Here is a 287,542-nt window from a genome sequence, read left to right on the forward strand (position 1 = left end):
GAGTTTTGAAACATGCTTGTGTCAGTAAGCCCCCCAAAACCCTGAATCAGAAGGAAACGCCTTAGAAGAACATTGTTCTATAGAACTTTCTGCAGTGATGGAAATGTTCTGCACTACCCAGTACGGTAGCCATTACTCACTTGTGGCTATGGAGCTCTTGGAATATGGCTAGTGAGACTTAAGAGCTGAAATTTTCATGTTATTAAATTAATTTAATTGTAAATAGCCACATGTAGCTATGGCTATCATATTGGTTAATGCAGCTTTAGGACAGCGATTCCTAAAAACAGAACAGGCCCTTAAGTAGTTCACAGAACTTTAAATAATCTTGAATTACAGGGTGAGAAATTGTTCCCTTTTTCTCTTGTCTTCCTCCAACCTTGGGATTCCGGCGAGGAGAAAGTCTCCACTAGTGCTGCTGGGTCTTTAACATCTTTCTAACAACTGCTCACCTCTCTTTAAGAGCAGAATCAGCCTGGAACCTTCAGCAGGGAAAAACATTTGGCTTAAATGGATAGCATAATTTTGTTGTTGTTGTTATTTGTACTTATTTATATGGTTACTATCAATGTGTGACAAGAGAAACTGGTTTTCCATTTATGATCGTGACATAGTTTCATCTTAAATTAAAATTTTAAAAGTTAAAAAAAAAGAGTCCAATAGCAGGGTGACTGGAGTTAATAATTCTGTATTGTATACTTGAAAGTTGCTATGAGCACAGACCTTAAATGTTCTCACCATAACACCTCATCCCTATCAGATGTTCATCATGAAATCTCTGCTTGCATGCCACCAGTGATGGGGAGATCACTCCCTCCCAAAGCAACTCCTCTCATCTTTGGACAGCTCCGAATTGGATTCACAGGGTTCTCCCTGTCTCTCTGTGTTATGTGCTCATTGACTGTCTTCCAAGTGACAAGTAGAGAAGTCGGGGTCTTCAAACCCAGGTCATCTGACTCCAGAGTCTGTGTTCTCGAGGCCACGCCAAACTCGTGGTTTCTTCTAGCCTCCTCTGTGGCATTTTCCTGAACTGTTCTCCACCCAGCGCCAAAAAGTGATCTTGTAAAAATGCAGATGGATCCCGTTTATGTCACTTCCCTGCATGAAACTCTCCAGTGGCTACTTCCGGGCTTCTGGTTTAATAAAGCTCCTCTCCCAGTTCCCACTGGCTCTCCAACCTGATCTCCTGTAGCTTCTCTCTGAACCTCGGCCCCTTCACACCAGCTCCTTGCCTCCTTGGGGTCTTTGCACTTGCTGGGCTTTGCAGAACCCTGCCCGTGCCTGGCTCTTCACAAGCCTGCTTCCTTCTCAGCCTTCCGGGACACCTTCTCAGGGATGCCTGCCCTGATTCCTCCAACCCTGTGGACCTCCCTCTGCGGTCTGGACTCCTTGTTAGCCTGGGTCACCGCGCCCTGTTGATGCCCCTTATCTCAACCGCACAATCTGCCACCGTTTCCTTTCATTGGTTGATTTCCCTGCCTGTGGCCTAGCTCCCCTACTAGTCTGTGAGCTCCAAGAGGGGAGGGGGCTTGCTCATCCCTATGTCCAACCCCTAGCAACCAGCACAATGCTTGGCCCATAGCAGGTAATTAGAAAAAAAAAAAAAGGAATGAAGTAACCATCGCTATTTTGATTCCCATTTACACAGTAGAAAATTGAAGTTCTGCAAGCTTGAGGAGCTCTCCTAACCACCCATATATATATAGTGTGCGTGTGTGTGCATTGCAGGGGACGGGGTGTGGGTTCCCAAACTTCACCCCTCACGCAGGACCACATCACCTAGACCATTCTGCCTTTACCTATAACCCTAATGCACCAGAAAAGCTGTGGCTAGGAAGAGATTGCCTCGGGGGTGGGGGTAGAATCAGAAAGATAGAAAGGAATGAGGGAGAGGCAAGGACACAAGAAAGAGAAGCCGAATTTGGAGCGTGGAGAGGTTGTGGGATGGGATACATAAGGGGAGAGATTTTTCCCATCAATTAACACGGGCTTCATAGAAACGGAAAGTATTCCTGGCAGCCTTGCCCTCTTAATACATCATATCTCTAATCCCCGGTGCCCTCTGACCTTACCCATAATCCCTCCTCTTTTGTGCTGTTGCCTAAAACCTTCCTACCCCGGACCGGCGTTACATCCCTGGTGAGGTCTGAGCCGAAGAAAGACGGTGGCAGGGAGCGGGGGTGGGGCGGTGAAAGAATACATTCTCCCAAGTGTTTGACCAACAAAATCCAGCTAAATTCCCAGCCCGCGCAGTAAACTGTTCTTCTGAAAGGCCCAGGAGCCTCACCCCGTCTCTTCGGAGCCTCCCCAGCCCCCCCCTTCCCTCCTTGGTCCCCTGCCGTCGCCGAGACACAAAGCTGGGCCCTGGATTATCTTAATTTCCATATGGAGAGCTGTGTAAGCCAGTTCAATGCATGGCCAGTCATTTTGTTCACAACTTTGCAGCAAGCAGGAGCAAAAGCCGCTGGGAAATTAGCCATTCATCCTATCTCACCTTGTGTGCGCATGCATAGATCAGTAAATACAAGGCACGGGGAAATCGAGGCTCCTTTGTTAATTACCAGGTCGGGTCCTGGTGCGGGGACTTCCCTGACATTTGCTGCAACTCTTGATTTTAAAGGAAAAAGATACATGTGTGTATATATACTTTTGCATTCGCTTTTAAGCAGCATTGGGGCAATCAGGTTTATGCACGTGTGTTTCTTATAATTGGGCAGGCAAGAAGGGTCTTGTTTGTGTCTTCTTCTATCTCCTTCCCTTACTTACACACACGGGGAATCCAGCCCGGCCTACCCTCTTACACATACACACACACACACACCACATCTCCATCCTATGTACACATACATATACACCGTCTCCATCCTAGCTACAAACGCACACAATCACACAGTCTACCCCTCCTCTCAATCCCTCCCGGGTCAATTAAACCTCTGGTTTGGGTCATGCCAGTTGACAGTGCCTCTGGGGCCCCTCTCTCATGACCCCCGCAGGGTCTCCCACCTTCCCTGCTGCCCCCTGGCCTTCCCCACCCTGGCATTCTCCCAATGGGTGAGTGTCCTGGAGGGCTTCTCCGGTCAGCCAGCCCCCCCTGCTGTCTCCTAAGTTCCCTGCACCTCCGTGGACCCCTCTTGCCACCCTTGGAGCTGGAGGCCTCCCCAGCTACCCCTCCTGACCCCCAGGGAGTCCAGGACCTCAGAGGTGGTACCTCCCGTCCCCCTCCCCTCTCTCTGCATTCCTGGGGTCTCTGCACAGGGTCGCGTCGGCCCCACCCCATCACCAAACTCAGGACCAGGAAGGTTCTTGTGCCTGGGAAGGGGGAAGAAGAAAGAGCAATGGGGGTCTTTGGGGGACAAAGGGAGAGAAAAGGGAAGGCGGCTAAAGAAATAAAAATACCGCTGGAAAAAGCTTCCAGGAGGTTCAGAGAGGTGCAGACAGAGAGGGAACAGAGAGAGGACGGGAGGGCGGGGGTGCCTCCTGGGCCTTTGGGGTTGGCCTTTTGCAGTGGATGAAACTCGATGTCATCCGCTCAGGCCAGGCAGTGCTTGGGCTGGATCCAGAGGCTGGAGTGCAGCTGGCCGCTGGTTCCACAGACCCCTACGTCCATCTGAGCACCCCTTGCCTCATCTGAGAAGTGGGCCAAGGACAGGACCTAGCTGGGGGGATTGCTGTGAAGATCAAGTGAGCAATTAACCAGGGCCAGTGGCTGGTACATTAGGCACACTCAGTGAATGGGGGAAGCAGAGGCGGCAGAGTCTGGAACAGAGGACGTGCTCAATGAATGGCAACAACTGAAGTCTTTCCTAGCACAGTGCCTGGCATCAAGCAGGTGCTTAAAAAGCGAGAGCGATTACTATCATGGCTGTTAGTGTTACAATTACTAGTCTAAAACCTCTATGACTATTCCTATTTCTGCTATGTTACAATGCCTGGAATGTACTAGGTGCTTAATAAATGGTAACTAATATCAGACTATTAATCAAGAAACCCAGGAAAATGACCCCAAGCACAAGATGCCCTTCACAGGGAGAAATGACTCCGAGGGGATCAATTTGGCCAAGAAGGCTTCCTGGGGTGGGCACATCTCAGTTGGGCCCTGCAGGATGAATAGGAGCTGACTGGCAGAGGGAGGCAGGGACCTTCACTGATGTGTGTGACTAGGACAGGACAGAGTGAGGCCACTGGGAGGGTGGGAGGAGCTTCCACAATGGCTGGAGAGGGAAGACTCTGCCCCAGCCGCCCGGGGAAGCCCCCTAGGCAAGGAGGGCCTCTGCTTTTCGCAGCAGCTGAAAGTTTGGGCTCTGAAGTCAGATGCCTGGCAAGTGACTTTACCTCTCTGAGCCTCAGTTTCCTCATCTATAAAATGGGGGTGATAATGGGACCTTTCTAATAAGAATGATGGAAGGAGATTGATTGAGATGGTATGTGTAAAGCATGAAGCGCAGTGTCTGCAACCACTAAGTGTGCGGAGAATGGTGGGTATCGTAAGTTTGATATTGATCCCTCCCTCCCCAATATCCCATTTGAGCATTTCCGTGCTGACTTACTCATGAGGAGCTGGAACTTCCCTTTCGTGGACACAGGCCTGTTTGTCAAGCTGATTTGCAAACCCCAACCATTGCTGAGATCCCATCTCGTTCCGCTCCCCACCTGACACCCTCAGCTTCATCCTTGCCCCCTTCCCAGCCTTTGCACATACGGATGCCTTTGCACATACGGATGCCTCTGCCTGGAACACCATCCCCCCTCATCTCTCTGGTTTGCTCCATCCCATCCTCTGGGTCCCGGCTTAGAGGCTGGCTCCCCTTGGAAGCCTTCTGGGCTCCCCAAGTTAAGAGGGTCCCAGGCCCTCTTGGAAGGCCCTGTGGTTCTCCATGTTTTCCATCAAGCACGTGTCACTTTGCATCATAACCATCCCTGCTTGACTGTGGGTAATATAATGTCAGGGAGCACACGGCAGGGGTCTGGCACACAGTAGGCGCTTAATTTAAAAATGTCTAGCAGGGTAACTCATCCCTGGGGAACCATTTCAAGATTTCTGGGCCACCTCCTGCAGAGCCCCCATGATGAGCTCAGATTAATGGCCGTAATGTCTTGATTTTCTCCTTCCGTGAGTCTTCAGCTACACAAGCTGCTCCAGAGCCCCTGCTGGGGTCCGCATTCAGCACCTCCTCTTCCTCCTCTAGGAAACCTTCCCTGACCCCCTCCGTGGCACACACTTGAGTTCTCCTCTATCTGGGTGGCTCTAATTCTTCACACCCTAATTAGGGGCCTCCACAGCGAATTCAGGGCAGGAAAGAGTGCTCTCAGGTGAGGAGATCTGTGTCCCTCCATTTCTGGAGCAAGATTTCCAGGGCATGGTCCTGGATGCCTTAGTTATGGACTCTGGGATCTTCCACCAGTTACTTAACCTCTTGGTGCCTTGGTGTTCTAATCTGTAAAGTGGGGATAATGACTCCTACTCTGAGGATTGCTGGGGGAATAGCTAAGCTCAGGTGCTTAGCAGAGAGAAGGGCTCCTGATAAACCCAGTGGCCGCACAAAGGCATCCTTTTGTGGCTCTTATAGCACTTAGGACAAAGCCTAGCATGCAGTAGATGCTCAAGTAATGCCTAAAGAATGCACAAGGAAGAATGTTATTTTGCTAGCTGGATGATCTCGGGCAAGGTTCTGAGCCTCAATTTCTGCATCTGTAAAATGGGATGGACCTACCTTACATGGGTTTTTTTATTGGGCACATGGCATAAAGTAAATAAAACATCGGGCCCCAAGTAAGACCAGAATGAATAGAAATACCTAACACAATATTTCCTAAGTGCCAGGCCCTTCCACTAGGCATTGAATCCTCCCAGTAATCCCACGACAGAGGGACTATCATTATCACAGATGAGAAAACTGAGGCACAGAGTGGTGAAGCTATTTGGCTAAAGTCACACAGCTTGAGTGGCAGGGCCGGAAGGCAAACCAGGTGTCCACGATGACACTCTCTTTCCTACCATGATAAATATTCCTTTTTGTGCCCCCCATGTTTTCCCATTAGACCACCAGCTTCAGGATGGAGTAGAGGGGTATGGCTGGTGTACAACTCTTCTAATAACTGCATTCTCAGTGTCTAGAACATGGTCCTGAAGATACTGGAACCATGAACACGTGTCCTGAACACGTACAACACTTTGCCGTCCTGCAAAAGCACGTTCTGGGAAAAAGCATCTCTGGTTATTTACGATTACAGGCTTCGGGGAAGACAGAGCTGGGTTCAAGTCTCAGCTATGACTCTGCTGTGTGAACTTGGGCAGATGACCTACCCTCTCTGAGCCTCAGTTTCACATGTGCGACCTGGGGAAGAATAAGCCAGCTTTCCCTGAGATAGCTGGAGCATAGATGAAATGTGCTAGAGCCACGAGGCTCCTTAGCAGATCACAAGAACCAGAAGCAGCCCATGGCCCTCCGGCTGGAGAGAGAGTCCAAAGCCACCTCATGCGGGGTCCTGGTCCTATGTGTGGAGGGGCAGGCTGGAGATTCCGAGAGTGGCCCCGGAGGGCTCTCCGTCTGCTGCCCGCGCGGTGTCAGGCGGCAGGTGATGGATCGGCCCGGACACACTCCACAATAGCTCGCAGACACTCTATTACCCGGTGATTGTCCGCCGGGCGGCCCCGCTCGGGCCGCGCTGCCACAGATAATGGCTCAGAACAAAGATGGCAGCTGCTTTGTAGGGGAACAGATTTGTGGCCAGTTGAGATAAAATAAAGAGGAAGGAGAAAAGGGAGTGGAGACTGCGGTGGGGAGCAGAAAACATAAAAGGAAGAAGGAGGGAGTGAGGCGAGAGAACGGAGGGACGGAAGCCAAGGTGTCTCGGGGAGAGAAGGGTGCCGGGGCTCAGGCTGAGGACAGAAAAGCAGAGGGCTGGCTCTGTCCAATGATAATGACGGTAACGGGGGTGATAATTATAATGAGGGTACTGTGTCGCAAGCTCTTGGTGCTGTCTGTGGAAAGGGCCCCTGAGGAGTAGACTGAGCTGATCAATTTCTTCCTTGTCCTTACTCAGCAATAGCAGTGCTCCGCCGCTTGCCCGGGGCCTCAGGAAGGGGTGGGGTCCGGGCCTCGAGGTTCCTCCCGTTAGGAGGTCCGGTTTCCAGCCCCCCATCCTTATTCCAGGCTCAAAGAAGGCGGAAGGCTGGAGCAGGGTGAGGATGTAAAGGGACACTGATCCAGCTAGGGTAGCTCCTTTTTGTTTTGTTTCATTATTATTATTATTATTTTTCCTTTGGGGTAGCTCCGCTTAAAGAGCCCTGCAGATCTCTACTCAGTGACTCCGGCTGATATCTCATTGGCCGGCCAGACCACAAGGAAAGCCAGAAGATACATTCTTTCCACTGGCCCAAAACTGCAGGGAATAAAATTCAGACTCTTTAGCAAGGGAGGTAGGGAAATGATGGTGGGTAGGCAGTTAGCTGTCTCCACCACAGGGGCTTCCTAGTAAGCATTTATTGAGCATGTATTGTGTACCTTGACCCAGAGTAGCAGATGCAAGGCCTCAGCTAGAAAAGAGGCACTGTGATCATCCGTTTGGCAGATGGGGCAACCGAGGCTCAGACAGTTGGAGTGTACTGTCCAAGGACACACAGCAGAGGTAGCACTCACACCCAGGACTGTCTCAGGCTGAAGTCCATTCTCATAAATACAGCGTGGTCCAGATCCCTGCTGGTTTTCTCTTTCTTCACTCAGAGAGGCTTTGAATGAGGCCATCATCTTAAAATTCAGGGCTGGGCTGGGGTGGGGCAAGAAAATGGATTTGGGGTTTTACGGAGGGAGAAGCAAGCATGGAGGAGGCGCGGAGTGAGGGCAAGGATGGGGTGTGATGATGGTGACAACAGTGATAATCATATATCTGCCGATCACTTTTACTTTTCAAACCACTTTCTGGCTAGTATCTCAGTGGAAGTTGACAGCTGCCTGTGACTGAGTGAGGGCAGCTATCAGCAGCTCCGTGGAACAGGTGGGGAACTGGGCACCGGCACCCCCAACCTGAAGGAATGAGTCAAGCCCGGACTTGCATGTGCCCATGCTGTTTTCTGTGCCTAGAAGGTCCTGCCCTGCAGCGTGCCCCTCCTCCTTCTTCAAGGCCTGGCAGGATGTCCCTTCCTCCAGGAAGCCTTCCCAGATCCCTCTGCTTCCTCTTGGGCTTGTCCATACCTGAGAGACCTCTGACCCTGGAGAAGGACAGTGAGCTTCTGGATGGCAGGGATGATGTCTCCTTTCCCCACGTGCCCCGCAGGCCCTGCCCAGCCTGCAGGTCTCTGGGTTTGCAGGAGGTGGAATAGAGGACCTGCCCTATGGTGACTTACGGACGAGAATCCCATGAGCAGGGTGACCTCGGGTGAATCCCTTCACCTCTCTAAGCCTCAGTTTCCTCATCTGTCCATTGGGGGTGATGATCCTGTGGACCTTGACCGTGGGGATGAGATGCGGGAGTGAGCACTGAGTCAGCACAGAGCTGGCACGTAGTAAGTGCTCAAAAAATGTCAGCTCTGCAGCAATGTGGGGACGAAACCGACCCTGCCTCTCAGGGCAGCTGTGTGGCTAAAGGAACAAGGCCACTTGAATAATGTGCTCAGAGTGGAGCCCAGAAGCAGAAAGTATTCCTGGCAGCCTTTCCCTCTTAATATGTCAGATCTCTAATCCCCGGTGCCCTCTGACCTTACCCACAATCCCTCCTCTTTGGTGCTGTTGCCTAAAACCTTCCTACCCCGGACCAAGCATTACATCCCTGGTGAGGTCTGAGCCAAAGAAAGATGGTGGCAGGGAGGGGGTGGGGACATGTGGTGGAGGAATACATTCTCCTGAGTGTTTAACCAGCAAAATCCAGCTAAATTCCCAGCCCTTTCAGTTCTTCTAAAAGGCCCAGGAGCCTCACCCCATCTCTTCGGAGCTCTGAAGCCTGGCCTGCTCAAGGGTATAGCCTGCACTGAAGAGCCACCACGGGGGTGGGGCATCACCAGAGATCCAGGCCTCCCTGCATTGGCCTTTCGAGATAACTTTGCACCAGGCCAGCTCTTAAACGTTGGAACAAACTCTACTCATTTGCTGTACTTTTAACCAAACAAGTACGTGCCATGGTGATCTAAGCGCCTACTGTGTACAGGACCCAGAGTCTAAAGCAGCACCGATGATAGAATCGGAGTCACGAGTTATCCTTCCCAATGTCCAGTATCCCCATTTTTTTTTTTTTTTTCCGGTATGCAGGCCTCTCACTGCTGCGGCCTCTCCCGTCGCGGAGCACAGGCTCTGGACGCGCAGGCTCAGTGGCCATGGCTCACGGGCCCAGCCGCTCTGCGGCATGTGGGATCTTCCCGGACCGGGGCACGAACCCGTGTCCCCTGCATCGGCAGGCGGACTCTCAACCACTGCGCCACCAGGGAAGCCCCCCGTATCCCCATTTTTAAAAGTAAAAGAAAACGGGTGCCACGAATTTTACTACTATGCTTGATGTAACTCAATACATTGTATTTCCCAAATATCGTATTTCCATTTCGATCTGCAATCAATAGAGAAATATCTTGACTGTGACATTTTACATGTTTTTTCTTTTCCTAACTAAATCTTCAAAATCCACTGTGTAGCTTGCAAGAGCAGCACATCTCAATTCAGGCTCCCCACATGTCACATACTGGGTCACCACATCTGGCCAGTGGCTACCATACTGGGCAGTGCAGTTCTAGATGGAAATGGTGTTCGCACTGGACTGTAAACCAAGTGGTTTGGGGATTTTTAAAATTTTATTTTTTTAAGAAAGGATGCACTGAGCTCCATTCTGTAGCCAGTATCTTTCCCTATATATAGACCTTTTTCTATCTCCCTCTCTCTCTGTAGATAAGATAGATAGATAGGTAGTTGATAGATAGATAGACAGGTAGATAATAGATCTCTCTCTATATATATATATTTATAGTTCTCTCTTTCTCTCTCTCTGTGTATAGCTGTGCTTGCTTTCTTTAAAAATAAAATATATCTATATCTATCTCTGTAGAAAGATTGTATATATATTATATATATATATATATATATATTTTAAGCTGTTGAACCAGAACATTCTTTGAACTGTCCCTGAATTGTTAGGTGATTTCTTGGTCCAGAGGACGGGGCCACCGGGCCGCCTTCAGGAGGAAATGTGGTGTCCTTCTCACCCCAGAGCCGGAGTGCAGTGCCTGACTCTCCTCTCTGGAGAAAAAAGATATATAACGCCGAATGCTGTGAAATTTGCCGCTGGGAGAACAGCTAATTTTTCACACCCAGACGAACTGGCTGGGTTTGTTAAAGCCCAAGATAATCAAATAATCATTATAACTCATCTTCGCCCCTCCTGTCTTTCGCTCTTTGTACCATTAATGTCCCAGTGGGGAGCAGCTCTGGTGAGTTCAGACCTAGCCTATTTAGATAACCTTCCGGTTGGTCTTCTGAGAGCGAAATATCCCTCCTGGAGTATCTTACAACAAATGAACCAATCCCCTCTAATCTTCTTATCGTTTTAGCCTCTGCTCCAGGACTGGTTATCTCGCAGGCTTGCAAGAGAGAAAAAAGTGAGAGATTTATACATATATGTTTATGTTTGATAGAAATTTCTATAAATATATGTATATGCATGAAATAATAAAAAGGAGGCAGCACGCAAGAGGCTAAGCTCTTTTCTCTCTCTGCCCAGTGAGGCAGCCCGGCTGCAGCCAGCTGGTCCCTCTGCCTGGCCCAGGAGGTGTGGAGAAGGTTCTAGAGAATGCAGCGTGCTGTGCTCCCTCTGCCTATGCTGGTGAGGCTGCTGGCAGGGCTGGGGAGGGGGCTGGACTGGTCAGTGGGGTAGGGGACAAGCACCCAAGTGGTTGGCTCCCCTGGAGACCCGCCTCCCTCTGGCAAGGAGGTTCCCACGTTCACAGCTTTCTCTCCCCTATTTTCCTGTCCTCATTGCCGTCTGTATCTCTTCTTGTTGTCCTTTTTCTTTTCTGTTTTCTAAAGCTCTCTAGAGCTCCCTTCCTTCCACCTTCTTTCTCATTCTCTCCCTCTCTGGTTTTTTCTCTGCCTCCTCTCTCTCTGGGTCTCTGCCCCCTCTCTCTCTGAGTCTCTGCCCCCTCTCTTTCTGGTCACTCCTGTCTCTGCCTCCTTCTCTCTCCTGTGTTTCTTTCCCTATGTCTCTACCAGCTCTCACCTGTGCCCTAGCCCATTCCTCTCTCTTTCCCTCCCCACCCTCCCTACCAGCCCTTCCCTGCACTGCCCTCTCTCCAGACCGTCCCTAGAGTCCTCTGTTCCCCGCTCTCCCCCCTCCCTTCAGCCTCTGCATCCTGGTCCCTCCAGGCTCCCTCTGCCACCTGCCCCAGCATCTCCTCACATTCGCGTTATCTCCCTCCACGCCCCCTTCTCTCACCATCCCCCACCCGTCTCACCTCCGTTCCTCCCTTGGCCTTAATTTCTGATTAATATGTTCTTAGCCAAGGAATGAGAGAGAGAGAGAAGGAGGGAGTGAGAAATCTTCTAAATAAATCATTTCGTCATGAAAAGAGCTAATCTGCCAATGACGGTCGCTATTTATCGAGTTTTTAGCAGTGCATGTTAAATAGTGATATGGAAGCTACATTTACAAAGCCCCATTGGAGCGCTGGAAAGGGATTTTTAACTTCACTGCCCAGAAAGAAAAATGGTGAAGACCAAGATAAGACCGCTTCGAAGCTTTGGCCCTGAACCGTTAGTGGGAGCAATTAAGCAGCAGAGGTGAGGGGGCAGGGGTTTGCCGCTGCTCCCCCCTCTTCGTCCCCCAGCCAAGGGCAGTCCCCTCCACCCGCTCCTGACTCACCCCTTCCCACCAGCCGCTTCTATTTCATCCCAGAGCAGTGAAAGTCCAGGTCTGGAGTCAGAGCCGGTGGGGTTTGAACACAGCCAGTACCGCTAAGTGTGTCTCATTGGGCAAGAAGCTTCGTCTCCCTGGGCCTCGGTTTTCCCATCCAGTTCCTCAAACAAGAGTGCTTGACACCTGAAGGAAAAGAAATCTTACCTCTCTTATACGAAGAGGAACTTTCAGAATCAAAACTGATGGCAATCTGCAAAGCAAAATTACTAAATTCCTTCCAAATGATTTTTTCACAGAAAATTGTCTTTAATGTGGGATGTGGGTGCATTTTCATGCATTGGATACGCTGTGGGGTGGGCTTCCAATTGTGACCGTGCTTAGGGCCCCCCCACCCCGAGTTTCTTAAATAGCTCCAATGCTGCTGCTACCACTAATAATCTATTAATAATACAAATAATAATGATAATAATATCTGCTTCCCTCTTTTTATGTGTGTGCCATGTGCTGGTGACACTGATCTGGGCTTTACATATGCTATTTTACGTGATTTTAGCTTATTTCTTTGTCTTTCCACCTCTCCCTTGAGAGATTAGGTGGAGATTTTCGTGCCTCACAGGACAGATATGGACTAAGATGTGGAGTTTACAAGGGAAGAGACTGCAGCTCAAAATAATCCCATCCACGAAGGTCAGGCCCGATGCTGGGCTCTGCGGATTCTTAGTTGAATGAAACCCAGGCTTGAAGCTCAGACTCCTCATACGCAACCAGGGAGAACACAGCTAGAGCTGCCCAACAGTGGACCAGCATGCTTTGTAAGGTAGGGAGCCCCCCATCAACTGGAAGCAATCAAGCTCAGACATCCTAACAGAAATTCCTATGTTGAGCAAGAAGGTGGATTTGATTCTGGGGTCAGACTGACCAGGATTTGAATCCTGGCTCTGCCCCTTGCTTGGAGAAGAAAAGTAAATCTGCTCCTGTCAGTCTTCCTGGCTGTGAAATGGGTGCACTAACACCTCAGAGGGAGGATGATTCGAGGGCTAGAGCTAGTTTATGTAAAAGGCCCTGGCGAGTAGTAACTGCTCACTAAATGGCAGTGATCACTATTTCCATTATTTCCAGGTCTTCTGCTTGCTGGTCTCCACAGGGCTAACAGAGCAGACAGTGATGGAGGCTGACTCACAAGAAGGTAGCTGGCTTGGGTCTCTGAGTCCAGCTATTGGCTCCCACTTGCCCTGTGATCATGTGCTTGCTGGTCCTCAATTTCCTCACCTGTAAAGTGGGATGATTAGGGGAGATGTAGGGACTGTACTCACATGATGGGTGGGTCATTGGCAGGAATAACATTAACAGCTACCACTAATGGTGCACTGCCAAGGATTTGCAGATGGAGGGTAAGTGTGTGGCCCTGGGTTCAAGCCCCAGCACTGTCACTTCTAGCTATGTGACCTTGGATAAGTCACCTCACCTCTCTGTACCACTGTACCTCATTTGAGAAATATCCCTGCCTCTTTGAGCTGTTCTGGGTATTTGAGTCTGGGCTCCTTACCTAGCTTTTCTGCTCCAGGTGGGCAGGGCAAAGGTCTTGGGCTTCTCTGTGATCCTCAAGGCTCAGGGCTGAATGCACAGTCAGGGTTAGGAAATAGAGTATCTGTTGGGTGACTGTTTGATAAATATGCGAATATTAACTACATACTGTTGGCTGCCACGCATGTCACTCAGCCCCACCCCGGGGCTTCAGAGGACAGTTCTCCAACAGGCTGATGGGGTCCTACCTCCAACACCTGCCTCTGTCTGCCTGAGGGCTTCCTAGGGCTACAGGGATGAGCTCCATCTCTACAAACGGTAGGTCAGAAGTGCCAGGAAGTTAACGCTCCCGGAAGCAACCTCCATCAATGACCGATGCTAAGTGAGTGGATAAAGTCCCGGCTTCCTTGCCTCTCAGAGGCATGTTCTCCGAGGCCTCCCAGACATCTCCCGTGGGACTGAGCCCCCGTTGCCCACAGCAGCTCATGAATTCATCCTGTACTGGTTTTCTTTTTTTCCCTGTCTTACCGTCTCGCTCTCTCCTTTCTGCTTTTTGGCATCATCTCTCAAAGAAACTACTAGCTCCCAACCTTTGTCTCAGGATCTCCTTTGCAGGAACCCAGTCTAGGAGAGTGCTTTACATCTGCATTCCACAGAGACTCCTAAGTTAACAAAAAATGTTTTTACATTTACAACTCTGACCAGCACTGTGAAGAGATACAAGGGATGCTGAGAACTTCTAAAGAGTAGGTCGGCCCTAGTCTCAGGATGGAGGTGACGTCACACAGAGATCTTAAAGGAACAGAAGGAGTTTACAAGGGGGCGGGGTAAAGGGCTGCCCAGGCAGGAGGAGCAGCTTGGGCAAAGGCCCTGTGGTGGGAGGCACATGGTACATTTTTGTCAGAGAGTGAGGGGGACATGTGCCCCCCAACTTACTGTGTGATCTCTGGGCACTCATGTCACGTCCCTGAACTTCAATTTCCCCATTTATCAAATGGTCCAAAGCTACCTGATCCTTCCCATCACTTCCCCAGAACATGATGTAGGAACTTAGAGGTTGGAAATGGTACAAGTGGCCCAAGAATAATAATTCACGTATTATCTTAATGGCCATTGGTTGAGTTTTTACCACTGAGGCACCATGAAGGGCCCATCTTTGTTCCCTGCATTTTCTCCAAAGCCTTTGCCCTCGTGGTGTGACATTCCAGTGGAGGAGAGTGTCCAAACAAACCAGATACGCGAAGAGCTGCAAAATATTTATATATGCAGTGATGAATTTTATGAAGAAAAATGAAACAGAAGGTGGAGGCAGTGTGGGAGAGGGGATCTACTTTAGATAATAAGGCCTCTGGGAGCAGAGACTTGAAGCAGATGGAGGGGTCCACCATGCAAATATCAGAGGAAGAGCAAACCAGGTAGCATGGACAGCAGGTGCAAAGGGCCTGAGGCAGAGTGACTTGTCGGAGGTGTAGTGAGGAGGCTGGTATACCTGGGACACAGTAAGCAAGGTGGTGTGGGAGGGGTGATAGGAGTGGAGATCAGCGAGGTTGTGGGATTTCAGATCCCACAGGGCATGTGGGCCTAAAGTGAGGAGTTTGACTTTTAATCTGAGGGAGTCAAAGATCTGGGAGTTGAAGCTGGGGTGGGTGACATCATGGGATTTATATTTAAGGATCATCCTGGCTGCTGTATGGAGAATGACCCATCAGGGGGCAAAGACAGAGACAGGGAGGTGATTGATGAGCCCCCTCCCTGATCCACTTCCCACCCGGTTACATTGGATCCTGCTTCCCACGCACACGTCCCTCCAATGCCCAATCCCCAGGCCACGCGCTGGCCAGGGAGTGACGGGCTACAAATGAGTGGGCAGGCAAGCGCCTCTAATTTCTGCAAGTGCCGTGGGTAAAGGCTGTGGTGGTATGCAATTAAGCTCTGAGCTTTAAAAACACGGTAATAAGGGGCTACGGACCGAGGAGGCAGCCTGGTAATTTCAATGACATCCAGCTCGAATACGGAGTGTCTAAATGTTCCCTTCCAGAGATTTATATCAGCATAGACCTACCTCATTCATTTATTTAGTTAACTAGCCACTTATTGGCACGTCCTCCCAGCCGCTCTCTGATGAAAGAGACAGAGGTCTGGGTGGCCGCCGGGGGCAACTCCGTGCTAGGCTAGCCGGGGGAATAATGACTACGGTGATCACTTGCTTGTGCTGAAGGCCTACTGTGCGCCTTGCATTCAGAGGGTCTATTGCAAGAATTAGAAGCGAGGCTGTACATGTCTGTTTGATGTTATCTCCTTGTGCACATGAGGCACGGGGAGGAGAAATGACAAATTCAAGGTCATGTAGCTAGTGAATGGGATAAAACCCAGGTCTCTGGGTACCAAAGCTGGAGCTAGTGACCTAACACTGAATATCAGTTCCCTGCTTTGGGTCCTGGGATGCATGGCTATTTCCCCTCTAATGGCTGTGCAGCCATCAGAATTTGTCTCACCATCTCTTTCAGATTCTCCAACCTGGGTGGGACTTTATAAATCCCATAGGCCAGGGCTCTTAAAATCAGGTGCCTCGGGCTTCCCTGGTGGCACAGTGGTTGAGAGTCCGCCTGCCGATGCAGGAGACACGGGTTCGTGCCCCGGTCCGGGAAGATCCCACGTGCCACGGAGTGGCTGCGCCCGTGAGCCATGGCCGCTGAGCCTGCGCGTCCGGAGCCTGTGCTCCGCAACGGGAGAGGCTGCAGCAGTGAGAGGCCCGTGTACCGCGAAAAAAAAAAAAAAAAAAAATCAGTTGCCTCTAGGAGCTAATAAGGTGATGAAAGAATCTAAGAGGGCCGTGTGCGAGAAGTGGTTATACCTCAATTTTAAAAAAAGAGGAAAAAAATTTTAAAAATTGACAACATTGTCAATCAACTATACTTCAATAAAAAATTTTTTTGGAAAACTAGAAGGTGTCAAAGATGAGGCAGCATTGAACTGAGCCTTTCTCTTCAGTGGCATGAGAAGGGTCAAGAGAATTAAAAAGGAATGAAGAAAAATGTATAAAAACTCACAAAAGATTTTCTATGCCTGTAATCTCCTCCAAACTAAAAAAAAAAAAAAGGAATGCCTTTCTCATTCTGCTGGACTACTTAAAATTATTATGCATAAGTACATGGTTCCTGCCCCACACTTTAGAAACAATCTTACAGGAATAACCCTGTGCCCTGGGCTGAATGTTCTCCCCACCTCATCTCATCTAATTGGGAACACACACTTTCAAGGCAATTATTATTATTGCCCCCATTTTACAGATGAGGAAACTGAGGCTCAATGAGATGAAGAATTTGCCCCAAGTCTCCCAGTTACTGAGTGGCAGAGCTGAGATCTGAACTGTCCAGAACCTTCAATGCTTTTGTCACCCCTTCTCCTCTGAAGCCTGGACACCCCACAAGAGCCCTGCCAAAGTGTCATCCAGGCTCTGTGCATACCTTAGGGGGTGGAAGCAGACTACCACTCCAGGTGACTTGTTCCATAGGTGGATACTGAGTGAGCCCTGGCCCTGGTGCCCTCTGTGGTCACTCTTTTTTTTTTTTTTTAATAAATGTATTTATTTTATTTATTTATTTTTGGCTGTGTTGGGTCTTTGTTGCTGCGTGCAGGCTTTCTCTAGTTGTGGCGAGCAGGGGCTACTCTTCATTGTGGTGCATGGGCGTCTCATTGCGGCAGCTTCTCTTGTTGTGGGGCACGGGCTCTAGGCATGTGGGCTTCAGTAGTTGTGGCACGCGGGCTCAGCAGTTGTGGCACGTGGGCTCAGTAGTTGTGGCTCACAGGCTTAGTTACTCCGTGGCATGTGGGATCTTCCCAGACCAGGGCTCGAACCTGTATCCCCTGCATTGGCAGGCGGATTCTTAACCACTGAGCCACCAGGGAAGCCCTGTGGTCACTCTTAATGATATGTCCAGCCTGGTGGCATCTGGAGGTTGAGGTCACCAATAATTCCAGCTGGCTGGAGGGAGAGTCCCCCCTCCTGAAACAGATCCCAATGGCCACACCCCAGCCACTGCATCCAGAGTCTACTTCTGCCCCGGGAGCTCATATCCTGGAGGTCTGGGGTCCTCAGCTTGAGCAGAATCTTATGCTGTGTTGAAACTAATATCCCTGTGGCCTCTGCCCAAGGTCTCCAATCTTGGGGACACCCAGAGGAAGCGGAGCCCTGTCCTCCATATGGAAACCTTTTATGTGCCCTTTGGTTTATAGACATCACTGCCCCTTCCCAAGCCTCAGTTTTCTTATCTAGAAAATGAGGATTATAGTGGCAGCTTTCTCAGCTGATTGCGAGGGTCCAATGAGAGCTGTGGGTGGGGAAGCATCATAAACTGTGAAGTGCTGTTCAGCTGTGAGTTCTGTTGGTGACGCTGTTTTAGTTGTACCAGCAGAAAGCAGGTGCCGTGTTAAGACCTTGAGAATTGGAGTAAGACAGACCTGTACCCAGTACAGTATCTGGTGTGTAGTGGGTGCTCAGAGAGAATTTGCTGGAGAAAGCCATGAGTCAGGGCTCTGCCCCTTGCTAAGCTGTGTGACCTTGGGCCAGTTGCTCACCTGGCTGAGCCTGAGTCCCTCTTCTGCACAATGGCGATAATAAAGGTACCTCCCCTATCACCTTGTGGGAGGTTTAAAAGTGATAATGCCTTAAAGCTGTACTTAAACTTCAACCTCTGCATGGATCACTGGGGACTTCTAAAAATGCAGCTTCTGATTCGCTAGACCTGGGGTGGGCTTGAGACTGTGCATTTCTACCCAGCTCCCAAGTGATGCCGAGGCTGCAGGTCTGTGGACACACTTGGAGCAGCAAGCCACTAAAGCACTTGGTACATTACAAATGCTCACTAAATGCAAGTGATTTTCAGCAAAGACTGAGCATTTCTACGCCCTTAAAATTTTGTCTTTCCAGAGTCTTCTCTTCTCACCCAGGCCCCTTCCCGTCTCACTGCTCCCTAATTCTCCTCCTCCCTGAAGGACAGCAGGTTCCCTTCCCTCCCAGAGTCCCTCAGCCTCGTCCTGACCCCACATGCTTACGGGGCCTGTTTAACCCCTCCAGCCACGGGGGCAGAGACGCCTTGCGTAGGTTTTTAGGAACAGCTGCCAGCAGCTGGGATATAATGACTGCCTGGAGAGTCGTCAGGATATAATTAATATTTGCAGCACAGAGCTATGACTGCTAAGCTGCCTCTGCCCGCAGAGCCGGGACCTTCGGCCCTTCTCAGGACAAGAACCCCAGATTCTCAGGGCAGCAGCATCCTTGGGGCTGGAGGAGGATCCTGGATGCAGGGGGTGGGGTATGGTTAGTGGGGTCTCTTTCCGGGGACTCTCCCTCCACCCAGCCGTCAGAGTCGGTGACTTCCGGAGGCTGCCACACTGGACACATCATCAAGAGTGGTCAGAGGGCCCCAGGGCCAGGGCTCAAGGTACCATAGCCCCTCCTCACACCTGAGGCCAGCTGGCCTTTGGCGGTTGCCATGGTGATGGCCGTCCCCAGCAGTGGGGCAAGGACGTTGCAGCAGCAGCAGCAGCAGCTGTGTGTGAGTCTGTACCAGCTCCCCTCTGGCTTTCCATCTGTGAGGGGCAGACATCACAGTTACTACCCTCGGAGCTCGCCCTGGAGGCGGCCCCGGCTGGAGGCCTGGCTCTGGTCTGCCACAGGGCATTTGGTTGGCACTGTGACTCTGCTGGAGCCTGACTGCTTTCCTAGCTCAAATGCTCGGCAGCTTTGAGCCCCCCCATCAAACTTTCTGAAGCCTCAGTTTTCAGGTCTATCAAATGGGGTTAATCGCAGAGGGTTGTGGTTAGGATTAAATGAGATAATGTGAGCAAAACGCTTAATTCTCCCCGTGGATAGAACCTTATTGCTCCAGGCAGTGGGTCCCAGAGGTTTAAAAGGGAAGGGACTTCTCCTTCTATGGTGTGGACTCACACCATTTATTAAGTACCTATCGTATACCAGCACTGTGCTCCATTTGTGACAGACATTCCTTCCCCCGCCGATTCCTTCCTGAACATTGTGTGTCTCATCTCATTTAATTCTCCCACTCTTCATGTACATTTGGCCTTATCGAGCCCACCGTACAGATGAGGAAACCGAGGCTCAGAAGGTCAAGGCACTTAGATTCCCAAGGGCACACAATACAGACATTGCAGAACTGGAACTCAAAACTCCCAAACCCACGCTTTCCCCTATACATCACAGTTCTAATCGGCTTCCCGGTTTCCAGGCAGACCCGCATTCAAATCCTGCCTTTATCACATCCTTGCTGTGTGACCTTGGCCAAATACCTTTCTGAGGCTCTGTTGCTTCTCTGTAGAGTGGGGATAATAGCAGAGCCTACTTTATAGGGCTACTGTATGGATTAATGTCGAAGTGTGTGGTGTTTAGTAAATGTCCACTAATGGCACCTGCTATTTTCATTGTTGTTATCATTATTATTTCTCCACCTGTTGGGAATTAGAACCCATAATCTCCAAGTTTCCAGCTCAGGCTCCCGTCACCATGTGGGGATGGCCTGGTCTTTTTTGGAGGGGCTCACGTGTCTAGATGAGCCCCTTTGGGGAAGGCAACGGCAGGAGGGGCTGCCATTTCTGGATGCTCTCAGCCCACTTTTTAATCATCCGCCTGTTCCCGCCACGCAGCATTAGGCGGGGGTGTGTGAGCGTGGAGGGGTGCCAGGGAGGGAGGGGGTGGCTTTCCCTGTGAGGCTGCCTTCTGTCGCTAGACAAACACACAGCACCCACGCTCGCTTGGAAATGGAGCGAGGCGTTAAATACAAGTGAACAGCAGAGGCTGAGGCGGACGGCCAGCTTCCTTGGACCTCGCTGGCCATAGCCTCCTGCATGGCTACTCAGGAAGCAGCTCACGTTCCCTGGTGCCTGCTGCCCGCAGCCTGGGCTGACTCAGCACTGCTCCAGACAGCGACCGGAGGCTCATGCGGGCTGCAGTGTTTGCCTGGCATCTGCCACTGCCCCACTGGAGGGCAGCGAGGGACCTCCGGAGGTCATTGTGGTGCCACCCCCTCAACTTCTGAGCAGCATTTCCAGATCGAGAGTATCCACTGTGTGCCTCAGACTGCAGATCCCCTCAAGCGTGGCTAAGACCCCCCAACTACTCGGAGTACATCATGGGTTCTGCCTTGCGAGAAACCCCAGCTGGGGAGACAGACAGGCCTGGGACCACACCCCAACTCTGCCACCCCAATGCTGTGTGACCCTGGACAAGTCACCTCACCTCTCTGAGCCTCCCAAACCTCCCTATTTGTAAAATGGTAGGTGTAATAGTATCTACACATTGGTACAGGGGTTAAAAACCAAGTATATAGAGTTCCTGACACACAGGTGGGCTTGATCGATGATGTATGTCAGCATGATCATTACTATTTACTATGTCCCGAACCTCACTTTCCAAATATGCCAGATGAGGATAATTACGTGCCTACCCCCAACAATGAGCCCATGGTGCTGAATATATTTTTATTTTATTCCTTCCTTCCCCTTGGCCAAGTAACAACAGCAACAATAATAATAATTGCTAAGATTTTGGAACACTCACATTGATTTAAGCCGGCGCTATACAACAGATGGCCATTGTGACTGTTTAAGTTAAAATGAGATAAAATGAAAAATGTGGTTCCCTGTCGTCAGTCACATTTTGAGTACTCAATACCCACATGAGGCTTGTGGCTACCACGTCAGGCAGCGCAGACAGAAAACACTTTCATCATTGCAGAAAGCTCTTTTGGACGGCGCTGGTTTAGACCAGCATGTCTCAAATGTAAAGTTGCAGAGGAATGACGTGGGATAAACAGGGTTAAACGCAGACTCAGTTTCGGGAGGTCTGTGGTGGAGCCCGAGACTCTGCATTTCTAGCTCCCCAGGTCTGCAGACCACCCTCTGAGTAGCAAGGGTCTAGAGCTGGATGCCCAGCACGGTGGCCACCAACCACATGTGACTATGTAGCACCTGACACGTGGTGTATCCAAATTGAGATGTGCCCTAAGTGTAAAACACACAGTGGGCTTCAAAGACTTAGTGCAAAAAAAAAATATCTCGTTAATACTTTTTAATTGATTGTATGTTGAAATAATATCCTAGACATACTGGGTTGAATAAAATATATTTTCAAAATTAATTTCAGCTGTTTCTTTATACTTTTTCTTTTTAATAAGGCCAGTAGAAAATTCAGAATAACATATGTGGTTCACATCTTTCTATTTGGACGGCAGTGATCTCAGCCCTGAGTGCTACTTGTGAGCTATCTCATTTCAGATGTATAGTTTTAACGCATATCTCTTTAACTCTGCCCATTCTCTTTTTTCCCCTGTCCCTGAATTGTTTCCTGAGCATTTTTTGACTCCAATCAAAGGGTAAAATCCTTGATAAGAGAGGCTGTGTCAGTCTGCCCCCTTTCATCCATCACAGCACAAAATATCACCTCCACTTGTATGAATCTGTCTTGCCCTAAAGAAATAGTATCTTGCTTGTCCTTCCTTTTTGGAACTCTCCTCTCCCCCATGCTCAGGTCACATGTCTTGAATGGGGCTCACCCTCCTGGTCTCTGTGATTGGTCACGTGCCTCAGGTTTGACCAATTAAAGCATTCCATCCCCAGATCATTGATTGGCTCAAAGACAACCACGTGACCTGGGCTAGGCCAATGAGATGCAGTCCCTGAACTTTGTTGGACTTGCCAGGAGATTTTGACTGGATTTGAAGCTCATAAGAGGCTATAAACCTGGAAGTGCGGGGCTACGCTGGTTGAGCCTGAGAATGAAGTCTACTGAGGGGAAAGAGATGAGTCCTTGACACTATCTGAGCCCTGGAGGCAGCCCTCTCAATTGCCTGGCTTCATCTGGCTTTTCGGTTAGATGAGTCACTAAATGCTCTCCCTTTTTATTATTTATGAGAGTTTGAGTTGCGTTTTTGCCATTTGCACCCTAAAGAGTCTCAGAACCAGATACCTAAGAGATGTCCGAGAGGGACTCAGGTATTTATGTCTTGGCAAGAAGGGGGTGGAAGACAGATCAAATCTAAATCTTAGTTGGATCAGGCAATGGCTGGGAAGTGTCTCTGGGCACGGGGAACACTGGAACTGGCAAGGGGTAGAGTCTTTAGTCAACGAGCATCTTTTTCCATCCTGCTTAGAAGTAATGACCACTATTCTTTCTCCCTGTGAACAAAAACAGGCCAGAAGAGAATTGAGTTGACTTGAACTTGGAGTGTTATTTTGAGTCAGAGAATGCTGTCCTCCCTAAGAAAGGCAAGAAGGGTCTGAGGCTGCTGTGTCACAGAGTGTCCCAGAAAGAGATGGGGGGGGTGTTAGGGAGAGGACATTCAAGAGGGGACATTAGTGAGCAGGACCCTCTACTACCAACCAACCCTGTCCCCTAGACTGTAAACCCCTCTACCTTAACCTCCTTCTGGAACCTTCTCTGATGGGTGCTGTGTATTTTCCAGAAATGGCCATGGCCATATTTCTGACCCCACGTGTTCCCACTTATCATAGAGAACCTCACCACCGCCCAAGCAAGAAGTGGAGTCTATTTTCCTGCCCTTCAACCCGTGTGACTGTGTTAGCTTCAACAAATAGAATGAGACCAAAATGACACTGCATGATTTCCAAGGCTACGTCATATATGGTTTTCACTTGACTCTCTCTCTCAGGACACTCACCCTGGGAACCCAGAAGCCATGTTGTAAGGAAGCCCAGGCTACACGGAGAGGCCATGTATAGGTGTTCTGGCTGACAACCCAAGCCGACAGCCAGCATCAACCTCCAGACAGGTGAGTGAGCCACGTGCCGTGGATTGAATATTTGTGTCCTCCCCAATTTCATATGTTGAAACCCACCCCCAAGGTGATGGTATTTGGAGGTGGCGCTTCTGGGATGTGATTAGGTCATGAGGGTGGATCCCTCATGAATGGGATTAGTGCCCTTATAAGAGACCCCAAGAGAGGTCCCTTGCCCCTTCTGCCATGTAAGGTTACATTCAGAAGACAGCCATTTATGAATCAGGAATTAGGAACTCTGGTTCCCAGCAGATTTTGGATTTCCTAGCCTCCAGAACTGTGAGAAATAAATTTCTATTGTTTATGAACTACCCAATCTATGGTATTCTGTTACAGCAGCCCCGATAGACTAAGGCAGTACCCTTCAGAGGATTCCAGCCCCAGCCTTCAAGTCTTCTAGCTGATGCAGAGTGCAACGGAGATGAGCTGTCCTCAAATTGCAGATTTGTGAGCCAAATAAATGCTGTCATTGTTTCAAGCCACTGCATTTAACCAATAGATGTTTGGTACGCAACAATAGATGACCAAAACTGGCACTCCCCATACTGATTGCAACTAGGTATTTGCTATTTTAAGGAGAAAGGGAGGAAGTGTCAAGTTCATATCCCTTGATCTCATTCATTCATTCAACAACTATTTATTGAATTCTATTCAGTAGTAGATGCCTGGACAGGACTAGGACAGGGAAGTTTGCTGCCCTTATTGAAATGATATTCTAGTTGCAGGGAGAGATAGACTGTTTCAGAGTAATTGATGCTACGAGTATGATTAAGCAGAAGTCCATGAAAGTTGCTGGTTTAGGAGTTGTCAGGGAAGGATTCTGTTGGAGGGGGTGACATTTGAACCTGGAGGGTGAGATGGAGCTAGCGGTGAAGACTGGAAGAAAAAGCCTTCTAGACAGAGAAGATGGAGCAAGAACAAAGGTCACGAGGCTGAGAATTCTTGACTTTCCTTGGAGGTTCAAGGTCTAGTTCCATTACTAATTCCCTCTAAGAGAGCCTCAGTTTCCTCATCTAGAAAATGGGCACAGTCTACCCAACTGCCCTGAGCTATTGTGAGGATGGTGAGAACACACTGATGGGAATGCCTGTGGTTAACCCAGTCTTGCCAGGTGTTGTGGATGTGGGCTACTGGTTGCCGTGAGGGTGGAGTGCTCCACAGTTGCTATGGAAACGGCCTCTGGGATGCTCTGGGGTGTGAAGGAAGATGTGAAGACACGAGGAGGAGGCATTCCTCATGAGGAAATGGAGCTTGTGAGGTTTGCCAGAGTAGAACTGGGTCCCTTGATTTTAAATAATAATGCTAGCTTAGAGTGACCCAGCTCTTACAAGGCCCTGGTACTGTTCTGAGCATTTCCCACATATTATATCAGGTTAATTCTTATCACAGGGGAGAGGTTCCACTGCTGTCCCCATTTTCCAGAGGAGATGCCTGAGGCTTACTCTGCCCTCTCAGCCCGATATCTCCCCTGACACATTGAACTTGTACATTTAGTTGCTGGCTTAGGTCCTTCCTGTTTTGTAACCTCCTGCGTGTCTGCACCTAACACTTCCTGGCACAGGTGAAGCCTTAATACATGTCAACAACTGTTATTAATAATATGCACTTATTTGTAGAAGTTTTCTATCTCCCCCACAAGAGTGCCATCTCCATGTGGGCAGGGATCTTTGTCTGTTTCACTCATCCCTGTCTACTCAGTGCTTAGCACGGTGCTGGGCACACAGTAGATGCTCAATGAATACTTGTTGAACGAGAGATTATATGCCCTTGGTTGAGTCCTGACTGATCACCGACCGGGGTGAGATCCATTGGCCTGTCCCTTTAAGAACCTTGTCTTCCCTTCCCCTCTCCTCCCCAAAGTTAATTAAGTGCCCTGCCTCTGCAGGGTTAATCCTGTTATCAGCTGCCTGACACGCATTAGCTGTGTGTTTACTATTTGTGATCTGTATCCCTCCACCCACACTTAAACTGTCCGCCTTATGCATCGCTGTATCCCACAGAGCCTGGCACACAGTAGGTGCTCAGTTCATTTGCATGGAATAAATGAGTTGACATCTCCCTTATTACATACCCAGGCAAGGAGAAGAAGAACCATTACCTGATGTGTTCAGACACTGGGAGACAGTGTGATGAGGTGGACCGATCTGCCAGTCTGCAGAGCAAGCCAGGACTGGATTCTTTGTCTGGGAGGGGCGGTGAGTAAATGTCGGCAAAGCCTGCCCCCTAATGCAGGGTTTGGGGACACAGACCCTATTGAGAGGCAGGTATAGACAGAATGGCCTTTGGCGTTCCTTCTTCAAGTCCAGAACATCCATGTTTGGGAGATGAGGCCATGCAGGAAAGCCTTTCTTTCTGGATGTGACCTTTAAAGCCAGCAGCCTCTGATAGTATGTGGGGCTTTCTTGGCCATTTTCAGACGTCCTTGGCTCAGCTACGCCATCTCAGCGGCAGCTGCCCCAAGCTCGGACGAGGGCAGGTCTCAATGTCCTGTTACTGCTGGAACGCCGAGTGCCCCTGAAGTGGAGGGGGAAGGTGGCCCTGTCTGACTCAGGGCTGGGTAACTCGGCCACCTGGGACCTTGGCCCATCTGGAGCATGGGTGGTCCACTGCCCCCCTTCCTGATGGACACAGCAGCTGTCCTCCTTCTTTCCCTGTCCCCCACCCCATCTCTTGTTTCCCTGCTTGCCCAGCGGCCTCATCCCAAAGGGCAAGTCCTGTGTCCTCGCTGGAGAAGGGCTCTGTGACCCGGGTCCACCCAACCCCCGATGGAGCGCCCACGTGTCTGCCACCTCCCGGGCAGGTGTTCAGCTGCAGTGGGCTTCCACAGAGACCAGCCAAGCCTGAGCGTGTTCCTAAGACACACCAGGGCCAAATCCCGCTCGGTCACCTGTGCCGTGCATGTCCCTGGGCACACAACCTCGCTGCTCATCTGTCAAGGGGAGTGTCACGGTACCAACGATGTAGGGTTGTTTTGAGGATCTTCCTGGGTCGCGGCCCCTAGAAGTGGAGCCTGGGGCAGGGACGTGATGCAAAAACCTGAACAGGAAAGGACAGGGGAAGGAGCTCAGGCAGGGTGTCCCCCCCGCCCCCATTCCCCGGCCTTGATCTCATCCCAAGGGGCAGAGAGGGGCCCTGTCCATTTCCACGGGACTTCGTTTACGGTTCAGTGTGCCCATCCCTCAGCTGCTGCAGCTGCTCTGACTCTGCATTCACTCCTGCAGCTTTCCCGGGAGGATCGCCCCGGATGATTGGAGCTGCCTTCCCGGAAGTGCCTTGGAATCGCATCAGCCTCCCCAAGATAGCCGGGGTAGCCTGTAGCGAACGACTGACTCACGTGGGTACGAAAGCCCCATCCCCTTGCCTCAAGGTGGGACAGACTCTGCTGTGTAATTTACGATCCAGAGCTCCCCTGGTTATCAGGTTGGGACTAGATGTCACACCTTTGCTTGGCATCTCCCCCTGCCCTGTCCTTCCTCCCCCAGTCCCCTCGAGGTTTCACCTGAGAGCTTTCTCAGTCAATCACTGGCCCCTTATGAAGCCCCATCACAGGTCTGCTTCGAGAGAACCTGCCTAGTGTTCCCTAAGACAGAGACTTCAGATAAACTCTTGGAAGCTCATGGATTGTTGAACCACAAATTGGGTCTAATTACCCTGTTTTGGGCCAATCATTTCAACTTCCTTCTCAAGTAGCCCTGACAACACTGGAGATTCAGAAACAACAGTCAGATGACAGTTGCTATGGGGTCTAGGACAGGGCCTGGCAGATGGTGGAGGATTCAATAAATACTTATTGAGGGAAAGACCGGGATGAATCCACGTTTCTAGTGCTGGGGAGGCAGAGGCTTCTGGAAGGACAGAGTGCGCAGCAGCTTTTCTGGAGCAGATATCCAGGAAGTACACAAGCTCAGGGACAGGCTGGGAGTATTGAAACGCGGGTCAGGTGCTCAGATCTTCAGAGGTTCAGCAGAGGCTTAGCCTAAGAGGCGGCAAGGTCCCAGAAGAGAGCCCAGACCGGGAAGGGAGTCGTGATCACAGCAAAGATTATAAGAGCTTGTCAAACAGAAAGCCCTCCTGGCAGATGGTCAGCTGGCTCCCAGGGCCCAGACGTGGGAAGGAAAGTCCTTTCCCATTAGGAATCCCAGAGGCCTTGAGACCACTGGAGCAAATCATGCCTTCCTGAGCTAACAACAACAGCTATAACAATAGTAATAATGACAAAGCATTTAGCAATCACCGTATCCAACCCTCGCATGTATGTGGTGTGTGCTTCATAGTAACCCCTGCAAGGGACACACTATCATTCCCATTTCACAGAGGAGGAAAATAAGGCTCAGAGAGTGGAAATGATGTGCCCAAGGTCACACTGGCGGCAGGTGGTAGAGACATCACAGAAGCCATCCGAAGTGGCACTGACATCACAGCCTCTACACTGTCGGCAGGTGCTGAATTGAGAAGGATGGTGAGGAATGGGTTGGGAAAACTGAGGCATAAAAATGATTAAAGATGTTGTAAGATCAGAAAATATCTCTGGATGGATGGATACAGAAGAGACCAATAATATTGGTTGCCATGAGTCGGAAATAGAAGAGAGATTTTTACTACACACAGTTTACACTTGTTGACTGTTGAACCATGGTGCAGTAGATGACAAAACTGGACCCTCTGTGTTCATCCATCCCCCCATTCACACCTTCTGCCGTGTGGTTTTGTAGTCCTCGCCCACTGTGATTCTGGGTTCATTCACACAACTTGTTTGGCTAATGGGATGTTAGTAAATATGACACAAGCAGAGCCCTAAGAATCACTAGCCCGATTGGGCCCACCCTGATTCTGCCTAGAGCCATGAGGACAGGCCCTGGCTAACTTGCTGGAGGATGAGAGCCATGTGGAGCACAGCTGAGTCACTATTTATTCCCAGATCAGCTGACAGCCAGCCGAGGCCCAGACGTGTAGACGAGCCCAGTCAAGATTAGCAGAGCTGCCTGGATACTGACCACCACACTGAGGTTTTGTGATGGTTTGTTACCCAGCATTATTGTGGTCATTGATAGCCGATACACATGGAGGTGCAGTGCCTCTTCTGAGATGAAAAAAATGCAATTTAAAGTTTAAATTTATACATAGTTCCTGCCCTATATGAGACCCTGAAATATAAGGGTTCTCCTGCTCCCCTCAAATGTGTCTTTTCCATTCTGACTTTGAGGCTTGTATTTAAGCCTCAAAATCAAACTCACGTGACTATTCCTCTAAACGCCACCTTCTCCAGGAACCCCTCCTTACCTCCACAGCCCTCGGCATGGCTGCCAGGATGCTCCGTCTAAAACATAGTATTATTAGAGAGAGCAGTGAATGCACGGTTAGTGCTGACCACGGCCAGGCACTGCACTAAACACGCTACGAACGCCATCTCATTTAATCATCATTATATATAAGGTAGGTGCTCCTATCCTTATCCACAAGTTATAGCTTGGAGACTGAGACCCAGAGAGAGGGAGTCAGTCGCTCAAGGTCACACAGCACGCAAACCCCAGAGCTAAGATTCAACCACACAGCTGCCCAGCTGTGCCCCTCACACCCACCCTATTGGGCAGCCCATCTCCAAGCTGCAGGAAACTATCCTCCTTTTATTATATCTGCTTTGCCAGCTGGAAGGGGAGCCTAATGCTCTCATTGGTCAGCCTGGGCGTGAAGAGCACATATTCCAGTCTCATCCTCAGAACAGTCCCGGGAGGCAGGGACGTGGGGAAAACTGAGGACCACTTTTGATGAATAAACTGACCTGACTGGGGGTCACATGGCTAGTCAAGCACAGAGTGGGGACTAGAGCGTGGAGTCTCTGCATTCTGGGTCCAGGGCTCAGCAGTCACATGCTGCATGGTGTGAAGGTCCTTATACGTATCCACACTTCCCCCTTCTGTGTCTTTGCTCAGCATCTCCCCTCCTCCTGGGGTCCTCTTTCCTCCGGAGGGCACAAGCAGAGATTTGAGGTCAAGCATTCTGGAGGGAGCCTGGGATATGTTTCCTCCCTCCCTCCCTCCCTCTTTCCAAAATTTATTCAACAAAAATGTATTGTGCACCCATTCAACGCCAGGTGCTCTGCTTGACTCTGGAGATATGGTGGGAGAGAAACAGACAGGGACCTTGGCCTTGATCTTATGGAACAGCAGGGAACACAGGGACTTAACAAATTGTTCAGACAACTCGTTACAGTTGGGGGACAGGCTAGTGAAAACACGAAATGTGTCAGACATAAGGCAGAGTCTGAGTTTAGCCCTGAAACTGGCTGGGTTGCCTTGGGTTGGTTAGCTGATCTCTCTGTGTCTTGGTTTCCTCATTTGGGGACCGTGAGAGTTAAAACGAGATGACCGAAAGCATTTAGCACAGAACTGGCCCCTGGGAGGCGCTCACGATTATTGTTACTGCAGCTGTTATCTCTGGACCCCGGCTGCCCCTTGACGGGAAGCTCCCACCCGCGTGGCCGTCTTATCTGGGACGAGGGCTGGCTTCAGTGGCCCTTCTCTAACCTTCTGAATTTTAACCCATCTTTAATGCCGCTGGAAGAAGGAGCTTTGAACAGGAACCAGTTCCGGCTGCTCCTGCTGTCCAGCGGCCAATCCTGGTCTTTCAAGGGCGTGACGAGTCTTCCAAATTCGCTCCAGGAACCTAATGCGATTGTCTCGCTTCTGCAGCTCTGCTGAGAAGCCTCAGCCTGGGACTTGAGGCTGGGCTTCCAGATGCCCCTAGAGCGGGGGTGGGGGTGTGGTGGGGGGAGGCCCCAGGAGATGCTTACGGGAGACCAGCAAGCTAAGGAAGTGAGCCTGGAGAGAGCAGAGCCAGGGTGGAGGAGACCAGGAGGGAGCATCTCCTATGTGCTTGGCAGGACCCGCCCAGGAAGAGACCCTTCCTCAGTGTTAACGGGGTCATGTAGACATAGTCGCCTCTGATGACCAGAACTTGGGGCAGGGAGTCCCGATGCCTAGGTTCGATCCTACACTGAGTTGGTGCCCTTAGGACTAGCACACGCTAGGTCTCAGTTTTCCCCATCTATAAATTGTGTGTCTCTTTTATAAGGCATGTAGTTCTGTGTTGGAGAGCTGACGCTCTGGATCTGGACTGCCTGGCTTTCCATCATTTAATGTCTGTGTGCCCTTGGGCCGGTTGCTTAACCTCTCTGTGCAGGTTCTGAGACCATAAAATATTGATAGGCATAAAACCTTGGTCTGTGGCCTCCCAGCTGGATGACCTCAAGCAAGTCGCCTCACCTCTCTGAGCCTCCGTGACCTCCTTTGTGAATCAGGATCAAAGAGAACACCTAATGCCTGCTTCATGGGGTTGTCGCGAGCATTAAATGGGATGGCACTTGGCATGGGATAATCGTGTTAGTGTGGACGAACTCCTGCTATTATCTTTTTCTCCAATCTGTCCTGGTCTCTCTTCCTCCTGTCTCCTCCCGTCGCTCCACAATCATAATTTGGGCATCCACCATGACTCAGGCACTTTCCTTGGCACGGTGCATCTCTAGAATTATTTTAAGAATCAAATGTACCAAATGGGAAAGAGCTTTGCAATGTCAAGGCTGATCTGTCATGGAAAAGAAGGGGTCATAAATTCACACGGTGGCTCGTGGTGACTTCTTTTTCAGCTCACTCACATCTAGGGTCATTAATTTAGAGCCCTGACTAGGATTTCTATCCTCTGGGGCTGTAGTGACATTGATATTCACCAACCTCAGTTACTTGTGTATCACCATCATAATTGTTATGATTTGCCATAGTCAAATACCCCAGAAAATGATGCTTTATATCATATTTTGTTCTGAATCCCACATTTTAAAAAAATTTAAATATAACCTTAACCTACCGTTCATGAAACCAAAAGTTTGATGGGCTGGGACACATTCAACTAAACACTTTGCTATTAAGTGAAATCATATCCACCCCCACCCCCCAGAAAAGGGCATCCTCATGGGTACCATATCCTAACAGTATCTAATACCAGGCATTACCCTCTCACCATTCAGCTAAGTAGAAAACCCTTTGATTCATTGCTTCCTATTTATTAAGTGCTATCTCCTTTCCCCAAGCCTAGGGCTGGCTGTCCTGTGTGGCTGTAATGACATGAATCTGATGGTGCTAACTTCAGTTACTCGTGTAGCACCATCATAATCATCGTTATTATTCTTTTATGGCCATAGTCACACGCCAAATACAACTATTACTCATTTTGTTTTGGATCGTTCTTTCTTTTCCCCCCCGCCTTAAATGTAGCCTCAACCTAAGTAACATTATTTATGAAATCATGAATTCAGTGGGCTGGTTATGTATTTCTTTCTCTCATACATGAAAGTGAACACTTAGCTGTAAAATAAAATAAAATGTTTGCTCATCGGCCGCCCCAGAGTGTCTCTAAGTATGCCATTTACTAACGGTGAGCTGCTGTCCCATGCATTACTCTGCTTCCATTTAGCGAATTAGGAAACTCTTTGATTTATGGCTTCCTATTTACTGAGTGTGACCCCCTTTTTCCAAGTCTTGAGATCTATAGAGACAGAAGGAGGTCAAAGCTCTGGTCTGGGGTGACACGGCAAACCCTGGAACTCAGGAGTCCTGGTCCTTGGAGACCTCCCTGTGGCCACGGGATCCCCAGCCTTATTCTGACCTGCTTTGGGCTCATTCAAAGCACTGTACAGCCCCCCTGCTTTCCCATCCTTATCTTTCTCCTCCCTGACACTCAAAGGGTTAACATCCATCTCCCACTCTTCTTGACACATCCCACCCTGTGTTCTCCTGGATAATCACTAGCTTCCCTTGAGCAATGACCTTGCCCCCCACCATGGGGGTTATCCAGAGACAGATATAAACACCTCAAAGTTCCCGGCTAGTTCCCTTAATTGGCACCTTTCTGTTCTGCTTTAAATTAATCAAAGCCAGTCCGATATTAATACTGTAGCGGGAATTAAAATTATGCAACACATTAAAGATGTAATTTAAAATTAATAACTCATAATTATTTATCATGGCGTATCAGTGGAGCCATGAATTTTCCCTTCTAACCCAGCGCACATCCCACTGCCTTTGCTTTTAATAGCATCTGGACCATGACTGCACCCAACCTTGGTTCTTGCAGACACCCAACGTAAGAGACGTAATTCATTTAATTTAATTTTGGGGGGCTTAATTGTGGTAAATCACTACTTAAGAAAAGACATCTATTTGAAAGGATAAATTGGGATAATTTAATAAAAGCTGGAGTGAAGAAACCCAAGGACTTAATCATGTGCTATGGGTGTTGATCAGAGAAGCCCCCTAATTCTTCGATTTATTGAGATATGCGAAATTCAGTTTCAAAGTCTTTAAAACAATGGTACCATTCAAAAGGTTTAACGAACAATGGCAACAACCCACGTGCCCATCAATATGGGATCAAAGAAATAAACCGTGGTCTATCCATCCAATGGAGTACTAGGCAGTCATATAAAAGAATAAGGATGGATCATATGTATTGATATGGAAGTATTGCCAGGACATATTAAGTAAAAAAAAATGTTAGAACAGTGTATAGCATGCTATTATGACAAAAATAAACTATATATATGCAATTATGTATATAGAGAGAGTATCCCTGGAAAGAATTATAAGAAACTGGTATTATTGATTGCCTCTGGGGACAAAGGGAACGAGGAAAAGCTTTCATTCTTTTTTTTTTTTTTTTGCGATTCGCGGGCCTCTCACTGTTGTGGCCCCTCCCGTTGCAGAGCACAGGCTCCGGACGCGCAGGCCCGGCAGCCATGGCTCACGGGCCCAGCCGCTCCGCGGCATGTGGGATCTTCCTAGACCGGGGCACGAACCCGCGTCCCCTGCATCGGCAGGGGGACTCTCAACCACTGCGCTACCAGGGAAGCCCCAAAGCTTTCATTCTTTATACACTTTTGTGGCTTTGGAATTTTGTACCATGTGCAAGTACTACCAATTCAAACAGATAAAAAATTAAAATTGTAATAGTAGGAAAGATTTACCAACTTGGGTCTTGTAGACCTCACACACTCTCACTCTCCTTTCAAAACACGTCACTGTGCTCCATGCAGCGTCTCTATTTACGGTAATAATTGCTATCATGCCTCGTGTCCTCTCTGGACTGGTCACTATGCAGACTTCATCCCGCTTGGTGCTCACATCAACCTGGTGAGACAGGTCTTATTAACCCCTTTGTCTCCAACATTTATTTTTTTTATAAGCTGAGACATTTTTTTATAGTTAATTAATTATTTATTTGTTTGGTTGCACTGGGTCTTAGTTGCAGCAGGCAGGCTCCTTAGTTGCGGCATGCGAGCTGCTTAGTTGTAGCATGTGAACACTTAGTTGTGGCGTGCATGTGGAATCTAGTTCCCCAATCAGGGATCGAACCCGGGCCCCCTGCATTGCGAGCGTGGAGTCTTACCCACTGTGCCACCAGGGAAGTCCCTGTCTCCAACATTTCATTATGAAGTTTCAAACCTAAAGGTGAAAAAATTTTTCAGTGAACACCCACATTACTTTTTCCAGAGCATTTATCACCATCTGACATATGAGATCGTTTTCTTATTTTTCCCTTGCTTCCTGCTCTACAAGGAGAGGAATTTTTTTCAGATATAATATATATATTCAGATTATTTTCCATTATAGGTTATTATAAGACATTGACTATAGTTCCCTGTATCTGTTAATAAAGAAAAAAAAGTCTATATAATATTGCAACCCATACTGTTAATCCCGTACTCCTAATTTATCCCCTCCATCTTCCTCCTTGGTAACCATATGTTTGTTTTCTAAGTCTGTGAGTCTGTTTCTGTTTTGTATATATATTTATTTCTATTATTTTTAGATTCCATATATAAGTGATATCATATAATATTTGTCTTTGTCTGACTTACTTCACTTAGTATGATAATCTCTAGGTCCATCCATGTTGCTGCAAAAGACAATATTTCATTCTTTTTCATGGCTGAATAATAGTCCATTGTGTGTGTGTGTGTGTGTGTGTGTGTGTGTGTGTGTGTGTGTGTGTGTGTGTATTTCACATCTTCTAAAACCAATAGTCTGGTGATGGCGCCTGGGTTGTTTCCATGTCTTGGCTATTGTAAATAGTGCTGCTATGAACATTGGGGTGCATGTATCTTTTCAAACTAGAGTTTTCATCTTTTCCAGATATACACACAGGAGTAGGATTGCTGGGTCATGTGGTAGCTGTCTTTTAAATTTTTTTCAGGAACCTCTATACTGTTCTCCATAGTGGCTGCACCAATTTACATTCCCACCAACAGTGTAGGAGGGTTCCCTTTCCTCCACACTCTCAAGGAAAGGGGATCTTCATCTCTGTGGCCCACAGCTGTATCCCAGGACCTAGAACAGTGCTGGCATAGTAGGTGCTCACTAAATGTTAGCTGAATGAATCACCCAGTGATTCAAACTTAGGCATCGAGACTGGCACACACGTGGTGCCCAGACAACCTTAGGACATAAATGACTGACCCAGCCTGCCCACGACTGGGTGCTGGCTTGTGTCTCTCCAGAGCCCCAGGGGTGTCTGTGCCAAACAGCCAGGGTCCCTGCAGCCTGATGTGGCAGCTGGAGGCTATGCTGGCTCGTAAGTACAACCAACACGCTCCGCCCCTCTCAATGCCTGTTGACTGCGGCCAGAGGTGGAGAAATCAATATTAAGATTGACTTTGGAGGAAAGGAAGAGAAGAAAAGCCCTTCTCTACTTCGCTGAGGAGGCAGCCCCAGAAAGGACAGGTGGAGGGGCTGACCAGCACCGCCACAAGCAGCGCACACTGATCTCTGCATTCCTGCCTCGCGCTCTGCTCCGTGAGCCGTTTGTATAGATCCCTTTCCCAGGCGTCATTCATAGAGATGCTCAGCTCCGGACACCCTGAAAGTTCCCCCCAGACCACACTTTCCCTGCTCAGAGTACTTATCACAGGCAGGAAGACGCCACATCACTCAACAGGTCTGCCAGTGTCTGACACTAGTGTCTGGATGCTGGGGAGACAGCGGTCAAGACTGACAAAAATCTCTTTCATGGAACTGACGCTCTAGGGAAGGAGACAGATAATGAACAAGATAAATAAATAAAATGTGTAATGTGTTATGGTGGTAAATGTCAAGGAGAAAAACAAATCGGGGACAGGATAAGAGACGGTGGGTGCAGGGTTGCAATATTATATATTGACATTTTTTTTCTTTATGTTTTTGGCTGCGTTGGGTCTTACTTAGTTGCGGCACGCAGGATCTTTGTTGAGGCATGCAGGATCTTTTTTGTTGCGGTGCCTGGGCTCTTCGTTGCGGTGTGTGGGCTTCTCTCTAGTTGTGGCGTGCGGGTTTTCTCCCTCTAGTTGTGGCGCGTGGGCTCCAGGGCATGTGGGCTCTGTAGTTTGCGGCATGCACGCTCTCTCGTTGAGGCACGTAAGCTCAGTAGTTGTGGTGCGTGGGCTCAGTTGTCCTGTGGCATGTAGGATCTTAGTTCCCCGACCAGGGATCAAACCCGCGTCCCCTGCATTGGAAGGTGGATTCTTTACCACTGGACCACCGGGGAAGTCCCCTGTATATTGACATTTGATGAAGGAGCAAACCATGTGCTTATGTGGAGAAGGAGTGTGCCAGGAAGATGGAACAGCCAGTGCAAAGTCCCTGAGGTAGGAATATACTTGGAGAGTTTGAAGAATATAGAGGGGGCTGCATTGTTGGAGTGAGTGAACAAGGGGAAAGTGAGTGGGAGGTGAGGTCAGAGAGGTAATGTGGGGGTGTGTGTGTGAAACCACTCTAATTGTTGATATTTTCTGATTGAGATGGGAAGCCATTGGAAGACCTTGAGCAGGGAATTGCATGGTGGCTTCCATGCTGTTGGACGAAGAGAGTGGCAAAGGCAGAAGCAGGGAGGCAAGTTAATTAGGAGATGGTTATGTTGGTGGCTTGACTAGGGATGTAGCAGCGGACGGTGTGGACTCTCATTCATGAATTCACTCCCAAACTCTTTCATTTAGAACTCATTCTCTTTGATTAAAACATCTTATGAAAAGAAACATAATAACTTGTGGCTGGAAAATTCCAAGAGGGTAGGACCCCCTATTCCACTTTCTTCTGCAGCTTTGACCTCATCTTTCTTGGAACGTGACAGCTGTCCACACAAGCTTCCTGTCCAGACCACCGTGTCTTTCCACCCGAGCCACCATTTTCTCCTGCTTGTTCCTTGCTTCTCGAACTTACATCTACCCTATAGTGCCCGGGTGATTCCACCGAGTGCCCTGGTGGCACCAGCCCTGTCATTGGAGGGGCAGAAGATTTGGAGGCTGGATGGGATGGGAACTTTTCTTTTCCACAGGAAGCCTGCATGATGTGGTGGCCAAGGGCAGCGACTCTGGAGTCAAGTCCCCACCCTGCCTCTTCCAGGCTGTGTACCCTTGGGCATATGAAGAACCTTCTCTGAGCCCCGTAGCTCTCTTCTGCAGAATGGGCATAAAAAGAGTGCCCCCTTCCAGGGTGGATCCAAGTTTGGAGGGCCCTGAATCTTATACAATTTTGGAGGATCTAATTAAGAAAAAATTTAATTATGAATAAAAAATTAGCTACAGAAGTGAGTATTTTTTTTAAAAGGAGCCCGTGCAAGTAAGAAGCCCTGAAGATTCGGCTTCAGAAGTGCCTCGGTAAATCCGCCTTGGAGGATTATACGAGGCAATGCTCATAAATTCTTTAGCTCGGGGCTGGGCACACGGTTCTGGACAAGTCGTGCAAAACGTTGAGGATGAGAAAATAATCATAATAACAACAATGACTATTAGTGTGGAGTTTGCATAATTGTCTGAGCAGTAGACCCTTGGGCCATGGGTTCAAATCCTGACCCTACCACCAGCATGCACGGGAGGACATGGAGAAGTGGCTCGCCCTCTCTGTTTGACCTCTTGTTCCATGTGCAGGGGGTTAGACCAGGACAGCAGAGACCCAGGGGTCCTCCCCTCCAGCCTTCCCAGCCCCCTCCCTCCTCCAACACCCCCATAAGGGGGGGAAAGGGGAAGGGGGAGGGGAGAGGGGGGAGGGGAGAGGAGCCCGAGGTCTGGCCCACAGACCCTGCCAACCCTGGCTGCTGCTAGTTCTGCCTTCTCCGGGTTAGTGGGAGGAAACGGATTAAGGGCTTGCTGGGAAAAGTTTTGCCAGGATAACAAGAGCCCCTCGGAGGGCCAAGGTCCTCACATGCTCACTGCTGTAAGGGGAATTGGCAGAAGGAGGGAGGAGGTGGGAAAGGAGCTGGAGGCTGGGGGAGGAGAGGGAGGAGAAGGGAAAGAGGCTGAGGGAGAGATGGGGGAAAGAGGGGGGAAGGGGAGGAGGAGCAGGAAGGGGAAGACAAGGAGAAGGGGGAGGGAGGAGGGGGAGGGGAGGAGGGGGAGGGGAGGAGGGGGGAGGGGAGGAGAGGGGAGGGGAGGGGATGAGGGGGGAGGGGAGGAGGGGGGAGGGGAGGGGAGGGGAGGGGAGGAAGGGGAGGGGGAGGGGAGGAGGGGGAGGGGGAGGGGAGGAGGGGGAGGGGAGGGGGAGGGGGGAGGGGAGGAGGGGAGGGGAGAAGGGGGGAGGGGAGGGGGGGAGGACAAGGGGAGACAGGGCACTTCTCCACTTGGTAGAGAAAGCCTGTCAGTGGCAAATGTTGGATTTCCCAAGCGCACCCATTCCGGGAAGGACAGATAATGTACACACGGAGAGACTATCGTATAAATGTCAAGCGACACACTCCTCAAAGACCCCACCGCACCTTGTGGCCCAGGGACACCGAGTTAGAAACCGCAGGTGTGACCTGCAACTTCCTTTTACAGATGTACAGACTGACGACAGAGACGGGGCAGAGGTGATGTCCGTATTCTTATAAGATATAACCATTCTTGCCTCAGCTAATTGAGTGCTTACTATATGGTTGGCGCTTTATTTTCAAAAACTAACGCCTTCTGTTTATTTAGGTGTTTGTGGGCTCTTTTTTTTTTTTTTTTTGGCTGCTTTGGGTCTTCGTTGCTGCGCGCCGACTTTCCCCAGTTGCAGCGAGTGGGGGGCCACTCTTCAATGAGGTGCACGGGCTTCTCATTGCAGTGGCTTCCCTTGTTGCAGAGCATGGGATCTAGGCGTGTGGGCTTCAGTAGTTGTGGCTCGCGGGCTCAGGTGCTCCGCGGCATGTGGCATCTTCCCAGGCCAGGGATCAAACTTGAGTCCCCTGCATTGGCAGGCAGATTCTTAACCACTGTGCCAGCAGGGAAGCCCATGATTTGCGGGCTCTTGTGTTTCTCATATGTCTGAGGTATATGGATCTGTCCCTCTGTCTGCTGAGGAAGCTGAAGTTGGCACGTGTGCTGGCTGGAGCAGCCCCTCAGCACCTAATCCTGACAACAAACCCATAGTAATAAGAACATCTGGCATCCAGTTCATTCTTGCTGCCTACCTGGCACTGTACTAGTTTCCTGTGACTGACTTCATTTAATCCTTACAATAATTCCACGAGGTATCAGCGAGCTTTGCTGTTCCCATTTTGCAGATGAGAAAACGGAGGTTCAGGGATGAACTGACTTGCCCAAGGCCGCCCAGCCTGTAAGTGGCAGAGCCAGTGCAGGAACCCAGGTCTGTCTGACTCTAGTGCAATTAGTCAAGTTTCACATCCAAACGTGGGAGGATGGCTGGGTAGGTTCTTGAGAACAAGAGGTAGATATAAACTACGGCATGCAGAATTTAAGTCAGCCTTAGAAAGGACTTCCTGACAATCTCATGGGCCTCAGGGGAGTTTCAGAGGTATCCCTGAAAGAATCAGACTTTCCTCTCTGTCCTTGCTTGGAGGCAGAGGGGTGGCCCCCATGACCTCTTGAAGTCACTTCCAGGCTGGATTGAACTTAGAGGACCATGAGTCTCCCTCTGCCTCTCAGAGCTCGGATTAGTTTGCCAGGACTGCTGTAGCCAAGTGCCACAAATTAGTTGACTTAAAACAACACAGATGTACTGTCTTACAGCTCTGGAGGCTGGACGTCCAAGATCAAGGTGTCGGCAGAGCCAGCCCTTTCTGAGGCTACGAGGGAGAATCTGTTCCTTGTCTACCTCCTGGCTTCTGGTGGTTTGCTGGCAATCTTTGGTGTCCTTGGCTTCTAAGCATACCAGCTTGATCTCTGTCTTTGTGTCCGCATGGCATGCTCCCTGTGTGCGTGGCTACACCCCAACTTTCCCTTCTTATAGGGACACCAGTCATGTTAGACTAGCACCCATCCTAGTGACCTCATCTTGACTAATTACATCTACAACAACCCTATTTCCAAGTAAGGTCACACTTGGAGGTTCTGGGTGTTAGGACCCCAACATATGAACTGGGGGTGGGGGGGACACAGTTCAGCCCATAACAGAGCTCCATCAGGGTCCTGCTTTCCTCCTAGGCCCAGGCTCCAGGCTGGCCTGTCCCCTCCTTGGTCCCCTCCCCTGAGGCCACATATCTCTCTATGCCCATTCAAGCCATCATGGGTCTCTTTCTTCCCTGCTCCCCTCTCTCTCCTCCCTCTCTCAGGACGCTGCCCACCCCTCAGGACACTTGATGTCCAGACCAAGGGGAGGTGGGGGTGGGGTGGAGCAGGGTCGAGGGTAGGGAGAGCCAGGAGAAGTCTGGGATGCACTTTTATGAAAGGTGGTCAGGGTGGCATCAGAGAGGGAATAGGATTTCAGCAAAGACTTGGAAAAGGTGAGAGCTTGCTATGAGGCTCTCCAGGCAAAGAATGTTCCGGGCAGAGGGAAACAGACAGTGCAAAGGCCCTGAGGTGGGGTCCAGGAGCAGAGGCAGCCAGTGGCTGGAGTGGAGTGAGGGAGGGAAGGAGAAGTAGGTAGTAGGGGTGAGGGTGGCCAGAGGGGCCAACGGCAGGTCACACATCCCCTTGTGGGCCATGGGGAGGACTTTGGCTGTTTCTCTGAGTGAGATGAGAGCCACGGAGGGTTTTGAGCAGAGGAGGGACGCGATCTGACTCATTAGGTTTACCAGGATACCTCTGGTGGCCGTGGGGAGAACAGACCGTAGGAAGGCAGGGTGGAAGCAGGGAGACTGGACAGGAGGCTCTTGCACTAGTCCAAACATGAGATGATGCTGGCTTGGACCACAGGGGTTGCAGTGAAGGGTGGTGGGTGGGATTGGGTCTGTTCTGGATGTTTCAGTCACACGCTCATTCTTTCACTCATTTATTCCATTATTCATAATATTTGTGAAGATCCCCCTCTGTGCCAGACACTCGGGATACTAAACATTAAGCAAAACAGACCCAGACCCCTGTCCAAATGGAGTGGAAGTGTAGCAGAGAGACAGATATTCATCCACTAAGCATAAAACGATGCAGTGCGGCACGCAGCAGGAGGACTCAGAGAGAGACTGTCACGGCCACGTGCCCCAGCCTGGGGACCTTCTCCTTCAAGGTACTCATCACCCACATGGAGAAACTAAGGTACCTGGAGGGGATGTGCCTGGCTGAAGGTCACGTAGCACGTCCCAGGCAGAGCTAGGAAATGGACCCAGCCCACCTCCCCCTCCCTGGGTTTTCCAGAAGGTGGATGTCAACCACCCATCACCACTTCTCCAAGCCCGGGCCTCCCCAGATGCAGCCAGCCGTGGTTTATGACCCCCAGAAGCCCCTGCGAAGTGTCTTGGCGGCGAGACCCTGGGCCACAGGAGATGGACTCGCCCCGCTTGGGCCCAGGCGGCTGCAGATTGATTGTGTGCGCGCCGCCCTGATACTCCGTCTCATTAGGCCCTCGTTTTCATCTCCCGGCTTCCTGGCAGCCTTCAAATTATCCCATAAAATTTATTTACTATTTCATGAATACATAAGCAGCAGGCAGGCACAAGCTTTTTATATATTTACACTGTATATATTTCACGGGAGACTTATAGCTGTCTCTAAGGCAGAGAAGGGGAGACGGGGAGAGAGCAAGCAGACGGAGGCGGCAGCTGGTGGCAGAGGGAGGGAGGCGGCAGGGAGGCACACGGAGGCTGGGCAGGGATGAGGCCACGCCGGGCCACGCCGGGCTGGCCTGAGGCTGGGGCAAGGGAGGGAGGGGAGCTCCACTCTGGGACACTCATCCTGCGGAAGTGGAGGCAGGGCAAGGGGCTTGGGGTGTGAGGATGGGGTTGAGACTGATGCTCTGGTCAGTGGTTCTGGGGTGTGAGACTCCAGCTTTGGCCCATCCATGGATACTGATGACCGCAGGGCAATTCTGACCCTAGTCAAGGGCTGGACCCTCATCCTGGCCCCGGGTTAAGCCCTGACTCTTGCTCCAGACTGAGTCCTGATCCTGGTTGTAAACTGAGCCCTGATCCCAGTCACAGACTGAGCCCTGATCCCTGCCACAGCCTGAGCTCTTTTTGTAGCCTGAGCCCTGAACACAGTCACAGGTTATTCCCTACCCCAGTCACAAACAGAGCTTTGATCCCGCCCAAAGATGGACTGCTGCCCTCAATCTCAGACTAAACCCCAACTCTAGAACCAGACTGAGCCCTTAACACTGCTCCCAGAGTGAGCCCTGATCCCAACCATAGGCCGAGCCCCACCCCCAGCCTTACACGGCTCCTCCCCCTGGCCTGCATCTCACAGTCTTTCCCGTGCACACGGAGCAAACGAACAGCTCACAGCCGCAGCCACAGGCCCTTCCTCCTCCCTGTAGTTTGTGCCATGATCATCAGTGGGGATCATAGTGTCACCTGACTGATGCAACCAGAACCCTCTTCTCCTCTGAAGGCAGCCACTCTGGGTCCTGCCCACTCCTAGTCACCAAGATTTCACCCCACAGCAGGGCCCCAGGGCCCAGAAGCCGGGGCCAGGTGAACAGAACATGGATCGGCATATGAGGAAACCCCTCACAGGGCGCCAGGCCCACAGTAGGCTCTCAATAAATGCCTGGTGAACTGAAAAATATGGGCTTTTCCCTCTGCTTCTGCCTCGGCCTTCTAGAAAATTCTCGTCATTCTGACACAGTCGGATGCCAGTTCAGGACCCCTAAAGGACAGAGGCTGTGCCCAGGGGTTACTCTGGAGTGGAATCCTGACTCCAGAATCAGTAGTGTGACCCTGGGAGGGTCCTCCCACTTTTAGTGATCAAATTACCCATCCGGGGAATGGGAAGAGACATCCAAGCTTCTGTGTGTCTCTCTTGCTAGCTCCTCGAGAGAGCTGGCTGGTCAGAGGCTCCAAATGCCAACCCACTGTTCCCATTCACTATCATCCATTATTTACCCACTTATTTATCATCATCGTTGCTGACGTTTATTGAGCACTTACTATGTTCCAGGGCCAGTGCCTTTACTCATTTTAATCTTCATAGTAACTCTCTAAGGTCAATTCCCACTCTTTCATCTCTCCATGAGTTTATTTATTGACTATCCATCTAGTGATGTCATGTATCTCTCCCTCTCCCCATCCTTCCTTCCTTCCATCCTTCTTCCTTCCTTCGTTCAAGAGGCCGTCCAGTGCAGTGATTAGGAGCATGGGCTCTGGGTCCAGACTGGCTGTTCAAATTCTAGCTCATCCCTTACTAACTGAACAATGCAGGGCAAGGTAAGTAACGCATCTGTTCAATGGAGACAGTAGAAGTTCTTCCCTCTAAGAATTGGTGCAAAGATGAACTAGTTAACAGATGCAAACAGACGCTTAGGATGATGTTTGGCAAGAGTGAGCGGTTAGTAAATGCTGGCTGTGATTATTCATAGAGCCAGTGACTTACCCACATGCACCAAGCCCCTTCTCTGTGCCGGATACCAGGCTTTTAGTGATGAACAAGACACAGGATGGTAAATACCGACAATGACCATTGGCGTGGTCACTGTGTGCAAGACACTTTATACTTATTTATATCCTCTCAAAAGCCCCATGAGATGGGCACTATTGTTATCACCATTTTACAAAGGAGTGAACTGAGACCCAGAGAGGGTAAGTGACTTGCCTGAGGACACACAGCTCATAGGTGGTGACGCCTAAATTAGAACCCAGGAGGTCCAGCTGTTGAACTTGTGTGCCTAACCGTTGGGGAGCACTTCCACTTTGCTATCACAGGCATTCAAAGTGAGCAGTGCTTTCTGAGAGGGTGTGCGAAGGACTATGGGTGGGAGAATGAGAAATGGACTCTGCCCGGGCCAGGGTGGGAGTGAGGTCCATTGAGCCGGACCACCCAACAGAATCTTCTGGACTCCCTTCATAAACAGCCAACCCCTAGGGATCTCTCTTGACCTCCCTGCTTTCCTTGTGGAGCCCTTACTCTTTCCTACCCTCCCAGGGAAGTGGTGAATAAGCACACCATAGGAGCAGAGACTATAAGAACAGTCCCCTCCCAGCCTCCCCCTTGCAGAGCGGTGCTCTATAATTGCACAGAGCTGAAAGCAGAGGCAACATCGGGCCGGCTCGCCGACACATGCAAAGCCTGGGCTCCAAGGCACCCACTTCATCGTAGCTTCTTTGTCCGGACCATGTAGCATTTATTATTAATGGTAATAATAATTATAATTGCTTATTGATCTCCCCCAATGCACCCAGCGCTCTACCCAGCACTGAATTCGGGTCACTGCCCAGCAGACTCGCAAATCCATGCCCAGTGCGATGCATCGCATGGTGTTGGTATTCAATAGATGTCCAATAATGTGACCACGTCCGCATGTAGAGTCCCTGCCTGCCACGTCCAGCCGTGCACACTTGTCTGGTTCATGGCTAAGCAGATAGCCTCTACTTCGGCCACACGGAATCAGTCTCTGACCCAGAGGCATTTATTATTTGCTTTATATTTTTAGCATTTGCCATGGACCATGAAAATGCTCTCCTGGAATATAAGAAAAATAAAAGGAGGACACTCTGGTCTTCAGGGATTATCTAGGATTGCATTTCTTAACCTTTAACACGCGCCTGCCTCACTGCATCCTCGGAAGAACTGCTGTTTGCTGAAATGCCTCAAAGGACAGTGGGCAAGGCAGGGATGATTATCCCTCCCATTTCACAGATGAGGACACTGAGGCCTGTGAAGCTTTGATTTACTCAGGCGTCCATTCAACAAGCATATGCTGGGTGCCTGCGATGCACCCGACGTGTTAGGAACACCATGGACAGGGGCTCAGGGGCTCACCTGGTGTTTCTTAGCCATCACAGAGCACCAGGATCCCTCAGGGAGCTCGTTAACATGCATAGTCCTGGGCCCAGCCCACAGAGATGATGATTCAGTGGGTGTGATTCAGGGAAGGGCCAGGAATCTGCATATCAGAAAAAACCCAAACAAACCCTGAAGGTGACACCAATTCAGAAGGAGAGGAAGATTCGGGACAGGACAGAAGGATGCACAGGACCCGGAGTCGAGGCTGAGATGCACCCCAGTGTGAGGGCTGGAGCTCCCCAGCCAGCAGTTTCTTGGTCAAGGTTCTTTCCCTGTCCTTACGGCCATCTGGTCTCCCATTGCCAAGATCCCCACCCGTTGTGTATCCCAGCCTCAGCGCTATCCACATCACCTCAATAGGAGATTTTCCAGGTGTCTTGGACCAGGCAGGGACTGGAGCTTATAGGTTTTAATTTTACAATGTACCTTTCAATTGTAAAGCAATCTCCAGTTTATAAAGTACCTGCCCACATTTTGAAGCACTTCCCAGTTTAAAGGACCTTGCAGAGCGTTCTCACCCTCATCACCTTTCCTCAGCTTTCCTTTAAGGACCCTCTGCATCAGCCTTCAGCAGCTGAGGAGACTGAGTCTACAGCAAGCAGCCCAAAGGCCCCAGTGAGCTGGCCTTGCCTAGAACACATGGATCTTCATCCGAATTCCCAGCTCTTTCTGACCAGGGAACCACAGAGATCAAGACATTGCCCAAAGTTTCCTCCAACCTCTGAGGACGAAGCCTGCCACCCACTGATGGGGAAAATGCCCCAGCCCCGGGTGGGCCCATCTCCCCATGCCTCCCTCTCTCCTAGCATCCTCAGACTCCTGGCACTTGGGATGACATGTCCGGGTTACTGGATGAGGCTATCTCCCTGCACCCCTCCCCCGACTTTTCCAAAAGCTCCCACCGGAATAGCAACCCTAGCCATTTACATCTCATCGTCACAGCCCTGCAACATGGGATCTTTATACCTGTTACACAGAAGAAGAAACAGAGGTTCCAGGAGGTCAAGTCGCTTGCCTGAACTCACATCTACTAAGCAGATGCGGCAGACCTGAATCCAATTCTTTCTAATTCCTATGTTTTCGGTCCTCACTGCTAAGTCACAGTCTCCGCCCTGTCCCGGAAGGTCTGGATTCTTGCCATGGGACTCAGAACCATCCTTACGTGAGCAGGGACGTGGGCTGGCCGCTCCATCCACAGCTGTCCTCAAAGCTGAGGGAAGGGGGCTGCATCTCATCATTCAGACCGCCACCTGGTGGAGCCCACGTCGCTGGGAGTTTGGGGATGCTCTTATTACTGAAGACTACAGCAATTAGTTGCAGAGGAAAACAGGGGAGACAGGAGGGAGGGAGAGAACTTTCTGGGCCGAGAGAGCCCTTTGAAAGATTCCTCTGTCGGCCGTATGGGGACTAAGAGTAGACTTCCCCACCCTGTGGGTTTATGCTTAGGAAATGACCAAAGAATAACCTAAGGAGATCAGGCTGGGACTCAGGAGACGCGGGAAGGTCACTGGCAGCTCAGAGCCTGTGGGCCTGAAACAAACCACTCCTGGGGGTCAGACAAGGCCACCGTGCAGAGTTGGGCAGACTGGTCCCTGCACAAAAGTCCCAAGCCAAGAAGATGCTCACCCAACCATTTTCCATGGCCCAGAGCCATGCCCATCTGGAAGAAGGGAAGTCTTTTTCTAGTTTTCACCAAGGTGCCATATGGGCTTGCGAAGGTCCTGGTTCAGAGGCAGTGAGAACCTGGTGGCCAACAGGGGCTGCCCGCAAGCTATCAAGAGTCTAGAGGGAGAAGGCTTAGTTTCAGTCCCACTGAGTTACAGGGGAGAGAAACGAAAAGGAAGAAAATGGGGAGGGGGAAGATTATCATTTTGTTTTGACTTTCTGAATATCCTCAGCTGCTTGAAGATGAGAGCCATCGGGCCAGGTAAATACTTCTTTTTTATTTTCCACCTGCACGGCGTGGCATGTGAGACCCTAGTTCTCCTACCAGGGAACGATCCCGTGCCCCCTGCAGTGGAAGCATGGAGTTCTAACCACTGGAATGCCAGGGAAGTCCCTTTATTTATTTATTTTTAATTTTCTTCTTTCATAATGAAACTTACCTTCTTTCACTTCTGATGGGAATAATGTTTTTTATTTTTTACATCTTTATTGGAGTATAATTGCTTTACAATAGTGTGTTAGTTTCTGCTTTATAACAAAGTGAATCAGTTATACATATACATATGTTCCCATATCTCTTCCCCCTTGCGTCTCCCTCCCTCCCACACTCCCTATCCCACCCCTCTAGGTGGTCACAAAGCACCGAGCTGATCTCCCTGTGCTATGCGGCTGCTTCCCACTAGCTAACTATTTTACGTTTGGTAGTGTATATATGTCCATGCCACTCTCTCACTTTGTCCCAGCTTACCCTTCCCCCACCCCGCATCCTCAAGTCCATTCTCTAGTAGGTCTGTGTCTTTATTCCCGTCTTACCCCTAGGTTCTTCATGACATTTTTTTTTCTTAGATTCCATATATATGTGTTCGCATACGGTATTTGTCTTTCTCTTTCTGACTTACTTCACTCTGTATGACAGCCTCTAGGTCCATCCACCTCACTACAAATAACTCAATTTCTTTTCTTTTTATGGCTGAGTAATATTGCATTGTATATATGTGCCACATCTTCTTCATCCATTCGTCTGTTAATGGACACTTAGGTTGCTTCCATGTCGTGGCTATTGTAAATAGAGCTGCAATGAACATTGTGGTTCATGTCTCTTTTTGAATTATGGTTTTCTCAGGGTATATCCCCAGTAATGGGATTTCTGGGTCACATGGTAGTTCTATTTGTAGTTTTTTAAGGAACCTCCATACTGTTCTCCATAGTGGCTGTACCAATTCACATTCCCACCAGCAGTGCAAGAGTGTTCCCTTTTCTCCACACCCTCTCCAACATTTATTGTTTCTAGATTTTCTGATGATGGCCATTCTGACGGGAATAATGTTTTAAAGTGGTTTTCACTGGCGACTCTCCTTTGACGGTTCAAAGTCTAAAATGGAAAGTTGAAGCCTTCTCAAATCCTCTGGCTGTCTAAAATTCCTCTCTCCATCCATTCATTTATCCATCCACCCTCCTAACCATCCATCCACCCATCTGCAGACCCATTCACCCACCCATCCACTCATTCGTCCATCCAAACAATAATCCATCCACCTAAAAATGCATTCATTCATTCATTATCAACTTAGATATCCATTGAGCACCTACCACGTGCCAGGCCCTCTCTAGGCAATGAAGATCCAGTGATAAACTATGCAAATGCGATCTCTGCCCTTATGGGGCTGATATTCCATTGGGGAAAAGACAGATCATAAACAAGTCAATAAATAAGCAAGATCATCTCATCAATGACAAGGGCCACACTTAGAATTAGGACATTTCAATGTGCTAGAAAGGGATGGAGGCCTAACTTAGACCACGTGGTCAAGGATGGCCTCTCTGGGTGGGTGACACATACACGAGACCTAGATGGCAAGCAGAGAGCTCTTCCATGCGGCTAATCACTCACTATTTGATCATTACAATAAGGCCATCAACATCGTCAACATTAAACCCTGCAGAACTTTTTTTTTAACCTGGAAATATTGAGCCAGGCCCAGAGTAGTTGACAAGGTCAGTCGCTCAAAGAGACAGGAAACACACACCTGGTCTTTGGTAACTATCTTGAGCTGACATCCTGTGTTGATTATCACTGATGACAATGACATCCTCCATTTTGGGGGCTGGAGTAGAGTGCAGTGAGGTGGGAAGATCATGGGGCTGGATCCCCCATCTCTTCCCCTGCTGTTGCCACTTCTAATCCCCTGATTTCAAGCTGCTGACAGCATGGGCCTTGAGATCCGAGCTATAAATTCTGACCCTGTCATCTATAAGCTGTGTGACCTTGGACAAGTAACTTTGCCTCTCTGAGCCTCAATTTCCTCATCGGAAATGGACATCTCCCTATGTCCTTGCTTCTAAAATGTGTCTTTTCCCCCATATTTTAATGATTCTGAAAGCAAGATAGGTTTTGGAATGCACACAGTTTCCCTGGAGAATCTTGTTAAATTGTAGATTTTGGTTCAGTAGGTCTGGGGTGGGACCAAGATGCTGCATTTTTACCAAGTTCTCAGGTGACAGCGGATGCTGCCAGCCCATGGACCACCATCTGAGTAGCCAGAAAGTGGTCGCCTTATACATTTAATATGGTTGCTATTAAATCAAGGGGGCGAAGCTACAGTTGATGGAATTCTCCATTCCAGGAAATGCATTAACCCTGTGTTTCATTTTATCCCCCCAGTAACCCCATAAAAATGTTTGTAAGGCACCCAGCACACAGCCCGGCACGTTGAAACCATTAACAGATGTTAGCTCACTCCTTTGAAAACCTCCAGCACTGGTGCGGGATGTGAAGGCGGTCGCTGGACTTGGAGGTCCATCTATAATTGGATGCGATCCCCATGGGGCCCAAATGTAGGACGGGACGGAATGCTGGCAGGCTCCTCAGAGAGAAAAATGTTAATTCCTCCCGCCATTCCCCACATCCCCCAGGTTCGGGGGACGTGTTTGATCAGGCCCGCGTCAAACAGCACGTTTGCAACAAGACAAAACAGAGTGTAGGGGACTCAGTTGTGTTCGACTCGGTCCTGCTCACAGCCCAACCACCCCCAACCCTGACCTCCTTCAGATAGACGTGTGCAAATGCTTGTTTCAAGCCACCCAAACTGACAAGCACCTGGAAGATTCTGCCTGCGGTTAGGAACTCAGAGAGGAGGGGCAGGGAGAGGCGGGAAGGGGAAGCTGGGTTTTATTTAGGGACTGGGGACGTGAGAGGGAGAGATGAGCTAGGAAGGAAATAGGGACGTACGGGGCCCTTTTATAATCTTCCAGCCACTCATAATAAGAATGCCACCTTGCAAGAAGCATATTCAACTTTGCACCTTCCAGTGCATTCTCTCATCTGATATAGGTGACAGGGTAAGAAGGAGGTAGTAAAGGACCTTATTATCTTTTATATATCAGCTAAGGAAACTGTGACTTGGAGACTTGGAGGAAATGATCCACAAGCAAGTGGTAAACTAGATTCAGCAGATGCAGGAGGTCCAGGGCGGTGCCTGAGACTCTGCATTCCCAACAAGCTCCCAGGTGATGCCAATGGGGCTGGTCCTTGGATCACACTGGGAGTAGCAAAGATATACTGACTGATGTATTGAAGGGACACAGACCAGGAAGATGATCTGCCGCTACTCCCAGAACTTCGTCCTTTATTTATCTTGGCCATTGGTATTGGGTATTTCTCATTGTCCAGGCGTTGCGTTGATACCACAGAGGACAAGACAGGCCTGCTCACTGGCCTGGTGGAATCTAGACCGAAAGCAAATAAGTTAAACTCCTACAAATTGTAATAAGACTGGTTATGCTTATAGCGCATTGCAGTAAATGATAGGAGAAGAATGTAGCGTGCCACACGACCATTGCAAAGAGCCTCTAATCAGTGTACCAAAGCCAGGACATTGGCAGTCAGGCTCAGGTCCCAGATCCCCCTTGTCCTGGGTGTCTCTGAGCCCATCATGCCTTGATACACCCATAAAAGTGGTGAGAAAATCAACCCAAACCACAGCGTGGGTGCTGAAGCCCCAGCCCTTGGTACCGTGAGACTTAGATCTTTGGATTTTTCACGTTGACAAGGACGTCATCTACTCCAGTGCTTTCCTATCTCTCTGGTCATCAGAATCCTCTGGGCATATGGTTGCCAGATTTAGCAAATAAAAACCCAAGATGGCCAGTAAAATTAAAATTTCAGGTAGACAACAAATAAATTTTTTGGTAAAAGTATATCCCATGCAGAATTTGGGACATACTTATACTGAAAATTTTCATTTGTTGTCCATCTGAAATTCACACATCTCGATCTTATTGGCCATAAGTATCATCAACTGCACTGACCTTTCTCTGCCCCAGCTCCCTACCAGCCCATCGTAACTGTAAATGTCCTGCTGTCACCTTCTATCTATCCACCACATCTCCAGCTTGGGTCTGGACAGCCGGGGCCACAAGAGGACGCTTATGCCTAAGCGATATCGCCCCCCCACCCATCTGCCAAGCGGACAACTAAGGGCAGAGAGCCCTGCTGGAGTACCGGTGAGGGCCCCCCGTCATGGCCTCACCCTGGGGCAGCAGTGGTAGCAGCTCTCATGGACGAGCAGGTCTGGTACCCTCACATTTGCCGCGCTCCGCTTGGTATGTTTCAGAGTGGATCCATTTATACTGGGTAATAAATGAGCCCATCAAGGCGGCACTGGAGTGGATCCTGCCTTCTCCTCTTCTCCCTCTTCACTGGCCCCTAGGGAGGAAGGGGGGGAGGGAGGGGGGAGGGGAGGGAGAGGGGGGAGGGGAGGGGGGAGGGGAGGGGAGGGGAGGGGGAGGGGAGGGGAGAGGGAGGGCATAAATTCAGCCCAATAGCTTCACTAGCCTCCTGCCCTTCTCTGGGCCATGCCAGATGCAGTGGGGGCTGTAGGTGGTGGGCAGTTCAGGAAACATGCATGCCTACTATGTGCCAGGCACTGTGCCATGTATCTGGGATCCAAGGATCAATGTTCCATGCCCTCTGGGAGTATTGTGGGAAGGATAGGGGTGGGTAGAAAAACAAGGACCAAAGGCAGCGCGATGTCACAGTCTCTTTGCATCCTGCTATCATCTGCTTATTATTCAAATATTCCACATGGAACGGTCATCACTATTTGTGCACTCACCCAGGGGTGGTTGGGAGCGCTGAACACGTAGAATACCCATCATACTGCCCGGCACATGGCCGGCCTTCAATAAACGAGAAGCAGTTTCGCTGGAGGGGTGCCGTCTGGGTGAAAATTCCAGCCCCACCTTGAGCAAGCTCTGAATGTCTCCTAACCTCTGTTTCCTCATCTGTAAAATGGGGTGAATTATAGTAAGTCCCTTATCAGGTTACAGTCAGGGTGAAACGGGCTGACACATATGCAAAACTCTTAGACCGCTATTGGGCACGTCTGAGTGCTGTGGAAGTGCCGTTGTTTTTATTGCATGGGAGCTGTTGGTTTTATTTTCCTCAATGCAGAGATTCTTTGGGAGCTTGAGTTTTTACCTGGAAAGTGGGGATAATAACAGTTACCTACCTTAGAGGTGAGGATTCAAAGAGGTCTTGTATATAAAATGCCTGACCCGGGCTTGCTGCTCAGTGCGCATGCAATATGCTATTAGTAATTAATATAGGTTTTCGTTAACCCAAAGCTTGCATTGGAATCATTAAAGAATATGACTTCCCCTTCCTCCCAAGGTTCACATTCTAATACTGTGACATATTAGGAAACCAACACATGTCTTAGTGCTGTAACCATATAAAACAAAGGCACGTGCCTCTGGGTAGCTCTGATGGGAATGTCCAGCCTCGTTGAAGGCAGAGGAAGCGTCCTGGCACCTCCAAGCCTTTGTCCCGGCTTGTCCCCTGCCCCGTGTGCCTCTTTGCCCTGTGTTAGTTTCCTGGGGTTGCCGCAACAAATGACAACAAACTGGGTGGCTTAGAACAGCTGAATTTTTTCCTTGCACAGATCTGGAGGCTAGAAGTCTGAAGTCAAGGTGTTGGCCAGGGTGTTTCCTTCTAGAGGTTCGGAGGGAACGTCTGTTCTACATCCCTCTCCAACTTCTGATAGCAGCTGACGATCCTTGGTGTACCTTGGCTTATAGATGCTTGACGCCAATCTCTGTCTCCGTCTTCATGTTGCATTCCCTTCTGTGTGTCTGTTTCAACTCTCCTTCCTTTTTTTTTTTTTTTTTTCATGAAGATACCAGGCATTGGACGGAGGGCCCACCCTCGTCTTGAGATCCTTAACTAAGTACATCTGCAAAGACCCTTTTCCGAATAAGGCTACATTCTGAGGTTCTGGATGGACACGAATTTGAGGGGCTACACTTCAACCCTGCACACTCTCTGCCTCTTCTTGGCAAACTCTCTACTTCCCTTTCTCTGCCTCTCCTATCCCAGCTCTTGCCCCTGCATCTCCCCTCATGATGTTTCTGCCCCTTTAGCCTGCAAGGAACTGGGTCCTGCTCACAGCACAGGGTACGTCTGACTCAGAAGAGGGCAGCTGGCTGCTAACCCCAGCAAACCCAGAGGTGAGTAGACAAAGGGAAGCCCACACACCATATGTCTGAGATTTAAAAGTTATAAATTGAGGAAACAAAACTCTTAAATAAAATATGTTCTATCCTCCTGCCTGGACAAATATGCCATCATACCAAACCAGAAGGCCAGCTTTCAGTCTTGCATTCTTAGATTCTGGACAGTTCTGTGCCCACACGAGGTGGCCCAGAGACAGCCAGCCCCTGGCCCACAGCCTAATCGCAAACAGGTCAGGATTAGGGTTAGCCAAAAAAAGTGCAGTTAGGGCTTCCCTGGTGGCGCAGTGGTTAAGAATCTGCCAGCCCATGCAGGGGACACGGGTTCGAGCCCTGGTCCGGGAGGATCGCACATGCCGTGGAGCGAGTAGGCCTGTGCGGCACAACTACCGAGCCCGCGTGCCACAACTACTGAAGCCCGCGCACGTACAACGTGTGCTCTTCAACAAGAGAAGCCACTGCAACGAGAAGCCCGTGCACTGCAACAAAGAGTAGTCCCACTCGCCACAACTAGAGAAAGCCTGTGCACAGCAACGAAGACCCAACGCAGCCAAAAATTAAAAAAAATAAAAGAAAGTACAGTCAGATCCCGTATTTATTTAGCACTGTGTTATTCTGTGTATCATGGATTCAGGCACATCAGGTTAATGGCTTCATATGTATCATTTCATTTAATCTTCACAAAAGGCATAGGAGGTACTATAATCATCCCCATTTCACAGATGGGAAAACTGAAGCCCAAAGTCATACCACTAGGCAGTGGTGGGGTTGGGATTCACATCCAGGTCTGTATGATTCGCAACAATCAATGCACTCAAACTTCCCCTGGACTCAGCTTGTGCAGAAAGAACCCTTTTCTGCCTCCCCAGCCCTGCTTGCCTCTTCCCCACAGGGTGGGGCCTCCCACACATTTCCCTTGCCTCCACTGGCCCCGACCCCCTTTTCTTTCTCCCCAAGCCTCCACAAAATGTGCTTTCTCTCTTCATATGCCATTTCGTGCGGCACAAACAGGCATTTCTGAAAGGAACTTTATTTCCTTTTGGCTTTCCCTCAGCTTCGTAGTGAAGAAAACAGAAATTGCAAAAATATAGACAAGTTCTCAGATTGCAGATTTCTGATCCTGAGAATTCCCTCCAGCCAGGACGGGTTGGCACAACTGACTGGCACCACGCCTGGCTTCCCTTCCTCCCAGTTTCAGGCCCCCACCTGCTGGGCAGTATCTCGTCTCCCATCTTCAGCAGAGGTTTACCTAAAATTAACAGTACGGGATGATCTTACTAGTAGAGGATGTCTGTGCTTTCCCCTTTACGTCTTCTAATGTTAAAGGCGCCCACATTTTCTTAGGGGAGCCTCAGCTTGCTTGCTCTCAGGCCAGGTGGCCTTTGTAGGGCTGACCCTACCCCCAGGTCCTGGGATAGGCAGGTGACCCCAGGCAGGCCAGTGAGAGTACCACATCCCCTTTCCCCATAGTGATTGGTTCAGGCAGAGGCACATGACCCAAGATGAGCCAATCAGAGCTAAGGAGCAGGGATACCTGATGCTTGCTGGCGCTCTTGGGTAAAAGTCGCTCTCATTTTTGCTGTGCGTGACGCCTGGAGCAGCTGGGGGCCATCTCTGCCAAGCTGTGAGGAGAGGCTGCCTGAGGATGAAGCCAACTCAGAGGAAAACACAACTCTCAAAATGAAAAGGAGACAAATTCTTGATGACATTTTTTCAGGACCTAGATCCAGCTGTACCTGAAGTCGTAGATATAACTATAAACTTTTCAGTCAATGAGAGAAACAAATTGTTTTTGCTTAAGCCACTTTAAACTGGGTGTCTATCTGGGACTTCCCTGGCGGTCCAGTGGTTAAGACTCCGTGCTTCCACCGCAGGGGGCACGGGTACGATCCCTGGTTGGGGGACTAAGATCCCGCGTGCCACGTGGCACGGCCGAAAACCAGACAAACAGAAAATAATAGTAATAAACTGGGTGTCTATCACCCCCCAGCTCAATCAATGCAATAACTAACATTTATCGAGCACTGTCTGAGTTTGGGTGCCCCTGAAAGCAGCGTGGGGATTTGATACAGCAGTCGCAGGAAACGAATATAAACCACAACTTAAATGCCCAGGCTACACTGTGTATAGTTCAGCGGGTTCCCATGGCATCAGACAAGACCTGGGACTGGAGGAAAGACACACAAAGATACTTTTTTTTTTTTTTGCGGTGTGTGGGCCTCTCACTGTTGCGGCCTCTCCCGTTGCGGAGCACAGGCTCCGGACGCGCAGGCTCAACGGCCATGGCTCACGGACCCAGCCGCTCCACGGCATGTGGGATCTTCCCGGACCGGGGCACGAACCCGCGTCCCCTGCATCGGCAGGTGGACTCTCAACCACTGCGTCACCAGGGAAGCCCACACAAAGATACTCTTAAGATAGGATGCTATCAACAAAGATGTGAATCTCAGCTTGCTTGCACAGACCTGCACTTAATTAGAGGTGGGCCGAGGGGATGTGGCAGGAGGAACCAGAGGCAGATGCCACAAACAGTGCCCATGGGCCAGCCACTGTGCTAAGTGTGCCACATGCAATATCTTGATTATGCCTCTATTCAAGTCAAAAGGATATGCAAATCCCCTGGGCCCCCAAGGACCTCTCATCTGATGGGGGTTCCAGTTCAAGGGTCCCCTCTTGGTGTGTAGCTCACTGGCACGGCAATGTTGAACGACACACCTACTCTCAGAAATGATCAAATGACCTCTCCCTGCCTCACAGGTTGTCAGCTCTGCCTGCCTCTTGGCTTTTCCAGGAGTCACCCTTCGGGTGCCCACGTCTAATCACAGTCTAACCTCCCAGTAGTAATAATATCCAGGAATAGTAAGATACGGAAACAGAAACAGAAGTGGATTATTCTTTCCTCTGGACCTGGAAATGAGTAAAATGCAGCTGGGTATAAGACAAAAAAGGGAGTGGTGAGGACTGTGGCAAACTGGAGACTGAAAGTGGTGACTGCTACTCATCTCCAGCAAGTGGCTGCCATGCAGAAGTGCAGGCCCAGCTTGGATAGACTTTCCTGTTTTTTTTTAAGACCCCAGAAATCCAAATATTTATATGAGGTCTCCCAATTTTTAAATGTTGGCAACAAATGCAACTAAAAATCAGAACTGAATGAGGCGGACAAAACTCATTGTCTACATGCTGATCTGACTCACACGTCTCATTTTATAGATGAGGAAACTGAGGGTCAGAGTGGAGAAGTGATTTGCCTAAGATTTCATGGGAAGGGTCACCCTGACTCATTTTCCTGGGACCAGAAAGCAGGCAGTGCCTCTTCTCTGGGTCACTAACCCCAGCCCAGGAATTCCAGGCCCAGGAAATTTCCCTGTGGGTGGGGGAAACCAGAGAGGGAGGTGGAGACGGGGCTTTTTCTAAGTGCAGGGCTCATCTGGGGCTCCAACATTCCTGATGCATTTTATAGAGGCTGGAGAGTGATTCCCAGTGCATGGACCCAGCAATCCTCTTTTTCACTTTGGTCTCTTGTCTCTCTGCCTCTGTGTCTCAGTGTTTCTTTCTGTCTCTGTCTCTGTCTCTTTTAGCAACAAATGCTCTGGCTTTGACCCCTTCTGTCTCTCTCTGCATCTCTTTTTCTCTATTTCTTGGTCTTTCTGTCTCTCTTTGTTTCTCCCCAGTCTCTTTCATCTCCCTCTGTCCCTTCTTTCCATGTCTCTCAGCCTATTTCTTGGTCTGTATTCTTTCTGTCTCTCATAATCTCTGCCCCTTTACATGTCTGTGTGTCTGTCTCTCTCCCTCTGTCTCTTCCTGTTTCTCTCCCCATCCGTCTCCCTCTGCTCTTTCATGATCTCTGTCTCTCTCCATCTCTACCACTCTCACTTACTCCCCTCCCACAGCCCCCCGTCCCCCCAGGCCTCTCCTCTCCTGCCCTCCAAGTCCCTCTGGCAACCATGGAAAGGTTACTGTAAACGGGAATGAAGCCGAGGGCAAAAGTAATCAACCCCCTGACTGACCTCCGATCCCGCTCTCCACACCCAGGCTGGCGGAGCCGAAGCCCCGCGGTCTTTGGCTGCGCCCCCTCCCCCGCCACCACTCCTGCCCCCCTCCCTCTCCACCCCCAGGTCCCCTTGCTGACAAAAGGCCTATCTTCTCTCTGCCTAAATGATTTAAATTCTAATCAAACATCATTTATAGTACATCTCGGAGCCGTCTCCTGGGAGCTGCTCCCACATGAGACGTTGCCATGGCAACCGGGGGGTCTTGTTTCAGAAATGTCAGATTGTATTATTGTCTTCACACTTCTCTGATAACCTAGTGTCTCTCTCTCCCAGCTCCCTCACTCACACCACCATCCCTGGGATTTTATTCCTCCTCCCTCTCTCCCTCTCCCTACCCTCTATTCAACCCCCCACCCCCAGGCTCTTCCCAGGACCCCAGCCTTCCTCCGGCCCCAGGAGAAAATGGCCTGATCGATTTCATCCCCAGCCTCTCACCAGGCCCGACACCCGCTTCCGTGTTTCTGGCGCCGGGGCCTCCCCACTTTGGGAAAGGTGTCTCCCCCACCCCTCATCTTTGGCAGACACGCTCCCCCCTCTAGGGGTTTGCTGGAGTGTTCTGGTGTCATTTTATTTTGCTAGATATGAAAATGAGACATAGATTTTTCCCGGCGATGTGTGTGTGAAGTTCTAATCTGGCTTTTCAGATTTTTTTTTTCTTTTGGGGGAGGGGGTAGCAGTGGAAGGAACCAAGCTCCTAACAGGATGCAAACAGAGGGGTAGAGTATGGGGCCAAAGGTGTGGTGTGTGGGTGCACGCGCTGTGTGCATGCGTGTCCGTGTGTATGCCTGTGTGTGTCTGTGATGTAGAAGGCGCCCTTCACAGCCCGGCTTTGGCACCTAACACCTCTGAGAGTCTGGGCACTGCTTGTTTTCACATGGTCCTTCCAGAACATAAATGGGCTCATTTTACCAAGTTTCTCATATTCAGGTCAAGTTCATCATTACCCTGTCTGCTGTCAAGATGCAGTAGCCCTGCAAACGGCCCAGAGAGATTTTCTACACCCAACAATCCCCATTGCACAGATGGGTACAATGAGGCCCCAGAAGGAGCAGTGGCGTGATTAAGGACTGAGGTCCCAGTAGGGCCAGAGGTGGCACTGCAGCCTGAGCCTTGCCCTGTTGGGACCCTGGGAGATGGGCAAAGTGTAGGTGGGAACTGGAGCCCCACTGTCCTTCGGAACCATGGCTCTCAGGAGGGGGCCAGGCCAGCAGCTTGGGCAGCAGCCCCACCAGGCCCTGCAGTGATGCTCCCTGGGTGCCAGGCTCTACCAAGCCCTCTACAAGAATCATGTCCTTTAATCCTTGTAACAACTAATAGGAGGTACTATTATTATTCCCCATTTTGCAGATGGAGAAGCTGAGGCTCAGAGAGGTGATGTGAGACAGCCCGAGTTGGCAGAGGTGGGATTCGAACCTAGGACTCTGTGGCCCCAAAGCGCACCTTTTCCATTCATCCTGCTGTTTCCTGTGGTGGGGGGGGGGGGAAGAGAAAGCCCTGCCCCTTTGAGCACTGAATACATGATGATGGAGCACCCCGGCTTTGTCCCGAACATCCAGAAGGTCATGTCATGGGGCAGAACCAGAGCTGGAGGGACAGGCAGGGCTTAGAAGAGGTGGGGGGAAGGACAGTGATTTCTGGACACAGCTGAGTGAGTCCGCCGACTGCAGTGACCAGGAGCTGTAGCATGGAGAGTAGGACCCGGGCTACAGCAACCAAATATCAGATGCAAAATGACCCCAAGAACCTTCCTCCTCCACTTCCCAGATGGGGAAACTGAGGCAGGAGTGGTCAGGAACTTGCGTGAGGTCCCCAGGGCTTATAAAGGGCAGTGGTGGCCCTCAGCCTGCTCTTAGTGACTCTGGTGATTTCTATCGTGTGGTTAGGAGTCAGAGGACAAGGGTCTAATCCCACAAAGTATGTATTGACACGTGGTCCTGACTGACACACAGGTGGACACAGAGAAAAACAATGCATTGTCTTTCCGGGTCCTCACTGTGTCTGTGGGTCTCTATGTCTCACTGCTTCTCTGGGTCTCTCATTGTATCTCTGTCCCTGGGTCTCTCTCCGCCTCTCTGGATCTCACTGTCTCCCTGGGTCTCTCTCTGTTTCTCTGAGTCTCTCTGGGTCTCTCTCTGTCTCTCTGGGTCCCTCACTGTCTCTCACTGACCCTGGTCTCTGTCTCCGGGCAGAGACAGCGTGTGGGAGTGCGGGAGACCGAGAGGAGCGGGGCAGCGGGCGGAGCGGGCAGGAGCGGGTGTTTGTCCAAGGAAGCGCATTGATCCCGTGGCCGCGCGGCCATCGGAGAAATCCCGGCCTCGGTAATGAACCTCGCCACACGCCGCTCGCAAAGCACACACCAGCCCTGGCCCCAGCGGTTAATATTTAACTGAATAAGGGCCATAAATATGGAAAATGGGACTTTTAATTAAATAAGCAGCTTTTAAAAGGGCCCTTGGGCGGGAGAGGCTTTTGTTTAAATATGATTGATTTGACATGTCCTTCCGCTCTCACACTCTCCCGGCTCCCTTCCGACGTTAACTCTTGGCCTCGGCCCGGGGAGCAAGTTGGCGGACGCCGGACTCTGTCCTGCTGGAGGAGGGGGGTGCGATGGACAGGAGGTGCCCACGGAGGCTGGGATTAAACCTCTGGCCGTGTGGCCTCCCACATTTGGGTTAAACCTCATCTGAGGCTGCCAGCATTGCAGGGAATGTGTATTTCAGCTTCTAGAAGGAGTGAGCCAGTGGGAGTGAGATGCCTCCAGATTCCACGGGTGCAGGTTCCCAAAGACCTGGGTTTAAGCCACCGCCCAGCTGTGTGCCCTTTGGTGGCCTACCTGGTGGTCCTTCCCTGTGTGCCTCAGTTCCCTCATCTGTAGCATGGGATAACAATATTACCTACTTCACAAGGCTGTGTTCAAATTAAGTGTGTTCCAGTCCATGCTGGGGCCTGTAGAATGTTCCTTTCCGAGTGTTTGCCAGGATTACGGCTGGAGGCTGGGTGACCGCTGAGAGGCCCAAAGAAGCAGCTTCGAGGGCACATTTCTCTGCCCAGCGTCCACGTTATGGGTTTGTATCCTGTAATTGCACAGAGCCCGGCGCTTAGAAGGGCCCCAAGCTTGGTTTCATGCTCTGTTGTCCCCATTTTGAAATTCTTCATAATTTTTTAACAAGGGACCCCACGTTTTCATTTTGCACTGGGCCCTGCAAAATACCCGGTCCTGCCTATACCCATCAATAGGCCAACAATCTTGGTGGCTTGAGGGGTAGTAGCTCATCTGAGGAGCTTGGGACTCTCAAATTCCAGGGCTGGAAGGAGTGCCTCCTCGCTGGTGGCCTTTCACTTTCAAAACTTTCCCCTTAATAGAAAACATATCCTATTTATTCTCAAATTAATGTTTATGAGGTACTTTCTACATGCCTGATTCTGTGCATGTCTGACCTCAGAATCCTATTGGTCTCCCCAATTCCTGGGTGAGGGACTCGGTGCTCAGAGAGGCCAAGTCATCATCCTGGGGTTGCCCAGCTAAGGAGCAAGCAGAGCCGGGATATGAACCCAGGCTTCTTTGCCTCCAGTGCCCATATCTTAAGTCCCATGTAGTTTTAGCCTGATGCAGGCCCATATCTTGAGACTCATGTCTGGTTTGGTCCTGACTCCTCTGAGCTGACAGAGAAGTCACTTCCCTGGATAATTCTGCCATCTTCCATTGCCTAAGGCGGGGGGCGGCAAGGGGAACGGGGTGATGGTCACTTGGTTTCCTGATTTATCAAGATGTCCCTCCCCCACTGCTTCTTCCTCTTCCTAAGTCAGATAAGTTCTTGCTTATTCCCACTCATGGTCCACCTCTTCCAGGAAGCCTTCCCAGATATGCTCTGCTTGTGATGGTGCATCCCCTTCCTAAATCTTCCAGTATTGGCGGCACACGGCATTTAACCATACTCCTTTGTATTGTTTCTGCAACCGTTCATTCATTCACATAGGCAGTTACCATTTATTGATGATCTGTTCCTTTATTTCTCCAATTTTAAGATCAATTTCTTTTTTTTCTTTTTAACATGTTGAAATTGAGCTATATTACATATATAAAACCCACATCTATTTTTGGGAAACACGGTAATTAAATGAATGGTGCCTCTTACAATTGATGGAATTTTCAGACTCTGAAAATAAGAGTTTGTGCCCTGTGCTGGGTGTTGGGAGGATTGGAATAAACCAGAAAGACCTGCTTGCTACCTCCTGGAAGCTTACAGTCTAGTGCAGATAATATTTTATTTTATTTTTTTTCAGATAATATTTTAAAACCATCCTTCTTTTTAATTCTAAGTACATCCAGTTCTGACTTGTTCACGCTTTTACAATTTTATTTAACCCTCTGCATCTTCGTGGCTCTGTGGCCAGAAATGCGCTCCTCTCCGCCTGAGAATAAATGATTTCAGAGAAGGAAAGCGTGATGAGAATTGAACACACTTACTGTGCCAGGCACTGTCCAGTATCATCTCACTTAATCTTCACTGAAATCCAATAAAGTGAGTGCTGGAGTGATCACTCCCTGATTTTGCTGATGAGGCCCAGAGATGTGGAGTTACCGGCCCAAGGCCACACAGCTAGTGAGTAACAGAGCCAGAGTCAAACCCACGCAATCTGGCTCCAGAGGCCACACCCTTAATCTTAACTCTTTTGACCCTTCTTTCATCCTCTTCCACCCCCGTGTGCACCAGGCCCGTCACAGAGAGGAGTTTCAGCTGAAGGTCAGTCAATCCAGGTCTTGGGGCATCAGCTCCCATCAACACAGGAGGGGAGAGCTGCCAGGAGAAAATGGAAGCAGGCTGTCTTCCAGAAGGGACCATAATCAAAGGCGTCATAGAAAGATCTGGAAGGACCCAGAGCCTTCTTTTGGGTTTTTTTTTGTTTGTTTTTTGCCGCACCGTGAAGCACACGGGATCTTAGTTACTCAACCAGGGATCGAACCCACACCCCCTGCAGTGGAAGTGTGGAGTCTTAACCACTGGACCACCGGGGAAGCCCTGGAAGGACCCAGAGAGCTCCATCATCAGGTTGGCCCGGTGCTCTTCGTCTACTCACATCCATGGGCAAACCTCTCCTTTGATGGGACGTCCAGAGCCAAGTTCCCCAGTGCCAGCTCCAAGGAGAGTTGGTGGTTCATGCCTTCTGTCTACAGGGCAGCCAGTGGGCTGGGTATGGGTCAGTAAAATTCCCCATCTTGCCGTGCTGACGCGCCTGTTGCCGTGGCAACTCCTCCCGGGCATCACCAGGTTCTGGGTCTGTTTCATGGGCTCCATGTTGGGGGTAGGCAGGGCTGAGGCTAGTGCTGGTTTTGGGTGGAGACAGCAGGGTAGAGACACAAGGCCATTTCTAATGCTCAGTAATTTCTAACTACCAAATTCTAGTCACTCATGGCAGGGACAAGGGCCGTGGGTGAGGTGCCTGGACTCCTTCCTTGTGACGAAAAAAAACCTGTGTGGGGGACTTCCCTTGTGGTCCAGTGGGTAAGACGTTGTGCTTCCAACGCAGGGGGCCCAGGTTCGATCCCTGGTCAGGGAACTAGATCCCACATGCATGTCGCAACTAAGAAGTCCGCATGCCTCAACGAAGATCCTGCGTCCCGCAACAAAGACCTGGTGCAGCCAAAATAAATAAATAAATATTAAAAAGACCCCAACCCTGTGTGTGTACACTTGGGAAGGGACCTTCCTCCTAGACCATCCCTCCCAATACCCCTCAGTGAGCCCTGAGATTCCACCTTCCCAGTTTCTGTCCTATCCATGCTTTATTTCCCACTAGCACCCAAATTCAGCCCTCAGCATCTCCCTCCTGGACGACGGCAAAGATCTCCTAACTGGCTCCTTGGCTGGCAATCTGCCCCCCCATATCCACGTTCTACCCAGAAGCCAGTTAAGCTCTCTTGAGTTGAAGGTTCTCCCTTCTTCTAGCAGGAAACGCAGCCCTCCCTTCACTAGGTCCAGGCCACGTCTGTGCTATGGGCAGTGCAACTCCCGTCAGGCCCTGGGAACGCCAGGAATCAGGGAGCTGGGGAGCAAAGGTCAGGGCGAGGCCAGCTCCTTTTGACGTCAAAGAAGATTACGAGTCCTGCTCTCAGAGCTGAGGGCTGGGGCCGAACTCAGCCTGTGATCCCAATGAGCTGAGTTCAGAGGTCACCAGCTGGCTCCTTTGTGTGTCAATATTAACACGGGAGTCACCTAATTGGGGCGGGTCAGCCAGTGGACACAGCCAGGATGCACATCTGGAGAAAAGAAAGGGACCGATGGTCCCCCAGGCACTGTGTAGGGTGCTTGACATTATATTAATATTCCTACTAATAATCCGAATACAGAGGTAGCAGAAAATAGCAGTGGCCACGTACATTGGAGGCCTGTTAAATTCAGGCTTGGCTCCTGGCACTTAATTAAATTGTCTCATTTTTCCAACCTCCTTGTAAGTTAGGTTTTTTTGCTACAGCCAAGGAAACTGAGGCACAAAATGGATACGTCAGGGGTCCAGGGTCGCACAGCTTGAGTGGAGGACAGGGAGTTGGATCCAGTCAGTTTGCCTCCTCCCAATACTGGGAGGCAGGGATGACCATCTCCCTTTTATTGATGGGGAAAGTGAGGATCAGAGAGGGTTAACAGTTGTCCGAATCCACACAGCTAGCTGGTCAGTGGCAGAGCTGAGTTACGAACCCTCCAGAAGTATGACTCCTCCGGAGTCTGCAATAGCATGGTGTCTCCTTATTGTTATTATCATTATGATTTTATTTATTTATTTATTTATTTATTGCGGTACGCGGGTCTCTCACTGCCGCGGCCTCTCCCATTGCGGAGCACAGGCTCCGGACGCGCAGGCTCAGCGGCCATGGCTCACGGGCCCAGCCGCTCCGCGGCACGTGGGATCTTCCCGGACCGGGGCACGAACCTGTGTCCCCTGCATCGGCAGGCGGACTCTCAACCACTGCGCCACCAGGGAAGCCCGGTGTCTCCTTATTTTTAAGCTCATCCCTTCCGTAGATGTTTTGAAGGCCACTTTTGTGGCCACTGTTCCTGCCTTCCTGGTCCTAAAGGCGTAGTGAAATTTAATCGACTAATGGATGCAGATCTGCCATCTACATGGCTCAGACCGACCACGTATAGACCCCACCACCCATCTCCCTTGGTTTCAGGATAGACGGACCCACGTAGACACTTGCCGAAATCATGGCATCCTGGTACCTGTCCGACACTCACTTTATGTCGGCTGAGTGATCAGAAACACTCCTTGCCTCAAATGATTGGAAACTGGGTTCAATAGCGGTTAACACAACTAACATTTCTCGAGGGTCGGCTGTGTGCTGGGCACTGGGCACTGGGCACATAGCGGTGACCAGAATCCAACACTTCCCTGCCTACCTACAACTTACATTCGAGTGGAGGAGTGGACATTAATCAAATAACCATGCCTGTAATGACACACTGAAACTGTGACAAGAGCTACCAAGCGTAGGACAATTTCATGGACCAACTGGCCTTGGCCAGCAGGATTAGGGGAGGTAACCCTTGAGCTGAGAATCTGAAAGATGAGTAGAGGGTAAGTCCACAAGGAGGGAAAGGAAGGGCATTCTGGGTAGAAAGAATAGCTCATGTAAAAGTTTAACATACGTTTTCCCATCAAATCTATACTGTGATGGGAATATTAACAGCCCCATCTTACAGAGGAACAACTGAGGATTAGAACAATGGGAGTCTTGCCTAAGTGCAGGGCTCTGATCTTAATCCAGGTGTGTCTGATGTCAAATTTGATGCTCTCTCTGCTGTTCCACACTGTTGCTTAGAAATGACATCGTGTGATGGTGGGAGGAAATCTTTCCCTGGGAAAATATAATGCAAACAGCTTTTTGGGTTTCTATGGTTAAAACCCAGCTCAAACTGACTTAAGACAAAAAATTTTTGTCGTATGTAGCAAAAATCCAGGAATAGATGGCTTCAGGCTCAGCTGGATCCAGACGCTCAAACAATTATCAGGGCTTGATGTGTGTGTCTCTCTTCTTCCCTCTTTCTGCTTCCTGGGTGTTGGCTTCATTCTCAGGCCCCACCTGATAGCTACTAGTAGTCCCCTGCTCAGTCTTCCTCACTGTTTGCGGTTCTGGAATAAGGAGAGACTCCTCTTTCTCAGCCACTCCAGAAAAACAAACATTCCTGGACTAGCTTCAATTGGACCAACTTGCTTATGTGCCCATCCCTGAACCAATCAGTGTAGCTAGGGGACTGAAATGTTCTGATTGGTCAAATCTGGGTCACATGCCCATCCCAGACCAATGAATGAGGCCAGGGGGGATGAAATATTTTGACCAGTCCTGAGTCATGTGATCACCCCTAGATCTGAAGGTGGTTCAGCCTCACCCAAGCTCTGTGGACCTAGAGTTGCAGAAAGTGGTGATGCATTTACGGAAGAAGAGGGAATGCCTGAAGGGCAAAAAATCCATGGCTGGATCCCCAAAGGAAGCAAAACAGAAAAGACCTTCATCACCCCTTAAAATCAAGCTGGGTTTCACTTTACACAGGGAACACTCAAAAAGATGATTTAATATGCCCCTTCATGATGGCTCATCAGGTAGCATCACAGACCTTCACAGCATCCTATCATCTCCCAGGCTTTTGTGGTTTAGTCTCCCATTCTTTCCTGCACCCTGCTTCATGCCAGCTTCTGTTGGAATTTAAGATGCCCACCACCTTCGGAAGCTGCCAATCTCCCCCTGGATAGTTTATCCATCTCGTCTGGAAACTGGAGATCGTTATAATACCACCGTTACAAACTTTAGAGGTCATGTAAATAAATTAATTTAGCCCAGTGCATGGGTCCATAGTTAACGCTCTGTCACTGTTAGCTAACAGTATGAGCTTTATGTTGCCTGTTTTGCAGACACATAAACTGAGGCAGAGAAAGGAAACACAGCTTGCTTTAGGCCACACAGTGAGTAATGGAACCAGACACGGCCAGATATGGTTCTTCAAAGCCCATGCTTTGTCATCTTGCCTCTGGAGGGGTCCTTCTGTGTCATTTGCTGTGGTCTTCCATTTAGCTGCTGGGGTCAATTCATGGAATGAGGTGCACTTATGCATACCTCATTTTATCATAATTATGATTGAAAGATTCCTTAGACATCGATCCAGCTGCCCATTGGTAAGCAGAGGGAATGTATGCAACATTAAAAATTAATAATTTAGCCTAAGATGCAGTACATGAGAATCAGAATTGAGAAGTCCAAGATCAGTCTGGGAGGGAACCACAGGGCAGATGTGGGAAGGAGACATCCCACCACTGACACCTTCACAAAGTTGCTCTAAGTGCTCTCAAAGGCAGCCCGTGATCACACTCTCACTGTGATCAATGGCTACTCGTTCTTGAGCACCCATTATGTGCAAAGTCCATTAACATAATCTCATCAAACCATCCAACAGCCCTGTGAAAGAGGTATTATCATGTACATTTTAGGGATGAAGAAAAAGAGGCTCAGAGAGGCCAGGTGACTTGCCCAAGGTCACAGTTACAATGTAGCACAACCAGGATTTGAACTCAGGTCTATCTACATCTGACTCAAGGATCAATTTCATACCCATGATCTTCTGCCCTCTTTCAGGATGTCCCGTGATTTACATAGCTGGTTCTTGATCGATCAACGCATAATTGGTTTCCAATCTTTTAGCAGCACTAGGCATTTGCATGACTCTAAGAGTGAGTGCTTGCTTAAATTTTACACCCTGAATAACAGACAATACTTTGATTCCACAAGTCTTTACTGAACACCTATGATCTTAAATGACTCCCTTGCTAGGCAGAGCCTGGGACGGGGATTCACAGGAAGCGTTTTACTGAAGGAGCATTTGCAGGAGAAATCTGTGAGGGGTGAAGGAAGCAGGACGGAGCAGGGGAAGGAGCTGGGTGAAGATGTCGTTTTAGCTAGAGTCCCATGGGGAGCTCGGGAGGGTGAATGGTACCACAGCGTTGCCCCGGCTCCTGAAGCAAGTGGTGGACCTTTTGTATTCCTGTATCAACCAGGCATTGGCTGTGGGCTGCGCTGGGGGACGGGGTGAAAAAACCCGCTACTCAACGGCAGCTCCCATTGGCAGAGGGCGTGTCTCTGGAAATGGAAGGAGCCGCAAGCCTTTAGCAGACACCTCAAGAGTTGGGGATGGGTGCTGGGGAAAGGTGATGTGGGTGGGTTGCCAGCGGCATTTGCTACACGTACGATGTGTCGGGCACTATTTACCCTCACGGTACTTACCCACTTCTTGGAGAGCGGCTGTCATGTGACTAACATTCGGGACCCGTGATTGACTCTAATTCTCCCTACAGCCCTAGGAGGCAGAAACAGCCCACTTAACAGATGAAGAAGATGAGGCTCTGTTGGTAACCCAGAGCTGAGCAGATTGCAGAGCCCACCTCGTGTCCCACGCTCCAGTCCTCAGGCCTGGCTACCCTCCTGCCGTGCTGTCCACAGCCTTCAAGAAGGTCAGCGGCCAGGTGGAGACCCAGCCAGCGGCAGGCCGGAGCTCCAGCAGAGGCGGCTTTAGTGGCCCTGGCATCGTCTGACATTTGGGTTTCACTCTCTGTGTGAAGTGCACTAATTACTCCTGTTCATTCAGGAGTCCAACTTAACTACCACTTGGATTTTATGGAGTTCTTTGGGGCCGCCATTTCTGCGTGACTTCCGGAGACCACGGTGGTAGGAGGCAGATGCGCCTTTTCCCCCAATCACCGGCCGGTGACTCCCGGGGACTCTGGCCAGATCGCAGCCACGTGCTGGGGGCGCCTCCCTGGCCTGCTCTCTCTGTGCCAGGCACACACACAGCTCTGCCATCCCCCAAGCACCCCAGGAGGCAGGCACAGTGATTCATCCCCATTTTGCAGATGAGAAAACAGAGGTCCCGAGAGCGTTGGTAGCCTAGCTCCCCATGTACAAGCTGTGTGACTCTGGCCACCTCTCTGAGCCTCAGTTTCCTCATCTGCAAGACGGGGGTAAAAACAGTACCTGCCTCATAGGTCAGTTGGAGGATGAAATCTAAATGCTTAGGACAGCATATGACGAATGGAAAGCTCTGGGGACAAGCTGGTGATTATTATAAAGGTGACTCCAGGGTCACTTTGGGACACTAGTGAAGGTCCTCACTGCCCCAGGCTCTGCTTTCTCCTCCCCACTTGCATCCCTGGAGCTTTTCTCCTCTCTCCCAAGTAGCAACTGCTCTTAATTGCTCCCACCTTGGCTGGTGTCCTGAGTCCTCATGACTGGGGACCAGCAACACTTCTGCCTTTGGGGGGAATATTAGGCACTAGATTAGGGAATCACTTTCAGGGAGAAGGAGGGGTCCTAAGTCCCCCCAGACCATTGCATGTTAGAGCAAGAAGGAACTGTCTCGTCCAATGACCCTCCCTCCGTTCCCATGCTCCATTTTATAGACAGGGAAATGGCATCAACCCACATCTGTTGATGAATGAATGAATGAATGAATAAGTCACATGTGAAAAGCTGAGGCAACGCGAGTCAAGCCCTGGGCTAGGGGCTGGGGCCGGGTGATGAGCAGAGCTGCCTGGTAAGGTCACTTAGCCCGTGCTTTGCACACATCCAGGGGGTGCTGGTCACAAGCCATAAGGTGATAGGTGGCCTTGAAGGAGTAGGGCGGTGGCCGTATGTCTAAGACACAGTCTTTGCTCCTAAGGAGCCCATGGATAGGTAGGGGAGACAAAAGATAACCATTCGTCATGTTAAGTGTGATCCTAACAGTGGGAGGAAGCCTCTGCACAGCATTTTCTGAGCACCTACTACTTGCAAGGCACTGTTCTAGGTGTTTCGTTGAATCTTCTCACTAACCCTGGAAGATGGATATTACCACACCCATTGTACAGATGAGAAAATGGAGGCTCAGAGAGGTTAAGCAACTTGCCTCAAGACCACACAGGAAACGGCTGACGCAGAATCCAAACCTAAGCTCATCTGGTCCAGAACTGTGTGTCCAGGACAGGGGAGTGTCCACTTCTTTAGGAGAGGAGGGGATGTGAGGCCGGAAGCTTCCCCTCTGGAATGTGGCGCCCGGGATAGGCAGTGGCCACAGCAAAGTCCACCCAAGTCAGAAGCTTCTTAGCCAACTCCCTCCTCCTCCTCTGAGCCTCCTCCTGGGATGGGATTGAAAGTGAGCTTAGCCCCTTTGTGTGTGTCTGGAAAGCGGACGTTCTGCCCCGGTGGGGGCTCTGGCTTCCGCTCCACCCCCTGCCTGTCCCCAAATTCCAGTGGCTTTCAGCGTCCCACCAGGCCCTCCAGACAGCTGACATTTTACACCGCCCCTGTGGTCAGCTCTGGGCAGCGATAACAGGATTAGCCCCGTGGAGGCAGATCACTTAATTAAACTTGGGGAGGAAGAACGCTGTCGCCTCTCCTCTTCGCAGTCCTGGGGAAGGGGAGCTGGGGCTCCTAATTGTGCAGGCTGAGGGATTTTACCACCATACCGCACCCCCATCATTAATTCTGACCCAGCCAAAGGCCAAGAGCATCCATCCGTCATCCCTCCACCTGTCCGTCCATCCTACAAATATTGGCTGAGATCCTCACCTATGCCTGGCACTGTGCTTTTGCAGGGATAGAGAAATGGTGGACCAAACTGGCTTCCACACTTGGTTTGACCAAGAGATTATTGCAGAAGTTACACTACACCAGCTCCAAGCCTAGACCTCAAGAGACCTTGCAGCTTCAGCTCTCGTAGCCCTGCCTCCACCTGGAGAGTGAGCCTAGGCTAACCTGCTCCTGGAGTGACTATATGGGGGAGAGCCAAGTCCTCCCAGCAGAAGCCATTCGAGCTCAGCTGAGCCTCAAACATGTATGAGAGGCCAGCCTCCGTCAGCACCCACCACAGACCACAGAGGCATGAGAGAGCCCAGAAAAAGCCAGAACGGTGACCCATAGACTCTTGAAGCGATACTTAATGCTTACTGTTTCAAGCCACTGAATGTTGGGGTGATTTGTTTGGCAGCATTATTATAGCAGTAGCTGACTGATACAACTTCTCCTTGCCTTTTGTATTAACTCCAACCTCCCCCTGCACCTCACCTCTTCCTGCTCTTTCCTTCCCTCCCTCACTTCAATCCAGCCATGTTTGCCTTCTTGCACTTATTTCCTTGTGAGAATCTAGCTTTTTCCTGCTTCCCGGTCCTCCCAACACTTTCAATCTGGCATATGGTAGGTTCTCAATCAATATCTATAGTATGAATGAATCAACAAATGAACATGGGGCTTACCACCCAGCGGAGGAGGTGATGATACTAAATCACAAACTCTACATGCTACGAGGGAGAGTATCAGGGCAGGAGACGCAGGCTGTCCAGAAAAGTTTTCTGACATCTGAGCTGAGGCCTGAAGGATGAGGGGGCATTGATTAGGTGAAGAGGGCATGGAAGAGCATTTCAGGGAGGGGGGAGCAGCAGACGCCAAAACCCTGAGACAGGAGGAACATGATAACCTTGAAGGTTTGAAGAGAAGTCAGAGTAGGGGGGCTTTGATTTTTTTAAATCGAAGAGGAGGAGGGAGGTGAGGAAATGAAGTGAAATGACGGACAGCCAGCACTTTTGTAGACTCGTGGTCGGGATTATACTAGGCTAGGCACATCCCACTGAGTATTTCTTTTTTTTTTTTTTTTTGCGGTACGCGGGCCTCTCACTGTTGTGTCCTCTCCCGTTGCGGAGCACAGGCTCCGGACGCGCAGGCTCAGCGGCCATGGCTCACGGGCCCAGCCGCTCCGCGGCATGTGGGATCTTCCCGGACCGGGGCACGAACCCGTGTCCCCTGCATCGGCAGGCGGACTCTCAACCGCTGCGCCACCAGGGAAGCCCCCCGCTGAGTATTTCTAATCTTCCCAGTGACCCTGAGAGGTATCACAACTTGCTCTTTGCAGATGGGGCAACTGAGACCCATGGAAGTAAAGTGACTTGCCCAGGGCCACACGGTGGGTGGTAGAGCTAAAACTAAAACCAGTCTGTCTGACTGTAGATTCTGTATTTCTCTTTAAAAGCTTCGGAGACTTTTTTTTTTAAACGCATGAGCAATGGAGGCCCATTGCCCCTTGTTAATGTGGGCGACTGTTTGTGGTTCCTGTAATTTTCTATCGTTTCTGTTGTTATTATGATTGAGAGGTTACAATATGCCAGACACATTACATATAAGTCTCACTTCATCCTCTCAATAACCGTGTGAGATGGCTCGTGTTCTTATCCCCAGTTGACAGATGAGGCAACTGAGGCCCAGACAGGAGTGCGATTTGCCCAAGCCCTCCTTGGGACGGTGCTGGGATTTGAACCCCCCCCCTCGCACCCCCACCCTGCAAGCTTCATCTGCCTTTGGTGAACATCAATGCTGTTACCTCCCATATCTTGTGTTTTTATGGTCCAGATTCTCCAGAATGTTCCCATCTGTTATCTCCGGTGTGGGTGAGGGGTGCAGGTGGTGAGTGGAGGAGGGAGTTCTTATCCCTCTTTTCTCGATGGGGAAACTGAGGCCTGAGAAGGGGTAGGGGGGGCCCATTCAGCTTGGACAGCAAGGCTACCCTCCCTCCCACCCTCTGCAGCCTTCCCCCTCTTCCCGACCCCTTGCTCAGAGCCCAAAGCCCCCCTCCCTCCCTTGCACCGCCCCCCCCCGGCTCACCCCTGAGGGAGCGCTGAGGTAGACAGTGATAGATTTGGACCAGCCTTCATTTTCATCCTCTGGCCTCGCATCCCGGCTGGTTCCCCCACCCTCCACTTCTTCTCCTGCAGACGGATGACAAGTGAGAATGCCTGTGACCCAGAGAAATTATCTTCCCTTCTCTTTCACTGCATAATTTTCTGCCCTCTCGTCTGGACAAGCCTGGGTGATTTTTAGCTACAAAAAAAGGGGGGGAAATTATCATTCAGGAAAAAAAAAAAAGAAGGAGGCTCCTAGCTAACCGACAGGCTGTCTCCTGGGTGAAAATGAGAATTTCCTGCCTTGTGAACTCTGGGGGACTTGGGGGGTGTTCACACTCGCAGGGTGATTGTGGGCACCCCGGAGGGCGAGGCCCATGGCTCCAGCAAGTTCCAGTGGCTCGAGGCAGGTGCATGTTTTTCTGGGGGCACCCCAGTGCCCACCCCCCATGTGGGTGCAGACCTTGAGGAAGTCAGGGGGACATAGCATGACCCTTGGTCACCTGTGAGCACCACGGCATCACCTAGCAATCCAGTGTCATGGTGCCGGGAACACGGGCAACTTTCCCCCCAGCTTGTGGCTTTCTGGAAGTTTCTCTCCCCGCCTCAACACACACACACATGCATAGGCATACACAAGGTCACATACTCAGGGCCTGCTCATGGGTCAGCGAGAAAAGTATTATTGACTTTGTTTTTCAAAATCTCTATTTGTTTTTTGATTGAAAATTTCAAGCATTACAAGTAAAGGTCCATCTGTTTTCTCAGTCCTGTAAGTAACCACTGCCTATGGTTTAGTGCCCATTTTTCCAGACTTTTCCATTCAAACATCACGTTTATAAGAATGTACACAAACACACACACACACACGGACACACAGATACACGCACACACACATGCAGAGAACTCCCTGAGTTCTTCACCCAGCGCTGCCACTTACTGTGTGGCCTTAAGTAAGTTACCTAACCTCTCTGAATTTGTTTGCTCATCTGTAAAATGGGCACAGTTATGGATCGCACATGGCAGGGAAAATTTAATGAATCAATAAATGTCATATGCTTAGAACAGTGCCATGCATTTAGGATGTGTTCCATAAACATTATTTATTATTTCAGTTTTCAAATTATGTACATGGAGCTCTGGGACTCTATGGGAGTATTACTATTACTCTTCTTATGGAGAGAATCTTACTCGATTTATGAAGCACAAATACACACACAGGACATAGAAACAGACCTACAGTGTATCTGTGGTATTACAGTCTTGTGGGGGAGGAGGGGAAGTGATTAGGCGGAAAAATGTCTAATAAGTCTCTTGAGAAGGATGATAAAAAACAAAGGCTGAGAAACCTTGCTGTAGCTGATGGACAGAAGTGTGGGTCAGGAGCTGTGGCCTCTGGCAGAGGGAGACAGTCATGGTGACCCCACAGCAGGGGGGTTGGCGAATCTGTACCCCAATCTCTTTCTCCTTCTGCCTCGCATCTTCTTCCAGGGCCTCCTGCTGGCCACACACACCTGGGAGCCTGAAAGGGGGTCCATTGATGCCAGCCTCCCACGCACACAGCAGGTGGAGAACAGAGGAGAGTAGATCTGGGCAAACGGATGGTGTCCGGCATCTGATCCTGAGTTAATTTCTACCACTTACAAGCTGAGCGATTTTGGGTCAGATCTATTTGACACCATTTTCAGCCTGACTTCCCAGCTCCCTGTTGGAAACTTTATCCCTCTCTCCCTGTCTGTCCAAGAAATTGGGTCAGAAAGTGTGTGGTTCAAAAGTGGATATGTCAATCATGGTATCTGGGGAGCTTGTGGTTTAAAAAGGAGTTAGGCTTGCAAAATGGACAGTCACCCTGCAGGGAGGTGAGTCGAGGGAGGTACAGAGGTCATGTGAGGGGAGGAGAAGGCAGAGGAGAGTCTGGGGAGAGGATTCCCAGCTGGTTGAGGCCCTGAGAGTTGGGTAGTGCTCTTCACACTGAGGCTGGTCTGCCTCTGTGCCTCCGTTCATGCCATTCCACTCTGGAATGCTTATCCTTCCACTCTCCATCTGCTTTTTTTTTTTTTTTTTTTTGAGGTACACGGGCCTCTCACTGCTGTGGCCTCTCCCGTTGTGGAGCACAGGCCCCGGACGCGCAGGCTCAGCGGCCATGGCTCACGGGCCCAGCCGCTCCGCGGCATGTGGGATATTCCCAGACCGGGGCACGAACCCGTGTCGCCTGCATTGGCAGGTGGACTCTCAACCACTGCGCCACCAGGGAAGCCCTCCATCTGCTTTTGTTTGACTCATCTAACTTGAGACCCATCTTTTCCACAAAGCCTGTTCTTCCATGAGGTCTGTGCCAACCTCTTGCTTGAGATTTCCTGGAACTAGAGACAATCCCAACTTTCAATCATTTCTGATACCTTATCTCTTGGAACAGATGGAAAACATCTGGACGGAGGGAGGCTAGGGCTGTTCTTGAGACGGAAGTCCCAGGGCCAGGTGGGAAGCTCCATGTGTGGCTGTGGATTGGCTCACCAGAGCAGCGGTTCTCAACCCTGGTTTCTCATCAAAATTACCTGGGGAGCTTTGAAACATCACCAGTGCCCCAGATGAGTTATTTCAGAATCCCTGGGGGGTGGGGTCAAGGCATGTGCTTTTAAGAAACTCCCCAGGGAATCCTAATATGTAGGCAGGTGCAGGATGAATCACATAACAGGCTTTATAATTGGATGACACACGTGAATCTATAGTCTTCCTTTTCTAAAAAAATTAAAATGCACATTTCCATGAATTTTTACCTAGGTAAACACCCACGTGACCACCACCCAGATCAAGATATAGAACATCTCCAGCCCATGGCAGCCTCCCTCGAGTCCCTCCATCACTCGCCCGCTCCCCAGGGGAGCCACTGTTCTGATTTCTATCAGTAGCCGTTAGTCTGGCCTCTCCTTGAACTCTGGACCGATGGAGTAACAGCCGTTTTGTGTCTGGCCTCTTTCACTCAGTGAAACACTATATGTGCTGTTGGGTACCTCATTTGTTTCCTCTTCACTGCTGACAAGTATTCAGTTGTGTGAACGGTCCACAGTTTATTTACCCATTGTACTGTTGATCGACATTTGGGTTGTTTCCAGTCTTTAGCTACTGCAATCGAAGCAGCTCTGAGCATTCTTATACAGAGGTTTTTGTGTCTATGTCCTGATTTAAATGGTATTTTATTCCTTTCTTCCTTCACCTTACACCCCCAAGTCTAATTTTTGATGGTAAATGTTCGTAAACCAACAGTTCATGTGTGCTCAGAAAAGGAAGTTAGAATACTATGTAGCCACATCCCTGCAACAGGAGAAAGGACAGAGCGGCAGCAGTGCAGGGCAGAAAACAGAACTGAGTCCAAGGTACGTGGGGGTGCTGCACGTCTCCTAGCTTCTTCCCTGAAATCTTTGTATTTTCAATGACACCAAGGCCCTGGGATACTTCCTCCAAACTGCTGGATCGTCAAATGATTTCCAGCATTCATGCCACTTCAGGCGTAGATCACATCCTGGTTGAGAGGCAGCTAAAAGTACACTTCCTAGCAGAGAAGGTGGCCGTTACAGCGTTCTTGATTCTCAGTTCTGGCAGCTACCTTGACATCCACCTTTTATGTTCATAATCCTCTGCACCCAGATAATTTCAGCACCCAAGACAGTATGGACATAGTAGGTCTTCAATACATTGTTTGTTGATTGAATGTCAACGTGCCCCAAGCTTAGGCAGAGAGCTGTGAGTTCAGCATCTGAGCTGCAGCATTGGCTCCTCCCCCTGAGGCACGATGGCTTCTCTTGGTCCAGTTGGCCCTTGACCTCAGCTGGGACCTGATTAAGGGAGTAGAATCAGGATGGCCCTGATGCCAGATTCTAGGAACCAGGGCTCCACGTTCATCCCATCTGTGTCATCTGCGTTTTCAACCATTGCATTTCTGAGGCCTCAACTCTAGGAAATCTGAAGTCTGTGGCTACTGTATGATTTCTATTTCAATGCATACCTTCGCTTAACAAGGATTTATGTGGGCCTCTTGAGAGAACACAAAACACCGAATAAATGTTGTTTTTGCTTCTTCTTCTAACATCGTGTAAAGAATCTGCACCTTCTCATAATTTTTCTTTCTTGCTCCACACGACATTTATTGTCACAATGTACCTCAAACCCAGAAACCCAGGGAATAGCACGAGGGCCTCTTCAGGGCTTGTGCAGAAAAATCCTCTTCCTCTCGCTCTTTATCACCTTTGGCTCTTTCTCCATCAAAGTTCAAACATGGCTCTTCCACACCGGGTGCTCCATGTTAGAATCTCAAGGCTGCTGCTTTTGAACTCAGACTCACCCGTATTGTTAGTCACTTCTCTTCAGCCCCAATTCCTTACTCCATGTGCCAGCCCAGGGATGCTTTTGACGACACAAAACAGAAAATCCAACTAACTATATCTTAAATGAATGGGGGCGATTCTTCACATCTAATGAAAAAATCTAGAAGGAAGTGTGGATTAAACGGCTTGCCTGTCTTTGTGATTCTCTTGGTCTTTCCCTCAAGGTTGCAAAATGGCTGCTGCAGTGCCAAGCATCACATCTAAGTTAAAGGCAAAAAGACAGGTGCTGCAGTTTCACTCTTTATCCGGAAAACAAAAGCTTTCCTGCAAAGCTTCTAGCAGATTTCTGCTTAAGTCTGATTGCTTAGAACTGTGTCTTAGACGCCTCTAGCTGCCAGGGCGAGTTGGGAAAGCAAGTGGCGGGAAGCACAGGTGAAGGAGATTGGAAACAACCGTTTATCCCACTGCATCTGCTGCATCCTGTTTCTACCCCACCTCCCACGCTTCACTGTTGGAACGTTTATGTCTTTCCTTTGAATGAATGGCGAGTCCTCGACGGTTGCCTCTAAATATCTCTCGAGTCCATTCTTGACATCATCCACTATGTTCCAGGAATGCTGGCCAACTTTCTGTCCTCAAAGAAAGGTGCCCCTGCTTCTTGGACTCACTTGTCTCTCTGCCGGACACACTGCTCATCCCACCTCCATTTCCGTCATGCATGGGTGGTTTCTTTTCAATCTCCAAGTCTTGGCTTAAATGTCACTTCCTTGGAGTGGCCTTCCCAGACCAAAGTCGGCTCTTACACTAGCCCTTATCCCCATGTGAAATTATACATGTATTTGTATAATTTGCCTTTATCATCTGTTTCCCCATGAGACTTAGGGACATCGGAACTTTCTGTCCTAGCAGTATGTCACTGTGCAAACCACAGTGCCAGGCTCCCAAGAAATATTTGTTGAATGAATAAGGGAAAAGGAGGGAAAAAAAGTCGATAGTCTCAGAACACTTGGCAGATACTGTCAAGTGGAGACTATGGTTCAAATAAAACCAGACCTTTGAATAACAGCAATTCTGTTAGGAGTAAAATGTGTGTACGCAAACACATCCACGTCCACACACAGACTCCAAAATCAAACAAAACAAGAAGAAAAAAGTAGAGGAATTTTGAGGCATAATAAAGACACCCTCAAACTTCCCATCAGCCCTTTCGCTTCATTCCCGTCTTGGGGACCACAAAGGGGGCGACGGGCCACATCAGTGGATAGATTAACAGAATTAATCATCTACAGTGCTCTCTTATTTTATTATTATTTTTTTTCTCTCTTATTTTTAAGCCCCAATGCATTTCTTTTTATGTGGTCCCAGTGTTGCTAGTTTGTGCTAATCGAACCACGGCATGGAGGCACCGGGCTGTGTTTCACACAAAATGCAAGTGGGCACCTTTGTTTGAAAAAGACTTGCCTGAAAATTGCCAAGCCCCCGTTAGAGGGGTCTCAAGGCACGTGTGGTTCCTCGCCCATGAAGGCCACTGTAGCCGCCCTGCCTTCACCGTGGCGACCTCTCACCTTGGTGCTCCCCTTCTAAGAGATAATCTGCATGCAAAGGTCTTTCCCACTAAACTTTAGCCCGTCGATGCAAAGACCACGTCTCTCATCTTTGCCACCCTGGTGCCTGGCGCCGAGTGGGTGCTTATTAAATGCTGGTCGTGTTCTTATTGGAACCCCAGCTTCTCCCAATCTTTTGGAAGACTCTGCCCCTCCAGTAACCCCGCATCCTATTCGAAGCTCTTTTTTTGCACAGGATCTGTGGCTCTGCCCCTCGGCATCCAGCCTGCAGGAGCTCTGTAGACACAGACCTGCGGGGGCAGCTTTCAGAACGCTGGGTGCAAAGTCCCCGCTCCCGTGTACGCAGAGCAAAGGGAGCTGATGCTTTTTGAAAAAGGAGGTTAGAAACAAGCTTGGGGATGTCTCCCTCAGCCCCGCTTTGGCCTTTGGAATGTTCTGGATTTGAGAACATGAGTTACAGGTGAAGGGAGATGTGAGAGAAGCCAGCGAGCTGAGAGAAGAGCAGGGGTCAGTGTCTTCAGTGCGGTGTCACATCCCATCCAGAGCCCTCGGGGAGGATTCCCAGACCTCCTTCTTCATCTCCTTCCTTCCTGGACGACCTCCGCTGGCCGTGACATCCCCGTCCCCGTGCACAATGCCTGGCCCCTTCTCCGGTTGCTGGGTCCCCTCCGTCCAGCCAAGTTTGCTTCTTCGGAACCTGTTGCCACCCGGATTCTGCTCTGGCCCCAACTTTCGAGGGTGTTCAGGGAAGGGGAGCTGAAGCCCTGAGCAGCCACAGCCGGGGCAGAGCTGACGGCTCTGCGTGTCTGGGTGGCCCCAGGGGATGTCCAGGGAAGGTGGCAGCAAACGGGTGGGACTTGGGCAATGTCTCCCCTTTCAAGGACGGGAGGGTGACCGCCTGGGCCTTGTCCGGAGCCCATGGTGGAGGCTTAGGGCTTTTTTTCTCCAGCAACGGCCGTTCTCAGAACCAGAAGAGGGAATCTGAATAAAGAGGAGCTGCAGGGAGAGAGTTGCCTCCCCGCCCCAACTGCGGTTTCCAGGCGACACGCGGGCTGTCGCGGTCGCTGTCATACAAACCCTCTTTCCGTAAGACGGCAGGTCCCATGGGGAGAAGGGGTGAAGTGGAATATTTTATCAGCTGTGTACACATGTAACCAGAAATGGGGCTGAAAAGCGAAACCTCGTTTCCCTGAATAGGGGGAAGGAGAGCGGGTGGGTGGCTGGAGGGGACTTATCTCCACGAGGTCAACAGCCAGAACACAGATGCGACCGCGGTCTTCACCCTCCGTGTTGTCGACTCGGAAAACCTAACACCGAGGGCTGTTCTGGGGATGAAGTTTAAAAGGCCTCTTGTTTTTGTATTAAAAATAAGAATCTGATATGCAGAGAAAAGGTGAAGAAAAAACAAAGAATAAGACATTTTAAAAAACTGAGCAGGAACGGGAGGGCGACTCTCCGAGAGAGAGAATGGAGCTGGATTTCCCGTTCATGGGCCATCTCTCACTCGTGGTTTGAGGACAGTTTTGCTCCTGTGGGGAGCAAGCCCTAAGTACTGGCATCCTGGGGCTTGAAGTTCCAAGTTCATTCCGCAGCATGGGTGGGTCAGTGTGGTGCTTGGATGGAGAAAGTAGGGCTTCCCCTCGGGGTTGGGGGAGGCAGGAGGCTGTCCAGGTACCCAGAGTGAAAGGTACAATCTCTCCTCTGCTCCGAAAAGGCAGCATCTCTACCCTGCCTCAGTGAGTGCCATCCTCCGAGGATCTAAAGAACGAGGGGAAAAAATAAAATAATGTGCTGAAGTACTTGCTTTGCCCAAGGATTCAGCGTGAAAGTAACCAACCCTGCAAACAGTCACCAACCCCTTTGCCCGGGGAAAGTAACCACTTGCACGGCGTGTCATAAAGGAGGCTGGTTTATTGGTACAGCTTAGTCTTTTGTGCTAGTTGGGGAAATTGAGGGGGAGAAGGCAGAGACGCACAGGCTGGCTGGGAGGCAAGGATGAAATGTTCTTCTGATGACCAGTCTTATGCCCATTTCCAAAGAACAGAGCACAGACACGATCAGATGGGCAGAACAGCACATCCTCCAACAGCTCTGCCCAGACTCAGGCTGGGGGCTTGCTACAAGCTCATTCAGAAGTTTGTGAGATTATTAAAGTTAAGCAAAGAGGGATGGAGTGTGAGCACGAGAGAGAGAGAAGAGGAAAGACCGAGAGAGAGGGAAAGAGAGAGAGAGAGAGAGGTGAGAAACGCAAGAACCCATCTGGGCAATGCATCACATTGAAATTGCCCCGCATTAAAAATTCACCAGCCAGTGAATTTTCAAGGGATTTGTAGTAATTAGATGACAAAATGCCGGCAAATCTCAGGCTTGCCAAAGATGTTACTCAGGGGTCAAAGACTCGACACTTTCGGCTGGGTAATTTGTAAGTGTCAATCACCCGCTGCCATCAGAGAGGAGGGAGCGATCTAACGGCTGCATTCTAACTAAGTCGAGGCGCGAGCCTTCAGCCGCCGTCTGCCAGCAAACCCCCAGGCCCCGCGGCGCTCCGGCTCCAGTGCGGACGGCAGCTGCAGCCCCGCCCGGGGCTCAGAGCCACATCGGCCGACCCAACTTTCCAACTTCTTGACTGGTTTGATTCCCCTTTGTCACTTTCAGAAAGCAGCGGCAGCTTGCCAAGAGTTGGACATCCCTCCTTCATGGAGGGGAAAGCACCCTGTGGCCGGCCACCCCTGAAGGTCGAAACGGCGACTCTCTGCGCCTGGACAGGCCCCGGGGCCTAGTCTTCTCATCTGTGAAGTGGGGCTGAGACTCGCCTGGCAGGGCCGTCCTTACTGAAGGAGGAAGAACCCACTCTGTACCTGCCAAAGCGATTCCTTCGCTCGGTATCTGCCCGCCTTTGTCCCAGGAGCTGTGCTGGGCTCTGAGGACTGGACAGTGACCAAGAGGACACACCTGCCCTCAGGGAACATTCTAGTTGATGGGAAGGGCGGAACGGATAATAAACAAATCAACAGAAAGCACGTCAGAGGCTGTTAAGTGCTAGGAAGAAAATGAAACAGGGTCAGGAGGATTAGAGCGTGTCGGGGGACCCTACTTTATACGGTGATGGAAGGAAAGGTCTCTTGGAGGAAACGAGGGCACGGAATGCTCACCAGAGGGCCTGCAAGGCCAAGCCCCGAGCCCCGAGCTGGACGATTCTGTTCTGAGAATTAGCACGAGGCTGGAGACTGGGACGAAGGTAGGCAGGGATACGGCGGGGCTGGGCCCCCGAAGCCTTGGATGCTTTGAGGCCCCACGAAGCCGGGCTCAGTGCAGCCCGGCCTGGACAGTCCCTGCTCAAATCTGATTTGGGTTCTAAGGGGAGGGAAAGCACCTGGAGATGCCCATATGTGGTGTCCGGCCTGCCTGTGGGCCTGGGCCGACACTTGCCGGGGGATCTCATTTCAGCGGCTCACGCTGATTGAAAGCGAGCTACAAAGGGGAACAGTGAGCCGGAAGGTAAAATGATGCTATCAGGATGACGGCTGGCCTGGAACTGCCTGGACCCCTGACCAGCCTGAAAAGGAGACCCTTTACGAGATGATGGGTGCAGAGCGACCCCTGTCTCCCTCACTGCCCCTGCCCAACAGGGTATTTTTGGGAAAAAGCGCTGGCTGTGGAACCAGACGGACCCTGGGCCCTGACTCTGCTGTTTCTGAGCTGTGTGACCCTGGAGAAGGTACCCCATCTCTCTGGACCTCTGTTTCCGCATCTGGACAATGGGCACGTGAGCCCCACTCACACAGTACAGACAGGCGTTATTCGTAAGAATCTGGCTCAGGGGAGGTCCTCAACAGAAGCACTTCCAACTCCAACACAGCCCTGATAAACGAAAGGTGGTCAGACTCTGGCTGGCCACTTAAAGAGTATCTCAATTAGCAAAAGAATTCTGCGGCTGAACCACACTTCAGGGGTATAAGCCAGGGGGCAAACCTCTGCTTTAAAAGAGCTGAAACAGGGTGTCTCTGTATAGCCCGCAGCTTGGTTTGCAAAATAAATGTCCAAAGTGGAATCTATATGCTGGGGATATTTATGTATTTGGCTAATATTGGGTCCAGGGAGGGGCCCGGGCTGGGATCTGTAAATCACTTTCTCCCTTGAGCTCTTCCTGGTTATTTCTCATTTGTTGTTGGCCGGGGCAGGGCACCACGCAGGGTGTATTTATTCCCCTCACCCACCTCCTTTCCCGGGCCTGGGTCTCCATCCCAGCGAGCCTTTGCTGCAGGTTTAACTGAGCTGTGAAACTGCTCAAGGGGAAAATGAGAAACTACCCAGTGTTTCATGGGAGGCAGTGGGCTGGGCTTCCCGAGCTCGGATGGCCAACCCTCACCACTCCACGGAGCAGGGATATCTGGGAGCCCCTGGACCAGGAGGCAGGTGCCTGCGGCACCCACCAAATCCACGCCAGGCTCCCCTGCAGCTCGGAGGCCCACTTGAGATGCAGTTGAAAATTACCAGCAGCAGCAAGTTGGCTCCACTATTCCCCACGGCCCCTCGTTAATATCATCCATCTTTGTAGTTTCTACTGGGGAGTTTGGAGCTGACCCGCCATCTGCTTAAGAATCAGTGGGACGGAGAATCGTAAGGCAAACAACGCTGATCACCCCCACGGAGCTGCCGTTTATTGAGCACTTACTGCATGCCAGGCGCTAAGCTGAGGTCCCTGGTGAGCTTCGGCTCAGCTGATCCTCACGAGGACCCAGGGATGGTAGATGACTGTCCCCTCATCAGTGCGACCGTCCCTCAGCCCATGTGAAGGTGTCCCCCCGCCCCCACTTCCAGTGCCATCTCCGTGCTCTGATCTCCAGCCCTTCTCTCTGCCTGACATTATATTACAGGCACTTCGAGGACGGACCCAGGCTTTGTTTGTGATGAAGGCGACCGACCTCTTTGCCTCCCTGGGTCACAGAGGCCGGCCCAGGGAAGGTGCCGGTCAACCTTCTGATGAATGATAAACGCACGCACTCTCTCAAGGGTCTCGGCTGGCGGTCTGGGGTTTGGGGATGAACGGCAGGGAGACCCAGCAGGAACACCCCAGCCTCTCCGGAGCTGGGAGACTCTGGGGATGTCCCCGGAATAGCCTCGAGCCTCAGTTTCCCCAACTGAAAAATGGGGGGAAAGAGCAGTGCCCGTGGGTTGCAGGGCTGTGGTGAGTATTCAGTCATGGATCATTGGACTTCATTTTATCATGGAATCCCCAGGGCCAGAACTTAGCTCTCAGAGAAAGATGGCTGAGTCATTAGGACTCAGACGCCAGCCCTGAGACTCTGTCACAGGTGTGCCCGGAGGGCTCAGGGTCTTCTAATGTGGGCCCCCGATTACTCAAGTCCTCTGGGTTGACCTCCATCCCTGAGAGAAGATGGAGACACAGCACGGGTCCTCGCTGGGCGTCTGGACACTGATGCCGCTCCCACACCCACGGGGAGGACGGGGTGGGAGGGTGGATGCCGCTTCTCGGAACAGGTTTCGTCCTAATAATTAGGGACTGTGGCACCAAGGTGGCACCACACCGGGAAAGTCAAGGATGCAGTAGGATGTAATCTCTGTAGACGCCCCGCGAGCTCTGGTTAAGAGTCCAAATACTCCTCCAGGTGCGAGAGGAAAAGGGACAGGCTCTGCCTGCCAGCAGCCTGGCTGGAGGGAAGCTTCCAGCTCACAGGAACGGGCAGAAAGGGTGGTTCAGAGCCTTGCCAGCCTTTCTCAAATGGGTGGGGCTGTGTTTCCAGGCAGAGGCAGACACGGAGGGTCAGGACGTGGTGGGGAGTAGTGGGGACGCAGCCTGGAGGTGAAGAACACAGCCCGGAGTTGGCCGCCTGCTTCCCAGCCTGGCTGATCCTGGAGCTGTGTGGTCTTGGGCAAAGCACCTAACCTCTCTGGGTTTCTGCTTCCTCAGTGGAGATGAGGATGGTGATAATGGTGCCCATCTCTCGGGGAGGTGAAGGATTAAGTAAGTTAATCCGTGTTTAGAGCAGCGGTGATTATGGTCACTTAGGATGGTGGAACCAAGCCCACAATGGGGGAGGCCAAGAGAAGGGAGGAAGGACCCTCCCCCAAGCCCACAGTGTGCCAGGGGCTTTATGTCTCTTTCAGCCTATGGATGGGGCCCTGGCTCCGAGAGGTGCAGTGTCTAGCTTGAGTCACACAGCAGGGTGATCACCCGCCCAGGCCCGCTCACTGAATCCTCCGAGGTGGGCGTTCCTGTCATCCCCATTTTACAGAAGAGGAGACCGAGGCACAGAAAGCCAGGCCACTTGGTCCTGAGGTCACAGAGCTTGTCGTAAGCAGCGGAGCCGGGATTTCGACCCAGCAGTCTGGCTTTTCCCACCCAGCCGTGCATGATTCAGATTCCCTGACCTCAGGCTGCGGGGAGGGTTAGTGAGCTTGTCACCCACGGGAAGTGCTTGCAACTCCCAGGCCAGGAACAGCTCTTCCTCACTTGGTGACGAGGGGGTTGGTCCTCCTGGGATGGTCTGCCCCAGGCAACCGGTCTCTTCTGGGGTCTCTGGCTGGACCCCGTAACTGTGGTCAGGAGATCCCTGAGGGAGAGGTTAACCTCCTCTCCCTCAGAGGGGCCGGGCTTGGGGTCCCAAACCCTCAATGCCAGCCAGACGCCAGGGTGGGCGCCAGCATCGCTGAGAGGCTGCGTCCCCTCTCCCAGCCCCTTCCATGTGCTCTGTGTCCCGGGCCCAGAGCCTGCCTCCAGCTCCCCCGAGGGCGCTGGCTGCTGTGAGGGGACCCCTGCTCCCCAAGCTGTCTGGCAGCCCCTTGTGGGATCAAGTGGCCACGGGCCACCTTGCCATCTGCAGCCCTGCCTTCAGGTTTCCCAATTCCGGTCACATCGTGCCCACCCCTGCCTGCTGCCGCACGCCATTGCCACTCTCCTTCCCCGGCCCCGGTTTGGGGTGAAAGCCTTGCTTATTAGTCAATCTGGAGCCCACTTACTGTGAATTACCAGGCCTGATTGATATTCATGAGTGGATACATCTGAAACCTCAGTCAGCTGCCACGTGACTCTGCCTTGGGGAGGTGGCTGCTCTGAGGACGCGGGGACCTGAGTGGCCCCGGCACACAGCGGCGGTCCCCGGCTGACGGCCGTCCATGCCCAGCAGTGGCCGGGACCGGGAGGTGCCAGCTGGGTTTTCCAGTCTGGATGGTGGCAGGGAGGAGGGGCCGGGGGCTGGGGCGGAGGGAGGCCGGCAGCCAGCCGCCCCAGTTCTCACTGCTCCACCTTTGGAGCCGTTCCTCCCACCCGGACCTCCTCTTCCTCTCTGCCTAGCTACCCGCTCCCCCCGCAGCTGGGACATCAATTCTGAGAGGTGCCTCCCCAGCACCCCCGTCTGAGTCAGGGCCCCCAGCATTATTCTCCTGGTGCGCCGTACTGTGCCCGCGCGCACACCGCAGGGGCATCCCGGTCTGCGATCTCGTTTCCGGTGTTTGGGGTTGAGTTCCATGGGGACCTAGTCTTGTGCCCCTGGCTCACCATCTGGTGCCTGGCACAGGGTAGCGTTCAGTAAAACTTGGTGGGATGCATGGTAAAGTGCTTCCCCCGGACTAGGCCCTGGGCTGTGGCTCAACTCACATCTCCCCTGGGCTTGAAACCCCCTGGGAGGGACAGTGTTCGCAGAGGGAGCAGAGGCAGAGATTCAGGAACCTGGGAAGCAGAACCTAGGCTGGTGTGATTCTCAAGCCTGTGCTTCAGGGTTAAAGGGAGGAACTTAACCTCTCACCCACAAGGGCTTGGGTTTCTGGCAAGTACCGTGTCTTGGGGGTCTGGGGGCTTTTGCTGCAGGCAAGATGCCGTGAAAGTAAATATTGATGATCAGCTCAGAGAACGTGCAAACCCCTCTCCATTCTGAAAAACTGCTTTGCTGAGTGGTGGCTGAAAGCATAGATCTGTCTATATGCTTCTTCGCAGATCAGATACCCAGCTGAACAGAAGAGAGATGTGGAAACTGGGACTGCTTTCCAGACGCTTGGAAGTTCAAGGCTGGCCTCTCCAAGCAGGAACAAGGAAGGGCTGCTTCACAAGCCCAGCCCTGCAAAAACGAGACGGGCGGTGCGCACAGCCCTGATTCCCGGCTTTGAAAGCCAGGGCAGGGAGGCCTAGGGATTGGAGAGGGGTCAGTATGCAGAGAAATGAGGCTAAATCCAAACTCTGATTTCGAAATTCAAACGTTTCCCAAAGAAAACAAGGTTGGAACGGACTGAGTCTTGGGAACCAGAAGGAACGGGGTTTTTTTTTTTGTTTTTTGTTTTGAAACCCGAGGGCTTATTTAAAAAGGGGGGTGGGGCGGGGATGGGAACCATGTCCCACGTACTGGGCGGTCAGGGCACTGTGGGGAGGGGCCGGCTCCCCTTCCTCGAGGAGGATTGGGGTTGAGGCTGCCCGGCTGGAGGGAATCTGTCAGTGACCCCTGGGCCGCTCTGGGGCCCACGTGGCTGTGACGATCAGAGGGCAAAGAGCACAGAAACTTCCAGCAGGAGGATATTAACTCGCTGGCCCAGTGACACCCAGGGGCTTGATGAGCACCATCTGGGTCCCTTGGCAGTGCGAACGCTCCGGAAGAGAGAGGATTCATCTCGGAGGCTGGGCTCACCTGCCTGGCTACGACTTTCCTGGGTTTGGCAGTAAAGAGTCTCTGGATGGCCTGCTTCTCCAGAGGTCGGACTAGGGGCGACCTGGGTTCCAGCAAACGCTTAGTGGGCGTCCCTCCCCCCGCACTTGTGGACAAGCCCTCGCAGGCTTCCTTCGGGGACAGAGCACACACACTCTGTACCATGAGGAAGCACCGTGGCAGTGACAACCCTGAGAAGCTCTGAGGGTTGGGTGGCCGGGGGGGGGACAGCTCAGAGCCAGTGGTGTCGAGACACGAAGGATGAGCAGGTGGGAAACCGTGGGGGAGAGTGGGAGACGAGGTGTCCCAGTCATCCAGGCCACAGATGGGCGCTGGCACTAAGATGGTCCCCAAGGGAAGGGATGGGTGCGGGGTATGCTAAGTCGTGTGTGGGATCCTGACTGCACTCACGGCCCGATTTTCACCCCCTCCACCACCACGTCCATGCATTTTGCTAGTCCCCTCCCTTGCTGACTTTGAGCTCCGCCATGTGACTTGCTTTGGCCAACGGGGCAGTAAGAAAACCTGTCTTCACGCGTAAGCTGTGTGTAAGCAACAAGAGCCTCACGCTTTTCTGGGGTTTTTCATTGACACCTAGCGCTTGGGCCCTAAACCCGTTATCCAAATTCTTGCGTTAAGAATCCATGGAAAGATGTGGTATGTGTGTGCAATGAGCCCCAGAAAGGAATGAAATTGGGTCGTTTGTAGAGACGTGGATGGACCTAGAGACCGTCATACAGAGTGAAATAAGTCAGAAAAACAAACGTATATTAACGCATATATGTGGAATCTGAAAAAATTGGTGTAGACGGTCTTACTTACAAAGCAGAAATAGAGACACAAACGTAGAGAACAGACGTATGGATACCAAGGGGGAAAGGGGGAGGGTGGGATGAATTGGGAGATTGGGATTGACATACATATACTATTGATACTATGTATAAAATAGATAACTAGGGCTTCCTCGGTGGCGCAGTGGTTAAGAATCCGCCTGCCAATGCAGGGGACACAAGTTCGAGCCCTGGTCCGGGAAGATCCCACATGCCGCAGGGCAACTAAGCCCGTGTGCCACAACTACTGAGCCTGTGCTCTAGAGCCCATGAGCCACAACTACTGAGCCCACATGCCACAACTACTGAAGCCAGTGTGCCTAGAGCCTGTGCTCCGCAACAAGAGAAGCCACCGCGATGAGAAGCCCGCGCACCGCCACAAAGAGTAGCCCCTGCTCGCCGCAATTAGAGAAAGCCCGCGCGCAGCAGCGAAGCCCCAACACAGCCAAAAACAAATAAATTAAAAAAAAAAGATAACTAATGAGAACCTACTGTATAGCACAGGGAACTCTACTCAATGCTGTGACCTAAATGGGAGGGGAATCCAGAAAAGAATGCATATATGTATACGTATAGCTGATTCACTTTGCTGTATAGTGGAAACACACACAAGGTAAAGCAACTAGACCCCAATACAAATTTAAAAAAAGAATCCATGGAAGCATCATATTTTTGGATCTCTGAATGGCGCTCATGCGGGGCTGAGTTCTAAAGTCAGCTCAAAAGGTGAAAATCAGGGACAGTGAAATTGATCTTGACAATGACCCGTGAAGACGCCGGGCAGCACATCCCCTCTCCTGCTTCCTGCAGCACCAGGACCTCCATGTCTTAATGGGCCGACGGCCACCAGGAGAAAGACTATTTCCCAGTGTTCCTTGAAGGCAGGTTTGACCATGTGACCCTGTCCTGGCCAAAGAGATGCGGGCAGAAGTGACATGAGGCGGCCCAGGCTGTGTCCTCCTGCTGGCCGGGTCCTGCACCGAGAGAGCCCTCCTGGCCGTGTGATTCGGAGGCAGCCAGGTCCCTGCCACTATGCAGTGCCCTGTCAGAGCGAGTGTGCTTACCCTCCCAACGTCACGTGAGAGAAGTCCGCCTCCATCTTCTCGAAACCACTGATTTTTGGGTCTGTCACAGCAGGGGAAACACACTCTAATACACCATCTGTCTGCAAGGCCACCACAGTTGGCTGCATCTCTAGCTGGCTGCTGTTCTTTGGTTGAGCACCAGGTGAAGAAGCTGGCTAGCATTTCAGAGTCTACAAAAGATCTCCCAGCTCAGAACTGTCGCGGTGAGATGCTTATTCTATGAGGGCTGGGCAACTGAACCCAAGACTAGAAATACTGGAGGGGGCGGGGGCTTAAGGGCTCTGGACCCACATCCCAGCTCCTCTGGGAAATACAGTTTGAGAATCATTAAAGGAACCGGTGTTTTAGGCTATGTCTTACGTGGCCCACCACTCCTCAAGCGTCCTTCCTTCTCCCGAGCAGCCAAAACTTTGTGGGGCGGTGGCCAGTGAAGATGCCTGGAGGCAAGGGGGCCTGCCTTATTCCAGCATCTTCCTGGAGTATTAGCCATGCGCGGCTCACTGCAGTCCTCGGGCCTCAGTTTCCTCACCTGGGCAATGAGAGCAACAGCCTCTGCCTTGTCGCAGCCGAGACTCAAGCCTGTGAGAGCGCCTTGTAAACCGCGGGGCGACACACAGACATGCAAGATGGCGGTGGTATTATCGCCTGGAATGTTTTTTGGGGGTCCAGGAGAAGGGAGGGCTCCAGACAGTTCCTAGAGAAGGCAGAAGCAGCTGCCATCCAGAAATCTGCACGACTACAGAGAAATGTTTGCTGTTGGCCTGAGCCCAAGGATGGGGCACTGCAGCCCCAGTGGGTCGTTTTCATGACAGCTGCAATTAAGGGGAAGTGCGGTCTATTAAAGAAGCTGGAGGGGACGCAGCCCTGGCTTCTGGCGATGCCCTAGTTAGGCCCCGGGCTCAGGGTTTGTGCTGCGTGGTGGGTGATGGCGAGAGCCTGCCGGGGCCCGGGGGGCACGCCTTACGCTGGGGAATGGGGTAACTAGGGCGAACGCTTGTACAGTGTTTGCTGCATGGCAGGGACCATACTGTACTCACTTGATCCTCACAACTCCAGGAGTCGTATGGCCGTTGTTCTCAGTTCACAGATGTGGACACCGAGGCACAGAGAGGTCGAGGAGCAAGGTCAAGGTCACGCTGCAGGCAAGTGACAGAGCTGGGATTCTGGCCCAGGGAGCCTGGCTGGGTCTGGGCAGAGGTGGCAGGATGGGAAGGGCACAGAATGGGGAGCAGTGCCATGGGTGACCTTGGGGAAGCCACCCGCCCTCTCTGGCTCTGGCTTTCTGAGCTGTAAGATTAGCGGGGCTTGCTTTAGATCAGGGATTGGCAAACTTGACGTTAAGGGCCAGACGGTAAATATTTTGGGCTCTGCAGGCCATACAGTCTCTGTTTTAACTACTCAGCTCTGCTACTGCAGCAGGAGGGCAGCCTAGACCATCTGTAAACCAGTGGGCATGGCTGTGTGCCAATAAAACTTTATTTTTACAGACAGGCAGCAGCTGGACCTCGTCCACAGGCCCGCAGACTACCAACCCCCAGTTTCGATCACTCATGTCCCTTCTTTACCACTTTTTTTCTTTTTGGCCAAGCTGTGTGGCTTGCAGGATCTTAGCTCCCTGACCAGGGATTGAACTCAGGCTCTTGGCAGTGAAAGCATGGGGTCCTAACCACTGGACAGACAGGGAATTCACTTCTCTCTCTCTCTTTTTTTTTCTGTACGCGGGCCTCTCACTGTCGTGGCCTCTCCCGTTGTGGAGCACAGGCTCCGGACACGCAGGCTCAGCGGCCATGGCTCACGGGCCCAGCCGCTCTGCAGCATGTGGGATCTTCCCGGACCGGGGCACGAACCCGCGTCCCCTGCATCGGCAGGCGGACTCTCAACCACTGTGCCACCAGGGAAGCCCCCTTTACCACTTCTTTGTATCACATTCATGTTCTTAATAATTTTCTTTATACAAATTCACTATTTTTTTACCTCCTCCTTAGGGCTTGGCAAAACCATTGGCTTGATGAGCTAGCTGTATATTTCCAATTGTAACATACATGTGAAAATAAACCCATAAGTTAAAAATTAAAAAAAAATCAAGTTTATGGGCTGCCTAAAATCACCTCGTGTACCACGGAAGCCTGCACTCCATGCTTCATGAGACATGTTTACATCAGTGGTTTTCCAACCAACTCCTGACAGGGAGGATGAACACATGGGGGCCCTTACACCCTGACTTTGAATAGAGCGGTTCTACTTTCTCTGTTTTCTACATTGGGGTTCTTGGTTTTTCTAAGACTTTTGCTTGGAAAAAGGGGTCCTGTGGTCAAGAGAGTTTGGAACCACCTAAAAGTGGCTTCAAAATGAACTGGGAACTGGTGAGCTTTGAGCGAGGACATCCCAGCTCTGCCCGCACGGGGCTGTGAGCCTCCACACTGCTTCTTAGATTTCCTAAAGAAAAACAGATCATTTCCTGTTACGCCCTTGGTCCAGCCCTCTCTCCTGAACTGGAGACACGCATCCTCCGGGAAGCTCTCCATCTCCACCCGCCGGCTCTCTCCAACTGAACGCGTTAAAAACCCAACTCCTGGTTTCTCCTCTGGGCCAGCTCCTGCACGTGGCCTGTCTCAGCACATGCTGACTTCTGTCTTCCCGGGGCTAAGGGCCCAAACCATGGCGCCGCGCAGCCCACAGCCAGACCTCTAGTCTGTCCCGAGCTCCACCTTCAAAACATCTGGGACGCGGCCGCCTGTCACCTCCTCCGCTGGTTGAAGCCGCCACGCCTCCCCTGGATTACTGCAGGGGCCCTGGGCTCGGCAGCCCATCTGAGCCTGCGCAGTGGTCTTCCCAGTCCCACTGCCCCTCCGTCCCTTCCTTCCCGCTCTGCTCTCACGCCACCTCCTTGGGGAGTGCTCCCTCGGTCCCTCCGGACACCCGGTACAGAAAGCAGCCTCAGTAGCTCCAGAGGAGAAAACATCTGCTTGCTGTCTCTCTCCCCACATTCCACTGTCAGCTCCTGGGGACCCGGGAGTGTCTCTCCCAGCACCCAGGGCGGGGCCTGGTGCACTGCAGCCCGAGCAAACATCTTGGGATGCACGCGCCCAGGTGTTTCAGGTTCAGACCTCTCCTTGGGCTCTGCAGCAACAGGAGCCCCCCGGGGATGAGACCACGGGCTCTGCCTTCGGGAGGTGACCATCCTCTGGGGGTCTCGGGGGTACCCCATCACCCCCACGCTCTACCCTGGTGCCCTCCACAGCCCCACTGAGCCCTAACATGCACCCGTGTACTGGGGATTGATGGCATTCGATGGTATTAAAAACAAAATCAAACAGCATGTTAGGAATTCATGGTAAGTAGGTGCTGAGCAGGAAGAGACCCGTCAGGGGAAAAATGACTGGATGCCTTTCATTCAAGCCGCCCTGAGGTTAGATTTTTGAGTTCCGGCACACGCCGGCCTTCCTTCCTGAGCCTCAAGCACATCCGTAAAATGGGACAGCAGCGCAGCCCGCGGCGCGGGGGTGACAAGAGGAGGGTGTGCATTAAGGCCCCGAGTGGGGCCAGGCTCTCCTGCGAGCACGTGCTGCCCCGCCGCCCGGGGCAGGAGAGCTCGAGGCAGGTTGGAACTCGGGCTTCCTGCTACCTGGAGCTGGGCGCGAGTCCCGGGGCCAGCCCCTTGTGCCGTGTCACCTGGGAATGTCGCCTCCCCCTTGGAGGCTCCACTTCTGTACAATCTCGTAAACTTACCTCCCACAGCTGCTGGGAGGACAAAGTTGGCGTTCGTTCCTTCATCACATATTTACCAAACACTTCCTGCCCGAGAGGCACAGGAGATGCGGTGCACAGGGAACAGGCATGGAGGCATGGAGGACAGACACGAAACCACAGGCATGGAGGACAGACACGAAACCACGGCACAGACAACCATTTACAGCTGTGACAGGGGCCAGGGAGGCGCTTAGGTGTTACGAGGGCATCCAACAGGGGGGGCTGGCTTGTCTGGCGTAGGGTTTGGAAAAGTCAGCTAGCGGAAGGTGCCTATTTCAGTGGCTGGGGCAAGATGGGAGAACAAATTTATTATTTAGCCAGGATTCTATTAATCTGTTATTATTAATACTGCTGAAAAAAATGATCGCGTGTTATTAGCGAAGCTCAGCAAAGAGAACCAGAGAGGCTTTTTCGTGGGAGGGGAGCGCGTTTCATTTCTGCAAGGCGTACCAAAGGGTTAAAGTCATTTTCATTAAAATTCAAACTTCAGCAGGCGCTCACTCTCCCTTCGCCGTCCTTTGAACGTTTGACTGGCAACCATTTCATACTTCAATCTCGGCAGAACAAATTGAATTAGATGTTGAAACCAAACTCGGCTCTGTTCACCAAAGCCTCCATGCTCGGCTTGCACTAATCCTTTCCTAGATGCTGCAGAGCACAGACAGGCGCTGGGAGGGACGGGCCCCACCACAAAAGACAAAAGAGCCCAAGGAGGCGGTAAAAGGAAAGGAGGAAAAACATGGGGGCAAAGGCCGCTGGAAATTGTCTTCTGCCTGATTCTCGGGTCTTCAAGCCCAGGAGACAAACTCCCGTGTGGATCCAGCGTTTCTGTCCCTGTATTCCTGGCACCCAGCACAGTGCCAAGTGCAGAGGGATGCCTAGTGTTCGATGGACGAATGAATGAATGATTGGGGGTGAGGATTAGCCGTTGGCTTTGAGGACTTAACTCCGCCACCCTCTCTCTGCCTCTGGCCTGTGCCGTGCCCCCCCTTTCCTTTCTGAGACACCGCAAGATGCCTGGCGCCCTCCCAGGGTCAAGGTGCTTCCGCTGGGACCTGGGCTCACTCCAGTCCTGTGATCTTCCACACCAGCCCCTGCAGAGCGTGCAAACCGGCTGGAGGATGCCAGCTCGCGTTTCCCAGGGAGGAAGGGGGCAGACCTCACACCCTGGGATCACCCCATGGCTGAGGGTCTGTGGAATGGCCTACAAGCGCTGACACAAGGGCCCGAGCCTGACTTCCAGTCTACTGTGGCAACGGCATTGGTGCCCACGGGTAACCCCAGGATGGAAAGGGTTAGGAATAAGCAGAGCAACACCGGTCGTTTCTGGGGGAGGGGCTCACTTATCTCCCAACTGCACCACGGCAACCGTGGGCCCATCCTGAGTCTGGCTTTGGCTTCGTATGAGGAGCAACTGGGTAAACCACGTCTCTGCTTGGCCTGCTCGGGGGCTGCTGGGCAGAGGTCACTCCCTCCAGGCTGCCTTCCTGGATACACGGGCTCCTTTCCACCACGACCCACCTCAGAATGCTTGTCGTGCTTCCTCAGGTGCGACCTCCGTGCTTTATTTCTGGAATTTCTCTCCTACGTCTTCTGGTGGTTTGGGACCTCTGACGTCCCATCATCATTCAAACTCACCTGAAGCCCCGTCCCTGAAAGCTCCCCCCGTGCCCCACTGCTCTGGTGACAACAGTGACTGTCAATCTCCGCAGGGCCTTGGCTCCAAGGCCCGGAGTCTCCCCAGTTCACCCGGCACACAGTGGGTGGAGGCTTTTCTTCTGAAATGCTTTCACACAGTCCCTCTTCCTCAAAGGGGGAAAGGCGGGCCCTCCTCTGGGCCAGGCTAAAGACCTGGCTTTATTTTATTATTCCCTAGCGATACTTTTTATTCCAGAATACCAATAATAATGACGATGATGATTATGATAATAAAAATGACGAGAGCTTTAGTAGTTCCTATTTAAAGAGTTACTTTCAAAGGGGTGGGGGACCGGGCTCAGGGTTACTGAGACACTTGTTCAGCCTCCAGGCGCCAGGTGCTGTGACTGAAACGAACAGGGACAGGATCGGCTGAGGACGACATGCGGGCAGGGGCTGGGCATGGAGAGGAACAGACCGTGGCTACTTTCCATAAGGTGGCCGGGGCTGTCTCTCTGAGGAAGGGAGGGAAGCTTAAACGAAGATCTCAGAGTGGCTGGTGGAGGTGGGGGAAGGAAACAGGAAGAAAGCGGGGGAAGGGTGTCCCAGGCAGAGCAAAGAGCAAGTGCAAAGGCCCTGGGGTGGGACTGGGCTGTAAAGGCCGGCGAGCAGTAAGTGAGGGGCAGGGGCAGGGGAGGCAGGGCCTTCTTGCTCGTCGTGGTGGAGTGTGGCTGTACTCCAGGTGTGCACGTGGGGGCAGGGCCGAAGGGTTTTAAACTACATTCCCCATGATCCAGCTCACGGCTGCATGTGGAGAATGCAGTGCTCCTGGGGCAGCGTGGAGTCTGCTATGGGCGTTGGTGAGGGCCAGGTGTGGCACGAAGGTGGGGTGACGGGGTACCCCCCCCGGGAGCTCTAGGGGAGTTGAAGTGACTGCTTCTATTTGCTTACGGGGGTGCCCTTCCCCCCCCAGACAGTAAGCCCCCAGGGGTGGGGGTACAGACGCCAGGCTGGGACGGGCAGGCAGGAGGGAAGGGGCCACAGTCTCCCTGCGTGCAGCTGGCTGCGTGGCTGGTGGCTTTCCCGCCTGCTGCTCCCTCAGGCCATCGGCTTCACGACCCCCTCGCTCCTCTGCTGGTCCTGAGCTTTCTCTGGACTTGGGCCGGGGCTTGCTTGCTTTTCCTTTTGGACACAGGGAAGACAGTAAAGCATGAAGGTCAAGAAAGACCTGAGGCCCTGGGGTCAGATTCACCTCCTGCAGGTGCCTGAAGCTCTCTGGGCCTCACAATACCCCCGGTATATGGAGGTGCTGTTAGCACCATCCCATTTTAAAGATGAGAAGACTGAGGAATCGAAGGTTAAGTCACTGGCCCACGCTCACAAGGCTGGCGAGTGGTGGATGTTACCAGGAACCCAGAATGGTCTGAATGCAGAGCCCGAGCTGGCATGGCAACACCAGGAGGTGGTGAATTCCGATCTGGGGACATTCTAGTACCTTCAGTGAAGTCGGTGCCAATGTCGCCTCTTCCCGTGCCAGGCCCACGGGTCTGCCATCTTCTTTAACCAGAAGAATCCACATGGCCCTTAATGGGACAAGCAGTGGGGAGGGAGGGGGTGGACCCCAGCCCTGTCATCCCTGGGACCCACGGGAACTTGGGAGCCTGGTCACCTGAGGGACCCCACGGAGGCTCTATGGTCTGATGTCGGAGACACCTCACTATAAAAGCAGGGAATGAGCCACTCCGGGTCTGTGTCTTTTGCTTCCATTATGTCCCAGGGATAACCTAGGATGGATTAGGAAGCACCTGCCCCCCAGGGAACTGGGGACACGCCCAGCCTTGCAGGACTGTCAGCGCTGTGTGGTCTTGCTTGGATTCCAGGCCACTCCGAAAACTGCTTGGTGTGGACTGAAACCTCCTCCCAGAAAAATACACAGACCAAATTTTACACAGCAAGTCAGAAGACCCCTGGGCTCTCACTCGGGGGCCCCCAGCTGCCCAAATGAAGAAGGAAACAAAAACGCTGACGAGTGCTTGCTCTGGGCTTTACTTGGATTGGCTGATGTAGTCCGAGCACCGTCTCTGAGGTAGGTACAAGATCACCCCCATTTTATAGAAAGAGAAGCTGAGGGTCAGAGGGGACCTCGCCGGTCCAAAGTCACACAGCTGGGGCTCAGACCCAGGGCAGACGGGTTATAGCTCTTTCCTCTCTACCATCTGCCTCCTGGTGTGTGCTGGGTGTGAATCTCCAGGCGGGAGTAGATGTGGGCACCCCAGGCCTGGGATGAGCCTTGGGACACTGCTTGCCAGGGCTAGGGACCTGTTTGCATTTCACAGGGTCCCCAGCCTGTGAGTAGAGGGCGTCTGCCATTAGCGACACAGCCGGGCTCAACCAATGAGCCAGTGTCTGGGTTGGGAGCTTGGTGCTTCGTGAGTGGCCCCATGGTCAGCGCGGATGGAAGACGCTCTGGTGACTGAACCAGGGCCCATGGTCCCAAGTGGCGAGGAGGGGGCAGGACAGAGGCCACATCCCAGGCTGTGAGCGGTCCCTTGGAGAGACGGAGGCAGGAACTCCAGCTTAGCAGCCCTGGAGGGGGAGCGAGAACAGAAGCTTCTGGAGCCCGCCTTACACACTCAGCACTGTTCCTGGCGTTCTTCACGATTATTACATTTCTTTCTCGCTAAAGCCCTCTGAGGTGGGAACCAGTTAGTGAGGAGGCTGGGCCCTGGGAGGTGAGCTGACTTGGCAGGGTCCCCAGTCTGTGCTGGGTGGAGCGGGGCTTCATGCCCAAAGCGCCCAACTCCAGAGAGCTGCCTTCAGCCTGGTGAGTGTTCCGGGCTCGTGGGCAGTGGGGCCCGAGGGTCCTCGCGCCCACGTAGCTGCGCACCCCGGTGCAAGCCCTGAAGTCCCTCTGCAACCCGGCCTTCGCGCCAGCATGGTGGGGCCCTGTCTGCATCTCAGGGTTGCTGGGAGGAGAAGCAAGAGGGGGAACTTGTGCGGGGACCACCAATGGCTGGGCTGGACGCAGGGCTCGGTGGTTTCTGCCACTTCCAGATCCTCGTGCTGCCACGAGGGACTGCCCGGCGCGGTGGCATCCTGCGCCCGTTCTCTGGCCCTGCAGTGCCGGGCAGAGAGCAGGCGCAGTCAGTGCCTGGGGCCCGGGATGCCCGGGCAGTGGGCTGAGGCCATCGTCCCCTCCGACCTTGGACCAGTGGAGGGCGGGGCTGCCTGCTGCTGCTGCCCCACCGGGTGGTGCGGCCCGCCTGGCCCCCGTGGTAGGGGGTGCAGAGCCGGAGCGGCTGTGCCCGGTCCCCAGGGCTCTGGAGCCACGCACCCTCGGCGCCAGCTCACGGCTGAAGGGTCTGCTCGTCACCGCCGTCCTCACTGTCTTCCAGCTGCTCCAGGATCTCGTCCAACACCACAGACCGCTTTTTCTTCGGGGGTTCTGCGGGAGCCCAGATGGCAAGAGAGGAGAAAAGAACAGCCGAGAGGGTTGGGAGTCAGGAAGAGAGAGACGACAGAGAGGGAGAGGGAAGGGGAGAGCAAACAGGCAGCGGGGGAAGGGGATTCAGGAAGGCACAGAGGGAAGGGGTGGGAGGTAGGAGAGCAGGTACAGACCCGGGGTGGGGGGGGAGATGAGACAGAAGAAATAAGCAAAGACAAGAAGGGGGGGAAGGAGCATCAAAGGAGATATGAGAAAGGGGAAGAGAGCACAGAGCGGGAGACAGAGAAACACGGAGGCTTAGTCTCTACTTCACCAGGGGGCAGCCTCTCTCCCAGCCCTGTCGGCCACCCCTGCCCATCTTCCACCCACAGAGGAAAGAAGGGAGGAAGGCCTTTCCCAGCAGGTCAGAGGTTAGCGAACCTCTGCCTGATGTACGGGGAGCCAGAACCTCCAGAGAGGCCAAGTCAAGTGAGGGCAGGGGCTGGGAAACAAGTCCCTGTTCTCTCGGAGTCGCAGACTCTTAATGGTATAGTAGGTGGCTGGCATACAGTAGGTGTTTAGTAAATGCTGGGTGACGAGATGCTCAAGGACTCCAGATGAGGCATGGAGGGAAAAACAATTAGAGATGGCTTTAGAGAAGAGGGGCTATTTGACCTGGGCTTTGAAGAATGCAGAGGAGTTCTCTGTGAGGAGATGGGGAAGGGGAGGTACATGCACAGTGTGAAAGGGCATGGTGGGCTCGGCAAAATATATGTCCCCAGGGTGCCAAACACTATTGATTATCTGCTCTGTGCTATGGCTCTTATCTTCTCAACAATCCCATGGGGAGGTATTATTATTACCTCTCACAGATGAGAGCACTGAAGCAAAGACAGGTAAGTCTAAGGTCACTCAGCCAGGAAGTGGTGAAACCAGGACCCAAGACACACCAAAGCCCACCGTCTTTCCTCTTTTCATAGAAGTCTCAGGTGCTGCCCAGAGACTGCCAGGGAGACAAAGGGTGGAGGGGGGAGGGGGAAGGCTCTGGGCTTAGATTGACTCTGTCAGTCCCTCTGCTGTCTAACCAGGCATTCATGGCCAGCCTCACCCCCACATAACGCTGCGCTTGTTTTGAGGCAGCTGTTGGATGCTGTCCCAATAGCCTCTCCTTCCCTGGTTCAAACAACACCTCCTCTGTGAAGTCCTCCAGGTGGGACAAATTGTCACTGCAATCCTTAGCTGCCATCTCCCCACTGGGTCTGGGGCTCCTGCAGGCAGCGGGTCTCCCCAGAGCCCAGCCCAACGCTCGCCCTTGAGATGCAGCATCTTGGGTCTCTTCCAGGTGGTCTTGGACAAGTGACTTGACCTCTTTGAGGCTATTTCTTCATCTTATTCCTAAGAACCTGACCCGGACGCTGACCCTTCTCCTCTTCTCCGCGGCTAACTGCCTGACCTGAGCCCTCGCACCTTCTCAGCGGACTCTGCTTCCACCCTCACCCTCAGGGCCACCTATTCCCCCCCGCAACAGTAGCCCGAGGGATCCTTCCAGGACAGGCTCTCCTGCTCCGCTCCGGGAGCTCTCCGTGGTCATCTCGAGGCACTGCCTGGGCCGGGCCCTCCCACCCGGAGACCCCTGCTCCCACGTCCCCTCCTCAGAGAGGACTCCCCCCTGGCCGCTGTCTACAGGTCCCCGCTCTCCAACCCCACCTCGCTCCATAGCACTTCTCACCACCCGGCGGGCGCTTCTTCGTTTGGGGACAGAGCTATCCTGTTCACGGCCGTGTCCCCTGCCTTAGTGCACTGCCTGGCACCTAGTGGGTGCCTGTGAGCAGCTGTTGAACGAGGGGATGAGCGAATGGGGCAGAAAGGGGGGACGCGGAGGGGCTGGCCCCTCGGGGAGGGTGAGGAAGGGGTGGGAGGCCCGCCCGGCCGGAGCCTCAGGCCATCATCACCATGTTGTTAGTCACGAGGAGGGAGGGGGACAGGAGTGGCTGGGGCAGACACCTGCTTCCTTCGCCCCCGCCGCCCCCTCTGGGTTTCCAAGTAATTGCCAGAAGTGCGCAACGGTCTCTGGAACTTGGACCTTTGGGCAGGTAGTAGGAGCTGGGAAACAGAAGGGCGGCAAAATAGGACCTGCGGGCCTGTCACCGACGCCCCCCACCCCCACCCCCGCCCAGAGGCTAACGATGGGGATAGGTTTGAGCTCCTGGGACGGCTGGTCCCTGCTCTCCTGGGCTGGCCTGGGGCCCGAGGGGGCGGCCAGTGGAGCAGTAGCCACGATGGTGGCAGCTACCGCTTTCACTTTGGCAGAATTTTTGTTCTTTCCCACGGATTGAACATGACTCTGAGACTGGCAAGGGGGCAGGTGCCAGGCACACGGGTGGCTCTTACCCAGTTGGCCCAGGAGCACTGCGCAGGCGGTGACTGGGGTGTGAACTCCGGGTGCCCCCAGTGGCCAGCACAGGGCACCCCTCGGGCACCAGCCCACCTCGGGGACCTTTCAGAGAAGCACGGCCCAGGGTCACCAGGGGCCTGGCCAGCTCCGAGGGCCTCTCTGTCACCGGAACATCCCGAGTGCTGCACTGGCCTGGCCCCACCACACTGTGAGCCAGACTGCGAGAGACTGTCCCAGGGCTCAGCACACAGTAGGTGCTCTGTCATCATTTGTTGAACATAAAAATGGATGAATGAATGATTGAGTGAATGAATAAAAAGGGGCACCAACGTGGGTAACTTTTAAGAAGTAAAACTGCAGTTGTCGGGACAGCAAACAAACAAATGGAGTGGCGGGAAGAGAGGCACCACGACTGGGGAAACTGAGGCCCAGAGGGAGGGGCGACATAGCTGGAAGAGGAAACACACGGGACGGGCACTTAACAAGTGGTGTCTCACCTTAGTTTCATAAACCCTCCGGAGGCTGGTGTCATCACCCCCATTTCATGGGTGGGAAAACGGAGGTGCAGAGAAGCATACACACCGGAGGCGCCCCCCCGCCCCCAGCTAACACGTGGCAGGCCCTGGATTCCACCTCAGACGGTCTAGTTTGCAACTCACGCATGCTCTGTGTTGTGCTCTGTGGCATCTCCAGAGGGGCCCTGCCTGGGGGCAGGGCCAAGATCACGCAGGACCCTGTGGTGACAGGGCGTGTGGCCACTGCGTCTGGCTTTGACCATTCCCGAGCTGGGTGACCTTGGGCAGGGCATGTGCCCCGTCCGAGATTCAACCCCTCATGTATAACGTGGGGGGACGGGGCTGTTCCGCCACCCCTCCCTTCTCTGTGGCTGCCTTCTGCTGCCGTCCTGACTCCCCGGGAGGTGAGGGCTCCTTCTTCCTGCAGAAGCCCTTCAGAGCCCCCTGACTTGTCCCCAGCACCCATGTAACTGTGCTCAGGAACAGTGGGCGCTGACCCCACAGCCCAGGCACGGACTGGCTGTGAGGCTGTGAGCAGCAGACCTAGCCCTTCTGGGCCTCAGTTTCCTCATCTGTACTATGGGGCCACTAGGAATGCCTACCTCCTGGGGCTGTGGTGAGCACTGAGGAGAGAAAAGAGCAATGCCAGCACCTGCCCAGGCTCCATGACGGTGCTGAGACCATCTTTGTTACTGCTGCTCATGACAGAGGTGTTGATTTAATGTGTCCCTCCGCCATCAGGCTGGGGAGTGTTGATTTAACGTGTCCCTCCGCCATCAGGCTGGGGAGTGTTGATTTAACGTGTCCCTCCGCCATCAGGCTGGGGAGTGTTGATTTAATGTGTCCCTCCGCCATCAGGCTGGGGAGTGCCAGCAGGGCAGGGGCTGTCACAGCAAGGTTGGTACACAGTAGGTGAGCAGTAAATAGTTGTCCAGTAAGATTTAATGTGTCCCTCCGCCATCAGGCTGGGGAGTGCCAGCAGGGCAGGGGCTGTCACAGCAAGGTTGGTACACAGTAGGTGAGCAGTAAATAGTTGTCCAGTAAGATTTAATGTGTCCCTCCGCCATCAGGCTGGGGAGTGCCAGCAGGGCAGGGGCTGTCACAGCAAGGTTGGTACACAGTAGGTGAGCAGTAAATAGTTGTCCAGTAAGTGAATGAAGTGATTTGGCTGGTCAAGGCCAAAGCTGGTACGGTTCCCCCTCCTCCAGCTGGAAACCAGAGGCACAGGGTCTCCACTGACGGCTGTGGGGTGAGAGGCAGGCAAGTCGTTAGCGACCAGCTGACTCCATGACCCCCGGAAGTCAGACAGTCTGAGGTCCCAGCTCTGCCACTTAATGCTCGGTGACCTTGAGCAGGTCACTTGTACTCTCGGGGTCTCGGCTGCCTGTCTGTACATTGGGGGTGGAGACGTGACCTCCCGGGGCGGCGGCAAGGATCAGTGAGTTCACTCACGGAGCCTGGCGCCCCAAGGGCTTGGTACCCTGGGGCCTGGTGTATCTGGCTCAGGCAGGGGCCCCCAGCACCGCCGCGCCCCACAGAGGACACGTCGGGCCCCGAGTCCCCACCAGACAACACCCAGCAACCACCACCCCCACAGGCCCCATCCGCACGCGGAGCGCCCTGCTTGCCAGGAACAGCTGCTGAAATCCCATCTCCCCGACATCAAAAGCCTCAGTGGGTTTTCACCGAACAAACATAATGCAGAACCGGAGAAAGGTGTAAAATAAATAAACGAAACAAGCTGTGCGTTCTCTTTCAGTATCACAGCTGCACCCGGAGATAAACAACAAGTGAATGTCACCAAACATCAACACCCAAGAAATTAACTTGACAAAAAGCTCAGCCGTCCCCCAGCAACCCCCCAGTCCTGCCCCCATCCCCCTCCCCACTCTGTAGCCACCATTTTGCATTTCTGGAGTTCCCATCTAATGATTTTATTTTTCAATTAATTCCTTGACAGAACGCCAGCCCGCATCTCTCTCCCGTCCCTGGCTGGCGCCGGCGCCCTGTGCACAAGGCACGGGCAGGCAGGCGGGCAGGCGGGCAGGGGGCTGTTGGGAGGACAGGGCAAAGCTTCAGGGCTGGTCGGGGAGGAGGGGATCCTGAAAGGAACCCTGAGAGGAAGCAGCTGTGACCGGCCGGGGCGGCCGGGCTCGGAGTTGATGGCGTTGCCGGCTGTAGCCAGGCTGCCCGGACCGGAGGCAAGCCTGCCGCCCCCCGGCTGAGTCACCTGGGGCCGAGGCCTCCCCTCTCTGTGCTCAGTCTCGGCAGTTACTGAAGAGCACCCAGCTCCTGGGGTCCCAAAGGGCGTTAGAAGGGCACAGATGAAGGCCTTTACAACAGCGCCCGGCACGCAGGAGCCGCGGGGGAAAGGTGACGCCCTTACTGTCCTTAATGGGTACTGTTACTGAGAGCGCGTGGGCAGGTCACTTCCCTCCTCCATAAAATGGGCATGGCAGTACCGGCCCTCGACAGATGCAGCGGCCGCGGTGGGTGCCCCCCTCCTGACGGTCACGTACGGCGTTAGCGGACAACTCTGGGGCGTATTCATAGCTCCCCGCCTGGAGGGCCAGGAGCTTTCTCTGGCCACAGTGGCACACGTGGCCCTGGCACAGGGTAGGCTAGAAGTGTTAGAGATTTAAGCCCCCTGGAGAAATGTCCCAACTCCCTCGACTCCAGGGGACAGTTCTGGGGCAGGTGCCACACGGCTCTCAGGGGTCCCTGTGGCCTGTATGGTGGGGCTGCTCACTGCATCCCCCAAACTGGCTCCCCTCCTAGCTGGTCAGGGGCTGCTTCCAGGGAACCCAAACTAAGACACCATTGTCTATAGGTGACCAATTGGAATGAAGCAGGGCCTCATCCGGCAGGCCCACTGAAGGGCATCTGGACTTGCTGACATCACGGAACGTTAAAAAAAACCCTTAGTTACTAAGATGTAAACACAAGAGAGGCTACACAAGAATCTCCATTTCTAGTTTCTCTTGAAACTGGCTATCTGGCCACACTGGGCCCATGTCCCCACCTAAGGATAACCGATGGGGTGTGCACCAGTTGCCCCTGGAGATGGGAGGTCTCGTTTATTTGGGTGTTTTCTGCCTGTTCCTGGAGGTCCCAAGCTTGCTACTCCCCGAGACAAAGGGCAGGCGGGGCCTTGGCAAACTGTAAAGTGCAGGCCCGTGTAGCAGGTTTCCCCTGTTAAAACCGTACCTGAGGCGACTCCAACAGGCTGGGGGGGAGGGGGGAGGGGGAGCAGGTGTGTCCCTTTCTCCGGTCTGTCCCTCGAGGGGAGGAGAGGAAGGCTAGGGTTGAGAGTGGAGGGCGGGATTCCAGGCTGGGACGAGGCACCACAGCCTTCGGACTCAGTGGCCTGCTGCCCCAGGCCATCGGGGGGCACAAGCAACCTGCAGTCCCCACCCTTGGGGACATTATGGTGCTGGGGACACAGGATGTGGGTCTTGCGAGGGGCCGGCACCCTGAGGGCTGGCCTGGCGTGTGAGGCTGCCTGCTCCTGGGTCCCCCTGCCTCCCAGGCTCCAGGCTGGCAGCCCCCACGGGCAAAACCCTCAGATACCCCGATGGGTCTGCCTCCCAGGGCTCTGTTTACAGCAGGCACACACTAGATGATCACAGAATAAAGGGCACTCTTTAGAGAGGATCAGCCTGGCTCCTAAGACCAAACGAGTGGCCCCTTCTCGGTACCAGGAGGCTGTTTCATGGATGTGCCTTTGCAGAACATAGCTGGTCCCCCAAGAACCAGGCGTGATCCGAAAGCCCCTGCTCGGGGCTGGCAGACGGGAGACTGGGCCCCAGGCCCACCTCTGCCGCCTCAAGGATTTAAGGGAGCCTCTTAACTCCATTCCTCGGTGTTCCTGTTTGTTAACTGGGGACAGTGCCTGCTCTCCTGATCTCAGGCCTTGAGGGTTCCAGCCCTCAGTCATTCACAGCAAACAGTCATTGAATATATACTATGTGCCAGGCCTGGTGCCAGGGATACTGCCGCCAAAGGAGAAACTGAGCCAGCAGCCACAGAGGCCATGCTGGGGTCCCAGGGCAGGCAGAGCTGGGCTCTGAGCTCTGTCACTCACTGGTCCCAGGCCATCTGATCGAGTTGCTCTCTGTAGAAAGGGTGTGGCAGTAGTGCCCGCCACAAGAAGAGTCAACAGATAAGGCTTGGATGCACACAGAGGTGTTGAGTCATGTTAAAAGTAACAACGCAGGTGTCGTCCAAGGACACCCAGAGAGCGGGCGGTGCTCAGGCAACTGGGAACCTAGCAGGCTGAGCCGGGGCCGACCGTACATGAAGGCAGAGAACCCAGCATCCTCAGGCCTTGAGCCCAGCTTCTTTGGGCTCCAGGCATGGGCTGGGTGTGGACTCACAGGTCTCCCACAAGCCAGATGATATTACTGCCCCATCTTCCAGATGTGTAAGCAGCTGTTCTAGGGCTTGGGGAAGACTCCGCTGAATGGGGCCTTGAGCACAGATCAGGTGGTCCCAGGCTCTTCCCGTCACCCCACGGCGATGCCCGTGGTCCCGTGGCTCAGCTGCCCGCCCTGCAGGGGGGACGCCAGCCCAGACTCCTCAGAAGGAACTTCTCAACAGGGAAGGCCTGAAACAGACTCAGGCCGCGTGGCAGCGGCCCAGTGCTTGCATCAGCCATTTTTTCAAGAAGCTACTGGTTCCCAACCCACGGCCTGATAGAATCGTCTGGGAAACCTCAGATACCTGGACCCTACCCCCAGAGGTTCTGATGCAAATGGCCTGGGGTGGACATTGGCTATTGAGACAGCTGTGACTACAGCCGTTATGAATCGCAGTGCTAAGGACTCTGGCTCCTGGGAAGCGGGAAGCCCCGGTGTAGCCCGGCGGGTTCATCTTGCTCTGTGCTCTGGGCATCCAGGGCACACAGGAGTTCCAGGCAGCCGGGCTGGCGGCTCTCCATCCACCAGGGCTGCTGAAGGTGCCCGGCCTGGATTATTGTGGGTTCAGCCCCAGTAGGGCCGTGGGGCCACTAAGCCTGGGGGCTCTGGGGCTTGGTGCTGCATGCGTCTGTATTAGTTACAGATGCTGGAGCGGCCTGTGCGGGCCGGGGAGGCAGGGGAGTGTCCAGGAGAAGGTGACTCATTGCAGAGGACAAAAGAAAAAGAAACCAGGAGAGGCTGGAAGGCGCCTCCCACCGCTCCCCGCCCCACTCTCCTGTCTCGGGCCCGGAGGGATCTCCCCATTTCTAGGGGCTTGGTCGACATTAACTACCTGTCCCTTTCCTCTTGGCAAAGGCCCTGGGTTGGGAGTAGAGGCTAAAAAGAAAGAATCAGTAACATCGTCTCGAGGGGCCAAGGTGGGATGCTGTCTGCACTAAGATCTGTAAGTGCGAATGCGATGGAGTAAAATGGTCTGGGTGGGTGACCATAGGGAGGGCTGCGGACTGCGGCAAAAGAAGAAGAAGAAGAAAAAAAAGCCCATGTAACTCGACCCCAGCTACTCTATGTGAATGTAGGACCTAGGGTGGTCAGACCTGATTTTTCAAGAGAGGCCAGAATCTTGACTTTCAGGTCAAATCCTCTGATAGCAAAATAGGAACAATTAATTAAAACAAAAACAAAACACTTTTTCTCCCCCTTATCTTCTAGGCAAAATAAAGATCTGTGATCTCAGCCGACAGCTCACCAGTGCAGCCTCTGGTTTACTTTCTCTCTACTCTCCGTCTATAGAACCCCACTAGTTTCACTTGTGGTCATGAAGCAGTAATAACAACCTCCTCGCCTGTGTGTTTTCCTTGGGTTTCTCAGGCCTGGGCCAGCCTACAGTTCAGAAACAAACCCGGCCACCCTCTGTCACCAGCCACAACCCTGGAGGCAAGTCCACCCTCCTCCTGACCCTATTTCCAGCACTCTGGTCCCCAGGTCCCCGAACCCTCATCCAATCCGGGCCCAGCTCCTTCCCCTCCCAAGTTGCTCTGAAATTCTCCTTCTGTCAGTTTAATTCCATGATCAATGAGGAAGAGCAGGAGAAATGGCCCGGCACAGCTGGTTTCCCCGTTAGCCCTAGCAGGGATTCCTGGCCTCACTGGCGACAGCCGAGTGAAATGTTTGCAGAACGCAGAGAACACAAGTCAATAACAATTTAGCAGGATTGGGGGCGAGTACCTTCCCCGCACGGACAGCCGCTCCCGGGGGAAGGGGGAGAGAGTGTGCAGGATATCGCTGAAGCGCTTGGAAATATTTCCAAAACACCACTCAAAGAGGTTCGGGGAGTGGGGGGTGGAAGGAGGGAGGAGTGGGAGGGGGTGACCTGGAGGACAAGGACACCTGCTCCACCTTGCTCCAGGCCCCCCCAGCCTCCCTAGCACCTCTGCAGGGAGAAGCATTTGGCTCTCTGAACCTGGCTCCCGGGCCACAGCTCAGCCGTTTGCACCATTGCTAGCAGTTGCCACCGAGGAGCCACCTTGACTCCGGCTTCTTGATTTTTCTTCTCTCGATTCTGCCTGCATCAGCTGGGGTGGCCTGGGGCATGTGACAAAGAGTGGGTCTCCCGGCCAGTTTCAACCCCTCTCCTGCTGCTGCCCACCGACAGGGCTGAGAGCAGAAGGAAGAACAGATTCAGCACCCTGGACAGGGGCGGGCACCCGCTTCCAAGGGGGCAGGGGTGCAACACCTCCTGGGTGGCCCCGGGTGCCCATAGTGACCTTTCCTCTGTCAGGACCCTTTGTGGCAATCTGGGACAGCCCTCCCTCACCTGTCTTCTGCTGGAGCCTCTGACAGCTCTGGAGGAAGGGCTGCCACGGCAAAGCCTTACGGAGGGAATTTGAGGCACCCAAATGGAGGAATAAAAACGAGGCGAGGGGAGCCTATAGGAACCTTCTGTCTCCAGGTTGCTGGAAAGATCCATGGCAGAGGGATATTTTGAATAATAATCTCTGTGACTTCACATACTTGCTTGAACTTTCCTGAGTGTGATTTTTAAAGCCCGATGATTATGTTTTCAGGGCCATGATCAGTGAGGCATATTTGCAAGGGCTGGCATGGGGATCATGGGCTCTCCTGGTCCCCAGTCTTTTGAAAGTGTGCCGTCCTGTGAATGATTAAGTTATGGGCGGGGGTGGGGGTGGTTGGTGAACTGTTGCAGGCTTTAAATATCATCTGTATGCTGATGACTTCCAAATTTATATCTCAGCCCAGACTTGACTCCTGAGCTCCCAACTCATAGATCTATCTGCGTGACATCCCATGGGGAGTCCTAATAGGTGTCTCAAACCCCATGCGGCCGGATCGCTCCCACCCCCACCCACTCTTCCCAGCTTCCAGAGCCTCATCATCACGCAGCACCACCATCCTGTGAGTGGCTCGCTCTGAGCAAAAGTCTCTGTACTGGCCTTAATTTCCCTCCTGCCTCCCAGAAGTCTGGCCAGCTCTACTTTTACCACATATGCTCAATCCACTGGCTTCTTTCCACCCTTCCTGTCTCTGTCGCTGCTCAGACTACCGCCGTGGCTTGCTGGGACGACCACAGTGGGACTCCTATTCCATATTCTTACTCCTCTACAATGCATGCCCCATGCAGCAGCGAGGATGAGGGATGGAGTGTAAACCAGGCCATGGCACTCCTCTTTCTAAATCTTCGAGGGATTTCCCACTGTATCTTGAATAAACGCCAGGCTCCCCGCCCCACCCCACAAGACCCCACCAGGGAGCCCTTCTGGCCTCTGCAGCTTTGTTTCCAACCACTCTCCACCCTGGACTCATTCTCTAGTCACAATGGCCTGCCACGAGCATGCTTCTGCCCCAGGGCCTTTGCACCTGCGGCTCCGCTGCTTGGAATGATTTCCTCCCAGATCCTGGGCTGGCTAGCTTCTTTGAATCACACAAAAACACTAACTCCTCGGAAAGGCTTTTTCCAACCACCACATTTGGAATCTCTCCTCCCTCTTCACACCCCTGAGTGTATGATATTATCTTTTTGCATTTCCTCCACAGGGCTTGCGATCATCGTAACTTTCTCATTATTACCGTTTTTTTTTTTTTTAAATCATTCATCTCTCCCACTCAAATACTAGCTCCATGAAGGCAGGCACCTTCTCTTTTGCTTGCTGCTTTGTCCTCAGTACTGAGTAAGGCTGGATAACTAGATGATCAATGGGGAACTGAGTGAGTGAACGAATGAAGTGGGAAGCAAGGCACTGCGGCTTCTGTTCCAGGAAGAGCTGGGGATTCTTTTTTTTAAATAAATGTATTTATTTATTTTTGGCTGCATTGGGTCTTCGTTGCTGCACATGGGCTTTCTCTAGTTGCGGCGAGCGGGGGCTACTCTTTGTTGCGGTGCATGGGCTTCTCGTTGTGGTGGCTTCTCTTGCTGTGGAGCACGGGCTCTAGGCGCGTGGGCTCCAGTAGTTGTGGCACGCGGGCTCAGTAGTTGTGGCTCGCGGGCTCTAGAGCGCAGGCTCAGTAGTTGTGGCACAAGGGCCTACTTGCTCCGCGGCATGTGGGATCGTCCCGGACCAGGGCTTGAACCCGTGTCCCCTGCATTGGCAGGCGGATTCTTAACCACTGCGCCACCAGGGAAGCCCGAGCTGGGGATTTTTAAGCAGAGGACTCTAGCTGGGAGGATGCGGGTGGGGTTATGATGCCTCTAGAATTGTACGTTCTCTGAGAAAGGGGGGTTATGTGGGAGGAATTAGTCACCCGTGGCTTTAGACAAAAGAAGGGCAGCCATCTCACAAGCCCTAGGGGCTGTAAACTTTTTCTGTAAAAGGGGAGATAGTAAATATTTTAGGGCTTTGCAGGCCACACTGTCTCTGTCACAACTACTCAACTCTGTCCTCACAGTGCGAAGACACAGCTAGAGACGCTACGTGAAAAACGGGCATGGCCGTGTTCCCCTCAAAAGCTTTATTTACAAAAGGCTGCAGGCTGAATCTGGCTGTGGGGCTGTAGTTTGTAACCACGGCCCTACCTGGACTGTGGAGCCCAGATCCAATAGAAGGGGGGATAATTTGAAATTTAGGAACTGCTGGGGATCTAGGGAGTGGCTAAATACGGTGAGCTGTTCCATAGTGTGCAAAGCTGTGTGCCCTCAGGCAAGTTACTAGACCCCTCTGGGGCTCAGTTTGCACCTTAGAAAAATGGGAAGAGCACCTCCTCTAAGGAGCTGCAAGGCTAAAATGAGTGCATGAAACCACCTGGCAATGTCCCCTGCACGCAGTATGTCCTCGACCAAGCTCTCTCCTGTTTTCTTTTTCTCCTGACTTCACCTTTAAAAAGAAGGCACACAACTGCCTCTTCCAGACTAGTGGTGTTTCGAGGGTCAAGGTTAGCGCCACCTGGCTGCACACCATGCAGGGCCCCTCTTGCAGTGCCCAATACATATCTGACGCTCTATTAGAACGGGCCCTTCTGACGATCAGGACTTTTATCTCTGTTCATTTATTCACCCCACCGATTGTTACTGAGCACCTACTCTGTGCTAGATGCAGGGCCAAGGCAGTGGGCATGGAGAGGGCCTTGTCCCCTGGAGGATAAAGCCTCTCGGGGAGTAGGGAGGTGAAACCCCCACACACGCGAACACAAAGTTCAAGGGAGATGAGGTACGCGGTGCCACAAGGGAACTTTCGGGGAAAAGTAGAATCTCTGACACTCTGGCTGAGATCTGAATCACGGGGGGCTGGGGGCCAGGCCGACGGGGCAAGGGCCCCAGGAGTCGGGCTCCCTCCTTCCTGGCTAGGAGGGCCACCTTGCTGGAGGCCAGTGACCGATGGGACAGGCGCCCATCGTCTGGGCCTGAAGATGGCAGATCTCGCATCCCAGCCTGGCCTGGTTTGGCCGAGGGTGGGGGCGGGCGGGCAGGCGGGCGACGGCGGCGCTGCCAGCCACTTGCCATGCCGGTCATGTCTGCGCTCCCAGCTCCGGAGGTGAAAGGTGCAGCCGCTAACCACAGCCCATCAGTCCTCCCAGCTGGAATAAGACAATGCCGGGAAGCAGAGCCACACTCCCGGCCCAATAAAAGCCTGTTCGCCCAGGCCTCCCTGGCTGTGCCCGCTGGAAAACAGAGGGCTGTGCAGGCGGATTGCTTCCGTACCATTATATTCTGACAGCGGCGCTCGCAGGTACTGCGGCCTGCCGGGGCCCTGAAAGCTTCTCGATGCCGCGATGCCGCGACCCTGCTGGTTTGTAACACGCTCGGGAAGAAAAGGACACAGCCAGTGGCCGACTTTCCTCTTTCTTCCCCCTGCGCTCTCTCTTTTCACCCGCCCGCACCGAGGCACTGAAGTACAGCACTTCACCTGCTGGGGGCTGCCGAGGTGCGGCTGAGACGGCTGATTCCGGGGCCGGGAAGGAAGGCAGGGAGAGGACAGGGGAGAGAGAGGGGAGGGCGGTTCTGTGGAAGAGGGCCGTCTTGCCCTTCCCTTGGCCCAAGCACCGCTGTCTGGGGTCAAGGGCTTTGCCTATCCAGGGCAGCTTTTTGAACAACTTTCAAAGAGCTGCCCTCGGCTCTTTCATTTGATGGGTATTTCGTAAGCATCAACTTGCAAGGGAATATCTAAGGACCGCCATGATACAGGGACAGTGGATGAAGTGAAGACCCTCCTGCTTGGGGAGTGGGTGCCGGGAGGGGGGCTTTGAAAAGAGTTTTGGCCGCGGATAGGGAGCCTAGATAAGTGGCGACCTCCAGACTGGGTGCTGAGTGTGTTTAGTTCCCACAACTGCATCAGAAAGCAAGACATCACGCACTTTTACCAGCGAGGAATCCCCTTCCTCCCCCTTGCTGTTACTGTGTACTAATTGTACCAGGGCTTGAACCCGTGTCCCCTGCATTGGCAGGCGGATTCTTAACCACGTGCCAGGCATGGGGACAGGTGGCATCTACAGATGCAAACGTACCGTCCTGAGCACTGCCCAGGTGACGGGCTATTCATTCTCATTCATTCTCCCTCCCTCCCTCTCTCTCTCACACGTTCCTTATTGTCCGGGCTTCTAAAAACTGTGGTTCTTCTTTATGTCTCATTCCTCCACCCAGAGAGCATCCTCCCTCGGCCTGGCTCCACCGGAATGCAAAGAAAACAGGGAGTGTTCTCGGTGGCCCAGAGAAGGAAGAAGCATTAGCGCCTTGCAGGGGAGGGGCGGATAAGTAATACTTGCTGCTTTCTCACTGTGCACCGAGAGCTTTAGAGACATCATCTCCTGTAAGCCCCCCAATTCCCCGATGAGGTAGGCACCCTAGTCCTGCTGTACAGATGACAAAGCTGAGGCCGAGTGTCTCACCTGAGGTAACAGAACGGACATGAGGACACACACTAGGGTGGAATGTTAAGGGGTAGCGGTGCACAGCTGCTCTTATGAAGCCAGCAGGATGGCTAAAAGCCCAGGTCTGACTCCTGACTCGGCCACTGGTAGCTGGGCGCCCCTGGGGAAATCATCTGCCCTCTCTGTGCCTCAGTTTTCTCGTCTGGATAATGACGGTATTTACCTCCCAGGATTCCGCAGGATTAACACCTGTGAAAGCCCCACAGATAGTACCTGGCGTGGAGTGAGGCTTAACAGATGGAAGTTGTCATGGTAATAATAATAGTAACTAGTATTACGTGGCCTGATCTGCACGTGGAGCTGTGTGGCTTGACCTAGGCTTGTCAGGGACCAACGCAGGAGAGAAGGGCTGGTCACAGGGCCCGGGCAGCTCTCGGCCCACCAGCACCCCATCCCCACAGCCTCCCCCAGGGGAGCTGGAGCTCAGAGGCAGAGGTGAACTCTGATTGTACCGGCCACAGTAGGGCCAAAGCTCTTCTCTATTTCTCTGGCCACCCCCTCTCTGTCCCCGAGGGCAGCTCAGAGGCCACGGTGTCCCCAGCAAGCTTCCTGCTGGGTCCCGCCCAATGGTTAAGACGCCTGCCGTAGGCCCACCTTCCCCAGGGAGCCCTTTGTCGTGGCCTCGGTGCTCAGGCTGGGCAAATGGGGCTCGGGGCCTCCACCTGAGTTCTGAGTGCCTTCCTGGCACAGATCAGGGCCGGGGGAGGGAACTGGGCATGGATCCCACCTGCCCTCGGAGTCTGCCAGGGCCCTGGATGCTCTGAACAATGAGGATTTCAACACAAACAAGCTGGGTATTTTTCACCACAGGGAAGGGGCAGAGCGGGGAAAAGGGTCCAGTCAGGAGGGCAGGAGGCCAGCAGCCCTATTCTGAGTATCGAGGGCTGCCGTGGGTACCCCGTTTCCAAAGACATCAAGCAGACAATGGGGTGGGTGGGTAAGAGGGCTGACATTTGCAGAGCACCTGTTCTCGGCCGACTCGTCTACCCTGTTTCCCCCCGCGGTGTCCTGCTTACTTGGGAAGGATGTAGGGCGCAGTCATCCCAAGGATGGAACGCTGTAGCCAGACTGTCCGAGTTCAATCCCTGCTTCTACCACTTACTGCCTGTGTGATCCTGGGTGAGCTACTTCATCTCTGTGTGCCTCAGTCCCTTCATCTGTAAAATGGGGTGATTAAGGGCATCTACCTCCTAGGGGTATTGTGTGGGTTAAAAAAAAAAAAAAGGCCGCTCGTGCTGCTCGTTATTGCCCTGACCATCTTCACCAGTACCCCATAAGGCAGTGCCCTTGTATCCCCATTTGTAAAATGGGAAACGGAAGCCCCAGTGGCACAGTGACTTGTCCTGGGACACTCAGCTGGGAAGCTCTTCCTCCTAAAACTAACTTTTTGGGGACCATGACCTGATAGAAAATCTGATGACAACAAAGATCCTCTTGCCAGAGAAGTAAACACACACGTACATACACGTACCAGATGATAACGTTTCTGGGTGTTCACAGCCCCTCTGAGGCCAGCCCTAGACTAGGGCCCATGAAGACAAGGTTTCACGGATTCTGGGTTAAAAATCCCTGTCTCATATCTTGCTGTGCTCTGGATAGCGTCCTTTTGTTTTCTAAGGTTTATATATTGGTTTGGGAAGAGTGCTGTATGATAGGTAATTGTTTCAGACTCTTCGGGCCCCGAACTTTCAGGCTACCTCTTTGCTGCCTTTTCACGCCCCAGACAGGTGAGGCCAGCTAGAGCTCTGACACTTGGCCACGTTTGCCAGTGACCCTTCTGGACGGAACACATCCCCGCCAAGCCAGGCACTGCTGGTCCCGCCCCCCAGAAAACACCCCCCGACCTCCGCCTTATGCCCTGACCTTCGTGGGTCACTACAGACGCTGGATATTCTGTTTGGAGCTGCCAATCCCTCCCCTGTCCTACTCCATCCCCTGGAAGGAGCCGTCACTGGAGAGCCTGGCCCTCTGGCTGATGGATGGGCCAACGCGAGACCTGGGAGGAGAGCAGAGCAGAGAGGGGGGCGAGTGGGATGCAGGCATATCTTGCCTGGCTCCCTCCCTGCTTTGGTTCAGGGCCCTGGCACTGGCTGCATCCCTCCAAACCTGGGGACCAGCTGGCCATCCCCAAGGTCCCTGCTCTCCCTGGAGCCCAGGGGCATCACTTCCTCCTGCTGCCCCTTCACCTCTGTCCCCTGCCCCCACCTCTGCATGGCAGGCCTGGGGTAAGTTCTGTTCCCTGCTGGGACCCTGACATCCACCCGCGGTGCCGGGGAGGGTCTCTCAGGGCTCCCTTTCTGCGCACTTGGTTAGCTCAGAGCCGGGGGCCCCTTCCAGAACCTGGGGGAGGGGGGGGAATGTCCCCTCAAGGGGACTCAAAAGAAGTGCAGGGGCTTCCCTGGTGGCACAGTGGTTGGGAGTCCGCCTGCCGATGCAGGGGACACGGGTTCGTGCCCCGGTCCGGGAAGATCCCACATGCCGCGGAGCGGCTGGGCCCGTGAGCCATGGCAGGCTCACCGCTGAGCCTGTGCGTCCGGAGTCTGTGCTCCGCAACGGGAGAGGCCACAACAGTGAGAAGCCTGCGTACCGCAAAAAAAAAAAAAAAAAAAAAAAAAAAGTGCAAACACATGGCTGGGCTCTGACACCCAGCGCTGGCCTTGGTGGGGCCTTTTCTCACCTCTGCACCTCGGTTTTCTCATCTGTAAATGGGGACAAGGTAACACGCACATTGCAGGGTGTCAATTCTAAAGCGCCACCTATGTTTCTCACTACGATTTGGTATTCATCTCCTCCATTTCTGGAAGGGACCCTGTACATTCTGGGCTCAGGGTCTGGATGATTCAGGAGGAAGGAAGCCGTGCGGTAAACACACACACCCTAGATCTAACGGAGGCCCAAGGCTTTTACAAGTGGCATCTGCTACTATAATGCCATGCGTGGGGTTGTGGCACGGCGGGGTGGAGGGCTCTAGAGCTGGCCTAGAGTTCAAATGTCAGCTGTGCACTTTCCAGGCTTTCTCATGTCTTGGGCACACGGCTGAACCTCTTTCTCTGTCTGTTAAATGTAGACAGCCGTGCCCAGGGCTGGAAGGGTTGCCGTGAGGATGAAAGAGACAACGCGTGTCACATACAGAGGACGGCCCGGCACAGAGGAAGCCTTTAATAAACAGTAGCTTTCACGAGTCCCTTTAATGCTCGGTTGGTCTCAGTTCTGTCATCCGCAAAACGGGGCTAGTCAGGCCCACCTCACAGGGCTGTTGGGGCATTAATGGGAAGATGTATGCAAACAACCTGCTGTCTTTCCTGATATTATTATTGTATCTGCCCCTGTCTGGGCCTCGGCCTGCAGCTGATAGGGGGAGACAGCCGAGGCTTTCTGCTGGGGTAAGGCAGTAAATGCCGTCTCTGGAGCTCAGTTTATTGAAGGGGCTACTCTCCAATGCAGGGCAGGACTGCTGAGTCCCACTCCCCCGCGGGGTGGGTGGGTGGGGGGCAGGGGGACGGGAGAGTCCCTTACGCAAACATTTGCTGATGGGTGCATTTAGGCCGGTCAATGGCTGTCGATAAGGATAGGCTCTCCTCCTGCACGGCAGGATTTGGGGACTTATTGAGTTGTGTGCTTGCGACTGTGTACTTAGCCCTGATGGCTCTGCTTTCTCGTTTGCCTTTGCTTATGTATTCCTCAGCCTCGGACTGGCCCAGGCTGGCATGGGGGCCCGGAGATGAACCAATCAGTGACAGAGGTGACATGACGGCACACGACGGCACGCTCTCCACCCTGGGGGAGGCGCCAGTCCAGCAAGAAGAATCGTTAAAGAAATACAGGACGGGGACTTCCCTGGTGGAGCAGTGGTTCAGACTCCACGCTCCCAATACAGGGGGCCCAGGTTCGATCTCTGGTCAGGGAACTAGATCCCACGTGCATGCCGCAACTAAGGAGCCCGCCTGCCACAACTAAGACCTGGTACAACCAAATAAATAAATAAAATTAAAAAAAAAAAAGAAATACATGACAACATGGCAAGGAGGTTTAGGAACACAGGTGGGAGAGCAGAGGACGGAGCCATTACTGATACCTGGGGGTGGAGGGTGGGGAAAGGGAAGGCTTCTTGGAGGAGGTGTCATTTGAGCTGGGCCTTAAAGGCTGGATAGGCACTTGCCAGGTTGGAAAAAAAGAGAAAAACAAAACTGAGAGGCAAGGCATTCTGAGCACAGGGAACGGCATATGCAAAGACACAGAGTCCTGCCTGGCGTTTGGAGACAGTGACCTCCACGGGAGGTGTGGTGGGGAAGGATTAGGCAGGAAAGGTCACTGGGGGGGCACGGGGGTGTGTTCTGAAGGGTTTGGCAGGTGGAGCTAGAGTCAAAGGGCTTCCATGCTGTTTCTAGACAATGTGCTAGAGAAGGTGAGGCCCGTGTGAGGCCTCTGGCTGCCCTCTCCAGCCACACTGGCCACCCTGTTTCTCGATGTGTCACGCTCATGCCAACCCTGGGCAACCCTCCTGTGGGCACAAACGTCACCTCTGCGGTGAGGCCTTTCTGGACCTAGCCCCTTCCACCTGGACCCAAAGCCCCCCGAGGTCACCGTTGCACTCCTCACACTGGGACATGGCAGGGGCTAAGTATCTTCTGGGGATGGACTGCATTACTGGCGAGGCTGTGTGATGCCACCAAGGTGTATAAGAGGTGGAGCTGGGTCCTGTGACCATTGGGGCCTGGGCAGGAAGCGGAAGGCGCTCAAACTGGATAACTGAGGAGGGTCCAGTAAATAGGTAGCAGGCACAGGGAAATCGGGGCAGGTGGTCCCTGGGTCAGCCACTGGACCCTGGATGGAGAGTGCTGGGTGCAGAGAGCCACTGGATGTGAGCTGTGGCCTCTGGGGGCAATGACAGCCAGCCGGCAGCAACCAAGCAGGAAGTGAGGGGGGCGAGGGGGTAACCACCCTCACCCAGGCTGTTCCTCTCCCCGATATCCTGCCAGGTCTCCCAATGACCTGACTTGACTGGGAAACCAAAAGGGTGTGGAGGCCACCAATGCCACCCACTCGGGTCAGCACCTCCCACTGGCACGGAGAAGTGTATGGATGGCGAAGGGTAGATGTAAAGGAGACGGAGGGAGGTCCAGGAACCTGGCCCCCGCAGCCCGGCCGGCAGACGGCAGTTCTCTTACCGTGGAAGTGCTCGGCCGTCTTCCGCCTCAGGGTCTGCAGGCTCACCTCGGAGTCGGCCCACTCCAGCACCAGCCTCCGGCCGTACAAGTGGGTGCTGTGACACAGGGCGTTGAAGGCCCTCTGCAACGAAACACAGCGTGTGAGCAAAGACCCACCGGCAGACGCTACAGCCTGGTCTCCTACCCGCCAGCACCACAAACCTAAAGGCCAGCTCTGGCCCCGCGACACCTGCTTCCTGGGGCGGGTGTAGGGAGCTAATGGGCACTTCTATTCCATTAGTGGGTTACGTGCCCAGGGACAGTGCTGCAAGTGGCCGTGCGCTCAATACATCCACTCTCTGGGCTGTGACTGGTGCCTGGGCCAGGCAGCTGGCTTCCCTCCCGTGTTCCATCCCATCTGGGGACGGCGACCCCGTTAGGCGTCTGGCTTCCCACCCGGCTGCCAGGGGCAGTGCCTCTGAGGAAGCCGAGCCTATCCGGCCCCTCGATGACAACCACAGGGGCCCTTCACTGTCACTGGGCGGCACCGTCCTCCGCGGGTCCTGGGGATTCTGGCCCCCATCTCTCTCTGCTGGCCTCCCACCGCACGGCCGTGGTCCCCCAGCCACTGGCTTCCGCCCCGGGCTCAGCGGCCTGGGACCTGCGCACGCTCTCGCCTCCCGCCCTTCGCTCTTCCTGACCTCTCCCCGCACTCTGCCTACTTCCCTCTTTTTGACTTTTGTTTCGTAACAGCTTTATTAGGATATAACTCACCATACATACAAGTCACTATCATAGAAGTCACCCGTCTACAATTCAATGGCTTTTAGTCTATTCACAGAGCGGTGTGACCACCACCATACCTATTTTAGAACATTTTCATCATCATCACTGCAGAAGAAACCCTCTACCCATTTGCAGCCACTCCCTATCCACCCTGTCCCCCCTGCAGGCGCTAGTCTACTGTCTCTGTGGATTTACCTATCCTGGACACTTCCTACAAATGGATTCATATGGCACCGGTGAGTTCCCTCTTAAACATCACCAGGTCTAGAGCTAAATTGGCTCTGTGCTGGGGCTCTTCCCAAAACACCCCTGAGGTACACAGAGGCCACTGCACTTGGTAGCCAGGAGCTTGGGCTCTGAGGCCACCCTGCCTGGGCAGGGCAGGTCCTGCACTTCCTAGCTTCAAGGCCTTGGGCAAGTTAAATGAATCTCCCTGGCCTCAGTTTCCTCATCTGTAAAATGGGAATATTAACGGCACTGTCCTCTAGGGTTCTATAGAAGAAGACAAAGAGTTAACATGCAAAGTGCCCAGAACACTCTGGGGGCGCACAGTAAGTGCTCAATAGATGCTACTTCTTGTGAAGATGGTGTTGCCACCACAGACATTTGCAATTTCTCTCGGCACAGAGGCCTCGGGTTAGCGCTAGGTTGAAGGCGCGGGCTCCCAGGCGCTGTCAGCACCAGGGAGCAGCAGTGGCCAGTGGTGGCGTCTTGGTCTCTGCTTCTGGGTTGCAGGCAGCGCCACCTGCTATGAGAAGAGGCGCCATGGGGTTTGTCCCTCTTGCTTCTTTGATGCTGTGAAGAGGCAGTGTATAACCAGGGGTCTGGATTGGAACCAGTCCCTCTCTGGCCTCATCTGCACTGTGACTGTTAGAGGTTGGACTGGGTCCCCCAAAAGAAGAGGTGTGGAAATCCTAACCTGGCACCCCAGGTTGTGACCTTATCTGCAACAGGGTCTTTGCAGGTGTAGCTAAATTAAGACGAGGACGTCCTGGAGTACGATGGGCCCCTGATCTAGTGTGACTGGCGTCCTTACAAGAGATGGCCATGTGAAGACACAGGGTGAATGCACGTGACAAAGGAGGCCGGGGTGATACCCACAGCAGGGAATGCAGGCTGTCACCGGAAGCTAGGGGAGAGGCAAGGAATAGATTTTCCCTGAGAAGAACCAATACTGCTGACAAGCTGATCTTGGACTTTCGGCCTCTAGAACTGTGAGAGAAGACATTTCTGTTGTTTTAAGCCACCCAGTCTCTTACAGCAGCCTAGGAAGGCAACAGTGGCCTTGGGTAAGCCAACTGCCCCCACATGAGCTTCAGTTTCCTCACCTGTAAAATGGGGCTAACTGTGAGACCATCAGCCCCGAGGGTGGCAGAGAGTAGGTATCTGATAGACAGCTGCATCTGAAAAGCACCGGTGTGAGGTGGGTGGGACATGCGTCTTTTAAAAATTAGACATGGGCCCAAATTAAAGAAATGCTTTTGTTCTCCTTCGTGCTTTTCTGAGAAGGGCCAGGTGCAGGAAACTTTTTCTTTTCTTTATTTTTTTTTTAAACGTTAATTTAAAAAACTCTTTCTGACTGCCAGCAGAGCCTCTGCATTTTTTTTTCCATGCGGATATAAATATGCATCTGGACTCCAAGCCGGAATGGCCCATTCAGAGCTTTAAAACGCACGCGCTCTCAGCTGGTGAGGCAGAGACAGCCTGACTGGGGGAGCTGGGGTTTTAAGAGCGGGGAGTGAAACTGGTCGGGAGTCTGGCATGGTGGGTACTCCATCCTGGTGCCAGGGTCCCTGAGGAGCTGCGGTTCCGGGGACACGGTCCAATGGGGGCGGCCAAGAGGTGGCATCTGGTAGGAACTAAGTCAGAGTCGGAACAAGGGGGTACTGGAGCCTGGCAGGTGAGTCCAGGCGAGACGCCCCAACTCCAGCTGTCATATCTGTTTCTTTCTTACCCTTGGAAACCCTCTCTCCGTTCCTGTGGCACACAAAGCCTGGGGCGGTCTCTGTTCATTATAGGAGTTGCTAAAAATTCCCTCTCCCAGCCTCTCTCTGACATCACCCCTTGCAAATTCTCATCTCCTCTTTGGAAGGGCTTTTCACTCTAAGAGGTGAGGGGGCACGGCAACTAAGACTGGGGGCTCTGGACCTGGGCTACTATGGTTCAAATCCCTGCTTCATCCCTTACAAGCTGTGTGATCTCAGGCAAGCTGCTTAACCTCTCTGAGCTTGAGATTCCCCACGTGTAAAATGAGAGGCAGCAGCAAAGAATGGATGCGCAGATTCAATGAACTATTAAGTCTGACGCCACACTGCCTGGCACGTGGTAATTCTCACCTAAATGTTGGCTGTTGTTATTATTATGATGTATGCCCTCCACTTCCCATTATCACGCTAAAGAGCAGGGAGAATGGTAAGTAGGGTACAAAAGCTCTTTTGTATTTGAGGTTAGAGCACAATGTGTGAATCTCCAAAAATAGCAGAATTACCCTTCCCGGTTCTAGTCCCCTCAGGTTAATAGGAAATCAGGTTGTGTTTCCAGCCCTAGTGGTTGGAATGTGGTGGCCCCAAACTATCGCAGGCAGGAAGCCAGTGATTCCTGGCTAAAATTGGCCTTGGATAATTCCGAGTAGTGGTGCTTCATGCAAAGAGCCTGTTATATGTGAGACTCGGGGAGGGTGACGGGGAGACACAGCCCCAGGGCTTTGGGGCTTTTGGGCCAGTGCAGGGGAAGGTTCCAGGCACAGCCCCGGCCTCTCTGGCCTGCTCTCCTCTAGCAGCTTCCTCCCAGGTCTCTGTGTCTACACTAGACTCCACCGAAACCCACACCACCTTCTCCCCAGACAGAGACTTCCCGAACCTCAGCTCTAGGGCTGCGGTCGTCTCGGGGTGCCCGGGGTTCCGCGGAGTGCCGGGCGCTGCAATGGAGGAAGTGGAAATTTAGCTGTTCCCAGCCCTTTGCTTCTCTCCGAATCCTGCTTCTGTTGCCTGTGTTCCTCCCTTGCCATCCAAGGGCCTTCATACCACGGATTAGAGATGTCCTGGGTTCCAGAGAACACTAAGCACTTGACCTCAACCTACTCATGAGAACAGACATCATTCTCCCATTTCAAGGATAGGAAAACTGAGGCCAAGGTTGGTATGCAGGTCAAGTTCCTCCTTACTTTTCCTTTCAGCCTCTATGTGTTCCATCCCTGGGCCTTCGTAACATCCCTCTCAGCCTCGGAAAGGTTCCCTTCGGGCAGACTGCAGCCAGGTGCCCTCTGTGTGCCCTGCGCCCCCAGCCTCCTTAAGAACACCTGCCCCGTTAATGCCTGCTTGTGTGCCGGGCTCCCTGGCTCGACTTGAACCTCGGAGGGAGGCCTCTATCCTGGCTACCCTTGGCACAGAGCTCAGGACACAGCGTGCTCGGTAAATTTCTGCAGGGCGAACCATGGAGCGAGACCTTCACCGAGGGTCGTGAAAGCACGTCTCCAGACTGGGAGGGACACTGAGGTTGGTCCCGGCTGGAGACGGAGGGCTGGTTTAGATGTACTGCCCTGGCTCCTCCAACCCCCGAGATTCAGCCCACGAGGGCAGCAGGGAAAGGAGCATGTCTCGCCCACGACTGTCCTGTCCTGTACAAGTGGGAGGCTCTGCCTTTGGTTAGGACAAGAGCTGACACATACACAGTCCTGGGTGCGGCACAGAGACGGACAGGAGGCCCCGCTCCCAACATGCGTGACTTTGGGACCTTGGGATGGGAAGAGTCACCTGTGCCACTAACACCCGATCGCCCAGCTGGGTCACTGCCGAAGCCTGAAGGTCCAGAATGGAACTCTAAGGGTGCACTGGTTTGGCAAAGAGGAGGATGCTGTAGAAGATGAGGTCCCCCCCGCCCCCCGGCCACTTCAGGGCCACTTCCTTCATCACCCGATGGGCCCGTGCTGGTTATTCCTGATCTTCCCCTGCACCCCCTCTCCAGGCTTTCAGAGCTGACTCTCCTGGAGGGCATAACCAGGGCTCGCTGGCCTTGGGTACCATCTAGGATGAGCAAATGGGAGGCGCCGGTGAGAGGCTGGAGGGAGGGGCAGAGAGGCCGGGGGACTTTTTCCCTGGACCCCTCCCTCCAGGACCACAGCTCCTGCCGGTGGCCCCTCCTTGACAGCTCAGGCTCTCACCTGTCCCTTCAAGGTCCCTTAGCCTAAGGTGGCGACAGCTCCCACTGCCACTGGCCCTGGTAGGGGTGGGTCACATCCCTGGCGAGCACCCCCCAGCCCTTCTTACCCCTCCATGAATCTCTCTTCACTTGAACCATCTGGGGTTAGGTTCTGTTTGCTGACACAGATGGTCACCTGGAGTCCCTCTGCCTTGACCCAGGGCAGATGGACTGCCCCCTTCAGAGAGCAGGTCTTAGACAACGTGAGGCCCGACAAGGGCTGCTCTGAGCAGGTCTAGCCGGAGTCTGGAGCTGCCCCATCACCCGGTTCTCTGCCTCAGCTGTCTTGGAAACACACCTCTTTCATTTCCTCTGACCTAAGCCACCAACTGTGGGCACCAAGAGCCCTGGCCTCCAGTGCCGGCTAGACTGTGACCAGGCCTGGCAGCCACCTTTCCAGAACTGGGAAGGCACCAGAAGGCTGCCAGCTCAGTGCCGGGCCTGACCTTTCTGCGGCTCTCCCTGGAAGACGGGCTTCTGCCTCCTGGCAACAAAAGCCCATTTGATGCCCTTGGCAGGACTCCCGTCCCAAGGGCCATGGCTCCCGGGCCGGGCTGAGGCCAGGCCTCCTGTCCTGAGACGTCCAGGTCATCTCTCAGCCCCTCTGCTGTCTCTCGCCGAGTGGGAGGGCTGCATCTCTCGGCAGATGCCAAATCCACCTGAACATGGACGACGCCAACCTGCCCTAAACCATCTGTGCCCCTGAATCCTGGAGGAAGCGTGGCCAAGAACGACCACGTGGCTCAGAGCACAGCAGCCAAGCCCAGGGAAAGGGAGCAGCGGCCCAGCTGGGCCTGCTGGGGGCTCAGCTCCTTCTCTGCCGAGGGGGTTGAGAAACAGGGCCCTATGATTTCTGGGAGGACAGTCTGCTGTCCTGGGATGCTCTGTATCGTCTCCTTGTGGACAGCATGCTGTGCTCTAAGGGGGAGATCACTTTTGTCCCTGTACCAATGCTCCCGGACTCCTGTAAGTGAGCTCCCAGCAAATCTTCCAGCTACCTCTGGCCTCCACTGGGGAAGAGCTGGTCCCCAGAAAAAGTGGGGCTCTTTGCATAATACTGGTAACTTCAACTGTGGGCCTCCACTCAGCACCTTGGGCCCCTGCGACCTACGATGCCGTGGAGCTGAGGGCAAGTTTCTAAGAGAAACACCCAGGGGCTAGTTTTCCGGGCTGCGGTGTCTAAAATCTTTCAGATGAACAGATGTCCTTTCCTTGCACCCATCCATCCACGCAGCTCAGCCCAATTCAACTCAACATCCCCGGAGGACCTACTATGGGCCAAAAGGAGGGAACTCAACTAGGGGACAGGAAGGTAACGTACCACCTCTGACCTCGGGGAGAGAGAAAAGAGCTACTAGGAAAAGAGGGCCAACCCAGGAAGCCAGGGGCCAGAAGTGACAAGGCAATGAGGCCGTGGGGCCCGGTAATGGCCTTGGGCTCCACAGGGGGTCGCAAAGCATGGTCTTGTGCTTTCTGGCTTTGATCTGGCGAGAAACTTTTGAGTATTCACTTTCTCCACTACAAAGTGGAGGTGCTTCAACCTTCTTGGTGCTGAGAATACATCAGATAATGACTATTCATTTAACCCAGCGCCCGGCACGCAGGCAGGGCCTGATTCCCGGGACCTGTGATGTTGCCCCTGGTAGTTTAGTTTATGTATTTAGCTTTTTGGCCGCACTGCACGTCTTGTGGGATCTTCGTTCCCTGACCAGGGATTGAACCCGGGCCCTTGGCAGTGAAAGCGTGGAGATCTAACCACTGGACCGCCAGGGAATTCCCAGTAGTTAAGTTTTAAAATGATGATTACTTAGTGCTGCTGGGAGGGAGGAAGTCTGTCCAGCTCGGCTGGGCTGGTTACCTTTCCTGGGGAACTGGTCCTGACCGCTGAATAAATCTGAAACGAGGACATCTGAACCTGAGGGCTTCTCAGAGCAGTGGAGCTCCTTGGCCTCCCACTCTGACCCCACAGGGGCTGGGCAGGCCTCAGGGCACACGGAGGGACAGAGGGATGCGGCCAGCAGATGGGCACACGGCGGGGCTGCCCGTACCCCAGAGATGAGGGAGGCACATCTGCTAGCCGGAGGAGGGCGGCTCGTCCTGATCCCCGGTTCTCAGCCCACAAATGTGTTGGCTGAGTCCAAATCCATGCCTTGAAATGCAAGGCTCAGGATTCAAACACGTTTTCCTTTACCCCTGGGCCCTGTTGATAGGAACTAGGGAAAACCTGCACTTAAAACACAAGCATGGGCTTCCCTGGTGGCGCAGTGGTTGAGAGCCCGCCTGCCGATGCAGGGGACGTGGGTTTGTGCCCCGGTCCGGGAAGATCCCACATGCCGCGGAGCGGCTGGGCCCGTGAGCCATGGCCGCTGAGCCTGCGCGTCCGGAGCCTGTGCTCCGCAACGGGAGAGGCCACAACAGTGAGAGGCCCGCGTACCGCAAAAAAAAAACCCCACAAAAAAACACAAGCACGAGCGCACACATCTAACACAGACAAGTGGGGATAGCACCCCAATTCCTGGATTTGTGGCCAGTTAACATTTCAGGAGACAAAAAGCAACTGATACCTCGGCTTCAAAGCACAGCGCCTCTGCCCCGCGGGGCCCGGGACACCCCGCTGCCTCTGCTCCTTTGGTGCCCTGCGCCGCGGCCTGTGGTGGGTGCTTGGCACGCAGCTTTCCACTTAATCTTCATGGCTGCTTCAAGGCGCAGATCATTTCCGGTTGCGGACATGAACAGCCTGGGGTGTGGGGACATGAAGCCCCTTGCCCACGTTCACGGAGATGGAAGGAGGCAGCTCTGACTCCATGGGCCACGCCGCTAACCACTGCGCCGCCCTGCCTTTCTAGAACATGGGCTGTCTAGGGAGGACACAGCCCACGGAGTCTTCATTTCCATGGGGCCATGTCCCCTTCAGACCCTGGCTGCACACCCTCGGGGCCCTCGGGGAGGCTGTACTCTATGCGCTCCTTGCACTCAGATAAGCAAAGGTGTGTGTGTGTCTGTATGTGGAGTGCACACCATCCACCGCTAGTCTGACGGCGATCGCCGTTTATGGCACCTGCACCGCGGCTGGGCACCCAGCGAGGAGGTGGCTGTCCCTGCCTTAAGAAGCTCTGTCTTGCTCACCGTCACCTCTTCCCACCACTGGTCTTGTTTCAGCGGAATCTGCAAGGCGAAGGCCATGGGTGCGGAGAGGCCTGATGGGAGCCCCCTACGAAACTCTCTCAGCATTACCCCAACTGGGGTGGGCCTGGGGCTGTGTCCACGCCCCCCTCTCCCCCGGCACCATACAAAAGTGAGAAGTGAGAACAGAGACGTTAACTGGCACGACTCCCCAATTAAAGCTGCGGTTGTTTACCAGTGAGAAGAGAAGAGCGCTGCCTGCCAACGCCGACCGCCATCCCATCTCCCTACTGCTGGCTCCCCCCAAGTGTTTATTTAAGCCAACACATTGCTCTGCTAATTGGATAACATTCCATGTGAAAACAGACCTTTTAAAACAACAGCAGCGGCGGCAAATAAAAACAGCTGCAACTGCAAAAGTACAAAGGCTCGGTGGGCTCCGGGAAGAGAGAAATTAAAGGCGCATGCATTGGGGGAAAAAAAAGAATGTTCTGGTTTCCGGGCTGCAAGTCTGCTCTTTGCTTTCTTTCCCTTCTTCCTCCATGACCAGCCAGTCCAAGTAAAGGCAGAGGAGGTGGTGGCTTCTAAACAGAATCCCAATGACCATTGGTGGCCTCTTGGCCAATGGGCACGGGCACAGCTGGTTGGGAATCCCAGGTCACCTGTCCAGGTAGAAAGCTGCTGCCTCCAAGGCTTGGGAGGGTTGGCAGGAGACAGTGTGCGGCTCTGGAGGGCCCTAAAGGAATGCCCACTCCTCCTCTGGGGGCCCCGGAGGAGCTGATTTCATCCTGGGCTTGTTCCCAAGAGATGTTTTAAGGGCCAACCTCTTGGCCTTCCTCCAAATGTCTAATTGGTGAGTTGCTGGGGATGGGTGAGAGGTGAGGGGTGTGGTGTAGAGAGGAGGGGGCTGGCGCACGGTTTGGCCGCAGCTGGCACTCAATTTAAGTGAATACGTGAATGAAGGGAGGAAGTGCTAATCCGTGGACTTTGGAATCAAATTGACACGCGGGGTTTCCCAGCTCTGGCAAGTGGCGCCATCCCTTCGAACCTCAGTTTACCCATCTGTCAAATGGCTTCCTAGCACTGATGCGTAAAATGCCCAGTGCCGTCCTTGCCAAAGACGGGCTTTTAGAAGTTGATGGTTTTTTACTGATGCCAAGAGGCTGCCCTTCCAGAAACATCATCAGGACCCAGAGAAACACGTGGCACCTGAGACACTACAAACATCCCTACACACAAGCGCAGACACAGGCCATCGGGGAAGACCACCTTATTTGGGACTTCCTGTCTGCCCTCATCGACCTTTGTCCCTACTTCCCTCCAGCACGTGGGAGAAGGTGCTTTGAGAAATGTGGGCTCATCACACTTGGAGGTTTAGATAATAATAACAGCAGCCCTTTCAGAGAGACTGACATTCATGCCTGGGACATCGGGGGCTGATGAAATGCCCTAGGTTGGGCGAACATGCCAGCTCACGGAGCCTGTGACAGGGGCTGATGGCCAGGTCCCACCCCTGGTTTAGCATCTCGGCAACAGAGCCAGGTCCCGGCTTCCCATTGGTTCCCAGGACCCTGCACACACGGAGCTTAACAAGCGCCTGGAGAAACCCGGGAGGGAGTTATGCAAATCTCCAGCTGAGTCCGGGGCTTCTGCAGGTTGGGACGAGACAATGCGTATACGGTGTACATTTCACACACAAAGCCAGCTCGGCCGGTCGCGGGTGCCTCTGGCTATTGTCATCAGTTGCCTGGTTACCCTGAGCTCTTCGTGGAGCCTTGCTCTAGGATTCTCTTCCCTGTTTGGGGCATGTGCTTGACCCAGAGGGGCCTGACGGATGACGGAGTTCCCGAGGATGTGCGGGGTGGAACTCGGGGTCATGGAGCAAGGTTGGAATACTCAGGGTCCCTGGGGGCGGGGAGGACACAGATGACCCGTGCTTGGGGCCCAAAGAGAGATGGCGGTGCTGAGCGGATGCCTCCAGGGACCAACCAGGGTGCCTAATTCTCTCCTCAGCCAGCTGGCAAAGTGGACGGGTTGGTGCCCAGGAAAGAGTACTGTGCTGTGAGTCACATCCCCGGGTTCACAGCCCAGCCTGGAAACTGCTAGTTTCTCCACTGCTTTCCAGACCCAAGGTTCTACAATCGGCCTCTACTCCCTCCCTGCCTCCTCCCCGTAATGTGTCCGCTCCCCTCATCTTTTCCTCCCTGTCTCCTCTTTTCCCCTCTGAGGACCGCCTGGCGCCCCGGGACACAGGAGGCTTACACCTCCAGGTTCCAGCGCTGCTGACGCCACAGAGTTACTGACCACTATCTTCCTGGAGGACGCCCCACGGCAGGAAACGAGGGTGAAGCCCTCGGTGAGGGAGCCGAGTGGTCAGGGTTCAGTCAAGCCCCGGGAAGGATTTCTAAAGCAGGTCTTCTTCCCTGAAGCGCTTCAAAGGGAGAACTGCTAGGGGTGGTGGTGGGGTGGTGGGCGGCGCTTGTCCTGAGAAACTGGGGGTCCTGGAAGTTCCCCTACCAGCCCTGGGATTCCCACGAGTTCCTTCTTTCGAAATGAAAAAAGGGTCTCGGTTTCTAAGTCAATGTCTCCTTCCAGCATTGCTTTCTCTCTTCAAACTCACGCCTGCCCTCGAGCTAGCCAGATATTTACAATATTCAGAATTCTATTCACCAACATGCAGCGCGCACGGCTCTATGGCTTAGTGGAGAGCGCTAAAAGTTCCACTCGGGGGACAATAAAGTTCTTCAGACAGACAGGGAGAAGGAGAAGGAAAAGTCACAGCAGCTTCTCCGGGAAGCAAAAAGAGCAAAGGGATCTTTGCGGGAAAGGTGCGCTCCTGGTGGGCTCAGACTTCATGGGAGACCAGCTCGCTCAGCGGGGGCACAGAGGGCCCGTCCTGGTGCGGTGAGAGGTGGGAATGGCAGGGCCAGGACAGCTCCGGAGCCAGGCTGCCGCCTGTCGGAGGTGAGGGGCCGCAAGAGCCAGTCCTGGAGGGAGTGTGGGTTGAGCCCGTACCGTCCTCGGCTGCCCTTTCTCTTCCTGGAGCCCAGGATGGAAGGGACAGAGGGGGAGGAGCCACCTCCATAAGTCAGCAGAAGGCTGTGCTAGGCTCTGCAAAGAACATTTGCAGCCTGGCCTCCGGCGCCAGGCGCTAGCCAAGCGGGCACTGGCACTGCCCGGCTACCTGAGCATCTACCCCCCACGCCCCATTCCCATGACCCCAGGGAACAAAGCTATATTGACTGCATCCTGGCGATGGGAGCGTGGAAATTCAAGGCTGGCAGTCCATGCCTGGTCTAGCCCTCTGGGTCCCGAGAGCCACGTTAATTCTGACTTCAAGCTCTGGAGGGAGGCTGCCGCGTGGAAGAAGCTTCTAGCTGGAGGGCGTGGACAACTTTTCTCTCTGCTCCTTCCCTTCTTCTTAGATCACCACCATCACCATCCGCCTCATCACAGCTAACAGACGGAGCTCACGGAGGCCAGATCCCGTACTATCATCTCATCCCAGCCTCGCAACGATTCGGTGAGGGAAATTCTATTACTGTTTTATAAGGGGGGAAACTGAGGCACGTAGAAAGTAAGTCACCTGCTCAAGGTCACACAGCAGGTGAGTGCTAGGATTCTGGCAGCAGGGTCTGTGCTCTAACAGCTAGCCCTCGCACTGGCCCTTAATAAGAGATTTTTCTTGGGGCAGGGAGTGAATCCCCCTTCATCTCTCCCGTAATCGCAGTCTCACATAGGAACCCTGACATAAAACAGATGACAATGGTCCTACACACTCACAGAAGCTCAGGGCCAGACGGACGCAGTGGAGAAAGCACTGCCTGCACCCCTCTCTTCCCTGTCCACAGATGGGGGCCTGGTGGCTCTGAAGGGACCTGGGCTGGTGGGAACGGGGAGGAAACAGCTCACTCATCTCGAGCACCGTGTGCCAGGACCCGTGTCACCACCTGCCTTCACCCTGTGGGCGTGGGACCTGTCATCATTCCCATTTTACAGATGAGGAGACTGAGGCACAGGGCAGGGCTGGGGAAGCCAAGCAGCCAGCAGTAAGTGCAGTGCTCTGGACGGCTGTTCCCTGGCTTCTCTCTGAGCCAGTGGCGGGGGGACCCCGCAGGTGCCTGCCTTGCTGGTGAGCGTCAAGGCCATGGACCGGCTGCACGCAGGGGTTGCGGTCCCTCCTGTCACGACAGGAGGCGAGGGGAAGACTGCCAGCTGAGAAGAAAGAGGCGCAGATGTCTGGACAAACATGGCCACGTGTCAACAAAGCGTGCACTTGAGTTCAAGACGCTGAGACAAAGGTGGCTGGCAGGCCTGCTGAAGTCCTGGGGCACCCTCTCTGCCTGTGCATGTTCCCAGGGCCCACAAAGGCCGCAGCTGTGTCCCTGAGATGACACCTTCAGCTCCACCCACAGGGCCTCTGGCAGCGCCAATTTGCTGCTGGCCAAGAGCGTGATTCCAACAAATACTCTGCTTTTCTGAAGACGCCTCCTCAGAGGCGGAGGGGACCCCAGCCGTTAGTGACACCTGCCCCTTGCTTTACCGCACCCTCAAGGGAAGACAGGCCAGGACGGGGGAAGGCTGCCTGTGGCACAGGCTCTCGGAGGGAGCCCACGAAGACAGCGCCATGGCCCCCTCCCCCCAGGATCCTGACCTGGGACTGTGAGAGCAGCAACCACGGTCGCAGCCAGAACCCCGGTCACACAGGCTCTGCCCCTGGTCTGCTGCCGCGGAGGACGGGGACCCAGGACCTACTGCACCAAGCCCACACCCAGAGAGGCTGCCTTGCTTCAAAAATAAAAGGTGGTTCTGTCTCCAAGGAATTCCGTACACGTGCTTACACAGAGCAGCACTTGCCTGGCCTGAGTGCACCTGAAATCAGCACAAAACAGAAGCCCCAGGCACCAGCAGAAGAAGAGGGGAAAGAGCTGTCCCCGTGGGTTCCCACTGGGGTGCCTGGCGGCCTCTTCTCCGAGCGCTGTCCCCTGGTTCCTCTCCACACTCTGCACAGCATCTCCCACGCTTTCTGTCTGACCTGGAGCGGCCCGGGACACAGAACTGCCCCTTCCTCCAAACACAAGGCCCATGGTCTTTTCTTCCAAGGACATTGTACAAATTAGCAGGGCTGGGGAGAGGAGGGGAGAGAAAATCCGAATGGGGAGTGGGGGCCGCGCCCACGTCTGTGAAGAGGCCTTGCTGCTTCTCCCACAAAGGACCCAGAAAGGAGAGGCCGGGAGGGAGGGGCCCTGGTCTCACCTTCGCGTCCTGCTTGGTGAGGAAGTCGACGAAGCCGAACCCTCTGTGCGAGCCCATCCCCGTCATCTTCTTTGGCAAGCGGACTGTCTTCAGCTCCCCGAAGGTGCTGGGAATAAAAACACGGGAGTTTCAGAATCGAGGCCTGCAAAGGGGGCGGGGGGGGGGGCAGGACCGATTCTCACCCGCTAACCCTTTCCAGTTAGAAGAGAGGAGTGCCCGCAGATGCACATGGGGGGTACGTGTGCACAGCCACGTGCACGAACACTCGTGTCAGTGTCGGCTCCCCACTGGCCAGCACGTATCCTGGGGGCCTGGGTGGCCTTCTCCCTCCGGCCTGGCCATCACGCCAGCAGGGAGGGAACCATCAGACTGGGGATGCCATTCCTCCCAGGGGTGAGGGGCTGGGGTGAATGAATATTCAGCAAGGGGGATGCAGCCCCGTGCACGCGTGGCTGGGCTGGGGAGGCACTGGCCAGGCCAGGGCCCCGGACTCGGGGTTAGCACGGACTCCCCACGGACCCCCACGAATCTGACTGAGTAAACGGGGTGAGTCCCTTCTCCCAGATCTGGGACCTGGGATGGTTCTTCAGCGCTTGGCACTTGAATGCCACACAGCCACGCCCTCTAAACCCCACTCCTGCCTCAGGGTTTTGATATCTGCGAAGCCAAAGTCAGGCAAAGCTGACTCTGCAGGAGAAAAGTCAGGTGTTCCCCCCCGCATCCAACAGGGATCAAACAGGTAAACACGGCCTCCAACCATCTCCCCAGTGCCCCCTCTCCCCCTGGATAAACCTTTGAGAAATTCCCGGACAAAAGGATCGGGCCTCCCCTGCTTTCCTCTCTCACTCCCCCGCCCCCAGCCCATCCTCAGGTCCATCTCTCAAACATACACGCACAAATTGCTGCTGATAAATATTTAATGTGCGCGGCATGTATTATTTTATCTGAAAATCTGCACACACTTGTGGGCACCCGGGCACACACACCTACACAAGATGGTGCAGGATGCCTCGGGGCCAGAGACCGACTGGGCAAAAGGCACAGTAAAGGCCGTAAGCTCTCGTGAAATGATCTAAGCTAAATCTGCGGAGTTAACCCGCAGCCCTGCCGGCATGACCAGGCATCTGCCAGCCCAATTTCTGGAGGCAGGACGGTGTGTAAATGCGGCATTATGAAGCCTCAAAATGAATCTGCACGTCTCCTCGGCACTCTCCCCGGCAGCTCCGCTCCCTCTCCTGGCGCCTCTCCGAGCAGGCCACGGAAACTGGGCTGCTGGCTCCACGGCCAGCCTCCCGGGAGGGGAGGGGCTGCAGAGGATGGGCAGTGGAGGCCTGTCAGTCATCCCAGCCCCCGGCTGAGGCTCGTGGCCCACCTGGAGCGGCCCAGAGGCTGGGCAGGTGGGGACCAACACGAAGGTGAGGTGGGAGAACCCAGCAGAGTCCTGCCCACAAACCCTGCTTTATTCTGCCACCTAAAGGCCGACACGCCCCATGACAGACACGCTGCGTCTTTTTCCAGCGAAGCCCCGCAGCCTGTGTCAAGGCTGGCCTTGGACACGGAGGGCAGGGGACGCACATATTTTCTGGCAGGCTCCTTTGGGTAAACATAAATGGTGCTTTGGCACCAAGTTCTTCAGAGAGTCACGGGGACTGTGGGGACAGTGTATCTGACCGATTCAGACCTGGTCTCAGGAGGCTGAAGGGCACAGGGAGGCCTTGCCGAGCACCCGCTGTGTGTCTGGGTCATGCTGGATGCTGGACAGACACGGCCACAGACAACCTATGGGGTGGGCCGGTCTCTCTGCCTGACTCTCCACCCCTGGCCCAGCCTCCAGGCTCTCAGGCCTCGGCTTCCGTGAGCAGCCTTGGCTGACCTGCTCTGGGTGGGGGTGGATGTGCCCCCAGCGGTCAGGGCCCACTGTGCTTGAGGGCGCTGCGGTGTGGACGCCTGGGTAACACTCTGCCTTCCCCTGGGGCTGGAATTCAGCTCTGCTAGAGTGGAAACCACATCTATCTCACCCATCCTGGGACCTGCAGCAAGGTGCCCCAGGCCTGGCTCAGAGTGGACGCCTGGAGGTAGTTTTGGACCGAAGAAACAGCAGCCCTGGAAGGTGGACACGACCAGTGGGATGTCGCACCTACGCTCCGAGGGTGGTGATGAGGATTCCACGAACCAGGCCACGGGGTACATATGAAGAGCACAAATGTTAATTACTATTGGTCTCACCGACCCCATTTTCAGATGAGGAAACTGAGGCTCAGGGAGGTAGCGGTTCTTGCGAGTAGGTGGCAGGGCCAGAGTGTGAACCTGGGAGTGTCTGATGCGAAGCCGGAGGAGCTCTCCGTGCTGTTTCACCCGCTTCAGTTATCTGGAGGGGACCAGCCACTTTCCGGAGCGGGGCTTTCATTCTGAGGCTTGGCCCTGTCTGGCAATGAAGAAGGAAGGCCGTGTACGGGGACGGCTAGGATTGCGCTGTGCAGGCTCCGAGGGGTCCAGTGACTTCCCCGAGATCCCAGGGCAAGGGAGGCCGACTCAGACCCAGTCCCTCCTGCCTGCACTGGGTGCAAACCCCCTGCCTCTGCCCACGGGGGCTCTAACTTCCCGTCCCCTGATGCTGCCCAGTTCTTCTTAGCCGTGGCTCATTTCTGGGGACCTCACCCGTGTGTGTAGGCAAGAGAGACCGAGAGAGGGAGAGACTGGTGAAGTTAATTCCTCCTTCTCTGCAGCACGCTGCAAGCTGTGGACGCTCTACGCATGGTAAGCATCTGAGGGTCCGGAGAAAGGCGAGGAAAATAATTAAAAGGTGGAGAAAAAGAGCTGACGAGAGAAGCTAAAGGAGCCATGCTTACGTGGCCTGGAGAAGTGGCATTTGGGAGCTTGGCAGGGAAAAGCCAGGACAGAGGGGCACCCTCGATCCACGAGGGAGTGAGGGTGGGGACCAGGGAGCTGGGGGGCCGTGGGGGAGGTCACTGCCCGTCTGGGGTGTCCAGACAGACATCTGCATGGCCAAGGAAATGCTGTGTCCCAAGACCCTAGGAGCTTAAAAAATCCCACCATTCCTCACGACACGAGAGAGTGAGGTCTTCCAGAGCAGCTGGAAGATTAGGGTTAGATCTTAGAACGAACTTCCCGATTCCCGTGAAGCCCCGGAATGAATGGCTGGAGCTTCAAGACCGTCACTGCGGCTGTCACCCCAGTGGCCAATGACAGAGTGCCTGTGGCGTGCTAGGCCTTTTAAATATACCGTTTCTAGGTACAACAATTGTGGGGTAAGAGTCACTGCCTCCTATTTTTACAGATGAGAAAACCAAGGGCTGAAGAGGCCAAGTGACCTGCCCAAGCCCCACGGCCCGGGACTCGAAACTCAGGCGAGCTTTCCCTCCCAGCTCAGGAAGGATGGCTTCAGTTGCTTGTGTAACTACTGTGTGGGAGAAAATAAAGCCGATATTAATGATCTCAGAGAGATATCAAAAGAGAATTAAAAAGAAAAAAAAAGGTAAAAAAGGCCGGAGCGGGGGAATCGATGAAGTACCTTTAGCTCCTTGGAGATAAGCGATATATAAATACCAGCCATTATTAAAGTTCTCATCTGACAGCAAAGCCCACGCAGCCATTTTTAAGAGCGGCCTTTGCAGGAAGTTCTGCGCGTCTCCTGGGAGAAGAGGCCTGGGCATGGCTGGGCAGGGCCGCCAGGGACCGGAGAGGGAGGAAGATGACAGGGCACCCAGGAACCAACCCCGCCCCCCCAACCCCCGCCAGCCCAGACTCTACCACTTGGGAAGGAGACACGGATGCTCCCCACTGTGTAGATAATAGAAACCACAAAATAGCAATTACTGTATCAGAAGCTGTGAATAAAGAGGACATACGGGGCTTTTAAACATGGCCCTCCTTCCCTCCCCCACTATGCTCACACTTCAGTAACAAACTCACACCTCACTTTTCCAATTATTTCATTCACCTCGGGTTCACCAATTACTCCTCCACGCCGCAGCCCCACCCCGCTCCGCCGCGCCAGGAGCACGTGACTGGTGGGGATCCGTGGGTGTTTGACAACTGGAGTTTGTTGTCACATTTTTAATTTCTTTCGAGGTGCAGTGGGGGTGGGAGGGGGAAGAGAAGGAGGAGGTGGGGAGGGCGCACCAAGGTGTGGAGCGAGGCAAGCCAATTATGCCTGGGCCTCGTAAACAAGTCCAGGCACGCAAATCGCGTTGGCACACAGGCCTGATCGCAGACACAGTACGTGTGTGTGTGTGTGTGTGTGTGTGTGTGTGTGACTTGCGTGCGTGAGGGGATCCCCTCCCCTGGCGCCCTCTGACTGGACCTGCCACAGCCCTGGATGGCAGTGGCTCAGTGGCGGGGGTGGGGGTTGGCTCTGCTACTGAAAGGGATGAACCATCCTCTCTCTCCTCCTCGACTGAAGTGATGGGATGGGGTGGGGTGCAGTGGGGACAAGGAAGTGTGGGGGACAGAGAGAGCCCTCCAGAGATGCCGAAACTGATGATTTTGCAGCTGTGCTGATGCCTGGGTTCGGGGGTTTAATGGGCAGGCTGGGAGGGCGGCCCAACCTTCTAGCCCGCACGCTGACACCAAGGAGGGGTCGGGCACACCCCCAGGAGCCTAGGCCCCCCTGCTCCCTGGACACAAGTCCTTATCACTCTCCTATTTGGATCCGCTGGAGGAAGCAGAGTCCCAGCAGAAGTGCTGAGTCACGTGGGGAAGTCTGTTGGCCTGACTTCTCTACACCTGCACTCAAGGCACTGCTGAGGGGAAAGAAAAAAAAAAAAAAAAAAAGAGCTGCCGCAGCAACAGTGTGGTGTGAACAACAACGAGATAAAGGGGTGGTTTCGTGATGAGAATAAACTGCAGGCTTCTTTCTGTTCCTTCTGGAGTAAGAAAAAAGGGCTAAATCTCTTGGCATCAAAAAGCCTTTCCAGTATACCACCACCAATTTTCTAACACACACACACACACACACACACACACACACACGTAATATCCATTATTCCCCCTGTCCTTCTCAGTGCCATGTGCCCCGCGGTGTGTTAAATATTGGCTATACATGATCTTACAACAGCCTTATGACCTAGGCACTGCTATTCCCATTTTATAGATGGAGAAAACTGAAGCTCAAAGAAGTTATGTCATTACCTACGACGGGGGTGAAGTGACTTGTCCAAGGCCCCACGGGTGGTAATGAGCCAAGCTGGACTCCAAGTGGGCAGTTTGTCCCTGAACTTGTGCTTTGCTCACTGGAAGTTTGTGTGGTCTGTCTTGTCTATTAATAATTGGCCAAAGGGATCTGTGTGCAAGGTGCTTGGGGGAGGCAACGGTGGGCCAGACATCAGCTTTGTCTTTAGGGACCCTTGGCTGGTAGTAGGGAAGAGCTACAGGCAGGCAGTGAGCCCCCTGCTGCCCCACAGACAAAAGAGGACTCTGGGGTCAACCCCCGCATCTCAGCTGCTTAGGGTCCACAGCTGGGGGCTTCTGATCCCCGCTCACTGCTCTCTCTTCCACGCCCACATCCACCATGAACTCACGGGGTAGTTCCCACGGGGTGAATGAACGTGGCAGGTTGGCAGCCGCTCTGCCTGGTACCCCGTCTCGTGTTCCCCTTTCCTTACTGAGTCGCCGTGTGGCTACGGGCCCCAGCTGAAGCAGGGTGGAGGGACAGACAGGCTGAATGGACACCTAGGGACAAACCCACCCCTCCGTCGACGACAGGTGGTTTCTGCAGTGGAGGGAGGCTGGGCCACAGGACCCATCATCCAAACCTTCCGCTCCTGGAATGTATACAGAGCGAAAGCTTTGGTCAAAGCTGCCTCGTCCAATCCTCCAGCCTCACAAACGGGGAAACGGAGGCCAATCCAACCACACTGGCTTTCCTCCTGTTCGTGAAGCCACCGAACTTAGGCCAGGACCTATGACCTTGCTCTTCCCATAACCCATAACTCTCCACGCCTAGCCGTTCCCACCACAGACCCTCCTGTCATTCAATCTCAGCTCGAATGCCACCTTCTCAAGGAGGCCTTCCACTGCCACCTTATTTAACGTCGCTTCCCCGCGCCACCAGCCACGCTGTCACATCTGAGCACCGTCTGGGATGGCTTGTTTACTTATTTGTCTTTCCCTCCCCCTTCTAGAGACACAAAGAACACTCTAAGATGGCAGAGGCTAGTCTCTGTTGTGTCTGCAGAACCTAGGCCTGCGCCTAGCCCACAGAAAACACTCTATAAACATTCATGAAAACACGCACTTGACATTGACCGAGTCCTCCCTAAGCGCCAGGTCTCCGTCCTTCACCCGAATCATCTCACACAATGCATACGCTATTGCGATGGCACCGGCACGTCCAGGGCCGGAACACCCAGTCCTTCTGTCCTCAGGACACTCTCTCATGTTCTACATCCACACACTATTACAAGGAGTGTTTGGCCCCCAGGGGCTCCTTCCAAAGTACCTGCATCGATTCCTTCAATTGCAGGCAGTGAGCCAGCAAAAAGGGGGCCGGCTGGATTACTCACCAAGGAACTAGCGCCGAGACAACGGGGTTCAGAATCCTGCCCTGCTGCGTAGGAGAGAAAAGACATCGTTCCCTCCAGACAGCCCTGGCTGAGCTGCAGACAGGAGCGGGGAGTCTCAGCGAGGCTCCACCTGTGGCAGCTGCTCCCCCAGAAGGTTACGCAAGTGAGCTGTGTATTGACCCTGGATCGCACCTCTACTCCAACTGGGGGGGCGTGGGGAGGGGGCAGTGGCTTTGGGAGCCGTTTCATGGAGGTATATTTAAGCTCAGAGTTTCTTCCTCTTTTGTTCTCTCTCACTTTTTAAAGAGTACCGATTAGATTGAACTTTTCCAATTACGCACTGCTCATCACGGTGAGAACTGGATGTAGAAAGGTTACCTTATCACCACTGGTGCACTATTCCTTTCATTTTTGCCTCTTGGAGGCTGAAGAATGGCCTGGTTTCCACGAACGGGAGAGAGGCGGTGTGGAGGACAGCGCTTAGCTTTTCTCAATAGCCTTTCATAGGGTCCTCTGCAGGCAAGCGCAACCCTCTTGTTTTCTAGATGAGGAGCCCCGAGGGTAAACAGTTCAGCGTCATCTCTGAATCAGAGTCTGGGCCCGAGTTCCAGGTAGAGCCCACAATCGCCTGAGAGACTCTGGTGGAGGGGACCTGGCACTGGAAAACAGAGGCTTCCGGTAGTGGCTCTGCCCTCACCTGCCGTGTGACCCTGGATGAGTCATTTCCAGGCTGGACTGATAAGAGAGAGAGGATAAGAGAGGAGGAAGCTGTATAAAAACATCTTGAGACGTGCCAGAGCCAGGATAATGCAGGGAACAGTCCCCAAATAAAGACCTCTGGGGCCAGACAGATGATAGGAGGGAACCAAGAGAGCTGGGGCCAAATTGGCAGAAATGCCCCCAGCTCTGGGTGGTTCTTGGACCTGTAGCATCAGTGTCATCCAGGAGCTTGTCAGAAATGCAAAGTCTCAGCCCACTCCCCTCTTTCTGAATCGGAAGCTCTGGGGGAGACCCAGCAGTCCAGGTGGTAACAAGCTCACCTGTAACAGGCGAGGGTGATCCTGCCCCAGGTTGAGGACCACTGTTCCACCAGAGCAGGCAGGGACCCCTCAGGCCCAGCCTGAACAGCCAGCTAGGCCCAGGACTGGCAGAGCTTTCTTCTAAAGAAAGCCCTGCAATCCATTCTTTTAAGAAACGGGATTTTAAATATTGGTACCAAAGTCAAAACATTTTCAACACTGTATTGCCAAAGATACCAGATGCCCCGTCTTTAGCACCTGCACATGTAAGTTCCGTTCTGATTCACTTCTAAGAGATCAGAAGGGCTGGTCTACTTCCAAAGTGACGGAATTTCCTTCCCTCCTTATTACCCCAGATTGGGGCCCTGCCCTCTCCCTCCTGGCCCCCTGCAGCCTGTCGGCCCCCTTGGTGGTCTATGTTCACGTAATGTGGGATTCTAAGCTCCCTGAGGACAGAGAGGGTTTTCCCATCACATTTGCCCTGCAGCGTCTAACCAGGCGTGGACACCTTCGTGGCTGGCTACACGTGCACTGAATGAATCGCCCCTCACCATTCTCCAGGACCCAGCCCCAGACACGAAGCATGGCAGGAATTTTAATGTGCCTTGCCATTCGGGTATTATGGATCCTGCATTCACTTGGCGACTATTTCCTGACCATGTCCCAGGTGTGGGCACCGCGCTCTGTGCTGGGAAAGAACGGCAGGCCAGATGCGCCCGGGCCTCCATGGGGCACAGCCTCTTTCTTGTTGATTATAAGCCAGTGGTTTTCGTTTTTCAATCCCCTAGGGTTGGTGCACATCCTCAGTAAAACAGTTCTGAGCGTTCATCTCCAATATATGTACACTTTTAATTTATAAGTGACGTGCATATGTACTGCTGTTTCACTGTATATGTTCATCCTTATTTAAAACATTTAAAAGAATGAGATAAAACAGAAATTGTAATGATTTCCTACTGCTTCCCCAACTGACAGTCGGAGGCACTTTTTAGAGTCCCACCACACACAACGGATCAGGCATTGTCCTAAGTATATTTCATGTGTAACCTCATGCCGTCCTCAGCAGTCCTGTGAGGCATGGATCACGCACCCATTTACATATGGGGAAACTGAGGCTCCAGCTGCTTAAGGGATTGGCCAAAACTCAAACCTAGGCCTGAAGAAATTCTAAAGCCTCTGCACTAGAAGGCGGCCATCTGTGCACGGTTGCAGGGCTTCAGAAGAACTGAAGGCTGAACACTGCCTGCTGAATCTGAGTATACGCCTCCGGCAGATCACGTCAGAAAAAAAATTTTTGAAATCAGAGGTAACTTTTAAAAAACAACATTTCTCAAACTTGTCCTGAAAGATGCTACTTGGTATTCTGTGTAAAAAGCATTCTGAAATTAAATGGATTTGGGAGAGACCTGCCTAAACAGACTTCAGTAAGCTTCTCCGCTGCAGACCTTGTCAGTCCCTTTAAGATATTTGATGCAGGGAGGATTTATCTGGAACAGCGAGAGAGGAGACACAGCGTTTCTCAAACTCATCCAGCCATTGAACCCCGAACCCCTTCTCCCCTGAAACAAGAAAACCTATCAGCACCTCCTAAGACACTGTTATTCCATGGAACACAGTTGGAAAATACAGTCTGGAAGGGAAAAAGAAGACAGTCACACACCTCAAGGGGAAAGGCCTTTGCCTTGCACACTCAGGTGAAACCTCGAATTCGCCAGGGACCACACAAAGTGGGGAAATGCTGCAGGCGTCTAGTTTCGACAGTGAGGGGTCAAGTCACACATTACTGAAAGAACCTAAGTTTGGAGTCAGATGTGAGTTCAGATCCCAGCCCTGCACCTGACGCCACCTTTCTGAGGCTCAGTTCTGTCACCTGTAAAATGGGCATAATCAGCCCACCGTACAAGGCTGCTGATGCCATGGTTCCCGGCATGTACTGGGAAAGAAGAAAGGGAAGTTGTTATCAGGAATGCCCTCGTCCTTTACACGGATCTGTACTGGCGCCAAGCGAGGGACACCTTCTGAGCCCTTACGATGTGTCAAGTCGAAGCTGACAAGGACCGGGTTGGGCTGGGCTGCCTCTCCTGGGGGCACCCCAGGGGTTTCCAGCAAAGAGATCTGGTAAGAGGGCCAGATGTGATTTTGTGATTCTTGCGAGCCCTGAGAAAAGAAGCAGTTCTCCATCTTATCCATGTGTCCTACTAGTGTTGCAAGATAATTAGAAGAAATCGTCCCCAAGGAGGCCTCGTGTTCCCTCTTCCTTTTGGAAGACGCAACCTCTGGCCTGGGGCGTGCATTCCGGTTGGCTCCACGCCTCTGCCAGGGTAAGTTAATAGAATACACAGTGGATGCTCTCCGCCACCTTTTCCCTCTCTGGTCTCAAGTACAGCTAATCCCGTTACAAGAAAATAAAGTGGATAATTCAGGCTAATGAAATCGTTACAAGAATGTGGCCAGCCAGAGGTGGACCTTCAGAACGAATTTAACACCCTTTGGTGTTATTCTCATTACAGGAAATGTTTGAGAGGAAGGAAAAAAAAATTAGAAAGAAAGAAAGAAAAAAAAAACCTCTCCCAAACCCAGCCTCTTTCTGGTGGGCTTAAATCTGATTAAAGAATTAATCTGCCACATATCTTGCTTCTTGCAATTATCTCCGCGGTACCCAATATCGCCATAGTAACTCCAGAAAATATGAGAGGAGGTGGAGAGAATCCAGGAAGTCCGCAGGCAGGGTTAAACTTGTCTATAACTTGATACCTTTTGCCCTGCCCAATGCTGCTGCCACTCAGAGAAGGGCCACTCCCGGGCCTCCACTCAAGCACCACACTCGGGGCCCTCTGATACTGGATTAGATTGTACATCCCTGAGGTCTCTATGAGGCAGGAGAGGGTGGGGTTAGCTCCCATGCAAAACGGGGCAGGTAGCTAGACCCTCTGTCCAGGGTGGGCACGGGGTGCTGGGCAGGGAGATACCCCTCGCCACTGGTCCACACCCCTCATGCCGCCCGCTGCCAGGTCACGGCCAGGCCTCCTGAGAAGGCTGAATGAAGTGGCCCCTCTACTTCTCAGCCCTCACCACCTCCACTCAGTGGCTGCCCCCTCCTCTGCCACATCTACGCATACACAGAAAGGGCCCCTTCAATGTCATTTTTTTTTTTGCCATGCCACATGGCATGTGGGATCTTAGTTTCCCAACCAGGGATCGAACCCGCGTCCCCTGCATTGGAAGCGCCGAGTCTTAACCACTGGATCGCCAGGGAAGTCCCTCAGTGTCATTTCTTTTGGATCCATTTTACCGCTCAGAACTCTAAGGAGGACTGCATGTCATGAACCCAGAGTATCTCCGGTTGATTCTCATCAGGCCCACACCATTCTCCCAAACTAACGTGGCCTGTTCTACATCTCAAGCTAAGGGCACAAGTCTTTCAGTGATCTAAGTGGCCCTAACTGGAGACTGTGGAGGGCAGGTGGACGGGCATAAGGAGGACGTGAAGGCAAAAGGAGAAGCCAGGTCTTTCAAATATGGGGAGAACTTCCGTTGAGCTTGTAAGGTTCTGAAGGGATCTTAAGGGGCACACGTGGATAGGCAGAAAGTTCTGGTCGCCGGGGGTTTAGAAACTCTCCACTGATGGTCCCCCTATTATAAGTGCCAAGCAGCAGCCCACAGCCACCAACACTGCCTTCCACTTCTGATTCATCAAGAGGAAGCCATCCCACGGAGACTGGAGATGGACCACAGAGCAGCTCGGGGCTGTCAGAGTGCAGCAACGCGCATGCCTGCATCACGGCCGCAGGGCCCCGTCTCTTCCCATCTCTCTGGAGAAGCACGAGGAGGCAACTCAACATCCAGACAAGTCTCTGGTGTCCCGGCAGCATCTCTAGGAAAAGGGGTGGGATGGTGGCAGCAGCCCCCTGTATGGGTTCGGGAACCAGAGCACGAATGGGATGCGAGCCAATGCCACCACTTAGGGGCCAAGGACAGAGACTCGGGGAGCAGGGGGCTCAGAGCACAGCAAGTCACATGTCAGCAACGCCATGCAGCTCCTGCGGCCTGAACAAGGAGATGCTGTGCGCATTCGTCCTACAGAGAATCCAGAAGGAAGAAAAGAACCCCCCGGGCAAAACAGAATGACACCAGGAAGCCCATGCACTAAACTTCTGCCTGTCACCCATGGGAAAGCCCTTGACCCTGCCCCCCCCTCCCACTGAAAGCCTATTTAACTTTTACTTTACAAACTTGTTTAATTTCTTGTCCCAGAGCAGCTGAGAAGGGCAAAGGGGTTAATAGGGGCAGGTTCCTAAAAGGCCTCAAGAAGGGAGGGCTGACGGTCACAGATTAGACCAGGACCACGCGCACTTCCTCTGTAAAGGGTCAGATAGTAAATATTTTTGGCTTTGCAGCTACTCAGCTTTGCCACTGCAGCGTGCAAGCAGCCAGACAACACGCAAACGAGCAGGCATGGCTGCATGCCAATGAAACTTCATTTACAAAGACGGGGCTGGCGTGTGAGCCTTAGTTTGCTGACCCCTACACTAGTCCAAAACACCAAAACGTGCTATTAAAGTAACTGGACAAGCACAGCAGCCCGGGGCTACCAGGTGCAGGGCAAACAGCAGACGCACCTACGCAGCCCCGATCTGCCCCGTGTGGTGCGGCCTGGGCTCAGCATCACTGAGGCAAACATACAGACCCATAAGCCTGGTCGCTGCCCCGCAAAGGGGCAGAGGGACAGACTGCCGGGCTGGAGGATGCCGAAGGCTTCCCACCTGGTCTGCCGACCTGCACCGGCCTTGCATTTGCCATCACCTGACTCACTCCACCCCCTGGGCGTCATCGACGTTACGTCCTGCTGTGCATTTTGTTCTCTGCGTGTGGTCCTTCTTCCTTGCTGGGCTGCTGAGTGGCCAGTGCCCAGGATGGGGCTAACAGTGCCTGGCGCGCAGTAGGTGCTCAGCACAAACCGCATGTGGGCCCTCTTACGACCCCGGTCCTCAATTTCGGAAACAGGAAACAGAGAGTGGGGAGGGGACCAGGTACCTGATGCCTTGTCGGATGCTCTAACTCACTGCTCAGAGCAAGGCCCGGGGCGTCTGTCTGTGCTCAAAGGGCTGTGTCCAGGGCTGTCTGACCACGGACGTGGAGTTCCCCGACTTCCTCCTTCGCTGTGCTACGTCCCCATGCCACACGGAGTAACTTCTGCCTGCCAGCCTACTCCTCAGGTTCTCGCTGGAGCCCGCCAGCCACTGGGAAGCCGTCAGGCAAATGATGGAGGAAACAGAAAAAGAGGCCAAGGAGATGTTGACAGATATGGAAGGCAGCTTCCAAAGAGCTCAGCATTCTAGAAGCTCCTGACACCTGACGTTAGGAAGAACACTCCAGACCCCCACAGCATTAGAAAGCTCTCCACCCCCTTGGCAAGAGTCCCGAGCATCCATCTAGCCCTACTCATGGCTGGAAAGAGGCAGGGAGTGCAGTCACCGAGTCTCCCCAGGAGGCCCCAGACCGACAAGTCACAGTTGGGAGGGGACCACTTTTCTGGTCCAGCGGGGCTCAGACTGGAGTGTGCCTCAGATAACCAGCCTCAGCATCGGAGCTTGCGAAGAAAGCCAGCCTGTCGTCACCAGGGGATGACAGCTGACACACCCATGCAGAAGATGCGAGAGGTAAACCCACAGCGTGGGCCTTCGATGGAAGGCCCTGGAGGCCCTTCCAGGGGCCTATGGGAGACGGAGTGGAGGACGGTGATTCACGCTGGTGAGCCTGCCAGCGCCAAGGGGAGGGGAGGCGCTCACTCCGGCTGGGACAGATATGATTTTTAAAAGCCTGGGAAAGAAAACAACAATAAAACAACCTGAGCTCAGGCTGGCTGGCGAGTTTTCAGAGACAGGGAGAGGTGGAAAATGGATTTGTGAGGGAGAACCATTTGTTAGGGGCCAAATAAACCAATATGGAGCTCGATTCAATTACAGGAGGGAAGAGGAATTTAGTTGAGAAGAGGAAGATGGGCCAGATAGCTCGGAGCTTTGTGACCACCTGGAGGGGTGGGATAGGGAGGGTGGGAGGGAGACGCAAGAGGGAGGGGATACGGGGATATATGCACATGTATAGCTGATTCACTTTGTTATAAAGCAGAAACTAACATGCCATTGTAAAGCAACTGTACTCCAATAAAGATGTTTAAAGAAAAAAAGGAATCTGACGGGACGTCAGGGGCCAAGAGCCAAAGGGGCCTGACTTGGGCTCTGCATGGTCTGGAGTCTGGGACAGAGAGAAATGGGCTCCGGAAGGCTGGTTCCAGCGGCCCCGGGAGGAGAGGGAATGAGTCTGAGGTGTGTGGACGTGAGAGCCATGATGGGTCCCACCGTGGGGCATATCTTGGTGTGCGCAGGTGTGTGTGTGTGGGCTCTTTCCATGATAAGAAACCCAATCAGGGCCAGACAGGATTTGGGGTGTAAGAAAACCAAGGAGGCCCAGGCAGAGGTGAGGAGAAAGGGGAAAAGTCAGCAGTCAGTAGGGAAAGGTCCCCTCTGCAACAAGCACTGTTTATCTCACCAGCGAGTTAAAGGGCATCATTTGCAAAGTTCAAGAGGAGGGAAGGGTGAGTCATCCTGTCTCTGGCTTTGTGCGTTTGCCACAGGCCTGCTGCCTCAGAAGAAGCTGCAGCCACATTTCCCCGTCTTCCGGGGGAGCGGGGGAGGTGAGGGAGGCACAGCCGAGATTCAGAACCCCAGCCCCGCTGCCTCAGAAGAAGCTGCAGCCACATTTCCCCGTCTTCCGGGGGAGCGGGGGAGGTGAGGGAGGCACAGCCGAGATTCAGACCCCCAGCCCCTCTCCTGCGCACCGAGAGGCAGCCGGGAGATAAAGCACCCCATATTTGGGACGGCCCCCACTCAAACCGGGAGAGGTCAGAGGTCAGAAGGCATAGATGGTGCTACAAGGGATACACAGGGGTTACGAGCACAAGCCTGGGGGTCAAGCTGCCTCCCCCACTCTCTACCTTGGGTTGCTCATCTGTAAAATGGGGATAACCCCCCCCCCCCCCGCAACAGAGCTGTGGTAGGGCTTAGAGGAGACATTTCATCTGAAGCGTTTCCCACAGAGCCGGGCTCCTACTGCGTGTTCACTAAGAAGCAGAAGGAACAAATGCAGGGGTGAATGACAGAGTCGATAACGGGGATCAAGTGAGGTCGGTAAGGACAGTCCTCCCTGGGAAGTGTTCTGGTATTTGTGTTCTCTCCTGTCCTGAGCCAGTGGCGAGGGGTCCTGGGCCAGAACTGGACTCCCACTTCACAGATGAGGAAAGGGGAAGGCCCCTGGCCCTGCCTCCCTTTAAAAGGCCAAGTGGCAGAGATGGGACTGGAACCGACAGACTGATGCCCTATTCACCCAATGGGCTGCCCTGGGGCCATGGAGATGCTCCGTCTCCTCCTCTCCGACTGGAAACTGGGAAGCTCCGTGAAGGTATGGTTTGCACTTCACGATCTGGGGGAGCGATTTCCTTGTGGGGAGAACCCCCTCCTCTCCACCAGCACCACTGCTGTGTTCCAGGGTCACTGACTGAAGGTGGATGGGCGGGGGGGAGGCCAGTTACTGTGGCAGAGACGTCACTTGCTCTCCGGTATCCACGGCTATTCCGATTTTCAATGACAATGAGGAAAACGTCACTGGTTCTTTTAAGCCAGGGGTCGGCAATCTATGGCTCAGGAGCCACACCTGCCCCGTTACCTGTTTGGGTCAATAGGCTGTGCTATGCCCGTGTGCTTACGTCTCATCTAGGGGTGCTTCCAAGCTGCACAGAGCTGACTAGCTGTGACGGAGACCCACAGCCCACAAAGCTGAAAATATTCGCTCTCTGGCTCTGTATCAGGGTTGTCCAGAGAAACAGAACCAATAGGTTATATATAGATATACAGAAAGAGTTCTCCTAAGAGCGACTGGCTCACACGATTATGGAAGCTGAGAAGCCCCACAGTCTGCAACCTGCAAGCTGGGGGCCCAGGAACGCGAGCTCCGGTCCAAGTCCAAGGGTCTGAGAACTAGGGGAGCCGACAGTGTTTTCCCTGATCAGGTATTTACAGGCAGACCTCGTTTTCCTACGCTTTGCAGGTACTGCATTTTTTTTTTTTAGCAAATTGACGGTTTGTGGCAACCGTGCATTGAGCAAGTCTATCGGCACCGTTTTCCCAACAGTATTTGCTCACTTTGTGTCTCTGTGTCACATTTTGGTAATTCTCGCCATATCTCAAACTTCTGCATCGTTGTTATACTCGTCATGGTGGCCTGTGATCAGTGTGATCTTTGATGTGATGAATGTAACCATTTTGGCATTTTTAAGCAATACGGCACTTTACATTTATTGCTTTATTTATTTAGGTCACACCGCGGGGCTTGTGGGATCTTAGTTCCCCAACCAGGGGTTGAGCCCGGGCCCTCGGCAGTGAACATGCCGAGCCCTAACCACTGGACCACCAGGGTAGTCCCAATAAGGTACTTTTAAATTAAGGTAGGTACACTGTCGTTTTAGACACAGTGCCATTGCACACTTAACAGACTACAACAGAGTGAAAGCATAACTTTTACATGCGCTGGGAAACCAAAAAATGTGTGTGACTCGCTTTACTGTGATACTGTTTATTGAGGTGGTCTGGAACCCAACCCGCAGTATCTCCGAGGTCTGCCTGTATGCTCCTGGGGCACTATTAGAGGCAGTGAGGAAATCCAAGGCGGCTGGTAATTAGCGAGGTTTGCAGAAAGCATCCCTAGGCCTCTCCACCGGGCCCTCCCAAGGCATCATTTGCCCAAGGGGGCCTAATGAGGGACGGTTTCCCGGGAGCCTGCCATCGCAGATGGCTAGGCCTGGTGTCACCCCAGCAGCCCCGCACCCAGCTTTTCTCCACAGGACCAGGAGAAGGGAAGACCCGGCCGGTCACTCTGCCCCGGGAGCGACGAGATGCGGTGCTCGGAAGAACAGGGTGCTTCCCCCACCTCCCCACCACGCGAACACCCTCAGCCTGACCTTCACCCAGCCAGCGCACCACGGACAGTGACCTCCCAGGCGGCAGGAAGGCAGTACACAGGTGTGTGCCTGTGTGCACAGCATTATTTCTGGAGCGAAACGTAAGACGTCAGCTGCAGTGGCTGCAGCTATGGCGGCCGGTCCTCATGAGCGCTCAGATTCCCCCTACCTGCCAGTGTCCCACCTCCAGCGGCCCCCAATCTGCCCCAGGTGCTTGCTCAATCCCAAGTGCAGGGCAGCCCCAGCCCCGGGGGCCAGTGCTCAGCTAGCAGGACACAGGCTCTCAGGCGGACTGTTCTGGAAAGGCCTTCTGTACTGTTCTCAGGAGTCTCCGTGGGATCAGGTCCTGGTACTCAACGCAGTGGCCTCGGTCACACCCCTGTGTATGGCTGCTTCTTCCCCGACCTCCCCTCACTGCTCCCCGGGTCACCTGCCAATACATTCTCTGTACCTAAATCCTTCTCCAAGCTTCTGGCGTGGGGAGAACCAAATGAAGATATATATTTGCCATTTATTCTATCCCTTTTTATAGCTGTTATACTATGTGCATGTTCTATAAAAATAATCATACATATGTATAAATATAATACGTATTTATATATACTATATGTATATGTAATACATCCAATATATACAATTATATATACATGTATACAATTTATGTGTATATATACACATGTATATATACATACGCTCATACATATGTGTATATATACACATGTATATATAGTTTGGGCCATGTCACATGGCTTGTGAATCTTAGTTCCCTGACCGGGGGTTGAACCTGCGCCCCTTGCAGTGGAAGCACGGAGTCCTAACCACTGGACTGCCAGGGAATTCCCTGTATATATTTTTCTAAAGGGGAGAAAGGAGACCCACTGACACCTCAAATACTGATCCCTTCAACCATACTTGGCTTGCTACTTCATTTCTTCCTCTTGAGAGTTTAGTGCTAAGAAAATAATGTTCTCCCTTTGATCAACGTACTCAAGAAGCCCAGCAGGACCACTTGTTTCCCTTATTCCCTAGGCTGCCAGGGAGCTCAGGCTACATCCAATATTCCACTGCACGAACCCTCCAGAGGCCAAGGTTTTCTGGCCCCAATACTGCCCTCAGTTGCACAGACTCCTCCATTTGCCCCTCTCAGATGCGCTATGGAGGGCATCACCTAACTCCCCTGTGGTCAGGTTGGAGGGAGGGGTTACAGTATTTCTTCCCAGCGTCCTTGTGCTTTGCAGGCCCTTCTCTGGCAGCAGTTCTGCTACAACGACAGTGCCCCCAGGCAGCCCCTCCTCCACGCTGGACCACAGACTGGCTCCCCATGCTGTCACTCTGGCCCCAGTGGTAGTGATGACGGTTTGTCCAGATAAAACGCTGGACACTCGGTTAAACAAGAATTTCAGATAAAGAACAAATAACTGTTCGGGATTAAGTATGTCCCCAATACTGCATGCAACATACTTACACTTAAAAGATCCACCTTATTAAAAAAACTTTTTAAATCTGAAACTCAAATGACACTGGGCATCCTGTACTTTCACTTGCTACCTCTGACACCCCTGTGCGACAGATTCCTGCTGTTGATCTTTGGGTGCCTCCTCCCTCACCCCCCACCGGTTCCTTGTGGGTTCCAGAATCCTGCCCACACCTGCAAGGAATGCGTTCACTGGGGTATTTAAAGCAGAGGCGTGAGTTCCGTCCCCGGTCGGCACCCTGGCAGATGAGAAGCCTCTTGTTCTGTTAGCCACGTCCGAGCGAGGGTCCTCTTTCAAGTGGCTTCAGATTCTTTGGGTGCAGGATGATGTAGCTGCCACACCTGGTTAGACTCTGAATTAGAGCTGCACTGACTCAGGCTTGGAGCTCTCCTGCCTCCGTCTCTGTAAGGTTAGGTTTTTCTCATCCTTCGAGTCTCAGGTCACAGTCACCTCTTCAAGGAAGCCTTCCTCGACCACATGAGCTATGCTCCCAGGCACGACCAACCCCATCACGGCAAAACGAGTCAGCCTTGCGTGTATCACTGTCTGCTGTCCCCTGTTTGTTGTCCATTTCCCCACGTGTCCATCAGCTCTGCCAGGGCGGGGATCTCACTGGTCTTGGCCACCTACGTACCCCCCATGGCCCTACCATGCACTCCATATTTCGAGAAACCAATGAATGAGAGTAAAAATCAGAACTGCAAAAGGAAAGGGACCCTCTCTGCCTCCCCCTCTTCCTGAAAACACTGCTGTCATCAAATTTCACTTAGCCTGCAAATGCAAACGCCCTTTAGTTTTTGGCCTGTCAACTTAGACACCTACGAGTCACCCCTCAAATGCCCCATGCCCCCAACTTGCTTTGTTACACAGGCAACCTAATGGGTGTGTGGACATGGGAGGGAGCTTTCAAACACTTATTGTCTTGGATTCTCTGCCTGGCCCTGATAATGACTTTTCTCGACCAAGTTTCTCGGTGAAAGAAAGTGATAGAACCAGAGGCAGGTACAGTTGCCATAATACAGTCGTTTAGCCTCATTTAGCCTGAGCTCTGGCTCCCTCGGAATAATTTAACGATCTGTCATGGGAAGGCAGGAAGGAGGATGAGTGTCGTGTGGTCTGACGTCCCCACCTCCAAAAAATAATCGAAGTTCCCACAGCCAGAGAAGGTCCCCGGGGGGAAAGATGGGAGGGTGAGAACATTTCTTACAAGGACCCAGGTGGGCATGCCTTACCTATCTATCTTTGCAGGAGAGAAACTAGTGAATTAGAAAAATCGTAGGGACATCTATTCCTAACTGTGCCTTCCTCTGGCCGCCAGTTACGTTCCTTTTATATCCAGAGCCTGCAGGGTCTTTCTTTAAAGCCACTGCTTGTCAAAGCCTCTGAGTGGCTTCCTCCCTCCTTCAGGGGCCTGTGGCATGGAGGAAGAGGAAGCCGGGAACGGGAGAGGACAGGATGGCAAGATGCTGTGCTAAGTAGCAGTTTGGACGGTGGGTGTGGACAAGAAATGGAGCCACGTTTGTGGCCCCGTGACCTCCTGTGTCCCTGACTTGAGAGGAGGTGCTTTCTAGGAGCTGGAGAAAACCCCTCATTCTACAAGCCACTGTTGCTTCCTTACACCACTGACTCTTGAGACAACAGGGGACAGGGAATGGCTCTGCAGGTGGCCAATTACCCCTCTGGATGGAAGCCAACCCCACCCCAACACACAGGTGATGCACACACCCTGCCCCCACCCCCCGGGGATGTGTCCAGGACTGCACCTTACTGACTGTGCACCCGGCCGGCACCCGGGGTCGCTGACCCTCTCATACTCAAAAATCCGCCATGAAACCTCCAGGCCCCATTAGCAGGCAGGGTCCTGGCGGCCTCTGTTCTCTGTGAGGTCCAGCTTGGACCTGTCTGCGGATGTGTCTTCCCCTCTCAGGTGAAAAAATGCTGGAAGTCGGGGTGCCAGACACCGAATGGCAGTAATACAGGAGGAGAGGCACTGCTGGGTCCCCTGGCTCGAGGTGAAAAGAAAACCTCACTCATCTTGGAATGGACAGATTAACAGGCTTCCTGGTTCTCTGCGTTTTAACCAGTCGTTTAGAGACATCGGCAACCTGGCCCATGGGGCTCTGGGGCCTGGAACAAGTCACTGACCCCATGTGAGAACTGGCCTCAAAGGCTGGGTCGCCTCCACAGGGGTTCACGGAAGGGCTCTGCAAACTGTAAAGCTTTATCCCAGTCCGCCGTAATTCTGTGTTCTAGCAATACTCTCCCCCCTCCGGGGTAAAGGACCAGCATATTTACTTTAAAAGCGCTCTAAGGTCCTACTAAAAAGAGTTGCAAGACAAAGCCTACTCAGTACCAGGAGGAATGAGAGAAGGTTCTGGAGCTGGGGTGAATTTTAAATGAGAGCTCTAGCCAGAGGGGGAGGGAGGGCTCAGAGAGTTATGGGGAGGGGAGCGGGACCAAGACAAGGGACGGCTCCAAGGAGTGGCCTGGGGGTACCATAGTCTTCAGGACTTCCACTGGTCAACCACCCATTCTCTAAGTAAGACGTGTGCTCCATTACCATGTGAATGCAGCTCCCACCCTACCTCCCCCACTGAAGAAATTCTGGAGCCCCCACTGCTTCCAGACACTAAGATTCCGACATCTAGCAGGTAAAGGGCAGGGATGCTGCTAAAGTCCCCACAATGTGCGGGACAGCCTCTATCACAAAAAAATTGTCCAGCCCCCAATGTGCTAAAACCCTGGCCCAGCGACCATGAGACCCCTGAGCACACCTGGCACCCAGATCTTGGTATCTAAATACCACCACCCCCTGAGAAGAAACAGGGCTCCTTGGAGAAATGGCTGATTCCAGGGCTGGAGCTGAGAAGTACAAGATGAGTCTGCAATACCTTGCTATAGGCCAGAAAATAAGGAAGTACTCAAGAAAAGAAAAAGAAAGAAAGAGAGGGACATGCCAGAAGGATACAGCCATGCCTGAAGGGGTTCCCACTGGTCTAACCGGGGACAATTTCAATAACGCAAGAAATAATGACAATTATGGGTTATGACTCATTGAATAACCCGAGTCCACACTGATAAAAATTAAATAAATAAATATAGGGTGGGGGGAACGGGCAGAAAAGCCCTTCGCAGGAGGAGAATATCAACTAATAAACGTGAGGAATGAATGAATTACCAAAATCACCATCTGGTAGCCAGCCTGGAAATGAATAATTCAGGCAAACACACCGTCAGTAGATGCTAAAAGCAGTACGGGGAGCCCAGACACAGGACGCTGATAGAGCCCCAAAGCATCCCCCAAGATATTTATTCATTGCAAAGGGAACAGAAACAGGTTAACAGTGGAGAAAGCTGGCAGAAACTACTTTATCCAAGTGATCAAAGATAACATCGCCAGCAGTGGGACATCGGACATGCCTCCTGACACGAGGCGCTGTGGAGGACGCCGCTTCTGCGGTGTCACCACCAAAGAGCCGCAATCCAATCTAATCTAATCCAATCGAATCCCACAAACCCAACTGGGGGACCCAACCCAAAACAACTGGCCAGTAGACTTCGATATTGTCAGGGGCATGAAGGACAAAAGAAATGCCAGGTAATGCTTCCAAAATTAGAGGAAACCAAAGACACGTGAAAACGAAATGCAACACGTGATCCGGGGTTGGATCTTGAATCAGACTTTTTTTTCTACAAAGGACATTATTAGGACAATTGGAAAAATCTGAATAAGGTCCGCAGATTAGATAAGACGGCTATATCTAAGTTAATTTCCTGATTTTGAGAACTGCACCATGATGATAAAAAGAATCTTGTTTTTGAAGAAATACACTATTAAATATTTAGGTGTTAAAAAAAAAAAATGCCAGTACCCAGAGGTTCCGCTTTAACTGGTCTGGGGTGGGGCTCAGGCTTTCCTACAGCTTCCAAGGTGAACTGGATGTGCATCCAGACCTGCGGTTGGTCCCCCCCCCCACCGTCATCCATCCAAGCTGGGGAGAGAGAGACGGCACAGAATGTTGCTCTATTGAGATTCTGACCTGGGGGACTTTACCACTAGGCCTGTGATGCTTTTTGTAAAAAGTCAATGCTTTAAAAACATTCCCTTTGAAATGCCATTATATAACCAATCTGTTTAATGACATAGCATGTAGACAACCCTCAAGAAACCAACAGCACATCACCCAAAGGGTATTTGCTTTGCAGCCACTTTGCACATTTTGGCCCCAACCTAGTCTGGCTTTAAACCTGACCTTCTAAGTCCACATTCCAACGGTCAGTGACTCAGCTGATGACACGGGTTCATGAAGAACGCTTTTCACTATTCACGTGGTTTTAGATTCTTGGCAGGTACAACAATCACTGAAATTTCCTTACACTTGTATTCTGTATTTTTTCAAAGGTCCTTTACGTGCATTCTCTCTTAAGAGTCCCAAGAAAAACATCTGAGGTGGGAGGACAGTTATCATTTCCCCCCATTTAACAGATTAGGAAACTGAGGCTCTAAGAGGACCAGTGAGCAGAGTGGTTGAGTGGTTTGGCCTCTGACAGGTCTGGGTCTTAACTCTTGTCTTCCCTGGTTCTTAGCTGCAAGTAAGGGATGTCACCTCTCTAAGCTTCAGTTCTCTTCCTTATCTTTAAAATAGAGGTAAAAACATTGACCTCCTGGGACTGCTGTGAAGATTAAATATGAAAAGGGATGTGTGAGAACTTACGTTGGCACTGGGCACGTGGTCATCACTAAAAACAAAATTAAAGGCAGGGATTTTTAAGGGAAGAGGCACCTTCCCCCCCGAGGGATCTGTGGGGGCTGCTTTTGGTTGTCACAATGAAGGGGGATTTCACTGACTTTGACCAAGTGGCAGCTATACAGGTGAAATACTCTTTAGGCATGAGATAGCCACCCCCCTTCGCATGCCAACAGCACCCCTATTTAGAAACACTGGGACACTCACAGCTCCTCTGCTGTTTCCTCTGCAAAAGGTCCCTTTCCCTACAGTCCAGGGTTTCTCCACCTCTGCACCACTGACATCTTAGGTGGGATAATTTGCTGCTGTGCCCTGTAGGATGTGTGGCAGCATCCCTGGTGCCTACCCACTAGAGGCCACTAGCACCCTCCACGTTGTGACAACCAAAAGTGACTCCAGACACATTGCCGAGTGTCCCCTGATGGGCACTCCTGCTATAGATAAATAGATGCATCGTGAGGATGTAGCTCTTTTCAGCTCTCTGGTACCAACAGGCAAGGGAAATCAGTAGGGATGAGGTGGGTACACGTCTGTAACACCCAAACCACCTTAGCCCCAAGTCTGACTGCAGCAGCTGAAACCCAAAGTGAGAGACCCCCATTGTGGAAGTCTGAGTTGATTTGGGAATTTTATGGGTAGGAAACAAGAATGACACATGGTCTCCCTTGTCGGGTACACAAAGATTACATTCTCTTGCAGTCACTGTGCCTTTGAGATTAGCCCCGCAGGCCTTCAATTTAAGGCAGAAGTGTGCTCGCTTCCTGATCACATAACATCTGCTTTCTGGTGTCACTGACATTTTTTCCCCCATACTTAAAAAAAAAAAAAAAAAAAAGGAAGAGAAAAGAATGAATTTTAAACGACAATTTTAAACGACTTAGGTAAAAGGCAGTGAATACAAAGTATTATTTATTCCTCTGCCTGGATGCACAGCACTTAGAAAGAAACACGTGGAGTGACTGATATTATGAAGAGAGGAGACTCTTCAAGGGAGAAGGGAAAACACACGCATTCCTCTGCACTTCAGTCAAGCAGAGGGAGAAAAAAAGTACCCATGATTGATCAGAGCTTAGAGCGCCTGGTTCTCTGCTTGGTACTGCCCCCCCCCCACGCCACCTCCGCCCCGGCTCAGGGGCTGCATCCAGCCCCGCTTTGCTGGCTGGCAGCTGGGACCCCAGGAGTGGTAACCTCGCTAATTCAATAAAAGAACTCTGACACACCTAAATAGTTGTTTAGGGGGATGCATCCTCTCTCATTCCCCCTCCCTCGCTGCCCAAAACCTCAAATAAAATAAATTAAACAAAACACGAGACACAATCTGAGTCTTTTACGGCCGCCTTCTCTAGCGGGTGTCGGAAAAATGCTAAGGATTCCGGAGGTGGCGGGGCTGAGCCGGGGTTGCCTTGGGGCCTGGAGTAGCTGGGGTGGTCTGCCTTCTCCGCTCTTCTGTTTGCTTTTTCTCCCTCGGTGCCCTGGTTCCCCCTGCTCCTGGCCAGGGAGGGGGCGGGGCAGGATGGGATGTTACTCGACACGCTGCCATAGGTGTCTTCAACCAATCGGAGGCGATGGCAGCTGCCTGCACCTTGCTGACAGCTGCTGTCAAAACACCCTCACGACCGGCAGCTCGATAATAACTCGAAAATGAGAGACAAATGAGTGACTTCGTGAGCGGGGAGGAGCCACCGTCCTCCCCCACCCCACCGGCTTCCGAGCACTGGCCACGGTGGAGGAGAGATGGGTTAGGAACAAAACCCCAAGCCAGCTAGACACGGAAGACTGTCCCCATTCCATCCCCCTTAAAGGGGATCCCACAGGCCTTTAAAATGGGTCCGACAGACATCCTTCCCTGAAGGGATGCTACATACTCCGAGATGCGGCTGGATGTGCTGATGGAATCTTTTGAGTGGAAACAACCCGCGGGGGTCTTTTCTGTCCACCCATCCAGGGAGGCTGTATCAGGAGTCCCAGGGAGAGAACCGCGGGCTCCTTCCCAGGATACCTCACTCCTCGCCCTACCCCCTTTCCCTGCCGTCCACAGCCAGGCCTCTGGGCCGTGTTTTTATTATCAAGCCAACTTTTTCCTTCAAACTTGGGCTGTTACTCCCCTGGGGAGGCCAACATTAGCACAACTTGTTTAGAAAAGCACAAATAAGCCCCAGGGAATACAAAGCGTGTGGTCAGCACTTCTCCGTGTTTCCTAGGATGGAGGGGGTTTAGGGCAGCAGAGGGACAGGCGGATCTGAAACTTCCTTCTCGTTTTGCCAGGGCCAGCCCTTGCCTGGGATCTAAGGCAGGCTAGGATCATCCAGGTGGGAGAGGAGACAGGGACTGTAACATTCACTTACTTGAGGATACAGAATGCCTCTGAAAATTCCAGAGTACATGCCATACTCAGGAGGCCCTGAGTAGAGATCCACTGTTTTGTGTTTTTTTTTTTAAAACCCTTCTGGGTTGAGCTCGGCTATATTCAGAGAAGCCGAGGTGATGGCTTAGGCTCCAGTGAAAAAGAACGCTTTTGAGGAACAAGCCATTAAAGGGACTTTATTTAAATTCAAGGTAGGCAGAGGATAACTGTCCCAGGGAAGTGCAATCATGCTGCCTGGATTAAAACCTCTTCCACATGACTCTTTCTTCCCACTCATTTCCCTGCAGAAAGCCTTTATTCCTCCGTCCATGTGTCGGGTAAACATTTAGCTTACTCCGTTTTGTGTGCGACAATGCACGTCTTGAATAACCCCGCCTGTGTCACCCGTGCCTACTTTAAAGAGTAAACTCCCATAAAGAAAGGATCAGCCCAGTGTAACTTACTCTGTGAGCTGAGCCATTATAGAAGGCTTTTAAGTGCTACACTCGGAAGGACAAGAGGCTCTCAGCATCCCATGAATAGGTGAGGAGGCTATTTGGGGGTTACGTCAAACCTCACCTATAGAGCTGGGGAAAGAACGCAGACTAGAACTCAGGCTCGGGCCTCGGTTCTGCCACTTAACCAGCCACGAGACCTCAGGCGAGGCACTTAACCTCTCTGACCCGCTGTCTCCTCATCTGTGAAATGGTGATATTAATACCTGCCCTGCTTGCAGAGGCATATGAAAGAGGATGCGGGAAGGCACCCACAAAGGGGACTGCTGTGTCCCGTGGCGGGGAGATGGGCGGTTTTCTCTGACTTACGCTCAATTTCCCAAAGACTCTGGAATGAGGTTACTTTTCTAATCGGAAGAGAGAGTTTGAAAAAGAGTAAAACTCTGCCTTGCTAAGAACAAAGAAAGATTCAAGAGAGTTCCGCACGTGACAGAGTTTTGAAATTCTATAAACTGTTGAGCAAAAGAACCCCACCAAAGGGGTATATCGTCCTGTCTCCGTTCAACGCAAGTCGATTTTTTAACGGGTTGGCTTTGGAGTTCAAGGGCAATGTGGAACAGAGATGGGGAAGACAGAAAGCCAAGAACCACTCAGAGGGTTTCTTACAAGTGAACTGGGTCTGGAGTTTGACCAGAATATTTCAGGAAACACCCTCCACGCACCACTACCCCATGGCCCCTGAAACTGTGATAGAGCAACAGACAGCTGTCTTATTTTGAAGAAGTACTTTTCCTTCTGAATCTAAAGCAATCTTCATGCTCGCGTAGGCGATCTGCCAAATGCACAGTAATACAGGGAAGGAAGTAAGAAGTGCCATTAAATTTACCAACGGCGACTGTTATTTTGGCGCATTTCCTTCCAGTCTTTTTTCTACGCGTGTTTACTCGGAGATCACATGGTACCCTATTTGGACTTCCTGCTTCCTTCACCTAACTGCCGGACAAAAGCATTTCCCCTCTCAGCGACGCTCTTTATGAACGCTGTTGATGTCTTCTTTCTGGCATTCCATTCATAATTCACTTAACCCATCCTCTCTCACTGCTGAATAGTAACATTTCCAATTTTTCCCTTCCCTTCACGGAAGATCCCCGCACAGCAAGCTTGTTGATACGTCCAGTCATTTCTTTAGGGTAAAACTCTAGAGACAGAACCACTAGATCAAAAGGTATGAACGTTGTCATACGGTGCTGTCCAATACAGCAGCTACCACTATGCGTGGCTGTTTCAAACGAAAAGGAAAAACCCTGCATTTGCTATTTAAGGTTCAATTCAACAGCCCTGAAATTCAGTTCCTCAGCCGCACAAGCCGTGCTGCGAGTGCTCAACGGCCACACAGGTTACTGGCTGCCACACTGGACACGTTTCCACTGTTGCAGAGAGTCCTACAGGACCGTGTGCCCTTGGCACGCGCTACACACTCACAGCGGGGGCTAGCGCCGTAACACAAGCTTGGCACTCGTGACCGGCACTGGGCCTTCCAGCTTTTCCTGACCTGGCACCATTTTCCTTCTTTCATTCCCTCTTTCTATTCTCTTCTCTCCACTCATGACTTAAGACTTCTCAAAACTTCTCAGAGATGCACCTTATCCCAAAGGGCAGATGAGAATAAATGCCCACTTCTAAAGACTCAGTGAGTGTAAGGCAAACTTATCTTGTACTCATTTTAACATTTCGTGTAAACTTTGCATTCTATTCCACAACAGGGCCGTAAATTTGTGCAAAAACATTAAAAAAAAAATTCATCCTGTCAGTCCCCTTGGAGCCCTCCATGGGAGCAGAATCTCTTTAGAGGGCTGGGTGGTAGCTTAACAATTAGCAGGTGCTGGTGCTTTTTTCCCCTTCTTGCTTTGGTTGCTAGGGAGCTCAGACTTAAGTACTACTTTACTGAAGGACTCCTCAGCCTGGGAGTTGTAACATAATTTTCTTCCAACTGACATTTTTCTTAAACTTCTATACTGACTGAATTGAGGTCTTGTTCCTTCCGAAAGTAGGTGAGGCAACTACTTGCAAGTAGAGGTAAAAAGACAAGGTTCCTATACAGATTCCTAGGCAAGTTGCTGGCACCTTGAAGTTCCTTCAGCTCTCAGAGGTTCCTTTTCCTGAAAAGGGAAGAAACTGTACACCTATTCCTTCAAACAAGGGAAGGTCCGGGCTATGACTCAGGCCACTGCTGCCTGACTGCAGAGTCCAAACTCTGGCCAAAGGTGTTTTGCAGAAGCTCAAGTGGGATGCACCTAGTGGGACGATGTTAAAGTCACGCGATACACCCCCAGATGTCCCTGAGCTTTCCGATACTGGATAAGGGCTGCCCCTTTCTCTAAGCCTGCTTTTCTGGCCAGAGGACAAGGCCCGTCGCAGGGGATGCCACACGCAATGAGAGTCGCTCAGGCCAGCAGCCAGGACGCCCCATTAACCAAGGCTTCTGCCCGGCTTGCGCAGTGGTAACTGATATTTGTAACGATGACCCGGGGCCCTGCAGGCCCTGATCGTCAAACATTCAATTACACTCCACTGAGTTCCAACGTTAAGTAGATTCTACTCTATTCTCATTCCTTGGAAATTAGATTGGCCATCCATGGTATCGATGGTAACTCTCCATTAACCTGAATGGTGGGTCTTCCAGGAAGCCCCATCCCTCAACTTGGTTTGGGTTGGAGGGAGTTATAATACGTCAGTCTGTAAAGGACGATGGAGCAGGCTGCTGGAGGCTCGGGAAAAGGGGAAGGCTGCTGGGGGGAGAAAATTCAGCCTGGGCTGGGACTCAGAAGTGGCTTTGCCACCTCCCAGCTCTGTGACTCTCCCCACTCTGAACTCCACTTTCCTCATCTGTAAAATGGGCCGCATGATTCCCTCAGAGCAAAGAGATAACGCAGGACATTAAGCACCAGGTAGAGCTACAGGGACTAAACTGGAAAGATCACCAAGACACATTTCAGAGGAGGGAAAAACGCTTAACGAGGCATGAAACGTGGCACCATTTTGGTCTAAATGGACCCAACGCAATTGTGTATGGTGTCTTCACGTTCACATATATATGGAATGCACAAGGAAGGATCTAGAAGGAGGGTTGCCAAGCGGATAATGTAAGTTTCTCTGGGGAGGAGGGTGGCACCGACCAGGGGTAGCAGTTGATGAACAAAGGTTTTGGCCTTCAATCTTTCTTTCAACAAGAAAAACATATTTTATTTTTTTCTAAAGAAAAAGATTAATAAGAAGAGAGAGTGCGCACACGAGGAACTGATGGCTGCATGGAAGGGATTCAATTAAGGGTGAAGAATTACCATTAGGCTGAACTAAATAAAAGTGTTTTGCAGGTCAAAGCTGACCACATACTGGCACGTTCATACAGTTTAACCTAATATCTGCATGCTAAGGCGTACCCCCCAATCCCGCCAGACGGCCAGAGGCAGCTAGAAGGAGGAAGGGGATTAAAAGAAACCACACCAAACCACACACATAAAACCCTGGGCCCTGGGCTCACATATCTTCCCTGCAATGTGCTTTGTTCGCCAGTGCAGGGAAAGCCGGGCAAATCCTCCAGGGCCCGCAGCCCATCACATATGACCTTGCGAGAGCTCAGAGGGATTTCTCAGCTGGGGGCCGTGTACACTTCAAAGGCTTAGGGCGGTCAAGGCCGCCCCCCTCCGCCACGCCGGGGTCCAGACTGCGGGTGCTGGCCCTTGCCAGGAACTCTGTGAGGCATGGATACTCAAGTGAATTAATTTCCTTCTAAGACTTTTATGTTTCGGATGCTTCACGACACCCCTCTGAGATGACTGCGGGCAGCCTGGGGTTGTTTCAAAATCTGAGCTGGGAAATCAATGTTGTGAAATGCATTCTACCAGCGAACAGGAGTGAAACGAGGGGAGGCAGGAGACGCAGCCTAGTCATCTTGGGTACCAATCCCACAAGTGCAACGTCTCAAGAGCTGGAACGGAATCTGGCGGCCAGCACGGCCTTTCTGGTTATATTATTATAAAACCGCCTCTACTCTTTATCGAGCTGTGACTTGTACCAAACACTAGGCCACAGGTTCCCAAACTTTCTTGGTTCATGCACCGTGCCCTGATGCCTCAGTAATTTTCTCACGGCATTTCTAGGCCAGAAGAAACACCTAACAGTTTGTTTATACAGCTTGATAGTCTAAACCATTAATACGTCCAAACAACTCAACAACAGTGGTTGGCACTATGGCTGATGACGCTGCTGTGTTTTTCTTGAAAATCTAAAATAGCCCGCAGTGCACCTGTGTGTTCACTGAGGCACCCCAAGGTGCCTTGGGGCACAGTTTGGGAACCGCTTCACTGGGCTAACTGCTTTACTTTCATCCCCTCATTGAATTCTCCCGATAACCCTGACAGGTATGTACTATGGTCCCCATTTTACAGATGCAAATACTGAGACGCGGGGTATTTAAATGACTTGTCCAAGTCTGACAGCGGGTGATGGAGGAGCCAACATTGAAACACCGATCTGATGGACCCCCAGGGCCACCACATTCAGCTGTACAGGTTGAACACTGCACAATTCTGGAGGGTGTCACAGACTACAGTGCTGGTGCTCTGAATCCTGAAGCTAACGGGTGGTGCTGGATTTAGCACAAAGCCCCTGCACTGAGCAGCCTTTTGCTTTGCCTTCTATGATCACCTCGGCCCCCATCCTTTCCCCAGCAAATTCAGATGGGGAGGGCAAGCTAAAGAGCTCCAAAAGCTTCATTTAACTTTGGGTGACCAAGTAGCCAAATGAGTGACTCCTATAAGCATGAACTGCATAAAAACCAGTGGCATTTGAACCATAAGTAGGCTTGGCAGGGAAAAAGATCTACAGGTCTAAGTGGACCCCACAAGTACCCCAGACTCAAAACTTGTACTATGGTAAGAGCCTACTTAATAGAACAGAGTTTCTCATCCTAAGGTCTGCTGCCTCTCAGATCGATTTGGGCACGTATATGAGGGTAGGGGCAGGGGTGTGGAGAGGATTAGCTACTTTTGTAAGATAATCTTAAAATTTTCTGTTTGTATTTAGATAATGTAACTTTTCATATACGTGCATATACATATGTGTATTGTAACGGGGCTGTGAAGAGTCTTGGTACAAGCACGCTGACCTCAAAAGACCTGTAACTGGAGTAGACAGCACTCAGGGTAAGAGCAGATGCTGTATCGTGTGGAACTTATCTTTACATGTACTGACCTGCAACAAGAGATCGATTAGCCAGAATGAACAATGAAACACTGTTCTGTCCTCAAGTCTAAAAGAAATTGGTTATCCATTCACTGATATTTTCAATGACACTATAATGCTAACTTTTATTTTTAAGTGATCAAGATGGCTTTACAGAACCACTCAGCGACACTGCCTGAAAAGGGATGTCTGATGACTGGCTGAGATTTAGACAAGTGAGAGGTCTGATGATGCTGAACTGGCAAATAAAGCCTTCAAACCGGTGTTCCCGTCCTGCACGTACTGACTCATGCAAACAAGCATCCTCTGCATTAGTACGACTGACGTAAAAGTAGCGAAGCCAACTATAGATCTGGACCTGAGGCTACGACTTTCTAATATTCAAACCCACATTCTGAATCTGGTTTCCACAAAACATCATCATCCATCACACTAAAATAATGTTGTTAATTTGAATTTTATTGATTTTAAATTTTGTTTGTATTTAACTTGAAAATGTGTTTTGGTTTTATGGTCCTAATAGAACCATAAGCATAAGTTGTTGGTTTATTCTGGGTTTTACATTTGTACATAGTTAAGTAACATAATAATAAAAATATTTACATCATCGCTGTGCGGGGAAGGACCACGAGATTTTTCTTTTTCTTTAAATGGAGGGCTCTTTATACATTTCTCAAGTTTGAGAAATACGGTCATGGCCCATGATTTTATGAAATGCTCCTTGAAAATAAAACCCTTCCAGAGACCTTCCTGTTGTGAAGCTCCATCACTTCAGAGTGTCCTTGGGGAGGACCAGAAAGATGAGGTAAGCTTCCTAAGAGCATTTGGCTAGTTAGTAGCAGGGCTGGGAGTAAGCGGTGCCCTCCTAGTGTATTCTAGGAGTTCTGGGTACCAGATACAACATCCTCTGGACTGGAGAAGGGCCAAACACTTTACCAGTATCACTGACCTTGCCATTACGGCAAACTGGATACAGTTGCTAATCTTGCCATTCTACAAAGACCAACACTGAGTCCTGGAGAAGTTGTCACCAGACCAACGACGTGTATGACCTGGCCTCCGCTGTGATGGTTTTAATGGAGTGAACCTTGTATCCACTTCTCCTTAAACCAAGACAGTCCCTTCCCTTCTGGGAGTTCACATTTGTTTCTGTAACCCAGCACCTGGCAAAGCCCCTGCCTCATTAGAGATGCTTCGTAAATATTTGCTAAACCCACGGGTTATTTCTTAACTAAAAAGCAGTGTGGCAAGACCCCTTTTCCATGGAAAGCTCTGAGACAGGAGAGGATTCAGAATCTGTTCTCACTCAGAAGCCTCCCAAGATTTCCTGGGGCTCCCTCCCCACTGCCTTTCAACACCAGGGTGCTGGTGACACACAGCACAATTATGGGTGGCTACAACGAGCTGACTGCCGCCCTCCCAACAAGCCCAGACAAAGCGCAGAGACCTTGTAACTGAAAAGGCACTGAGCGCAGAGAGAGGAAGTGAGAGCAGGCGGCTGTGGTGGGAATCAGGCACAAGGCGCCCTTCCCGTTCACCACCCACCCTCCCCTGGGAACCGCACGTTCTCCCCAGGGTGCCCCTTTCCACCGTCTGGGCTTTGTCAACTACTCTGCAATCAGTCTAGGCGTGGGGCGAAAGGAAATGTCAGCTGTGATGGAAGACCATATCTATGGAATTGCAAAGGAAGGAAGAAAACAAAAAGAATTATCCTCTCGACTTTCAGTGTATTTTTTTTTTTAAAGAGGAAAGCTAAGTCCACTTCCACGTGGGCTGTGGTTTGGGACTGCTCTACCAGTCAGTCTGGCAGACCGAAAAGTAAATACCAGAATCTTCCGCGAATACCTGCAGCTGCTTGCCTATCACAGACGCTGCGCCCGTGTCCCTGGCAGACATCACTAATCAATTACAGTGCCATTTCCTGCAGAGCCCAGGCAGCCTCACAATTCTCCAAGACAGAACTCTAGCAGCCATGACCAATGGGTTTGCACCGGCTTGCGAGGGGGAAGCTATCTGCTCTGGCTGGCCTTGCCCAACCCCGTCACTGATTCACTCAACAAACAGAGGCTCTGAGAAGTCACCAAGTGCCCAAGGTTATGTAGCGGGTGCCAGGCAGAGCTGGGCCAGAATTCAGGTCGCCTGACTCCCTGGCCAGGTGGTCGCACTTGGAAAATCACACTGGCTGCTTTCCAAGCTGACAGCCGACTTCCGATGACCGGGGGACAAGAGAGCATGGAAAAGGAGAACCCAGGTAACCCAAGTACCTCACCTGGGCAAGCGCTGCTTTGTCCTGCTTTGAGCTGCAGTCACTTTTACATCCTCTGGCCAGCCCTGGGTGGACATCCTGGTAGGCAGGGAGCAGGACCATTCAAAGAGGGAAGCAAAGAGTTTGGCGTGGGGTTTTCTGCAAAGCAGGCTTCCAAAATGAAGGAAGTATCACCCAGAACACATCTTTACCAGATTCCTCGGGGCTACGTTCCCAGGATCTTAAATGGGGGGGGGGGGGCTGCTCTGAGAGACAGGGCTCTGTGCCCAGCCTGCAGGACAGAGAACCAGACGGACAAGAGCCTGGGGGGTTACCTGGGTTCCCTTGGCTCTCTGAAAAGGGTGCAGAAACACTTCAGCCCCACATGGCAAACAACTGAAGCTTAATATTTTTCTATAGCCAGGTTCGTGCCAAAACCTACGAAATGAGAATAGATCCTAGGAGGTGAAATATACTGACTAGACCAGTCTTTTCATTTCCTGGAGTTCAATTAGCCTAGATTTAAGTCATAAGGAGGATATAATCTTTATACAAGTTGGGATAATTTCTCTTCCCCCATTTCCCTTCCACCCTGGCTGTCAACTGTGAGGCCGCTGAGTGTTCATTTCCTTCTGACCACAGAATCAGACCACCTTCCGCAGACACCACAGCCCAGAGGATTTTCCTTTCTCTGGCAGAACGGACTCCACTGCTGACATACTTAAGGGTGGAAGTGTCTCAAAGGGAGTGAGCCTGGCCTCCCATTCCATCAGAAATCCCTTCCATAGCATCCTTAACAGTCACCTTAGCCTTCACTTCCTTCGCCTTGTAACGGGCGATTCACTAATTCAAGAAGTGGCCTTTTTTTATCCGTTTTGGATTGGGATATTCGTTTTCAGAAAACTTTTTATTTTAAGATAATTACAGACTCACATGCAGTTGTAAGAAATAACCAGAGAGATCCTATATACGCTTCACCCAGTTTCCCCTAATGGTAACATCTTGTAAAACCACAGCGCAGATCACAACCAGAAAACTGACAGTCATACTATCACTGACCTTACTCAGATGTCACCAGTTTTGCATGTATTCATGTGTGTGCCTATTTAGTTGATGCAATTTTATCCCATGTACACTCGTGTGACCATGACAGTCAAGACACAGAATGGTTTCATCGCAGGATCCCTTGTGCTACCCCTTTATGGCCACACCTCCCTCCCTTCTTGCCTACGTAATCCCAGGCAGCCACTAATCTGCTCTCCATCTCTGTAATTCTGTCATTTGAAGAATGCTGTATAAATGGAATCATGCAGTATGCAACCTCTGGGGATTAGCTCTGTCCACTCAGCATAATTCCCTAGAGGTTTATCCACGTTGCTGCACGTATCAGCGGTTTGTTCCTCTTTACTGCTGGGTCATATTCCATTGTATGGATGCTTCACAGTTTAACGACATGCCCACGGAAGGGGCATGAATAAACCTGCTATGAACATTTGTGTGCCGCTTCCTTCCTTCCAACGGCTTTACTGAGATGCAATGCATATACCATACAATTCGCCCAAAGTGTACAATTCCACAGCTTTTAGTGTATTCACAGAGCTGTACAGTCATCACCATAGCCATTTTAGAAAATTTCATCAGCCTTCGTATCCTTTAGCCGTCACCCCCACCCCCTTCCCCATCCCTAAACAACCACTAATTTACTTTCTTCCTCTCTATATTTGTCAATTCCGGATGTTGCACATAAATAAAATCATATCATATGTGGTCTTTTGTACCTGGCTTCTTTCACTTAACGTTTTCGAGGTTCATCCACGGTGCAGCAGCTATCAGTGCTTCATTCCTATTTATGGCAGAATAACGCTGCAGTGTATGGATAGACCACATCTGGTTTACCCACTCATCAGTGCTTGGACATGTGTATAGGGTTTTTTTTTTTTGGCCACACTGCACGGCTTTTGGGATTTTAGTTCCCCAACCAGGGATTGAACTCGGGCGCTTGGGCAGCGAAAGCGTGGAATCCTCACCACTGGACTGCCAGGGAATTCCTGTGTATCGGTTTCTGTATGAACACAAATTTCCATTTCTCTGGAATAGACGCCCAAGAGGGCAACCGCTGGGTCACATGCTAAGTGCCTGTCTTGTTTGTCCGAAACTGCCCACACTCTTTTCCAGGGTAGCCGTACCATTTTACATTCCCACCAGCAATGCGCGAGGGAACCAGTTTCTCTGCATCCTCGCCGGCATTTTGTGTTACTCTTGTTTTTTTTCTTTTAGCTATTCTGACAGGAGTGTGTATCTGCCATGTTTTTCCTCTGAGCAGAAATCTGATTCCCAGTAACATCTGCTGTGCATCTCCGCCCTGCAGGCTCCTCTAATCTGCTATAGCCTGGTTAGTTCACACCTCTCCCCTCTAAACCAAGGGACCGCCACATTAAAAGCTGGATCCAAGATGTGGTCACACCACAGGGTGGGGATGCGACCTCTGGGATTTGGACCGTGTAAGTCCTTTGAGCTGCATTCTACAGCTGGCTCGTGGGAACCCTGGAGTCCATTCGGAACCCCAGATCTTTTTCCCAAATAAAAAGAGGTTAGGCAAGGACTCCTGCCTTCTGTCTTTGGGACAGTCCCTTAATGGAAGAATTGATCCCTCCGCATTGTTTTGTTTCTGCCTTGTAACTATAATCATCTTCCCAGGTGGGCCCCTCATTTTCTTAGAATGTAGTGATCGCAGAGGCAGAAGCGGGCACTTTGAAATGGGCACAGTACTTAGCTCACCGTGAGCGCATGTTACGTATTTAAAGATCGGTCTTGAGAAGCATCATAGACATGGAAAATCACAGGCATATTCCAAGGACTTAATAGATATGAGCTACATGGATACGTGAGAAAAGGCACGTCTCTATCCCTTGAATCTGCCACGGGAACAGCAGCAGAGAAAGGGAGTGACTGGGAGCATGACTCCGACTCTGCCACTTGCTTGGGGTTTTATGGCTGTGCAGCCATCTGCCTCGTCAGCGGCTGTTCCCCAGGCTTGTGGGGGAAGGAACAAATGAAATCATGAGCACAAAGGCACTTCAGGCCCCGCCCGGCAGGGCCCGCTGGTAAGGGCTGTGCAAACATCCGGAGTACTGTCAACAGTCCTCCCTCTAACGGCAGAGGACACGCCCATGAGGGATACTGACAGAGCGATGCCGCTGCTAGGGCTCACATCCACGCAGCTAACGGGCGGCCCTGAACCGGAGGTGCTGCCGAACCCCCAAACACATGCACCACGTGGGCAGATCAACTGAGAAGTGCAACTCTGGCAACACGCTGTGGCCCCTGTTATGTGTGATGCATCGAGGGTGAGGAAAGGGTGGGTGTGCAGAGTGGGGTTGACGCCTCCCTCGGACTGCCCTGACCCCAGATCATCCAGCTCGTTGCTTAGGACCTAAACATAGGGGTCATTCTTGACTCCTGTTTGCATCACGGTCCTCATTAAAGCCATCAGCAGGATTCTGAAAACGCACCCCCCGGCACTGATCTGGCACCCCACTTCCACGGCTGACACCTGGTCCAAGCCACGATCACCTCTGGCCCAAGGGACTGCAAAAACCTCCCTTCGGGTCTCCTCACGAGATATCTCACAGATGGAAGTCAGATCCCACCACTCCCTCTGCTCAGAACCTCCAGCTGCTGAGGAATAAAGCCCAAAGACCTGATGAGCACAGGGCCGAGAACAGCCGAGGCAGTCTTGAAGAACAAAGACACCACAGAGCAAGCTATTACAAAGCCACAGTAATCAAGACAGTGCGTATTAGCACACGGGTAGACAAACAGACCGCGGAACAGATCGGAGAGTCCAAAGACAGACCCTCGCATACACAGTCACCTGAGTTATGACAAAATCAATACTGCAGAGCAGAGGGGAAAGAATGGTCTTTGCAATAAATGATGTTGGACCAACTGAATCTCCACGTGGGGAAAAAAAAAGTCCCTTGATCTCTACCTCACGCCGTATACAGAAATCAATTCCAGATGGATTACATACCTACCTGTGAAACGTCAAAGATTTTAGAGGAAAACATAGGAGACTGTCTTCATGAGCTTGGAGGAGGCAAAGATTTCTCAAATAGCACACAAAAGGTTCTAACCAGGAAGCGAAAAAATGACAACTTGACAATATTTAAAATTAAGAGACTCGGTTCATCCAAGGACACCACTAAGCTACCCACAGAATGGGAGAGGGAGGGGATGCAATCATATAGCCACCAAAGGACTTGAACCCAGAATATATAAAATTATATAAAAAGTAATTAAGAAAATTAATAAAAAAAAAAGACAATCCAATTTTAAAAAATGGGCAAAAGACTTGAATAGGCATTCTACAAGAGTATAGCCAAATCATGATAAATGTATGCAAAAGCATTTGATTTCCTTAGCCATCAGGGAAGCACAAATTAATATTACATGATGATGCCATTATATACTCACCAGACACGCCTAGAAAGAGAAAGACATATACTACCAAGTGCTGGCGAGGACAGGGGGCAACCAGAACACTCATGGAGGAAGGGCAAACTGATACAACTACTTTGGAAACCTGCTGGGCAATATTTACTGAAGCTGAAATACGCACACCCCATGACCCAGCAATTCAACTCCTACAGGTACACCCTATAGCAAAGCATGCACATGGCCACCAACAGACACACATAAGAATGTTCCCAGAAGCATATGTTATTCAAAAAAGACAAAATGCTGCAAACTACACATTCACTGAGTCCAAATGTCCCACTCTGGTGGGGACGCTGATTGATAGGGAGGCTACGTACACATGGGGGCAAGGAGGCACGTAGGAAATCTCTACACCTTCCTCTCAATTCTGCTGTAAACCTAAAACTGCTTGTAAAAAAAAACAGTCCTACAACGAAACAAACCAAAAACAACCCCAGCAAAGTCAGAGGAGCAGGGATACCTCTGATGAGAAAAACTAGTCGGAGCGGGGACGCGGTTTGCAGAAACAAACACAGCAATTCTCTGAGCTGAGACCTTATCTTCAGCAGGGTCAGTGGGGCTATAGCTTTACCTGTAATGTTTGTATGTTTCATAAAAAGGGGAAGAAAAAAATACCTTATGTGTGTAATTAAAACTAGAAGACAGAACCGAAACCCCTTAGGGCATGCCCCATCTCCCTGCAGGCACTGCCTGGGTTTAAATTAGTCCAGGGGTCGGCAAACTTTCCCCCATAAAGGGCCAGATAGTATTTTATAACCTTGTGGGTCCTCTGGTCTTTGTCACAACTACCCAGCTCTGCTGCTGCGGCCTGAAAGCAGCCAGGGACAACAGGACAATGAGTGAGCACGGCTGGGTCTGATCAGTGGCTGTAGGACAGTGAGTGAGCACGGCTGGGTCTGATCAGTGGATGCAGTGCCTTCTTCTTGGGGTCGCTCTGCGGGGGTACACCTGGCGGGCGATGAGCGGGGGTGGTGAGGCACCTGGGGACAGCTGCGCTCTCCTTACCCCAGCCCCCTTTCAGAACCTGGCTGAGGGTTTTCTCCGCCACCCCCCACCCCAACCCCCCCTTCTGGAACGGTCCAGGCTGGCTCTTGTGAACTGCCCGAGCCTGTTTTTTGCAGAGCTTCTCCCTAATGAACGGGAAGTGGCCCCATGCAGGTTACAGGGCTGCGGAGAGCAGGTTACAGGGCTTTGCAGCTTTTGGAAAAGTGCTGCTGACAACCAGGAGTTAAACGGGCAGTGGCCCTGCCACTGGGCGGGGGACAAGGGGGGAGCGCGTGAGAGGAACTTGGCAGGCAAGCTGTCTTCAGCCCTTCCTCCATGGTCACGGTCACTGCGAGAGGAAATGAGGAGGAAAGGAGGCCTGGGACGGACGGACGCTGCCCACAAAGTGGGCACAACAGGTGCACCGGGGACAGGAGATGCAAACCCAGTAATTAAGGCCTCCAGACACCTGTTGTGAGCTCACCCATTCACACCCCTGGCAGGTGGTTCACACCTCTGAGGAAGGGGGAAAAAAAAGGCTCAGATGAAAAGCTCTCCATCTGTAGCCTGCAGCCGAAGGCCTAGCCTGCCAGAGATGGCAGCGTGACCTCCAGGGACAGTACCCCAGGGGTGGGGGTGAGGGGGCTCCAGAGTGAGAAAGAGCTGGCTGTGCCGCTTCAGAGCTGTGTGACCCTGGGCAAACTCCTTAACCTCTCTGTGTCTCACACGCCCTATCTTTATCAGATTCCACAGGGCAAGGCTTTGCACAGTTAAATCTATGTGATCAGCAAACATTTACTGAGAACCATCTATGTACCAGGGGCCTGTGGCCACTGCAGCAAACCAGACAGCGTGTCTGGGGGTGGGGGGTGAAGGACATGAAACAGCCACACGGACAGCACTCCAAGGGGAGCTGTGAGGCGGGCTGGGTGGAATGGGAATGGGGGCCGCGGGAGAAGAGGACAGGCCAAGCTACCCTGGCTGGGGGGTCGGGAGTGAGCCAGTGGAAGGGTGAGCTGAAGGCCTCATTTTCAACAGCAAGAATTCTAGCTAACTCTGCTTGCTCTGTGCCAGGAACTGTTCCCAAAACCAATCTTTATAACTGCCTGCTGAGGTTATATGTCATTTGGAGGTCTATGCCCATTTTCCAGATGAAGAAACAGAGACACACAGAGGGTAAGTGACTTGCCCAAGGTCACACAGCTAGGAAGTGGTGGAGGTGGGACATGAACCCAGGCGGGCTGGATCCAAGCTGCATGTCCTTATCTGACTGCACTGTAGACTTAAGCTATACCATCATCATCACCTAAGAAGGATGCCTCTGCGCTGTGGACATTTTTCAAATCGAGGCCAGCCTTTAAGGGGCAGGATCGCTGAATGTGATACATTACTCGGGGCACTTGTAAGTGAAGTTGGAGGAGGGGGAGGGGCCAGAGAGGGGCTGTCTAGTCCCCATATCCGCTGTGATGCTCAGCCAGGAATCATAAACTCTGTGTCTACCAGGCTGGTGGGTAAGAAAGAGTGAAGTGGGCCGGGTGGGAAGTTCAAGAGCAGGTGTGAGCAGCCACTACATAGAGCAACAGTCAAGGCCACAGAGGAACCCGGGCCTGATGGACTCAGACCTTTCCATGTTTCTTCCCAGGTCAGAAACCAGGCTTGGATGTGAAACCCCATGCTTTGCAAATATGGGACACCAACTCGTCCCCACCACCCTGTCCCCAGCACTGTGTGGGCCCAAGTAAGCCACACCAGGGGCCGCATCTACCCTGCTAATTTGCAACCTTTGCTATAAGGAGAGAGGCAGTGAGGAGAGAGGCACTGAATCAACGGCAGCACCTGCTTCTCAGGTGAGCCTTTCATTGCCTGGGGAGGGAGGATAAGTGGGCGTGACTGTCAACCCCCTCCTGCAGATGAGGAAACTGAGGCTGGCTGACTGCCAAACTATACTCTAGCTCCGAATCTGATCTTTCCATTGGTTTGCAGGCAGGATTGGCTACATAGTTTGCTGGGCCCAGTGTAAAATGAGAATTGAGGGCCCCTTGTTGGAAAATTAAGAATTGCAGGATGGCGACAGGAGAGCATGAAACCAAGCGTGAGGCCTTGCGGGACTATGCAGGTCAGATGTTCACGAGGCTGGCCCTGTCTGGAGAACCTCTTTCTTGGAAGATCACTGCCTTTCAGAAACCAGGTGCCTCAAATCAAGGCTGCCCCTGGAGTACAAAAGAAATGGGCAAGCTGAGGGTCCTTCTAGCAATAGCCCCTTGACCTCTCTGTGCCTCAGTTTCCTCATCTAGAAAATGGACACAACAATAGTTCCACCAGGCTGGGCTGTTCTGAAGATACACTGATACCATGAGTGCCCAGGATGTGGCCAGCTCAGTGTCCGAGGCCTCCTAAGTGCTCGCGGGCACTAGCCACCTGGTTCCCAAGGGGTCTTTGCTATCTCAGGGCCATCACTTGAAATGTGGGTGGGAATGAGACCCTTCCATCAAATGCTTTGGCTCTGCACACACGCGCTTGTGCGTCAGGACGGGAGGCCCTGAATGTAGAGGCTTCCACTGAGCGAACGGACTGAGGCTCCATGGAAGCATCCGAGGGTCTGTTCTCTGAACCACATTTCTGCCCTGGGGTCTTTCAAACCCAGCCTTTCGGATGGAGGCGGGAAAAGAATAAAAAAACAGCTTAGGGAGGGTGGGAGGGAGGCTCAAGAGGGAGGGAATATGGGGATATATGTATACATATAGCTGATTCACTTTGTTATACAGCAGAAACTAACACAACGTTGTACAGCAATTACACTCCAATAAAGATGTGAAACATAGGGCTTCCCTGGTGGCGCAGTGGTTGAGAGTCCGCCTGCCGATGCAGGGGACGCGGGTTCGTGCCCCGGTCCGGGAAGATCCCACATGCCGCGGAGCGGCTGGGCCCGTGAGCCATGGCCGCTGAGCCTGCGCGTCCGGAGCCTGTGCTCCGCAACGGGAGAGGCCACACAGTGAGAGGCCCGCGTGCCGCAAAAAAAAAAAAAAGATGTGAAACAAAAAACGACTGAGCAAAACAACTTAGAACAGGCATGCACATGCGCACTCCTAACCCACAGTCAACCCAGAGAGCAGGGGGATGCCCACTTTACATCTTCTTCTGGAATCGATACTGACGTAAGGCTGTGGGCACCTGCTGGGTGAGCCGAGGACCGTCCCATCCTTGCTCTGGTTGTGGGTTGAGGAGTTGGCTCCCTGCATCCGTGTGTGCCCTGCGCAGTCTGGGGAACCCCGGTTTGTCCCCCACATGTCCTTTCAGGGCTTGAGGAGGAGCAGCTCGGCCTCGCCCTGGGTCTCACATTCCTTACTGACCCTCTCTGCCCCAGAACCTAGCTGCAGGGGGACAGCACTACAGTGGAGGGCGCGGGGAGCTGGGAGGGAGGGAGATAATTAGGGAAAAGAGGAAAGAAAAAAAAAAAGGATATGCTGCAGAGAACTTCCAAGGAGTCAGCACTACTGCGACACGGGTTCTGTCGAGTCAGACCTGCCCTGGGTTCAAAGCCTGGAGCCGCTGGCTTTGTGCTGTTTAATAACCACAGCTAATGCTAGGTAACTACCCACTCCATACCAGGTGCTGTATTAAGTGCCCCACATGCATAATCTCACTTAATCCTTTTAACAGCCCTTGAGGCAGCCACATGGTGAGGGAGCTGGGTGCCAGCCCGAGCCATCTGACAACCCAGTGGGCAGGAATTTGGGCTTTGGAGCTGGTTCCTTCACTGGGAAATGGAGCCGGTGACAACCGCTCCACGGGGCTGTAGTCACGCAAAGCGCTTCAGCCCACAGTGCCTGGCACAGAGGTCGCGCTCAAAAAATCGACTTCATTGATAATGACAAACACTAGCCTCATTATCGAAATTCGTAGCACACATCATCACCAGTATTATGACTACTATTTTATGCCAGGGGAAACTGAGGCCCAGAAAGGGGGCAGCAGAGAGAGAACTGCTGTCTCCTAATTCACTGCTGTGTCTACTCTCTGACTCTTCTAAAGGGCGAGCCTTGAACTGTCCCAGAGGACGATCCCGCAGAGGCATGGATCTGCAGGGCCTCTTGGCACCCATCGGGCTTGGCACCCATGAGGCCCGGGTGAAAGGCTGGTGGCCCCCAGGAAAGGCCCAGGCAAACACTGCCTCGGCTGAGAAACTGCTGACCCCAGTGCTCGGGCAGGGCCCCCAGCGGCTGGGGAGGGCGGGTGAGCTGCTGTCCCCCAGCGGGCTGTCTCAAGAACCAGACCATGCCCTCCCACGGCGCTGCGCTCATGCCCTCACACCCCGGGTGTGTCACTGTGCGACCGTCACTGTCGCTTTCCTTCCTGGTCCTTCACAAACGGTGAATTCCTTGAGAGAGGAGCCTGTCTCTCCTGAAATGGCTACGTGCCGGGCGCCTAGCACAGTGCCTGGTACAAGTGACACACGTGCGGGATGGTGGTTCCACTAAGGGATAACGGCATCCCTCCTCTGCAGCGCTGCTCTGCGGCTTAATAAAAGATACAGCACAGGAAGGCAGGCGGCTGAGCCCCACACACAGTGAGCTGGTGATTTTGACTATGCCTGGTAGGATAACTCCATGAAAACTGCCTGGCAAAATGGACCGGACTGGTTCCCCTAAACCCTGACATCTTCCCCTGGCTCGGACCTTTGCTGGCCATTGGCTTTGTCTGAAACTGGGTCTGTGTGCTTTCCTGGCAGAGCTGTCTCCCAGAGAAGGTTCACAGCGACCCCTGCTGCCCGCACTCGGAAGGGCCTCAAACCCCCGGCCAGAACACACAACAAAGCCAGGCTCCAAGCAGGCTCTGGATTTCCAGGGGTTGATGAAAACTACCACCAGAACAATGGCAGGAAGAGACACCACATGTAATGATGTTCGGGGAACACTAATTCCCTGTCTTCTCAAAATAAACATAAAACGTGAGATCAGACAAAGCGCGTTTCCCTTCCCCTTGCGGTCTTTTGTTTCCCTGGATAAGTGTCATCCTCAACAGGCTGCGGAACCAAGCGCAACTGTCATTTCGGCAGGATGCTGTCCCCTGATCAACACGTGCTGCTCAGAGCCATCCCGTTTTGATCTGACAGTTCTCAAACTGGACTCTTTAAAAAGCAGAAGCATGGTTGAAACCAGCGGCCGTGCGAGGCTCGGGATACATACCTTCTTGTGACGGCGACCCCCTCCTCTTGACTCGTCCCCCCAGATGCTGGGAGATGGAAAAGAGCCTCCTGCAGATGGTGACCCCACCTTACCAGGCTGTTACTACCACGCAGGGGACCCTGGGATCATAGATAAGACCCTTCTACTAAGAAGTCGACAGGGTCCCCGTCTTTGCATCAGCAGTGGGCTAACGTCTGTTAATGGACTGTGTGCCAGTGTATGATTTAGAACGGGGGGAAGACGACAGGGATTTTTAAAGCAGACCTTTCAAGGGGTTCCCCATTCTCCACACCATGGAGTAGGAGCAAGGAGGGTAGATTTCACGCAAAGATAATACGCGCTTTCCAGTCTCCAAGATCTAGGACTCACATTTTGCAACCACAGCTGACCTGGCAAGATGCTAATTGGTAAAATCCTAATCGGGGTTTAGCTTGCCTGATCTTCACGCCAGAACTGGACAAATGCAGGTTAAACAAACAAGGTCTAGTACACAGAATCCTGAATGTCCACCTCTATGCAGGCCACAGAGCTGGAGGTCCCCAGAATACTCTTAGATTGCAGCCGAGCTTCCGTGATCTGCTTGGTTGGGGCTGATGTCATCTGCCTTAGGTTCTGACAGCTAGAAGGGTCTGTTCTCTGTGCCACACAGCACACGCCTGGACAGCGCCCTGGCTTTATAAACGTTTCCCCTTTATGCCCTCTCTCTAAAGACGTTTCATACAAGGCTTGGTGCTGGGTGATACCTAACTTATCCGAAAAACCCAACAGTGTAATGTACTGGCACAGGGGTTGCAAACTCGTGGCCCTGGGTTACAGCCGGCCCTCAGGTAGACGTTGTCCCACACAGTGTTTTTAGGAAGTGAATTAGTTGCCAACTCAAGAATCCAGACCGCCAGTTTCTCTTTCAAACGTGGGAAGAACTGGTCCTATGGCATCTGCGTCCCTGCCCAGCATCACCGCTGGCCCTCCAGTCCGTCAGTTCCCACCCAGTCTGCTCTGCCAGGCTGTTTGCTGCCTGGCCCCCAAGAGATCTGGGTTTTGACTCCTGTGCTGTAGCATCTGCTGGTGGACTGCATTACTTAGGCAGGTGGCCCCCCCTCATTTCAAAGCGGGCTTTCCACAGACAGCAGTGCAGACCAGTGCGCTGCCCAGCCCTGGCTGGACACCAGTCCCCTGGGGCGCTCTGATCCGAATACCAACATCTGGGCTCCACCCCTGATCAACTGAATGCAACTTTCTGGGGGCGGAGCCTGAGCAAAGGTGTATTTATAAAAGTCACCAGGTGACGATTCAAAGGTGCAGAGAAGGTAGTGGGCCACTGGCTTAAAGCAAAGGATGACTTGGGCGGCAGGATTTCAGGCAGATCATGGGCAGAGCTGGGCGTCAGCCGCCTGGCTCCCTGCCCCTCCTGCAGGTCGCTGCCCTGTTTGGACATGTTTCTGCCCAGCGGTCTGGAGAGCAATGTCTGAGATTAAGGGAGATACATCAAAGGCAGCCAGAAGATGACCTCTGAGAGGCCACTGCGCTGGCCTTCGGCAGACCATCGAGGACCCGAAGGCTCAGCAGCTCCCCCCGACACGACGGCCCCGCGGACTGGACCAGCGCCTCTCACCTGAAGAGCTCGCGGATCTCACGGCTGTCAGCCTGGAAGGGGATGTTCCGCACCAGGATCTTGGAGGTTGTCTGCTTTCTGGGCACCTGTTTCTTCCGAGCGGATGTCAGGGCTGGCCTGGAGGGTCGGCGGAAAGGCTTCAGGTTATTCGGGGCCTCGGCAGCTGCTGCCCTCTGCTGACTCCACCAGCCCCCTCCCCCACCAGCACCGATGCCCCTGTCCTCTGTTCAGGTGAGGGACTCGAGGACTCTGCGTGGACGCGGCTGAGAGGAAAGGGAAGGAGGCAGGCTCCCCTGGGTGGCACGCAGCCTAATTATCTTCTCCCCCCCAGCAGCTGTGGATGTCCAGTCGGCACATCCTACCCTGGGGTGTCTGCTGCCCTTCATCTGAGACACTCAGGGACTAGCAGGGACTTGAGGAAAGAACTCCGATGGGGGGCGGGGGCGGTCTCTCCCTAAACCCAGTCTCCTCTGTCTCTTTCTTTGCAGGTGCCCAGAAAGACGCCGGCTGGTCCCAAGGTCTTGTTGGAGACATTTCCTAACGAACCCGAAGCGCAGAATCCAGGGGCCTGGAGCAGTTTCTAACCATGGGGGTGGGTCAGGGTTGTGAGACGGAACTCTCTCCACCTGAGGTTCAAGGCCATCCCGAACCTGTCCCCCTGCTCTTCCAGGGAAACCCTCCACTCCGTGGACGCAGGGGAGGGTCACGAGCACAGCCATGAGTTGACAATCTGGGTGTGAATGCCCTGTTGGCCACTAAGGATCTGTGTGATCTTGGACAAGTTATTACTTGGCCTCTCAACTGTAAAACAGGCCTAATAATAGTGCCAGCCTCATCGGATTGTTTGAGGATTTAATGAAGGACACGTCAAAACACTCTGCACTGTGCCTAGCACAGGGTAAGCGTTCCATAAACGGTAGCTGTGATTATGAGGACGGTTATGACTCACTTCCTTTAAGTCTGCTCCAGGTCACCTCCTCCCTAACTGTCTCCAATAAAATAGCAGCCCACTCCCACTCCCACCCCGGCTCGACGTTCCTGGCACTCATCACTATCCAAGAGCACATTACATATTGTCATGTTTCTCTTCACGGTCTGTCCTCTAGGGCTATGCTGTCCAACACGGCAGCCACCAGCTGCACGTGGCTAACAGTTAAATCGATATTAAAATGACACAACATTAAAAATTCAACTCCTCGGTTGCTGGGCTAGCCAGCCTCCAAGATGGTTCCCTATGGTCTCTGCCTCTTGGTATTCATGCCCCTTGTGTACTCCTCTCCTGCTCTGAGCCTAGGTCATAAAAGACACTGCCACTTCCTCCCTATTCTCTCTCGCTCTGGGGGAAACCAGCTGCCAGGCTGTAAGGACACTTGTGCAAGCCTAGGGAGAGGCCAACATAGTGAGGAACTGTGGCCTCCTGCCAAAAGCCATGTGAATGTGCCATTTTGCAAATGAAGCCGTCAACCCCAGCTGAACCTTCAGATGAGACAGCAGCCCTGGCCAACGTCTTGACTGCAGCCTCATAAGAGATGCCAAGATGGAACTTCCCAGCTAAGCTGCTCCTGAATTCCTGACCCTCAGGAACTGTGAGATAATAAACATCTGCTGTTTTAAGCTGTTAAGTTTTGGGATACTTGGTTATGTAGCGATAGATAATTAACACAGTGGTAGTTGCCACGTTTCAAGAGCTCAAATGCCATGTGTGGCAAGTGACTACCACGCTGGGCAGTGCAGATGTAGAACATTATAGGATGTTTTCATCATCGCAGAAACTTCTATCAAATAGCGCTGCCCTAGAATGTAAACCCCATGAGCAATCTCCCTCCCCAGCTCCTGGGAAGAGTGTCTGGTGCCCAGGAGGCTTTCTGTAATTTTTTGTTGAATAAAAGAAAGACTAAATGAACACCGCCTAGGAATTGAGAGCCTGCAAGGTGGCTTCAGCCTGACTCCCTGGAGTCAGGGGACTGAGAAGAGAGACCGGCGCCACTGGCTGAGTGATCACGTGCTGGCCATGTGCTAGATGCTTCACGCACAACCTCCAGTTTTCACATTTTACTTTACGGGCAAAATCACCCACCCAAGGTCACACAGCCTCTGGATTAGAACCCAAAGCTGCAGGGCACAAAGCTTGGACCCCCCTCCCACTCTTAATTCATGGCTCAAGAACCCCTGTTAGCTTCTGGGGGCTCCCACACCAAGTCTTCTTCTGGCTAAGGATGCTCAGCATGGGATGGACTGGGATGGGTGGACACCACCAGAGGCGGCCGAGGCTGGCTTCACAGGTAGCATTAAAAAAGAGAGAGAAGGAAGAGACAGTGGCAGCTTCAGGTCAGCTCACTGGCAGCTAATCTGCTCTACGACCACAACAAATGACCGACTTTCTGAAAACCATCAAATAAATATCTTAAACCAGCCCAAGGATTGTTAGAGGCAGTCACTTCATCACCCGAGGCGGACAGATGGGATTGACAATGATAACGGCTGACCCCAGGTACGCGTTACGTGCCGGGCACTGTTCAGAGCACCTCCAGTGTATTAGTTCAATCAGGACTTGCAAGGGTGAGGATGCAGGGGCAAAACTAAAACTCCCAAGAGACCTCCACTACCTTAGGAAACTGGTCATTGGGTCCAGCGGTCTGTCTCCATCTCTAACATCTACTGAATCTCTTTCAAATTAAGCGGAGGCCGTCTCTGGGCGCCGCTGTCCAGCTCCAAGAAAGAGAGCCCCATAATGCGAGACGTCTAGGTTTTCTCACTGCCTCTGGTTTGTCCAAGGCTCCAGCAACTTGCAAGTCTCCCTGGGTTTATTTATAGGGCCAAGATAAGTGAGTTTGGCTTGCTTCTCCTGCCTGTGTTCCTCTTGTTATAATAGATGTGTACTAACACATTTACTCCGGGGACTGGCATGGTCCCAGTTTATCAGGGAAATGGGTATCGGAGCTGGCATGTGGGACACCTCCTTAATTAGGAAGGGGTCCCAGGGTGAGGGGGGTTGGGTCGGGGAGGATGTTCAAAGACCATGAGACACCCTCCAGGGCACCGGCATCAACACAAAAGGGACGGACTCAATCCAGGAAGAGGGGGCAGGGGAGACTCACTTGGTGGCTCGTTCTGAGATCCTGACTTCCAGCTTGTGGCCGTCCACGACGTGACCCTGAGAGATGAGACAACACAGCCTGTCCCTCTGTCCTCTTAGAAGCACTCACCCGTAGCCCTGTCCTTCACCGGAGTGGGCTTCGGCTGAGTGAGGGGAGAGAGAACTTCGAGGGGGCACTGACTGTTCCCAGGAGACAAGCCCGCTGGAGTCAAGGACAGAGAAGGGCTTTTCCTGGAAGTGGTTCCCGCTGAGCCCGGGCAGCAGCTGGTGGTTACGGAGACCCAGCCCTCCAAGTCCTCTGGAGCCACGAGTGGGCCTTGACCTTTAAGCCATTCAAGCAAGGGGCACAGAATTTTCCATTGTTTATAAGCATTTTCAGGCAAAGTAAGCCCCTTTGGTCTGGCTTGCAGAGAGAGAGAGTTTGGTTTGGATTGTATGCCGTTAAAAAAAAAAATTCTAAATCATAGCAGAGATGCATCTAAAGCTAGGCTCTTAACATGGGTCCCTTAAGGCAAAACTGGTGTATTAGCAAAATTACCCTTGAAAATCCTTTAAAGTCTCCCATAAAATACAGCACACGTAGCTTCGTATAAACAGTTCTTTGCGGCAATATGCCCGTATGTAGCACACAGCGAGGCACAGAACATAACTTTAATGTGTGCAAGGTAGACTCTGACAGGCTCATGAATTACATGGAAGAGAAAGACAGACCACTGGACCACTGGGTGTGCAGAGCTGAAATCCAGTTAAATGAGTACACAGCATCTAATGACAAAGTTGGATTTCTAGTGTCTCTTGAAAAAACAAACAAAACAAAAAACCAGAGAAGATCTGGTATGGCGGGGACCCACCTGCCCGTCAGGCAGTACCTGGCTGAGGCCAAGAAGTGGCTGCCCCGTTAGAAGGGGCGCAGGTGCCCAGGTTCTGTTCTGGGTGGTGCTGGCCCCGTCGCTAGTTTACAGCTAGCCTGGCCCCATGGGCATGTGAGGTGGAGAGCAGAGAGACTTTCCAAGTGAGAGCAGAGGCCCCAGAGGCCATCCCTCCCCACCACCCCACCCAAACCCAATTCAGCCCTCCCTGGAGTTGCTTTGGGCCAAGGGGAGGGTCATCAAAATTCTACAAAAACGATCATATTGGCTAAGTGCCCAGTTACATTTCCTGTAATCCCCAAGGCCTTTCGCTTGACTACCAAGCTCTACTGGAACAGACTCCATCACCTGGAGGGTTCCTATAAAGCCAGGCTTCACAGGGAGGTGGGCCGGTATGGGTGCCCTTTTCACCCAGTATCCAGCCCAGCTGTGCAGGCCCAAGCACACGTCTCAGAGAGAATGGGAGCTGGGAGGGCGTGCGGCTTGCTACGCGCTCGCTTGTCAACTTGGCCCTGGTCAACTCCATCTTATGTTGCCGCTGCCTGGATGGCCTATACAGACACGTGACATTCTGAATAGGGTTTAAAAGGGATCCTGGACCCCCTGGAGCAAGTGGGCCTCCAGAAAGAAAGAGGCTCGTGAGAAAGCACTGTTCCTTGTCCCCTTCCTGCCACCGAAGGGCCTGGGGACGTGGGGTGTCAGGGAAGGTGCTGAGGACACTGTCTTTTTTTTTGGCGGTACGTGGGTCCCTCACTGTTGTGGCCTCTCCCGTTGCGGAGCACAGGCTCCAGACGCGCAGGCCCAGCGGCCATGGCTCACAGGCCCAGCCGCTCCGCTGCATGTGGGATCTTCCCGGACCGGGGCACGGACCCGTGTCCCCTGCATCGGCAGGCGGGCTCTCAACCACTGTTCCACCAGGGAAGCCCTGAGGACACTGTCTTAAGCTAAGGCCTGGCCCACTTTGGGGCTCTGTTCTGCTCCCTGTAACCTCAGCTCCCTTCCTGCCATCCAGGGCCCTGATCTGTCCCTGCACTTCGACCCAGCAGGAGGGTATCGCTCCTTTCTCAGCAGGACATAAGTCTGTGTCCCAAACACCTCTGCGTTCAGCCCCCTTCTCCCCACTGTCACTGCGTCCACCCTGACCTGTGCCTGGAGGACTCAGCGGTCTCTCCAACCTGCCCTCCTATGATGCACCCTCCACACAGCAGCTGGAGAGATTGTTCTGCAGCAGAAATCAGATCCTTCCCCAAAGTGCTCCAAGTCCTCTGATGGGATCGCACTGCCTCTATGTTGAATTCCACAGTCCATAAAAGGTCTGCAAGATCCAGCTCCACATACCTCCCACCCTGTACCCTGTGCCTGCCACACTGGCCTCTTTCTGCTCCTCAGACATAGTAAGCTCACTCCTGCCTCAGAGTCCCTGCCCCAGGCCCTTTGCACGTGCTGTGCCGAGATCTCTGTGTAGCTGACTCCTTCTTGTCAATTAGGTGTCAGCTCAACTGTCACGTCTTCAGAGAGGGCCTCTCCTGACCACGCGATCTAAAGTAGCCTTCCCCTCACCACAGTGTCTGCTTTATCTGCACCCGAGCACTTCTCGTGACCTGGTCTTGGCGTATTTCTTCAGAGGTCTGCTTCACCCATCTCCCTGAGGTCTGGCACAAACCAGCCTCTTGATCAAGAGTTGCAGACTGAAGGAATGCCTTGTAGTGACTGTGGGGGACTGAGGAAGTTCAAGGCCGTGGGCCACAGACCCCTAGGGAACTGGAGAAAGCAACGGGCCTGGGAAGATGTGGGCTGCTCTGCATTCCCACTCAATTTCCGAAGACTGACAGGATACCACACCACCTGCCTCGTGCCCCCGTGGACCTCGGCTGAGAACGCCCACTTACCTGGAGCTGTCTGAGAGCTTTCTGGGCCTGCTCCGGTTTCCTGTATTCCACGAATCCAAACCCCATGGACAGCAGCGCGCCTGAGAGAGAGAGAGAGAGGTGGGAATCGTACGGGGGCGCCAGGCAGGGAGGAAAACAAAGAAGGTGCACCAGACCAAGTTCAAGGGCTCCAAGGGGCCCCTGGACGGCCCCTCGACATTCTCATTTCTTCATGCCCCTCTTTGTTCCCCCAAAGATCCCAGCTCCCGGCTCGCCATTTATTACCAGTCGTCTTGAAGAATCAGCCAACGAGGTTATACAGCCGCCACCTGAGGCCCCGCTGACTATTAATTAACAGACGATCGACGTGATAATTAACTTCATAATAGAATTCCGCCTTTGGGAGGGAGGGGTGACCATCGCCACAAGCAGCAAAAGCTCTACCCGGGCAGTCCCCTGCTTCCATACTAAATGCATAATACGAACACATGCATCAAAGTCAAGCACGCCAAAGGCTTACTCTTTACAAAGTATTTCTGACCACCCGGTTACACCTGGTTCCTGGGTTTCAGACATAAGGCTGGGACAGGGAGGCTGTGGCCACCTCGTTAGAACTCCTCTGGTTCCCTATTGCTGGGTCGTGAGTAGCAAGAGTTCAGATAGCCAGGGGTATCTCCAAAATTTATAGAGAACTTTGCTTCCTGAATGTAAATATGCATAACTGGGGCACACAAGAATAAGGTCTCTAATTACACCTTGCTCTTTGACACAACATGTGATGCATGCCTCCGCCCCCGCGGTTCATGCTGATTTACTAATTTTACTATTTTTTCACAGTTGAACTCAAAGAGGGTCGGCTCAAGGCCGATGGGCCCAAACGAGGCTCAGAGTTCACCACTGTTGACCCAGCAGTCCTCATCTTTGTCTGTATTGTTTGTGAGGCTGTGCCCCTGCTTGTTTGCATTTCTACTCACAACTACGTGTTATAAAACGAGGGCCCAAAGCAGGAAGAAATTCCACAAACAGCCCAGACATGGTTCTGCGGGCGACAGGAAGGAGGTTCGGAAAGAACTGATGGCTGATGGGTAGCGCCACCCCGTGGTGACTTTCAGTATTTGTTTTCCAGTGGATACGTGAAAACACTGTTCTGAGGGCCAAGGCTGGAAGGTCTGTGCCAGTAGGATATTTAAAAAGCTCATTAAGACGGTGTTAAAGGCAACTACAGAGAGTCAAGTTCATTGCCGATTCACTGACGCTGTGCAGATCCATTCTGCCCTTCTGCCCTGGAACGCTGACGTCCACATAGAGCACGACTTGGGCTCCCCGGCCTTCTGGTTTCCTGCTCGGTTTACCCAATGGAAAGCTCCAATTTGACATAGGTGGGTGGAGGAGGTAGAGTTGGGGCCCCCGTTCTTTCCACGCACCCCATCGCCTCCCCGCTTTGGCGTGGTTCTGGCAGCGCCAGTGTCCAACCCACACCCTTGGCTCTGCTGGTGGCCCTTCTTCTGTGGCTCTGGTCACACCACTCCCTCCCCACGGCCTCTGGGCTCTGCAGGGGAGGGGCGTTCTCCCACATGATCCACTGCCTCGACATTCCCGTGGGTCCCCTCAGCCCAGCCCAGACCTGGGCACTCGGCCCCTTCACTACAAACATCTCCTTGACAACCCCAGCTGAGCATGCTTTCTGGTTCCTGCTGAGACCCTCGCTGATAACAGACACCATCTAGATTCCCCCCAAGCTGTGATGGATGAGCCCCAGAGAGCAGGGCTCTCAAATACAGGCTCTTAAAAAAGACAGTGTAGCTTTCAAGAGCTGCTCATGACACTGAAAGATCAGATAACTGTTCCAAAGCACGCTGAAGAGCGCTCCCGATGGCCGAGGGGCAGGCTCCACAGAGCGTCTGATTGCAGAGAGGGGCACGGTGACACTACAACCTGCAGGGACAGCCCTGGATGGAGCTGGCGACCCCTCTGCCAGCCTGTCTCACCCCCCAGACTTCAGGGGTCACCTCTTTTCCTGAACTCCGTCCCCAGACCCCCCCAAACTGAGCCTTCATGTCGTTCACTCGGTGCTTAGCTGCCTTTCCTTGTAGCCCAAACTACATCTGCGGTTCCTGGTGAACAGGGATGTTATGGTTTGAACTGTGCCCAGCTCCCCAGTGTGTGTTAAAGTCCTAACCCTCACATCTCAGAATGTGACCGTATTTGGAGATAGATCCTTTACAGAGGTAATCACGGCAAAAACGAGGTCATGAGGCTAAGTGCTAATCCAATGTGATCGGTATCCTTATAAAAAAGAAAAGGGGTGGGCTTCCCTGGTGGCGCAGTGGTTGAGAGTCCGACTGCCGATGCAGGGGACGCGGGTTCATGCCCCGGTCCGGGAAGATCCCACGTGCCGCGGAGCGGCTGGGCCCGTGAGCCATGGCCGCTGAGCCTGCGCGTCCGGAGCCTGTGCTCCGCAACCGGAGAGGTCACAACAGTGAGAGGCCCGCATACCGCAAAAAAAAAAAAAAAAAAAGGGGTGGTGGTGAACTCTGAACACAGGACAGGTGCACACAGGAGAATGCCATGTGAACATGAAGACAATCACTTACAAGCCAAGGAGAGAGGCTGGAACAGATCCTTCCCTCACAAGCACTCAGAACGAGCCAACCCTGCCCCAACCTTGATCCTGGACTTCTGGCTCCCAGAACTGTGGGGTAATAAACTTCTGTGGTGGAAGCCACCTAGTTTGTGGTGCTTTATTATGGCACCCCTAGCAAACGAATACAAGGAACTCCCCGAATTCTATGCCCCCCGTCTGCTTCAGACCCTCCAAGGCTCCTCTGGCAAAAAGCCCAGACCCCTCTGCCTGGCAGCAAGCCATCCTGTCATCTGGAATCAGCCCACCTTTCTAGGTGCGTCTTCTGCCTCTTCAGTACATTCCCGACCTGCTACTACGCCCTCTCCCGCCTCTGCCACCCACACCCCGCCCCCACCAGCTGACTGCTCTGCCTCCCTCCCCTCCAGGTCGCGGTCTGACGTGGAGACCCCTGGCCTGGGCTCCTGTCCAGCCAGGGCCCCCTCTACCAGACCCCTTGCTGCTGTGTGCTGTAACCACTAGCTCCTTAGTCTCTCAGGACACAGCCATGGGACAGCCCACGTGGCATTCCTACAAATCCCGGCAAATTGAAGGGATGGGGAGCGCACAGCTGTGAGAAAGCCAGGAGCAATGGCCCGTCTATCACCTGCAGGAAGCCAGGGCCGGAGGAGAAACAGAGAGATGCCAAGGGACTCGTGGTAACGCCTGAGGCTGACAGGAGAGATGAGGGTGGGGTCTGCGTGGCCCAGGCACCCAGGGGCCAGTGAGGTGCGCAGCTGGTGACTCAGTGGAGTGTTCCGGATGTTCTACACCTGGGTCATTTCTCTTGGAAGGGAAGAGGGAAAGCCCAAGACGGGTCTGTTCTCGCTCTCCCCTGGAGATTTCCAGAGCACAGAGATGCTGGGAGCAGGGAGAGGCTTCTGCCACCGAACAGTGTCAACCCTGCCAGCCCTCTAATCGCACTGCTCTGAAAACACCCGACAGTCCGGGGTGGCAAAGGTTCTAGATTCAGAAGAATCTGACATGCATGGCTGCTCCCACCGGAAACCAGGAGTCTCCAGGGACCCAGAAAGGAGGACCATTTTAGACGAGCCAAGCGAGAGAGCGTGGGGCTGCCAATGCTTCAGAATGAAAGAAGACCCTCAGAATAAGCAAGAGAGAGGTACCCTTACCCCTACCCAGAGCGACACTGTTTCTTTCAGAATCGTCCCTTTCTAACTGAGATCTCCTGTGAAATACCTGCTTTGTTCTTCTTCTTGGAAATGGAGCAGCTCTTCACCATACCCACTTTGGAAAACACCTGGAAGAGAATGTCGACATGTATTATCAGAATTTCTGTGCTAATCCCGCAACCTGGTGTAGGCGTGTCTCGAAAGACAGAGGGGACCAGGCAACTGCAGGCATGGAGAGGGCGAGAGTAAGAGAAGAGCTAACCCCTGGATGCGCTTCCGTGGCCGGGCCCTGGCCCGAGCCCTCTGCCTGCATGAACTCATCCAGCCCTTGCAGTGATTCTACCAGGTAGGTGTTACTACCCACGTTTTGCAGATGACAAAACTGAGGCTCCAAGGGGTTAGAGACGCACCCAGCGTCACAGAGCTGGGAAGCCCCAGAGCTGATAGTTGGATCCAGGCGCCAGAGCCCAGGTTCTAAACGCCGTGCAGGTGGGGGTCCTGGTCAGACATTAGGCTCCCCAAATTTGCCCTAATATCATCTTGGAGGCCCCAAAAATATCTGGAGGCACTGGATCATGGCCTACTTTAAGTAGCTTGGACGCTCCCTTAGGGTTCCCCATAAGGGCTGCTGGGCTGGGTCCTGGCTCCCAGTGTCCAAGAAGGACCTGGGACACTGAACAGTCCAAGGAATCACCGAGGGCCATGCAGTGGGGAAGCTGGGCCTACATTTAGAAGCTTGGAGTCCACTGACCCCAGTCCTGACCCTCTCACTGCCCCTGCACCTAACGCCAACTAATGTTTAAAACTTTCAAAAATCACATTCTGCTCTATTTTTCCCTTTACTTTTTTTGTCTCTCTTGCTAGAATTTGAGAACTGACCAGTGCGAATTCCTGTCCTTCTGGTTCACTGCGGTGTCTTCCACAGCACACACAGGGCCCAGGGAGAGGCAGGTGCGGGTCACTGTTCACCGACTGAGTGAAGGGGAAGCAGAGGGGAGGGGGGATCCCGACCAGCAAACAAGAACCGCACGCAGCTGAGATTCACTGACTCTCTTATTCCGACTGTCAAACACTTTACTTGAATTATCTTATTCATTCTAATCAGATCTTCCAAACAGCTCCGCAGAAGATTCTATTAACACCCCCTTTTTACAAATGGGGAAACCGAGGCACAGAAAGGCCAAAGGACCAGCCCAGGGTCACACTGTTAGTAAGGAGTGAGGCTGGGACCCAAGTCCAGGCAGACTGACCCTTAAGCACAACTCTCCACTCAGGATGCTGTTAACAGGAGCCCTGTGAGCTGGACGCTGCTCCCCACAGTGCCTCGAATGGGCTGTGTGACCCTAGGTCAGTGAACTGACCTCTCTGAACCTCAGTCTCCACATCTGTAATATGAAGAACCTGGACTAGATCATTTTGGCTGTACCTTCCAGCTCCAGAGTCCTTTAATTCCAAGGATGCTCTTAGACTGAAGCTTGGGCACATCTTCCAGGAAAAAACTGGTTCCCGTTGACGACATCCCCATACCAGATACGGGGGGGCCAGCACAGCAGAAATAAAAAACAAACCCTCCACAAGCTGGTTTGACCTCTTCAAAGCTATCTAGCCTTTGGACACTGCTAGTGTGTGCCTGTCTGTAAAAGCAAACTCAAACCAGACCAAAACGGATTCGGGAAGTAGCCCAGGAAAAGTCCAAGGGTGGGTTTCCCATTGCCCCAGAGGGCGAACCTCTGCGCTTAAAATGCTGCTGCTTTTGCCAGGCACCTCTGCTGCTGCGGTGGCTTTTCTAACTGGAAGTGACACTCACATTGGAGATTTAGCCAGAGGGTCCCAGCGTGCAGGCTCTGCTCTCCTGCTTCACCTCGACACCCTGGGCTTTCCCGCCCAATGCAGACTGGCCTCCTTTCCACCCATCCACCACCTTCCTGCCTCTAGGACTCAGTGGACCCCGTCTCCCCTCTTGAATCCAGCTCTAGGATTTCAGAGCTCAAAAGAATTTACAGAAACCAATCAGCTCAATCCTCACGGCCTTCGTCCTTTCCAGAACCAGTTCATGGCTGTCACCAATTCATGCATTAAAAAAAAAAAAAAAAAAAAAAAGGCATCGAGCGTTTATTCTGTGCCAAACCCAGTTCACAGAAATGGAGACTCTCCCCATGGACAGTTCTCAGTCCAGTGGGGGAGCTCGCAGACCCCAGTCCTTTGGCACTAGAATCCCCATTTCCAGATCTCTGGCCCAACTCCTTCTAGAAGCCCCCCAGCGCCTATCATCTGGCATTTTCCCAATGCGTACTTGGAGTTCCCCATCCTTTTCCCCTCCACCCCCTTCCTATGAATGCAAGACTCTCAGCCCATCAGGGACTCCAGGCAGGACTGCCCTTCCTCCAGATTCACTCAGTGCTGTGTCTTCTGCGTGCTCCCACCAGGCCAGGAGGGTGTGTTGGCGTTTACTTTTGGGTGGTTACCCTCGCAGACACCATCTGGGGAGGGGCTTTGTTTTCTGACTACAGCTCTCACACCGCATCCCAACAGGTCCCCTTCAAGTGCATGCAGGCGCCCCTGCCAGCCCCCAGACTGGTCTGGCCAGGACTCCGATCTCCGGGTGAGATGTCTACTGGACAGCTTGGTGGAGGTGTCAATGCGGTGGCTGTTGGCTGTTAATCTACACGCTGCCACGAGTCACTCGTCCAGGCAGGATAAACACAGTGACCACATCAGCAGACTGGGTCTCCCGCCCCGCCCACCCCCCCCCCACCCCCCCTCCGGGCCGAGCGGTCACTCACCCCCTTCAGCGTCTCCTCGGTCGTGTCGAAGTGGAGATTTTTGATAAACAGCGTGCACCCGGGAAGGCTCTCCTCATTCTCTTCCTCCTCCACCTTTGCTGAAGTGTCGTGTGCTGCTCCCTCTGTCAGCTTTTCACCTTCTGGGGTCTCGCCGTCTGCATGGGCCCCCCCACACCCCGCCACCAAAACAAATCTGTTAAATGATGCCTTATCTGCCTAAGCCCCGGGACCTAAAGCACAGAACCTGCCAGACCCAGGGGGTTCTGTCTCTGAGTGGGCAGCGTCAGGAAGGGACAGCTTGTGCTGGGTTTTAGCAACTGTTGGCGGGGTGGGCTGAGGGAGGGGAGAGACCGCCGTGCTTCCTGCCTCTGTTTTAAAGAGAAAAGAGTATGAAGCACAGACCAAAACCCAGAAGCCTTAACTTAGACTGACCCACATTATATAACCCATATAATTTGAACCTCAAAATAAATTACTGTGAGCTGCAAATGTAAGCGACGTGGTCTTTTTCCTCAAAAACCAGCACTTGGCGAACTTTCAAAATAAAATGCAACTTAAAACTGCAAAAATTACAGAATGGGAGCAAAACTCAGAATGTCCTAAACACCCCTTGAACCTAAGGGATGTTACGTTCATTTAAAATCCCCAATATACATAACTTCAGGAAGCATATACATAAGAGTATGTTTTCATCTACACAAAATATATTCAATTCAGAGCTACACATAACAGCAAAAAACTGAAAAAGAGACAAAAACCCACTATATTCATAAAGAAGAGATCTGGAGAGTTATACTGCCACCAAAGGCTACACTAATATGTAGTTAAAGATGACGTTTCCGAAGAATGTTTAAAGACGTGGAACGACGCGCGTGACAGAAAAATTAAGAGAAAAATGAAGGTGCAAAACAACACACGACGTGACCCCAACCACGTTCTGTATCCAGAGCTTACGAGACACATACGCAAGAAGAGAAAGTAACGCGCTCCTGGTTCTTTCTGGAGACTGTGATTACAAAGGGCTCCATCCTGTCACTCCCACCCCTGTGGCACGCTTACTCTGAAGGAACAGCCCTGCAGGAGGGAAGGGCAAGCGTGAGGCTGTGAGTTAGCAGGGCGGCCGTGAGGCTGCAGCTCAGGATGGAGCCCTGGTGGAGAACGTGGATGTCACCCGAGGGTGCCGGAAGCCTCACGAGGTTGGAGGTGGCGTCGTGACCTCTTGAGAAGTTCCGCTGCTGGAAAAATCTGTTCCGTTTGGGTCAACCTCCCCAGTTTTTCACATGACCGGGGCCTGGGGACAATCATCTTTTCCCCCACGTTCAAGCTCCGGAAGCTCCTCCCGTAGCCCCCGGGGAAATCAAACCCCATCTCAGCCATTCTCGAAGATGCCCGCCCGCTCCCACCCTCATGGTTCTAAGCATGTGGCCCCGACCCTCCCCTCAGGTCTGAGCCCTGCCCGTGCCAACCTGCAGCGGATGGGGACACTCCACTCTCTCGTGCCCACTTGCATGCAAGTAGTTCAAGGCCAAGGGAGCTTCCGGGGCTTCAAACCCGTCCCCCACGCTCTCACGCCGAGTACGAGAGCCCTCTCCATCGCCCCCGGCCCTTTCTGATGCAAGCCTACTGCTGGCCAGTCCTAACTGAACTTCAACCGCTTTGTCATAAAACCACCCTTTCAAGCCCTAATGGAAAGAGCGGACAGTGAGGATGTTGTCCGTTTCACATCAGTTGAACAGGCAGCCTTCACCCTTCACACTCCCTCGGAGGTGAACCCAGAATCCAGACTCTCCCTCCAGGACAAAAAAGAAGAAATCTACATAAAGGCTCCTTCCCCCACCCGAGAAACTAACGCAATTTACCCAACAGCGGGATTCCGTGGTGTGGCCATTTGTCCTCAAAACCCAACTTTCAAAGCAAAGCAGGGTAGAAAAAGTATTATTAATGATGGGGAAGCAAAGCTAAGCAGACAGGCTAAGATTCCATGTTGTGAAAGAGAACTTCAATGGAAAGGAAGACCACGCCCCTCGGCTGCGAAGGACACCCACCCCACTGGCTTGCCCCACGTCTGACGTCTCAGAGATAAAAGGAGAGAGGAAGGGGTGCCAATCAGATGCCCCACTGCGTGCGGGGACTGGGCTAGGCCTGCGAGGATGCTATCTCACCGCCGACCATGGCAGCTGCATCACAGTAAACCGGTGGCCCGTGGAAAGTTCTGGAGTTCGCTGCATCTGAGCTCTAAACCTCAGGCATCTTCAGGTTGGGAGAGAGGTTCACGGGAGACTGAAAAAAATTTTTTTGTAGAGAAAAGAATGGGGGGGATGATGGTGACTGGGAGAGCGCCGTGCCGGTTTAAGGGGCAGCCCGTTCGCGGCACCGGCCAATTGCTGTCACGAGGACAGATCAAGCCAAGTGCGGCCAGGTGTTCAGAGCTTTCACGAGAAGCTGAAAATCCAGCTTTTCATGGGAAAACCCACATTTTAAAACTCTTGGCAACTAACTCAGCGGCACGTGGCTTCTGTACTAGGCAGTGGTCAACAGATCGATTTAAACCAGCTTATGGGCCTTCGTGCTCTGCTCCCCACTTCCAGCCTGGCAAAGCCCAACGACCCGTCCCTCTGCCTCTCCCAAGGGCCTGGAATCCAGCCAGTTCCCAGCGTGGCATTCCAGGGATTTGAAGCCTCACAAGGACAACAGCTCCGGGGAGCCCAGGGGCTGTGAGCAGGGCCAGAGTCCACTCCTTCCTGCCTCCCTGCCCCAGGAGCAAGGGCTGGTCTGCTTCAAAGCACTTATTTCAAAGGTCACAGGCCCCTGCCCAGGAAGTGTGATGTTTGGATTTCGTGACAGAGCTGCGATGAGCTTGCAGTCAGGGCTGGCACCCCAGGAACAGACAGATCCCTTCCCCGGAGGGTGAGCTGCCCTCAGTCCCAGCCCAGGGGGAACAAGAGGGGACTGTGAGGACGGCCAGGACCTATCACCTACCCGGGTGTGTAGCTGGCCTGGCTCCTCCCAATTCTACTAAATCAGCCAACGCCCCTGACCCCCAACATCCGGGAGAACATCCAGCTTGAAATAAAAGACACGGTTAAATGCAGCCTGGCTTTGCTCCAACAGCACAGCGATGTCCGTTGTTTCTCCAAACCTTTGTGTACCCAGCCACCACCTCCCCCAATCTGCGACTCCCCCTGGGATGCTGGAAGAGCTAACAAGACAAGGGCATCCCGGTCTCGAGATCTGTTGAAAAAAGGGGGCCTGAAGAAAACGAAAAGGGGGCCCAGAGACCGCAGTCAGGAGGCAGCACAGAGCTGTGAAAGCGCACGGCCTTCGAAGTGAGAGTGGTCTGGGTCAGGGTCCCCGTGAGGCCACTCACTAGCTGTGTGCCCTGGGTGACCGGCTTACCCACGCTGCCTTAGCACCGTCACCTGGAAAATGGAGCTACACACACACACACACACACACACACACACACACACACACACACACACACACACTCTCCCCTTTTCTCCGCTGGCTTCTTTGGAAATTCGAATGTCTGCTACTCCATCCGCACGCTGGGTCCCCAGTCCAGGGCACCGTTACCTCTTGTGTGGATGACCGGGTGTTCTCCTCACTGGTCTCCCGTCGGCACCTGTCCCTGGCCTGCCAGCTTCTCCCATTCTGTCTCCTCGCCTTCTCCATTCCAGCTGCACCAGCCTCTATTCTGATCTCTGAGCCTGCCAAGACCCATCCCTGCCACAGGGCCTTTGCACTTGCCATCTGTCTCCTCTGCCTGTTCTGCTCATCCCATTTTCCCAGGCCTGGCTTCTTGTCAGGTCTCAGCTCAAACGTCCTCCCCTCAGAGTTCCTCCTGTGCGGTTGTCCCCAGCACAGGCCTGGCCACTTGCCATCAGAGTCCCCTGGGTACCTTTCCTTCAGAGGCCTTACCCCTTTCTGAAATCACCTTGTCGGTTCACTTCTCTGTGTCCCCCAACTACAAGGGGAGCTCTCTGAGGATGGGACCACATCTGACTCAGTAACCTCTGCATCCCCAGCACTGGGCCAAGCAGATGCTCCAAAAATATCGGTGGATGATGATTTGCTACACAAATGGCACTTAGTGGGACCGACAGGAGCTGTGGGGTCACAGCTAAGAGCACAGACCTGGGAGCTGGTGGCTCTGGGCACAGCCCAGCTTTTTCCAGATGCGTGACTCTGCATAAGTCACTCAACCTCCCTATGCTTCCTTCTTTCCATTCAAAAAAGGAGAAAGACAATAACAGGGTCCACTTGCAAGACAATTATGAGAATTAACGCACAGAAACCCAGATAAAACAGTGTCTGGGCCAGGGGAAAATGTCAGGAATCCCTACCTCCGCAGGCCCATTGCCGGAAGAGGCAGGCCAGCCGGCTGCAGGCTTTTGAGAAGAACAGCCAGCGCCGCAGGTCTGAGTGCAGGGGACTGTGTCTCTGTCGGCCACATCCCTGGGAAGAGCTTCTGCCCCGCTCAAGTGGCCAGGCCCTGCTACGACCCATGCCCATGTCCAGAGAGGTATGGAAACGGCCAAGGGCCAAGGACGAAGCCAAAGGTCACTGTTAAAAGTGCTTTTCTGCCAGGCTTCCCTGGTGGCACAGTGGTTAAGAATCCACCTGCCAATGCAGGGGACATGGGTTCGAGCCCTGGTTCGGGAAGATCCCACGTGCTGTGGAGCAACTAAGCTCGTGAGCCAGAACTACTGAGCCTGCGTTCTAGAGCCCGCGCGCCACAGCTACTGAGCCCACGTGCCACAACTACTGAAGCCCGCGCGCCTAGAGCCCATGCTCCGCAACAAGAGAAGCCACCGCAATGAGAAGCCCGCGCACCGCAACGAAGAGTAGGCCCCACTCGCTGCAACTAGAGAAAGCCTGCATGCAGCAACGAAAACCCAATGCAGCCAAAAATAAAATAAAGAAAATAAATAAATTTAAAAAAAAAAGAGAAAGAAAAGCACTTCTGCCCCTGGCCTCAAGTGGGGTGACGACAGGAAGACTAGCAAGGAAAAAGGAGGTATCACAAAACGAACAGATGTTTGCCAACGACCTCACCAGGAACCAGGAAAAGTGGGAAGAAGCGCAGGATGGGGGCGGGGTGAGGGTGTGAGGAAGGCTCGGAAAGCGAGGTGGGCTGGAGGCGGCTGGGAGAGGCAGGGGGGAATACCGTCCATCTGTAGTTGGCACATAAAATCCAGTCACGCATCACCACATGGGGCTTTATTATAATCAGGCCGCAGAATTTACGGTTGCTCCCTCCCCCTTCTGGCTCTCTGCGCGGAAGGCTGACAGTAGAGACTGTTATCAGTTGCAAGCAGCTTTTCAGGACCTCCCCCGACTTGGAGCCTTTTATCTGGAGGTGAGGGTCTTGGTTGTGGGGAGATAAAACACACTGTCCCCCTCCCTCGAGAACGGTACAGGGAACGGAGGGCTTCGCCGAAAAGAAAGGTGTGGGGGGGGCGCTGGTGAACAAAACAACCCTCTCTGTCCACTCCCCTCCTGCTGCCTTCCTGCGGAGCCTGAGAAAATCCAGGGCTTGTGGGGCCGGCTGGTCCCTGGCAGTGGGGATGGGGAAATGGGGAAGCTTCAGGAACCGTGTGCAGAGGGGCGGGCGTGGGGGAGCAGCAGGTGAAAAGGAACAGCTCGGGGACCGGGGAGGGGACAGTGTATGTGATACAGGTAAGAAAAGGAACAAAAAAGGGCAAAAGGAGGCTCAGGAGATGAGTTCTGCGGGGATCCGCCTGACGACACAGGACTCAGCGGGGCGTGAAATCAGCTCAGGCGTGCACAGCTTCTTGGTCCCCATCCGATCTATTTGCTGCAACTACTGGCTCCCTCCTCCTAGCTCCGAGGCCTCCTTTGTGTGAGGGGCGGCAGGACCCTGGACAGCAGCCCCCTAAGAGGCAGGGCCTGTTGGGGACAGTCTGTCTGGGATGCTCTCAACACCGGAACCTAGGCCCGGGCACCCAGGGGACGCTGGGGGCAGGCAGGGGCAACCCTCTCCCTTCCGACCAGGGCACGCTATCTCTGCAAAGCCTCCCCTCGCTGTGCTCCAGAACATTCTGCACCCAGGGCCCACTTCTATTACTGTGACATCTCAGCTACCCCCGAACAGCCCCACCCGTCCTCCTAGCAGCCCGGGAGCTTCTGGGGAAGCGGTATGTGTTGGGCCCATCTTGGTCGCCCCAGCTCAGTAGCTGGAATCCAGCTGGTGCTCAGGGCTGAGTCAGAGACAATCCACTTCACCTTATGCTGCTGAATTAGGACGAGGGTCAGAGAAACGGTGACTCGGGCGGCTTCTCACTGAACTCGCACAAAGGCCTTCTGCCTGTGTTACAGACACAGGAACAGCCTCGGAGAAGGCTGGTGGCTTTGCCCAGTCCCTGGGCTAGGCGGGGACAAGGCAGACAGTGACTCCCCCGGGAGCTGTAAGCCTCACGTACGGAGGACCCAGAGTGCTTAGTGCAGGGCCGGGCATGGAGGAAATGCTGCTTTTGCCTGTGGATTCGCTCAGCACCTACTGACTGCTCTCCCACCAGATGCCGGGCACCTTCCTGGGTGCCAGGGCACAGCAGTGCACAAGCAGACGAGGTACCCGCCCTGCGGGATGGACGTCTAGTGAGGGAGTCAGACAGACAGACACTGAGGAAGGGAACCCATAATGACACACTTCCGGGAAGCAATAAGCCTTTAAAACAAAGTTTAAGGGTGAGGGGAGGGGGTGGGTGTAAATCAGCACCCATGGAGGGAGTCACGGTTACGCGACGGATGGCGCCACATCCCGATGCTTAAACAACGATGGAGAACAAATGTGCCGATGTCACCAAGCTCTACTATGTGCCGGGGCTTGGGACACAAGGACGAGGATGGCCCAGCCCTACTCTTCACAGGTAAAGAGAGGCAGAGAGGCACAGAAACCCTTCTTCCTGCATTCCTTCACTCCCTCAACTCACATTCCTGAGCTACCCCACGCCCGGGGCCCGATGCTTGTGCCCAGCAGTGAGCGAGACGGCCACTCCCTGCCCTCGCGTGGTTCACTGTCTGGCAGCGACGGATGTTAAACAAGTAAAACAAACGAATAAACACAAACTGTGATGAGTGTCACAGAAGAAAACAACAGAGAGAAGGGAGGGAAGCACCGGGACACCTGCAAAAGAGTGTGGCCACAGGGCAGCGCCCCCCCCGGGGAGGCGCCATACTTAGTGGTCCCGCCAAAGCTAGGAGAGGCTTCTGCTGGATCTGTTTCCAGGGCCGTCGCTCCTGGCAAGTTTGTGCTTTAAAGGAGGACTTGCTTTTGGCCGAAAAACATTAGTCATGTCCAAGTTTAGTGACCGAAGTTGAAACCAAGGTCGCTGATAATTTGGGGGTGATGGCTAGTTAAGAAGAAACCGTGACTATATAAAGAGAATTCTTCTTGATGGAAGCAAAAGCACGGTGGAAGAGAACGCTAATCCAATCTGTGGACAAAAATAACTCAACAGGGGCTAGTGAGGGGCCTTTGAAAGATTTATATCAGTGGTCAGTAGGTAACCCCAATGGCTAAGGGATGCTTTCGGGGGCCTCAGAAAGCAGAGACTGAAGAATTTTCCTTCCTGACTGAAACAAGGCTTCTAGACCAGGGGTTCCCAAATGCCTTGCAGTGACTTGGGCCAGTCCTGAGGAGGTTTTACCGATCCAAGATGAACTGGGAAATGCAGACAGCCTAGGGAGGTTTATGGACAGGGAGGTCTATTCAGTTAAAGGACTGTTCTTTAATCTGAGAATTCCGCATCCCCACCCCCATTCTTTTATGAGGACAACGGAGAGGGTATACAGGAGATGTATTTCTTTTAATCCCTATTTTAATCAACCGGCAACCCTACGTTAAGATGGAGGTACGGAGGAGGGATATTACCCATGGGCAAGATCTTAATATCTGGGTAAGGGTGTCCTTCAAAGCTTTTCTAGACGTCTTTGCTCTAGGATGGAGCCGTGGTCCCCTAAGTGGTTCTCAGTTGAGGGCTGCACTGCCCCCTAGAGGGCATCTGGCATACAGGGAAGGGGTATCTCAGATCGTCACAATTACAGGGGCACTCCTGACATTCAGTGGGCAGGGTCAGCAAAATGTCTTACAATTTGCAGAACAGTCCCGACAGGGAAGAACTGCGCTGCCCTGAGTGCCAGGAGCGCCCCCTCCTCACCCCAGTGTGAAGCATCAGCTGAGGCTTGGGTCCCCGCCTCCCTTCCTTTTCCTGCCTTTGCAGCCACTGGGCACCAGAGGGCGCCATACCATCCCAGGGACCCCCGGAGAATAAACCTCTCCAACAGCCCTGCTCATCCGTCCCGGCGGATGTATCAATACGACCCAGAAGGCTATTTTCTCTTGCTCTGTTCCGAACCCCTGTTAACAGATTCTAGTGGGTTTTTAAAATTTTCCTTTCACAACCTATACTTGATAAGCCAAGATAGTTGGCTACCTTATGTTGTATCCAGAATTTTTATGCTCTACTTTTTTTAAGAACATTTTACGTGCCTATAAAATTCAAGAGATGGGGACCCACCAGTCTCAGGATGAATACAGACAGAACTTTAAAAGAAATACCTGATAAACAATTTAGTGCTGCCCCCTAGCCCTCTGTCCTTCCCCTGCCTGCTGCCCCAGGACATCCTGATCTCAGGCCCAGCTCTTACCTGTTTCTGGCTCCATCCTGTCCTTTCCGGCCGGCTCTGCTGGTGCATCTTGGAGTTCTTTCTTGTGTGGGGCTGGGCTGGAAAAGATGCCCACCGGAGCCCACTCCAGATACAGGGGGACGTGGTGGAACTGCAGAAATGGGGCGGGGGAGGGACTCAGTCCACGACACAGACAAAGAGCCTGAGGCTCCGAGTACAGAACTCCATGCGCTGCATGATCCCCTTGCTGCAGCATCTACTGTCACTGAACACATCTGCATCCCCCGGTGCTTTCTCTAATCAAGGGTGTGAACAGGGAGTGGGACGGGGGAGCAGAATCACTGATACAGGGCAGCCCTCCTGGAGGAAGTGCAACAGGGCCGCCGGACACCAACCATGCTTTCTCTCCCTCCACTCACAGGCAGTGAGTATACACATACGTACATGCAGAGAGGTTTTTTTTTAAAGAAGGATAAACAAGACACTGACAAACAATCAGCAAAGCATTAAAGTCCTTGATAAAGAGAAGCTACCTGCAGTGGGCTGAATGGTGGCCCTTCAAATGATATGTCCACGTTCCAACTCCCAGAAGCTATGAATGTGGACTTATTTGGAAAAAAGGCCTCTGCAAATGTCATTAAATAAAAGATCCTGAGATGAGATCATTCTGGATTATCTGGGTGGGCCCTAAATCCAGTCACAAGCGTCCATGTAAGAGAAGAGCAGAGGGAAGATTTGAGATGGAGAAAAGGCCACGTGGACAGAGGCAGAGACTGGAGTGATGCGGCCACAAGCCAAGGGACACGTGGAGCTACCAGGCACCGGAAGAGGCAAGGAAAGATCCCTCCCCCCACCCACAAGAGTCTTTGAAGGGAGAATGGCCCTTGGACACCTTGATTTTAGACTTCAGACCCCCAGAACTATGAGAGAATACATTTCTCATTTTTTAAGTCACTAAATTGGTAGTAACTTGTTATGGCAGCCACAGAAAGAAATACACTGACACATGTAACTTTTTCTTCCTTATGACCAAAAGTCAGGAGGTAGCCCACCTAAAGAATTGACTTTCAACTAACTGTAGGTATAAGATATCCAAAGCGCCGAAGATGATGGTTCAAAGTCATGGGGGAATAGAAAGCTGAGGAAAGCCAGAATTGGCAGGGAACCGAGGCAGGCTTTCCGGAGGATGTTTTGAGCCTGCCCCTCACAATGCCCCGTCCAGAGGTGCTCCCAGGGGCGGGATGACATTCACAATCCCGACAGACATGGCTGGTTTCCAGCAAGTGCTCGCACGTGCCAGGTCTCTGCCAAGACTGCCTGCCCGTCAGCTCCCTCTGTCCTCTCCCTGAAGCGGGGCTCGGGCGGCCCTACCTTGGAGTAGGCCAGGTGTCGGAAGGCCTTGCGGGCCTCCAGCGGCTCCAGGAACTCCACGATGGCCGTGATGCCGCCCTCTGGCAGCAGCACGCGACCCAGGCTGCCGAAGCGGCCAAAGGTCTCCTGCAGCTCGGCCGCCAGGGTGCCGGCCGGGAGGTTCTTCACCAGGATCACGGTCTTGCTTCGCTCAACAGCGGCCTGCAGGGAGGGGACAGCTCACGTGGGACGATGGAAAGGAGGGTCACTGACCCCCGACGCCAGGACTGATCGGTGGGTGACTCTGGACCAGGCGGCCATGTGGGACCTCGGGTACCAGGCCCTCAGGAAGCAGGTCCAGGAGACCCCACCCTCTTGGGCACGCCACCCTGTGGATGAGAGGCGGCTCCGAGGAGTGGATGAGGGACAGGGCTCTGGAACTGGACCCCCCAGGTCAAATCCCGGCCCCTCCACTACTGAGCCGAGGCAAATTCTGACAGCACCCGACCACAGCCCTCGCTGGACCTTCCAGGACACTCCAGCCCAGGGCCGGGATCTGCATCTCTGTGCTAGGAGTCTTTTCACGGATGTGCAGAACGCCTGACGCCACACGTCAGAAGTTAACACCCCGTGGGAGCTGCCCGTAGCTCTCAGGAGTTGGCGTGTCACCTGTCCTTTGGGTGGGACAACTCCGAGTCGGGCGGTGCCCCCCGGGGAAGGTGCCAGCCCACTGTTCTACCAGTGGCACTGGGACGAGCATGCCCTTTGCTGGTCTCCCCCCTCCCCTCGTCCCTTCTCGCCAGTGTTTTCCGTCCAGTGAACTACTTGCGCTTGAATCTGTCTCAGTCGGCTTTTGGAAGAACCCAAACCAAGACACCAGATATACGGGCTCGAGAAATGCACCTGAGATGTATTCAGCCCCTCACCTGACACGAGGACACGGCACCTACTTCATGGGTCGTCCCAGGAAAGGGGTCAATCAAAAGGGTTGATGTAAGCACGCTGCTTAGTGATTGCTATCATTAGCAATTATTTTATTATTAAAGCATGCTGGATGGAGAATAAAAGAGCCAAAAAAAATTAATGGGAGGCTTCCAGGCATAGGGCACACCTGGGTAGGAGTCTCCACCTGGCCACCAATCTAATTGGAAACCTTGGGTCAAGTGCTTTTCTTCCCTCTGGGCCTCAGTTTTCTTTCTTTTTTTTTATATTTTATTTTACGTTGCAGTATGGTTAATTTACAGTGTTGTGTGAGTTTCAGATGTTCAGTAGTGATTCATTTATACATATACATATATCCATTCCTTTCCCACATAGGTTATTACAGAATATTGAGTGGGGTTCCCTGTGCTACACAGTAGATCCTTGCTGATTATCTATTTTATATATAGTGATGTGTATTTGTTAATCCCAAACTCCTAATTTATCCCTCTCCCTCACATTTAACCTTTGGTAACCATACGTTTGTTTTCAAAGTCTGTGAGTCTGTTCCTGTTTTGTAAATAAGTTTTTTCTTTTTTAGATTCCACATATAAGTGATATCATATGATATTTGTCTTTCTCTGTCTGACTCACTTCACTTAGCATGACAATCTCTAGGTCCATCCATATTGCTGCAAATGGCATTATTTCATTCTTTTTTACGGCTGAGTAATATTCCATTGTTAATATGTACCACATCTTCTTTATCCATTCCTCTGTTGATGGACACTTAGGTTGCTTCCGTGTCTTGGCTATTGTAAATAGTGCTGCAATGAACACTGGGGTGCATGCATCCTAACCGTCCTTTTAAGGTGAAACTCTTAAGGTTTGGTGAGGCTGAGGAAACAGCAGTTTGGGGGTCAGAAGCCCTGAGATTGAGTCCAGGCCCCTGCCACAGACTCACTGCCTGATCTTTAAGTCCCCACCCCACTCTGTAAGACGAAGGGGAGGGTGTCAGATGCTCTCAGCGGGCCCTCCAAGACTTTCATCATCCAGACACCTAAGAACTTCTACCTGCTAAGAAGTAAGCACGTGGAGGAACCTTCCCCTATGTGATTCAAGAAAGGTCTCGATCCCGAAACAGATAAGAGGTGCTCTTAGTAAGGTGTACTTAGTAAGGTGCTAGGTCGGCCCCCACGACCTGCGTGGAGAAACTCTTGCTTATGGCCCCCGAGGGACACCGTCCAGGTCCGATGGGCCAACGGGCCACGAGTCTGAGCTGACGATCTTTCTTTCTCTCTTAAGGACAGCTGCAAAGTTAATGCTAATCATCTTTGAAAGGCCTGACCCTCCCACCCGTCCACACATCCGCAGATGTGAGACTCCACCCCCAGCTCTCCAGGGGCGGGGGTGGGGGGGTGGGGCTGAGCTCTGAGCGGCTCACTGCCCAGCGGGCACTCACCTGGCTGAAGGAGTCCAGACTGACCCCATTGTCGAGGAGGAAGCGCCGCACCTCTTGGACGAGCTGGGTCTCTCCCAGGGCCACGCGCACGGCCACGCTGCCCTTGGTCTCCTGTGGGAGGGAAAGGGAAGATGCCCTGTTGGCTGTCGGGCAGGTGACGGGTCGGCTGTCCCATCTCCCAACAGTCCGAGGAGGAGGCTTGCACGGAGCCGGACCCCGCGGATGGCCCCCGCGGATGCTCCCCCCGTGGATACCCACTCTGGCTTGATGGCTCTGGGTTCCGCATCTGTCAGGGTGAATCAAGAACCCCACGCCTCCCCTCCAGCTTCCCCTCCCCCATCTCCCGCCTGCTCCCTCCCCTCCAGTCATATGTACGGGACTCATGCCAAGTTCATTCCCACCTGAGTGCTTCTGTGTGCTCACCTCTGCCCTCCGTTCAATTTCTGCTAGAATGTCGCACCCCTGAGCAGCCTGCCTCCTGCCTCGCTCTCACACCCTCTCCCCTTACTCAGCTTAAGCCTTCTTCAAGCCATCACACCAACATGTGGCACCTTTGTTAATGAGCTGTGTCTTCCTCTGCTGGAAGGCTCTAGAAGAGCAGGACTGTCTCCCTTTAGGGCCCCGCTCTCTTCCCAGTGCTCAGAGCACTGGTGGGATCTGAACCAGCTGCAGCCCCTCCCGACTGGCTGAGGTCCAGAGCTGTGTGGCCAACACAGTGCCCACGAGCTCAGCCACTGGGCACCTGAAACGCGGCGCGTCCGAACCCAGCGTAAGACACGCACTGAATTTTAAACACTCAGTGAGGGGAAAGAAAGCAGTGCAAGACAGCCTGTCACTTTTTTATATTGTGGATGATGAACTAATAATATCTTGGCCGTATCGAATTAATAGAATAGATTCTATTCTGAAAAATTAACTTTGCCTGTTCATTTTTGCTTTTTAAAAATGTGGCCCCTTGGACATTTACAATTCTGTGTGGAGCTCGCATTCTATTTCTGGGGGACAGCGCTGACCTTCAGCATGGGGCAGGGGCAGTAAATGACGATGGCCAGCGAGTTTATGGACCAAATCTATGGATATCCTTTGACTGCTGGCTGAAAAACACACTCCCAGGTTTTGCCAAAGATGAACTTGGCCACGGCCTAACTGGAGACACAGCATTTAAAGGAAGGTATGTGATCTGGAGAAGCCAAATGGACGCAGGGGAAGGTCAGGAGAAACAAGGTCAGACTTGGAAGAAGGGGATGGTCAGAGACCTACGACCTACCCCGTGCTCATCTCAAAGACCTGGGCTGGCTGGGCCCAGAAGTGGGTGGGACCACCTCTGGGGAGTGGTTCAGAGCAAGGGCAGTGGATTCGGGTTGACCTGGGTCACCCCACCTCTGCCTGTTTCCAGGCGTGTGACCCTGGGCAAGTGCCTTTGTGCCCCTGGGCCTCCAGTTCTTCATCTGGGAAGTGGGGCGAGAGGAGCACCGCACGCTAAGTGCTCGTCAGCTCCTTTCTGCAACGTGGCTCCACACTCGCCCACGAGAAGCCAGGGCAGGGTGGATGCTTCCACGGGGGAGGCCCCAGAGAACAAGCTGGTGGACAACCCCAGCCCGATCCCACCCCCTCCCCTGCCCAGAGCCGGGGGCACATCAGACAGGGCGCCCACTCACATGGTCAAATACTTGACTCTTGGCGGCGCTGTATTTCTGGGCGATGGCGTCGGCCACTGCATTCGGGCCCATGAACAGCGTGTTCCAGTTGTGAGAGCTGAGTCAGAGGCAGAACAGAGTGGTCAGACCGTGGCTGAATGGGGGCAATTGTTTTCAGATGCAAAGCCTGTAAGAAACACGCTTGTGGGCCTGCCTTCCTAAGTCCCCGAAGCCTCCTCTCCCCCATCTTACCTGGCATGGGCCAAGTACCAGGGCCTGAAGACAACAAAAGCCACGATGATATTAATAAGCCCTAACGTCTGTCAAGCGCTTACTCAGCACCAGGGACCAAGCACTTTGCTTACATTGACTCAATCCTTATGACACCACAAAAGTGAGGCACCACTGATTCTTCCCATTTTGCAGATGAGGAAACTGAGGCTCAGCAAAGTTATGGATGAGGGGCTAAAGCCACCACGAGGAGTCAGGGTACCCTGGCAGCTAGGCAAGGAGGGGCGAGGGCAGCCAAAGCCTGGGTCAGAGGCAGGTATGGACCTGGAGCTGTTGGCTTTATCTTTTGACTCTTTCTTCTTCTTGTAAGACGATGATCCTGGGGCGTCTGCGTCCTCGCTGGCCTCCTTCTTGATGGTGGATGGTAACGCGTGGAGCATCCTGCCCTGAAGGAGGACGAGGGGAAGGGGGTAAAGACGGGAAGGGGGCAGGCGCTCCTACATCCTGCCCCGGGTGTGTCGGCCTCTCCACGAGGGGGCTGGACCCAGCACTGAGACCCTTGTCGCAAGACTGGGGCCTCGGGCAGGACGCCCACAAGGCCGCCCTGAACCCAGAACAGGGGCCTGGCCATGTGGCACAGGGGCCTGACTTTGTGACGGGGGACACCTGACAAAGCTTCAGAGAGGACGCTGATCGGTTTGTAAGTGACACCTGCAGGGCTCCCCACCCGACTCTGTCCCTGTGAGGGTGTGAGCTCCACGCGGGCGGGAGCCAGGTTCAGCCTGCAGTCACAGGGGATCAATAAATCATGAATGAATGAACGAACGAACGAACAGGAAAGGGAGGCGAGGCAGCCTGGGGCTTCGGCTCGTGTGCTAAGCATGGCATTTGGAAGAAAGAAGCGTTTCTTATATCCTACTGTGGCCATTTCAATGACTGGCTCAAAACTCTTTCTTTCCTTACTCCTTCCGCTTCCAAGTGGTATTTTGAGAGAGCATGTTCATTTAATCCACAGACACTTTTTAAGGGCCCACTATGGGCCAGGTGCTCCTCTAGGGGCTAACGACAGATCCGTGAAAAGGACAGAGCGGACCCTGCCCCTGGAGGCAGCTCGGATCAGGAGGCGGCTTCACGTGCATCAGGTGTGCTTCCCTAGAAGCGTGGGTGTGGTTTCGTGCCTGCGCACACACCCACAGCCTCTCCCCATCACCTGGGCCCGGCGGCCGCCCGCCACCCCACGGGCCATCACCTGGAACACCTGCCCATCCACCTCCGCGTAGGCCTTCACGGCGTGCTCCGGGAACATGAAGGTGACAAAGGCAAAGCCCTTGGGCTTCTTGGTCAGGCTGTCGATGGGGTAATGCAGCTCAGACAGGGGACCTGAGGGTAGGAAGGGTGTCAGTGTCCTGCAGGCCAGAGCTGGGTGAGAAAACTCTGGGCACTGGTCAAGCTATGGGTTTTAACCAGGGAGAACGTGGAGCTGCTGCCGCCGCTTGGCCCAGGACAGAAGGTGGCAAGGGGCTGCCGTGAGACCCCCTCATGGGTCAGGGTGTCCTTCCACAACCCTTCGTGTGTCTATTCTGAGAGCAGAGGTGTCTGGCCTGGACCCTCCTGCATCACATACTATACGTGTGGCCTCGGGCAAGCCACAGGGTTTTACGGGCCTCAGGCTTCTCATCTGTAAAATGGTATCGTTAAGAATACCCAGCTCGGAGGACGGCGGGGAGGGTTAAACGCACTAATACGTGTCATGTACTAAACAGTGCCTGCTGGTGACGTAGGGCCACAGAAGTGTCTGCTGGGATATTATTATGATGCTCACATTAAAGTATACACCTTCCACTCTGAACACCAGGTGTGACCAAGTCCTCCTTCCCGGGCTTTATCTTCCCGGATGGACACTTCGAGTCTATCGATGACCCCCTCTCCAGTGCCCGGCCCTGCCACGTACACCAGGGCACCAGCCTGTGCGGGAAGATCTGGCGACAGGACAGCAGGACACAGGCCAGGAGGTGACGCCAATTTGCCTGATCGCAGAATGCTACTCGGGGCCTCCGTGTCCGGAAGACAAGCACCCGACCGAGCTCGGATCCCCTGCAACCCACAACTGTCTCCGCAGAGGAGCGGGGGGGCGCTCCAGGGGAGCTTAAAAGCATGTAGACCTCACCCTGCCATTCCGAGCCCTAACTTCCTTCCCTTCAACAACCACGACCTTACAAACAAGCACAGCTCCATGTGCCAAGGTGAACTACAGGCCTTCAAGTCTGTGTCCTGCAAAATAATGCTAGCGACCACGGCAACAATGAAAATGGCCTCACTAGCAAACGCGTCTGGGTGCTCGGTCTGGAGAGCAAGACTATTTAGACAAGAGAGTTCAGACTGGGGAGCACTTTATATCAACACACACAGTGAGTGGGCTTCCGAGAGCAGAGCAAGGGTTCAGATACCAGGGACATCTCAGAAAACTGTACCCAAACTCCGTCAGTTCTGAGTTTAGTGAGTGAAAGCTAAGGGAGTCTGGGTTCAGACCACAAAAGGTGCCTGTGATGCCATCTAGGATTTCGAGTTCTGCTGTCTACATACTGTTTGAATCTTCACAGCAGCTCAGAGATGGTGAGGCCCATTTTATGGATGAGAAAACTGAGGCCAGAGGGGGCCGTCATTAGCCCAAGGTCAAGAGCTGCAGGAGGCACATGGGGACTCGGACCACCCGCTGCAGGTGCCTGTGGTGAGCCGGAGGCCACGCCCCTACCGTATTTGGAGAAGAGCTTCTCCAGGTCTTCCTCAGAGCTGGTGTAGGGTAGGTTTCGCACAAAGAGCCTCCCAGAGTCGGCCAGGTCCTCTTCCTCTTCATGCTCCCCGAGTGTCCGGCCTTGCCAGGGTTTGGCGCTATTCTCTGGGGGCACCTTGGCTGCGGGGACGTTCTTTTCCCTAAACACCTCGATGTAGCGTCCACCTGCACAAGGAGAGGCAGTCAGGGCCCCGGGGGAGGCCCGGAACCTGCCAGCTTCCAGACTCTGTTGCTGCCTTCCGGAAGCCATGGTGAAGGTGGCTGGTGACAGCGCCAGACACCAGGCTCTGTTAACCAGGGTGGCGGCCCCAGCCAAAGCCAGGCCTCAATCTCACTTATCCGGCGAACTCGGCTTTAGCTCGGGGGGAGCCTGCCTGGGCCGCCTGGCCCATGGGGCTGCATCCTCCCAATTCCAGGGCACGGCCCCTGGCACTGCCCTGGGAATCGTCCCACGTGACAGCCCAACGCTGAAGAGCCACCTTGTGCTGCTGCGGAACTGCGTCCACGCATCGCCCCGGGCACCTGATTAGACCACGACCACCACCATCACCTCCACGTGCACACAGTAGGTGCTCAATAAATACCTACCACCTGACTTGCTAGCAAGACTGCTTAGGTTTCTCCCCTTCCCTAACAGAACTTGTGTCTTCACAAGGGGTCAATGGCTGGACCTGAATCACCTGTCCATACCAGGGACAGGCCAAAGAGCACGTCCTTGGATATCTTGTTCAGGTGACCTCCCAGCTCCAGACCCTGTACTTGCTGTTCCCTGTACCGGAACGGCCCCGCCCCACAAAGCCAGAGCTGGCTCCCTTTACCCCTCTGGCTTTTTGTTCCAGTGTCGCCAGCTTAGTGTGGCCCAAGCTGACACGATCCTGTTTAAAATGCGCCTCCTCCAATCCCGGTCCTCTCCTGCATCTGTCCACAGCACGGCCCCTCTGGTTACCGCCTGTCTCTCCCCTCTTGATGTCAGTTTCCTCTACAGGAAACTTAGCCTAATCTCTGCCCCAGGAGGGCGGGGATTTTGGTCTGTTCTGCTCATGGCTGTATCCTCCGTGCCCAGGGCAGTGCCCGGCAGGCACACAGCAGGCCCTCAGTATAACCTTACAGAGCAACTGAATGAACGAACCCCTGCCACCACGTGGCGTGGGGTCGCCCAGCATCCTTACCCATGTATTCCCTGTTGCATTTCAGAGCTTTTCTCACTTCCTCTTCACTGCTGAAATCCACAAAGACGTACCCTGAGAAAGGACCATGACAAAGGTAAGGTCTGCAGGCCCTGCAGACAATCGTGGGAGTCACGGAGGAACACCCACACTGTGCTAGCTGTTTGGGGGAATCTGAGCAGAAAGCGGTGGGGGGGGGGGAACCTGTACTTTTCGCCCAATCTCCAAAATACAGACACTCCCTGATGCCCCCCAGGCAAATTTCCCTTTGTAGGCAGCGTTCGCAAATGGGAGGGCCTTGGCCTGCCTCCCAGCCTCACCCTGTCCTGACCAGTGCCTGCTCTTTGACCTTCCCTGGACAAATGCCTGTGGTCGCGGTGCTGCAACCCAGCTTGGCACCGAGGGGCCACCTCCACAGTGACTGCCCGTCAGTGCCCGCGGCCCTGACTTGCAGACGAGCATGTGGAGTCTTCCCTAAACACGAGACCTCGCCTCCCCACTTTTCTAGGAGTTAAGAGACGTGCGCACGGACACACAGCTAACGCGTGGCAGTGCCGTAACCTGCGCCAAAGCCTGTGGGTTTTGGTCTCTATCACAAGACCCTCCCCTGGGGACTGCAAAAGCCCCCACACAGCCCACCTGTCCTTGGGCCCTGCCCCTGGACCCTTCCCTCACCAGCCAGGGGACCATCCTGAAACTGATCACGGCCTCCCCTTGCTTTGAGCCCCCGGTGGGCCCCTGCATCTGGGCTGAAGGCCGCAGTCATTACTGAGCCCCCAGGCCTGGGGGCTGGGCCCTGCCTGCACAGGTGAAAACCTCATACTAGGCTGCCAGCGGCAGGGAACAAGAGGCAGACCCCTGTCCTGAGCACTTTCACCACATCCACAGAAGTGGGGACCACAAATAGGAAAAAAAGGAGCTGCCCTCCAAACATCTCCACAGTTCAACTGCCCCAACCTTCCAGCTCTAGCATCTGCCTCTCCAGCCCCCTCGAAACAGCCCAGACCTTACCTGTTTTGTTTCCATGGGCATTTCTCACTATTCGAATGGCCACCGGTTTCAGGGGTGCCAGGAATTCCATGACATTTTTCTGTGAGGAGAAGAAAAGTTTTTTCCCAAAAGTGCAAACCGAATAAAGAAACATGGGTCAAATTTCTGAATTCAGAAAGGACACCAAAGTGTTTCATCTTTTGTAGTCTCTCTCTTTCCTCTAAATTATACGCGTTTTCTCCATCGTAAATTAAAACCGCCTTGGAAAAGAAATTTTTTTTTAAGTTGGAGAAGAAACAAGGAGTATAAATATAGAATAGTAATGGCACCATTAGTATTTTAAGGTATTGCTTCTGATCTTTTTTTTCCCAACTACGTTTTTACTTAATTGGGGTTAAATCCAGCTTTCTTCACGTCTCATCAAAGCATGATTATTTGCCCATGTTACTTCACGGGGATGATACACATAGAGTACTGTTGTAGACGGTTCCCAATTTTCTTAACTACTTCTCTATTTTTGGGACATGAGGGTGATTTAAACTCGTTTTAAAAAATGCACAAACACACAGAGTACAAAATTTAGCAAATGCTGAAAAGCCCCAAGAAGAAAACAAAAATGGTCCTAACTGCAAGGCCCAGATCACCTTGTTGGCCCTCCACTTTTCTAGTGATATAGTGTAGAGATTGTTTCCAGTTTTTTGTTTTTATAAATAAAATGACACAAATTAATACATTAATTTATAAATAAAATAAGAATTAGAAAATGCGGCAATGAACATTCTTGCACTGACCTCTTGGTGTACCTGGATGATTCGCCTGTAGTGCAAATTCCCAGCAAGGTAACTGCTAGGTCAAAGGTACGTACGTATACTTTAAATTCTGACTGATGCTTCCAGATTGCCTTCCAAAAGGCTTCACCGCAAACTTCCCCCAACAGTGCGTGAAACAATTTATTACTGAACTTAAAAAATTTCTGCAAAAATGTAACCTTCCTGTTTTGATCTGTATTTCTTTAATTGTGAGTGAACTCAGGCATATTTCCCAGCCATCTGAATTCTTTCTCTTAGAAGACCTCCTATCTTTTGTCCACTTTTCTATTGGGTCATACGTAAGTCCCAATATCTACTTACCTATTTGTAAATGAAAGAAGCAGCTTTTGTCTGCCTGCTGTTTGTCTTTTGACTTTATGACAAAAAGTTGCCTTAGAGAAGTTTTAAATGTTATCTAGTCAATTAATCCATCTTTTTCTTATGACTACCAAGTTCTGCAAACTGCTTAGAAAGGCATTCTTTTTTTTTTTAATTGAAGTATAGTTGATTTACAATGTTGTATTAGTTTCTGGTGTACAGAAAAGTAATTCAGTTATATATATGTATGTGTATATGCATATATGTGTGTACATACACGTATATATGTGTATGTATACATATGCTTTTTCATATTCTTTCATTACGGTTTATTACAGGATACGGAATACAGAAAGGCATTCTTCATTCCAAGATTACAAGTAAATTCAATGCTTTCTCCTAGAACTTTTATTGTCTCAGTTTGTTATCTTAAATCCTTGATGCGTCTGAAATTTAGCTTGCTATGAGGAGTAAGGCGGGGCTCCACCTTTTTCTTTTCTTCACAAAAGTTAACTGGTTGTCCCATTACTATTTATAGAAAAATCTCTCTTCTCTTCATTGATATGAGACACCCTATCCTAAATTAGATGCTTATACATATGTGAGTCTATTTCTGAATTCGATTCTATTCCATTAACCTGTCAACAGCTTCACCTGAACCAAACTGTTTCAATTACTGTAGCTTTAAAACATGTTTCAACATCTTGCAGGGGAAGGGTCTATTCCCACAGGAGGTTCCCAGCTGTTCTCCGGGATCCCACCCCCACCCCCCCAATCCTGACGAAACTCTGTGATCCCACTGAATTTACTCATTTATTCACTAATTAGGGAGGAACTGGCATTTTTACTTTCTAAGAATGTATGGCTTTACATTTATGTAAGCATTCTTTTAAATCCCTCAGCGGAATTGAACATTTTCTTTATATAGAACCTACAAAACTTCTATTAGAATACCTATAAAGCCCCCAATACATAATTTTCATTAGAATATCTAGAAATAGACTGTCTTTTCGTTTCTTCCTTCCCTTCCTTTCCTTCCTTCCTTCCTTTTTTTCTTTCTCTTTCATAAAAGTAATCTTTTTTTCCATTACATTTTGTTACCGTTTGTGGAAAGAAGTGACCATTTTTTGTGTATTTATTTGCAGAAGTCCATCTAATGTCCCCCGTCCCCACTGAAGTACATGATTTTCTGCATGGTTGGTAGTGACAGAACTCTGACTCTAAATTAGCAGACAATTCAGATAGTCCAGTAGAACCCAAATGCTTTTTACTCCGAAATCCGATTAAGTTTTATTAAAAAAAATAATTAGCGAATATACAGACTCAAAAGAAGTGAGTACTTTGAGAAAAAAAGAGCATAAAATATAATCAGGCACTTTGCAAAAGAGGATACACACATGACATACAAACGTGAAAGAATGATTGACCTCACTAATAACTGAAAATATAAATCAAAGTGAGATACCATTTTGACCTGTCACGTTGATAAAGATTAATACCCAGGGTTCACAAAACCGTGCACTCTCACTCTCTGCTAAGGGAGTATAAACTGGCCAGGCTTCCAGAGGGCAACTGGCGCTCTGTATCAAAGCCTTAAAAAGGTACTGAATACGTGCCTGTGCTTAATGCAGTACTCATCTGGAGCAAGGGTTGGCAAACGAGAGCCCACAGGCCAAATATTGCCCACAGCCTGCAAGCTAATAGTTTTTACATTTTCCAAGGATTATCAAAAAAAAAAAAAAAAAAAAGTGCAATAGCCCATATAGCTCACAAAGCCTAAACTATGCACTAAATGATGTTGATAGAAAAACATCTGTTGACCTCTGATCTCAAGAAATGCGCTGACTGCATTATTATTCCAATCAGCAGAAGACTGGAAACAATCCCCATGTCTCAATTTAGGAGGTTGGGGGAGTGTAACACAGTGTGTCCAGAGTAAAGAATAGCACGCAACGTGAAAAATGATGCTGTAGCAGAATATTCACTATTCAAAGGTATTTATGACATAATGTGATGAGGGAGGAAAAGAGTTTCAAAATAGTTCCTACCGTAGGATTGCTTTTTAAAAAGAAAAGACACAGGACTTCCCTGGTGGTGCAGTGATTAAGAATCTGCCTGCCAACGTAGGGGACACAGGTCAAGCCCTGGTCCGGGAAGATCCCACATGCCACGGAGCAACTAAGCCCGTGCGCTACAACTATTGAGCCCGCACTCTAGAGCCCGCGAGTCACGACTACTGAGCCCGCGTGCCACAACTACTGAAGTCCACGTGCCTAGAGCCCATGCTCCACAACAAGAGAAGCCATCGCAATGAGAAGCCCGCGCACTGCCACGAAGAGTAGCCCCCGCTCGCTGCAACTAGAGAAAGCCCAGGCGCAGTAATGAAGACCGAGCGCAACCAAAGATAATTTAATTAATTAATTTAAAAAGAAAAACACAGGTCAATGTTTCTATACAAAGAAAAAGATGTCTAAGAAGATATACTCAGAATTTATTACTGGTTGTCAGTGTATGGGATATAGACGTGGGGGACTGAGGAGAGCTTGCTCCAGTTTGCCTGGGACAGTCTTTACTCCTATAGTAATCAGACCTGTAGGTAATTAGCTCTGCATCCTGGTACCCCACCTGGTTAGCACTTCTCTCTCAACACAGTTTGGTTGGCAATTTATAGAGTGATAGGTAATCTTTACTTCTTGTTATTTAGCTACATTAAAAAACATTTCCTATGCTGAACTTCTACTACTTTCATGAGGAGGGAAATTGACAAAGTGTTCTCTCCTGCGTAGACCCAGAGTCAGCAAACTACAGTACGCAGGCCAAACATGGCCCACTGCCTGCTTCTGTAAATAAAGTTTTACTGGCACACAGCCCGGCCTATTTGGCCACCTCTCACCTCGGGCTGCCTCCGTGCTACGACAGCAGGGTTGAGTAGTCGTAACACAGACCATACTGATCACAAAGCCTTGAGTATTTACTAGCTGGTCCTTTTAAAATTTTTTAGCAGAAGAAGTATGCCCACCCCTAGCATAGATGACTGGTGACTGAGACCAGTCCTTCTTGGTCTCAATATAGGCGGCCCTGTTTCCCGACCGTGACGATGCCCAAGATCCTATGTATCAGTCTTTCTGGCCCCCAGTTCCCTCCAGCTGAAGTCCTCATCTGATCCTGAAGCTCCCATGCAGCAGAGGCTCCTGGGACCCTCACCCTTGTCTCCTGCTCCCTGGGGGCTCCTCACCCCGTCCCATTACTGGCGTGTACCTCTGTGACGTTGAACGGGGCTCCCCGCAGCTTCACTGTGTGGGTGGTGGTGCGTTCCTTCTGGTGGGCTGGTGTCTCAGTCTGAGTGACGGCAAAGAACAGAAATGGCCACAGTGAGCTCCCTGGTGCAGCCGCAGGAGGTGCCAACCCGGGCGTCGCAGTGAACGCTGCAAGGCCCCTGGCGCCAGGGCCAGCTGGCAATGCCAGAAGCATCGTGCCTGCCAAGGACGCAGAGTCTGGCCAGAGCCTGCGGTAGGCGGTGCCAACCCTCCATGTGCCCCTGAGATGAGGGGGGAAACCACAGGCCGGCTCGCTGGGGGTCTGCTCACAGGGGCGCCAGGCCACATGGAGGGGCAGAGCCTGGGAAGGAGCCCGGAGGTACGGTGACATTTGCTACCACTTATTTAGGGCATATTCTGTGCCAGATGTTGTGCAAAGCACTTTGCACACACAGCTGTCCTCTTGAATCTTTAAAACAATCTTACAGGGTTTGGGATGTCTTCTGTAGTTTTAGAATCGAAACAGCTCTGAGAAACCTAATCTTTTGGTTAATTCGTTTGGTAACAAAACCTGCCCTGACTTAGACTCACTTGCCGGCAAAGCCCACTCTGAGCTGTTACATCACAATTTAGGGTTTACGTGTACCCCAAGGAGATGAGCATCATTTCTAGCGTCGCTGCAGAAAAAGTCCTGTGCCTTTATGGACCCGTATAAGTTATGGGGTATCTCCCTGAAACCTGGAGCTTCTGATTTCCAGTGCACACCCAGGTGCAGGGGTTTTAGAAACTGGACACAGAGACCAGTGCTCTGTGGAGCATCACCTGAGATGATGAGGATCAGAGGCCCAAAGAGAAGCGCCTCAGCCCATCCCATGGCTACTCCACATCCGGGCTGGGATTTGAACCCACGGCTCCCTGACTTAGCCACACTCGACTACCTCTTTAGAATCTCTAGGAGAAAAGGACAGGAGGTGGCGATTAGAAGGGAAAGAGAACGAACGGAGGGAGAGGGGGAAGGAGAAAGAGGAGGAGGGAGATGAAGGAATGAAGACCCGAAGGATGTGTGAAGCTGCCCTAAGCAGAGTGGACCCCCGGGTGGAAGACAGGGCGGCCATCCCCAGAGGAAGCACCCACGTTTATGACCTAGACTCCAGAGCCCAGCAGACCTGTGTCTGGGTGCTGACCCCACCGCTTCCCAGCCGAAACCTTGAGCGAGTCACTTCCTTTCTCTGGGCCTCAGTTTCCTCACCTGTAAAAGGGGACAAGAATCCCCATCCCTCAAGATTCCCATGAGGTTCAACGACAAATGACATGCCAGGTACTGAACCTCACGTGTAGTAAGTGCTCAATTAATTTCATCCATTATTGTTGATTACGGGCTCACACCTGTCTACCTTGCTAGTAACTACGAAGTACAATATGCTTGGGATACTTTTTCCGCTCATTTACGCCCCCCTCCCCCCCAAGTCAAGAGGGGCAGGCAGCCTCTGCGTCAGCGACAGGAAATAAATTCAGAGAGGGAAGATGCTTGCCCAGGGTCACACAGCAAGCAAGCAGCAGTACCGAGACCTGAAGACAGGTCTCTGGGCCGCTGAGCTGTCTTTCCCCGACGTTACAGGCCCCGACAAAGGGGCTGCAGGGAACGTGGGCGAGGGTCAACAGACCTCCTCCCTCCCCAGGCTCCCAAGCTCACCCCGATGCACACGCACCTCGGCTCGGGCCGCCTCCCTGTCCTGCTGGGCGGCGGGGGTGCAGGAACCCTCTTCCTCGGCCTCGCTCCCTTCCTCGCAGTTCACGGCTTCATCTTCACTCTCCTCTGAGGATGGCGACTCGGCCTCCACCACCTTGGATTTCAGGTAATCCATGTCCGACAGCTCCTTCCGTGTGGCTGCCTTGGGTTCGAGGCTGCTGTCTTCCTCTGGAAAAACGGAGAGGTTGGGAGCTGGTGATGGTTGTGAGCAAACAAGAGGGCTGGAGGGCAGACAGCATGGGGGTGTGACCGGTGGGTGGCACGTAAGGTGCCAAGCCTGAGGTGACCAGGGGCCCCGTGCCAAGCAGCCAGTCCTCAGTAGGTCCTTGAATAAATACCGTCAAGTGGGGAGAAACTGATGGAGTTTTGACAGTTTCCGTGCTACATACTGAGAACTTTGGGGTTCCCTCACCAGCCTCGCCAACTGCGAGTGAGAGGACTCTCACTCCTTGATCAAAACACACCAGGGGCTCCCAGATGCTCTCAGGGTGAAACCCAAACTCCTCGTCGGGCCCGGTGAGCTCACCGGCTTCTCACCGGCTCCCACTGTTGCAGCCACCCTGAGCCATGTGGAACCCCCCTCCAAGTTCCTGTTTTTCCTTCCCTCTGCGCCTTTGCCATGCTGCTCCCTCTGCCTGGAACCCCTTCTCTCACCCCATCCCTTCTGAGTCGCACCAACTCCCAGTGAGTCCTTCGGATCCCAGCTTTGCAGAGACTTTACCAGCCATAAAACTCACGTTAAATTCATTCCCTCACTTTTTAACCGAAGTCGATTCCCACCCCACGACCACGGCACTCACCATGCTGAGCCACAATCGCTCACAGGTCCATACGGCCCCCCCACGACACCGTGACCCTCTTCTGAGGACAGAGATTCACTCCCTCAGTCCTGTGCTCAAGGGCCACCTCCTCGGAGGCCTTCCCCGGTGACTCTCCCGTCCCCCTTTCCTACATTCCTCCCTTTCCTGCTTTCTCCCTGCAGCACCAGTATTCACGTCATATACTAAATAGGAGACCAATGTCTTTATTGTTTCTCTCCCCAACCAGGGCGACAGCTCCACGGAGGGAGGATTCCCTGTCTTTTGCTCACTCCTGTATCCCCAATGCCTGAAGCAGCGCATGGCATACAGCTGGTGCTCCATCAATATCTGAGTGAGTAATCAACTGACTGAATAAGGAACCAGGATCGGTCAAAGCCGAAGTACCCGCAGGCGGGATAATCACTGCTCCACGGGGCAGCGTCTGACTCGCTGTCTCCTGGGCCCAGCGCGGAGGGGCCCCAGGTCATGTGCGCACAGGCCCGGGCACTGCAGGGCGCGCACTCAGGTAGGGGCCACACCCTTACCTTCTGGGGCCTCTCCGGCTCCCTCCTCCTCACTCTCCTGCCCTGAGTCGGAGTCGAAGTTCAGGTAGTCTTTGGCCAAGTTGTTCTTCCCTTTCGAGGGCTCAACGTCCAGGGCATCATTCGCCCAGGTGGCCACCTGCGTCCGCTTCTGGTGAACCGACAGGAACTCCTGGAACTCGTTATCTTCCCTCAGCTGCAGGTGCCGGGCGGCAGGGAAGCAGGAAGGAGGGAGAACAGGCAGAGAAGGCTCAGGCAGGGCTCACCCTTGCTAACTCTTCAGAGGGTAAGCACATCTTCCGAGGCCATTTCCCCCAGTCTCTAGAGGACCTCTGGGGCCAGCTGGGTCAGTCCCAGGGAGGGCGGCGTGGACTCTTCATCAGACAGAAAGACCAAGGAGCCACAGCCATGGCAAGGCGTTGCCCACCGGGCCCGCCCTCACTGCCCACCCTCCGCTTGTCACCAGGACAGACTCACCTTCTCCAGTGCACCTGCTACCTTTTTCTTCTTGTCATCCTAAAAACAGAAGGCACAGGTGGTGAGGGTCACGATGAAAGGAGATGGAAACGCACTGCCCTGGGAGGGCTGCTTTCAGGAACCATCGGAGAGGGATTCTCAGGTCCCTCCCCCTCCCCTGCCTTCCCGGGGTGACCACCCTGCTGACACCCGGATGCGGCCAGGAGTGACCATTCACGCACCTTCTTAGTTTCTGGGGAGATGGAGTCTTTGTCTTTTGGAGGGGGCTTGGACTGGCTTGTTTTCTGGGCATGCTTGCTCCAGGCTCGGGGCTTTGTCGGGTCCCCAAACGACTTGCAGAACTCTACCTGCGAGGGACAGAGAGGGGGATGATGACACCTGCCACCACGCCTGGCACAGACAGTTCAGCCACTGACTGGGCGAGTGGATGAATAATGTAGACCAGCGCTTCTCATCCTGGGACCAGCGGCATCACCATCACCCGTAAGCCTGTGAGACGTGCAAATTCTAGGATCCCCTCCCCCAGCATACAGAATCAGAAACTCTGGGGAAACTGTTTCCGCAAACGCTGCAGAGGATTCACAAGCATGGGAGCTTGAGAACAGTGAGGAAGACCAAAGATGTCACGGTCTGGAAGGGGACAGGCTTTGGACTTGAGCGTGGAAAGAAAGAGCCAGTGGGTCGCTGCTGACAGGCAGGAGAGGGCGAGATTCACACCCACTCACCGTGATCCGGGACATGTCGATAAAACTCTTGTTGAAATGGTTCAGCGCTGTTTGGGCCTCTTCCTCGGACTTGAAGCCGATGAAGCCGAACTTGCGGAACTTGCCGCCTTTGGTGAACTTGAGGCTGCAGTCCGTCAGTGTGCCGAAGGCGGTGAACAGCTGCCGGAAACGCTCCTCCTTCATCTAGGATGGAAGGGGGACGATGAAGCGGGGGAGCCGGGGAGCCCTCAGAGCCAAGGGGACAAAAAGGGCTGGAAACCTGAGGCCCTGGGATTCCCCGGAGGTGACCTTAGAAGGGGCGGTTGCAGAGCATGCGCTGCAGCTGGACCCGGTTCCAGCTCTGGCTCCAACACTTACTCGCTGTGTGACCTTGAGCAAGGCCCTTCCCCACTTCATTGATAAGGAAATCAAGACTCAGAATGACTGCACTGAAACCTTTCTATCCTGTGGGCTGCTAGGAGGCTAAGGAGACCTATCGTACAAGCAGCCCAGCATCATGGCTGCTGCATAGCAGACACCTAATAAATGCCTGCCACAATGATGTGTGAACTAAGGAAATGGTAAACTACACAGTGCCTGCTAATTGTGGTAGAAAGGAGTATCCTTTCTACCACAAGGAGTACACAAGATCTCTCAAGCTATCTTTAGAGCCTGCTTTTAGGACTCCTCATAAGCATGGCTCTATGTCCCTATACTGAGCTCTCACTTTCATTTCTTGGCTTATTTACCCAATGACTATCTGCTGACTCCCACTATGAAAAATAAGAAACCTACGTCATCTATTCCTCCCTTCCAGTCTCTGTTATTTATTGGCTTTATTTTATGGTGGAGTATAGCCGACTAACAATGTTGTGATAGTTTCAGGGGCACAGCAAAGTGACTCAGCCATACATATACATGTATCCATTCTCCCCCAGACGCCCCTCCCATCCAGCCTGCCACGTAACATTGAGCAGATTTCCCTGTGCTATATGGTAGGGCCTTGCTGGTTATCCGTTTTAAATATAGCAGTGTGTACATGTCAACCCTAAACTCCCTAACTATCCCTTCCCTCCACCCTGTTATTTATTGTTTTTAATTCTTCCATCATTTATTCTAAAGAGTACACTTAAAAAATACCTATTATTGATCCATCCGTCAACTTTAGAGAGCGTCTCTTGATGCCTCACTCTGGTGGATGAGGATTTTAGCATGGCTACCCTTCCTTCCCCTCTCAACTACCATCTCATTTTGCTTCTCGGTACGGCTGTGTCTCTTACCCTTGCACGTCTTGTTTGGTGAATGAAAGAGTTAATAACAGTAGTAGTAGTAGCTAACGCTTTGAGAGCTTACTATGTAATTACATTAAGGGTTTTGAGACGAGGAACTTGTCAAGAGATGAAAGCCGTAAAGATGGTTACTCCTGGAGAGAGATGAAGGATAGGATGGAACAAAAGACCGTGCTTCTCGTTTTATACTGAATTTTAAAAATCGTATGATAGGTGCCCCCCCCCCATCCGCCAGGGGGCGGAAAAAGTAAAGTTAAAAAGCCACAACAATGAAATAGAAATGGTTTTATGTTCTCACTCTTTCTAAGGAGTACACAAGATCTCTCATGCCATCCGAACGGCACATTTTGTGTTCTGGGAATGAGTATACCGGCCACACCAGTCGTGTAGGCGCTCTCTAAACAAGAAAAGTCATAGTGAAATAGGTACGGATGATTCACTTGGGCACAACGCACTAACCGTCTGACACCACACATTCAACTATTTCTTCACTCATTTATTCAGCATGTATTTACTGGATACCTACCACGTGCCACGTTCTGTGCGGACTCTAGGCGGAGACAAGTATGACTGGGGCACCCCTCCCCACTTACTGGATAAGCTGTTTAAAGCCCTGCACACTCACTCAGTTTTCTTCGACTATTTATTTCTACCTTCTCTAGAGGCGGGAGTGGGAACTGGAACGCAGGTCCTCGGTCTATTGCTCCCCACTTTCCTCCCAGACAGTGTTCCGAGTGGGAGAGGGATACAGGCGCAGTGTCTGACCCAGTCACGAGTCAACCCAAAAAAGCGACTGACAAGAGGGCTGTGGGAGCAAGGCATTCGACACAGCGTGGGGGCTGGCATGTCCCGGGGAAGGAGGTGTCTGGCTGGGATCACGTACCATCGGGCCGGCTGTGAAACCCTGAGCAGGCACTGTCCCTCTCTCCCAAATGTCAACGGGGAATCTGCCGAGAATCCCCTTTCGGGCTCTGAACCCTCCGGGAATCCTTCCCGAGATCGAAAGCCCCTGAGTTCTCCCCAGGCACCTCCCTCCCAACCTCCAGCTCCTAGCTGGTCCCAATTTCAGATTCTCAAGTCCAGGCTCTGCACTCACCCTATCTGGGAGGTTCTTCACGATCAGTCGCGACATGGCGCACGGTCCCACTGTTGTGATTCCAGCACGAAGGGCCTGCGACTACCACCACCAAATTTCACGCTACGGCTCTGGGCGCCGCCATCTTCCGCAGGCCGGAACCACGTCACGTGCTCCAGGCGTAGCCCGCCCCGGAAGTGGGCGTGGCCAAAGAGAGCAACCCAAGGAAGTTACACCCTCCAAGGGGTGGGCCTGAGCGCTTGCATTCTGCGCAGGCACGGGCTGTTTGGCGGCGCCTGGAGAGACCAACGTAGTGGCCAGGCCGCCAGGGGGCGCTGGTCCCTAACATTGGCGGGGGATTGCCCGTCGGCAGAACAGCGTTTCACCTCTGCTTAGGCTCGGAAATCGTTTTAGCCACTTCCTGTATTTTTTTTTTTTTTTTTTTTCTGGTACGCAGGCCTCTCACTGTTGTGGCCTCTCCCGTTGTGGAGCACAGGCTCCGGACGCGCAGGCCCAGCGGCCATGGCTCACGGGCCCAGCCGCGCCGCAGCATGTGGGATCTTCCCAGACCGGGGCATGAACCCATGTCCCCTGCATCGGGAGGCGGACTCTCAACCACTGCGCCACCAGGGAAGCCCCACTTCCTGTATTTTAACAGGATCCTGGCCCAAGATAGTTAAGATGCAATCAAAGGAATAATTTCAGTGAGCCTCGGCTTTTGCATCTTCCCACACTAAAAGTGCTAAAATCATTAACTCGAGATGTCTGTTTCTGTGATTAGCAGTAATCTTTTTTTTTTTTTTTTTTTTGCGGTACGCCTCTCACTGCCGCGGCCTCTCCAGGGCCTCTCCAGTTGTGGAGCACAGGCTCCAGACGCGCAGGCTCAGCGGCCATGGCTCACGGGACCAGCCGCTCCGCGGCATGTGGGATCTTCCCGGACCGGGGCACGAACCCGCGTCCCCTGCATCGGCAAGCGGACTCTCAACCACTGCACCACCAGGGAAGCCCAAGCAGTAATCTTTTGATATTCAACTACATTTATTTTCCCCCCTGCAGAAAAAGTCATATATCCTGTCATCTCCTTTACCTCTTTGGAACAGTCCCTCAGAGCTATCTGAGAAGCTGTGTCCTCCTGGGCTTAAGTCCTCAGTAAGTCTGCCGAATAAAACACAATTCTCAATTTTTAGATTGTGCATTTTTGTTTTCAGTCGACATACGATTACGGGGTGTATTGGTTCCCTACCACCTACTCCAAGTTTCCAGAGACTTAGTGGCTTAAAACAACAGAAATGTGTTCTCTCACAGTTCTGGAGGCCAGAAATCCAAAATCGAAGTGTCAGCAGGGCTGAGCTGTGCCCGGAGTCTCTGAGGGAGGACCCTTCCTCCTAGCTTCTGGGGGCTCCAGGGGAGCCTTGGCTCTGTGGCTGCATCACGCCAACCTCTGCCTCTGTCTTCATGTGGTCTTCTCTCCTCTGGTGTCTGAATCAATCTATCTCCCTCTCTGTTCTCTCATTAGGACACCTGCTATTGGGTGTAGGGCCCATCTTAAATCCAGGATGGTCTCATCTCAAGATCCTTAACTTGATGTCCCTAAAGACCCTTTTCCAAGTAAGGTCGTGTTCACAGGTTCCAGGGGAAGGATGTGGGTGTGTCTCTTCAACCTATGACTTGAGGATTTACTTGCTTGGTAGTAGGTTACTCTGAAGGTCAGACTTCGCCCTGTCCACCTCTTACAGTAGACTGTCTATTCAAAGAAAACACACACACCCATGTAAAAATGTACCCTCAAGCCTAGAGTAGGTGACAAGGGGTCACTGTGTTTCCAAGTCATTTTTTATTCAACAGCTATTTATTGATATGTATGAAAGTGCTCTTTAATTAAATGACAATTAGGGGTTGTTTTCTGCACACCGCAACCCTGGTCAGAACAGGCTGGAGCAAGCTTTACGAGGCAGTGCTGAGATCTTAGCCTTTTATGAGAGGGCAAGTGTGGGTTGCCCAGCCAGGCCTGGTTTCACGTACTTTTCTTTTATTATTTTCAGGAACTGCCTTTATTAAAATGTGCAACTAAACGTAGCCTTCCCTAAAGAAATTCACAAATCAGAAGGCCTTTCAAAGGTATTAAAAGAAAATGGAATGCTCTCGGCTAATCGCACAACCCAACTCTGGGCCAAGAAAATATGGTCCCCACATGTCGGAGAAAGGAAGAACCGTTCCTGGGCTGTATATCCCTGGGCGTTTAATAAACAGCTAGGTTGTAACATTATTATTAGCCTTCCTGCCTTTCCGTTTTTGTCTCCAGCCTCCTTTTCTCTCCCACCAAATATTATCCAGGGGCACCTGGCCCCCACCAGGCTGGGCTCTCTGATTAGACACGGGGATTTTTTAAAAAAGCAGGTAAATCTAAAAAACTAGCTCCAATCAATCACGGCTGCCTTCACAAATGTACTCAGGCAATGAGAAGTCTGTCTAGGCTCTGCAGTAATTAAGGTCCCACCAGAGAAAGGCCAGCCGTGGGGAGAGATCTTGGAAGGGTTGGGGGATGGAGAGAGGAGAGAAAGTTGGACCCTTGATTTCCTCCACATGAGGCGTCTAATTATGAAAAAATGTCAGACAAACTCCAATAGGGTGGGAGGGGAGACATCCTACAAAAATCCCTGACCGGAACTCTTCAAAATTGTGGAGGTCTTCCAAAACCAGGGACGTCTGGGAAATTGACACAACCAGGAACAGCCTCAGGACGCAGGATGACCCAATGGAATGTGGGGTCCCAGATGAGATTCTGGAAAAGAAAAAGGACATCAGGGGAAAGCTGAGGAGATCCAAACACAGCGCGGACTTCCATTAGTAATAACACATCAATATGGGTTCGTTCCTTGTGACAAACGTACCACAGCAATGTTCACAGTAGGAGAAACTGGCTGCAGGGTGCGTGGGAACTCGAGTGTCCTCACAACTTTTTCGTACACTGAAAGCAATTCTAAAATAAAGAGCTTATTAACTATCTCTTTAAAAAGACATTTTGAAGATTAAAAGAGAAGGATGAAGGAGGTCAGTGTTTATAGAGGTGGAATAATTGGCAAGGCATATTATAAAAGGGCAAAAAGCACGGTACACAAAGATATTCCCGTTGGTGCAGAAAAGAAAGGCATGGGGGGGGTCTCTCTGCACGCCTGCTTCTGTACGCCGGGCAGCAAACCATGTCCTGGGCCGGATGTGGCCTGTTGCCGTTTTTTGTCTTGGCCTCACAGCTAAGAAGGGTTTGCACATTTTTAAGTGGTTGAAAAAAATATCAAAAGAAGAATCACGTTGCATGACTCATGAAAATGATATGAAATTCTCATTTCCCTTTCCATCAATAAAATTTTATGGGAACCAAGTCACACATGTTCACTTATGTCTTGTCTGTGGCTGCTTTTGGAGACAGCAGAGGTGAGTCGTTGCGGCCAAGGCCGTATGCCTGCAAAACCGAATCTATTGACTGCCTGTCTCTTTATAGAAAATGTTTACTGATCCCGTGCTTGGCTATCTCTGGGGGAATAGACGAGAAACTGGTAACAGTGATTTCCTCTAGGAAGGCAAACAGGATGGCTGGGGGAAGGGGTGAGTGTTTGATCTATGTTTTAAAAAATCTAATTCATTTACCAAATGCAGAAGCTGGGCTCTTTGGGGCACATGGGTTGGGGGCTTGAGACATTTTAAGTAGAAAAGGTAACGCCCCAAAGCATTTTAGGCATCACTTATTTGACTGTTTAGAAAGGCTTTGCAAAGGTAGCGCTCTGGTCATGGTGGGTCAGCGTGCTATCAGGGAAGGCTTCCTGGAGGCGGTGAGCCTTGAAAGCTGGCAATTGACTTGTTTGGAGGGTTATGCGGAGAAGGGGCTTAAGGCAATGATGTGATTAAGTTGGGGAGGAAGAGTTGGGACTCCACATTTTGTTGGACGTGGTCCCTGATCCACGTGGCAACAGTGTTGTAAACTAGCTATTACCCACGTTTGTTTGTTGAGAGGAGTAAAGGGAAATGTAAATGTCACAGCTCAGAAATCATACAGCCACGATTCCAATCCAGCTCTGACGGAGCGAGTGCTAGGATGACCTCTGTTGTTCCCTCCCTTTCTCCACATCCTCGGCGTGGAGCCTCAGAGGTCTTCCCATTGGGAGAGATCCCGTTTCCTCTTCTTGCATCAAGACCCGCTGGGAGAGTGGTACTAAGCAACAGAAAGAGGCAGAAGCAGCGGTTCCACATCTGAGCCTTGAAGACGCGGGGCCCGTGTGCTGCCACGCTCTCTGGGAGCCCCACACACCCAGAGAGACACATGGCCTCGTCACTCCACTGCCCCCGGTGACAGCTACCCGATTACCAAAGAGGATCTGGTTTGAAAAGACAGTTCATTTCTTGACTTCAGCCTCAAGGTCCTACGAGGTCCATCTGCTGACCTCTGCTCCCCTTCCACTCAGCTCCGGCCATACCAGCCACTTTCTGCTTCTCAGATGTGCACACCTTGTTCTCACCTGCCATGGGTTGAATTGTGTCCCACCACCCCCAAAGTCCTTGGAACCTGTAAATGTGACCTTATTTGGAAATGGGGTCTTTGTAGATGTCATTAAGTGAAGGATCTGGAGATGAGGTCATCTTAGATTTAGGGTGGGCCCTCATTCCAATGGCCGGTGTCCTTACGAGGAGGCCACGTGGAAACACACACAGGGAGAGTTCTGCATGGTGACAGAGGCAGAACCTGGGTCATACAGCCACAAGATGAGATTTGCCAGCAACCATCAGAGTAGAAGAGGCCAGGCATAGATTCTCCCTCAGAGCCTTCAGCGGGAGCATGGCCCTGCCCACACCTTGATTTCAGACTTGTAGTCTCCAGAACTGTGAGAGGATACATTTCTGTTGTTCTAAGCCACCCAGATTGTGGTGATGTGTTACAGCAGCCCTCGGAGACAGACACCTCACCCCAGGGCCTTTGCATATCCTGGGCTCCCCCTTCAACTCTTCAGCTGCCCAAGTCCAGCTCATCCCTGGGGCCTCAGCTTAGATGCCCCATCCTCAGAGAGGACACCACAATCTACGTTAGGGCCACGCTGATTTGGCCTCTGAAAGCACCCTCCACCTCCCTCAGCCATTTGTCATCCCATAGATGTTCGCTTGTCCACATTTTTAATGCCTGTTGCCCCCAGATGGAAGCCTCGCTGGGCAGGGGCTGCATCTGCCTCTGCTCGCTCGGGTGGGTGATGTGAAGGGCCGCCCAGCTCCCCTTCCATGAATTCAGGATGGTTTGCAGGACTCCTCCTCCGCGGCAGGAGGCTGCCTCACGCCGTCCTGCGTGGCCCTGGTCCAGTGACTGAGTGATGTGTGTGGGGGAGCGGTTATAGAAGCCCAGCTTCCTTGTCCAACTAGGGGCAACCCTGAAGCCTCAGCCCATCTTCAGAATTCTCTGGAAGGTCAGCTGAAACCTCCTGTGACACCGCAGCACAGCCTGACTTCCCCTTCTGCGAACTCCTGCTTCCTTCCCTTCCCAGGTGCTACGTGTTCCCAAGATCGGTGCTCTTGTTAATGTCCATCACGTCCCACCCCCACCCCGCCCATCCTTTTCCTGCTTTTCCTTATTGGGTAAGAGGCTTCTTTACTCATCGGGTCTTCGCGCTGCCCATTTAGAAAGCCTGTCTGCAGTTCTAGAGATTGACCAGCAGATAGCGCCAGAGGATCATGTATAAACACGTTCAGAGCAGCGGAAACAAGGGGAAAAATCCTTGTGAACCTGAATCCACGGAGCGGAAGGTTTCAGGGACACTGTCCACTGGGCCCCCAGACATACGGGCCTAACCTGGTCCCAGTGGGTGGGGCTTATTCCTGATTTCACCCCGTTAGGGAGACAGAAACCAGCATCCTTGCCAGCAGAACCCTGCTCAACGGAGCGCCTGGCAAGTTTGTCAGTAAATATTTCTGGATAAACAAGTGGATTTGAACCCAGAGGAAGTGCAAGAAAGCTGTCTAACTGCAGAAAGCAAGAGGGAGAGTTCTGTCTGGGATGGAAGGCAAGGACACTGCTGGTCAGGGTAGCAAGCAGGGAAAAGACCATGGAGGTCTTGATAGTTTGAGGTAGGGACCATCTACAGAGTCATGGGCAGGGTTAGGAGATGCCAAGGATCAAAGGCAACGGATATGCATGCGACAGGCTGAGAAATGGCCCCCCATGAGATAGCCACGTCCTAATCCCTGCAAACTGAGAATACTACCTTATGTGGCAAAAAGAAAAGAAAAGAAAGAAAGAAAAAGAACAGGAAAAAAAAAGTGTCTTTGCAGATGTGATTATTTTGAGATTTCTGTGTGTACCTAGAAGAGGGAGGCAGACGGAGATCTGAGTCCCACAGAGAAGACGAATGATGCGAGATGGGGAAGAGGGAGATTTCAAGGCGCAGCCTTGAAGGTGGGAGCGATGCAGCCACAAGCCAGAGAACGTTGGCAGACACGCGAGGCTGGAGGAGGGAAGGGACGGAGTCTCCCCAGAGCCTCCAGAGGCAGCTTGGCCGCACTGACACCTCAGTGTCTGCCCAGTGAACCGGATTTCGGACTTTCGGCCTCCAGAACTGAGAGAATAAGTGCATACTGTTTTAAACCCTCAAGTTTGTGGTGATCTGTTACAGCAGTCACAAGACACTAATACAGAGACATTGCTACTCCAGGACTGAAGAGGTAGAGGGAGGGAGGGGGGCGACCGGGGGCTACTTAGAGTATGGGCACAGTGAGACTCAGCCACTGTCTCATGACACGGTCCAAGCTGGGCGTGGGTGGGATCGAACTGCCTTTTCTCCCGCCTCCAATTGCCTGATGGTGCCTCCCATTGGCTGAGCCCAACAGGCGGGTGAAGGATGGATAAGGGTAGGGTCTGGGGGTCAATGGACCCTAACCAGCGCGCCAGCTCTGTGCTCGCAGCAAAGACCTCCCATTCCCAGGACAGCCCCATATTTTGATGGATTTTCCTTTCTTTCACAGGACAACATATATACCTCGCAGTGCGATGCTTCTGGAACACTTTCTTGAAGTTACCTTTAATGATTAACTTACCATTTCTGATTTGGTAAAAATTAAAAATATATAATAATCAGTATCGGTGATGGTGTTGGGAAATGGACATTCTGTAATATTCTGAAAAAAGTGCGAAATTGTTACATTTTCAGGGGAACATGATTTGAAAACCACATAGGAGACTTTTTCACAACAGTTGTATTTCTTGGAGCTTATTTTAGGAAGTTTTTTTTGTTTGGGGTTTTTTTTTTTTTTTTTTGCGGTACGCGGGACTCTCACTGTCGTGGCCTCTCCCATCGCGGAGCACAAGCTCCAGATGCGCAGGCTCAGTCAGCGGCCATGGCTCATGGGCCCAGCCGCTCCGCGGCATGTGGGATCTTCCCGCACCGGGGCACGAACCCATGTCCCCTGCATCGGCGGGCAGACTCTCAACCACTGCGCCACCAAGGGAAGCCCAGATCCTGTGCTTTTAATTACAATGTTGTACTGCCTTTCTCACAAGCAGAGGCAAAGTACTTGCCCATTCAAATACTTGTTAAGTTCCTAGCTCATCCCAAGTGCTTTCCATGTGCGATCTTACTTATTGCTGTGCGAACTACTGGCTTCAAGAACTATTCTTATGCCCATTTTACACATGAAGAAAGTCATGCCCGGAGAGGTAGAGTGACTTTCCCACAGTCATGCAGCTGGAAAGTGGTAGAATGTGAACTGGAGACCCTCTGACTTTGGAGCTCGGGCTTTTGCTTTTGATTCTGTCTACAAGGACAGCACACTGGGGCAGGGCTTGGGAAATTAAGTGCCAAGCCCAGAGGGCATGAGAGAGGCAAGTCCAGCCTGCCTCCTTTCCAGACTCTGTCTGCCCCTGGGACCCAGCCTCACTCACACAGCTGCCAGGGATCAAAGTCCTCTCTGAGATGTATTTGCTGCGAGTTCTAAACAAACGGGTGTTAGCATGTAGCTAAGAGAAACACTGGGAGGACACAGTGTATGAAAGCCGACTGGCCTTTCAAGTCCTGGTGATTGATCAGCTCCCTCTTTGGTCTCTGCTCTCAGGGGCCAGGATGGAGGGGTGGGCAGACTCCCGCTCTGGAGCATCGAGGCAGAGCAGTGGGCTTCCAAGCTGGTACCGTCACACTTTCTCCAGCCTCTAGAAAACTCCCCTTTCAGCCGACAAGCCCATAAAACCAACACTCACAAAATAATAATGAAAAGCTACCATTTACTGATGGATTATGCTAATCACGCTAAGCTCTTTAAATGCATTTAAGCCAAATCACAAGGCGTGTATCTTTATTGGCCCATTTTACAGACGAGGCTAAGAGCACAGAGCTATTAACCAGTGAGGCTGGATTCCACTCAGCAAATATTGATTGAGCAAGATTGCAGGACACAGTTCCTACCCTCCAGTTGTTCACATTCCTCAGGGGGCGACAGAAAGAAAAAGAGACCCTGTGATCCAGCGTGATGAGTATTAAGACAGGGCTAGGCAGAGAGGATGCTCAGTATGGGTAGACCAGTTGTTTATACTAGAAATCCTCCCTTCTGATTGAGTCAAAGTCAGTTTTGATGGGTTTTTATCCCAGGCTTACTGGTTAGATTTTTTTTTTAATTTGAATTTTTTATGAAGTATTGTTGATTTAAAATGTTTCAGGTGTACAGCAAAGTGATTCAGTTATACATATATATATATATATATATTCTTTTTCAGACTCTTTTCCATTACAGATTATCACAAGATATGGAATATAGTTCCCTGTGCTACACAGTAGGTCCTAGTTGTTTATCTATTTTATAGCGTATATCTGTTAATCCCAAATTCCAAATTTATCTCTCCCGTCCCCTTTCCCCTTTGGTAACCATAAGTTTGTTTTCTGTGTTCGTGAGTCTATTTCAGTTTGGTAAAGAAGTTCATTTGTATCATTTTTTTAGATTACACATATAAGTAATATGATATCTGTCTTTTTTTTTTTTAATTTATTAATTTTTTTGGCTGCGTTGGGTCCTCGACTCTGAGTGCAGGTTTTCTCTAGTCGCGTCCAGCGGGGGCCACTCTTCATTGAGGTGTGCAGGACCCCCATTGCCGTGGCTCCCCCCGCTGCGGAGCACGGGCTCCAGGCACGTGGGCCTCAGCAGTTGTGGCTCACGGGCTCAGTAGTTGTGGCTTGCGGGCTCCAGCGCGCAGGCTCAGCAGTTGTGGCGCACGGGCACAGTTGCTCCGCGGCATGTGGGATCCTCCCGGACCAGGGACCGAACCCGTGTCCCCTGCATTGGCAGGCAGACTCCCAACCACCGCGCCACCAGGGAAGCCCGATATCTGTCTTTATCTGACTTACTTCACTTCATATGATAATCTCTAGGTCCATCTGTGTTGCTGCAAATGGCATTATTTCATTCTTTTTTATGGCTGAGTAGTATCCCATTGTGTGTGTGTGTGTGTGTGTGTGTGTGTGTGTGTGTGTGTGTGTGTATCACATCTTCTTTATCCATTCATCTGTTGATGGACATTTAGGTTGCTTCCATGTCTTGGCTATCGTAAATAGTGCTGCTATGAACATTGGGGTGCATGCAGAGTTTTCTCCAGATATATGCCCAGGAGTGGGACTGCAGGATCATATGGTAGTTCTATTTTTAGTTTTTTGAGGAACCTCCATACTGTTTTCCATAGTGGTTGGACCAATTTACATTCCTACCAACAGTGGAGGAGGGTTCCCTCTTCTCCATACTCTCTCCAGCATTTGTTATTTGTAGACTGGTGATGGCCATTCTGACCAGTTGGTTAGATATTTTGAATAACACTCATTCTTGGTGGTTTCTATGAATGCTTGGAGGGCACAGAGGAAGCCCTTACCTCTCCAAGCTGCTCAGTGAAGATAAACCTCGAGGGAGGGTGAACAACCCGTGTGTGCAGAGCAGAGGTGTGGATGAAGGAGGCATTCGAGGGCCTGAGATGCTTGGTGTCCTTGAAAGATCACACTGGACACATAGATGCAGGTCCAGAGTGGACCTTGACCTTGCTAGGGCGTTTGGACATTCACCAAAGAGCTCTGGGTTACCCCATCAAAATTTGAGGCAGGGGAGGAATTTCAACCCCCTTGACTGTGTACAGTTCCCAGGACCATGTGAAGTCAGATCCTTGCGCCAGGACGCAGTTCTCGGGTTCCAAACTATACAGCGGTGACTTCTCTACCGCTACTCTTGCGTCTTAGGAAATATTTGGGGACTGTAGGCAGATACAGCACCTAGTGAGGAATCACAATTAGGGTGTGTGCTTCAGCTCTCGCCCTTCTATTGCCAAGGCTCGGGATTCATGTGATGTTTGGACCTTGATCAGGGGAAAGAAAAATGAAGCGGCTGGGCTTTCCTAAACATATTTGAATGGAAAAACGTGCGTCCTGGAGAATCTATGAGATAATTCCCTTAAAGGGCTCTGCACACACCCTGGCACACAGTCAGCGCTCAATAAAGCGAGCCATGATTCTCATCAACATTGAGTAGTTCTCAGCCGTCTTCCCAGTGAGGTCACCATCCATCCCCCCGTCAGGACTGGCGTCGGGCCTGAGACCTTCGTTTAAAGCTTGTAGCATCAATAGAACAGGATTCAAATCGTGTACTTTTTATTCCCCGTAGAATGATTTCTCTCTGCTTGCATGAAACTTGCATTTTATTTGTTTAGGTACCTGGAAGACGAGGCATCCTGGTGGCTCTGAGGCCAGGCTTAGAGGACGGTGTGGAACTCTGATTGGGGCTGGGGTGACTGCAATGCAGTGCAGGCATTAAGAGCACAGGTTCTGTGCTTATATACTGATATTTCAAATCCTGACTCTACCACTGCCTGTAGTATGTGCTGGTAAATGTTCCATAATGGTTCTCTGGAAAAAACAAAATCCTGACATGTAGCATTTGTCAGTTACCATGGTGTAACTTCAATTGTGGCTGATTTCTACCCATGTCACTGAATGTGGAGTTGGGAAGAGATACACAGTAACGTCCCACTGTATAAAATTTCTACCAGCCAGAAGTAACCACAAGAACAAAGATAATGGCAAAACGTCGTAAGACAATTAGGAAGGGATGAGTTTGGAGTAATTGCCTTTGTTTGTAACATAGTTTATTTAATTGTAACTTTCTATAATTTAATTTTGAATGATGGCCGTGTTTAACAACTCACCAAAGTTCCTGAAAACTGAACAATCGGCTCTCAAGAGTGGGTGTGGCCAGCTCCAGCACACCTCTGTCACTGGCCCTTCTGTGCGTTAGTTTCCGCAGCTGGTAAAACCAGGATGATAACCAATGATGACAGTAGTTGTGAGGGTTAGAGAAAATGTATGCACAGGGCGAGGCACAGAACAGACACTCAAAAACGGGAGCTGTCATTATCTGAGGTTCAGTTAGAGTTTGTGGCCTTGGGGTTTCTGAGGATGGGGACACAGCCTTTCTAGCACACCATACGTTTCCATTTCTCCCATGGGAAACAGAAACTGGAGTAAGGCAGGGAGATGGGTTTGCTACTGCCAGTCAGATGACGGGTGCTGGGGGCTCCCTGTGTACTTCAGCTCAACTTTTCCACCCTTATATCTTGTCTATCTATCTATGTATCTCTCTCTCTCTATATATCTATCTATACATATATCTATCTATGTATCTCTCTCTATATATATCTATCTATACATATATCTATCTATGTATCTATATATATATCTATCTATACATATATCTGTCTATGTATCTATCATCTATCTACCTGATGATGATAGTTATATCATCTTCTAGAAAATTGGTATCCAAGTAGCTACACCATTTTATATTTTGCCTAAATTTCAAAATTCTTATTACAAAAATAGCATATACTAAGTCTGCAAAGTAGAGATAAGCCAGTTCTGGAATCCAGCAAACATTTACTGAACTTAGGTACTATTATTGGAGAACATGCCCATACATTTTGTTGCATTGATGAAAGAAGATGAAAAGTCAATGTTTTCTCTCAGCCCAGATACGACTACTGTAGGTTTTCTGGTGTACACGCCTCTACTCTGTTCCCATAACTGTATTAAAAACAAACAAACACACACACAAAAATACCCAAAACCCAAACTCCCACGATTATCTCGTATATGCTGTTTCATGCTCTGCTTTTTATTTAATTAATTGTAAACATAAAATTCAGCTCTTGACGACCTGCAAGAAAAGATGGAGTCAATGGGGCGAATCATGTTAACTGCAGGGAATTATTGTCATTATAAAAGCTACTGGCATCCTCTACATTAACCTCTGAGATTTTGCCTCTGATCTCCTTTGGAGGTTTGGGCCCCTGAAGCTTCTGCGTTTTCAAAGTTAAGCTCATTGCATATCTGCCCCCGCATCAGCTTCTCTGCGCAGCGCAGGTGGACCCCGGTCCTTCTGAGACCTGCACTGACAGGACCAGCACCCCGGCCGGGGGGCGGGGGGCCGGAGCCCCCCATCGCCCCGCCGAGCCCCGCCCCCAGGGCTGCCCTGCTCCATCGGTCACGTGTGCGTCCCTCCCACCCTCCCGCCTCTACCCTACGTGCGTCTATAATCTTGTGCTCTGGGGAGGGTCCGGGTAGCAGCTGCCTTTGATCAGCCTAACATCTGGGAGACTCGGCACTTCAAGAACGCTGACTGGTGATCAAAGATGGGAACGCTGTGACAGCGGAGACTTGGCAAGGACCCAGCCCGGCTAAATGCACTGGTGGAGGAGGGGAAGGAAGGACAGAGGGAGTTGGGGGGCGGGAGCGAGAAGCAACCCACCCAACCGCAGGGCCTTGGCGGCGGCGGCGGCGGGGGGGAGGGGGTGCAGTTAGGAGCATGGGCTTTGCTTCTTGACCTTGACTCGCGGTGCCTCAGTTTCCTCCTCTGCAAAATGGGGATGATAACGTGAGGACAAAATGAGTTCAAAAAAGAAAGAGTACTTAGAACAGAAGCCTGGATCCCAGTTTGAGCTCATAAATGCCAGCTGTTGTGGCTGTGCTATTAGGGCCCTTCTTATTCCTAGAGCCGGGTCTGGGAGGGAATGATAGAGTCTGCGTAGTCCCCAAAGCTGCAGTGCCTACTCATTTGTAATGATCTATTTTGAGCCTCAGTTTCCCCATCAGTAAAATGGAGAACCACACAAGATGTTGGAATTCAGTAAGGATTACTGCTTTCCATTTGACTCATGGAGAAACTGAGGTCTCGAGATGGGAAGTCATGCAACCAGGAGCCAGTGCAGTGTTTCACCACCTGGGAGCTGGCCCTAACTGGAGGGTTGGGTTGCTGCTTGGTGGGCCCAATGCTGAGTCACTGGTTTTTTTGCTCCAGCCAAGAATTCTCCCATTATCTCCTACAGGCTGGGTTCAATAACATTACTACCAACAGCAGCAGGTTATAATTTTATTTTATTTTATTTTAGGCTTTTGATTTCCTATTAAAGTATAACATACACACAGGGGAATGCACATATCACCACACTGAATTGTCCCAAACCAAACACACCCATGGAACCAGCGGCCAGATGGAGAAGCAGAACATTCCCAGCTGCCCCCTTCCCCAACTCCCGAAACTCCCTCATGAGCCCTTCCGGTCACTACCCTCTCCATGGAAACTTCTCAAGTTGTTTTTATGTATTGCATGCTCACCAGGAACTAGGAGGGACAGGAAATGGCCTGGCAGGCACTGGCCTCACCTAAACCTTGCAACAACACTCTGAGGCCAGCCCTGTTAAAGATCCCTATTTTACAGATGAGAAGACAGAGGCACAAAGAGTCTAACAAAATTGCCCAAGGTCACACACCGGTCAGTGAGGCTTCAAAACTTTAAGCCCTGGCTGCAGGACTGTGAGCTCTTGCTGTTATAGGGATGATGCCTCTTGGAAGTGGGTCAGTAGGGAGAGCGTTTTTAATTTTTGGAGGAGAGGGGATGTTAGGGAAGAAGCAAGCTTACATACAATAGTTGTGGGATGCATCAGGGCCTTTAGGAAACAGAGCTGTTCAGTGGCCCTGTGGGCTTTTAGGGTTGCTCCTGAGTTCCCAGTAAGCCGTGGCCAGTGGCCTGCTCTGAGGGACTGGACGCAGCCCCTGGACCTCTCTCCTCTCACCAATTTTTTCCTCCAAGAGCTTCATCAGTTCATAGAGGGGACAGGCAGATGCACCAGGGAGAAGCCCACTCCCCTTTCCCTGTGGTTTTAGCCTACAGAATACCTTAGCCTGGGTCTGAAAGCAGAGCTTGAGGCAAGGGTTCATGTGCAGGCATTTGACTTGGGAATTGATCCCAAGGAGCAGGAATGAGGGACAGGGAAGGAAGGAGAGCCAGTGTGGGCATGTGTTACTGATTTGGCCATGGCTTCAGGCAACTGGTGTGGATTCTGCAGGACCTAGGAAGCCTCATGAAATGCATCTCAGAAGCATCCGCCCATGGCATAAAGAAGGGAAGCGTTTCTCCCTTGGCTCCTATCCCCCATGGGTCAAAGTGACCTCATGACTGTTAACTGCCACCCACTTCTAGGTTGTACATTGGTGAACCGGTCCCAACATCAGTGGCAGGGGCAAGAGGGGGGATTGAGTAGATATAAGAGGTGCACTGAAGGTCTGGAACCCTGGATGCCACTCTTCTCAGAGCCCATGGGCTGGGGCTGGCTCGTGCCCTCCATAGCCAACTGGTCAACCCCACCCGTATCAGTCCTTCCTCCTCCCATCCTCTACTGTAGTGAACATACCCCCTCCATACCGCCTCTGACAGCACAAGATGGCACCTGCCTGACGTTAGGACATCCTTAAATTGTGTATCCCAAATATTCTCATGTTGAAGTTCTAACCCCTAGTGCCTCAGAATGTGACCTTATTTGGAAACAGAGTCATTGCAGATATAATTCGTTAAGATGAGGTCATGCTGGGGTAGCGTGGGCCCCCAATCCAACATGACTGTTTTCCTTCTACAAAGGGTAACTTTGGACACAGACATGCACACAGGGCGAACACCACATGAAGATGAAGGTAGCGATCCAGCTGAAACATGTACAAGCCAGGGAATGTTGAAGATTGCCAATCAACCCACCAGAAGCTAGGGGAGAGGCAAAGAACAAACGGATCCTCCCTCAGAGGCTCAGAAGGGACCACCCTTGCCGACAGCTTGATCTTGGACTTCCAGCCTCCAGAGCCATGAGAATAAATTTCTATTATGTCAGCCACCCCGTTTGTGGTACTTGGTTACAGCAGCCTTAGCAAACTAGTAAACATCCTAAAATAGAAAAATTCAGCGCTGCCAAGGAGAGGAGCCTCTCTTCAGGTGTGTTTTGGGTCATGGACCAGCCGCGTCATTAAACAAAACAACAGACCCTCTCTACAAAGATCTCATGTGCACGTAGGATTTTGGAAACAACTTTGGGCAGTCCTCAAATATCCTCAAACCCATCCATGTCTTAAAAGACATTCTGGAGACATGTAACTGCTCAGAGCAGTTTCAGGCAGACATGAGGAAGCATCTCTGAGCTGATTAAGTCAAGTGGATTTGATATACAGATGTTCTTTGTATGAACAACCTTTGTTGAAACATAAATCATGAGAAGGGAGAGAAGCCCAAAACCTTTCATGATGGAAGGCGTGTGAACGGCAAGAACTGTGGGTAAGGGGTTGGCACAAATAATGCCCCTTGAGTCATGTCACAGCTTCCGGCTCCCAGGAGGGGCCCACCAATGCTGGTCCTTTTCTGCTGGCCCCCAGGAAAGGGAGACATATAAGCAGCATCTGGAACTTGCAGACCAGAAAAAGTTACATGGAGCTGTTCATTTTAACCAGATTACCCAGATTTTCAGCAGATATGCACCATCACTGTTCCATCCAGATTCCCTCCCCCCGCACCCCCACTATTTTATTTTTTGGCATATCTGTGCAAACATCCTCTAACTTCCGTGACCTTTCGCTCCTGGCATCTGCACCTGGAACTGTCTTTGGAGGTCTGCTCCCAGGCTACCGGCTGCCCTGCCTGCAAACCCAGAAGGCTGAGGTGCCAGGAGATAGACTACACCCCGGGCATCACCCTTAGCTGATGACAGACTGGTCCAGGAGCATGAAAGCTCGGCTTCTTTGCCTCGATGAGTTGAGAGGAGCTCTGAGGTATAATTTACGCTCCCAAGCTCCCCACAGGATCAGGCTAATCTGAGGCTTCATGGAAACCTCACCCCGGCTTGGTTTCTTCCCTGTCCCCCTTCTGCTTCCCCCATCACCTATTGCTTCCTCCTGGAGCATTTCCTTAATAAATCACATGCAGAAGACTCCTAGTGTCCGTTCCTGCTTCTGCGAGTGTCTGACGTAAGCGGGACGGTTTAGTCCGTTCAGAGGATCCCAAATATCTTCTCAAATATCCTGGACTGTCTCCTGTGGGCCTGACCCAGATTGTGCTTAAGTGATAAGAGGATAAAGAATAGCAGGAGATATTATTACGAGAAAACTTTTAGTATTAGGGAAAACTCCCTTCCATTCTAAGGTGATCAAAGCAAGAGGTCTGACAATAAGCCAGAGTTTCTCCATCTTGGCATTATTACCATTTGGGCTTGGGTGATCCTTTGTGGCAGGGGCTGTCCCGAGCATTGGAGGATATTGACCAGTTGTGACCACCAAACATTGGCAGATGCCCTCCAGCTGAGAACCACTGCATTAAACCAAGACCTGAGCGCTGAGTAAGACTTAGGTCAATGAAAGCAGCGTCCTATGCAGAGGAAACAGCCTGTGCAAAGTCCCTGAGGTGGGAAGAACTCGGATCATTGGAAGAAGAGAAGGGAGGTTAGCGTGGCTAAAAGCAGTGAGTGAACGGGGAGATGGTCCAAGGGGAAGCTGGGAAGGGGGTCAGGGGCCAGATCGCGCAGGGGCTTGAGCGGCAAAGACTTCAGATTTTAACTTAAAAGCAATGGAAAGCCGCAGAAGTGTTTCCCCCCTAATTCGACGTGTAATTATTGAATGTCTACTCCATGCCAGACACCATGTAAGTGAAAGTCTGAGGAGGGCTTTCAGAGGAAGAATCACAATGAGTGGTGAGGTCACCTCCGTATATGAAATGGTCATTCCCAGCTCCAGACTCAGGAATGTCATACTGATGTTTTGAAATCAGCCACAGAAATCAGTAAATATTGCAAATCAGGACTTCCCCCACCATGTTCCCCATGGGATCATGTTATCTGCAACCAGAAACAGTTTTACATCTTCCTTTCTAATCTGGTTGCCTTTTCTTTTATTTCTTTTCTTTTCTTTTTTTTTCTTTTCTTTTCTTTTGCCCTCCCTCCCTCCCTCCCTCCCTTCCTTCCTTCTTTCTTTTTTGCCTAATTCCCTGGCTGCAACCTCCAGTATAGTGTTGAATAAACACAGCAGGAGTGACCATCCTTGTCTTTCTCCTGATCTTAGGGAGAGTGTGGAATGCTTTTAATTAGTCTTTCATCGTTAAGCCTGCTGCTTGCTGAGGGTTTCTTGTAATCAGGTTGAGGAAGTTTGCTTTTTTCTTTTTCCTCACAAAAGTGTTCGATTCCGGAAGGATTTGCAGAGGAGTGCCTTGAGCTGACCTTTACTTTGAAAAGTCTCCACTGGCCGTTTAGAGGAGAGTGGCCTGCAGGAGGCTGGAGTGGAGGCAGGGAGGCCAGGGAGCGGGCCGTGAGGGGTGCCGGTGGCTTCAATGCTGCTGCTGGCCATAGAAAGAAGGGTAGAGCTTCAAGAGCTTCAAGAGATGTGGGAAAGGTGACACCGAAGGGAGTGCACCCGGCTGTATGCATTGTCCTAGGTCAGGATTTCTAGAAGCAGAGTCTGAGGAGGGGATTCAGGAGAACTTGATTGATTGCTGGAGACCGCTGGGTCAGGGAGAGGGAGTGAGGCAAGCAGGAAGGGACAGGGATGGGGGCCCAGTCAGGGTGTGGCCTCAGGTGAAGTCTGGCCCCGACCTCACCCTTGGGGGACTCTGGAGCATAACTTGCATTACAGAGTTGCCCCCCAGGTCAGTCAATTATCAGCTGCTCCCAGTAGGTGGGGCACAGCCTCCCAGGGGTGTCCATCTCTGGGCGAAGTGGCTTGATTCAGTCCAGGTCAATTTCCCAGGGAAGGTTGCATGGTTGTGGGCCTCCTGAACCACTCGGAGAAGCTCAGGGGCGGGTGCATCAGGGATAAAAGGGATGTGGGCGGGGCTTCAGCTCCATCTATCACGTTTGTGGAACGTACATAGGGCTCCATGTGGTGCCTAACAGGTCCAACGGGGTGTGGGACTAGTTTTTGCAAGTGCACCGCCAAAATCCTTGAAAAGATCAGGGGTGGCCTAGGAGTGTGTGTGTTTGGGTTGCCTAACCAACCCAAGTGCTTTTCCCAAGACTGAGGGGTTTCCCAGGATGTAGGACTTTCAGTGCTAACCAGGAGAGTCCCAGGCAGTAGTCACCCTGTTAGTGAAAAGTGACAAGGTACCTAATACATAGGATTATAATAAAATATGCTTTACCTACAGACTGCATGCAGGTGGCACGCCTTTACAAAGTCTGTTTCTAGTATTCATGTGGTGATAAACCCACCAGCGGGAAGCATTTTCCAGACATGACCTAAATTTCCTCCTAAAGACATCAGAAGATGGTAGTTTGGTGGTGGTTAATTCAAGCCCCTGTTTTGAAGGTGGGGAGATATTTACGAAGTCCTAAGGCCTCCAGTGCCCAAGTCACATGGCCCACGAGTGAAAGACCCCTCCTCATGCATCTGCGCTCTAACTGCAGTCTGGAAGTTAGAGGGATCCTGGAATTCAGATCTCCCACATATCCCTTTTTTTTTTTTTAACCCCAGAATCTCTCTCTCTCTCTCTCTCTCTCTCTCTCTCTCTCTCTCGCTCCCTCTCTCTCTCTCTCTCTCTCCCTCTCTCCCTCTCTCTCTCTCTCTCCCTCTCTCTCTCTCTCTCTCTCCCTCTCTCCCTCTCTCTCTCTCTCTCTCTAAAAAGAGAGACTGACTGACTTAGATCCTGAAGGTTTCAAATTTCTGCTCCACCAGTGGCTCCAGCCTTTAATCAGCTCCTTCTACATAAACAGGAGATGCAAATGCCCGTCTTGTGAGCTATCTCCCAGACCCCCTTCCCTGCTTTGCCAAGATACACAGTCACCACCTCTCCTCCCGAGCCTGGTGCCCAGCTGTCTCGGAGAGAATGAGCCACTTGTGAGTCCTACAGGGCAGCCCTGCCTGGAGTGGTCCATTGGCACGTCCAAGAGCATGACCTCCTCTGCCCTGGGCTCAGCTAGCTCCGGCCAAAGCTGGCCTGACTCTCCCAGGCTCCTGGGTGGCTCCTGCCCAGGAGAGGCCACACTACCTCTCACTCTGGTCAGAGTTCTGAGTTTTCTTGGAAGCACCTGATGGCAATTTTCAAAAACCTTATTTGACTTTTTTTCCAAAAAGAGCCCACTAAAACACTCTCACAGCCAAAGGAAATGCATCTCGGTTGGGGCCCGCCCATGTTTGGGCAAGCTGATGAGAGATTTTTTTCTCCCCTTTTTTTTTTGTTCTAATTGAAGTGTAGTTGATTTACAATGTTGTGTCAATCTCTGCTGTACAGAAAAGTGACTCCGTTTTACACATATATACATTCTTTTTTAAAAATATTATTTTCCATTATGGTTTATCCCAGGAGATTAGATATAGTTCCCTGTGCTATACAGTAAGACCTTGCTGTTTATCCATTCTAAATGTTATAGTCCCCTCTGCCTAGTGTTTTGAGAAAGATGACAGCAACTTGGTTTTCCGTTCTCAACTTTTAGGGAAGTTTTTATTTCTCCTTTCTTTCTTTCTTTCATTAAAGTATAGTTGATTTACAATGTTGTGTTAGTTTCAGGTTTACAGCAAAGTGATTCAGTTTTACATACATATATATATATATAAATCTATTCGTTTTCAGATTCTTTTCTGTTATGGATTATTACAAGATAATTGAATATAGTTCCCTGTGCTATACAGTAGGTCCTTGTTGGTTATCTACTTTATATATAGGAGTATCTGTTTATCCCAAACTCCTAATTTATCCCTCCCCTTCCCCTTCCCCTTTGGTAACCGTAAGTTTGTCTTCTATGTCTTTGAGTCTGTTCCTGTTTTGTAAATGAGTTCACTTGTATCATTTTTTTAAGATTCCACGTATAAGCGATATCATATGATATTTGTCTTTCTCCGTCACTCCAGGTCTGTAGCTCCTGGGAATATCCCAGTTTATCCCCTCTCCTCCGTAAGACTCTGTCGGCTTATGGTCCCTCCCTTTTGAATGGAATTTGAGTAGGAACCTGTCACAGCAAATGTAGCACGTTGAGGATGGGCGAGGTGTGAAGGCTGAGAGCCTACACCTGAGTCTGTGATGTCCAGAACTGCAGGCGCTTTGCCTGTGTGAGGTGAGACAGGAGCAGGGGAGGCTGCCTTCTGCTGCAGAGGGAAGTGGTGAAATTGAGCAGCTCCGAATGCCACCATCCTCTCCTAATATTAGCTGTGTGGCTGAGGCAACCTGGCCAAGTGCATCACACACACAAAAGTGACCTCAGCCCCCGGTCAGGACAGATCAAAGACTCAAATTCCTGGGCTAGGAGGTGTCTTGGGCTGGATGCCCCCAGAAGCAGACCCTGAGCCAAGGAATCAAGTGCAAGTATGTTTGGGAGGTGATGCCAAGAAGCCCTGGGCAGCGGGGAAGGCATTGAGATGCAACTGGTCAGAGATGGAATCGGGCCTGAGGATCCAGAATCCCTGTCTTTCACTCTCCTTTCCCAGTGGGAAAAGCCTCGGTTTGGTGACTGGGCAGCCCTGTGCTTAAAAACAAAACTAAGTTGTCTGAAATGCAGCGTTGTTTGAATACGTGTATGACATTGTTAGTTTGCTCCAGCTGCCATAACAAAGTCCTTAAACAGAAATGAATTTTCTCACAGTTCTGGAAGTCTAAGATCAAGGTCTCGACAGGTTGGATTCTTCTGAGGCCTCTCTCCTTGGCTTGCAGACGGCCGTCTTCTCTTTGTGTCTTCATATCAGCTGCCCTCTGTGTATGTCTGTCTAAATTTCCTTTTCTTATGAGGACACCAGTCATGTTGGATTAGAGCCCACCCTAATGACCTCCTTTTACTTAATTACCTCTTTAAAGACCCTGTCTCCAAATGCCAGAGCATTCTGAGGTCCTGGGGGTTGGGAGCTTAACATATAAATTTCGAGGGGACACAATTCCACCCATAACAGATGTTGACACTAGCAATTGGAATGCAAACCGTAGGAACCCTTTTACCCGATATTAGGATGGCTGAGTTTCCAGTTCATCCCTGGGGGTGTATTTATTCTCTACAATGCAGCCATTTACTGTATTTCATTAAGAGACTTGACCTACTGTATAGCACAGGGAACTCTTCTCAATGCTCTGTAATGACCTATATGGGAAAAGAATTGAAAAAAGAGTGGATATATGTATAACCGATTCACTTTGCTGTACAGCAAAAGGTAACACAACATTGTAAATCAACTATACTCCAATAAAAATTTTTTACAAAAGAGACTTCTGGCCTGTGACATCCAGCACATGCCATGCTGAGGCCATCGTCCTGTGAATAGTTACTGAATCCCTGTTGGAATTAGGGGTTTAGGTGAAGGAGGAGGAACAAATGTCAGGTGGCTTCCACGAGCATTGTCTGCAGGGACTGAGATTGTCATAAATCCATAGCTCTCAGACTCAGATGCATGTAAGCGTCATGGGGGGAGCTCTGAATAATCCCGTTGCCCAGGCTCCACCCCTGACCAATTACATCAGATGCCCTGCAGGTGGGACCCGGGCATCAGAATTTTTCAAAGTTTCCCAGGTGATTCCAGTGTACTGCCAAAGCTTGAGAAACACCTTTTTTAGGCTAATGTGTCCCCCAATAATACTTTGTGGTTCAAAGTCAAAGATTTGGGAAGGCTCCCGTCATAAAGAGACTCTGTGATCATTCATATATAATGCAAATGACTCTTCCTTAAGGGATTTTGGGGGTTTTATTCCCAGGGTGGGGAGGGATTCTTTGCCCTCTACTCAGGCACCAGCAGTAATGTGGTTTACATGTAAGTTGGTCCCATTGCCCCCTCCCTCTGCTTCTCTATATGATCTCTCTGTTGCCCCTACTCTCCACCTCTCCACACCGTCTTGCCATCCTTCTCCATTCTGTTCTGTGTCCTGCAAGGCTGACCTATATGAACAATCAAGGGGTCCCCCTACACTTGGCTTCTGGCTGATTCTGGCCATAATGGAGCCTTGCCAGGAGCAAAGAAAAGGGAGAATGAAATCGGGGTATTGACTTGTGTGGCTCCCTCCCTGGGAGGCTGTCTTGGGATGACTGAAGTTTCCTCCTTCATGAAAACCATGAAAATAATGTGATATGTTTTTAACCGTATGCTCTTCAGCCAAAGTCTTGAAGCTTATTTGTGTGTTTAACCAGAGATGAACAGGTGATCAAGAGGTGTTCGTGGCACACCAGCACCAAGCTGAGATTCTCCCGTCCAGGTAATCCAAAAGATGGAATGGGAATAAACGAATGAGTTAGTGAACGTGGAATCGACTTTCCCAATGTTATTTGATGCTGTGCCCATGCAATAGATCCCTTCCTGAATCCCCCGTGGGAGACATGCACATATAGTTTAAAATGTACCTGGGTTTTGGTTTAATCAGGTCTCATAAGACACGCAGACACAGCCATTGACTACCATGAAGGAAAGCATTTATACTCAGAACTTCCGAGAAGCAGGAGGCATGGCATGGCACTGCGGGGCCATGGGTATGCACCAGGGTCTGTTAGGAGGCAGAGTCAGTGAGCGGAAAACGTGGGCAAGAGCTTTTCCTGTGATTTCTTCGGGAAAGGCAAAGGCAAGACAAAGCACAGTGAATAGGCTCAAGATTGGCTAGTTTGAGTAATTTCAGCAGGTTCTGGGGCATAGGGACTGTCCCTAGTTGCCTGGTACCTGGCCCTGGGGGTGATTAGGGCAGGGGGAGAGTCACCTGGAGTGTGAGAGCCCAGTAAGGGAGAAGGTTGGCGTGTGGGCTCTGGACTGGTTGGTTTGCACAGATACACCTGCAGGCAAGTCCTTTACTGTCTCTAGGAAGCCAGCTAGCCCTGGGCGGGACGGTCTCTCCAGAATAAGTATGGCTTCCCAACATCAAAACATCAGAAAATATAGCAAATGAAAAAATGTGATTAATACACCTGCCTCGCAGCAACCTTGCAGATAGGGACAGGGAAGGCAGGGTGACCTCCCCCCACCCCCAGGCCAGGTGGAGGTCTGGTTAAATTCCACCGATCGTAAAAGTGGTCATGGAGTTGCTAATGTCCCCAGGTGGCACTTGTTCCCCAGAGACCAGAACCAACCAAGCGCTGGGGAAAGGGAAAGGAAGGAAATGAAGAGCAGGGAGACACAGATGACCAAGGAGCACCACGTCCTATCAGACAGCCAGGTGGAGAAGACGAGGTGGCCAGCTGACAATCACAGGACGGGCAAACCCTGCCAGGGACCTGATAGTCCAGAGGTTCCCGGTGTCCGAGACCACCCAGGATCAGGCTAGCATCCACGGAAGGAGAGATGGACGGCAAGGAAGAGAGAGAGAAGAAAACAGATCCTGAAGTGTCTGGTTGGAAAATCCTGGGCTGTTCTGCAGTCTCACTGTTCTGATGGGAATGCTGAACCAAAGAGGGGAAGGGACTCACCCAAGGTCACACGACGAGGGCAGGGAAGAGCAGGGACTGGGACTCTGGTCTTTCAGTGACAGAGGCATCCCTGTGGGTCCCCCATATTTCCTTTCTATACGCAGCTGAACCCTACTGTAGGTACTGCCTGGGTTTCCAGCTTCCCCTAGAGATGTGAGATGAGAGGGCATCAGCTCTGCGCTGGCCCCTTCCAACATGTCCCCATCACCTCAGAGTCCGGGGCAGAACCTTCCTCTGCTTTTGGCTTATTTTGGGTTCACACACAAAACCCAGCCCCAGTACCTTAGCTCCCTGAAGCTGCTCCTTGGTGTAATTAGTGCCAAGGCTTGGCACTTGTTATGTGCTGGGTACCCATTTGAATGTGTCCGTGCTTTATCTCACTTGCCCCTCACTATAACCCTAGAGGCTAAGTTTTATTATTATCTCCATTTTACAGAGAAGGAGACTCAGATCCATTCTGCAGATATTTCCAGAAAGAAGAGCAAGTGAAGGTCCTCTTCCAGATACTGGGTTCAACGTGCGTATTCGAGTTGCTTCCATATCATGAACTTCCTTCCATTAAACGCATGCTGCTAGGCACTTAATATACACGATGCCATCTCATCTTTGCAACAACTTCATGAAATTGGCACCATCAACATCCCCATTTAACAGATGAGGCAGAAAGAGGTGATGTGTCTTACTCAAGGTGACATGGCCACCCAGAGGCGAAGCTGCGGTTTGAACCTAGGGCTTCCTATGGCACGGTGACTTACTGACCTATGCAGGGCAGAATGCAACTTCTTAGCCCCATCTCTTTTCCTTTCCATCTCCCTTTCTGCTCCAGCATCCCATTGCCATGGAAACCAGCTGCATGCAGCCATAGCCAGACAGAACCTCACCTCATCTGTCTTTCTCATCTTTTGCTTTCTTCTCTGGGCTTCTCTGCCCACAGCAAGAAATCCTTCTACCATGTGGACACCTACACATACTTGGAAAATCCAGGAGTTAACATTCTCTGGGAAAACCCTTGACTCCACGGGGTCAAAAGCTGGTGGATTAGTACTCCCCATACCCTCCTCCTGTGACTTGGGTGGAAATATTTGAGGTGTGTTCTACGTGGTTCCTCAGAGGGAGCCCGGGTAGGACTGAGCCCAGGTGTCTTTAGGGCACCCAACTCAATAATGCACCTCTGAGTTGGCTTTTCCTCATCCCTATTTCACCCATCCGGTCCCTCCCCAGACCACCCACTGCTCCAGCTACCTGGGATCACTTCCCAAAATAACCTTCATCTGGGGCTCTGACTTGAGGGCACCTCCAGTAAGAAAGTTAACACTGTTTATCTATTTCACAGTCTTCCTCAGCACCTGACCGATGAGGCTTTCTGTTCTCAGGCACTGTGGGAGCCTTTCGTTTTCTCCATGATCCTAAGGTAATTCTTATTTTCCCCTCGGTACAGATGAAGAAGTGACGGTTCAGAAGGGTTAAGTCACTTGCTCATCTGGTGTCAACGACTTCACGGGGGTCTTGGGAAGTTTCCACTATTTGCTGGACACCACCACCCCTGCCCCTGGTGACCTGGGGACACCTGACAACGTCTGGAGCCGTATTTGGTTGTCACAACTCGGGGTGGGGTAGCTACAAGGGTGGTAGGCAGAATAATGCCCCTCCGCCCTGCCCCAAAGATGTCCGTCTATTAATCCCTAGAAACCTGTGAATATGTTACATGGCAAAGGGGAATGAAGGGTTCCACATGCCGTTAAGATTGCCTGTTGGCTGACCTTGAGATAGAGAGATAATTTTGGATTATCTGGGTGGGCAAATGGAATCACAAGGGTCCTTAAACGGGGAAGAGAGGCAGCAGAAGAGAGGCAGAGGAAATGTGACCATGGGCCAGAAATCAGAGACACGCGCTGTCTCGCTGGTTTGAAGACAGAGCCAGGGAATGTGGGTGGCCTCTCAGAGCAGGAAGAGGCAAGACAATGGAGGCTCCGCTTGAGCTTCCAGAAAGGAATGCAGCCCCGCTGACACCTTGACCTTCATCCAGTCAGACCCTTGTCGGACATCTGATCTAAACAACTGTGAGATAATAAATGTGTGTGGTTTAAGCTGCTGTGTGGATGGTGATTTGTTACAGCAGCAATAGAAAATGAATATGACTGGCATCCAGAGAGGCCAGGGATGCTGCCACACATCCTCCCACGCCTGGGACAGCCCCCATCACCAAGACTTATCCAGGCCCTGTTGTATGAACACATGATCATGGGTTTTAGTTTACATGGTATTCTTCAGATCTTTACTTAACTTTTTTCTCCCCAGAAACTTTCTTTAATTATCATAGCTGGAAGTAATCTCTCCCTCCTTTGAAGACGTAGACCCTGCATCTCAATTATGATGTGTACCACATTTTCTTTACTACGAGATTGATACTTGTTGTTTTCGTATCTCTTTAACCAGATAGTAAAGCTCTCTGTGGTCCCAACTCTGTTGTACCGTTTCCTGGGACTGCTGTCCCCTTCCCCAGTGCCTGGATCAACCCCCCGCCCCACACGTTACAGTCCTGCTGCTGGAGTCGTTCAGTCCTGGACTCAAAGCCCATCTCAGCCACTGGCTCAGCTATTAGTTTCTGGACAGTGCACACATTATTCATGCCCACTAAACCACGGTTTTCTCCATTGAAAATGGGGATAATGTGTTCCACAGAGGGCTATAGGGTGAGTATTGAATGTGGTGATGTTTCCCAAATGACCTAGTCAATTATTTGACACGTGGTAAATATTCAGTGATGGTTAGTTTTCTTTCAATACACAGTGTGCGATAAATAAATGCTTGAGAACAAGTGAATAAATGAATTAATGAATGATCACCTGGCAAAAAAAAAAAGAGAACTATTCCAGCCCCAAATGTCCATAGTTTCAAAGCTGAGAAGTTTAGGGATGATAAACATTGGTTGGGGCTGGAGGGAGTCAGAGGTCCCATTGGGAATTGAATGAAAGTCAGAAGCTTCTGCCCAGATTAGCATCTCACAGGCATGTGTACACATGTACACTTTGCATTCAGTTTCAGGGGGTTCAGGGAAGCCCCTTGGGGTCCACAGGCTCAGGTTAAGAACTTCTGTTCTAGAAGAACATGTGCAAACTCTTCCTAGGTGCCTGGTGGGAGGGATAACCTGGAGCAACGGGGAATCCTAAGCAATGTTGTGGAAGCTGAGGGGAGGGGCACCTGGACTTCGATCCCAGCTCGGGAGAGAGACTCGATATATACACGGGCAGGACAGTGATTAAAAGCCAACACTTTTTGCAAACACTTTCTTCTTTTTGTGTTTTGCACAAACAAATCAGAGATAATCTGGTGTACTATTGAATAAAAGTCTAAGTATCATCACATACCTTTCTAGTGATGATTAATAATAATGGCTGTGTGCATATAATAAGATGAAATAGGAAAAAGACAACGATGGAGTCTGGATGGGATAAACCTCACCGTGTTTTTGTCATGTTCAAATGAGTTCATTGATGGAAAGCATTTTGACATCGAGTCTCTACAGGAAATTGTTCTTACACCTGATTATGTTCAAGTGTGCTGTTGGGATTTACACGAGACTCACACACCTGTATAGTCTATGTAATGTGTGCATATGTAGCATGGGGCCATCCGCCATGGAAGCTTGTAGTTACATGATGCCCAGTGGCTCCCATCCCCACCAACCACCTCTGTGTCAAGATTCCACCCGTTGGGGCAAATGGACCCCATTTTGTGCACCGTTCAATTAGGGAAAAAATCCTTTTCCCCTAAACTCTCTGGTGGGCTACACATCAGGGAATGTTTATTCGCCTGTGAACAAAAGAATCAAGGAGTCAGAGCTGTTTTTGTAGACAGAGCAGCAGTTGAATGAATTAGTGCACAAGGAATAGATTCTGAGTTGGATTAGACACAGTTCCATGTGGAGACACATCTCCTGGACCGGGGTGCTGAAATGTCATTGTATGACAGGGGTCTAAGTGTAGAGAAGAAATTGGTACAACACAGTATGGGGGCTTGGAGACAGAAGCCATTGCCAGATGTTTGGAAAGGGGAACCCTGGAAGGCTTCACAGAGGTGGTGACATTGAAGATAAATCTTGGAGGACAAATGCAAAATACTCAGGGACAAAGAAGAGAAGGGACAGTGCAGACACAGGGAGTATCACATGTGTAATTATGATTTTCAGATCTCCCAGACAGCCCAAGGGAGAGATGAGAATACATAGTTTTTCCCAATGTGTGGTATACTGACCACTGGAGGCGTAATAAAAATACAACAAAGGAATAAGGTTTCATTCTTACCTTCTGTTTGTGACTAATAATTCTGGTTTTCCATTTTATTGTACTGATAAAAAATTAAGTATTTATTATTTATCTATTTATTCTTTTGTCTGCACAGCATGGCTTGCGGGATCTTGGTTCCCTGACCAGGGATTGAACCTGTGCCCTCGGCAGTGAAAGCACAGAGTCCTAACCACTGGACTGCCAGGGAATTCCCAAAATTAAGTATTTAAAAAATAAAGTAGGGACTTCCCTGGCGGTCCAGTGGTTAAGGCTCTGTGCTTCCAATGCAAGGGGCATGGGTTCAATCCCTTGTCGGGAAAATAAGATCCCACGTGCCACGCGGCGTGGCAAAAAAAATTTAAAAATAAAGTAAAAAGGTCAGTCCATTTAAAGGAGGAAAATCATACGTAAATAATTTGGTGTGACAAAAGTCTTAAAATGGTAGACAAATGACAGTTTGTTTTATCTACAGCTGTATAACAATCTACTCCCAAATTTGGTGGCTTAGAACACCATTTTATTTTGCTCACGGTTTTGTGGGTCAGAGATTCAGGAAGGGATGAGCTGGGCATTTTCTCTTTGATTCGCTTGGGTCTGCTGGGGTGGCTGGGACAGCAGGATGGCTCTTTGTTCACATCTGGAGCCTCAGAGCTCTGTGGCCTGCCCCGCTCTCCATGTGCTGTCTTATTCCCCAGGGCCTCCCTGTGTAGCTTGGGCTTCCTCACAGCATGGAGGCAGCGACTTGTAGCAAGTGTTCTGGAGACTCAGGGGGCAGGTGCGAGGCCTCTTATGACCTCTTAGGATAGCTTTGACTATCCTGATCAAATTAGTCCCTAAGGCCAGCCCAGATTCAAGGCGAGGAATATAAGACTCCATCTCTCCATGGAGCAGCCATCCTTAAACCATCACACAGGTGTCATGTTCTCTAAGTCCGTTCTGAGCTCACACTCTGTATTCCACTTCTCTGTGTTCCATGAATCTCGTAGCATTTAAATTCAGCCTTGTACATGGGTGTCCTCGGTGTAGCCCCAATTTAGGTAGCAAACCCCTGGTGGGTGGAGTTATGGTTTAAACCTCTGGCCGCCTAGGTAGAGAGCAGTCTGAGCTCTCCTCCCTCCCCCGTCTTTTCCCGATGATGAGAATCCTTCTTAGGAGTCTTTGGGGAACAGAGTGGGAGCTGGGCATCATGTCCTATTGGAAGCCTCCTCCTTTTCCTCTTGCCCTTGCTGTCACTTCTGAGTTATTCTCAGAAGTAAAAGCTCTCTATGCCCACCTGGTCCTCTCTCAGGCAGCCAGGAGTGCAAGCATAGAGAGCTGGGCTGCTCAGGCAGAAACAGGACCCCGGAATCAGGGAAGCAGAAACCTTCAGCAGCCGGGAAAGGACGGAGATGAGTACACGGAAGCTGGAGGGTGCTGAGGGCAGGGGGCTGTGGTCATCTCCCCGAGGCCTCTGGGAAACTCTTTTCATCCCCCTCCCAAATTTCTCCAGCATGCTAGCCCACCTCTGTGCTGATGCCCCTCCATCAGAAACGAAGTCATAAAGAATCAGGGAATCCAGTGACAGGAGGGGCATTATACATGGGATCAGAGGGTTTGGGTTTGAGGACTGGCTCTGGCTTAGTCTGCCAGCATCATTGCTGAGTGCTTAAGGATAATAATGATGGTGATGAGGGGCTTTAAGTGTTTATGATGATGGATGAATGCCTTCTAAGTGCTTTACTTGTATCAACTCCTTTAATCCTCATAACACACCTATGAGGTATGGAGTTTTAGTACCTCCACTGTACAGTTGAAGAATTGAAGGCTAAGATTTATGTGTATGTGGGGAGCATGGAGAGAGAGAGAGATGGATGGATGGGGGAGGGAGGAAGGGAGGGAGAGAGAGAGAGAAAGGGAAAGATAGGGAGAGGGAGAGAAGACATAGCCATCTATCCATCTATCCACCTGCCCATCCGTCCATCCATCGTCTACCTGTCTAAGAGACAGAGACAGATAGACGCTGATTGGGAAGAACTTGTTGCTTTTTGGCTAAGTGTGGGCAAAAGCGGTTCAATTTATCTTTCTTCCTTGGAAGGGGCATCTAGGGCCCTGGGGGCATGTGGGCTCAGGGGCCCAAGTGTTCACAGAAGGCGCACAACAGCCCCAGAGGAATAGACTCTAGAAAAAGTGTGGGAGTTAGAGTCCCGGCTTTGCCGAGTACGGCGTGGATTTGGGGAGAGCTATTCAGCTAACTGCTCCTCTCTTCCGTTATCAGGCTGGAGAGTTGGATGTGGCGCCTCAAGCACAGTGCCTCGTACTATGTAGTAAGTGCTCGATAAATAAGGTGAGTGCTCGGCTCAAAAAGTAACGCCTGGTTTAACTTTAGGATGCCTCATGGCACCCCCTCCCTCCTCCATGGAGAAGTCAAGGGGCTTATAACAAACATCAGTGGGGTGCGGGGGTAAAAATAATTACACCTGCGTTTCACAGGGTGTCTGGGGCACCACGCAAGATCCTCTGGTATCTTGTTCTCATCAGGATTTGGATTCAGGAGGGCTGGACTGAGACCAGGGACTCTGCTCCGTGGTCCACACACCAGCCTTTGCGACCAAGGGCTGGGGCAGCATCTCAAATCCAGGACTAGCTTCCAGTGGGGGATTGTTGGCAGAGAGACTGGGGAGATGGTAGGACCAGGACACCCCTATATCTCTCAAATTATTATGCCAGGGTCCTGCCGCCCAGATGGCCTACTCTAACCTGGAATGCCCTCTTTTTCCATTGAAGGTGTGGTCCTGTGTTAGGATGCAGGGCAGAGGTGGCAGAACGGGAGGAGAGCAGGCTTTGAATCCAGACAGACTTGGCTTCAAACCCTCAGTCCTCCGCTTAGCGGCTGTGTGAACTTTGGTGGAATTACTGCCTCTCTCTGAACCTCAGTGTCTTCCCGGGTAAGAGAGGGGAAAGGAAGTGCCCAAGGTCTCACAAATAGCAAGGGCAGAGCCAGGGTGAGGGCCAGCCTTCTAACACCCATGCACAACTTTTACCAGATCTGTCCTATGAAATATCAGTCGGTTGATTGTTGGATGGGTTGAAAAATGCTCCTGCAGGAGGAGGTGGCAGGCTAGATTATTAGAAAGCCTACCCAATGGTCTGGAAGGAAGAAGATGACACAGTGGGCGGGGCTTGCTGGCCGCTTGCCTGAGGATGGGGCTGCTGACTGAGTGTGAGGCAGGGCTGGATTTCTTGAAACACCTGCAGGGCACCTACCAAGTGTAAGGCAGTGGGTGTGACAGCGTCCCATGTGGGGGACATTCTAAAATGCATACGGGTGTTTCCCCTAGGGGCTTTCAAACTTCCCACCCCTCCTCCAGCTTTTACCCTTACCACATTCCACACAGATGCTGAGGACAGACTTAGAGGAAGGACAGGTCCCTGGATGAGCCACATACAGTGTGATGTTTGCCTGTTCCCTTCACCTCCAGTGGGCAGGATTCAAGAGGCAAGTTGTTGTCCCATTTAACAGAAAGCAACATCGAGGCGTGTTGTGTCTACAAGATTGAAATCCTTGTCACGTTGGCAGCCACTGGCCCAGATCAGAGAACTGACCCAACCCCCCGAAAGGTGTCCCCAGACGGTCTTGCCCTTCCACTTGCAGCGGGGGCTGCAAAGTCCCCACTGGAAGGAGTTTTAGCTGCAGGTCATGAATGGACTTTGAGGAACCAGAGTGCAGTGACTCGCCTTCTGTCGGACACAACTGAGTCCTTTGAAGCTCATCTAGTCCAACCTCATTTTATAGGTTGGGTAGACTGAGGCCCCCCAGGGGAGGCTTTCTTCCGTAATAGTATGATAAAAAGAATTTTTAATCTTTTTGTAGGACAGTGTTTTTCTCCAGAGGAAAAATAAAGCATTTAGGCTTATCAAATGTGGAAAATGCAAATAAGAAGGATATTAAAAATTGCCTATAATTAATCTTACCATTCAGGTATAACCACGCAACATTGATTTAATATATGACTCAAAGGACGTAACATGTAGATTGTGTCTATTAAAGATGGATCAGCCGTACATGATTGTTTCCCGCCCAATTTTTCAAGAACCTTTTCAACGGACTCTTTCCAAATCCTTCAAAGAGCTGTAACATCAGGTTGAATGGCCTCTTTTTTTTTTTTTTGCGGTACGCGGGTCTGTCACTGGTGTGGCCTCTCTCGCTGCGGAGCACGGGCTCCGGACGCGCAGGCTCAGCGGCCATGGCTCACGGGCCCAGCCGCTCCGCGGCATGTGGGATCTTCCCGGACCGGGGCACGAACCCGTGTCCCCTGCATCGGCAGGCGGACTCTCAACCACTGTGCCACCAGGGAAACCCTGAATGGCCTCTTGAATTGCATCAGACAAATGAATCAATTGAACCAATCTCTTGTTGTGGCACATTTGTGTTGGTTTAATTTTTCACCTTCTTATAGATGCTGGGATGGAATAGCTGAGTTGCATTCATGGGAGCCTCTCTCTTCTCTCCGCACAGGGGGAGAAAAAATCCCTCCTACCCCTCTCTCCTCTTCCCCATCACTCGTGCCCTTTTCTGTTGGAGTTGTTTTCAAGTGAGGCAGAATTTTGCCACAAGGGGTCCTTCATACTCTTTAGGCGGAAGCAACCCTTTGTTCGGAGTAGAAAGGGATTTGGTGCCCGAGAAACTCTGGTTTGCAGCTCAGCTCTGACACTCGCTCTCTCCGAGGCTTTGGACAAGGGATTCGACCTCTGTGCACCTCAGTTTTCCTGTCTGAGGACTGGGGAGAGCACTCCCTTGAACCACATTATCTAAGCATCATAGCCACCTTGAAAGGAAAGCATTGGGCATGGTGCCCGGTGCACGGCGGGTACTGGGTAAGTGACAGCTCCTTATAATGTGCTCAGTTCTGCTGCCCAATTCCTGGAAAATGGGAATTAGAAGAGTCCCCAGATCATGGGGGTCGTGGGCAGGATTAAATGAGATAGTACACGTCATGTGCCAAGCCAGGAGTTTCAGTTGATTGAATTGTTAACTTTTTAACAGTTAATAAATAATTCTGTGGTTTTTATTACTGTAAGGTCCTTGTCCGCTGCTGTCCCCATTTACAGAAGAAGAAAGGAGCCTTTGACAGGAGGTCAGAAGGGGCAGTGAGCTTTCTGGGGACCTAGGAGTTGATCCCCCTTCCCCTCCTCATCCTCTGCTCACTGCCCAGTGGCATCTACTAAAAATGTCCTGATGGTACTGCCGTGCTGGCTGCCCCAAGAGCAGCAGCTGCCCCAAGGTCACAGAGAGGACCCCCAGCGTGAAGTATAAGTGGCACCCTCCCCCGCAGCTGTGTAACAAAATGACCCAGCTCCTTGCCCGTCTCCCCAGAAGACCAAGTATCCACCCTGCAGCACAGAAACCCCTTCAACAGTCCTGCCCACACCGTCTTCTCTCGTTGGGGAAATTCATCCAAGTGGTCCCTCATTTTGCAGGGACACTTCCCACCTGACACCAACTCTCCAAGGGGTAGCAATAGGGGGATGCTTTCCCAGCCTCTCCCTGGCAATCATCTGGGGAGACTTAGTTATCTATGGAGCCGGGGTTTGAAACCAGGTCCAGTCTGAGTTCGACACCAGAGCTCTTACATACTATTTGAAAGAGAAGTTATTGGAAAGAGTAAGCACTTAATAAATATTGGCTCTGTTCTTATCTATGGTAAGAACAGAGCCAATATTATATGATATAATATATAAAATGTATAAAACATATATATGTACATAAATATAGGTAAGAGAATATATATATATATGTATGTATGTCTATATCTATGAGGATATAGCTAAGAGGTTACATGAAAGAATATATGAATACGTACACGTACACATATAATCTTACACCCACACACACAATCTTTTGATCCTCTCAACAACCCACTGCGGAAGGTACTATTATCCTCATCCCCATTTCACAGATGAGCAAGCAAAGTCCGAGAGATATCAAGTGTGTCTTCAGAGTCCATGCTCTTAACTGTGCCCTCTGCTGAGGAGGCTGTGACACGGTAAAGCATTAAAGGGGTCCGTGCAGTGCCTGGCACTGAGCATTAAAGGGCTCAGTGCCTGGTGGCTGTTTTCCTAGGAGGCTCTGAAGAGCCCAGAGAGGCAGCCGAGGGGGTTCCTCCAGGCTGATGCTTTTTAACTGACCTTCTGCGGGGTGGGGGCGTGGAGCTGGGTTATCTCACTGTGGCCTTTCAACCTCTGGGAGGGCTGGGGTCAGGGCCGGGGCAGCAGGCCTGCTGAGGGCTGGAGGGCTGGGCAGCATGGAGCCTGTCAACATGAGACATCCCAGGAGGACCTCTGGGGAGGGCCCAGGGGGCGGCAGAGAGGTGGGGGGACCATGCCCTGCAATCCACCCTCCAGCCTGGGACAGCAGACTGAGGACAGAGGGGCAGGCGGAAGGCCAATGCTGCCTCCTCCCCAATGCTCCCTCTTCGACCAGCCGCTCTTCAAGGTTTTAGTCCTTCATTTTGTAACTGTGAATAGCGCTCATGATCTCTCTTTAAGGAAAAATGCGAAATGCAGAGGGGTGTATCATCCTATCACCCTGAGCTAAACAACAAGAACTGCTGGACGTGTGACCTTCCCAAACATCTTCCTCCTCCAGATAAGAAACATATAAACACATAGGATTTCCCCCCTTTTGCAAAAAGTAGATCACATCAAACTGTTATTCTGTGGCATGCCTGTTTCACTGATAGGTCCCGGACACTTTTCAAGTTAAAATTCATGGGTCTGCCTTGTTCTCTTTTAGGCGTTGCGTAATATTCCACACTATGGCTGGGTCATCACTCAGCCATTTCCCTGCTGATGGACAGGAAGGTCACGCCAGCTTTTTTTCACGTTATAAAACGTGCTACGATCAAAACCCTTGCCCGTGTTCCTTCAGCCCTTACTGCTACTTCTAGAGTTCCAGAAGTGCGTCAGAGGCCACAGAATTTTTGAATTGTAGTCGATTTTTATCGGACTGCTTGCCAAAAGGGCTCTGACAATTTACACTTTGTCCGCTGAAGTGTTTGTTTCTATACAGCCTGAGTGTTATCTCTGTGTGTGTGTGTGTGTGTGTGTGTGTGTGAGAGAGAGAGAGAGAGAGAGAGAGAGAGGGAGAGAGAGGATCAATGAATCTGGTAGATGAAAACTGAAAACAAAATTATATTTAAGACTTTTATGTCATATGCCTTTGAAAGCAAATGTTCTTCTGCCATTTTTAAAGGGAGAAGAAAATAAAAATCATAGTATTCTAGTCACACTACAGCCTTGTTTCACAAAGGAGATTGCGATCTGAAAGGGAATGGCTTGGCCCTGCGACTAGGACAGTGGTGTCCAGAAGAAGGGACGCAGTCTGGGATGGGGGTGGAGGTGGGGACTCAGGTGCACGTTGCCGTCAACTTGACGATCCAAAGGGCGGGATGAAGTGCCCAGGATGGAAGGAGTGAGAATCTTCAGGTGGAGAAGACTCCACTGGCTTGCCCCCCAGGTCCCTGGGGTGCCATTTACTCTGCCTGAGTCCCCATCACCACCAGCGTCTGTGCCCTTGTGCTTCTATTGGCCCGAATCTAGACCTCACTCAGGGAGATGGCCCCCGGGGCACTGGAGTTGCTCTGCCCTCGTTGCCAGGCGGATTGAAGAATCTAGGACTCCATGTTTTCCCGGGGCGGCCCTTAGGCTGTGATGGATTGGTGGGTGGTAGAGAAGCCCAGGTCCCTCGCCTGAGTTGGGACAAACGCAAAGGTACAGTTCACACTCCAGAGTGCCCTGTGGGATCAGGTTGAGACTTTGCCTGAAATCGCATCCTTGCTGGACCCTCTCTCCTGCCTCTCCCTCTGCCTTACAAGTTTCTCCTGGGGACAACCCATTAATAAATACCTTATACACAAGTCTTGTCTCGGGCTGTGCGGACCTGAGGCCCCGGAACACTGGCAATACCGCGAAGCCCTCTGTTGGGAGCGCTGTCTTCATTCAGCCGTCGTCCAAACTCCGGACGTCAAACTCCCACACGCTGCCGCAGAACAGGTAAAGTCAGCCTCCCAAAGCGAGTCTGGCCGTGCGAACCAGGAAGCCTCAAGACTGTATCCTTCTTGCACTCGTCATTCTACATCCAAGAATGCAGCCTGAAAAAAGAGCTGTCACTCAGTCCACCACGTGCCAACTGGGTAACCTTGTACCAATTTGCTCATTCTCTATAACTCTCAGTTTCCTCATCAGTGAAATGGAATAGCAATAGTGCCTATATCATGAGCCGGTGAGAATTAAATAAGATAATGCATTTCATCGCTTACATCCCAGGGCCTGAGTAATGAGTAAATGCTCAATAAACGCTGTTGTATCTCCAGCTCACAGCATGGTGGGCATTTATGTTTCTCAAGCTCAGGGATTAATAAACTGTCACGGCAATTTTTATTAAATGCCATCATAATAATATGAGGGCATGTTATTAAGTAGGATTTTTTTTTTTCCTGGAAGAATATAAAGGACTCTTAGCATTGGTTATTTTGGGGAAACAGGAGAGGTGGGTGGTGGTGGTTAGATAAGGAGGACTTTTCATTTGGACTTCCTTCCCTTTTGTACTGACAGTCTTAAAAATAAAAAGACCATCAGAAAGTGTAAAAACACAGTGTCAGCAGGGGTTACCCAGGTGATGACACAGGGCCCGGCCCATGGTAAGTGTTCTAAGTTCTTCAGAAATATTCAATCATTTCATCTTTGCAACAACTCTGTGAGGTAACTACTGTCATCATCCTCATTTCAAAGAGGCGAAGAGGAGGCACAGAGAGGTTCAGCAACTTGCTCCAGGTCCCCCAGCTGGCAAGAGGCAGATCTGGGATTTGAACCCTGGAAGACTGGCTCTAGAGTCCATGCTCTTAATCATTAATGACACTGATAGCTTTAAAACATTCATTTTGGGAGCACATACTATAGAAGGCACTGGTCCTCCAATCCATGAAACCTTACTCATCCACATGCTGGACAAATGACCGTGGGGATGAAAATACCAGGGCTTGGGACCAAGTCTCTGATTCTGAAGTTGATGAACTATGTGATCTGAATCTTGGGGAAGTGATGACCTAGCCCAGGACACTGGAAAGGGCTTCGGCTCCAGATCTGAGGCTCCAAGCTTGCCGCTAGGAGTCCCTGAATGGAACCCACAAGGGCTTTGGGGCTCAGGGTCTGGAACACATCTGGTCAAGTTGCAGCGCTTCACGGTCAGCTCGGCTGACACAGGAGACAGCCCTGGTGGGCCCTGGGGGAGAAGTTATTAGACTCAGACCCTCTCTCCTAAGCCTGGATCATTCTAGAGCTGGAACTAGATTTTCACCTGCGATCTTGTGGGCTGGCTTAAAACCAAGCCCTCCTAGGCTGCCACTTCTAGTAATGCTTGAAGTGGGTCCTGGAGCAGGTTATGTCATCCCTAGAGCCCTGGTCAGGACCTCTGCCCAGCAGTGCACTGGAACTCGGCAGCCCCCTTGCCTGGCCCTGAGCAACTATAATGTCAGAGGCTGAGTGCCGATTGAGACCGCTGTCTGGGTTCCAGGAGATGTTTTACTGCATTTCTAACGAATCTACAAGACGCTGGAGTCATAACTGGTCAGACGGGGTCTATGTTGGAAGAGTCTGGGTGGGGGATATGACTGGGGTAACCTTGGAATGACCTTGGGGCTTTCCCAGGTTTGCGCTCAGCTGTAGTCTGGGCTGGGGGGTTCACGCTTGTCTCTACAGTGCTTGTCTCAGCAGAAAGAAAACGTGGGGTCAGATGGTTACCCCACCACTCACTCTCCATGTGATAACATCTGAGTCTCAGTTTTCCCCTCTATGACTAGAAACAACTACTTCTTCTCTCATTAGGACTGTCATGACCATTAAGTGGAAGGTCATGACCATGGCCTTGCGTGGAGTTAAGTTCCCAGCTCTCTCATAACTCATACTTATGATCACCTGGGCACAGGAGGGCCACCTAGTGACATACCAGACGTAGGACCAGGAGAGAAAAACAGACAATCTATGAAAAAACTCGGCAGAGTTTTAATGAAAGAGAAAAGAAAGCCAAACAAATAAATATAGGAAAACAAAAGCCTCTGTTGACCCTCCCCAGACGTTACCACTGTAACTAGTTTGGGGAGCTCTCCAGTTTTTCTTTCAATGCATTTTTTTATATTGCAAATATAAATGTACATCTAGAGAGTCTGGAAAGTTTGTTTTTTGAAAAAGAGGATCGTATTCCACCTGTTTTGCAAGTTAGTGATTTTTATGTAATGCATCTCAGAATGGGGTAGAACATTTCAGCATCAATAGCTATGTGGCTCCGTTAGCATGTTGTCCTATGAAATGCCACTCGGTAGTTAGCATTCATTTAACGTTCCCCCTTTGATGAACACCTAGGTGACTACCTACTTTCTCCTTTGGAAGTCATTCTGCCCACGGACATCTTGTGCTCGTTCATCTTTGTGCACCTGTGGTAGTATCTCTATATGATACATCTGTTGACTCCCCCTAAAGACCCCGCAGAGAAAACCGTAGGTCAAGAAGGTTACGTGTTTTTTTTTAATTTTTATTTTACATTGGCGTATAGTTGATTAACAATGTTGTGTTAGTTTCAGGTGTACAGCAAAGTGATTCAGTTATCCATATACATGTATCTATTCTTTTTCAAATTCTTTTCCCACTTAGGTTATTACGGAATACTGAGCAGAGTTCCCTGTGCTATACAGTAGATCCTCGTTGGTTTAAAATAGATAACCAAGAAGGCTGAGATTACTAGACTGACTGTAGTAAGGGACAGTATTAGCCGTGTCTCAAAAGGCAAGTAGGGCAGAGTATTGACAGGGTTTTAAAAGTTGGGCTGGATGATTTTAAAGTGGGTCTTGCAGGGCAGGGAATGGTTTCGAAGTTGGCAGAGCTTATGACATGATGGCTCTGGATAGGTGGTCACAGTGAGGCTAGGCTTTAGGGTGAATCTTGATGAGCAAATGGTCTTGATAAATTGTCTAGTCTTGTCTTCAAGGGGCAAGTATGTCCTAAAACCAGCAGCTGGTTCCTGCTTGGCCTCAGCGTTGTTTCACACAGGAACAGAAATTGATGTTGGTTTCAATTTTTCAATGCCCGCAAGGTGAATTTTTGGGTCAAAAGTATGACTGCTTAGAACTGCCAGCATATAGCAAGCAATAATAAAAAGCAGACCAATTGTTAATCCATTTTATTGTTGTTTTTCTGTACAGATGAATGTGTCTTCTTATTGCCCGGGGCAGCCACTTCACTGTGCCCCTCCCTTAAGCTCCCCACAGTGTTCCAGTGATTGGCACAGAAGTATTTTGGAGAATTGGCAGGAGACAGTAAAATTGAAAACAATACCAACGATAAAAATAATTCCTTTCTGCTGTTGCACATACCGCCCCTCCCAGTATGAGACTGGTTCCAAGTTATATTTCTGCCTACAATGTTAGAAGTTAATTACTTTCTTTAAAAACAACTTTAAAAGTGTTGGAATAATTTTAGATTGATGTCACAACTGCACAGATAATACAGAAAATTCCCGTATCCCCTCGCCCCTTGTGCTGGCATCTTCCAACATCATGGAACATTCATTGAAACTGAGAAACCTGGGACTTCCCCGGCGGGCCAGTGGTTTACACTCCGCACTTCCACTGCAGGGGGTGCGGGTTCGATCCCTGGTCAGGGAAATAAGATCCCACATGCCGCACAGCTGAAAAAAAATTAAAATTATTTTTTTTTAAAAAGTGAGAAACCAACTTCAGTACATAGCGATTATCTAAATGTTATTCAGACTTTATTCAGATTTCACCACCTTTTACACAGTCGTATTTCTTTTTCTTTGTTCCAACGTCTCATCTAGAATCCCACATCGTAGTTACTCGTCTTGTTTCCTCCGATCTCTGGCAATTCCTCAGTCTTTTCTCGTTGTTTGTGACGTTGACTGATTTGAGGAATACTACTGGCCAGGCGTTTTGTAGAATGTTCCTGAACTGGGGTTTCACTGACGTTGTTCTCATGATGAGACTGGGTTGATGGGTTACTGGAAAGAAGACCACAGACGTGCGAACACCATTGCTCACCTGCCCTCACAGGTGGTGGTAACCTTGACCACGTGGTCAAGGTGATGTCTGCCGGTTTCTTCACTGTAAAGCTAGCATTTTCCTCCTTTCCACTTTCTCTTATTTGTGAGGGGTGGGGGGACGAGGGGAAGGGGTTAAGCCCCGCCTCTTGGACAGGGAGGCGTTTACTTATTACTCTTTGGTTTCTCCTGTAACGAGGGTTTGTCCCGCTTCCCTCATCAATCACTTTTGTAAAAAGAGAATTTCTCAAATTCCACTAAAATACCTATCTTTCTCCAAGATGGATAACAGCATGCTTGATGAATTGAAGATCTCCACCCCACACTCCAATTTCATTCAATTTGATTGATTGGAGTTTCCCCAAAAGTTCTCAAGCAAGATCCCCAATATCCCCTGAGCTCCTTCTCAGAGTTCTCTGAAATCCTCCCGGGGTCAGGCATCAGCAGGGGAATTGGGGAGCATCTTAGATGCGGCTTCTCCTACTGTGGCCCCTGGCCCAGCATCACCAGCATTTTAACAAGTCACCCCCAAGGTGACTGGGGCACAGGTCCATCATTTGAGAAGTGCTGTCTTAGGATCCCAGGGTCTCCAGAAACGGGGCAGGGAGATCAACTCCAAGCAGGGGGTGGTCCCATCTCTATCAATGCCGCACCTGCTGTAGTTCGGGCTGCATCTTGCTCAGCGGGAGGACGGTTAGGAAGGGCAGAAGTGAGGGTCACGGAGGTAAGGCGGGAGAGCCAGGTGGAGCAGGGACAAGCCTGAGGATGGAGGAGGGCTGGCGGGCTGGGGAAGGTGGGCGAGAGGTGGATAGTATCAGCATCACTGATAGATGAGCGTGTGGTGTCTGGGATGGCCTTGAGGAGACAGATGAGAGCAGGGAACCAGTGATGGATGAGCTGGGGTGGGGAAGGCTGCTTGACAGCTGCAAGGAGCAAAGGGCTCAGGGTTCAAGAGTCCACTGTGGGTGGCAGCAAAGCCCAACAGCCACGAGAGAGTAGGCGCTACTCTCTTCCTGCAGCAGTGTTCACAAAAGCTTAACTACGCCATTATCTCTCTTAAAAAAATTTTTTTTAAGTGTGCGGTTGGGTGGCATTCAATACCTTCACACTGTAGTGCAACCGTCACCACCATCCCCCTCCAGAACTTTTTCATCTTGCAAAGCTGGAACTCTGTACCCAGTAAACAATGACTCCCCATTCTCCCCTCTCCCCAGCCCCCGGCAACCACCATTCTACTTTTTGTCCCTGAGTTTGACCCTCTAGGAAACTCATATGAGTGGAATCACACAGCATCTGTCTTCCAGGATCTCTTTCCATCTTCACGACTGCCTTCTGAACCAGATAGAGCAGGAAACGGTAGTCCCATTGTAGAGATGAGGAAACCGAGGCTTGGGGTGAATCACTGAGCCTGGATCTCACACCTAGTAAGTCAATGCCACACTCAGTAGAGTCAGGGAGACCAGGAGACCATCGTGACCCTGCTGTGGAACATTCTGACCCACCAGCCATGAAGGTGGGCTGGAAAAGAAAGGAACAGGACTGAGGGGACATGTGGAGGTGGGGGGGGATCATCTCTGAGATCAAGGTCTCCGAGAGGAGTGAATGACTGTAGCTTCCAAATCTCTCCAGCACCTGTCTTTGTACCTGCCATATAAAAGATGCTGAGATATTTGTTGAGTAAGTAAACTGTGGACTATTTTCTTTCCCATTTTAATGATCGATAAGAATGAGTTTGCTAAGGCAAGATGGGGAATCTATTCAAGGAAGCTTGGGTAATAGAAACGTGGTGGCTTTAGTAAAATCAAGTTCACGGCGAATTCAGAAGGCTTTCTTGGATTTTGCCGGGTCTCCCATGTTTGTCGCTGATCACGCAGGGCTATATGTACACATGTGCCACCTACATGCCAGGATTCAGTGTGCCTTGAATGAAGCCATTTCATGTTTACCTTTTAAAATAGAAATCGCAGAATTCCCTGGCGGTCCAGTGGTTAGGACTCTGCGCTTTCACTGCCGGGGCGCGGGTGCAATCCCTGGTCAGGGAACTAGGATCCTGGAAGCTGCGACGCACGGCCATAAAAGAAAAAGAAAAAGAAAATAGAAACCTCTGCAATGCATATGAACTCTTCCTCATAAAAGGCAGTGTCACTTGGAGGCTTTCATGATGTGTCGCAGCTAATTCAGAAACCAGACGCTATTAATCGCCAACCACATACCTACCTTTAAAAACAGGGATTATGTTTAACTTCTTCCTACCCGGTCCTCTAAACAGCTTAAACTTATTTTACTAACCATAATATGTTTTTTTCCACTAGACCAGAGGTTGGCAATTTTTCTTCTGTGAAGGGCGAGACGGTAAATATTTTAGACTTTGAGGGCCGTACATTCTCTATTACAACTACTCAGTGCTGCCATTGTACGTTAATGAATGAGCACGGCTGGGTTCCAATAAAACTTTATTTACAGAAACACACGGTGGGCCAGATTTGGACCACAAGGTGTAGTATGCTGACCTTGCACTAGATCATGAACTATGCTGTACTGGTCTTTGGATCTCCGTGATCCTCAAACCAAGCAGATGTTCCAATCTTTGGAAACAGGAAACACGCATTCTCCTTCCGTTCGCTAGTTGCCTAGGAAATGGGCTGGTGTGAACGACTGCAAGGGATGTTCTGTTGACCCCCAGATCCTCCCTGCACCTCTATGGAGAGGCTGACCAGGGGGCACTGATCACCTGGGCTCACTTGCCCTCTGACTTCCGGTGGGGCTCTGCTTTGGAAGGTGAAGCAGGGTATCAGGGAGAGGAGGAAGGCGTGCAGTGTATTTCCCCCTGGCTCCCTCCCTGCCGGGCCACTGGAGTGCTGGGCCACTCCCTCCCATCCACTGCTACCTCACCAAGGGCTACAGCTCTCATCAGGCAGCCTTCTCCGTACGGCTCTTTTCTTCCAGTTCCAGGAACTGCACCCTCCTTCCTAGACAGTTCTGGCTGCTATAACAAAAATACCCCAGACTGGGGGCTTAGACAACAGACATTTGTTTCTCACTGTTCTGGAAGCTGGAAGTCCAAGATCAAGGTTCTGGCAGTTTCAGTGTCAGGAACCAGCCCCTTCCTGGTTCACGGCTACCATCTGCTCACTGTGTCCTCACATGACAGAGGGGGTGAGGGAGATCTCTGGGGTCCCTTTTATAAGGGCACTAATCCCATTCATGAGGGCTCCACTTCATGGCCTAATCACTTCCCAAAGGACCCACTTCCTAATACGATCACCTTGGGGGGTTAGGTTTCAACACATGAGTTTTGGGGGGATATAAATATTCAGTCTACAAGTATATACTCTTCAGGTATAGGGGCATTAACAGTGTCTGCTGTTACTAGCCCCAGGGTACTTCACATCCCCCCCTTTTTTTTTCTATGCTCCCTTGGCATCCCTTTGGGGGAAAGTTGAATCAGTTGAATGTGCCATCCATGTCCTGCTGGGACCCTGAATGCTAGGAGAATTTATTAAAAAGACAATCCGGGCCCTACACTAAGTTCTTCGCATACATCAGCTCTTTCACTCCCCCACTGTGAGTGAGGTAAGCCTGGCAGACACGCTCTAAGATGGTCCCCGATGATCCCTACCTCGTGGTATTTATGCCCTTGTAAAACTACCATCCCGACCCCCTTGAGTGTAAATAAGACCTGGGACTTGTTTCTAAGCAACAGCTCATGGCAAAGGGGATGAGCTGCCACATCTGTGATATGTTACGTGGATTGTAACTTCCATCTTGCTAGCAGACTTTCTCCCTTGCTGGCTCTGATGAAGCAAATGGCCACGCTAGGAAGGCCCACGTGGCAAAGAACCAAGGGCAGCCTCCCGCCAGTAACCAGCAAGGGACGGAGGCCATCAATCCTACAACCTACAAGAAACGGGGTCCTGCCAACAACATAGGAGCTTGGGCGCCAATCCTTCCCCAGTTGAGCCTTCAGCTGAGACCCCAGCCTTGGCTGACACTTTGTTTTGTGGTCTCACTAGAGACCCTGCCTCAGAAGACTCAGCCAAGCAGTGTACCAATTCCCCACAGAAACTGAGAGAATAAACATGTGCTGTTTTAAGCTGGGTTTGATATAATCTGGTAAGCAGCAATAGATAACTACACAGCAAGATAACAGAGGCCAGCTGCCTCTGTCTTACAGGTGAGGACAGTAAGGTTCAGAGACGTGAGCTAATTTGCCCAAGGGACACATCTAGGAAACTGGCAGCCTGAGGACTGTCAGGCATCAGAGCTAACTGCCCCTCCTCTGTGTGCACATATTTCCACCAAGTGGATGTCCTTTCAAGTGTCAGTGCCCTTGGTGAGTGACTTGCCCCTGAGCTCCTTCCTGTTCTACCCGGCACCACCCGGGGAGCAGCAGGGGTCCAGGGTATGTAAAACACAGTCCAGCTGTCAGCACTGGCATTTGTCAAAGGAAGTGACTGCTCTTGGGCACCAGCACGGTTCCCAAAGTGGACGCTGCTTTTGAAATGTGCTAACGTACAAGCTTGTCAGACTCAGCTCGGGGAGCTGAAGCAGTGATCTGATGCTGGGGGACAGATAAGGGAGAGGCAGCTGCCACAGTAAAGCTGGGCATCTCTTTCCCTTGCTCACCTCTTGTCCGCAGCCTTCTTCCAAAGCACTCATGGGCTGGAAGATGAGGGGCAGGGTGAGCAGAAACCACCTCTCTTCAGATCTTCTAATTCTTAGGACCCAGAGGTGATGAACCAGTGAGAAATACAGACTCATACACCCTCTTTCTGGTGAAAACCAGTACCATGGGAGCTGAGAAGGAGGGCACACCTCCTCAGCACGGATTGGAAGCAGAAGGGTCCCTTTCTGTTATAAGGTAGAGGAAGAAAGGGGGTGCAGTCCGCCAGCTAAAAGAATTGGGATCAGATGTTAGGGAGAAGTATACCCTTTGGAAAGGGGACATGTGAGGCACTGGCAGCCTGGGTTAAATGTGAAGATACTCCCAGATTGTCCTGCCTCATGGGTCTGCCTTATACCACTATGGTCTGTCTGCCCTTACTAAACAGGAATAGGTAACTCCAGATAAAGGATGTACACAAGTCATCTCTAATCAATAAGAGGGCAGGAACCTTTTTTGCCCAGGAACTGGAAATACAGTGGTGAACAAGACACTGCACCTACTTGAAGGGCTTTAACCACCTATTAAAACACTTGAGTAATTATCCAGTACCACGTACCACACTAGACTCGGGGATACAGTAGAAACAAGAAAAAAATCCTAGTATTTGGGCTCACATCTTGGTGAGGGGAATCATGATTGCTGAGTAACAAACATCCCCAAACTTAGTAGCTTCAAAAAACACTGATTGCTCATTATTTTGTGGGTCTGGCATTTGGGCAGGGCTCAGTTGGGTGATTCTTCTGCCCTAGGTGATGTCAGCTGGAGTCATCTGTGTGTCTGCATTTACCTGGTGGTTCGGATGGGAAGCCAAGATGACCTCTCATCCTCCAAAGTCTCTCTGCATGGGGCCTCTCGTCACTGAGTGGTCCAGCTTGTACTTCCTCACAACATGGAAGCTGGGCTTCAAGAAGGGAAAGCAGCAGCTCAAGTCCTCTTAAAATCTCAGAAGTCCCAGAACATCACTTCCACCACTCTCTACTGATTAAAGCAAGTCCCAAGGCCAGTCCACACTCAAGAAGAGGAGAAAAGAACTCCACCTCTTACTATGAGGAGTGGCAGGTGCATACATCGGTGCGGGGGGGAGACGGAGTTGTTGGTGACCAGTTTTGGAGACTATCTTTTCCGACACATAACTTCAGATAGTGATACACTCAGCAATGAATATTAAACACAGTTAAAGAGAGAAAACAGTCTGGAGGATGAGTGAAATGCTGCTCACAGCTGAGGTATGGGTATACTTTTAGGTGGTGGTAGGAAGGATACTTTATGATGATACATATCTAAGTTTATATGATTGTTTAGCTTCAAGTATTAAATGATCTAAGTGTTATAACCATGATACACATGAGGAAACTGAGGCTGAGGGAGGTGAAATGACTTAGGTTACAGAGCTAGTTAGTTGTGGGGCTAGGGTTTGGTAACCGGGCATGACTTCACAGCCCTTTTTGTGTTAATATTCCAGATGCAGATCTATGACTTAATCGTTGAAGTCTTCCTTTTCCACCAATTGACCCAAATAGCTAGAGGGACAGAATTTTGTCCCCACCTTAACATGATCCCTTTGCCACCATTTTGCAGGCATAAGTTTGATTCTTGGCAGATGACAGATAATTGGAAGCATGTAGGTTCAAAACATCCTTTGAGACAGAGGAAATCCACAAGGGATGGATGAATTAAACTTCACCTGTTCATCTCTATGGATGAAAATTATCCCAGGTTGGCCTTATCTGCAATGGGAAGCAAATGATAGTTATTATAGTGGCCATTTTAAAGCTATACTTCGAGCACTCATTGTCAAGAGGTCATGAGACTCCTGGGTCACAGCGCTGCAAGCAACACTATCATGGTGTCCCTGTCGTCCCTCAAGGAGTGACCCAGGTGAACACTGCACACTCAGTGAGTTTGCATCCCAGTTGAGAAGCCCCAAGCTTAGGGAGCCTGACTCTTTTATAACAGGCTGCAAGCAAACCTGCCTGAAATTGCCCCTGATGAAACATTACCTTTATTGCATTGGACACCAAACAAAACTATTCCCTGCTCTGGAGTGAGACACGGATTCTCTCTTCCAAGGCAGCGTGCTCTATAAACATCCTTGAAAAGGTAGCCCAGAATGAAAGGGCAGTGAGTGCCTCACGCACAAGACAGGTAGAACCATGACATGCCTATGAAGAATTGCCTGCCAACACTTGTTATGTGCCAGGCAGTCTTCTGCGGTCCAACTAATTGAAACCTTGCAGCCATCCCGTGAAGTAGACCCTGTCATCCATCTTTACCGTTGATGACACTGACCTTGGGAAGGCCCCTTCACCTCTCTGTCCTCCACAGCTAGCAAGTGACAGAACTGAGTTGGTGCCCTGCCCACCCAGCTCTTGCAGTCCCCGTCTCACCACCACGCCACACGGCAGACAATATAAAAGCTGGCAGTCCGCCTGCTAAGTACCTTGTCTCAAAACTTCAGGACAACCTGTGACATGGCCATTATCCTCAGGATCCTTTTAGAGACGCTGAGGGAAGTGAAGTGATTTATCCAAGGTCACACCATGGCCAGGTTGGGATTCTAACCCTGGGATGACCCAGGCCCTTCCCCCAGTGATGTCCTGTTCTCCTTGGCCCCGTGAGCCCCCCGTGATAGAAACAGCAGGTGATACATAGTATCATTTATTTGCCATCTTTCCTATTAAACACAAACACGAAAATAAGATGGTGGGCCACAAAGGTGTATAAAACACTTGCATAATTTTATCTCCCCAGCCCCACTGGATATTTCCTGATGGCAAAACCACATATTATGTCTTTACCTTGTACAAGGTACTATTACACTGATCCAGGAACCACTGGAAGATAGAAAACTTCATGGCATCCCATGCGATGAACACAATCCCTATCACTCATTCATCCATTCATATATATACATATATGTATGAATACATGTGTTGATATGTACAATCTACACATAAGTGAATAGCTACATGTGTTCATACATACATATGCATCTATATGAATGTACGTGTATGGATACACATTCACATATATTTTATATTGTATTGTGTAAAATATTATATGTGTACATGACTATAACATATATAATACATACACATAACGTACATGTGTATATGAGACACATACCTTGTTTTCCTGCACTTCACAGATGAGTGCATTTTTTTACAAATTGAAGGTTTGTGGCAACTCTATATCAAGAAAGCCCACCAGCACCATGTTTCCAACGGCTTCTACTCATTTTCCTGTCTCTGTGTCACATTTTGGTAATCCTCACAATATTTGAAACTTTTATATTATTATTCTATTTGTCACGGTGATCTGGGATCAGTGGTCTTTGATGTTCTTACTGTACTTGTTTTGGGGCACCACGATCCGCGCCCATATAAGACAGGGAACTTAATCGATAAACGTTGTGTGTGTTCTGACTGCTCTACCGACCGGCCATTCCCAGTCTCTCCCCCTCCTCGGACCTCCGTATTCCCTGAGACACAGCAATACTGAAATCAGGCCAGTTAATACAGTGACCTCTACGTGTTCAAGTGAAAGGAAGAGCTGCACGTCTCTCGCTTTAAATCGAAAGCAAGGAACGATTAACTTAGTGAGGAAGGGCATGTCCAAAGCCGAGACGGGTACAAGATGCCTAGCTTTTGGCCTGACAGTTGGCCAAGTTGTGACTACACAGGAAAAGTTCTTGAAGGAAATGTGTGGTTCTGGCCACCTCCTTATGGCTATGGGAGGTTTTCAATACTTTGTAGCCAAGAGCTGGGCTCCCTCCTCTGCCCGTGTGGTGCCCGTCCTCCATTCTCACCCCCTGAGCACAGCATGTCCCTCAGAGCCGACCCTCTATCCTGTGCCCAGGGGCAAGGCTGCCGGGAAACGTAGCACATCCCCACTGCCACGTCCAGTGCCAGGGAAGCAATGGGCATCGTGAGTCTCGTGAAGGTTCCTGGGAAAAGGGGCAGCCACGGCGGGCTCAGTGGAAGCCCCCGCACCATCCTCTGTGTTGCTGTTGAGAGATCCGAAGCCCACCTCTGGACGCGGCACTCTTGTCTGCCACCGGGCATTGGAAAAGCACTGACTTTCTACCAGAAAGTGAGTCCTTCCAGGAGGGGGGGCGCGGTGGGGATGGAGTCATTCCTTCACTCTCGGTGCCTGGATGTAGGTGCTCCACATGCGCTGGCAAACGTCCAGCTTCGTGGAAGGTCCCTCCATCCTCTGGGTGGCTCACCTATGGAGAGTGACATCCTGGGACCTCCTCTCTCTGTGGCCGCCCCAGACTTTGGTTTCATCTGCTCCCGAGGCCCCCCGCTTCCGGCTGGCCGGCCCTGCAGTCTGTCACCGACAGGATGGTCAACCTCAGAGCCGGGTGACCTTTCAAAGACACCAGGATTTGTTTAATTTTCAGAATTCACCTCTCTCCATCCTTATCAGAGGCGAGCCAGTCCCCAGCTGGGAAGGCTGCTTGGCATCTTTCCCTGAGTTTTGAAACAGATGGGCTGGGAGCTTCTCAGACGGTGTCCTTTTTTTCTCAACGGAAAGGAATGGAGAGAAAGGAAAGACAATGATAGGATAGGATGGGGCGGCGGAGAGCTCCCTAGAGGAGAGAGGAAAAAGCCAAACACACATTGGATGATTTTAATGCTGGACGCATCATCATGGAAACCTTCATTACTGCACTTTCAGAAAAACGTCTTCCCGACACTTAACTGTAGCTTATGTTTGCAGAGCTTTTCTCACGCACCAAGTGCCGTCTCCGCTAATCCTTATTGCCGCACGTTGGGGTCCTGTTATCCCCATTTTACAGGTGAGGAAACAGAGGCAGGGTCATTGCCCAAAGCTACAGGTAGTGTGGAGGGTCCAGGGTCCAAACACAGTGCCACAGACTCCGAGGTCTGTGCCTGAGGCAGGTCTGAGTAAACTTCACCTCATCCTCACAGTAGCCTCAGGGAAGGAATGGACCCTCCCCCATTTTATATGATTTTCAGGATGTGACTTTCATTTTTCAAGTCACACAGTCAGCAAATGTCAAGCACAGGAGGAATAATAATATAACGACACTAAACAGTGTCTGGCACAGGGCGGTTCAAAACCCTTTACCACCTATGGATCTATTTAACTCCAACAGCCACATGAAATACTATTTCATGGACTTCCCTGGTGGCGCAGTGGTTAAGAACCTGCCTGCCAATGCAGGGGACACAGGTTCAAGCCCTGGTCTGGGAAGATCCCACATGCCGCAGAGCAACTAAGCCCGTGCACCACGACTACTGAGCCTGTGCTCTAGAGCCCCCGAGTCACAACTACTGAGCCCGCGTGCGGCAGCTACTGAAGCCCACGTGCCTGGAGCCCGTGCTCCACAACAAGAGAAGCCACCGCAATGAGAAGCCCGCGCACCACAACGAAGAGTAGCTCCCGCTCGCCGCAACCAGAGAAAGCCCAGGCGCAGCAACGAAGACCCAACGCAGCCAAAAATAAATATAAATAAAATAAATAAATTTAAAAAAAAAGAAATACTATTTCATGGTACTATTATTGTTATTTATAACAATAAATAACAATAATATTGTATTTAGGAGAGAAAAAGAAGACTCAGGGATATAAAGTATGTCCAACAGCAAACTGCTGGTGGGTGGTAAAAACAGGTTGTGTGAAAACATCCCTTAAAGAGGGAATAACTGTGGCAGGCTTACACCACCTAAGTCAGGAAGGGAGGACAAGAGATTTTCTAGAAGGGAAGCTGCAGGAAGGAAGCCATGCTTGGGAATTACGGGCACACACCTGTTTTTTTCATTTTTTTGATGGAGGGAGATTTGCCAGGAGAAGCCAAGCCTGAGAGTTTGACACCCAGGCTCACACCGGGGCACGAGGTGAGAGTGGCGTAGGGTCCTGCTCAGCCGGAACTTAGAAGACAGCGCCTCCATGGCCCCTTGCTGACAAGTCCAGCCCTGGGAACACAGGTGAGTAAAAGTATCTCCCTTCTGGAGTCGAGCTACCTCGGGCTGAAGACATCCAGGCATCTGAGCCTAGAGGGTCCCCTGAGAGCTTAAACACACAAAGGAAAAACTCAGGACTGACACCACGCTTCCTTTTAGCCGATGAAGTTCTTGGCTTCTCAACTGGACTTTAGAATTGTTTCACCTATTTTCTCATTACAGACCATGATTACATCATTTGTCATCTTAGCTCACACCTTATGTCAGTTTCTAAGCTTTATCTTATCCTTTCATTGGAGATTTTTGGGTCCAGCGGGGCTCACTGAATAAAACTGCAGGCAGGAAAAAGGGGAAAATGCCTAGTGAGAATCTACGTGTGTGGGATACAACGCTGAAGGCGGCAGCCACTGTCCCTACGTTTCCCCTCTCCCGGGCATTCTTCTGGGTGTGGGTAGTCAGCAAAGATATGTTCTTTATGACTGTGAGACGTTCTAGCCAGGGGAGTGCGGGTGCTTTGAGGACCGACAGCTAGGGGTCTTAACCTACTCAAGGGAGTTATTTTACACTAATTCTGTTATTCTAACCTCTTCTACTTTTATCCACCTCTTTAATTGGGTTGATTTTATCCTTCGTTTGGAATGTTATCCATTTAGAATTGTATTCTTAGTTGACGGAGTAGCAGGCAGGAAGTGTGGATATAAGGTGACCGCTGCAAGGAGAGTCCACACTCTAATCAAGGTGGCCCTTCCGCTTCCCCTTCCAGCAGCTCTTAGTAACTCAGCAAACACACACACACACTTCAAAATGCTGTGCGATCTGCGTTATCAAGAAGACAACTTCCTCAGCATTTGTACTTTCACTGCTGGAACTAGGTTACTTTCTCAAACATATGCTTTTTTTCCTCTTTTCTTTAAAGTGGTGGTTGCATATACTGCGTGTTCCCAAGGTCCCAAGTGAAACGTCTGACGTCTGCAAATGTACCAAGGTTGTATCTGATCTGCACGTGGCTCTAGCAGCAAGGTGCTCTATCCATTTTCAGATGGAGATGGAAGGCTCAGCAAAGCCGAGGAACTGGCCCAAGGTCACGTGGCTCTCACTAATGGAGGACAGCACTTACCCACCCGGTCTCATTCTAAAGGGTAAGTAAGTTTCTCACAGCCTCTGGATGTCCGCCCAATAGCCCGAAGTGTGGGACTAGCCTTGTGATGGTCTGGAATCACCGAAGCCACAGCACCACGCCACCACAAGCTTTTAGGATGGAGTTAAGCTCCTACCATGCAAGTTATCGCCTATCTGGGGAAGGGACCGTTGAGCTATACACTCCAGGGGGTACAGAGGATGCCCTTGTACGGTTGAGGGACTGTGATTTCTTGAAGGTCATGATGGTTACTAAGTGTGAGGTGGAAATGAGATCTGGATCTGCCTCCTTCCCATCAGTGTGACCTGGGCTCCCCCTCCGTTTGCTTGTTCTTGACACAGGGATTCTACTAAGTCCTCCGTTAGAGGATGGGTTTGGGGATAAAACGAGGTCCATGAAAGGAAGGTAGGTACAGGGGTGTGCGGAAGGGGTATCAAACGTGTAGGACCTGCTGAGATAGAGGAACGGGTCGCTTCCAAGCCGATGGGCATTGGCAGAGGTGTGGGTCAGCGGTTCTCATGAATGGTGAGTAGGGGTGTCCAGACTGCTTTGGAAACCAGGTTGGCATCATTCACTTTTTCTGCTGCTTCCCCCACTGATAGGGCATAGAAATGTGCTCGGCACCCAGTAGCTGCTGTTCAGTGGTTTCAGTATTAACTCGTTTAGTCCTATGATGTGGACCCTATTACTTATTTTACATGTGAGGAAACTGGGGCCCAGAGAGGTGGAGTAGTTTTCTTAATGTCACTCAGCTAGTGAATTGCAGAGCGAGAACTTGAACCTGGGCAGCCTGACTCCAGAGCCTGAGATCTGGGCACCGTCTTGCCCTGCTTGAGCCCTCGGTTCCTAGGGCTTTGCATGCAGTAAACACTTAATGGTTTCTGAATGAATAGCCCTCAAGTGAGGAAGGGAAGGCAGGAAAGCACCCTTCTCCCCACCCCTAGGTTGGCTCAAACCCAGTAGACAAGGGGGAGCAGAGACTGCCTCAGCTCGAGGTACCCGGATGTGCCATGGAACATGGGTCTACACACGTGTCCACGTGTGTCTACACAGCAACCCCCTCACTGGAGCCGGGTCTTTCCCTGTTTGAAACGAACCCTCCAACTCTTCCCCTGCCCCCTCCCAGCCTCCTGCTAGGGGTCTCGGAACAGAACAACCCCATCGATTCATCAGGGGACGTCAGCCTCTCGGAGCTGTTTGGGGCATAAATCAAACCACGAGGAGGAAAGGTTTTTTTTTTTTTTTTTAAAAAAAAAAGGTAGTGGGGAGAGAAAAATCAGGGGAGGGGGTGGGGAGAAAGAGAGATGGAAGGAGGTGAGGGGGGTGTGAGATCAAAGGCAAAAATTCATCAGAGATAACGAAATTATTTATTTTTCCTGCTCTCAGGCTCCGGGCCTTTGAGGCCTCCACGCTGATGTATTTGGACATCTTGGGGCCGTCTGTTACTGGAGGCCACCCCAGCCCCCCAAAGGCACGTCGGTTCCATCAGCCGCGGCTGCCCACGGAGCCTTTTGAAGTGGATCCTGGTGGTGTTTACTCGCCTTCGTGTAGGAAACGTGTGCACAGTGCTGGCGGCGGCAGCTGCCCTGGCGGGGGAGGGGTGGGGGGGAGGGGGGGTTAGGGGTGGGGAGGGGGTCCCCTCATCATTCATGAGGCTGTTTATTTGGGAACCAGAGTGGCCCTTTCTCCGGTTATTACTCAACGTCCTCTACAGACCAAATGGCCTCGTTCCACAAAGTGGGGCAGGAATAACACACACGCCGCCCACGGCCAGGCACGCCCATCTCGCCCGGGCCCCGTGGTGCACTTGGCTTTCAGAGAAGCCTTGGGCCCAGCTGAGCATCCTCTTGGCCCCCTCAATTTCAAGAGGGCTGGTTACGAACACAGACCAGGACCAGAACCACGGGCTTCCAACGCTAGTTCTCTTACTAGCGTTTGCAACCATCACGGGCAAGTGAACGCAGCTAATTCTCAAAGCAACTCTCCTTCCCCACATTACAGATGGAGAAACTGCGCTTCAAAGAAGTTAACATATGCAGAGAACTTAGAGGAATGCTCAGGACCTGGTAAGGCCAATATAAACGTTATTTGCAAACCAGCAGTTGGCTAAGGGCTACACGGGGTTACTGCGGCCCCCCTTAAACATCAGCTCTCTCCACGCCGACGCCCCCCACGTTTCAGTTAACTGGTAGACAGCTGAAGACTTGATTTCATAATCTGTTTTCATAGGACAATAGTCTGAGAAGTTGCGGGCTTAAAAAGTCAGTAGTTTGAACGGATAGCGTTGAGGCGGATGGACGCTGAGGCTACAGAATGCGAGATGCCCATGTTCAAGGAGAAAAACCATCTGGCGTCAAGTCACCAAATCAGTTAACTGCAGTGTGAAGCGGGGGGTTGAGGCAAAGACCAGAGTCAGAACGCCGAGCTTCAAAACTTGGAGGCTGCCGTGGGCCGGTTGTGGGACCTGGGAGGCACAGAGACCCCAGCTAACGGTTTCCTCATTGGTAAGAGGGAGGCCCTCGTCCCTTCCCCCGTGAGGTTTCTGTGAAGACTCGGGGGTTTTCTTTATTAAATAACATTTATATAACATGATGTGCCAGGCACTGTCCTTGCTGCTTGATAAAATATGTGCTTATTTAATCCTTAGAAAAAGCCTCTGGTCTAGATGAGCTTTGTCAGAAATAGAGACACAGACGTAGAGAACAAATGTATGGACACCAAGGGGGAAATGGCGGGTGGGAGGAATTGGGAGATTGGGACTGACACATATACAGTATGGATACTATGTATAAAATAGATAACCAATGAGAACCTACTGTATAGCACGGGCGACTCTACTTAATGCACTGTGGTGACCTAAATGGGAAGGAAATCCCCAAAAGGGGGATATATGTACATGCACAGCTGATTCATTTCGCTGTGTACATAGACACTAACACAACATTGTAAAGCAACTATACTCCAATAAAAATTAATTTAAAAAAAAAGAACAAGCCTCTGAGATGGGCGCTATTATCCTCATTTTACAAATGAGGAAATTGAGGCTCAGAAACAAATGAGGTTACACAGAATAACACTGCCAAGGACACACAAGAGGGGCGCACACAGAGGTTGGACACTTAAGATTTCTCACGTTCGTGTCTTCAAGAATGGTTCAGAGTTGCAATACGTGGGCTGCTTCATGCTATAACCCCTTGGGCAGGGCACTTGGGCACACAAACAGGCAGAGAGACGACTCTTCTGAAAGAGGTGTAGGAGGATGCCAAGACCCTCGGCCGGAGACTGCAGACAGGGAGGCGAGGGTTGGAAATTCTCAAGTCTCAGCGAAGAGGTGACCCAGGCTGTCCACTTTACCTCTCCTGCAGCGGCAGGGACCAAAGTCCCGCTGCAAGGGCTGTGGACCAGCTAGATTCTAGCTGTTGGACCTCAGGGGCCCACGAGAGCCGGGAGAAAGTGGGTCTCCCCTGGGAACACACAGGCGAGGCCAGGCTGCTCCTTTGGGGGAGAAGCAAGTCTAGTGCTGGGCTCTTGGCTCTCGCGGGCAGCAGGGAAAGTGGTCCAGCAGTTCCCAGAAACTCTACAGGACCTCCTGGGAGTGGGGCAAGGGGTTTCCCAGAGCTAGAGGGGTTGCTGGAATTTCTGGCTTGAGTGGCCTACAGTTGGGACCTGCTTCACACCATCCCGGCTACCCCTACAAGCCCTGCCACCAATAACAGGACAACAGGGCCCACTGGCATCAGATTTTAGCATCATGCAGTCAATGATATTATTTTTGAACAGAAGGGTATGCCTTCGATCTCCTCTGCCATTAAGGGTATTCCACGAGGCGTGGGAGCAAATGCATCTCAAACGTCCTTGCTCACATCCTGTATCATCCAACCCAGCCTTGGGATCATCCTTGCAGAAGAAGCAGGGCCAGAGGTGGCCAGTAGCTCACTCCGTGAAACGGGGACGGGCGGATGACCCTCAAGAACTTGCCTCCCTGGTCTTGCCCTCGGCCTGGCTGGCTTGTGCCAAGAGGAAAGGAGAGAGAAGCAACTCCCTGAAGGACACAGACCCTCGGCACAAAAGCTCACAGGCGGAGGGGGAAGGCTGGTGCCGGTGAGGTGCTCGCCGGGCGAGAGGCAGGGTCTGGTTTTGATTAAACAACCATCATTTACTCACGTCAGGAACAATGCTGGGGAAGGCAGATGTCACGTGACCCACAGGCTGGGTTGGGAGCCAGCAGCCCTGCCAACCCAGAGAGTCACGATGCCCTTATGTTGCCTCCACTTTGTGCGATGATCCCGACATGGCTGGAAGGCCTCATGAAATCCCTGCGACGCCCCTACTGAAACAGACGCTTATCTCAAGATGTCGTTATTCCTCTCAGGAAAATACTGATCTCTAGCCTTTCAGACTGGAGAGCCCACTCAGAATGCTTATGGACCTTTTTACCAAAGACAAAACTAAAACAGATTCCAGACTTTTCCATCTTTGGGTTTATTATTGCTACGTTATTGAGGATCGAGCCAGAAATTAAGTCATCAAGAGTTACAGCCTTTCCCCTCCCCTATTCCCAGCTCAACCAGGGAACTTTCCAGAAGAGTATGTGTTTCAAGACTCCTTCCACTTAGGGGAATATGGTGGATGTCGGAAATGGTAGCTGTCATGATGTATCAGGTCTTTCAAATTGATGCTTTAATTTCAAGCACAGTAAATTCTTATCCCAGTGGCCGTGAGCGTCGTCATTCATATTATACGAGAAAACGGAGGCTCCCAGAAGCTCGTGAAGCAGGTTCACCCCGAATATTTACATCCCTGCGGAGGGTGCATCCTGAGATCCAACAATTCTTGATTCTGTAACTCCATGAGGGCAGGGACCTTGACTGTCTTCTGCACTGTAGAACAGCGTCGGGCCCAGGAGAGCTCAGGCCTGGGATCTGGAAGCTCAGGGAGGTGATGGGAGTTCAGTTCAATCTCTTCATTAAAATGGAAACAGTGAAACTGCTTTGCGTCTACCAGTAGGTGGCTCTGTCAACAGCACAGGCGATGAATGTGGAGTGCCGTGTCCAAGGCTTTTTCATAATTTGAGGTACATTCAGAATGAGCTGAAAGGGACCTCAAAGTAGCACCAGCACTGGTGACACCTTTTCGTGGAGGTGTGGCCATCAGGACAGATGTGTCTTGGGTTCTCACCCTCATCTCTGGGTAGCCACTGTAGGGGCGTAAGACCAGCCACCAGGCAGAGGCGGGTATCGCACTTCCCATCGTGCCCCTGAACAGCTGAACAGCTTACCCCCTATTAGTCGAGGGTTCCAAAGCGTCCTGAGCCCAGAACCAACAAGGGTTCAAGTGTGTGTTCTTTTCCTTGATCAGAGAACTTGCAAGTGTCTGCTTTTTTAACATCTAGGAAAGACTGAGCACCAAACTTATCAGTGTTATTTAAAATAAGCTCTATTTTGGGATAGTTTTAGGATTACAGAAATGTTACAAAGGTAGTCCAGAGAATCGTACCCCATACACGCTTCCCCTAGCTTCCCCTAACGTTACATCACGATGGAACATTCGTCAGAACTAAAAAAAGAGTCCGTTAATAGTAACTCACTCCAGGCTTTATTCAAAATTTCAGTGTTTCCACTGCTGTCCTTTTTTTGTCCCAGGATCCAATCCAGGGCACCACTATTATAGTGCTGTAGTATATTTCCTAAATAAGCCAAATAAAAAGAGGGAAAGCCCTGTGACTCCTATCCCCCTGCCCCAATGCCATTATTAAGTTTGCTCTCTACCTTCTAGACCTCTGCCATCCAGTATGGTACCCAGTAGCCAATGAGGCAATTTCCGTTTCAGTGTTAATTCTACTTGATTCCTTTAGCCACACGGGCCACATTTCAACAGTGTGTGTTACCAGTGGCTATGGCACCAGGCAGCAGAGGTATATACAGATTCCTATTATCACCTAAAGTTCCGTCATATAGCACTGTCCTGGATCTTTTTCTATGTGTTTTCCTACAAATATATGCTTAAATACGTGCCTTTAATTTTTGACATAGAGATTGTAGGCTGCGTAGCACATCACATTTTTACCTAATGTGTTTTAGCCATCACTCCACATCAGTACGTTTTTAAATTTATTTTATTGAAATATAGTTGATCTACGGTGCTGCGTTAGTTTCAGGTGTACAGCAAAGTGATTCAGTTATACATATATATCTATTCTTTCTTAGATTCCTTTCCATTATCGTTTATTACAAGATACTGATAGAGTTCCCTGTGCCGTACAGTAGGCCCTTGTTGGTTATGTGTATACATTTAATCTGCCTCGTCTTGGTGGCAGCAAATGGGGGCCCATAGTGAGGGTTACCATCATATAAGTCATCTCCTCTTCGTGGGCACTTAGGAGGAAATTGGGAACAACCTACTGCAACAAAGGCTACAAGGAACAGCCCTTATTCTTTCTAAGAGCGCTCTAAATTGACTTAATTTGGAGTAGAGTGACCTTAGCTAATAAGAGATGCTCCCCCAGAAGAGTTCTGTACCATCAGAACTGTATTGCAGGCCAATGACCCTTCAGTGAGATGGACACAGGAGAGAAACTCAGTCATGCCTCAGTGTGGGCAGGATGCCAGGGGCTGCCCAGAGGTCAGGTATGTCTCAGGCCACTGTTGAGAGGCGCGAGCCAGAGACACCATCTGGCCACTCACAGGTAAAGCACTGTGATACCCAGACTAGAAAACGGCACCCGACCAGTATCTGAGGGTCTGAATTACATGGTTTGATTGGCAAATACCAAATACATGGTAAGAAACAGCAGTAGTTGGTTCTAAACCAGCAGTTGTGTGGCAGCAGTGTGCAAACCCTTTACATAATGCCATTTAATCCAAAGCGATTCCACTAGGTAGGTTCTATCATCACCATTTTACAGATGGAGAAACTGAGGTGAAGGGTTAGGGAACCTCCTCATTCTGTTTCCGCAAAAAAAAAAAAAGAAAATCCCAGCTGTCAGTGGCAGAGCTGGGACATGAACCCCACGTGGAACCCGTGGTCCTAACCCATGCCAGCCACCTGTGCCTCCCCTGTGACCGGGCATGCAAAAATAGCACAGAAATACATATACCCTTCACCCAGCCTCCCCTAGTGTTAATGTCTTACGTCCCCAGGGCACTTATAAAAGCTAGACGTTAGCACTGGTCTATTACCACTAACTGAAACCCCGACTATTTGGATTTCGGCAGTGTTTCCCCCCTTGTCCTTGTCACTGCCTACCACGGATCAGACTCCTGTCTGTAGGTATTTGCTCCATTTTACAAAGGATGTGTAAGAGGGAGGCTCAGGGAACTCTGGTCACCAACCCAGGCCTGTCCAAAGCCAGACGGTGCTCTGACCTTGCTGAGTGATCTTGCATTTGTATTCTCGATGGCTGACGTAACGATGTGCTCGTAATGTGCTCATCATTAATTCTAATGATGAGATTGGAATTGGGCCTTAAGGAATGGGCGGGATGGTGGGGGGCAGGGCATGGGATCCATCACTGGCTTTGAGCGGAGACCTCCTGTGTCTCCATCCGTCACAACCCTCCCTCCCAGGGAGCACCGTTTTAGGCCCAGAGAGACTTAGTACTCAATAACTGAGAAACCCTGGGCCTAGAAGCTGTGGACCCTCTAGATCTCTGTGCTTCTGATCAAATGCAGCAGGCAATTCGTCCACATGGCTCAGATTCGGGGTCTGCAAACCCTCCAGAAGCACGTTCGCTGTTGCTGACTGCACAGCATGCGTGGGTCGGCCCCTCAACCTAGATCCATCTTCCGAGATGGCCAAAGGCCATGGGGCCCACCTGTAAAACTTCCAGCCCGGGCATCCTCAACGTGGCTTGTCATAGTGGAAGAATATTTTATTGTGGTTTCAGTTCCACCCCTCATTTATCACAGAGGGCCTCTAACCACGGGCTCGGGCAGAAAATGGTCCACAAGAAATCGGGTATGGTTACATTAGAATCCCCCGGGATGCTTTCAAAGCGTCCAGAGGCCTGGGCCCCGCTCCAGACCCAGTGAAATCATCGTCCCCGGGAGTGGGGCTCAGGCCTCTGGACTTTTACAATCTCTCAAATGGTGGATCAAAGCCAGTTTGAGGCATGATCCTGGATATATTTCCCGAGATTACAGGAATCTTTTCAAGGAGTGGTTTGGGAAGAGAGGCCTCCTTAAAGATACCTTGGGTGTGCTGTGTGGACTGGGCCTCTGCCTGGTGTTATTCCTGTACCACTCCTCGCACTCAGGGGTCCTGCTGGAGACACAGCAAACACGTCACTTTCTTCACTGTATTGATGGGAAACGGCATCCCACCTCCGGAACAAACAATGACGACGAAATGATGGTACTTTGTAGAGAGTATGTAAAAGACTCAACCTTGCAAAAGCTCGTCCACCCAAATTAACCTTTTGTCCAGGGCACGGTATGACTAACGAAGGATGTGCGCACTCACTTTGCCTCACGTCCAGAACACTTATGCCCTAAGGAAAAACTTCACGGGCCCTACCTATGCACAGGGCTCAGTATGTAAATCATGTTCCCCAATCAAGGTAATATATACACTTGGGTACTAACAGTGTCAGCAAGAACCTTCAAGTACACGGGCTTTCTGAATTTTAAATACCTGGCCTTTAGCTTTTAAATTATATTTATTAAATTGGGTATGTAAACTTTGTCTCAGCATCTCCCCCCTCCCCAAACCAAAGGAAGACAACTTTAAAAAATCAATTGGTAAAATAGCCTCCTCCCCCCAATTCCGCTACCGGGAAGAATTCACTATTGACATCTTGGCATGTATCTTTGTCTCCAGGGCAAAAATCACCCCCCCCCCGCTGAGAACCACTATTTCCAGCCTACATTCAGCCACGCCTGGAGATACACCTGAAGGTTGCTACTGACGGCAGCGGGTAGTGGTCAGGGATGCTGTGAAATACCCTCCCCTGTACATACAGGACAGCACCCCAAAAAGATTCACCCGGCCCCCAGTACCTCTACTGTTGAGACTGAGAAACTTTGTTTTAGATCTATTCTGTGCACCTATACGTGGGCGTGCGTGCTGTCACTCTTAATATTGAGGACATCTGTCTATTGTTCTGACGAACGTGCGTCCCACAGAGCATTTTAGAAAACTGGAAATAATCTAGTACTTATTACCTACACCTTTGCACATTTATCCACTGAATCCCCGAGTCGTCTGAGCTGTTGCAGATGTGGCTCTCGTAGCCAAGAGAGATGGCTCTGAAGCACCACTAACAGAAAAGTGGCTCAGGTCGGCAGAAGTGTACGCTGTGTGGTTGTGTGTCTACATGCGTGTGGACTCAAAGAGTCTTCTGAATCATTTAGCCACCCGGGGCCTTGGAGGAAACCTCTCAAGAAGGGAAACCTGTGTGGAGAGCTCATTGTGGAGGTGGCTCTCCAGTCCTAAGCCTGGAAGCACACGTGAGTCATGGCTTTGAAATCCACCTCAGATGCCGGCTGAAGACAGAGGCTTTGCATAATCAAGTTGACAGATGAAGCCTGGCCTGCCCTGCTAGGGACAGGCTCATCCATATCTTGGGTTAAAAGAAATATTGCGTTTTTAAAGAGGAAAGCGACATATTTAAGAGATAAAGGAGGGGGAAAAGAGAGAAGAGTTTTCTGGTCATTAATTATAATAAAACACAGGGGGAAAAATTCACTTTAAAGGCAGGCTAAAGCCCCATAATCTTCAAAGAGACAGAAGAGGCTCAGCTGCCCCGGAAGAGAGAAACTTCCCCGGGACAGCACCATTTCTAACCAACTGCAAACAGCTAAAGTGAGGGCTGTAGTTGGTGGACTGCCTTGGGCTGGGAACGAGTTATATTCCTGCCTAGCTCAGGTCAGCTACTGCCCCTCGGGTGTTGCGCTCAGATCCAGCCACGTGCCGTGGGAAGGCGCTGGTTTCCAATCTACCCCAGGGCTGTAATGCCCAGATGTTCACCCCTGTTCTTTTGGGGTCTCAAACTCTTGCCCCCTCTTGGGACCCTGGTTTTCAGGGCAGAGAGTTCCAGTTTAAGGCCATTAGGTCATGACCAGGCAAGAGCACAGACCCAGTCTTGCCAGACTTCGCTCACAGGAAGCCCATCTCCAGGTTTGTGTCCAATTTCTCCCGTTTGCACAAGCCAATTGGCACGCCTCCAGCTGAACTGAGCCCTGCTATAGCCAGCTGGCCAGTTGTTGGAGGTACCGAAAGCCTTACACCGTCTTGAGGGAGGTGACTTCAGCCGACGCCAGGGTATTCATGGAGGAATATGGCTTTATTTATCCAACAGACTCCTGGCTTGATGGCCTAACCCGTGGTGTTGGAAGAACCCAAGGGTTCTCTGAAGCTGGGGGAGGGGGAGGTACTGGATGAGAGAGAGTCTTGAGTACTTTCTGGGAAATAAATCTGCATTTCAGTCTCATAAAGCCCTGAGAAGTATGTTTGCAAGTGGGGAGGATTAGGTTGTCCCGTGGGAACCAGTTCTGTAGGGGGGCTTATACCAAGAAAATTAAGGACGCTTTGCAAGTGTTTCAATGTTCGAAAACAAAACAAAACAAAACAACTCTCCACTCATCCCACCCTCCCCACCTCCTGAATTAAGAACTCTCGGATCACCCTGGGGGGGCAGGAAGATCCCCGTCCCCAGACACTCCCTCCCTCCAGCCTTTAGCTGCTCCTTGCTCTGCCAAGCAGGACACACTCCTAACGCGCGCATTTCAGACCACGGTCGGGACCCATTAGAGGCCTTAAATCCGTGACTTGAGACGCACTTTTTTATTTTATTTTTTTAACATCTTTATTGGGGTATAATTGCTTTACAATGGTGTCTTAGTTTCTGCTTTATAACAAGGTGAATCAGTTATACATATACACATGTCCCCATATCTCTTCCCTCTTGCGTCTCCCTCCCTCCCACCCTCCCTATCCCACCCTCCCTATCCCACCCTCCCTATCCCACCCCTCCAGGCGGTCACAAAGCACCGAGCTGACATCCCTGTGCTAGGCGGCTGCTTCCCACTAGCTATCTACCTTACGTTTGGTAGTGTATATATGTGAGACGCACTTTAAAATAAAAAGTGAAAGGATAGAAAAATCATCATCACTCCGTATAGCAAGGGCAGGTATTGCTCCAAGATACGTGTTTAATTACATACGCACACGTGTGCGGGGACGCAGCGCCCTGGGGCTGACTCCCTACGGACCTATAAGCCCATCTCACCCCTCTCGTCCCAATTCCACATTCGGTGACTTCACAATGATAATCTGAAGGTGGGCATGGTGGGAGTATTTACACCCTGGAAATCGGAAATTGGCAAATCAGAACTTTTCCCCCTGGGGAGGTGGTTGTTAACACGTAACTGGCGGTAGTCTGGTCAGTGTTAAGGACGGGTGTCAAACTCTTCGACCTGTTAGTAAGAAGGTCACGGGCTGTAGGTTGAGTTTCCTGGGATTTGCATGCAGGTGGGTTTCCTGGGGAGCATCCTTAGCAGTAGCACCTGTGGAAGCCAGGGAAGAAGGGATGGGCTTCCTCTGGGAGAAACGGAACTGACATGCTGCTGCAGAGGCCTCCGTGGGCCCCGTGGGGAGCCTTGGGACAAGTCTGAAAGGCCATTCCAGTTTCAAAGCGGAGAAGAGATGAGCCCTGTGCCCTTCACAGACTAGGCATTGAATGTAGGTTGCCCCTGAGAAGGTAGCAGATGTTGGGGGGAAGCGGCTCTCTAGGGCCAGAAGCCAGTTCCCAGAGGACAATTGATCTGTGAGCCATTAGCAGCCCAAACTCACAGCACCTGGGGGGATTGTTTCAGTCCTGAGGGAGGTGATCTGAGTAGCACACTAAGGCATCTACTGCTTCAGCTGGAGTCTAAGGAGTAGACATGCTACCACCATGTGAATGAACACAAAGCTAGAGAGCGACCATGAGGGCCAGCTGTCCCAGCCAAGGTCAACCTAGAGCCAGCTGACCCTCAAATACATGAGAGAGCCCAGAGCTGCCCACGCAACGCCAGCCGATGAGAGATGCATGAGCGAGCCCAGCTGACACCAAAACGCACACCTAGATGAATCCCAGTAGCAATCATACACGCTTACCTTAGCCCACTGAGTTGAACCTCTACAGGCCATGTTGGAGGCCTTTCAGAGAAAAGAATGAACTTGATGCTGAAGGTAGTGGTGAGCCATAGAAGGTTATTGAGCAGGGGGGGTATCCCTTCCCAAGCGCTGCCTTTCTGGAATCAGAAACTGTTCCAATCAAGACTTTTTTGGGCACTAGAAACATTCACTCAAGCCAGCTCACAGTTTTTAAAAGTAGAGGGGAGAGAGGTGGGTGTTTTTTTCGTTTTTGTTTTTTTTAAAGGGTGTGGATCTCAAAATCTAGGGACAAGAAATGAGATGTCTGGGCTTGCTAGGAGTCAGAAGACTGTCAGTAACAGAGGCTACTTTCCACCTCCCTGTGCCCTCATGGCCTCTCCCCTCCATGCCTAGAGGTCTGCTCCATTCTGTTCCTCCTTGAGAGGATAGAAAGTGCCAGTCTTCAAATACCTGAATACCTACTGTGTGCGAGGCCAGCACTGCTTTGCTGGTCATTACCTGTTTGCCTTTCCATCAATTTCTCATCCCTCCCTCTGCTCAGCTTGTAAAGACAGCTGCAGACTTCCCTAGGCTCCTTGGCAGCTGGCTTCGGTTTGGGTCCATCCAACGGGAGCAGAGGAGAGCAGGAGAACCAGGCTACTTCTACCCCTTCCTCTCTTCCTCAGGTGCTGCCTTGTTCTTATTTCCAGGTCCTGACGCCACCTCCTTCCCTCCCTGGTCACCGGCCACCGCTGGGGAAATCCAGTGCCTTTCCAGACTCAGCCCAATGGCTCCAACCAAAGCAAGAGGTTAAGGCCACCTCTTCTGCCCTCCATCCTCCGCAACAGGGGCCCCCAGCTATTGCTCATCCCTGGGTTGTCTCACCTTACCCTGCGTGCTCCAGCAAGAATTTCGGGGCTTTGAAAGGTATTCTCTGTATTAAATTCCCTGGCATTTCCCCCCGGCCTGGGACCTTGCTGATGGGGCCACCTTATTGGGCCATTCAGGTATACAAGGCACACGTCCAGGGCACCTCTCACATAGTGCCTACTTTGACCTATTCAGTGCCAGAGCTCTGCGTCAGGTATCACTCTGGGTGCTGGGGACGCAGCAGCGAACACAATGAAATCTCATCCTTTCAGTGCTCAACTTCCAAGCTCGTACTCCCCATACTGGGGGAGACAAGTAAGCCAAACATATGCAACTTCAGTTGGTGATAAGAGCTATGAAGAAAAATAAAGCGGGAACATGGGTGGAGGCGGCACAGGGGCATGCAGGTAGGGTGGCAATTTAAAGTACGCTAGGAAAGTTCTCACGCGTAAAGACTTGAAGTAAGCATAAACCACGCTAATATCTGGGGCAGACACCTCCGCAGAGGGAATAGCAGGTACGAAAGTTCTGCTGTTGGAATCCGTCAGTGACCCCACCTCTGTCACATTCTGATCTGCTCCTGCGTCCGCTGGCTGGACTCCATAGGATGCGAAAGAACAGAGTGTAACTGGCACAGGAAGGAAATGAAATAGGTCTGGTCCAGATAGGACGTGGAGATACGGAAGTGGGAATTGATACCCATTTGTCTAATGGCAGGACCTAGTGAGTAGGTCTGTGTACGTGTGCGTCTCACTTGACAAAAAACGATTCCCCCCTCCCACATATGCAGAGCAGACCTGCCATGGAGATGTACGTCCCAGATCTCTTTAAAAAAAAGAGGGATTTTTGTTCAGCTGCAGAAACGTGGTTTAGCTGACAGCTTTGAGATCAGCCCCAGCTTTCAAGCTGAGATCGTGCTCTTCCTGGGCCGCTCATTGGCAGTGTCGGAGCAAAGGCAGGGGGACTGGGGTCTCGCGCTTTCTGCCTACTGGAAGGGTCTCACAATCTTTGCTCGAGCTCCCTATTGGGTTACCTAATACTGCGTCAGCTCTGCTTCGGAGGCTGAGGCCCTCCCGGCCGATTCTTCTTCCCACCCTCGTCTTTCGGAGGCATACCAGTGGTGTTGTGGAAAGTGGTTAACAACCGGCCCTGATTGACGGCGTGTGCCAAATCCTCTGGTGTAAATACTTCCACCCCCCAACCAGTTTCAGCCTATCCACTGGGTATCACTGAACGTAGAGTTGAGAAGTGATGCCGGCCCCAGCTTAGCACTGGGAATTGCCCTAAATAAGACACTTTCCCTTCTAACTCCGTCTCTCCCTTACTTTCTGAAAGACCAAACTAACGGATTTGAGAATTCTAGCTTACAAAGGTCTCTTCCCATATCCCATCCATCTGCAAGTCACAGACTCTCAAATATACCCTGAATCTGCCCACTTCCTTCCTGCTGACTATTCTAGAGAGAATGGAGGAAGACCAGGCGGCTCCATCTACGGTGATAACATTTTAAAAGCTCATCTTAATGCTTCTACTAGTTTCCCACTGGCCTAAAAATAAAAGCCAAACTCCCTTCTCTAACTAACCTACAAAGTCCTGCACAATCCAACTCCCTTTGTCCTTTCCAAAGGCATCTCCTACCCACCCTCCGCCAGCCAGATTTGGCTCTCCCGCAGTTTGATGCCAAACCCAGTCGCATCTTACCCTCCCCTCCTCTTTGGTCCCTTGACCTGGAACGGTCTTCACTCCTGCTGTTGGCTTATCTGGCTTCCTCTTCTTCAGATCTCAGCCTAAACCGCTGCCGGCCACCTTTGATATTTCCTTGTTTGTCTGAGTATCCGTGGAGGCCAAGGAGGGCGATATGATGAAGCGTGACTATATACTATTGGGTGAGGAAAATTAGGGCTATTTCTCGGAGATAGGAGATAGCACCTATATTCTTTAGGTCCAGAATCTCAGTACCTTGAACAGTGCTGGAACATAGCAGTTGCTTCAATATTTGTTGGCTGAATAAATGAAGGCTGCTAAACTCCAAGCCCAAGCTGGAGTTCATGGAGCTGGAACCCTACGCAAGACCTCATCCACCCAAGTTTCTGAATGTAGAACACGTTCCCTGCACCCTCTTGGCCCACCCTGAAATTTACCTACAGCATCAGTGGACCGCTCTCGTCCTGTGGCCTTCCTGCTGCCTGCCCCCCCAACTTCTAAAGCTCCAGCACCTCTGCCTGAGGGCTTTCTCTGGTCACAGTAATCATGAACGATCCGGAAGTGCCGATCAGTTAATGCCCAGAGAGATCCTCCCAGCTGGTGAAAGACCACCGGGGTTAGTGGTTAAATACCCCCACCTTCCTTCTTAGAGAACAATTCTGAGGTTCGGTCTAAGCAGTTTCTTGAGAGGCTCCCAGTAGAATAAACCTTAACGTCAAAGGTGGTCACATTATTAACAGGCCCCTTTAATGGGCGGTCACCCCAGAAAGCATGACGGAGTGCGGAAATGTGACAGAGAAGGGAGGAAAATTAGCAAGCGCGATTGTACCCAAATTCTTCTCTCAGTCTGGGATCCCTCAGACAGACCCTGAGTCAGCAAGTCGGCTAAGCTGGTCCCAGCACGAGCTGGATGTGTGGGACCCAACACAAAGCCTCGCTGATTCAAGTCTCCAATGACACTTGGTTCTAGAGCTGGTCATCGCCGGGCAGACCAGCAGTTGGCTGAGTGGACCAACCGTTTCCCACGCAGCCGAAGCAGGTGTGCGCAGGAGCCCTGGAAGGTGGAGGACCACCTTGATCCACTTAGCCCTGGCATCCTGGGCCCGAGACTGCAGGAGCTGCCCCGCCCCACACGTGGAAGCCTTCAGAGGCAAGTCTGTGCCCACAGATTTATAGGTTGCAATCTCCTGCCTTGACCCTGGGCCGTTCACTTCCCGCACCCTCCCTGCTCTGCATTCTCTACCTGCTCTGAAGTTACTGGGGCCTGGTGTGAATTTAGGGACAATAAAACCATCAAAGGGCTTGGTCCTAAGAACAATCACTTGGGCAGTTTGCAATAAAGGAACATCTTGCCCAGGAAGGTGTGAGACTTCAAGGCAAGCTGATGAGAGACCTCTGAAAGGGCCTTCTCTGGGGAGTCTGGCACGGTCCACACCTGGGATGGCTTAAGGTGCCATCTGGCCCCGAGACAGGCACATGGACCTCGTCAGCTGCAGCGCAAGTCCCCGTCTCTCCAGGACTCCGGGAGGAAGGCAACTCTGTCCTCCCCAGGACATCCATTCCAGTTGTCAACACACCCGGCAATGCATCATATTGAACTGCGTTTTCTAAACGAGCTCCTCCACACCCAGTTCCCCGCACATGCTTCATCTCGTCTTACCACTTGGCCCTTGCTTTTCTCCAATCTCTTCCCTCACTCGGGCAAAGCCCTTGACTGCAGCCAAGTGTGTGCGCTGGGGATGCTGAAAACACAAAGTGGGTGCCCAAGGCAGTGTCCCTGGGAAGTTTCCTATTCTGGGGGGAGAAAGGAGCATCACAGAAGACAGAACTGCCTCCCTATCAGGGAACAATGAGAGCTGGGAAGTCCAGCAGGGTAAGGCTTGGAGTGCAGGAGGGGCCGTTTTAGGGAGCCGTCAGCCTCCTTAGGAAGCCTTCCTGTACGTGGACAGGAAGTGAGCCACGCAGGTGTCTAGGAGAAGTGTGTTCCCAGGGCAGAGGCTTGAAATAGGAACACGCTTTGTATGTCCAGGGACATCAGTGGGACTGGTATCTGCTTTCTTCCCCCACCTTCCCTCTACTCTTCAGTTGTGATGTCTTTGTCCAGACTCTCCCTCCAAGACTTGTCACCTGGCCAACTCCTATTCACAGAACCTTTAAGAGCTCAGCTCAGATGCCACCTCCTCCAGGAAGCCTTCCCTGCTCCACCACCACCTCCAAATATCTGGGAGGTACCACGCAGATCCCCTTTCATAGATCACATCAGCTGTGTAGCCCACAAACAGTGACATGCCTGTGCAGGGGTATAAAGGCCTGGCCAGACCATCCCAGGATACCTCAGAAGGGTCATTCCAGGGCTCCCATGGGATCGGCCAACACTGTCGTTGGGTTCACACTGGAGATCAATTCTCCCCCCTTCCATAGGGGTTGATCCCAAGGTCACCCTCTAAACTTCACTTCAGTCCATTTCCTAGGAAACTCAGCCTGTGACCTTCCAGTGGCCCTTGTCACAGTCCATTGTAGTAGCAGCCATGAACAAGCAGACAGTTGCTGTCTCATTAAGAGAGCTTATTCAGCATTCAGCATGCTAGACACTAATAAGGACTGGGTGTGATTACATAGATTGTCATCAAGTGCTCAGAGTTGGGTAGCCTTATCCCCATTTTATAGACTGGGGGAAAAGGACTCAAGTAGCTCACCCAAGGTTTCCTAGCAGATAAGAGGCAAGCGAGGGTCTGACACCAAACCCGTGGCCTCAGGCACTAATCAACACAGCTCCCTATTTCTTGGCTGGCCTATCTCTGTCTCATTCCTGATCCCAGGATGGGTCACTGACCTGGCCTCCCACTTACATGGCCCCCAAGAGTTGGGTCTGCTTCTCTCCAAGGTACCTGTGAGCCTGGGATTGACACTACCAGCATGTCATCAGCCATTACCTAGTTTCCTTGGTACCATCCCATGTCCCACCCTTACGAGTTTTCCTGGCTTGTGGATTATGTTTCCTTTCCGTGCTTCTCAGTGCAGAGCCCACAACCACCGTCTGTTACCAGCAAAGGTCCTGCCCCTTGATGAATGAACACACCTTCATCTGTAAAGACTACAGGATCCCAGAGAAGGAGTGTGTCTTGTTCACCATCACACAGCATTCGTGTGGGCTAGCTTCCATCTTGACGATACCAAGGTGCCTGTGCTTGTAGGGACTTGAATGTATGATAGAAGGGGACCAGCTCTGGGGTCTGAGCCAGCAACAAGGGTCCGCAGCGTTTGCTAGCAAGCTATAGGCTGAGATCTTTTGGGGCTCAGGGTAGAAATAAGTTTCAGATTGTTGGCATATCCTTTCTACTTGGCGTTGGGCGTAGTTCGGATGTAGTAGGGAGAGCAATGGATTAGGGGGTCAGGATTTGAACCACTAGTCCTTCCAGGATGCGTGGACTTGGGCAAGTTCCTCATCCCCATTTTACAGCCAAGAAAATGGAGGCTCAGCTAGGAGATGGGCAGGCATTGCTTATCTTGTCATGAAGAGTAAGTGCCCCTGATTTACAGTTCTACGAAGCACACACGCTTTTCTCAGCAACCCCGTGTCTAACTCTGAGACTCAGCAACTGGAGATGGAGGTGCCCCCTCTCTGTAACGTGAAGTCTGCAGAGAGGGAGAGTGTCTTTCGTATCTTGTATGTCCTAAGAATCCTTGATTTCGAGAGGCCAAAAAGGACTTTGTGTGCTGAATGTGGGGTTGACTGAGCTCTGTATGGAAAGCTCGTGAGGACAGTCAATGATCAGATTAGTTAGTAGCATAGGGAAGTGCAGGGTTTAGGGTCAGGCAGATCTGGGCTTGAGTATTTGTTCTCTTACCAGTCCTGTGTCTTCAGGCACATGACTTCGCCTCTCTGAACCTCTATTCATCTGTAAAATTAGGTATTCTTTTCCCAGACCTCA

General features: G+C 51.6%; 1 protein-coding gene across 1 annotated transcript; it reads right to left on the reverse strand.

Moving 5' to 3' along the window:
* Positions 1-77,643: 77,643 nt before the first annotated feature.
* RBM19 (RNA binding motif protein 19) lies at positions 77,644-217,206 on the reverse strand. Its single transcript, XM_065889525.1, has 30 exons — positions 217,171-217,206; positions 214,807-214,989; positions 214,303-214,428; positions 214,082-214,120; positions 213,608-213,800; positions 212,216-212,430; positions 211,702-211,718; positions 210,813-210,837; positions 210,514-210,594; positions 206,150-206,228; positions 205,142-205,213; positions 203,934-204,137; positions 202,431-202,561; positions 201,506-201,627; positions 200,972-201,068; positions 199,314-199,424; positions 196,952-197,152; positions 195,602-195,731; positions 188,214-188,219; positions 186,929-187,083; positions 184,213-184,273; positions 180,414-180,493; positions 177,657-177,712; positions 174,559-174,675; positions 129,210-129,315; positions 115,869-115,989; positions 96,424-96,517; positions 96,080-96,187; positions 95,815-96,038; positions 77,644-77,879 (listed from the first exon to the last, which is right to left on the reverse strand). The coding sequence occupies exons 1-30, from the start codon at positions 217,204-217,206 to the stop codon at positions 77,644-77,646; spliced, it is 3,426 nt and encodes a 1,141-aa protein (XP_065745597.1).
* Positions 217,207-287,542: the final 70,336 nt, after the last annotated feature.

This window comes from Phocoena phocoena, chromosome 13 (genome assembly GCF_963924675.1).
Source record: "Phocoena phocoena chromosome 13, mPhoPho1.1, whole genome shotgun sequence".
In the NCBI taxonomy this organism is placed as follows: domain Eukaryota; kingdom Metazoa; phylum Chordata; class Mammalia; order Artiodactyla; family Phocoenidae; genus Phocoena; species Phocoena phocoena.

Coding starts and splice junctions, on each gene's coding strand:
- RBM19 (XM_065889525.1), bottom strand. CDS start 217,206: ATGTCGCGACTGATCGTGAAGAACCTCCCAGATAGG. Junction 214,990..217,170: donor TGAAGAACCTCCCAGATAGG/GTGAGTGCAGAG, acceptor CTTCCATCCTAG/ATGAAGGAGGAGCGTTTCCG. Junction 180,494..184,212: donor CAAGAAGAAGAACAAAGCAG/GTATTTCACAGG, acceptor TCTCTCTCTCAG/GCGCGCTGCTGTCCATGGGG.